Raw genomic sequence first — 277,374 nt, 5'->3', positions numbered from 1 at the left:
AACTCCAGTGATTACAAATCTATTATCTATCCAAACAGCTGATTCCTATTTTGGACAGGTGTTAGTCTTTCATTACTTGGATCTAAAATCTGCTTCTCTGCTAATCCCACTTCTTCCAGTTCTGACAAGATTCTTAATCCAGCAATGATCCCTTCTGGTTTATATGTCTTCAATCTCACTCTCTCTCTCTCTCTCTGTCTCTCTCTCTCTCTCTCTCTCTCTCTCTCTCTCTCCCTCTCTCTCTCTTCTCTCTCTCTCCCTCCCTCCCTCCCCTCCTCCTCCACGCACTGACATTTTCCTTCTCTCCTACAAATGTAAGTCTTCTCAATCTTTAAAAAAAAAAAAGCCACTCTTTTCGAAAGCCATCAGGGCAAAATCCTCATTGCAAAATTCATTGGTCTGCACAATCCCCAGAGAAGCCCATTCTAATTCTTGAAGGTCCTAGATCCAGTAAAGTTTACCCATATATATCCCCACCATCAAAAAGCAGTGTGCATCTTCCTGTCCTCTTTTCATATATGCATTCAGGCTATATTTCTTTCCTTATTTTCCTTTTTAAGTTTGCTCTTAGTTATTTTTAGAGAATAGAAAAAGGAAAGAGAAATCAAAAGCACCAGATTCAAAGTAGACTTCTTTCCAAAGCCTCACGATTAAAGCCCCTATTGAAAGCTTAAAATAAGTACAGTAAAAACCATTTTGGAGGAGAATAGTCCCTACCTTTAATGCAACTTTAAGGTCACAGAATTATTTTGAATCTGCTTAAAAAAAGAATATTCTAACAAGAAAAATGAAGGCTTTAGTTCAGACCTCTGATTATAATCTTTTAAAAGAGATAAAGGTTACATCCCCCCAAAAGTCATAACACATTTTTTTGACAGCAAAAACCTAGAAACAAAGTGGATTCTTACATATTGGGGAATAGCTGAACAAGTAAATGGTTGTTTATGAATGTAATAGAATACTGCTGTAAGTTATGATGAGGAATTCAGAGGAATGTGGGAAAACATGAATTGGTTAAACAGGGAAGTAAAGCAGAATTAACAATATACACAATGGCTACAATAAAGTTGTTTCTCCGTTTTCAAAGAGGACCGATGACATCATGGGACTATATCTTGACTTGATTTAAGTGAGGCAGTTAGACAAAGTTGTCAGCCTCACTGTCTCTTCTAGAGTCATTGAAGTCCAGTGGCAAGACAAAAATCAGGTCTGGGATGACCTTAGCATCTTTGGTGCCTGACCAAGCTCTAAGCACCCCACAGCATCTGCTTCATCTACCCTCGTGGCCATTGGTACAAATAAAGTTTTACAATAAAGCAAAACTGAACTAAAAGGTAGCTGAATTAAAATTCCAATGACTTATCTTGATCCTGAAGAACAGAAGAAAAAGCATCTCTTTTTCTCAATAGAGAGATAGGAAGTTAAGTTGTGGAATATTGTATATATTTTTCAGATGATGTCACTGTGCCAGTTGGTTTTAATCAACTGTTTTTATTACATGTATAACAAAATAACCATTTTTAAAGAACTAGAAATAAATTGATGCCCACTGATTGAAGAATAGGTGAAAGAATCATGGTGATTGAGTATAATAGAATATTATTGTGCCACAAGAAGTGACAAATATGAAGAATTTGAAGAAATGTGGAAATAAAGGAACTGGCCTAAGGGGAAGTAAACAGAACCAGGTAACAATGTATGCAATGACTAATAATAACAGCATTTGTATAGTACTTTGAGATTTGCAGAACACTTTACATATGTTGACTCACTTGGTCTTATAACAATCTTGTGAAGTGGGTGTTATTGTTATCCCTATTTTAAAGATGAGGAAACTGAGGCATAGAGAGATTAAGTGGCCTACCCCTCACACACAGCTGGTAAGAGTCTGAGCAGGACTGAATTCAAGTCTTCAAAATTCTGAGTCCTGCTCTCCACCAGTTTTGCCACCTAGCCACTTGCTGATAATGTCAATGGAAAAAAAAAACAGTTATATGAAATTGAATGATGTGTAATTGTGACAACCAGTCTTCACCCTGTGAAAGAGTTGAAAAAAAAATATATCCCCCTCTCCTTCATTGCCTATTAATTACAGGTGTGGGAGGATCATAGGTGTTAATATTGCATATATTGTCAAATATGGTTTATGTATTAGTTGATTTTGCTGAACAATTTTTTTTTAATTATTTTGCTCTTTGTTAGAAGAGTTTCCAGAAAGGAGAGAAATCAAATGTGAGATATAAACAAGGCATTACTTTTTTTAAAAGAAAAAAATGGAATTACAGTTCTCACTTTATGTAAATTTATATTATGCAAATTAGACTTTAGTAAAAAAAATCTACGAGGCATTCACATACCAGAAAAACACTTATGTTAGCTTTACTGTACAGTACTATGCTCACTACTATTCCTGCCCCTCAGCTCCACTCTACTGCCTACTACCCACCCTACAAAATGAGAATAATAACAAACCTGCAAGTGAAAACAGAAGAACAGAGCCATGACAAGACCAGCGCTGCACCACTACTGTTGTGTAGTAGGATTGAGGGACTTGGCCTGAGACTCCAGCACTGAGAGAGAAGAACTTTACCCTACTCTACCCACCTACCCAAGTGTCCAGCCCCGACATGTCTTCTGCCTGTAGACCATCCTATCCTGTTTGTGTGCATATCTAGTTCCCACATATCTATCTGCCATGTGTTTTTCCTCTTATTTCTAGCCAGGCCCTCACATGGATGGCCCTGGTCCCCACATGTTCCTCTTACTTCTCTCACTGCCCTGTTCCCAGCCATTGTGTGTCCTTGAACCATGTGCTGGCCTGCTCCTTCCATAGGTGTGTTCCTTGTTCTCCTTCCCTTCCTCACTTCCCCACCTCTGAGGGCAAATTCGCATTATGTAGAAACAATTTACATAGAGGTCTGTGGAATTACCTGCTTGTGTAAAGTGAGAACTGTCTGTATAATACAACTGACCGACAACCTTTTGCTGACATATGAGTAATTTCTAAATCATCAGTCCCTCTCCCTCAAACTCAGTTCTCAACTTCTTGCCACCTGGCTCCTAGCCTCACCATCCAAGTGAAAATGTTCTCTACAAGGTTACCAACCACGTATTAATCACTAAATTTGATGGCCTTTCCTTAATTCTCAACTGTCTTGACCTCTCTGTAGCGTTTGACATTATTGATTACTCCCCTCCTCCTAGATATTCTTTTCTCCAGAGGTTTTCTGATGCTGCTTTATCCTGGCTCTCCCCTTTCCTGACTGATGTTTAAGTCTCATTTGTTGGGTTATTGTCCATGATTAATCTATTAATAGTGGTTTCTCTCAAGGTTCTATCTGAAACCTCTGATTCTCTTTCTCTACATCCTCTTGGTGATCTCATCAGGATCTAAGGATTCAATTATGGTCTCTATGCAGATGATATCCAGGTCCATATATCTAGAGCTGGCTCCACCCTCTTACTTGCACCACACTGTGCTCCTGGTTTTCTTCACCATGCGCTAGAAATCTCTTTATCATGGAAGATCACTTCAACTCTGGAACACAAACTTTAAAGTTCCCTCTGCCTCTGGAGCCTTTCCTTCGGATTAGAGGGCTTCCCACAAGATTTCCATTTAAGGAGGACATCCAGGTCAGCCGTCTCATCACTTCCCACCAGGCTGTAATCCTCTAGTCTTCACCATAACTCAGAAGCCTCTTCTTCCTGGAAGGTAATGTCTGCCCACAAACTCACACCACAGAAGTACTGTATTGCCAGTGGGGTCACTCATTCTGCATGGAAGGCTCCCCCCAGAACCTCTGTTTGAGGAGTGTGCCCAGGGCAGTCATCTCTTCATTTTTCATCAGGCTGCACTCCTCTGGACTTTACCATGCCTCAGGAACTTTTTTATCCTGAAAGATAACTTCATCCCTGGAATGAACACCTCAGAAGTATCTTCTGCCACTGGAGCCCCTCTTCTCTGACTGGAAGTCTTCTCACAGAACATCCTTCTAAGGACACCCAGACTAGCCATTTCATCATTTTAGTCAGTCATGCAATAAACATTTATTTAGCACCTACTATGTGCCAGGCACTCTGCTAAAAACTAGAGTTGCAAAAAAAGAGGCAAAAATTGCGCTCAAGGAGCTCGTGGTCTAATAGAAAAGATTATGTGTAAACCACTATGTACAAACAAGCTATATACAGGATAAATAGGAAATAGTCAACAGAGAGAGGTTCTAGAATTAAGAAAGATTGGGAAAGACTTCCTGTAGAAGGTGGGACATTTTATTTGAGATTTTAAGGAGCCCAGGAAAGCTAAGAGGTGGAGATGAGAAAGAAAACATCTATATATGAGTGAGAGCCAGGGAAATTTCCTGGAATCTGGAGATGTAGTTCTTATTTGAGGAAGAGCGAGGAAGCCAGTGTCACTCAATCACAAGTACTTGGGGGTTGGGGGAGATGTATAAGGTATAAGAAAGCTGGCAATGTTAGGGAGCTCTATATTATGAAGGACTTTGAATGCGAAACAGAAGTATTTATAGTCGATCCTGGAAGTGGTAGGCAGCCATTGGAGTTTATTGAGTAAGGGGCAGGGTTGGGGGGGGTGATTTAGTCAGACCTGCACGTTAGGAAGATCACTTTGGTAGCTTAATGGAAGATGGACTAGAGTGGGGAGAGATTTTTGGCAGACAAACCAACAAATAGGCCATTGTAATAGTCCAGGCATGTTGAGGACCTGCATCAGGGTGGTAGGAATATCAGATAAGACAAGGGGATGTATTTAAGAAATGTTATGAAGGCAACAGATTGGATATTTGGGGTGGTGAGAGAGAGTGAGGAATTGAGTATGGCACTTGGGTTTAGAGCCTGGGGGACAGGGAAGATGGTGGTGCCTATTGTAACTGGCCTTTTCAATGAATTTAGAAATAAAAGGCAGAAGAAATATGAGTAGCAATGATAGATGGATCAAGTGGTTATTGAGGGTGAAGGAGACATGGACATTTTGTAATAGGGAAGTAGCTAGTATGAAGGAATTGAAGCTAAATGAGAGAGTATGGATAAATGAGGCAACAATCTGTGTGAGATAGTATAGGATCATTTGTGCATGTAGAAGCATTGATCTTTGCACAGAGAACAGTCACTTCATCATGTGAGACCAAGTGAAGGAGGAAATAGTAGCAAAAGGCATCTGAATGATGTTATATAAGGGAGAGGGGAAAACAGGGAGTCTTTTGTCAATGGCCTCCATTTTTTTTTCAATAAAATATGAAGCAAGGTTCTCAGCTAAGAAGATGGGAAAGAGAGTCATGGTTGGTTTGAAGAGGGCTTAAAAGGTTTAGAAGAGCCAGTGTATTGAATGCGATAGTGAATTAGGGAATTGTAGAAGAATTACCTACCAAAAATGAGGGTCCAATTGAGATTATTTTATAGTGGACCTAATTTGTAGTGGATCCAATCAGAACAGTTGTGTGTTTTTTCCTCCATTGTGGTTCAGTAGCACATGCATAAGAATAAAGGTAGCAGATGGTGAGAATGATCTAAAGCTGAGGCTTAACGGGGTACAATGAGCATTACAATAATAGAGCAAGTGACTCAAGAGAAGAGGACAGTGTGAAGTTGAACTGGTTTACCACAGGGTCAAAATTGGGAAAGGCGGGGGATATAGCTAGGGCAAGAGTGAGAGTCTGGGAGAGAACTGAGGAACTGGAGGTCATTGTGTGATTTCATATTGGAAAACAAAAGGGAAAAGTGGAATGCTAATAGATCATGATCATATAAGGGATTTTCGGAAATCATGAACATGGATGTGGTGCATTTGTGAGTGATGGTGAGATCAATGCTGAGTTGAGGTAAAAAAAAAAAGGAATAGGTCATGGGAAATGAATAAGTTTAGGAACTGAGAGGTTAGGGTGTATATTGAAGACCTCTAGTATGAAGGTAGGAGTTAGGGAGGAAAGATTGTGAGCTAGGTTGGTTGGTTGTCCTTCATTCTCAAAAAGGACCAAAATGACATCACTGTATTGGGGTCAAGGTACAGTGTGTCACAACTTTGGTGGATCAGAGCAATACAAACAGAAAGCTGTACCACAAGTCAGATACAAGTAGTCCATATAAACATTTGGAGTGGAGATGTCTCTAAATTTGTACATCTCATGTTTCTTTTGAGCTCCTGCAATTCTGGTTTGCTTATAGAACACAGCTCCTTCATTGATGTGGACATGCTATGCTGTGCTAGTGTCTCCCATATCTCACAGTTGATTCCAAAATTCTTCAGAGCAACCTTGACAGTGTCCTTGTATCACTCTTCTGGCCTCCATGTGAGCACTTGCCTTGTGTGAGTTCTCTGTAAGGTAGTCTTTTAGGCAAAGTTACGTTTGGCATTTGAACAATGTAGCCAGCCCATCAGAGTTGTGCTCTCTGCCATAGAGTTTGAATGTTTGGCAGTTCAGCTCAAGAAAGGACCTATGTTGGGTACTTAATCTTGCCAGGTGATCTTCAGAATCTTCATAAGACAATTCAAATGGAGGCAATTTGGTTTCCTGGTATGATGCTGTTATACTGTCCAGGTTTCTCAGGCATATGACAATGAGGTCATCACAACTATAGGAAACTGTAGGCATTATAGACCTTCAGTTTGGTAGGCAACCTAATACCTCTTCTCTCCCACACTTTGCTTCAGAGCCTTCCCGACACCAAGCTAGTTCTGGCAATGTGTACATCAACCTCATCATCTGTGTACTGAAACTAAGACCTGTTAAAAGCCTTAGCTTAAAAAGGCCACTGCATTCTGGGCCATCTCCAGTTGTACTTATCTATATCTGGCCACTGGACCCAGATGGCTTCAGAGAAGAAAGTGAAGCTGGTGACTTTGTACAGCCCTCCCTCACTTAAATCCAATTCCCATGTATGCCATGGCATCACCTCCCTGATATCATAGTCCTCTTTCAGAATGAAGGACAAAGAACAACATCTCTGGAAAGTATATTGCCAAGGTAAGTGAACTTTTCCACAGCATTCAAAATTTCCCCATTTGCCATAACCAGTCATATTATGTATGTTTTGTATGGTGCTGGCTGGTGGAGAACATGTGTTTTCTTGGTGTTAATTGTGAGGCCAAAAATAGTACAAGCAGTGGAGAATGGATTCATAATCTAGTGTATCTCAGCCTCAAAGGCTGCATTGAGTGCACCATCATGTGTGAACAAAAAGTCACATACCAATACTTCCTCCATTTTAGTATTGGCTTATAGCCTTTTCAAGTTAAATAATTTACCATCAGTGCAGTAGCTGACCTTGATGCCATTTTTTTGTCCTTGTTGAAGGTGTCTGACAACATTGCTGAAAATACCATGCTAAAAAGCATGGGAGCAAGCACACAGCCCTGCTTCCCTCCATTGGTCACTGGGAGAGCACAAGAGCATAATCTATCCAGAACCTGTGTGAGCATGCCATAATGAAACCAACATACAATACTGATAAATTTCTCTGGGCAGCCAAATTATGCCATGATTTTCCACAAGTCCTCACAACTGACAGTATCAAAGGCCTTGGACAGATTGACAAATGTGTACAGACCTGTTCTGCTCCCAGCATTTCTTCTAGAGTCATCAGGGCAGCAAACACCATGTTGACCCATTCCTTGACCCTCTCCAAAGTCACACTGGTTCTCCAGGTGTATGACCATCTTCCAGGTAAGGGATCAGCCTATTAAGGAGGACTCTTGTGAGAATCTTGCTGGCAATACCTAAAAGAGAGATCCTCCCCGTGATTGTCACAGAACAATCTATTTCCTTTTCCTTTAGAGAGTAGGACAGTGAAGGCATCCTTGAACTCCTGGGGGTAACCTCCTTTTGCTACATAACCTGGAAATTTTCAGTCAGATTTTTTATGAGCAGTGGTCCCCCACCTTGTAAATCTCAGCTGGAATAGAATCAGCACCAGGTACTTTGCTATATGAGAGGAACCTAATGGCTTTCAAAACCTCTTGTTTGGAAGTTTGGCTAGAGAGTCAATCCTTGTCTGTGAGCCAGGTACTGAACTCATTTAGGAAGGAACTGGAGTGTTCTAGAGTTTGGGACTATAGCTGCCAAGATTTTTATTGGGTGGTAGACGTGGATTTTCTGAACCTCAAAGTAGGAGAGATTACTGAATGATGTAGGAGGAGAATCTGAAAGTAGCAGTGAGAGAGTAAGGAGTTTTCTAACTTCTTCACCTAGAGCAATAATTTGAGGGGCATCAGTGAAAGTGCAGCAAGTGCTGGAAAGCATGGCTAGGGAGGGACCCAAGACTCAGTGAGAGCCAGAAGTTGGAAGGAGTAAGAAGGAAAAAGATTTAAGGTGAAGAAAAGTTTGTTGCCTATGGCACAGGCATTCCAGAAGAGGAAAGGGTGGGATACTGGGGAAAAGATAGGTTGAAAGGAAAGGGAATACGGAACTGTGCAGTGATGGATAGAGAAAATGGTTTGAATGATGATCTAGTGGGTATTCAGAATCAGTAGGATGGGGAAATACGATTGGAGAGGTGGGGGGTTTGTTCATTAAGGAGGGGAAATCTACTTGAGACAGGATGAAATGGGATCCTTTGTGCTCGTAGGAGTGTTGACATTGGCAAGGAGAATGGCCACTTTGTCATGTGAGACTGGAAGAAGGAAATGCTAACAAAATCATCTGAATAATGTTAGATAAGGAGGAGAGGAGATTAGGGAGCTTTTTGTGAATGGCCTCAGTTTTTTCCTAGTATGATGGAATGACATTCTTCTCTTACCGCATGAGTCTGAGAGCAGGCAGGAGATGTGAGTGGCTAAGATGGAAGGGTGTCTCTCTCCTCACCATAACAACAGTGGACTAGATTGTTGTGGTTTTTTCTCTTCCAAGGAAGGCTGAATAATAGGCCAGAGATGGTGATGTGGGATGATAAGGTGCCTTCTTGTCCTTTTTCCTCCTCTCTTCCCTCCAGAGGCTGGAAAAAAGAGAAAAGTTGGTGGGGAATGGGACTTTCTTCTGCTATGTATATTGGACTTCTATCCCCTGCTACTACCTTACCTACCTAACCCCCAGCCTTCAAATGGAAAAGAAGTATTGAAAGTGGCCCTTCCCCCAACCATGTGCCTTCCACCTCATACTGTCTTTGCCTCCAGCCTATCTCCAATCTCCTTTGGGAAGAGAAGTGGTACCTTTCATTCAGTAAGTATCATTCTCAAGCCTAGTTACACCCTACATATCCCAGTGATTCTGAACCCCTATTGGTCATCATTCAAACCCTATTCCCCATCTCTACCAACCAATTCCTTATTCCCATTCCCCTCAACCCAAAGTTTTAATCAAACCCCATCCACCCCTTCCACTGTGCCCTCTGGAATGCCTGATCCTTAAACAACAAACCTTCCTTCATTCTAAATCTTTTCCTGTCCTGCAATCTACTTGCTGTTACTGAAACCTAGCTTCCCCCTGATGGCACAGGCTACCTAAGCATACTTTCCAGTACTATCTTCAGCTTCATTCATGCTCTTCAAGTTCACTGGTCAACATGAGGGAATTGGAGGTTCTTCTTCCTCCAGCACTTGGTAACCTGTCCTCCTTTGAGATTTATGCTATTCATATCTACCACCCAAGCAATATTCTATTAGTTGTTGTCTGTAAACCCCAAGTCAAGCTACTCCCTTCCTCAGTGAATATAGTATATAGCTCATAATTTTTGTCATCTCCCCAAATCCTGCCCTCATATTAGGGAACTTCAGCATATATACTGACTTTCCTTCAAAATCTTAGCTAGTCAGTTCCTCAATCTAATCACTTCCCATAACTTACTCCTCCACTTTCAACCACACGCAAAGATGACCATACCCTTGATTTTGCCATCAACCACAAATGTACAAACTCCATGTTCAAGAATTCTGAAACCCCCTAATCCAAACAATTATTTCACCACACCCTCTGCCTTCCCTTACCAAACTCTACTCTTCTTCTGCACCATGATCTCCAGTCTGTTGGCCTCTAATTCTCTCTGAGGCAGCTAGGTGGTGAAGTGGATAGAACACTGGGCCTGAAGTCAGAAAGACCCTAGTTCAAATCTGTTTGATTTTTAGATGTTTGATTCTGGGCAATTCACTTAAACACTGTATGCCTCAGTTTGCTCATCTGGTAAAATGGGGCTAATAATAGCACCTACCTCGCAAGATTGGTGTGAGGATCAAATGAAAATAATTATAAAGTGCTTGGCACAGTGCAGGGCACATAGCAGACACTATGTAAAAGTTACTATTATTATTACTACTATTATTGTCTCCCCTGCACTAGCCACTCTCTCCTCTTTTCCCCATCTTAGTCCCTTGATGAACAAATTCAATTCTGTGCTGTCCTCTCTTGAGTCCCTAGCCCCCTTAACTTTTTGCTGATTGTGCCCTGCTAAACCTCAGCCTTGAATCAATCCCACCATTCACCACCTTTGCCTCCTTAACACATACTGCTAGACAAAGATGGAGAAAATCACACAATCATTATGACTGAGTCCACTACACATTAATGTTACCCAACCTCAACTGGATCCTCATTGCTGTTAGGCAATCCTACTTTATCTTCCTCATCAATTCACTATTCCACTTTCCACAGCAGTTCTTCCAAACCTTTTCATCCCTCTTCAGAATTCCCCATGGTTCCCCATCTCCCCATCCTCTTATCTGAGAACTTGGCCAAAAATGAGATCATTCACCATGATCTCGCTCTTCTCCCCTCTTCCTTAGCACATATCACTCCTATGCTTTCTCCACTCTTGTCTCACATAGTGACCTGGCTTTAATCTTTACCAAGAACAATCTATCTGCTCAAGTGATCCCATTCCATCCCATCTTCTTCAGCAGATTGCCCTCTCTGTCAATCTATCTAATCCTCTATCAGTTATTTTCAATCTCTTGTTTACTGGCTCATTTCTTACTGCCTACAAACATGTCTCCCCTAATCTGAATAAATCCTAATTTGATCCTTCTATCCCTGCAAGACTATCATATCATTTGCCCATTTTGGCTAAACTCTTTAAAAGACCATCTATACAGTAGGTGCCTTCACTTTTTCTCCTCTCACTCTTCTCAATCCCTTACAATCTGACTTCTGACATTATCATTCCACTGAAATTGCTCTCTTCAAACTTATCAATGATCTCTTAATTGCCTAATCTAATGGCCTTTTCTCAATCCTCGTTCTCCTCCACTTATCCTTCACATTGTTGACCACCCTTTCCTCCTAGATAATTTTTTCCTTCTAGGTTTTTGGGACACCAGCTCTTCTGGTTTTCCTCCCAACCTATCTGATCACTCCTTTTCAGTATCCTTTGCTGGATCCCCATTCAGGCCATGCTTTCTAACTATAGATCTCTAACTAGGTTGTCTTGGGCCTCTTCTTTCTCCCTCCTCCCACTTCACTTGGTGATCTCATCAGCTGTGATGGATTTAGTTACCATCCCTATGCTGGAAATTCTTGAATCTACCTATTCTGCCTCATCCTCTCTACTGACCTCCAATTTTTCATCTCCAACTGCCTTTCAGACATTTCAAACTGGATGTCAAGTAGACAGCTTGAACTCAGCATGTCTAAAATAGAACTCATTATCTTTCCTTCTAAACTTCTTCCTCAACTTACCTATTACTGTGTCAACACCATCCTCCCAATCCCTCAGGTTCACAAACTGGATGTTAACCTTGACTCCTCACCACCTTCCCCCATATCCAATCTATTGCCAAAGCCTGTTGAATTCACCTTTGCAACATCTCCTGAATATGTCCCCTTCTGTCCTCTAACATTGTCACTACTCTAGTGCAGATCCTCATCATCTCATGCCTCGACTTCTTAGAGTCCCTAGTTTCTTTTAAGATGCATTTCATGTACCACTTCCTTGGGGAATTATTTTCCTTAATTGTTAGAATTCTCAAATTATATTCATACTGATCTGTAATTCCTTGAATGCAAAGATCTTTTATATTGTTTCCTCTTTACATTCCCAACACCTAGCACATAGTCTTGATCGTAAGTGATTGATTGGATTGGATAAAAGTGAGAAGACATTGCGTGTAATCACAACAGCTCCAATGTGACCTATTTTAGCAAGCTTTTGACAGCAACAAATGGGCAATGAATAAAGGTTAAGACATTAACTTTACTACAGTTTCTTACTGAAGATTACCCAGTGTAAAACTATTGCCACATTAAGGAGGCAAAAGAACCCCTAAACAACCATACCTGATCTCTTTACAAGATATAAGCCATAACATTCCAGGACAACAATAAATTGGAGGACCAACTCACATAAAACATTTTGGAGGGAAATCACATAACCAAAACATGGTGGAGTAGTTGCTATTTCCATACAACAACAAATTTTAAAACCTTAGAACAAGCAATTATGCACCAAATATAGAATAATCACAGTTGAGTATACAATATAAGAATATATTGCCAACCCCCAAGGTTACATATTATTGATATAACATCAGAAAACTTCAATACCTTAATAGGTCCTGCTTAGCATCCTCATATCTAAGCCAGTCTGGTGCCTAGAAGAGTGAGCATAGAGAAACTTGCACTTACAATTCAGGTTTTATCTTAAGAGAACCCTGACTACCTCATTACGTTGACTTAGCCTGAATTCTCCCTGATCTCATATATGATGGCTGACATTGATTCTCCCCAGTCACACCAAAGGAAACATATTGAGAAGTAAGAAAGAGAGGAAGAGCTGAGCTTTGTTCAGAATCACAGGCTAGAGGGAAAAGAGCCTTAAACCTGAAGTATAGTCCTTGCATTCAAGGACTTACAGATCAGTATGAATATAATTTGAGAATTCTAACAATTAAGGAAAAGAATTCCCCAAGGAAGTGGTACATGAAATGCATCTTAAAAGCTTAAAGCTGGGGGCAGCTAGGTGGTGCAGTGGATAGAGCTCCAGCTGTGGAGTCAAGAGAACCTGAGTTCAAATCTGGCCTCAGACACTTGATACTTACTAACTGTGTGACCCTGGGCAAGTCACTTAACCCTGATTGCCTCACCAAAAAAAAAATAAATTTTAAAAGGGGGTAAGGGCAGCTAGGTGGTGCAGTGGATAGAGCACCAGCCCTGGAGTCAGGAGGACCTGAGTTCAAATTCGGCCTCAGACACATAACACTTACTAGCTGTGTGACTCTGGGAAAATCACTTAACCCCAGTTGCCTCACCAAAAAACAAACAAACTTAAACCTGAAGCCCAGTTGGAGCTTATCTTTCCCCAGAAAATCTATTCAAGATAGGGAACTGAGTAAACCAAACCCTATCTCCCCAACTTCAAGTAGTTAAGGACACCAGACCAGCCTTGGGGGTATGTACAGAAGAGTGTAAGGGGAAGGAGAAAACCCAGAATTGAGTTATGAGGAATACAATAAGGAGCCAATGAGACCAAAGGTTTAAGAGAGAAAGCCTAGGTGAAAACTTAATATACAAGCAAATAAATTAGATTGTAAAAGCAAGAAGTGTCTAAAACACCATGAACAAATATTATAGCATGAAGTAAAATGAATGAATCAAAATTATCCCATAAAAAGACTAGATCAGACTTACCAGAGATCATGAAATTACTGCAAGAAAACCCTGAATGGTTCAAAAGAGAAAGTAACTAGGAAAAAATCTTAGAAATGAAGCTAGAAGAAGGGAGAGAGAGAACAAAGATTTGTAACAAAAATACTGAAGTGGAAAAATATTTGTTAGAAGAGAAAGAAAAAGAAAATGTGGATTCTTAATAAAGCAAAGCAATTCATCTTGATATCTGCATTTCAGAGTTAAGAATCACAGGTCTCCCAGAAAAACATGACAAATGTAACCCATTTACTGCATTAAATAGTACAAGAAAATCATGCAGAACTGGATACAATAAAACATTGATCAATAGAATCTGCAGATCACCACCAGAAAGAGAGAAAATGTGCATCAGACTCTAAAATATATAGTGGTTAAATTTCACATTTTCAGTAATAAATTTTTACAAGCAGCCAGGAAAGATACTTTCAAATGTGGAGGAGAGGCATTCAAGTTACCAACGTTATTATACATCCATGAGAAATTAGAGATAAGAATGCAATAATATGTTTCAAAAAGCAAAGGAACTGAAACTAAACCCCAGATAACATCTCGCTAATATGGGCCAAATCATCAGCCATTTCCCAGTAACATTTTTTAAATGTTCTGTCCAACTTCATGACCCCATTTTGTGGGGTTTTCTTGACAAAGGTACTGGAGGTACTTGCCCTTTCCTTCTTCAAGGTCTCCATTTTACAGTTGAGGAAACTAAGGCAAACAGAGATTAAGTGACTTGCTCAGGGTTGCACAGTAGGTGTCTGAGGCTGGGTTTGAACTCAGATCTTCCTGACTTCAGGTCTAGCACTTTATCCACTGCACCACTTAGCTTCCCCTTTAAGATGTTACAGGGTGGCAGGGAGAATTGTATCAATGTAGAGGTGAGTAGCTTATTCATCTAACAAATGCTCCAAATAACAGAAATGAGACCAGTGAAATAGGAACAACTTTCAAGAAAAGGCTCAGTAATGAAATCTATTAGCATGTTTATATTGGATTTTTTAAAAGAACTTCTGGGAGAAAAGAAAAAATGAAGAGGGATCATCAAGGGACAGAACCTAAGGGGACTACTGATTTAAGGGTAACTAAAGCAGTGGTATCAAAAAATTTATATGGATCCCTGTGGGACACAGATTTACATAGAAAACCACAAATTGATATTATGTTGTCTATTTTGTTAAAATTTTCCCAATTGCATTTTAATCTGGTTTTGACCACACTTAGGAGCTGCAAGTTTAACATCTATGAGCTAAAGAATCAGGAGAAGGGAAGAAGGAAAAGTTGCATTAATACAGCATAAACTAAATCCACTGACCCACTGATGATGATTCAGTATTTTGTAGGAAGGAGGAACAGAATGGGAAATTATATGAGTGAGAAAAGAAGAGGAGGGTGTCAGAAGACATTGGATCATGTGCATCTTCCAAGTCCATAGAACAGTGAAGGAATAATTCCTGTAGCCACTCAAAGTAAGATAGGGAACTGTGGGAGTACAGAATAAGAATAGTGAAGAGGAGTGGCTGAGACTTGGACTATTTATGGAAATATCTACTCAAAGGGGGAAAGGAAATGGTGCCACTAATGATCATTCCTATCAGAGAGCAAGTGTGTTCTACATTAAGAGACAGGGACTTTATAATGCATTTCATCTGGGAGAAATCTCTACATTAGGAAAGCTTCTCTGAATAAAAAAGTTGTGCCTTTATAGACAATATCCCAACCCTGGAAAGCACTTAGAATGTTAGGGGAGAAGGGAATAGACCCTAGATAACATAAATAAAAATTTGGAAGAACAGAATGTCTAGAATCTCAAGGAAAGCAATCTTTAAAATAAAGAAATAACATTTCCAAATTATAAAGCAGTATTTATCAAAACAATCTGGTATTCATTAAAAATAGGAGAGTAAAATCCAGGGAACAAAAATTATAAGAATCAGAAACAAATTCAGCAAGTCAGATATTTATAACTCTCAGAACATAAATTATGTAGAGGAAGAATACCTTATTTGGCAATTCCTAGGAAAACTGAAAAGTCGTTTGTCAGAAATTAGGTTTAAACCAATACCTTACATTGTAATAGCTAATTCGAAATGGACACTCTATCTGAAATGGATGGTTGCAGCACAAATGAAAATAAAAGAATGTGAGCAGGTTCCTTTCACACCTACACCTGGTGGAGAGTTCTTAACTAAACAATAGAGGCAATGACTAAAAATAAAATTAATAACTTCAATAGCATGAAATGAGAGAATTTTGCATGAACAAAACGCAACTAGTATTGGAATGAAAGCTGTGGAGTGGAGGGTGGATCTTTTCATCAACTATTTGATAAGACATATAGGAAATTAACACAAATATATGAATCCAATGCGTAAATGGTTAAAAGATATTATTAAATAATTCTTAAGAGAAATTCAGACTATTAACCATATGAAAGATTACTCCAAATCACTAAAGAGAACTAATAAAGCAACTCTTAGAAAATTGGAAGAAATGACAAAAGATGGAAATAACTCAATATTAGAGGGGTTGTGGAAAGAGGTACATTAATATGCTGTGGTTAGAGCTCTGAAGGGGTCCAGTTATTATGAAAAGTAATTTTGATTAATGCTAAGAAAATGACTTAAATGTCCATACTCTTTTACCTAGAGATCCCACTATCAGGCATATACCCCAAAGAGGTTAAAGACAGAAAGTGTTCACATACACAAAAATATAAGCTTTGTGGTGGCAAAGAACTAGAAACAAAGTAGTTACCCAATGATATAGGACTAGCTCAACCAAATGTACATGAATATGATGGAATATTACTTTGCCATGGAAATAATAAATATGAAGAATTCAGCAAAACATGATATATGAACTGAAACAGATTAAAGTAACCAGAACCTTGAAAATAATGACTACATAATGACTCTGCAAAGGTAGGTGGAAAGATTTTATTTTTTAAAAAAGTGAATGCTATATAATTATAATGACCATCTAGGCTCTGAATAAGAATTGTGAAAATTCACCCTCCTACTTTGAAGTGGGTAACTATGGCTATAGAACATTGTGTACATGATCTGGTATGGCTAATATGTTGGTTGGTTTTGTTGAACTTCTTTCCCCCTTTTAAACATTGTTACAAGAGATAGCTTCCTATGTGGGGAGACATGAAGAGTTGGAACATATTTGAAAATTAAGAAAATATAATGCATTATAATGAGACAGAGGTCCTGAGTTCAAATACCTCCTCTTATGCTTACTCCATGTATGACTGTAATAATTTCACTCTCCTGGGCCTCAGTTTCCTAAAATGACTGGACTGGAGGAGGTAGCCTATGAGATCCCTTCCAGCTCTATATCTATGATGTTATGATAGAATAGTATCGTCTCACAAAATGGTAAAGAATGGTAGAAGATAAAATGAGTCAACATAAATCTTTCTTGGTACAAGACTCAAGTGAACTTCAAGAGCACTTCTATATGAAAGTGGAAATAACATAACAGACAAAAAACACAACAGCTTTGTTTTAATTTCTTGTATCCTCATCATTTATGACAATAGAAGTACCACTTTTAAGATTTGATATCTTAGTGACCAGTGTGCTCTAGTGGAAAATAGAAATGGCATTTAATAAGATAAATGTAAGAAGAGTGAATAGACCAGACCAAGTGTGGACTGAAGAAATCTAACCCAGAGATAACACACTTATGAAAGTTTTAAGAAATCCATTTTTAAGATGCATTAAAAGAGCTAAAATTCCCATTGACTAAAAAAAAATGGGTAGAATTATTATCCATAAAAAGTAATCACGAGGACATCTGGCATAGTCAATATAAAACTAGACATGAAGTGAGTTAGACCAAAGTTTGAATCCCATCTCAGATATTTTATGACCCCAGGAAAACAAATTATCTCAACCTCAGTTTCCTCATCTGTAAAAATGGGGATGATAATAATACTTCATAAGGTTGTGATGGATCAAATGAGATAATACATGCAAGTCACTATCAACAACTAATAATCCATTAGCCTACTTTTTGATAGCTTTAAAATTTTCCTGAGAATTTTCCACATATGTATTGAAAGTATCCTTGAAATGTTAGAATAAAATAGGCAAGCACAGTTAATTTTCTACAAAAGATTTTAACTTCATAGTTATACGATTGAAAGGAAAATGACAATGTTGGAGGGGCTGTGGAAAAACAAACACATTAATGCAGCGTTGGTAGAACTGTAAATTGGTCCAGTATTCTGGAAAGCAATTTGGAACCATGCCTCAAAGTTACTGAACTGTGCATAGCTCTTGACTCAGCAATACTAGTCTATAATATGAGGTCTATAACAGAGCCAACATGTACAAAAATATTTATAGCAGATTTCTCCTAGTGGGAAAGAACTGAAAAGTAAGAGAGTGTCCATCAATTGGAGAATGGCTGAAAATATTGTAGTGTATGAATGTAATGTAATATCATGCTGTAAGAAATTAATAAAGAGACAATTGCAGAGAAACCTGAGTAGATATGTATGAACTAAGGCAGAGTATTGTGAGTAGAACCAGGAGAACAACTTGTACAATAAAAACAACATTGTAAAAATGAAGACCTTTGAAAGAATTAAGAATTTTGATAAAATGATCAATCAATTCAAGACGGCTAATGATGATGAATTCTACCTACTCCATAAAAGAGAGGTGACTAACTAACATGCAAAATGAGACATCCATTTTGGTACACGGCCAGTATGTAGGGGTTTTATTCTTTGTCTTTGTTTTTGTTTGTTTGTTTGTTTTTTGCTTAATTATGCTTTTTTGTTACAAGGGCTTGATTTTTCTTTTTCTTTTTTTCAGGGATCGGGGTGGTGAGAAAGGCTGGCGGGAGAAATAATAAATGCTTGATAAGTAAAAAGCCATTTTTAAAAAATCATCTGGGGCAGCTATGTGGTACAGTAGATAGAGCTCTGGTCTTGGAGTCAGGAGGACCTGAGTTCAAATCTGGCCTGAGACACTTGAAACTTACTAGTTGTGCTACCCTGGGCAAGTCTCTTAACCCCAATTGCCTCACACGAAAAAAAGAAAAAGAAAAATCATCCAGCTCTGCACACACACACTCACTCACACACACACACACACAGAGACACACACAGAGGAAACAGGAGGATATTTGTTTTACTAGGGCAGAGCTCTTAACCTAGGGTTCAAGAATTTTTTTTTATATTTTGATAAGTGCATTTCAACATAATCGGTTTCCTTTGTAATCCTATGTGTTTTATATTGTCAATTCAAAAACATTATTCTGAGAAGTCCATAGGCTTCAGCAGGCTGCCAAAGGGGTCTCTGAAACAAGAAAAGTTTAGAATAGCTGGTCTAGAAGGTTTCATCACAGTTGAAAAAGAGTAGTCCCCACAGTTGGAAGTTCAGCTATGAAAAGCAGTTAGCCCAGGGATCCCAGTTGAGTCATCTGCTTAGCAGAAAGTCCACACCTAAAGGGGAACAGAATGAGGACCCATGAGAAAAGAAGGGACATTATGGCACTGAAGTGCCAGAGGTATTAGTTGCTTTGGCTATGTTCATTCTCTATATGTGTCACTCTCTGCTAAAGTTCTGTATGTGTATTCCCCCTTTTCCCACTGAGGTTTTATTTGTTGGTAGGGTGTACCCTAGTTTTCTTTTTTTGTACAGAATAATGTTTTGTAGTTACTATTCTTACTGGGACGTTTCAACAAATTTCCTCACTTTAAACTAATTTTGCCAACTGGGCAACTTAGGTGGTACAGTGGGTAGAGTTTGGCCTTGGAATCAGGAGAACTAGTTAAAATCTTGCCTGTGTGACTCTGAGCAAATTAACTTGTCATGGCCTCAGTTTCCTCATCCATAAAATGAGAATAATAGCACCTATCTCTTAGAGTTGCTGTAAGGACTAAATGGGATAACATGTAAAGTGCTTTTCAAAACCTTGAGGTACTATATAAACGTGAGCTAACTCCATCATCATTATCATCATGATTAAAGCTGAACCTACTAGTGGGAGCTCATGAACCATCATTTTAGGAATGTGGACAGTGCCTTGAACCAAGCTTGAGTAGTCACACTCCAGGGCACTCTTATCTGGAGTAGGAAAGAATGGAAAACCAAGATCTGATACTATACAAAGAATCTTAAAGTTGAGAGAGACCTATGAGCTTATTTAATCAATTTTTTTCCTTGAATATAAGTCCATTCTATGCATTCTTAATAAATCGCCTAGGCTCTGTTTGGAAAAATTTATTGACATGACAGCCCATTCCACTTTTCTATAATTTTTCCTCATCTCACAGACAAGATATCTCCAGTCTTATTACAGTTTATTCCCCTACACCTCCTCTATCATCCAGTAACATTGGTCTTCTTTCTCACATGGTACTCCATCTCCTTACTTTGAGTCTGCATTGACTTTCCTCATACTTGGAGCGCTTCTCTCTCCGCACCTCCATCTCCTGGGTTTTCTGGCTACCTGCAAGAATCAGCTCATATCTGACTGGCTGCAATAGGCCTGAACCAGAACCCACCGACCTACCCACCCACTACTAGTACCTTCCTTCTGATATTACCTTTCATCTACTCTGTATATGTCTTATATGTACAAAGTTGTTTTCATTTTGTCCCCCTCTTTAGAAAATTAGTTCCTTGAGAGCAGAGACTGTTTTTGGTTTTCTTTGTAAACCCCGTATTTAGCACAGTACCTCTAACATATTAAGCACGTAATAAATACATGAGAACTGACTGACTAACTGAAAAGACACAATGTCACATCTCTGTATATTTTCCATGTCTTTACGCCATACCTGGAAAATACCCCTTCTTCACCTTCCTCTCTTATAGTCTCTAGTTTCCTTCAATGTTCAGGTAGAATGCCACTAGCTACATGGACTGATTTCTTATCCTCCCATGCTAATGTCTAATGCTAATGTCTTTCCTAAAAAAAACCCTATATATTTGTGTGTTGTTTCTTCAGGATAGATCATAAACTTTTTGGTGGAAGACACTTTTGTCTTTGTATCCCATGTACATAGCACAGTGTTTGGGACATAGTACATACTTGATGGTTGCTTTATTAATAGATTTACTGATTTTTAGGAAGTTTTCCTTAACTTGATTATAACTCTTCCTTCTTGCAATTTTTACATATTGATCCTAGTTCTGCCTTCAGGAGTCAAGATGAACAATACTAAGCCATTTTCAATATGACAGTAGTTCAAAGAGTGGAAGTTAGCTCTTAGGGAAGTTATTAGGGAATTATCTATTCATGTCATTTCCAAATCCTTTGGTGAATTTTCAACACGGTATCTGGTCCCTACTACCCTGGACAGTGGTCAATTTTGTAAGTGACTTTGCATAATACATAAAAATATGGCCTAAGGAAGAGTCTCTTTAGAATTATAATGAGGGCAGAGCCAAGATGGAGGAGTAAGGTAAGGCAGCTCTCTGCTCATCTGAGGTCTCTGAAATTCCCCTCCAAACAACCTTAAAATAAGAACTCAAAATCAATTATGGAGTGGGAGAACAAACAAAAGGATGAGGTAAAACAATTTTGCAGCCAGACTTAGAAGGTCAATAGGAAAGGTCTATCTCACTGAGGTGAAAGTGGAATGCAGTCCAGAACAGGTGGTCTAGGCAAGCCAGCAGCAAGCCATGTCCCAGCAAGACAGCAGCAAGACCCCACACTCTGATGCAAACCAGCAGCAAGGCTCACACCCTGTGCAAGTGAGCAGCAGATAGCCCCAGCAAACCAGTGTAGTCATTCGAGGCAACCAAATCAACCTCAGTGACTTCTGGAGCTCACAGCCCACAAATGGTAAGGTGGACAACTGGTCAGGAGGAGATTACAGGAGACATTTTGCTGGTACTGGGTGCAGGACTCTTGCACTGCTCACAGACCGAGGTTGCAGTCTCAACATGAAGAAGAATACTAGCATACTAGAGCATTCAGTCATAAGGGAGCAGTGACCCTGGTCATAGGTCCAGGATGGAAAAAAGTGCTTATAGTTGCTCACAGACCAGAAAACAGGCCAGGAGAGCAGTGACCACATGACTCCTTAAATCATACAACCTTGGAAGAACTGGAAACTTACAGGTTCCCATAATCAGGTCTGAAAACAGGAATACAAAAAAACCCTAAAGTTTGGAACAGTGCCTCCTCCACTCTAGGAGCAGAGCTGAACTTTAACATAAAATTAAAAGTCAAGAGATAGCATGGGAAAAAAATAGTAAAAAACAAAAAAAAAAGTACTTGACCATAGCAAGTTACTGTGGTGACAAGGAAGATCAAAACATAAACTTAGAAGAAGACAATAATATCAAAATGGTTACATATGAAGACTCAAAGATAAGTGCAAATTGGTTTCATGTCCAAAAAGAATTCTGGAAAAGCTCTGAAAGGATTTTAAAAACTAGTTAAGAGAGGTGGAAGAAAAATTGTAAAAAGAAATGAAATTAGTGCAAAATCATGAAAAAAAAGTGAACGGGTTGGTAAAGGAAGCACAAAAAAATTTGGAAAAGATGTACAAAAACTCACTGAAGAAAATAACTCCTTCAAAAGTAGAATTGGCCAAATGGGAAAGGAGGTACAAAAGCTCACAGAAGAAAATAATTTCTTAAAAATTAAAATTAGGCAAGTGGAAGCTAATAACTCCATGAGATATAAACAAATAATGAAACAAAGAAGAATGAGAAAATAGAAGAAAATGTGAAATATCTCATTGGAAAAACCACTAATCTTGTAAATAGAGTGAGGAAAGATAACTTAAGAATTATTGGACTACCTGAAAACCATGATCAAAAGAGGAGCCTAGACATCATGCTTTAAGAAATGATCAAGGAAAACTGCTTTGAGGTCATAGAACCAAAGGGTAAAATAGAAATTGAGAGAATCCACCAATCAACTGCTCAATGAGATCCCAAAATGAAAACTCTCAGGAATATTATAGCCAAATTCCAGAGCTCCCAGGTCAAAGAAAAAATTCTGCAAGTAACCAGAAAGAAACAATTTAAATAACATGGAGCCACAGTCAGGATATCACAGGATTTAACAACTTCTACATTATAGGATCAGAGGGCTTGGAATATGATATTCTGGAAAGCAGAAGAGCTAGGGTTACAGCCAAGAATCACCTACCCAGTAAAACTGAGTATAATCCTTTAAGGAGGAAAATGCATATTTAGTGAAATAGAGGACTTTCAAATATTTCTGATGAAAAAACCAGAACTGAACAAAAAATTTGATTTTCAAATACAGGACTCAGGAGAAGCATAAAAAGGTAAACAGAAAAGAGAAAACAAGGGATTCAATGAAGTTGAACTGTTTATATTCATATATGAGAAGATGATAACTTGTAATTTGTAAGAACTTTGTCACTATTAGAGCAGTTAGAAGGAGTATACACAGACAGAGGGCAAGGGTGTGAATTGACTATGATGGGATAATAGCCAAAACAGAAAAACAAGGGGTGAGGAAGAGGGATGCACTGGGAGAAGGGGAAAGAGAGAGGTGGAATGGGATGAATTATCTCACTTAAAAGAGGCATGAAACAGTTATTACCGTGGAAAGGAAAATGAGGGGGGTGGCAAACACTGCTTAAACTTTTCACTGGAATTGGCTCAAAAAGGGAATAACATAACCCCTCAATTGGATAATAGAAATCTGTCTTCGGTAAGTGGGATAAGAGAAGGGAGAGGGACTGAGAGGAGAGAAGGTGGATTGGAAGAGGTGGTTGTCAGAAGCAAAATATTTGTGAGGAGGGACAGGTAAAAAAAAGTAGAGGTAGCAATCATAATCTCAGACAAAGCAAAAGGAAAAATAGATCTAATTAAAAGAGATAAGGAAGGAAATTACATCTTGCTAAAAGGTACCATAGACTATGAAGTAATATCAATACTAAACAGATATGCACCAAATGGTATGGCATCTAAAAATTTAAAGGACAAGTTATATGAATTACAAAAAGAAATAGTAAAACTATTCTTGTGGGGGACCTCATTTTTCCCTTCTCAGAGCTAGATTAATCAAAAAAAAAAATTAAGAAAGAAAGAAGTTAATAGAATTTTAGAAAAGTTAGATATGATAGACCTCTGGAGAAAATTGAATAAGAATAGAAAAGAATAGAAAGGCACCTGCACACACACACACACACACACACACACACACACACACACACACACACACAAAATGACCATTTATTAGGCATAAAAACCTCACAACCAAATGCAGAAATATTCATTGTATCCTTTTCAGATCATAATGCAGTAAAAATACATTCAACAAAGGGCCATAAAGAGAGATTAAAATTAATTGGAAACTAAATAATCTAATCCTTAAGAATGAAACAAATCATAGAAACAATAATTCCATTAACAAGAATGACAATAATGAAACAATGTACTCAAATTCATGGGATATAGACAAAGCAGTACTTAGGGGAAATTTATATTTTTAAACACATCAATAAAAATAGAGAAGGAGTAGATTAATGAATTGGACATGCAGCTAAAAAAAGAATAGGAAAAGAACAAATCAAAAATTCCACAATTAAACACTAAATTTGAAATCCTAAAAATTAAAGAAGAGATTAATAAAACTGAAATAAAATTAATAAAATTGAAAGTAAGAAAACCATTGAATTAATAATAAAACTAAGCTGGTTTTGTTTAAAAAAATAAAATACACAAATCATTGGTTAATTTCATTTTTTAAAAAAAGAATATCAAATTACCAGTATAAAAAAATGAAAAGGGTGAAGTCATCACAAATGAAGAGGAAATTCAAGCAATTATTAGGAACTATTTTGCCCAACTATGTGCCAGTAAATCAGATAACCTAAGCAAAATTGATAAATGTTGATAAAAACATAAATTGCCAAGAATAACAAAAGAGAAAATACAATACTTAAATCTTAGAAAAAGAAATTGAACAAGCCATCAATAAATTCCCTAACAAAAAAATCCCCCCTTGGCCAGATAGATTTACAAATGAATCACAGCAAGAATTTAAAAAACAATTCCAATGCTATATAGATTATTTGGAAAAATGGCCAAAGAAAGAGTCCTATCAAATTTCTTTTATGACACAAATATGCTGTTGAGACCAAGGAAGAACAAAAACAGAGAAAGAAAACTACAGACTAATTTCCCTAATGAATATTAATGCAAAAAAATTAAAATACTAGCAAGATTACAGCAATATATCACAAGGATCATGCACTATGAGCAGGTGGGATTTATACTAGAAATTTATACTAGAAATCAATATTAGGAAAACTATCATCATAATTAACCATATCAATAACAAAACCAACAAAAATCATTTTAGTATAGCAAGCAATGCAGAAAAAGCTTTTGACAAAATGCAGTACCTATTCCTATTTAAAAAAAAAAACAACTATAAGACATAGGAATAAATGGAACTTTCCTTAAAATGATGGGTAGTATCTATCTAAAACCATTAGCAAACATAATCTGTAATACGTATAAGCTAAAAGCCTTCCCAATAAGATCAGAAGTGAAGTAAGGATGCCCATTATCAGCAATATTGTACTAGAAATGCAATAAGAGAAGAAAAAGAGATTGAAGGAATCAGAATAGGCAATGAGGAAACAAAATCATTACTTTTGCAGATAACATGATGGTATACTTAGAGAATCAACTAAAAACCTAGTTGAAATAATTAACACGTTAGCAAAGTTGCCAGATATTTAAAAAAAAAAACACAAATCATTAGCATTTCTATATATTACCAACACAGTCCAGAAGCAAGAGATAGAAAGAAAAATTCTATTTAAAATAACTGTAGGCTGTCAACTTCTGGGAGCCAAGATGGTGGAGTGAGTGGTAACTTTCCATAACTCTCATAGTCACCTCCAAACAACCATAAAATAGCACCCCAGATAAATCCTGGAACAGTAGAACCAGAAAAAAAGATGGGGTGAAACAATTTTTGAGCCCAAGAAATTTAAAAGATTGACAAGAAAGGTCTGTCTTATTTTGGCAAAGGGGAACACAGTCCAGGACAGGAAGCATCCCAGCAAGCCAGCAGTAAGCCCCACTTCAGCAAACCAGTGGTAGATCCTGAGCCCCAGTGTGGTGGAACAGGCAAACACCAATACCAGGATCCCCCATGTGACTCAGCATAGCCAGGTGACCAAGCAAGCCCCAGCTCTGAGGAGCTCTATGTGCTTCAGCATAGCACCAGGCAAACAGGCAGCCTCTCGTGGCAGACCACCACATGCTTCAGTGTATCCCCAGGAAACACAGAAACCTCCTTCAGCACAGCACCAGGCAGAAGGGTCCCACCCTGCCCCCACCCTGTGGGCCTCAGGATAACATCAGTGCAGCACAAGGTAAAAAGCTAGGGCCTGAAGTCCCTGGCACAAGAAATTTGAGGCATTGACTCTTCCATCCTGAGAGCAGAGCTCAAATTTAAAAGGATAAAGGCCAAAAAAATTGAACAAATTGAACAAAAAACAACAAAAGAAAGTTATTATGGTGACAGGGAAGATCAAGACACAAATTCAGAAGAGGACAACAATGTCAAAACACCTATGGGCAAAACCCCAAGAAAAATGAGAAGTGATCTCAAGCCCAGAAAGAACTCATGGAACAGCTCAAAAATGAGCTTAAAAATAATTTGGGAGGGGTAGAAGAAAAATCATGAAAAGAAATGATAATAAAGCTTCAGAAAAGAAAACAACTGCTTGAAAAAGTAGAATTGAAGAGAGGATTCTGGAAGATGGTGGAGTAGGTCAGAAATTCCAAGCTCTCCAGGTTTCCCCCACAAATGAAATAAAATAGTGCCTCAAGGTGAACCAAGTGGTAAAAATAAAAAAGACAGGACAGAACAGTGGGCCTCCTGGGAAAACTAGAGAACTGAAATTTGGTCCCTATGAAGTATAAACACGTCCAGGCTAGTTCTGGTGAAACAGCAAGTGGTAAGTGCTGGAGCTAGTTGGGTTAGGAGGTAGCCTTGGCCCCAGCTACAGAAATTTTCACTTCCCATACAGTGTGGGGAGTCAGGCATCTGAGCAGGGTAAAATTGAGGGAACCTCTTCTGATAAGGAATGCCAGGCTCAGCTATGCTGCAGAGATGTAGCCCAGTGAGTTCAGAAGCAGTAGGGGGGATGCTGCTGGCCGTGGGCACTTACAGGAGGGTGAAATTTCTGTTTTTGTTGCCAGGCCAGAGGGGACAACTGAAGGAGGATCTGAGGCCAGAGGCACCATCCCCCATGCCCCAGGACTAAAGGTGATTGCAATAATATTTTTTTTAAATTAGCAGGAAAACAGAAAGAACTCAACCATAGAAAGTTATTATGGGAATAGAGAAGACTGGAGTTTGTCTTCAGAGGATGATACTGAAGGAAAAAAAAGCCTCTTCTACCCCAAAGAGTAATGTCAAATGGTCACCTGCCCAAAAAGAACTCATAGAAAAACTTCGAAAAGATTTTAAAAATCAAATGAGGAAGATTAAGGAAAATTTTTTAGAAATAGGAACAATCCAAGAAAAACAAGATTATGAAAAGAAAGTTAACCAAATGGAAAAGGAGATCCAGAATCTTAAGTAAGAAGATAATACTTTGACAATTAGAATTGGGCAAGGGGAAGTCAGTGAAGTTATAAGACCAAGAAATAATAAAACAAAATATAAAGAATGAAAAAATAGCAGAGAATGTGAAACATCTTATAAGAAAAACAACTGATCTGGAGAACAAACCATGAAGAGAAAACATAAAAATAATCAGTCTACCTGAAAGCTACAATCAAAAAGAAAAAAAAGAATCTTGATAGAATAATACAAGAAATAATTAAAGGAAATTGTCCTGAAGAGGGGAAAGTAGAAAAAGAAAAAAATACACCAATCACCCCCTGAAAGAGATCCTACAAGGAAAACTTACAGGAATATCATAGCTAAATTCCAAAAACTCCAGCTCAAAGAGAAAATATTATGAGAAACAAGAAAAAAAAACAATTCAAATATGATAGAGCCACAATTAGAATCTCACCAGACCTAGCAGCAACTACAGTAAAAGACCACAGGTTTGGGAGCACTATATATCAAAGAGCAAAAGAACTGGGGTTACAAACAAAAATATCATATGCACCAAAGTTAAGCATAATCCTGAATGATAAAAAAAGGACATTTAACAAATTTTCAGACTTTCAGGATTTTATTGCAAAAAGACCTGAACTTAATAGAAAATTTGACATACAAGATCCAAGAGAAATATAAGGCAAACATCAAAGACTAAGGGACTCAATAAGGATAGATTTTTTACTTTCTATATGAGGAATGCAAACCATATGTCTAAGACTGTAATTGTAACTGGGTAGTTCAAAAGAAAGACTAGGGTAGAGATGAGTATGATGTGATTCTAAAAAGTAATAACACCTAGGAAAAGGTAAAAAGAGTAATTATCTTATATAAATGAGGGGCAAGAGGAAAAACTGACCAAAAAGAATTAGCTAGGGGAGAAGGGATGGTAGTTCTGGAATCCTACTGTCATTGAGAATGGGTTAAAGAGGAAACAATACATAAATATCTAGAAGGGTATAAAAGTCTTCTAAATTCAGAAAATATAAAAGGCTAAAGGGATAGGGAAGGATGAGAAGATGAGGGAGGGAAAGAGGGTGAGGTAATATGAAAAGGTTGTCTAGATTAATGGGAATGGGATAAAGAGTGAATGTGTGTGTGTGTGTATACACACACACACACACACACACACACACACACACACACACACATATGTCCATAAGTTGGTAAAAGTCTTCTAAATTCAGATAGAAATAAGAGGGTAAGGGGAAAGGGTGGGGGGAGAGGACAAGGGAGGTTCTTTAGAGGCAGGGATTGGCTAAGTAATAGGAGGGCAAGGTAATGGATAGAAGTAAAGTAGAAGAGTCAGGAGGAATAGGAAATAAGATATATAACAAACATAAAATAAAGATCAGGATTAGAATTTATCAGGAAAAAGGCAGGGTTGGTAATCATGATCTCAGACAAAGTCAAAGCTAAAATAGATTTGCTCAAAAGAGAAAAATAGGGAAACTACATTATATATCAGCCATATTAATCAATATTGTTTTAGATTATTTAAAATAATTAGATAGTATAAGGTTGGAATACTGCTGTGGTATAGAAAATCAATTGGTGGACTTAGAAAAATATGGAAAGACTTGGATTTATCAAGGAAGATGTTATCCACCCTCAGAGAAACAGTGGACAAACAAGTATAGCACCATCTTACATAGATGCATATGAATGTATATGTCTATATATGAGTATGATTATAGATATCTAAGTATATATATGTTATGTTAGTGTATGTATGTAGGTATGTGTGTGTATAAATATGTAAATACATTCATGTGTGTATCTCTGCACTTAGTTATAGCCTTCTTGGGGGAGGAAGAAGGGAAAAAGAACAAAGTAAAAAGTGTACAGCAGAGAACAAAAGAAAAGTTACAAGGAAGAAAAGAAAAGATGGATAACTCTGAAAACAATGTGTAGTATTTATTACGTAGGCTTTATTGAAATGGAAATTTATTGCTATATATTTTGAATCCTCTCTTATGTTCTGCTGAGCATGTGGTAATGCTTTTTTCCTTATTTTCTATTTAAGTTTTAGTATTTAAGTTTATGTTTCTTTTTCTTTTCTTATTGCATAGTTAAATTTAAAATAAATTAATTTTTAAAAAGCACAAAAAAGTAGAATTAGCCAAATAGAAAAGAAAGTACAAAAGCTAATTGAGGAAAACAACTTCCTGAAACAGAATTGAGCAAGTGGAAGTTAATGACTCTATGAGACATCAAGAATCAAACAGATTCAAAAGAATGAAAAAAATAGAAGAAAATGTAAAATAACTCATGGGAAAAACAACTGACTGGGAAAATAGATCCAGGAGAGACAATGTCAGAATCATTAGATTATCTGAAAGCCATAATCAAAAGGAGGACCTGGATGGCATCTTTCAGGAAATTATCAAGGAAAACTGCCCTGATATCCTGGAACCAGAGAGCAAATAGGCATCAAAAGAATCCACCAGTCACCTCAGGAAAGAGATCCAGAAATAAAAACTACAAGAAACATTATAGCCAAATTTCAGAACTATCTGAGCAAGGAAAAAATACTATAAATGGCCAGAGAGAATTCAAATATCAAGGAGTCACAATCAGGATTACACAAGACTTAACAGCTGCAACTTTAAGAGATCAGAGTTCATGGAACATGATATTCTCAAAGGCAAAGGAGCTAGGACTACAGCCAAGAATCACCCAGCAAAATTAAGCATAATGCATCAAAGGAAAAAATGATCATTTGATTAAATAGAAGGATTTCAAGCTTTCATAAGAAGATCAGCATTAAACCAAAAATTTGACCTCCAATATCAAGACCCAAGAGAAGCTCTGACAGGTAAAAAGAGAAAAAAAGCATAGGGGATTCAGTACAACTAAACTGTTTATATCTTTACATGGGAAGATGATACTTATAATTCTTTAAAATTGTATCATTAATAGTACAGATAAGAGGAATATACATAAAGGGTATAGGTATAAGGTGAATTTGAGGGAATGACAAAAATAATTAAGAGATGAGAAAGAGGAGTACTATGGATACAGAAGGAAGGGAGAGGTAGAATGGGGTAAATTATTTCACATGAAGATGTGCAGAAGACCTATTACAGTGGAGGGATAGATGGGAAGGTGGGTAATGGGCATCATTTGAACCTTACCCTCATCAGTATTGGCTCAGAGAAGGAATAATATACACAATCAGTTGAATATAGACATCCATCTTACTCAACAAAGAAATAAAAGGGGTAAGATTAATTAAAGTGAAGGTGGGACAGACAGAAAGAAGGGCAGATCAGGGGAGGTGGTAGACAGAAGCAAAACGCTGGCAAGGAGGGAAAAGGTGAAAAGAAAGAAAGGACAAACAGGAAGAAAAATAGAATGGAGAGAAATACAAAGGTAGTAACCATAACTGCGAATGTGAAAGGGAGGGACTCTCCCATAAAATGGAAGCAGATAAACTGGATCAAAAAACAGAATTCTAAAATATGTTGTTTACAGGAAACACACTTTAAGCAGACACACACAGAGAGTAAAGGTAAGAGGCTGAAGCAGAATCTGTTATACTTCAGCTGAAGTAAAAAGAAAAAAAAAAGCTAGGCTAGTAATCCTGATCTTAGGCAAAGTAAAATCAAAATTAGACCTAATTAAAAGAAATAAGGAAACCATGTCTTTCTAAAACCATATTAGTATTTAATATCGATACTAAATATATACATATGTGTGTGTGTGCGCACACACGCTCCAAGTGGTATAGCATCCAAATTCTTAAGACTTGAGTGAGTTACAGGCATTATGAAATGTAAAATAGATAATGTTGATTATATTAAAATAAAAAGCTTTTGTAGAAACAAAACCAATAAGCTGGGAAATAGTCTTTATAGCAAATGTCTCTGATAAAGGCCTGATTTCTCCAATATAGAGAACTGAGTCAAATTTATAAGAATACAAGCCATTCTTGATGTGATAAATGATCAAAGGATGTGAACAGGCAGTTTTCAGATGAAGAAATCAAAGCTATCTGTAGGCATATAAAGTGCTCTAAATCACTTTTGATTAGAGAAATGCAAATTAAAAAAACTCTGAGGTACAACTTTACACCTATCAGATTAGCTAATATTACAAAACAGGAAAATGATAAATGTTGGAGAGTATTGGGAAAACTGAGACACTAATGCACTGTTGGTGGAGTGGTGAACTGATCCAACAATTCTGGAGAGCAATTTGGAACTATGCCCAAAGGCAACCAAACTATGCATACCCTTTGATCCAGCAATACTACTACTAGGTCTATATTCCAAATAAATCACAAAAAGGGGAAAGGACCCACATGTGTGAAAATATTTACAGCAGCCATTTTTGTGGTGATGAAATATTGGAACTTCAGGGAATGTCCATCAATTGGGGAATGGCTGACCAAGCTGTGGTATATAAATGTAATGGAATACTATTGTGCAATAAGAAATGAAACAGGAAGATTTCTGAAAAACCTGGAAGGTCTTATATGAACTGATGCAAAGTGAAATGAGCAGAACCAGGAAAACATTGGACACAGTATCAGCAAAATAGTAGGATGATCAACTATGAATGACTCAGCTCTTCTCAGCAACACAATGATCCAAGTCAAGTACAAAGGACTCACGAAAGAAAATGCTATCCATATTCAGATAAAGAACTGATGGACTCTGAATGCAGATTGAAGAATTTTTTTCACTTTATTTTTTTTATATTTTTTCTTTTGATCTGTTTCTTTTATTCACAACTGTGACTAATATGAAAATGTTTTATGTGATAACACATGTATAAACTATATTAAATGACCTACCATTTTTAGAAGAGGGGAGGGGAGGGAGGGAAGGAGAAAAATTTGGAACTCAAAATCTTGTAAAAAATAATGCTAAAAATTGTCTTGACAAGTAATTTGGGGAAAATTAAATACTATTTAAAAAAAACGATAAAAAAAATACAAGAAAATAACTGTAGACAATATAAAATAATTGGGAGTCTACCTGCCAAGATAAATCCAGAAACTATACGAACACAATTACAAAAAAACTTTTCACACAAATAAAGTCAGATCTAAACAATTGGAAAAATATTAACTGCTCATGGGTAGGCTGAACCACTATGATAAAAATGACAATTTCACCTAAAGTAACATATTTATTCACTGCCATACCAAGCAAACTACCAAAAATTATTTTAGAAAGCTAGAAAAAAAAAACCAATTCATCTGGAAGAAAAAAAGGTCAATATTATCAAAGGAATTCATAAAAAAAATACGGAGGGTGTCTTCTAGTACCAGATCTCAAGCCATATTATAAAGCAGTAATCACCAAAACAATCTGGTACCAGTTAAGAAATACAGTGGTAGATCAGTGGAATTGATTAGGTACACAAGACAAAATTGTAAATGAAAAAAGTAATCTATGGTTTGTTCTACCCAAAGATCCAAACTTTTGGGAAAAGGACTTACTATTTGACAAAAACTACTGGGAAAACTGGAAAAAAGTTTGGTAGAAACTAGGTATTATTTCACACCATATATCATGATAAGGTCAAAACGGGTATATGATTTAGACATAAAGGGTGATACCATAAGCAAATTAGAGGGGCATGGAATAGTTTACCTATTAGATCTATGAATAGGGAGAAGAATTTATGAGAAAATGAGATAAAGAACCTTATGAGATATAAAATGGATACTTTTGATTACTAAAAGCGTTTGTACAAATAAAACCTGTGCAGCCAAGATCAGAAGGAAAGCAAAAAAGCAGGGGTAGGGGGGATTTACAGCAAGTGTCTCTGATAATGGTCTCATTACTCAAATATATAGAGAACTAAGTCGAATTTATAAGAATACAAGTGATTCCTCAACTGACAAATGATCAAAGGGTATGAACAGACAGTTTTCAGACAAAGAAATCAAAGTTATCTATGATCATGTGAAAAAAATGCTCAAATCACTACTTATTAGATAAATGCAAGTTTAAACAACTTTGAGGCACTATCTCACACCTATCAAATTGGCTAACTTGACAAAACAGGAAAATGATAAATGATGGAGAAGATGTGGGAAAGTTGGAGCACTAATGCATTGTTGGTGGAGTTGATCTAACCATTCTGGAGAGCAATTTGAAACTATACCCAAAAGACTATAAATTGCATATCTTTTGGTCTAGCAATACTAAGTTTGTACCCTAAAGAGATCAAAAGAAAGTGAAAAGAACTATTTTTGCAAAAATATTTATAGCAACTGTTTTTGTGGTGGCAAAGAATTGGGCATTGTGGGTACATCCATCAATTGGATAATGGCTGAACAAGCTATATGTGATGGTTATGAAAATGACAAGCAGGATGGTTTCAGAAAAACCTGGACTTACATGAACTGATGCAAAGTGAAGTGAGTAGAACCAAGGGAACGTTGTACACAGTTACAGCAATATTGTACAATGACCAACTATAAATGACTTAGCTATTCTCAGCAATACAGTGATCCAAGAGAATTCTAAAGGATTCATGTTGAAAAATGTTATTTAACTTCACAGGGAAAAAAGCTGATTAAGTCTGAAAGCAGATTAAAGTCTACTATTTTTCACTTTATTTTTGTTGGGATTTTTTTGGTCTGTGTTTTCTTTCACATGACTCATGTTTTACATGAGTGCACATCTATAACCTGTATCAAATTGCTTACCATCTCAAAGAGTAAAGAAGGAAGGAATGGAGAGAATTTTTAACTTTAAAATTTTTTAAATTAATATTAAAAGTTGCTTTTACATGCAATTGGAAAAAAATAAACTATTTTTTTAAAAAAAAGATTTTTGTGTTAGGGCAAAATAAATGAAGATAGAATTCTGATTTTAAAAAAAACTTTAAAATGGTAATAAGGTTGTTTTTTTAAAAATTTAAAAAAGAATCATAATGAGGAAGCAACTCTTATCTTGTCAGTGGAGTCTGCTTTGCAACCATCCAGGCTGTATCAGCTACTCCTCTGGCCAGGGTGCATCTGGCAGGTCTCTATAATGACAACAATTATCTTGGGAGCACTATGACCCTTGAACATGAAAGATATAGCATTCTAACAGGCAAAGTGGAAGAGATACTGTTGATAGTGCTTCCACATTACCTGGGGCATAAAAAAACAAAAAAACAAGGATTCACTGTTCCTCAGACTTGATGGATAACCCTCATTTAAGGAGTCAAAAACACTTTTCTTACCCAATCCAGCTTTCTGACCAAACATATTTCTGAATGGACATAAGAAAGGCTGCATCTACCTGAATCAGTACAGTATCTTTGATCTTTAAGTATCCTTCCATTATATTGGAAATGCATATTTTCAAATGAATTTTTGATATCTTTGTTTTTTCCATCACAAGAATTTCTCCAAGTATCTTTCCTCTTTCCCCTTCCCAGAGATCTAACCCATATAACAATATTTTTAAAGAAAAAGGGCAAGAAGAAAAAATCAACAAAATGGATGAATATATTGAAAAAATCTGAAAATATATTGAAAGTATGACACCCATGGAGCTATCTCTATTTCTTCATATCTTCTTTTGGGGGCCATGGTTGTTATTTTCAATTTTGCAATATTGTTTTTTATTTTATTCTGAACTATACATACTTCTCCTTATCAGTTCTTTCTATTGATGCAGATAGCATCTTCCTTAATATGTCCTTTGTAGTTAATTTGGGTATTTATAATACTCAGAATGACTTAACCACTCAAAGTTATTCTTAAAATAATATTGTTGTTACTGTATACAATATTCTCTTGGTTCTGCTCATTTTGCTCTTCATTATTTCATGCAAATCTATCCATGTTTTTCTAAGGTCATCGAGCTCATCATTTCTTATAGCACAGAAGTATTCCATCACAATCATACACCACAATTTATTCAACTATTCCCCAATTGATGGGCATCCCTGAAATTCCAATTCTTTGGCACCACAACGAGAACTGTTCTAAATATCTTAGAACATATAGGTTCTTTTCCTTTTTCCCTAATCATCTTGGAAAACGGACCTAGTAGTGGTATTACTGGATAAAAGGGTAAAGGCAGTTCAATAATTCTTCAGGTATAATTCCAGGTTGTTCTCCAAAATGGTTGGATCAGTTGACAATTCCATCAGTGAATCAGTGTCCCAATTTTTCCACATCCCCTTCAACATTTGTCACTTTCCCTTTCAATCATTTTAGCCAATCTAATAGGGATAAAAGGATATCTCAGGGCGTTTTAATTGGCATTTCTCTAATCAATACTGATTTAGAGAATTTTTCATATGACTATAAATTGTTTTGATTTAAAATCCTTTGACCATTTATCAACTGGGGAATGACTTGTACTCTTATAAATATGATGAAATTCTTTATATATTTGAGATATGAGACTTTTATCTGAGAATCTGTCTATAAAATTTCCCACCACACACACAATTTTCTACTTTCATTCAGATCTTGGTTACATTTGTTTTATTTGTACAAAACCTTTTAAATTTAATATAATTGAAACTATCAATTTTATACCTCACATTGCTTTGTATCTCTTGTTTATTCCTAAATTGTTCACCTATCCATAAGTCTGATAGGTGATATATTCTTCAAATGTTCTTCAAATTTTTTAATAACTCTCTTTATATCTAGATCCTGTATCATTTACCAATGTAAAATCAAAATGCAACATTCATTTTTTATTGTTTTGTGGTTATTCTTCTCATTTATATTGTTTTAGTCATTGTGTATATTGTTTTCTTGGCTCTGATTACTTTATTATATTTCCTTTCCATGTTTCTCTATATTAATCATATCCATTGTTTCTTACAGCCCAGATACTATTGCATTCATGCACCACAATTTCTTTAGCCATCCTTCAACTGATGGGCATCTACTACTATGAGTGCAATATTTTACTAACAAAAAGTGCTAATATAAATATTTAGTGGTATATAGGGACTTTCTGCTTATCAATAACCTCCTTGGAATGTAAGCCTAGTAGTGGAATCTCTGGGTTAAAGGGTATGAACAGTTTAGCTAGTTTCGTTACGAAATTTGAAATTGCTTCACAAAATAGCTTTATTGATTCACATCTTGACTAACAATGCACTACAAGTGTAACTATCTTCCCATGACCCCTCAAATATTGATTACTTCAATAATCTTTAATAACTTTCTGATTATATGGTGAAACTTCATGTTTTTGATTTTCATTTCTCTTATTACTGACTCAAAGTATTCTTTAATAAGGTTAATAGTTTACAATTCTTCCTTTGAGAAGTGTTTGTTTACATTATTTGAGCACATACCTACTAGAAAAAGGTTTTCGGTTGTGTATGTGTGTGTGTGTGTGTGTGTGTGTGTGTGTATATATACATCTATCTATCTACATATGTCTATCTTTCTATATAGTTAGATTGATTGCTATGGGTCAGAAATTCAGCACTAATGACTGGGCCATAACAATGTAATAGAAATGACAATACTACCAAAGCTAATTTATAGTTGTTATGATATATCAAACTGTTAAAGGAATATTTTTAACAAACTATTAAAAGGATAGTTGTGTGTGTGTGTGTGTGTATGTCTGTGTGTGTGTGTGTGTGTGTGTGTGTGTAGAATATGTACATGTGCGTATCTTAGAATCAAAACTCTTGTTGAAAAAACTTAATTTCCCCTTCCTCCCATTCTACCACTTCTCTTCTTCTCCTAACTATATGAATTTTACTTGTGAAAAAGCTTTTCAGTTTAATGTAATCAAAATTATCTATTTTATCTTTAGTAATTGCCTCTATCATTTAATATGGTTAAGAACTTGTCTCCTACCCATAGCTGTGAAAGGTATATGATATATTTCTCTTCACTCATTTTCTCATAGTTCTTTTCCCTGAGTGATTACACAGTTTCCCTTCCCCTTTCAGAGTTTACCATTGACTTGATTAGTGTATATCACACATTCCCTTTTCTCCCCTGCCCATTTTTATGTACCTTTCTATTCCTCAGTTTAATTCTACAAAAAAAAAAAAAAACTGATTCTCATTTAGAAAGCATGTAGTGAGGTTTAGTCCATAGTATATAAATTTTATTCCTCCTCTGTTTCTTCTAAGTTCCACTTTCACCCTTGTCTGCTTATGTACTTTTATAAAATATCTTTTTAATGTTCCTTCTATTGTTTTGTGGTTGTTATTGCTGTTGTCTTTCACTTTCTAGTTTTTTCCCTTTTTTCTGGGGTAATTTACTTTGTTACTCGTACCTTCCTCCATTGCTTTATTTGTTTACCTTTCATATATATATATATATATATATATATATATATATATATATATATATATATATATATAATATACACACACACACATATACATATAGTCTAATATGTGTGCAAAGCAAATAATTTGTTTGCTTTTTTTTAGTAGTAATGCTTCAAATATCTCTTTTATTGAGCATCTGTCTTTTTTCATTAATGATAAGAATCAGGTTTACAAGATGTCATTTTGAGTTGTACCTACTCTTTGGAACACATTATTCCATTCCCTTCTGTGGTTTGTAGGGGGTACAGAAGTCTTATTTTAGATTTGACAGTCTTTCTCCTGGTTGCTTGCAGAAGTTGTTGTCATTGGAATTACTAAATGTATCCACATGTAAAGTTTTAGAGTTGGCAGGATAGTTTTTTTCTTCTTCTTCTAGAGGTAATTTGTACATTCTTTTGATTGGTGCTTGTTTTTTGTTGTTGTCTTTCTTGTGTGTGTGTGTATTCTGGGTAGTTTTCTTGTATTATTTCTTGGATGGCGGTATTCAAGTTTTTTGCCTGAATATTTTCTTTTGGGAGACCTATGATCCTTAAGTTGTTTCTACCCATCTTTGAGATTAATGTGTTTTGCTTCTATAGAGATATGTTCTCTTAACATTATTACTTTTTTCTTCTCTTCTTTTAGAGTATCCTCCATTCTTATATATCTATATTTCTAAACAGTTGTTTTCACTTTCATTTCTTTACAGGAACTCAATAATATAGCGCAAGAAGTCTTCCCAGTGAAATCTACCTCCTATAACTGTGTGCCCAGTGGAAAGGGGATAGGAGATAAAAGAAAGACTGACCAAAGACCAGCAGGGATGTCACTTTATGGACCAGGTGTTGTAAGTTTGCAGGCTTTAGACTATAAGGTCAACTATCAAGTGTCCACACTATTTCAACTTTTTGATGACTGAGATGTTTCTGAAGTCCTTAAAGATTAAAACACTCAATACCCAGATGAAGCAATGCATGACCCCAGTTAATGTAGATTAGAACTGAGCAAGACCACACCATTTCTTCCAGCAATGTACAGAGCCTGGCCCTAATAAAGTCCCCAGTTCAGGAACTAAAGTTAAAAAATGAGAAAATAAATAAAGCTGTAAAAATGAGCAAAAATAAAACACCAAAAGAAAAATTATGGAGCCAGAGATACTTGGGGGGGGGGAAGCCAGAAGAGAACAACCCCACAATATCTATGAGCAAAGTCTCAAAAAGATACAGATTTTCTACAAATTCTACTGGAATTACTAGAATTTCAAGTTTTAAAATAATATAAATAATGAGAATGCTAGTGGAAAGAATGGAAAGGAAAATGATAGCCATAGGAAAAATAATTGGAAGGAGAATAATTTAGAACAGGAATTACAAAACCTTATTAACATAACAGACTCTTGAAAATTAGATTAAACAAAGAGAAGTTAATGAATTGATGAGGCAACAAGAAATATTAGAACAGAATCAAAAGTTCAAAAAAAAACAAGAAAATGTAGACTTCTTGCTATTAAGAACTCAGCTGGAAAACACTTCAAAAGAGAATCTAAGAATCATTAGGCATAACTGACCATGTTATATTCCTACTCAAACTATGGTAGGAGCTTCCTATTTCCTGTAAGAATAAAATATAAACTCCTCTGTTTAGATTTTAAAATCCTATACATCTTGTCCCCAAAACATATTTCTGAACTTATTGGTCATTATTCTTCCTCCTGTACTCTAAAATCCAGCCAAATTGACTTTCTGTTTCTCACACATGACATTCCAATTCCCACTCCCATTCCTCTGCGTTGGTTGTCCTTTATGGCTAGAGCACATTCCCTCTTTACATCATAGGATCTCTTTCTACCTTTAAGATGCAGCTTAATTGCCATCTTCTGCATTGGGTCTTTCCCGATACCCTAACCCTAAATTAATTTCTAACCCTAATTTTATTTTAAACCCTAACCCTAAGTTATGGCACAGTAGATTTAATTTTTAAAATGTTATGATAAAACAGGATCTTTTTTATTACATGATTTTTTGTGATTTTGTTTTTGGTCATTTGCTAAAAGAAACTTCCAAATGAAAACTTTTGGAAACATCGTAACCAAATCCAGATCTTTTCCAAGAAAATGATTATGATGATGATGATGCAACAAGCAGTAAAATAAAGTAGCATGGAACCATTGTTAGGGTCATATGATACTTGAGAGCAGTTACCATAATGGGTAAAAAAATTGAATGCAATATTCAAACAGATAAAAAATTAAAGCCAATAATAATTTCACAAAACTGAGTATAATCTTATATGGTGAAAATGGATCTTTAATGAAATAGATAAGACTACCAAGCATTCATGATGCAAAGATCAAAACTGAATAGGTAATTTGAAATACAAATCCAATAGTAAAGAGAAATGGGGAAAGGTTTGAACAATTAGATAGGTCCACATGACAATGAAGTGTTTATATTCTAATAGGGGAGAAGAAATAAGGGTTCCCTCAGAACTGTAGTATCTTTGAGGAGGTTATTATTATTATAGCTAGCATTTATATAGTATTTACTATGTTTCAGGCACTGCATGAAGCACTTTACAAATATTATCTTATGTCATTCTCATAACAATCCTGGGAGGTAGGTATTATTATTAAACCCATGTTATAGCTGTGGAAACTGAGGAAAACAGAGTTTAAGAGTCATATAGCTAGTAGGTACCTGAAAGAAGTTTTGAACTCAGGTCTTCCTGACTTCAGGCCCAGCACTCCTTCCCCTATGCCACCTGAGAACAGTTTTGTTATATTTTGATGACCCTAAGACAAGAAAAGAAAGGAAAGGAAAAAGGAACACACTAGAGAAGAAAGGAGAATTTACTCTTTCATATAAACAGGATGAACAAATAGAAAACATGGAGAAAGGGGGTGGGGAAATAGGTTGATTACACTTGAGTTTCATTTCTACCTGAACCAGATAAGGAAAGTTAAATACACACACAAAGATTATACTTTAGAGGTATTTGAAGTTCAGTAGGAAAACAGATACGAACAGAGATTTGGGAAGGGGGGTTAAGAGGAAGTAGTCCTAAGAAAAATAAACTCCAAGTTCAGAAGGTGGATCTCCAAGATAGAAATAAAAGGAAAGAAAAAATTGATAAGAACCTTTCACTGGGAAGATTGAAGCCTAGTCTAGGAGAAGAGAAGCAATGGAGCAGAAGCAGTTCACATCAATTAAAGATCACTAGTGTTGAGCATATCTCTCTCTATCACCCCAATCTGCTTAGTAAAAAGTGGCACAAAGATTAAAGAGGAAAAGTATAAGAGGTTAGGAAAGAGGGAAATGTACAATTTACAATCATAACCATATCTATGAATGGAATAAAATCTCTCTTAAACAGAGGAGAGTATCAAAATGGATTGGAAAACCAAATCCAATGATTATCATATTTATATATTTATAAGGAGATATATATATACACATATATTTATAAGGAAGATGCTTAATACATAAGGGTTAAAATAAGAGGCTAAAGCCAAATTTATTATACATCGAGTAAACAAATAAGCAAAAAAGCAGTGGCAGCAATCACAATCTTAGACAAAGCGAAAGTAAGAATAGTTGATTAAAAGAGATAGGGAAATTATATTGCTTAAGCACACCATAGATAATGAATTAATATCAATTTTAAATATACATATATACCAAATGGCATAGCATCTAAATACCTAAAGAAAAAAATAATTTATTTATAGGAAGAATTACACAATGAAACTAAAACATGGACCTCAATGTACCCCTCTCACACTTAGACAAATTAACAAAAAGATAAACAAGAAAATATGGACCTGAGTACAATTTAAGAAAAGTTAGATATGATATAGGTCTGGGAATTATTGATTGAGAATAGAAAAGTGAAATATATATACATATATATACATATATTCATATATATGTCACCATTACAAAAATTAGGTCATTAAAAATTAAACAAATGCAGAAAAGCAGAATTATTAAACATATTGTTTACTGACTGCAACACAAAAAATACATGTAGTAAACAGCTTTTAAATAAAAATTAATTGGAGCCTGTATTAATCCGAAAGAACTGATGATTCAAGGAACAAGTCATAGAGACAATAGATTTCACCAAAGAAAATGGCAACAATGAAATAATATAACCAGAATTTGAGGGATGTAGCCAAAGCATTACTGAGGAGAAATTGTATATCTCTAAACAATTTCATCAACAAAAGAGAGAAAGAATAAATCAGTGAATTTAGCATGCAATCTTAAAAAAAAATCTTAAAAGTGCATGAAATTTAAAAAAAAAACTAAACAACAAAATAAAAATTCCAAAAATCAAAAAAGAGGTTAACAAAATCCAAAGCAAAAAAAAAAAAGATAAATAAAACTAGGTGCTGATTTTTTTTAAACAGAGATAAATCATTAGCTGATTTTTTTAAAAAGAGATGTAAAAAGAAAATTTCCAGTATTAAGAAAGGAAATTCAAAATATGTAAGAAATAAAAGATAAAAGAAATAAAATAAGATAAAATTAATTATTAGAAAGTAGGAGAGAGAGAGAGAGAGAGAGAGAGAGAGAGAGAGAGAGAGAGAGAGAGAGAGAGAGAGAGATTTGGATGCATTGTCTTGTCCTTGTCATCTGTGTTCTTTTTCTTCCTTTTTTAAAATAATATTTTAGGGGGGTGGAGCCAAGAGGGCAGAGTAAAAGCAGGGACTCACTTGAGCTCTCCCCGAAACCCCTCCAAATACTTGTGAAAAATGACTCTAAACAAATTCTAGAGCAGTAGAACCCACAAAATGACAGAGTGAAACAAATTTCCAACCCAAGACAACCTGGATGGGCCAGGGGAAAGGTCTGTTGCCCCAGGTTGAGAGAGGACAGCAGTTCAGTGTGGGTGGTGCAGGCAAAGATGGAGCCCAGCAAACCCAGAGCAGGCCTCAGGGGTTTGAATCAAGGGGAGCTGTGGCAGTTTCCATACTTCTCAACCCACAAATGCCAAAGATAACTTAGAAAATCAATGGGAAAGGGGAAAGATCTGTCAGACCTGGGTGAGAGAGAAGCCAGGTCCAGCCCTGACCCTAGTGCAGCCCTGGGGTGGCAACCACAGCTGTGGTTGCTTAGCCCACGGCCAATAAGGAAATCGAATGACTGATCAGAGGGGGATTGCAGGGCTCTCTTTGCTGGCTCTGAGGCAAGATTCTCTTATTTTGCTTGTGCTTGGATCTGGGTCTAGTCCTTGGTGGCAGTCCTGGAGCAAGGAGGAGCACTGGCCTACCAGAGCTTGTGGCAGCAGTGTAGAAAAAACCCTTCTCTCATTTCCAGGGCAGAAAAGAGTGCTTGTAGTCACTCATATAGCAGAGCACAGGCCAAGAGAGGAGTAAACACCTCTCTTCAGATCATACCACCTTGGAAGAACTGAAAATTTACAGGTCCCTATAAGTATCTCTGAAAACAGCTGCACAAAACCCCTGAAGCTCGGGACAGTACACCCTCCACACTGGAAGCAGAGTCTACCTTAACGAAGAGTTAAAAAGTCAAGGAACTGGGTGGGAAGATGAGAAAACACAGGAAAAAACTCAGACTATAGAATCTTACTTTGATGATAAGGAAGATCAAAACATACAAGAAGAAGAAGACAACAGAGTCAAAGCTCCTACATCCAGAGCCCCTAAAAATATGAATTGGTCTCAGACCATGGAAGAATTCAAAAAGGATTTTGAAAATCAAATAAGAGAATTAGAGGAAAAATGGGAAGAGTAATGAGAGTGATGCAAGAAAATCATGAAAAATGAGTCAACAGCTTGCTAAAGGAGACCCAAAAAATGCTGAAGAAAATAACACCTTAAAAAGTAGACTAGACTAAATGTCAAAAGAGGTCAAAAAAACCAATGAGGAAAAGAATGCCTTAAAAAGCAGAATGAGACAAATGGAAAAGGAGGTACAAAAGACCACTGAGGAAAATAATTCTTTAAAAATTAAAATGAAGCAAATGGAAGCTAATGACTTTATGAGAAATCAAGAAATTATAAAACAGAGCCAAAAGAATGAAAAAATAGAAGACAATGAAATATCTCATTGGAAAAACCACTGACCTGTAAAATAGATCCAGGAGAGATCATTTAAAAATTATTGGACTACCTGAAAGCCATGATAAAAAAATAAAATAAAAATTAAAAGCCTAGGCATTATCTTTCAAGAAATTATCAAGGAAAACTGCCCTGATATTCTAGAACCAGAGGGTAAAATAGAAATTGAAAGAATCCACCAATCACCTCCTGAAAGAGATCTCCAAAGGAAAACTCCCAGTAATATTATAGCCAAATTCCAGAGTTCCCAGGTCAAGGAGAAAATATTTCAAGCAGCCAGAAAGAAACAGTTCAAGTATTGTGGAAACACAATAAGGGTGACACAAGATTTAGCAGCTTCTACATTAAGGGATTGGAGGGCTTGGAATATGATATTTCATAGGTCAAAGGAGCTAGAATTAAAACCAAGAATCACCTACTCAGCAAAACTGAGTGTAATCCTTCAAGGAAAAAAATGGATATTCAGTGAAATATAGAAGTTTAATGCATTCTTGAGAAGCCAATGCTAACTAGAAGAATTGACTTTCAAATACAAGACTCGAGAAGCATAAAAAGGTAAACAGCAAAGAGAAATCGGAAGGGACTTATTAAAGTTGAACTGTTTGCTTTCCTACATGAAAAGATAATATTTGTAACTCATGAGACCTTTCTCATTATTAGGGTAGTTGGAGAGAATATATATAGACAGAGGGCACAGGGTGAGTTGAATATGAAGGGATGATATCTAAAAAAGAAAATTAAGGGGTGAAAGAGGAATGTACTGGGAAAAAGAGAAAGGGAGAGGTAGAATGGGGTAAATTATCTCACATAAAAGAGGCAAGAAAAAGCTTTTACAGTGGAGAGGAAGAGGGGAGAGGGGAGAAGGAATGAGTGAACTGTACTTTCATCAGATTTGGCTTAAGGAGGGAATAACATATACACTCATTTGAGTATGGAAATCTATCACCCTACTGGAAAGTAGAGAGAAAGGGGATAACAGAGGGAGGAGTGATAGAAGGAAGGGCAGATTGGGGGAGGGGGGTAATCAGAAACAAACACTTTTGAGGAGGGATAGGGACAAAAGAGAGAATAGAATAAATGGGGATACGGATAGGATGAGGGGAAATATAGTCTTTCACAACATGACTATTATGAAAGTGTTTTGCATGACTACACATGTATGGTCTGTGTCAAATTGTTTGCCTTCTCAATGAGGGTAAGTGGGGAGGAAGGAGGAGAGAGAATTTGGAACTCTAAGTTTTAGAAATGAATGTTAGAAATTGTTTCTGCATGCAACTGGGAAATAAGATACACAGGCAATGGGATATAGGAATCTCTCTTACTCTACAGGAAACTAGAAGGGGAAGGGGATAAACAGGGGGGCATAGAAGGGAGAGCAGATTGGGTGAAGGGGGGAATCAGAATGCAGGTCATCATGGGGGGAGGGGAGAGATGAGGAGAAAATTTGGAACTCAAAATCTTGTGGAAGTGAATGTTGAAAACTAAAAATAAATTAATAAAAATTTAAAAATAAAAAATAAATACAATAATATTTTATATTTCCCAATTACAGGTAAAAACCATTTTTAACATTAATTTTTAAAATGTCTTTGAGTTACTAATTCTCTCTCTCCCTCCCATTCCTCCTTCCTGAAACATTAAGCAATTGATGTAAGTTATATATGTGCAACCATGTTATCTGTGTTATTGCACTGATTTTTACCTCTTGAGGTTACTATGCCTCTTCTTTCTAATGAGATCAAGGATAATTCTAGGATGACCATAAACACCACTATTAGTTGAGAAAGCATAATAAATGCTACCTATAGCAATGAGCAAATAAAAATAAGTTGAAGGAATAAGCAGACAAAGAGGAAACAATTACTGCCTTTTCTAAGTGGTATAATGGCCTATTTAGAGCAGCATAGAAATTCAACTAAAAATTCATCAGAACAAAGTTTCAGGACATAAATTAAACCCATAGAACTCATATGTATTTCTATGCATTACTGACAAAATCTAGCAACAAGAGATTGAATGAGAAATTATATACAAAATGACTACAGAACGTATAAAATATTTATGCATCTACCTCCCAATGCACATGCAGGAAATATCTGAGTACAAGTATCAGTGCTCTTTATAGAAATACAGTTTTTAATAACAGGACAGATTTTAATTGCTTAGTATTTCCCCATGTCAATATAATAAAAATAACAATACTATCTAAATTAATTTGCTTATTTAGAACTATGGCCAATAAAACTAACAAATCATTACATCACAGATCTAGAAAAAATAAAAATTTATCTGGATAAACAAAAGCCAAATAACCTCAGGTAGGATAATGAAAAAAAGTGGAAAAGAAGGCTGACAAGTACCAGGTCTCAAACTATACTACAAAGCAGTAACCATCAGAACTGTTTGAACTAGTGGAGTTGTGAACTGGTTCAACCATTTCGGAGAATAATTTGGAACTAGGGCCAAAGGGCTATGAAACTGTGTCTACCCTTTTACCTAGCAATATCACTACTAGGGCTGTATCCCAAAGAAATAAAATAAAAAGGGAAAGGATATATATAATAACATTTTTTGTGGTGGTAAAGAACTGGAATTGAGGGAATGCCCTTCAACTGGGGAAGGGCTGAACAAGTTGTGGTACAGATGGAATACTATTGTGCTATAAGAAATAAGGAGGGGGATGGTTTCAGAAAAAAAAAAAACAAACCTGGAGAGACTTGTATGAGCTGATATAAAGTGAAATGAGCATAACTAGGAGACTATTTTATGCAGTAACAGCAATGTTGTAATAATTATCAACTGTGAGAGACTTAACTATTCTAATTTATATTATAATCCAAGATAATTTCAAAGGACTCATGGTGAAAAATACTATTCACCTTCAGAGAGAAAACTGACAAATTCTGACTGAAAATTGGAACATACTTTTCTCACTTTTTTGGTTTTCCTTTTTTTTTTATTTTCTGCAACAATAATTGACCATATCAATAACAACAAAAAAAAACCCAACAAAAATCAAATGATTACATCAATAGATACAGAAACAGCTTTTTGACAAAATACAACATTCATTCTTATCAAAAACACTAGAAGGAATAGGAACAAATGGAGCTTTTCTTAAAATGATAAAGGGTATCTATTTAAATAGGCAGCTAGGTGGCACAGTGGATAGAGTGCATAGCCTAGAGTCTGGAAGACCTGTGTTCAAATTTTACTTCAGACATTTAATAACTGTGTAACTCTAAGCAAGTCACTTAACTCTGTTTGCCTCAGTTTCCTTATCTGTAAAATAAGTTGAAGAAAAAAATGACAAACCACTCTAGTACCTTTGCGAAGAAAACACCAAATGGGGTGATGAAGAGTCAGACATGACTGAAACAAATGAACAAGAATATCTACCTAAAACTAAGAGCAAGCATTATCTGTAATGGGGATAAACTTTCCAGTAAGATCAGGGGTGAAGCAAGGGTGTCCATTATCACCATTAATATTCCATATCATACTAGAGATGCTATCTATAGCAATAAGGCAAGAGAAAGAAATTGAAAGGATAATCATAGGCAATGAGAAAACAAAACTATCACTTTTTGCAGATGATATGATGGTGTGCTTAGAGAACCTTAGAATGTCAACTAAAAAAAATTGTCAAAACAAAGAACAACTTTAGCAGTTACAGGATATAAAATAAACCCATATAAACCATCACAATTTCTATGTATTACCAACAAAATGCAGCAGGAAGAACTAAAAAGGGAAACTCCCAGAAATATTTTAGCCAAATTTCAGAACTCTTAGGTCAAGAAGAAAATACTTCAAGCAGTCAGAAAGAAACAATTCAAATATCATAGAGACAGTCAGTATCACACAAGATTTAGCAGCTTCCACATTAGAGTAGAGGGTTTGAAATATAATATTCCAAAGAAGCTAGGTTTACAACCAAGAATAACCTACCCATCAAAACTGAGTATAATCCTTCAGGGGGGGAGAATGGATATTTAATGAAATAGAAAACTTTCAAGCATTCTTGATGAAAAGACCAAAGCTGAATAAAATATCTGACATTCAAATAGAAAACTCAAGAGAAGCAAACAAAGATAAACATGAAAGAGTAATCATAAGAGACTCAATAAATTGAAACTGTTTACATTCCTATATGGGAAGATGATACCTATAACTCCTAAGAATTTTATCATCATTGGGGAAGTTAGAAGAAGTCTGAATAGACAGAGGCATGAATATGAGTCAACTATGTTGAGATGATCTTTAAAAAAAAATGTAGAGGTGAGAAAGAGAGATGCACCAGAAGAAGGGGGAAGAGAGAGGTACAATGGGGAAAATTTTCTCACATAAAAAAGGCACACAAGGAAGAGCTTTTAGAATAAAGAGGGAAATGGTAGGGGGGTGGCAGGCAATGCTTGAACCTTATTCTCATCAGAATTGGTTCAAAGAGGTAAGAATACATATACATACTCAGTTGGGCATTGAAATTTATCTTACCCATAAGTAAAAAAGAGGAAAAGGGGATAATAAATACAGGAGTGGGGTGTGCTAAAAGGAAGGGTGGTAATGGTCAGAAGCAAAACAGACTTTTGAAGAGAACTAGGAAAAAAGAGAGAAGGATAAATAGAAGAAAATAGGATGGAGGGAAATACACAGCCAGTAATCAAAACTGTGATTGTGAATGGGATGAGCTAATCCATAAAATGGAAGCAGATAGTAGAATGAATTAGAAAACAAAATCCAACCATATGTTGTATACAAGAGACAGACTTGAAACAGAAAGAAACACACACGTTAAAATGAAGGGCTGAAGGAGAATCTATTATATTTCACCTGAAGTAAAAAAAAAATAGGGGTAACAATCATGATCTTAGACAAAGTAAAAGCAAAAAATAGTCCTAATTAAAAGAAATAACCAGGGAAACTACATTTTGTTAAAAGGTACCATAGACAATAAAGTAATACATAAATTTTTACAGTTTCTCTAATACAGTCCTCATTTCTCAAATATGTATGGAACTGAGTCAAATTTGCAAAAATAAGAGCCATTCCCAAATTGATAAAAGGATATGAACAGGCAGTTTTCAGAAGAAGAAATCAAAGCTAGTTATAGCCATATAAAATGCTCTTAATCGCAATTGTTTAGAGAAATGCAAATTAATACAACTCTCAGGTATTGTCTCACACCTGTCAGATTGCCAAATATGACAGAAATGGAAAATGACAAATGTTGGAGGAAATGTGGGGGGAAATTGGGACACTAATGAACTGTTGGTGGAGTTTTATACTGGTCCAACCATTCTGAAGAACAATCTGGAACTATGCCCAAAGAGCTGTAAAACTGCATATCCTTTGATCCAGCAATACCACTACTAAGTATGTATTCCAAAGAGATAAAAAGAAAGGGGAAAGAGCTTATTTTTACAAAAATATTAATAGCAGCTCTTTTTGTGGTGACAAAGAATTGAACATTGAGGGGATCAGTTGGGGAATGACTGAACAAGTTGAGGTATATGATTGTGATGGAATACTATTTTGCTATAAGAAATGACCAGGGGGATGGTTCCGGGGGGGGAAAAAAACCAGAAGGCAAGACATATATGAACTGATGCAAAATGAAGTAAGAAGAACCATGAGATCATTGTGCATAGTAACAGCAATATTGTAATGATGATCAACTGTAAAAAGACTTGACTACTTTAAGACAATGATTCAAGACAATTCCAAAGGACTAGTGATGAGAAAATGATATCCAACTCCAGAGAGAGAACTGATAATCTCTGAGTGCAAACTGAAGTGTAATTTTCTCACTTTTAAAAAAAATATATAACTAATATGGAAATATGTTTGGCATAATTTCACATGTATAATTGATGTCATATTGTTTGCCTTCTTGATGGGTGGGGGAAAGTTTCCTTACTTTGCTTGTTGATGTTTTGCTTGATGATCTAGAAAGTTTTTGTATGTGATTTATTGAAGTATAAGGATCAAGCTTTTTAAAAATTAGTTTTTAAGATCTAATTATTCTTGAATTCTCTCTCCTTGAAAATATTTTCACATCAGTTGCATTTTTAAAATCAAATAATGTATATTTTCTTCTATTTTTTCAAACTTTTGACCTTGTTTTGTTATTTATCACAGTCTCATAAAACCACTATTTTGGCTTTCAGAGAATACATTTCTTGGGTAAATTAATTTTTCTGTCTCCTAAGCAATTTATTCTCCTTTTGATTCTTTCTTCCACAACTTCTACTTTATTTTTATTTTTTCTTAACTTTTTGAAGCACTCTTGAAATCCTTAGGTAAAATTTGTTTTTTCCTTTGAGTCTCTACTTGCAGTTGTTACGAGTAATTCACTTCTTTGGGGAGATCTCTATCTTTGTGATAATTCTTATACTAGTTGGAGCTTTCTTTGATTTGCTCACCATTTTAGATTCAGTTCCTGAACTGAGCTTTTGTACCAGGAACAGGCTTCACTCTTCCCATCCACACTGGGCTTTTGGGTGGGATTGTTGGCCTTCCTTTGCAAGCCATGGGTCCCCTGGGCTCCTAAGGGGACCTCAAATTCCTTAGCTTAGGTATCTGTTGGATGTTTGAGATTGAGATAGCTGGATCTTCTAGGATATCTCTGGCATCTCAGCATAAAGGGTTAGGGAACTCAGAGCCGCTGGACCTGGGATGTTCTTGCCTGAGTACTTTTGTGCCATACTACTTACTGCTGAATCTTTAAGGACCCAGTCCTAGGGCTTTCTTACTAGTTGGTGAAGCTCAGGAGAGCCCTCTATTTTGCTGCCTCCAGACACAGAGCCTTGTAAGCTAAGGTGTTGCTGTCCCATCTCTGGATGCATTGGATGACTACCCTGTGCTGATGCTGGTTGTTTTCTGAAAGTCCCTTTAGGGGTAGTTGTAGATGACTTTTTGTGCAGTTGTGGGGCGGAAAAAGTCACTTTACATTCTTATTGGATTTCTTAATTATTATTCAGTCTAGTATGAATTGCAGGGTTTTTTTCTAGAGTAGGTATATTCAAGCTAGGTGGTCTGCCTTCAGTTCAGGCTAGAAGTCTTCCTTCACCTGTTGTTTTCCAAGTCAGTTTCCTTTCATATGAGATACCGTACATTTTCTTCTATTTTTCAGTCTCTTGGCTTTGTTTTAATATTTCTTGTTGTGGGCATTCATTTGACTTCTGCTTGGCCCATTCTAATTTTCAGGGAATCTTGTTACTTGAGTAAGATATTATACTTCTTGTACAGAGCTATTAATTTTCCTTTCAAGCATTTTATCCAACACTTGAATTTTTTTCCTCTGGAACTTTCATTTCATTTTTATTATTTTTGACTTTTAAAAAAACATTTGGGATACAGCACCAGCCCTGGACTCAATAGGACCCAAGTTCAAATCCCGGGCTCAGACACATGAAACTTACTAGCTATGTGACCCTCAGCAAGTCACTTAACCCCAATTGCCTTGGGGGGAGGGGGCACTTGCTTTGTTTCTTCTAAGAATCATAGCTAAATTTGTAGCCAAGTTATGTTTTAATCAAATGAGGCAAATTAATTTAAAGGAACCAATTAAGCAGGCTGCAACATTAAGTAATCTGATTTCTAATTGAAGGAAAGATTAGGGACTTTCCAATTTGAGAGGGAGGGAGTGAATAGGTACAATTTCCTGACATTAGAAAAGGAGGTATCCCACTCCCCCAAGGGTCTGTACACTATCAAAGGAACATGGAAACAATAACTGATTGATCAGTAGGGTTCTAGTTTTCAGATAAGACATATGGGTAGGTTGAGATGTATAATTACAGAAAAACTCACTGCATCAGGCTTTGGATCTGACCAGCATAATTTAGGTCCTTAGTTAAGGATCACTAGGCAGAAGGCAGAAGTGGCCATGCAGGGCTGGGTTCAAACAATACAATCAGGTTTTCTTCTAATTTCCACAACTGAATAAACTTTTCTCACAAGACAGAATTTGAACTAGACCTATAATTGAATAGAAAGGGAACTGAATTAGTTCTAGAACTGAATAACAAGATGGAATCAGAGTGGTTCAGTCAGTTCTCACAATTAACCATTTGCTGTCTTAATCCCCTCAATTTCCTCAATTCCCCATTTATGGGAGAGCAGGCTGGATTACATAAGTCAAATTACAGATCAAACTACTTAGATGACTCACAACTGATTAATTTTGAGAAGAGAGATTCACCAAGAAAACTTAAATATAAACAAAAACACCAGGAAACAAAAGTCCAAAACAATACAATAATGGTAATTTATATTAACTAACATCAAGTCTTCTTGTTACCTAGTAACCCACTCCCAATGTCCATTTAATTAGCACATCTTGAGTCCCAGATGTCCTATATAGTCTTCTGATCCTTGATTATCTTCTCTTGGACATTCTGGAATTGGCTTCATTCTCAGGACAACACTGAAAGGGTTCTGCTTTTCTAATTCCAAATTAGTTGTAGAGGTTCCTAGATAATTCTGCTAAAATCTGCTGTAACATGACTTAATCCAATTTAGTACAATCTCTTAAATTTGGTTTTACAATAACTAAAACTTAGGAGAATTTCAATTTCTGTTTCTTTCTTTACTTCAACCTTGTACCTGTTTTAAGAATCTTTTAAAAATTCATGAGGATATGACTTTCAAAATGAATTCTTCTGTCTTTAAAATTGTCAGAAAAATACTTTTAAAATGAGGAAATAATTTTACTTTCTTTACAATTATTAATACAATTTTATATTTCATATATAAAATCCTTCATCCAATTTTGGAAACTTATTTCTAAAACATACTCAAAGCCAGAATTTCCATACTAGACACATTTGGAAGCCAGTCATATTCATATGTATATAGTTCTTAGAGAAAACGGTCTAATCCTGTTGCTTTCTCAAATTTTACTATTCTTTTTAATTAGAAAATGTTTACATTACACCTCTGTCTTTTTACTTTGTCTAATTTCCACTTGTGGAGGATATCATCCTTCTATTACAATTTGACCACAAATACAGATTAAAATTGTAAGATTTTTTTTATATTTGCATCCTATTATAGTAACTCAGAAATGTTCCAGTGTCAATCTATTAATTGATATGTTTAGTATTGTACTTACTATAGGCAACCAGGTGGCACAGTGGATAGAATGCTGGGCCTGAAGTCAGGAAGACTCATCTTCTTGAGTTCAAATTTGGCCTCAGATACTTACTAGCTGTGTGACTTCACCCTGTTTGCCTCAGTTTCTCATCTGTAAAATGAACTGGAGAAGGAAATTGCAAACCACTCCTGTATTTCTGCCAAGAAATCCCCAAATGAGGTCATGAAGAGTCAGATATGACTGAAATGACTGGACAACAAAATTGTACTTGCAAAACTTCTACTGCTCACTTGCCCTGATTATAGAAATTTACTATGAAAGGAAAAGGAGGGAAATAGTTATAATGATGGCAGCTATATAATATATATATAATATATATATATATATATATATATATATATATATATATAATATATATATATATAATAGTTATAATTCCTGGGGCAGCTAGGTGGCATAGTGGATAGAGCTCTGGCCTTGGAGTCAGAAGGACCTGAGTTCAAATCTAGCCTCAGACACATAACAATCACTAGCTGTGTGACCCTGGACAAGTCATTTAACCTGATTGCCTAAAAAAAAAAAAAAGACTCATTCCCTCAAAAGCAAACAATGACCCGACAGGAAAACTCCCTTAACTCTGTTTGATTCCAGGCATGGGTCATATCTGACATCCAATCATATAGTCACAGAATATCAAAACCAAGGCTCAGGATTAATGAGGTGGGAAAACTTCCTGTTCAGAAAGGAAATTATACAATGGGAAACTGAATCAAGACGATCCTACCTTAGGATGTGTCAAGATCATCCCCTCAATTTTTTTCCCCAGGGACAGATATTCACCTGTCAAAATCCTCAGACTGCAGGACATGCCATCTTTTACTATTGGCTTCATGATAATTCAAACAACCATCCATATAATCCAAATTCAAAACAATAGTGAATTCTAGTCCTAAGAGTTTTTTACCTCAAATAACAAAATTTCACTAACCATAACTTAGGGCTTGAATATTTTTAACTTCTTATGTTTCCCTAACAGATACACTGAATTTACCTTTTCTCTATAAATTAAAACTAACCATATTGTAAGGGTTTCAGATATACAGCAAATACCTGATAGTTCACTCATATTAATATATTGACTTTGCATCTTTAAACCACCCTATACATTTTCATAATTTTTGTAAATGATAGCCAAAAATTTTCAAATGAAAGCACTCTTCATTATAGTAAACTTATTGTCTGTTTTAAAACAAAATATAGCCTATTAAACAGTTTTCAAATATCTATTTTATCACATTCTTTTAACAGTTTAATTCATAATCAAACAGTATCCAAATTTAAAAAAAGAAGTTATTTGTCTAACAGCATTCCTTGAACAATGTTTTCCCAAAGCATTTCACAATATAAGAGAATTTAGAAATCCAATAATAACACACACTATCATGAATTTAAAACATGAAACAAAACTTATTACCAGTCAGATGACATCAATTCAGCTGAATGCATTTCCAAATTATCCTGTGTAGAAAATCATTAATCTTATTATTTTGGGCATTTTATACTAATCATATCTAAAACCTGGTATAGAGTTGTCAAGTATGGAATATTTACATCCAATTAAAGAAACAACAACAACAACAGCAACAACAATAATAATAGCCAACATTTATGTAGTACTTACAATTTCACAATCATATCATTTTGATCCTCACAACACTGAGCTGGGATGGAGTGGGTGGGTCAAAGGGTACATGTTCTGGGATAGAGGTCAGAAGGGGGATCTCAGAACTGAGTTTGGAGTTGAAAGGAACCCTTCCCTTTTAAGTGTAAATCACCCTTTCATTCCTTAATTAAATTTTACCCATTTTTAATTTGCTCCCTGATTTAAATAATCTTTTCTTTTTTCATAGTCAAGTAAGGGTTAAGTACCAGGTAAATTTAAACTGCAAACTGAATATCAATTTTTTCCCCTTCATTCTGGAATTGCTTTCAAACTAGCTGCCTTTCTTGATTACACTAAAACAATAGCTTTATCAATCGGGGGGGGGCGGTGGGAGTGGGTAGTGATCTGAATGCCATTTACCCTTAACACTTTACAAACTTTCTTTTTAATTTTTCCTTAAAACAAATTCTACACAGTGGTATGGTAACTCAAAAATCACCAAGATATTTCACCATATGTTGTTAAGTAAAAATGATTACTTGCCAAATTCTTTAATGATTAATCTCCAATCTCTTTGGTCTCCAAACCTCTAAAATCTACTCAGATGTTTTTAGCAGTTTTAAAAACCAGGGTGGAGGGGAATTCTTTGTTTGATTATCTGATTTTATCTCTATAATTCCAATGTGGCTGGGGCTGAAATGACAGAAAAAAGTATCTTACAGGGTTGGGCTTTTTTTTTTTAATTTCCTTGTAATCTAATTTCCTGCTGAAAACCTAAAGTGGGAGTTAGTTCTGCTTACTGGGACAACTGCTTCAAATATGAAAAAAACTTTAATCTTTTTTAAAAAATTAATTTATTTATTTTTAGTTTTCAACATTCACTTCCACAAGATTTTGAATTCCAAAATTTCTCCCCATCTCTTCTCTTCCCTCACCCCAAAACAGCAGGCATTCTGATTGCCCTTTCCGCTAATCTGCCCTCCCTTCTATCTCCACCCCCTTTCTCTTATCTCCTTCTCCTTCTGTTTTCCTATAGGGCAGAATAGATTTCCATACCCCATTGCCTGTATATCTTATTTCCCAATTGTATGTAAAAACAATTTTTAACATTTGTTTTTAAAACTTTGGGTTCCAAATTCTCTCCCTTCCTCCCTTCCTACCCACCCTCATTGAGAAGGCAAGCAACTCAATACATATATAGTCATGCAAAATGCTTTCATAATAGTCATGTTGTGAAAAACTAACTATATTTCCCTTCATCTTATCCTACCTCCTGTTTATTATATTCTCTCCTTTGTCCCTGTCCCTCCTCAAAAGTGTTTGCTCCTGATTATCCCCTCCCCCAATATGCCCTGTGTTCTGTCATCCCCCCCCCCATCCCTTTCCTCCCTATTTTCCATTAGGGCAAGATATATTTCCATACTCAATTGAGTATGTATGTTAGTCTCTCCTTAAGGAAAATCCAATGATAAGTAAGACTCACTTATTCCCTCTCATCTTCCCCCACTTCCCCTCCACTGTAAAAGCTTTTTCTTATCTGTTTTATGTGAGATAATTTACCCCATTCTACCTCTCCCTTTTTCCTTCTCCCAATATAATCCTCTCTCACCCTTTAATTTTATTTTTAAAATATCATCCCTTCATATTCAACTCACCCTGTGCCCTCTGTCTACACACACGCACACACACACACACACACACACACACACACACACACACACACCCATATATATATACATATATATACACACATACATAGATACATATATATGTATGTATGTATCTATGTGTATATATATATACATATGTAGATACATATATGTATATGTATGTATTATGTGTGTGTGTGTGTATGTGTGTGTGTGTATATACATATTTTTTCCCCTCCAACTACCCTAATACTGAGAAAGGTGTCATGAGTTGCAAATGTAGGAATGTAAACAGCTCAACTTTAATAAGACTTAATATTTCTCTTTCCTGTGTATACTTATCCTTTTCATGCTTCTCTTGAGTCTTGTATTTGAAAGTCAGTTTTCCTATTCAGTTCTGGTCTTTTCATCAAGAATGCTTGAAAGTCCTCTATTTCACTGAATATCCAATTTTTCTCCTGAAGGATTACTCTCAGTTTTGCTGGGTAGGTGATTCTTGGTTTTAATTCTCGCTCTTTTGACCTCTGGAATATCATATTCCAAGCACTCCAATCCCTTAATGTAGAAGCTGCTAAATCTTGTGTTATCCTAATTGTGTTTCCACAATACTTGAAATGTTTCTGGTTGCTTGCAATATTTTCTCCTTGATGTGGGAACTTTGGAATTTGGCTATAATATTCCTGGAAGTTTTCCTTTAGGGATCTCTTTCAGGAGGTGATTGGTGGATTCTTTCAATTTCTTTTTTACCCTCTGGTTCTAGAATATCAGGGCAGTTTTCCTTGATAATTTCTTGAAAGATGATATCTAGGCTCTTTGTTTGATCATGGCTTTCAGGTAGTCCAATAATTTTTAAATGATCTCTCCTGGATCTATTTTCCAGGTCAGTTGTTTTTCCAATGAGATATTTCACATTGTCTTCTATTTTTTTCATTCTTTTGGCTTTGTTTTATTATTTCTTGATTTCTCATTGAGTCATTAGCTTCCATTTGCTCCATTCTAATTTTTAAGAAAGTATTTTTTTTCAATGATCTTTTGGACTTCCTTTTCCATTTGGCCAATTCTTTTTAAGGCATTCTTCTACTCATTGGCTTTTTGTATCTCTTTTGACATTTGGATTAGTCTATTTTTTAAGGTGTTATTTTCTTCAGCATTTTTTTGGGTCTCCTTTTGCAAACTGTTGACTCGTTTTTCATGGTTTTCTTGCATCACTCTCATTTCTCTTCCCAGTTTTTCCTCTACTTCTCTTACTTGCTTCTCAAAAATCCTTTTCGAGTTCTTCCATGGCCTAGGACCAATTCATAGTTTTCTTGGAGGCTTCAGATGTAGGAGCTTTGACTTTGTTGTCTTCTTCTAGTTGTATGTTTTGATCTTCTTTGACACCAAAGTAAGATTCTATGGTCTGACTTGTTTTTTGTGCTATTTGCTCGTGTTCCCAGACAATTACTTGACTTTTAAACTCTTTGTTAAGGTAGGGGCCTGCTTCCAGTGTAGAGGATGTACTTTTCCAAGCTTCGGGGGTTTTGTGCAGCTGTTTTCAGAGATACTTCTAGGAATGTGTAAATTTTTAATTCTTCCAAGGTGGTATGATCAAAGGTGAGGTGTTTACTCCTTTCCTGGACTGTGCTCTGGCCTATGAGTGACCACAAGCACTCTTTTCTCCCTTGGAACTGCGAGGAGGATTTTCCCTGCACTACTGCCACAAGCTCCATTACACCAGTGCTCCTCCTCACCCCAGGAATGTGACTCAGATCCAAGCACAGACAAAGCAAGAAAATCCTGCTCTAGCACCAGGAAAGAGATCCCTCCAATCCCCCTCTGATCAGTCATTCAATCCCTCCTCCATCTGTGGGCCAAGAGCTCCAGAAGCAGCCACCACTCAGGGCTGTGCCAGGACTGGGACTGAACAGCTCCTCTCTCACCAAGATCCAACAGAACTTTCCTACTGACCTTCTAAGTTGTCTTTGGCATTTGTGGGTTGAGAAGTCTAAAAACTGCCACAGCTCCCCTTAATTTAGTCCCCTGAGACCTGCTCCAGGTTTGCTGGGGCCCAGTCTTTGCCTTCATGGCCCACACTGAACTGCACTCCTTTCCTAGACAAGTGCAACAGACTTTTCCTATCAACCATCCAGGTTGTTGTAAGGGAAACTGAGGAGGATAGATCCTCCCCAGCCCCTGGTGTAACCATCTCATGACCTAACGGTATAACTGTCTCATGACCTGATATAAAGATAGATGGGGGTTATCATGCATGGCCAGTGACTATGGAGGTGAAACATTAAATAACCAACAAACTATGTTACCTGGGAAACAAATTATCTCGAGGAACTTTTTTCTTGAGGAAGGTGTGTAACTGTCCAAGGAATTGATCACTCCTTGGAGACTTACACAACAAACAGATATTTGGGGCTCTGATCAAGCCCTAACTTTTGTTAAAGATGTGTGTGTGCCCGGACATGAGTGCTCACTGAGGAGACGTACACAAAACAAAACACCAAGATTGTCTTTCCCTGGTTTACCTAATTATAAAAAGGGTCATTGGAAAGGGAGATTTTGGAGACTTTGATTGCAGAGATAGGGACGCCGGCTCTCTGCCGGAAGCAGATTGTGTGCACAGCTTTCATTGTGTCCCGGAGTAGGATGCTCCCCGTTGTCTCCCTGACCTTTTGGCTGTTCTCCAGTCTCCCTGGTCAATTAGGTATTTGAGCTCGCCTGGTCAGTTGAGTGTGTATTCTTTCTTTTCTTATTCCTACTTTCCTTCATGATGATTATTACTTATTGCATCGAATGTTATTCTTACCTTTATTGCTTGTGTGGTTTTTAATCATTATTAATCATTGTAAAATATATGTGATTATTTGTTAAGTTTATCCTGAGTACGTGTCATTATATCTTGAGATCCAAATCTAAATTGAATCTGCACAGTACGTAATCCTTTCAATTACAGTTGTCTTGAGCTGGAAATGTGCTTTACTCTATTTTTTTTGTGGGTTCTGCTGCTCTAGAATTTGTTTAGAGTCATTTTTTACAGGTATTTGGAGGGGTATAGGGGAGAGGGCAAGCAAGTCATTGCTTTTGCTCCACCATCTTGGCTCTGCCCCCCCAAACTTCATTAATCTTACCCAGCATTCTAAACTCTTTGGTTGCAGCTTTTTAACAGTCTTTCTAGCTAGCTGCATTTACTCTTTAAAAGTCTTTTAAAAAAATCTTTCAAGGACTTGAAGCAGAGAGACAGACACACAGAATAAAAGTAATGGGTTGGAGCAGAGTCTATTATACTTCAGCTTTTAAAAAAAAGCAGAGGTAGTAATCCTGATCTCAGATAAAATGAAAGCAAAAATAGACCTAATTAAAAGAGATAAGGAAGGAAACTACATCTTGCTAAAAGGTACCATAGACAATGAAGCAATATCAATACTAAACATATATACATCAAGTAGTATAGCATCCAAATTCTTAAAGGAGAAAATAAGTGAGTTACAGAAAGAAATAGACAGCAAAACTATACTAGTAGGGGACCTGAACTGTCCCCTCTCAGAATGTGACAAATGCAACAAAACAAACATAAATAAACAAAACATAAATGAATAAAATGTAAATAAACAAAAAAGAAAGAAACTAAGGAGGTAAATGGAATATTAGAAAAGTTAGATTTGACAGACCTTTGGCATGATGTAGACATAAAGGATACCATAAGTAAATTAGAAGATCAAGGAATAGTCTACCTGTCAGGTCTATGGAGAGGGGAAGAATTCATGGCCAAACAAGAGATAGAGTACATTACAAAATACAAAATAGATAATCTTTATTCTATTAAATTAAAAGCTTTTTTTTTACAAACAAAACCAATGAAGCTAAGATTAAAAGGAAAGCAGAAAGCTGGGAAACAATCTTTACACCAAGTGTCTCTAATAAAGGCCTAGTTTCTCAAATACATAGAGAACTGAGTCAAATTTACAAGACTATAAGCCATTCCTCAATTGATAAATGGTCAAAGTATATGAACAGGAAGTTTTCAGATGAAGGAATCAAAGCTATCTATAGACATATGAAGAAGTGTTCTAAGTCACCTTTGATTAGAGAAATGCAAATAAAAACAACTCTGAGGTACCAGCTCATACCTATCAGACTGGCTAATATGACAAAACAGGAAAATGATAAATGTTGGAGAGGATTGGGAAAACTGAGACACTAATGAAACTGTCAGTGGAGTTGTAAACTGATCCAACCATTCTGGACATTGCTTTGGAGCTATGCCCAAAGGCAACCAAATTGTGCACACTTTTTGATTCAGCAATACCACTATGAGCTGTGTATCCCAAAGAGATTACAAAAAAGAGAAAAGGACCAACCTGTTCAAATATATTTATAGCAGCCCTTTTCATGGTGGCAAAATATTGGAAACTGAGGGGATGCCCATCAATTGGAGAATGGTTAAACAAACTGTGGTATATGAATATAATGGAATACTATTGTGCTATAAGAAATGATGAACAGGTAGATTTCAGAAAAACCTGGAAAGACTTGTACAAACTAATGCAAAGTGAAATGAGCAGAACCAGGAAAATATTGTTCACAGTATCAGCAACACTCAGCTCTTTGAAGCAATACAATGATCCAAGACAAATACAAAGTACTTACAAAGGAAAATGCTATCCATATCCAGATGAAGAACTGATGGACTCTGAATGCAGATTGAAGTATATTTTTTCACGTACTTTATTCTTTCTCATTTTTTTCCCTTTTGATATGTTTCTTCTTTCACAACTCTGACTAATATGGAAATATTTTTACATGATAGCACATGCATAAACTATATCAAACTGTCTACTACTTTCAGAAGAGGGGAGGAGAGGGAGGGAAGGAGAAAAATTTGGAACTCAAAATCTTGTAAAAAATAATACTAAAAAGTGTCTTGACATGTAACTGGGGAAAAAATTAAATACTCTTAAAAATAAACCCCCCAAAAGAGCAAAAATAAAGTAAAAAATAAATCTCTTTCAAGGTAACAGAATCTACAAACAACCCAAACACGACATAAGACAAAGATTTTCCTTCATTTTACAAAGAAACAGAAACATAGACAAAACTGTAAGACAAACATATAGAGAGGATATAAAAAAGAAATCTTTTTTAGAAGGAGGTGGGCAGAAACCATCACTTAAAGCTGCTCAGCAAAATCAAAAGTTCATTTGATCAGAACAAGATATTTCAATGACTAGTCTTAATTTCCTTAACTTGCAGTAATGATAAGAGCTGAATTGGAGGGGCCAAAACAAATTACCACTTGAATCCCTTGCAGATTTATGCCAGATGTCACACCACTCAATTGTGTGCTGTTAGTCATTTGAGCATCCTCTGGTCCCACAATACCAAAAGTCTTTTCAAGGGAGAACCCACCAGTATTTTACTACTACTGGAACTCACATTCATTTACTACCTCTGGGGGGAAACTTAAAAATAAAACTTAATTCTAATCCTTAACCACTCCACTCTTGGGTAAAACTTAAACTAACTTAAACCACTCTGCTCCCTGAGGCAAACTTAATCAATACCTAAATCATCCCAATCCCTGAGGCAAACTTAATCTAAAACTAAAACCTAAACCTTACCTTATCTCTGAAGAAGTAGGCATCAATTGAAGAAATAGGAATTGAGAACAGGAGTCTGACCCCTGGAGAAAGTCTTCAGTGAAAAAGTCCTTTGGTGAAAGATTAACCAGAGAATTCTAGGAAGTTTTTTTCTGGAAGTCTTTTGGACCAGGGGTCAGACTTCTGATTTGGCGTGACTGGCTTCACCAAAAACCATGGTGGATGAAAGATGGAATGATTGAGGAAACAAAAGTTTGAGCTTCTGAGCCTTTCAACTTATTAAGCAATGCAAACCAATTGCCCAACACATCCAATCCTGGCCTCTTCCTCAGCTTAGAGCTGGACCCCAAATATAGGGGAAGACAGATTTTTATACATTAAAAAACAATTAATCAAATGAAGCCAATTAATTAAAAGGAACCAATTAACCAGGATACAACATTAAGTTATCTGAATTCTAATTGAAGTAAAGATTAGGGACTTTCCAATTTGGAAAGGGCAGAGTGAACAGGTACAATTCCCTGATGTTAGAAAAAGAAGTATCCTCCTCCCCCAAGTGTCTGTATACTATAAAAAGAACATGGAAACATGTGTTTGGAAAACTGTGTATAGGTCCAGTTTTCAGATAAGACTTACAGGTTGGTTGAGATGTAAAATTGTAGAAAAGAAAAAAAAAACAACTTGCATCAACCTTTGAATCTTACCAGTTTCTGGTCAGCATAATCTAGGTCAATAGTTAAGGGTCTCTAAGCAGCAATCTCTAAGCACTTTTACAAGTGGTCCAGTTTCCCAGCCATGCAAGGCTGGGTTCAAACAATGCTATCAGATTTTCTCCTAATTCCTACAACTGAATAAACTTTTCTCCTAAGACAGAATTTGGACTAGACTCATAATTGAATAGAAAGGGAATTGAGCTAACTCCAGAATTGAGTCATAAGGTGGAGTCAGAGTGATTCAGTCAATTTCCACAATTAATCACTTGATATCCTAATCCCCTCAATTCCCTCAGAAATCACATAGCAAGATCTATTTGGAGCTACGTTAGTCTGTGAAGTTTAAATTTAACACCACCATCTTTAAAATAAATATGTATTTATTAAGCATTTAATTGAATATGGCTTAATGATGGCCTCTGTATAAGCAAATGCCTTCTAGAAGCTTCAAATATAACTGATGGAAAACACTGAAAGACAATTGTCCACAACATACAGGCAGCAAGCAGAGTATGGACTTTAAGACAATATATGAATAAAGAAATAAAGTAGAAATTTATAATACAGGCTAAGGGTAAGAATATATAGAGAGTAACAGTAATTGCATATTTCAGATGGGGATTGGAAAAAGTTTCTATAGTATAATAGTAGTACATTCAATGAACTTTAACAAGTAGTTATTAAATGCTTACTGTAGGCATTATAGGTACTATAGGAGAATTAATAAACACAATTTCTGTCCTCAAAGAGTTTATAATTGCATTGTAGGTATAACACATTAAATGCAAAATAACAGAATAACAATACAAGCAATACATATACATAAAATCCAACAATAGTTTAAGTAGTAATATGGGCTTCGAGATAGTCCTATCTTTGTGAAACAATTAGTAGATCATTTTGACAACCATAAAAAATGCATGGAGGAGGGTAGTGAGAGCTACATTTGGATCATATTATTTAGTTTCCATGCCTGTTTTCTTCCATTTCTAATCCATCCTTTACATGGCTGCCAAATTGATCTTCTTAAAGTCAGGGGAACCTTACTACCTAAGTTTAAAATACAAACTCTTTATGGACATTTAAGGCCCTCTTCAACCTAGTTCTGATGAAGTCTAGAGGTTTAGGGGTGCTGGAACCCCAAAATCATGACACTCGGGTCCTGTCCAAAAGAATTCAACCCAAACCTTCTTTCAGCCAGAGACAAGGTTTATGAAAGATTCACCATATTAGCCAGACTCTTAAGGAATCTGAGTACCTGTGAGCTATTGGCTAGATTCTAAGAATCTGAATACCTTAATGGAGACAAGATGGACCTCATATACAGAAATACTGTGGGAGGGATCTAGAAGTGGCCAAGTAGATTGCAGGGACTGTGAGGTAATAGAAAGCTAGGGACCATGTGGCCAAGGGAAAATGGATCCTAGCTAGGATTAAGGGTGGGAAATGGCTGGGGGCCATAGGAAAGGAAGGCAGTGCAGACCTAACTAGATTAAGGGTAATAGAATTGGGAGATTGGGCTGTAGCCACAATGAAAGGCCAGTTCATGGGATCATAGTCTCAGTGGAACGCCAGAGATTTAACCATGTGGGAAAGTCCAGGATTTTTCCTTTTGGAAGCCTAGGTACTATACTCATCAGCTGCAACCTATCCTTCCAGACTCTATCCACTGTGCCACCTAGCTGCCCTCCAGCCAAATTATTCTTAAACTCAGTGGGCCATATCCATGTCCATATAGAATCCTCTATTCCAGGAAATCAATAAATAAACATTTTAAAGTGCCTAGTATATGCTAGTCAGGGCAGCTAGGTGGCATAGGAAATAGAGCACTGAGCTTGGAATCAGAAAGACTCATCTTCCTGAGTTCGTATCCAGTCTCAGACACTTACTAGCTGTATGACCCTGGGCAAGTCACTTAACTCTGTTTACCTCAGTTCCTCATCTGTAAAAAGAGCTAGAGAAGGAAATGGCAAACCATCCCATTATCTTTGCCAAGAAAACCCCAAATCTGGCCATGAAGAGTCAGACATGAAGGAAAAAAATTACTGAAATGAATGTGTCAGATGCAGTGCTAAGTTCTAGGGATACAAAAAGAGGCAAAAGATAGTCCCTGCTCTCAAGGAGCTTATGATCCATTGGGGGAGACAACACATAAATATATACAAAGCTGTATACAAGATAGATAGGAAAAAGTTGACAGAAGGAAGGCACAGGAATTAAGAGGGGTTGAGGAAGGGAAGGAGAATTGGGGGGGGTCAATAGAGAATTGGGTGACAAAGTCATACAACATCAATGTGAAAGTGGATGATGCTGAGAGATGGTGATAGAGGGAGTCTGGATATGGCAAGGGGGAACAAGGAGTAGTCTGCCTTCCCTACCATGAGAAGAGTGAGTCATGAGGTATGAGTTAAAGGCAAGTCAACAAGCACTTATTAAGCATCTACCATGTACTGGGCAAATAACTATGCTAAGTACTGGAGATAGAAAGAAAGGGAGAAAAGAAGCTCACATTCTAATGTCCTCAAGAAGCTTACATTCCAATAGGGAGACTATGTTCAACAAGATATAGACAGGGTAAATTGGAGATAATTTCATAGGAAAAGAACTAATATTAAGAGGAACCAGGAAAGGTTGCTTGAAGTTTGTGAGATTTTAGCTGAGACTTGAAGGAAGCCAGAGAAGCCAGAAGGCAGAGATAAGAAAGGAGAGAATTCCAGACATGGGGTACAGCCTGTGAATTTGTATGAAGCGTTTTGTGTGAGGAACAGCAAGCAGGCCAGTGTCATGGGATCAAAGAGTATGTGGGGGCAGGGTGAGGAGTAAAATGTAAGAAGACTTGTTATTGTTGTTCTTCTTTTGTTCTTAAAGAGGACCATGACAACAGGAAGGGGATGCCATGGCTTGCAAGTGAATTGATTTTAGGTGAGGGTGGGTTGTGTAAAGGCACCAACTTCACTTTCTCCTCTAGAGCCATCCAAGTCCAGTTGCAAGATATAGATCAGGATGATTGGAGATGGCCCCCTGTGAGAAGACTAGAAAGGTAGGGAAAAAAACAGGGATATGAAGGACTTTAACAACAAAATGGAGGATTTTATATTTGATCCCTTATAAGGAGCCCCTAGAGTTTACTGAATGCATGAGTGGGGTGACATTGGTAGACTTGTGCTTTAGGAAGACCAATTTGACAGCTGAGTGGATTAATCAGGTGGCTACTTCAATAGTCCAGGCATGGTGATAAGAGCCTACTCCAAGGTGGAAACAGTGTCATTGATGAGAAGAGTACATACAGGAGACATGTTGCAAAGATAAAATTGACAGAATTTGGAAGGGGAGTAGAGAGAGTTGAAGATTAAACTTAGGTTGTAAGCCTCAGAGACTGAAAAGATGGTGGGACCCTGGACAGTAATAGGGAAGTGAGAAAGAGAAGGTTTTCTCAATTAATGCCAAAAGATGAAGAAAAGGTTTGGGATGAAAGAACATATGTTAATTATAGAGTAGGCATTTCAGAGGGAACAGTGGAAGTGGGGGGGGGTGGTAGGTACATTATTGTGGAACTTTGGGCAAAGGAAGTTAAGGCTGTAGTAGAAGAGAGTGAAGGAGTTTGTACCTAGGGTTGGGGACAGGGTTTGTACATATGCATCTAAGGGGTTCAGTACATGAAAATGGGGTGAACATAAGCAAATAGTAAATTCAAAGGCCATAGACAGTCTAGGAATAATATGACAAGTTCAGTTTTTGACAAGCTAAATTTGAAATGACAAGGTATCAAAGTGGAAATGTATAGCATGAACTTAAAAATCTGAAACTAAAAGAGGCAGTTCTTTGCAGTCAACTCTGTAAACATAATAGGCAAAGGCATGGTTCATTGATTCATTTATTTCGAGACCATGATCAACATTATGCTAGGAATGAAATTTGTAAAGAAAAGGATAGAGTGAGAAAAACATTTAAAAGGAATGAGATACCGTGGGAGAGAGCATTATCTTTTAGTAGGGGAAAGATGGAGTATCCTAAGCAGTTAGGGAGATCAGAAGCATGTAGTGCCACTGAAGCAAAAGGGAAAGTTTCTTGAAAGAGGGGCTGGTTAACAGCATTTAATGTTTCAAAAAGATTAAAAAGAATAAACAACTAAGAAAGGAATTGAGTGCTTAAGAGGTAATGGGGTGACTTTTAATGGCAGTTTTACTACAGTGTGGAAGACAGAAGCCAGATTCCATAGTGCTCTAGATTTAAATTGGAGATAGTATAAACTAAGTTTCAGACCATCCTCTCACCACCCCCTAAAGGTTTGGTGATTAAAAGAAGCTATCTTAATCAAGGGAAGATGTTGTCTTAAGATAGGAAAGACCTGGGTATGTTTGTAGGTAATGGTAGAATACCATTACAGTAATTAGCTCACTTTAGTATTAGGGACAATATAATGGCCCTAAAGGTCCATGAGGTTCTCTCCTCTTTGGCTTTAGGGAATTATTTTAGATGAACAACTGAGTTTAATCACAATTGCTCTCTACTAAGGAAGATTCCCAATATTTAGGCAAAGATTGGGCACTCTGCCTAAATTTACACTTAAAGCTATCTCTCATTAATCTCTGATCTCTTCATGGTTGTATCAAAATTCAGTTTACTGTAACCATTTGGGTAATGAGTATCTGTAGTATCTGTAGATAGACAGCAACTTGGAGGGGAGTTTCCCTGGGAGTCCTCTTGGCTGAGGTCTTCTACTCTTAAATGTCTGTAGAGCCAATTGTCTTCTCCAATATCTTTCTCCATGACACAGTTCATTCCTACCTTTGTTCTTCAGGAGTGTGCTTACCATCACTTAAACTTTCAATTCAAACCACTCAATGCTTTCTTTCAATACACAACTCAGAGGGTGTTGAAAAAAAAAATCCTCGTCCAGACTTCTGGTTTCATTTCACATCACTAAATGTCTTCCGAAGACTTCACACTGTGAGACTCATTAATTGGTCATTTTATCATTTACTTTAAGTAGTTCAAATCTAGCCTAAGTGTGAAGAAAGGATAATAGATGAAAACCCTGAGAGATGAAGAGATAGAATGAAGAACCTGGAGGGGGGATTATTCTTAGAAAGGAGAAAAAAATGTTTATTTCTCTAAGAAAGGAGTCTGTGGAGAGAGAAGTGAAGGTAAAAGAAAATTTTGAAGTTGTGAGGTTGATGTGGCTAGATTCTGTGATTCTTCAAAGACACTGGGAGTCTGATTTTCATAGAATTCTGAAATAGGAAGGGATTTTCTTTTTTAATTTAGACTCTTATTTGATAGATAAGGAAATTTTCCTTATCAAAGGATAGTTGGCTATGCAAAGGAACCAGAGAATCTTTTCCCTGTTTGAAGGGACTTTTGACACCATCTAGTCCAACCCACTCCTGTACTGAATCTCCTCTATAACAGCCCCTCAATCACTGGTCATTTATCCTTTGAAAAACTTGGGGAAGGGGAACAAAGTGCTTCCTAAAACAGCCTGTTCCATTTGGATAACTCTAATTGTCTGGAAGTTTTTCTTACCTCAGGACCAAATCTGTCTCAAGAAGTAATTTCTACCCAATGCTCTTCCCTCTGGGGCCAAACAGATCAAGTCAAATCTTCTTCAGTATGACAGCTCTTTAAACACATGAAAACAGCTACCATGGCCCTCAGGTCTTCTCCAGGCTAAACACATGCACATCCTTCAGCATATTTTCCAATGGCATAGTCTTTTTTCCCAAAGTCCTTCCCAGAACCAAGCACAACTACAGGTGAGAAGGGCAGAATCTGCAGTGACCATGGCACAGTGGTTAAGGTGTTCACCTTAAAGGTAAGGAAACCTGTTTTCAAATCCCTCTTCAGATAACTTACTAGCTGCATGATCCTGGATACGAGCTACATAATCTATTTCTTCGACCATAAGATGAAAGGGTTAGAGTCAATGGCCTCTATGCTTCCAGCTCTGAGTCAAAAATCCTGTGATTTCTTCCACATGGAGGCAGCATTGTTTAGTGATAGAGATGTGGCCTCAAAGCAGGACCCAGGTTCAAATCCTCCCTCTGTTACAGACCTGCTCTGTGACCCTGGGCAGCTCCCTAACACTGAGAGTGGCACAGGAGGGTCAGGCTTGCACAAGTAGTTTCCTTACCTAGGAGTTCCCTATACCAAGTAAATTGCAGGTCTAGACCCCATCCCTTACCTATTACCTCCTTCATTCAGGACACTATTATCTAGCTTGATGTGTCACAATTGTTTTTCTTGCTGCCACTTTTTTTTTTTTACTATTGATTCATATTCAGTTTACAATCCACTAAACCCACAGATATTTCTACACATTTACTATCACTTAGCCATGTCTCATTCTCTTGTACTTATGTTTTTAAATCTCTGCATAGGACTTTACATTACTATTAAATTTCATCTAATTTGACTTAGCCTACTGTTTAAGGATATAAAGATCTTTAGGAATCCTGACTCTCTTATCAATGTGTTAGCTATCACTCCCAAATTTGCATCTTCTATAAACTTGATACACTTAACATGTCTTTAAGTTACTGCTCAGGAGAGGGTCAAGTTAAAATCCTTGAGGCACTCAAATAGAGATCTTTTTTTAACCTGATATTACTTTATTAATGACTCTCATTCAACCAGATATGAACAAAGCTGTACTTCTACTTGACATCTTATCCACTAGGATAGTATGAAAGACTTTGTACGATGCTTTGCTGAACATGTCCCACCTTTCAGTAGAGTGGTGGGGAATGTTGCATTATTCAGATATGATCACTGTCTTGGTTGGTGGTGCTGAACTGTTCTACTTAGTTACAAGACAGAAGGCAGAGATAGAAACTACTGTGATAAAAAAAATTTTAAAAATCAATAAAACTCATTAAAATGTATTAATGTTACTGAAAAGTAAACTATATCCACAACATTACCAATATACTAGTTTAGCAACTCTGTCAGAAAAGGAAATGAGGTTAGATTATTTTCAATAAACCCATTCTTACTCAATGACCACATATTCCCTTTCTTCCTTAAAGACTGTGGAACCCAACATCTTCATTTTATAGCTGAGAAACCTTAGACTGAAAAAGGCTAAATGATTTACCCTGTGGTAAAATCCTACAGCTGTTAAGTTTCTAAGGAAGGATTTGAACTCAGGTCTTCTTGACTCAAAGCCTAGCACCCTATCCACTGCACCTAGCCACCTCTTAAACTCTGGGTGATGTACTCTACATCCTGGATTTGGAGTAGCAAGGGACCAAATTAGAACAAACAACAGGTATGCTGGGGATGACAGCTTCTTCTACAATCAAATGAGTTAATGTATGCAAAGTGTTTTACAAACCTTAAACTGCTACATAAATGCTACTATTATTATTGTTATATCTCTCCTCAAACTGCCTTCCCTATTAAAAAAATAGTAAAAAGGCAATGCCCTGGGAAGTCTGTTAGTTTAGTTGTTTTGGTTTGACATTTCCTTCCTAATCCCTGTTTTCTTTGATCTTGGCTTTTTACTCCTATATTTTGAACCTACTTAAAAAAAAAAAAAGACCAGTTTGAAAACTGCCCCAGCCCCAGATGCAACTACAAACCTCACTAAAATACCTCCTCTTTCTAGAGAGGGGTGGGGGAAGCCCACAAGATCATCTCTAGCAGCAGGCTCCAGTTGGGATTTTCACTAGCAATGCTGGCCCATCAAGCATTTTTTCTTGGCTTTTGACAATCCAAACTTTTCCTCACACTTTATATAACTCACCCCTTATCTTCCCCATCCTTAAAAAAAAAATCCTCAGTTGACCCTACCATGCCTGCTAGCTACCATCCTATATCTCTTTTCCCTTTTATGGCTAACTCCTTGATAAGGCTTTCTCTACTAAGTACTACCCTCTCTATAGACATACTAGTTGCCGAATCTAACAGTCTTTTCTCAGTCTTTGTCCTTCTTAGCCTCTTCTGCAGCATTAGAATGCTTTCATTTCCTTGTAAATACTCTTCACTAGGCTCTTGTGACCCCATTCTCTCGGCTCTCCTCTCACCTAACTACTCCTTAAGTTTCCTTTGCTGCTTCTTTATCTGCATCATACTCACTATGGGCTCTGGATAGAATACTCTGCACCATCACCTCTGCTTTAGTCTCCTTAAGACTCAGCTCAGTTTGCTTGTGCCAAAGGTCACCCTTACACTTATAGACTAACAAACTAGAAGTTTCCTGATAAAGAAACTTATCTATAAATAGCCTGTCATTAACTAAGTAAGATCAGGTGCTCATTCTTATGCAGCCTTCTCTTGCCTACATGGCACTGGAGTCTAATTTTTTCTGCTCTCCTATTACTGACATCTTTTAAGACCATATTTCTCTAGTAAAATCCAGGACCAAGTACATCAACAACAAATTGCTCAAACAACATTTTATTGATCAGGAATTATTTCCTGGGAACTTGTCAACTATTCTTGGATTGGAAATGTTATCCAAACATGATTGTGGAACACTGGGAAAGGGGCTGAGGCTTTGTTCATTAAGGAATCTCGAGTGGACAGTTTACACCAGTGAGGGCAGTGTCTCACTGAAGGTTAAGTCACCAAGAGATCCACCCAGGAAAAAGCAATCCCCTTCCAACACAGGTTATTTAGGAAGCAATATTTGAGAAACGGAACCAAGGGATTCAACATCAGGCTCAATCACATAGTACACAGGTTTGGAGTGGTCATAAATGGTCAGCAATGACAATGTCTGTTTCCATATTGCTCATACACAGCAGCTGTTCTTGTCCTTTTGTTCTTGTTAACTGCCCATTGCTGAGTCGATGAGACAGCTACATTACCCTCTTGCTTTCTTTCTTCCCTCAAACTTAATCCAGTAATTTTTTTCATCTCTTCCACCTGTATATTGGTTCTTGAAGCAAGTGTTAAGAAGCAAATAGGGTTGATGTCTGTAACAGGAAAAGGTTGAGAATTCATTAAAAATATGTGTGTGCTGCCATCTTCATTAACTTAAAAGACTTTGCTCTGAATGCAGTACATGAAAACACTGTGTGGGTATAAGTGTTGCCAGTGAAGCCTCAACAGGCTGGTCCATCGTCCATTCCAGATTACTTTGTTTCTCTCAAATGTGCATTAGTGAATATTTGCACCAGGGATGCTTTGAGAAAAGGCAGGATTATCTTTTTCAATGCTCATCTGAAAAGGTTAAGGATATATTCCCAAACTTTACTAACATGCTTCTATAACTCATTATAATCTACCATGTCATTTATCTAAAATTTCTTCTTGAACATATTCTTTTCTTTAGCCTTTATTATTCCTAGGAATAATAAGTTCCATAAATTTATTACACATTCTTAAAAGTATCCTTCCTTTTTATTCATCTTAGAGCTACCTCTTTCAGACATCAAGGAGAGCTTCAATATTTCATGAGAACACATTCAGATGTCTCCCGTCTATCCAGAGCATTCCAGATTTCATAAACTGATAACACTTGCCCCCTCAGCCTTCATTCTTTCCAGACTCAAGTCCTAAGGTTTTTTATAGATTTTCCTCATCCAGAAGCTTTTTCATTCATGGATCATCTGAGCTGCTCTTCTCTGGGCTACAGCTCACTTGGAATTTTCTTGAAGAGGTAGCAATCAGAACCACATTGTGTTTTCCAGATGTAGATTCAGGGTTTTATTTAATGTGGTGTTTACTGTTTTGTTTCCAGTGTGTCCTTATAACATAAGGGCTTTACTGACCTTTTCTTATACGACATAATACCGGGAATGTTTTCAGGAAACAGGTTCTAGTGACTCCTAGGTGCTCTCCCTAGGTCATAATCAACAACTCAGATCTTAGAAGCAGAGCATGAAATATCTTTCTCAAATGCTTTACTTTACCCACTTGTCCATGCTAAGGGCTTAAATGCCACTGTTCTGATCGCTCATGTTGGTCTGTGAGATATTCTTGTAGTTTCTTCTGCTCCATTTGGTATTTCAGTGCTAAGAAAACCTTACTGTTTCGGAGACTTCCCTGTGAACTAGAAAATTCCCTGAAATGTTAAGTAAGATGTACTGATCCCTGAAGAACTCTAACTCAAAAATTTTTTGACAAAAGATTTATCTTTTGGTTTCTGCTTTTTAAACTAGTTTCTTTTCAGTAACAAATCCTCTCTAACTCCCTAGTAAACATTTTAAGTAAATAAATAAATCTATATCTGTCTACATGATTTTTAAAAAAATGGAACCAGGCAAAGGCTTTTTGAGTCTGAGTTCCTACAAGAAAATGGTAGCTAAGTCTGGGTATCTGATGTGAAATTCAACATAACATTATTTACTTAAAGTCATACGGGGAACAGATTTTGGTTCAACATAATGAGGAACTTTATAACAATTACAACTTTTCCAAAAAAATGAAACAAAGTGATCATTACGTCACAAGGCAGCTTGTCAGTGGATCATTCAAGCACAAATTGAATGGCTATCTTGCATGAAACTTCAGATGGGATTCTGACACCAGGTAAACTTCTAAAGCCCCTACAAATTGAAAATTCTGTGATTTTACACAGAGGATGACCAGTGGTCTTACTTTGAGCAGAATCTATCACTTTAAAGAAATGATTACCTTTTGATAGTAGAAGTATAAATAAGCCTATTTGGATTCTTCCTGTTATGAATGTCAGTTTCATTTAAAGACCTACAATATGTATCAATGTAAAAAGTAAAAGGCAACTTTATCTCCATAATTTCTCTGGCTTTGCACAACAATCTCTATGTATTTATGGCTGAGGGTTCAATCATTTCTCTTGCAAAATGATTTACCCAAAGGCAACTTTCACAGCAGCTATTTCTTTTCTCTTGATTCTTTTAAGAACCTTCATCTCTTGTAAATGACTAAGGACCTTAATAGTATATAATTTGCTTGTCCTGCCAAGGCCTCAGGAAAAGGACTTGAAAACTCAAGACTATTCTCCATCTAACTTTCTTTTCTGTTGGGCTTGGCTCTTTAGAAGCCATACGCAGTTCTTTAAACAGATTCAAATCATGATAGTTTAAAGATCTTTTTACAAGGTTAATTACTGATTACTTAAACTTACACACAGAGCACATTCCAGTGAAAAAATGTAGCAAAGCTCTTTACTTGTAGCATACCTATTACTTATCTTTGTGTACCTCAGAGACAAGATTCTCTGAAGCTTCTGTAAATACGCAAAGAAGGCAGGATTGACCCTGGAAAAATGTCTTAATATTTCATGGCAAAACCAAGATAGTATCCATCTTCATGTAATGCTTTGACATTGGGAATTTAAGGCTTGTGACCTGTTGTCTTTTGTCTAGATCCAGGTTGATTACACTGTGAAACAAGTCTCTGTTGGAGCATCAGAGGCTTAATGAATGGGCTTCTTTAACTTTATACTAAAGACTATTCTGGGCCATGTACAATTAAAGTTTGTGATTAAAAAAAAAAAGCTTAATTAACATGGCATTGTATCTAACTTTGGTTCTAGAGAAGATATTGACCAAACTCTAGGAGAAGTTCCTTGAGTATTAGGAATTGAAGAACACAACACTCTCATACCTGTACCAGATATATGGTGCTCCAGACAAAACATGCACTGTAATGATTTGCAAGCTGTGAAAAACTTTTTTCCGCAGAGCGTCCTGTAAAAAACTGGTTTCTGCATAATGTTCTGTGTTCTTCCAGTTGCTTCCACTTAAGAAGGAAGGAAAATTACAATGAGATATATATATATATATATATATATATATATATATATATATATATATATATATATATATATATATGTATATATATATTATATATATATATATATATATATATATATACACACACACACACACACACACACACACACACACACATATCTAGTCCTTTGGTTTTATTTTCCAAAATTAAAAAAAAAGTGAATAAGCTTTAAATGCCTCTCTGTATAATATCCCTTAAAATCACTCGTCAAATGGCTTACTACATGTTATTTGAGTAACATTATTAAGCAATGTCTTTGTTGGCCTTGATTAAGTGGTTAGATATCTGAGAGCATAGTAAGTACTTTTCAGGAACAATCTGCCAATCCCTGAGAATCATAATCATCACAGATATGGCTTCTTCCTTTGTCATGTATCCTTTGAAAGTAGATGGGTTCTTTCACTGTTAATAAGGCCAGGGGCAGTGTCATAAAGAGTCAGTCCTTGTAAATTAGCTTCTACACGTAAGGAAATTTTCTGTAACACAAAAAAGAATTATAAACAGCTGTTAGGTCTTTGAGGATGCCTTATGTCTTTGATATAATCTTGAACATCACAGATTCATAAGGAATACAAATGGACAATGTGAATGAAATAGCTGTTCTACTTCTAAAAATATCATCTCTAAGCAACAAATAGGGACTATGAACTTCTCAGATATTGGAAGCTGCTTTTTTTTTCCAACTAATATCCAGCAAAAAGAAACATGCAATTTTTAAGTTTTGGTGGGGTTGATGAAGTTGTGGAACAAGGGAGGGGCAATGATTTTAGAAAACTATTTTTAATTGGTTGTCCTTATTACCAACTAAAATGATACTTCCATGAAAACAGAAACTAAAGTCATCTAAGATGCTACTTTTAGGAAATGCTATTTGCTGTACAAATTTTAAATGGATTAAGTTAATAATGTAAGTTACCTCTACTTCAAACTGAAAGACATACTTCTGCAAAAATCTAATTCTATTATGTTTTATGTCAGAGGAATTCTTACCTGAAAATCACGAATATAAGTCAGGAAAAAACCAAAGAAAGAAAAAGACATGGACCATTCTGCTGCAGTGGTGATGATATGAAGTACATATCCCTTGAATTAAAGGGAAAAAAAGTGGATTAAGATGCTTAGATTTCAAATAACCCATACTTTATCTTTCAGAGAATGACCTAAAATTCTTAATTACCATTTCTTCCACATGAACAGAAAATCTTCACATACAGGCCATAATTATACTATTAAATGGGGGGGGGAGGAAATGAAATTAGGAAAGACATCCAAAAGCTTCTCTGGATTCAATCTTAGGATAAGGAAGCAAGAGAACTTTCCAGTTTGGCAATTAGGATGCAATTTAGTTATCTGGAAAATTGCCACATGGTAGAAATGGCTAGGAGTTTGTTCTATAAACTCACAGAATTTTACAATAGCCATGGAAAAAATTAAAGCATCAGCCTCACTATTTCATTCATCTCTATAAGCAAGTCCAGTTCAAATGTAAAGATAGGTGTTCAGAGCTTATTCTCAGAAGACAGTTGAAAATAGAATCAATTCTATTCAGTCTTTTACAAAGACTCATTTGTAGCTTCTACATCTATCTTCTTTCAGCAGGATACAACAAAGTTAAGGATCCTTCTTCCCCCAAATACCCTGTGCTTTCCCCCCAAAAAAATCAAAAACTATTTCTTAGAGACCAAATTGCAAAATTATTAGTTCTTCCAGGTTGCAAACAAGAGAAATTAACCTTACTTCAAGGATAAAAATGCACCTTCTATGAATAAGAGGATTTGGTGTTTTTTTGGGTTTTTTTTAGCACATAGCGCTATCAAGGCCAAAGTCATGGGTTTGATTCATATTCAGGCTTGTAAATATCAGAAAAAAACCTCCTGTGATCACAGAATGAAACTTCCAATGTGGTCAGCTGTTTTGTAAATGTGCGGCACTGATCAGCACAGGGTACTGGAAAGGATGCTGGAGACCATAGAGACCCAGGTTCAAATTCTACCACTATAAAATGTATTCAGAGTGTAACATAACTTGTCCATAGTCACACTGTGAATACATTCAAATGCATACAAAATGGGGGTGATAAAAGGGGAGAACCTGCCTCAAAGGAAAGAAGAGAATATCTACAAAAAGGGCAAGACAAATGTGAGGGAGGGCAGACAACAGGAGGGGCAGCTCAGTAAAGGCCGTCACCACTGCAGAAAAAGACAACTGTGGCACAGATTGATGGCCTGGCAGCATCACCTTAGCCTATCACAGACAACCAATCATTCTTGCAGGGCTGGGATTTCTTTAATGTGCATCCAAAGTTGATGGTCCCATTCATTCCTAGCCTCCCTAGTCATTCCTATCACTTACTTTGTCCTCAGGGTTCCAATGGAGCTTCTGTACTATATCAGACCCAAAATGGCCACTGTATAAAAGGGAGGAGCAAGTCAGCACTTTAAGGAAACAAGTCAAGGAAGAAGCGCACACAAATGAATTAGTTTCACAACAAGATCACTGTATAGATTCCAAATATTGTGTTTGATCAGTTGTTGCAAAGTTTAAAATGAAAATTTTCATTAGATGAACCAGAGGCTTAGGTTATGGACTATGATGCATGGCACCAGTCAGTTAATAAAAACTTAGATCAAATTATACACACAGGGGACAGCTAGGTGGAGCAGTGGATGGAGCACCAGCCCTGGATTCAGGAGGACCTGAATTCAAATCTGGCCGCAGCCACATAACACTTAGTAGCTGTGTGACTCTGGGCAAGTCACTTAACCCTATTGCCTAGCCAAAAAAAAAAATTATACATGCACCTAGAAAAACAAAACAAGACGGTCTAATCTTCAGTCTACAGAAAAAAGAGGAGGTAAATAACCCCCCTCAGTATAAGTTTCTGCTAGACATCCTGCAGATGGAAACACTGCTCTTTCTTCTACTTTTTTTTTGGGGGGGGCAAGGTAATCTGGTTAAGTGACTTGCCCAGGGTCACACAGCTAGTGAGTATAACATGTCTAGGCCGGATTTGAACTCAGGTCCTCCTGACTTCAAGGCCAGTGCTCTCTATCCACTGCACCACCTAGCTGTCCCTCCTCTACTTTTTTTTTTTTAACAGAACATGACCAGGGCAGTTGTTTCCTCCTCCTTTAGCCACCCTTCCTTGCCTGCCCACTTCTGATTCTCGTTCACTCATCCAAGAGGCTGATGTCTTTGTTTCTGGTCCAGTTAGGAAACTCTCATTTCAAATTTTACATCCTATGTGCATAGGTATACCAACCCAAGGACGAGCCTTCTTTCACCTTTTATCCTTCTCCTTAGGGGAGTACAGCCTCTCCCATGAACTAATAGTGTTCACTTCATTTTACTGCTTGGTTTTATTTCTACTTAGAATCATCATTCGCTGCAAAGGATACTACTAAATGCACTTACTCCACACCAGATGACCACCATCAGCCGGATCCAGAAGATCTGTTTGCTATGAATTTTAGGCTGCATTTTGTAGGAGAGGATTGTCTGAACAAACATATAAAAGGATCCCAGGCCAAAAGTGAGCACAGCTCCACATATGTGTGCAGCAAAGACTGTTGTTTTCTGAGGGTGGAAAAAGGAATATAGATCGCTTAGAGTACAATCCAAAACATTTTTGATGGTATCATAGATTTTTAATTAAGCAATCATTGCTTCAGAAAGCTTTGGAAACTTTATACATAAACTTTCTCATAAGCCACTCATGAGTATACTTAATGATTACAGTCAAACCTCATTAAATATTTGGAATTTGTGATAGTTCAAATGCAGGAAAACTTTATTCTTAACTGAGTAAAAAGTATGAAATAACTTCTTCCCCTATGATTTTTCAAGGCTTAACTCACACGGAAAAGGAATCCAGCCTAAAAATCAATGCTTCTATAAGGCTCAAAAAATTAAAATCCCTATTTTGCAACTTCAATTTGAACTCACTTTCAGAATTTGGGGGCTAGAAAGGACCTTGGAAATTGTCTAACTACCCCTCACTTTCCAGGAAAACGGGGTCTATGCAGTGTAGGTGTAAAATCACATAGTTGCAGTCCCAGTCCTAGATCCTGGTCCTATAATTAATTATTGTGTATTAGGAGACTTTTGGTATTTATGGTATATTTTACATGATGAAGATTTCACTATGAATTGTCATTTTCAAAATGAATTAATCTCATTTTACTTATCAATATCCACATATACCTTAGCTTATAAGAGAAACATGTGCAGTGACATCTTTTATTCAATAATTTGGGCTTGTCACACAAATTATCTTTCCTCCACATTGTTCCAGATTAGTGAGGTTTCATTCTAACCCTCTGAAGGCTCATGCTCCTTATACAGTGAAGAGTCTACTCCATTTAAATTTCTCTTAGGCTCTTCTTGCTCTACTTTATAAATACAGGAGGAAACCTAGTCAACATAAAAAAAAAGTATTGATAAAAATCCATTTTTTAAAAACACTGCCATGCCACAACTCAATTTTATTGGTTCAAGGTAGTCCTAACACCTTTAACAAGAGACTAAGTTTTGGGCACTTTTGCAGTTTTTGCAAATGTAGCTGTGGCAGGTAAGGAGAATATCTGGAGTCAGGCAGTAAAACCATTTGATAAAACAATGTGTATTGTAATGGTAGGCATCTGTTATCACTACAAATCACTCAGCAAAAGAAGCCAGAAAAGATTCAATTATAAGGAAAAGAGGAAAATGAAAGTAAACATTCTTAGAATTCATTCTACAGAAATGACTGTGCCCCCTTGTGGTTACACTGCAAGAAGTGACAAAGCATTGGCCCCTTAATAACACAGTGAGGGTCATTGTAATTCTGCTTTTAACAGACACATATAAGCACAAAACAGCAGCTTTAACAAGCAATGTTTCCAAACATTACATCTCACTTTGCCATTTTAGATGACACAAAACAACAGAAATTTAGAAGCACAAATGTATTATAGAAAACCAAATTAAATGTACATATGCATTTAACAAATATTAATGGATGATGATGATGATAAAATATAGGAACTTATCTTCCACTTCATATAAAAATTTATTTTTTCCTTCAAGAGTCTATTTGATTATGAATTTTCTAGGAAGGCAGAAATCTCCCACTGAGAATTGTATTATTTTTCTAGAAATTTCATATTCACTTGTTTTCATGGAAATTTAATTTCAATTTTTCTAAGTCATGAGATTTTTAGATGATAATTATGTCCTCTCAATTTGTAAGGGCCTTACCAAAATCTCTTTACTTCTCCAGGCCTCAGATTCCTCATCTATAAAATGAGGGTTGAAACTAAATGTTCTCCAAAATAATTCCTAGTTCTGAATATGTCATTGCAGAGGAAACATATTCCAACCTGCTTGGTCCCTTTAGCTTCTTTTCCCCCACTCTCCAAAAACGTTCTGTTACTGATGAGCAAGTTTCAAGAATCATTTAAGCATACCTGATTCTAATCATATGAACAGTGATTAAATTAGGATTTGCACAATGTAAACCCTTCCATGAATACTGCAATATTCAAAAAGGTAGGAGATCACTACAGTAAACTAACCCTTTTGGTCCTAGAAGAAGACAGTATACTTAGTTTTTGTTAGTGAAGTGGACTGCACACTCTTCGCAGATGACCAAGGGGCAATGAAAAAGGCAGGCGTAAACAGGCTTCAGCACCTTGCCAAAGATGACTTACAAGCAGGAAATGGCACAAAACACGTCCTCAGGGACACAAATGCCTTAAGATGAAGGCAGGCCATTTATGTAACAAGAATGAGGGATGGCTAGCTCAAATGTTTGCATATTCTTTTTCTTCAACAGATCCTTGATATTTCTGGAGTGCTTATGTCCATCACTGATGAGGGATGCTACCCCTACTTCACAGCAAATAGTTGTTATAAGCTATGGCTGAAAATTTTATCACTTTGGGGTCAACTTGGTGATATTTTAGAAACTTAGCTAGGTTGGTCCTTAGACAAAAGACATATAGTCCATCACTAGGCTTATCCTCAGTCTTCTCACCTTGGTAGGATCTGCCTGGCCAAGCTGCTCATAGCCTAGAGTATAAGCATGTACTTCAAGAACCCAGAGTCATCTCCATGCCATGATGAGGGATGAAAAAAGGACTTTAGTAGAGTTACTGGTATCCACTGACTAACCAAGTAACCAGAGGAAGGCCTTTAACACACTGGATATACTCTCCATGTAGGATTTGTAGAAAGATAAGAATAAGGATTGCCCAGGATAGGACTAGATAGGCTCCAATCTGAGTGCCATACTAAATGGCCATAATGAGTAATAACAACAAAAAGTCCAATTCACTCAAGTACTCTGAAGTACAATTTATGAGACACAGATTCTTGGGGGGAAGGAGGTTAGACATGTTAATAGAACCTTATTTCTAGGTGGGCAACATATTTTAAAATGACAGTAATAATGATGATGGAATGTATGTAGCATAGCGCTTTCAAGGCGTGTGAAGCGCTTTCAATGCAGTCTCTCGCTTACTCCTCACAGTAACTCTCTTAGCTACTACAAGGCATTACTGACCTTTGCTCTGCAGACAAGGAAACTGAATCTCAAAGGCTAAGTGACTTGCCCATGGTCATGTAGCCAAAGCCAGTTTCAGATCCAGGATCTGAGGCTAGTTTTTCCTGTCCTTAAGACCGGCACTCTATGCCCTATGTCAAGTTAGATTCCTTTTGGACCAAAGAAAAAGAAAAGTCAGGCTGTGATAGGATTAATCTCAGGCTTTTTCTACCATACGGTCATTAGGGAAATATCCATGCTGGGCTTCCAGTATTGAATTCCATTTAGGATTCCTAGAAAATTGTGAACTACCACACAAACCTGGAAGTTTGCCACGACAGAAAGTCCTAAGCAACTAAGTAATCCAAGTGCAAGGCCAGCCTTGTTTAATTTGATGATCCGAGGCTCCTCGGGACTGAGAGCATGAACTTGCTTATAACGAACATATACGGTGGCAACACCTAGAAAGAAAATTCAGAAGTAATAAAGCTTTGAACGACAAAGGAAAAAAAATCACAAAGTTCATTACTCTCTGGCAACACAAATGGCCCTTCTGAAGATAATCTCTAAGAAGAGGAGACAAGAGTCAAAGCCTATTAGAGCTGGAAGGGGCCTTAGGATCCCTCTAGGCCAGCTGCCATCTTTTCTACAACACACTGACAACTCTGGCCACACCCATCTTGACCTCTTGGCAATCCATTACTTTTGAATTCCTTTCATCCATGTCCTATCACTGCTCACCAAACTCCAATCTGGATTACTCTTACCATCTACTTCTTCTGCACTTGCCTAAGTGATGCTGAACAAAGGTAGAGTAATCCACCACTGTGCCAACAGGGTCCACTATGAATTTATGTTACGTAATCTCAACTGGGACCTTCCTTAGGTCAAGGGAAGCCTTCCAGTCCTTCCTCACTGAGACGCTTCCCTCTGTTGTTCCATCCGCCATGCCATGCCACTACATGTGGTTCTAGCCTAGGGCTCTGTCCCAGGGCTGCCCTTTCTGTTCTCTCTATACACTCACTTGATGACTTCCATCACTCCCTTGCCTGTCTCTACTGCAAGTTTCCCATGTCTAAAAGCTTTCTCCCCACACCTTCACCTCTTCAAGGCCCAGCTTCTTTCAGGAACTAAATAACGCTTCAAAGGCCATCCCATCCAAGGTTACTTTGTGTCTGCTTTACATGGGTTTTGTATATGCTTACACAGGTGCGCATGCACGTAAGTATATACATACAGGTACATCTCTCTTCCTCTTTGAGGGCAGAAATTGTTTCATTGTTGAATCTGCATCCCCAGCACCTAGTTAAATACCTGATGAAGAGTAGGTGCTTAATGCTTGTTGACTGACTTGAAGACTTTCCTAACTTCCAAGATGGCCTGTAATACTTTGGGGTCAAGACAAAACAAATTAAACATGCTTTCCCCAGAATAATCATTCGAATATTTGCCCTCCCTCCACCTGCTACCCCTAAGTCTTCTTTTGGCTAAACATCCTCAGTTCCTTTAGACAGTCCTCAAATGGCCTGATCTCGAGGCCCCTCAACATTCTGGTTTCCTTCCTCTGGGTGTTCTCATCCCGAATTTTTCAAACTGTGGTACACAGAACTGAATACAACACAGCAGATGTGACATTAACAGGACATCATACTACAACTATATTATCACCTCTCCAATCTCGCTGGACATGATGCTTCTCTTAATGAAGCCCAAAATCACATGAGCTATTTTTTAGGAGAACATAAGCTCCTAAGATGATTCCCAGACATATATATACTGTCCTGGTCTCTTCTGTGCTGTGGTCACATGTTACCAAAACCCTTTTGGAAACCTTGAACGGTGTCTCTTCTCTAGGCATTGCGAATTCAACATGTGCAAAACAGAACTCCTAATGTTATCCCCCAAACAATCTTCTACTCCCCACCTTTCCATTACTGTTGAGAGCACCACCATCGTCCTGATCACCCGGGCTCACCACCTCAGCCTCATCCTTGGTCTTACTATTTCTCATTTCTACATTGACAACATGTCTTGGATAGGACCCCTTTCGTTCACTTAGACAGCCACAAAAGTCATCTGGGCCTTCCTTAACTCTCACCTGGACTACTGTAAGACCCTTCTTCATGATCCCTCTTCCCCAACTCTCTCACCTTCCAATCCATTCTCTACTCAGTGGCAAAGGTGACTTTTTTCTTTTTTTTGGAGAGGCACTTGGGGTGAAGTGACTTGCCAGAGTCACACAGCTAGTAACTGTGTGAGGCCAAATTTGAACTCAGGTCCTCCTGACTTTAGGGCTGGTGTTCTATCCACTGTGCCACCTAGCTGCTCCAAAGGTGACTTTTTTCTAAAGCATTGATTTAACCTCTAACCCACCTGATCTTCCCCTCTTCCCCTCAGCTCAATAAATTCCAGTGGCTTCTTATTAGCCCCAGGATCAAATATAAACTCCTGTTTGGATCAAAAAATCTTCATAACCTGACACCTTCCCACCTTTCCAGTCTACTTATACTTTACTCTCCTTCACACACGCTACATTCCAGCAACACTTGCTATTCCTCAAACATGATGCTCCATTTCATGTGCTTTGGCTGTCCCTCACACCTGCAATGCTCTCTCCTCACCTTTGCATCTTAGTGTCCCCGTAGCGCCAGCTGCTTAGTGCCTTCCACTCACAGATTCTCTTCTATCTGCTCTTTATGTATCTTGTACATGCCTAGTCATTTATGTTGCCCAGTCCATCTATGCTCCTTACAGGCAGGTACTGCTTTAGCATTGCTTCATATCCCTGTAATGTAGTGCAGTGCTTGACACACAGTAGGTAATTAATTATATTGAGCTAGCAGTTGTATCACAACATTGACTCCTTTTATTATGGACTGCTGCGTAGTCATGCCTCTTCTATTCTGTGCCAACAAAACTGCTATTTTTGAACCAAAGTGCTTACATTTGTTCCTATTAATTCATCTTACTGGATTCAGTTCTAATTTGTCAAGATCTTTTTGGCTCCTAATTGTCTCACCCAATTATCTATGCCTCCTAATTGTGAGTCCTCTAAATAACAGGTAAACAAGCCATCTATATTTTTATCTAAGTCACCTTTATTTAAATCACTAATAAATGTGTTTCTGAGCACAGGGCCAAGCACAGATTCCTCCCAACTGACAGAGTGTCAACATTTATCCAATTCTGAATCCACCGCAATAGATGATTGGCTAACCTATGTTTCTCCATTTTTTCCAATCAATCAACAGTATTTATTATGTGCTCACTCTATGATAGGCAGTCTGCTGGGTGCTGGGGCTTCAAGTGCAAAGAATGAAATAACTCCTACTCCCGAGGAACTTACTTTCTAATGAGGGAAACAACATTACATAGCATAAACAGGAAGTTAATGCAAATATTTGCAAAGTAGTTAAATACAAGATAGTGTGGGAGAGAGATCATTAGTAGTTGGGGGAAATGAGAAGAGGCTTTACGCAGAAGATGGTACTGAAGCTATACTTCAAAGGAAGACAGGAGAAGCATAGGCAAAGGTGCATTCAACACATGTGGGGTGGCTATGCACACTGATGGGAGATGGAGTACCATGTGTGAAGAGCAGTTCACACGGATCAGAGTGTGGGGCATGATATAATAATGTAATATAATGTAACAGCCAATGAGGCTTGCCATACAGGCTGCACACAGGCTTAGTAGGGCTTTAAAAGCTAAACTAAGGAATTTATATTTTATCCTAGAAGCAACAGGAAGCCACCAGAGTTGGTTAAGTAGGGGAACCACATGGTCAATCTGTGTTTGAGGAAAATTACTTTAAAGATTTCATACAGGGAGCGTAGTCAGGAGGCTGTGGCAAACATGGAGGAATGCTGCTGTCATCGCCATCCTCGTTCAGGCCCTCATCTCTTCTTGCCTGGCCCACTACAATAGCCTCCTACTTGGCTTCTTGGCCACCAGTCTTTCCCATCAGTGACAGTCCTACAGCACAGGTCTGACCAGGTCATTCCTCTGCTCAAGAAATTTCAGTGATTCCCTGCTGCCTCAAAGACCAACACAAATTATTCTGTTTGGCCTTTAAAAGTCTTTCACAATCTGGCTCTAAGCTATCTTTTCAGAAGGACATATTATTACTACTAACATACTCTATAGTCTAGCCAAACAGGACTGCTCATTCCTGGTGCCTTCGTCCAGGTTGCCTCCCCCTTGCCTGGAAGGCCCCCTTCCTCCACCCTGGGTAATCGCTAGTTTCCTTTAAATGCTAAAATAGTTTATTTTTTATCCTGGAGTTCATAGGTAGCCACTGGAGCTCCAAAATAAAGGGGATCACATGGTCCAACTTACATGTGAGAAAGATGACCCTGGCAGCTAAGCAGAGGATGGACTGGAGTCGGGGAGAGACCTGAAGCAAAGGGACCAGTTAGAAGTCTATTGCAATAGTTCAGGGGAGAGGTGAAGACGGCCGAAAGTGATGACTGTGTAAGCAGAGAAAAGGGACACATTCAACAAATGTTGTGGAGCTACAAACAAGATTTGGTAACAGACTAGATATATGTATTCCACACATATGTGGAATGAGTGAGGAATCAAAGGTGACTCTTAAGTTGCATTTCTGGGTGACTGGAGAATGGCAGTAACCTTGACAGTAATAAGAACTTGAGAAAAAATGGTTTTTGGTGGAAAATAATGAGTTACGTTTCAACACATAGAATCTGAGTGCCTAGAGAACAGCCATAAGGCAATTGGTGATGTGGGACTGTGCTCAGAAAGAGACTAGGGATAGATACAGATATCTGGGGATCATCTTGTAGAGCTGATAACTGATAACCCATGGGAGCTAATAAGATCACCAAGCAAGACAGCAGGAGAAGAACTGAGAAGACCACCAAGTGAGAGCCTGGGAGGATGCCAACAGGGAGCACGACATGGATAAAGAATCAGCACATGGGGACTGAGCAGTGGATGGACAGACAGAAGGTGGGTTAGCACAGAGACTTAGGCCTCAGTGAAGGGAGAGTATCCAGAAGGAGAAGGTCATCCAAAGTATCAAATGCTACAGAGAGGTGAAGGAAGATCAGGATTGAGAAAATGCCACTATATTGGGCAATAAAGAGATCATCAGTAACTCTGGAGAGGGTGCTTTCAACTGAACAGGAGTCAGAAGCTAGGCGGCAGGTTTTGAAGGGGGAGAAAGGAAGAAGTGGAGGCACCTAATGTACAAAAGGCTTTCTCCACGAGTTTAGCCACAAAGAAGGAAGGAGACAGGATGGAGTTAGAAAGGATGGGGGGGTCAACTAAGAGTTTTGGAGAGAGGCAGGGAGGTGTTTGTTTGTCCTTCATTCTAGAAGAGGACCATGAATCACAGAGGTGATGCCAGGACTGCAAATGAACCGGATCTGAGTGAGGCAGGGCTGTGCAAAGTCATCAGCCTCACTTTCTCCTCTGGAGGCAGTGGCCAGATACAGATCAGGATGATTGGAGATGGCCCCAGGCAGTGAGGAGAGTGCTAGTAGGTAGGGAGACAGTGAAGATAGCTGAATGGAGAATAGAGATTATGGGGTGCGGCAATCTGTTGAAGTCAGGAGAGGAATAGGATCAAAATTTCAGGTTGAAAGATTGGCTTCTGCAAAGAGAAGAGCTACCTCTTCAACACCCTGAAGGAGGAGGCTGTGGAGAAAGATATCTGAGTGACAGGAGTTAAGTAAGAAAGGGGAAGGAGTCTCAGTGAATGGCTTCACTATTTTCTGGTGAAGTATGAGATGAAGTATGAGACTGAAAAGAGATGAGATGGTATGGAATAGCCACCCTCGAAATAGATGAGTAGGACAGCAAATTGACTGGGAAGAAATAGAACCTCTGTCTTATCACAGTGAGAGCTCAGTGGAGATTACATCATCTAAATTTGTAGTCGACCCAGTCAGTGCAATTTCATAATTTTCTGTTCCGGAGCGCATGAACAGGAATGAAGGAGGTGGATGGTGGGAAGAACATTTGGTTTTGGTAAAGCATGATCAGTGATAAGTCAAGGAGGAGATTCAAAAAGGAAGAATAGTGTAAAGATGAGTTGGTTCACCAAGAAACGAGTTAGGGAAGAGAGAATATAGCCAATGCAGGGGTGATGGCCTGGGACAGAACTGAAGCATGAAGGCAATGGAGATAGTGAGGAGGAAATACATGATGGACTAGCAAGGAAGCAGACTGGTAAGATAAAAACACTAGCGTAATGGGTATAATACCAACTTCAAAAACCTGTTTCACAGAGATAAACGCAATTTTTTGTTGTTCAGTCATTTCAGTTGTGTCCGACTTTTTGTGTTCCCATCTGGGGTTTTCTTGGCAAAGACACTGGAGTGGTTTGCCATTTCCTTCTCCAGCTTATTTTACAGATGAGAAACTGAGGCAAACATGGTTAAGTGACTTGCCCAGGGTCACACAGCTAGTAAGCATCTTGAGGCCAGATTTGAATTCAGGAAGTCTTCCTGACTCCAGGCCAGGTGCTCCATCCACTGTACCACCTAGCTGCCCCAACTGTTGTATCTTTAAAAGGTACAAGAATCTGGGAGTAACAGTTTGTCGTTTTATGAGGAATCTATAAGAATTGGGAGTTAGACTACTATTTAAATTAAGCTTAACCCTATATCGTTTAAAAAAAAAAGGAAAGAGAATTTGGTTGGTACCCTGAGAAAACTGAATGTTGAGACTTTTCCAGAAATGAGGATGAATCAGTGGTCGTCAGTGGTCATAATGATAGTTAAAAAGTGACTTTGGCAGTGATCACATTCATAACTGATACATTGTAAATAACTATGTAAGGCCTTGTTCTTTTGTTTGTTACACTGTTACAAGGAATACAGCCAGTAACCTCAATGTTTATTGACATCTAAGACATCAGGTGGGTTAATATATATATACACACATTTTCACGGGTGTAAATATATATATATATATATGTGTACGTACACACACACACACACACACACACATCAATACAGACAGACAGAGATGGGGTAGGAGGTAGGCACAAACACTTACAGGAGGTTTCTCCAATTTGTGATTGACCCTAAATTATTTACATGGGCACAACTGGTTTTCCCCTCCATCCTGATCCGCTACAGCTAGAGCATATCCCATTATATTACTATTGGGTGGGACTGGTGGGTTTTAATTTCTCTTTCTCACTGGTTGTCCTTGATTGGTGGGGTGAGACAGGGAGAAATATCAAGGCCAGTACTGAGTATGTAAGATTAGTACTCAGCTGAAATGCTTCTGGTTGACATATTTTTCCTTGAATCTAGGAGGGCTGAACAGGAGGAAAAAATCTGCTTCACTACTATATATGAGGCTGTTATTCTGGAACCCTGGGAACCACATCTACTACTGAGCCAAGCCCTAGCAATACAGCTACTATAACATTTTGTAAATGCAGATGAAAAAAAAAATCAACATATATTTATTTACAAAAACTTCAATAATTCAATTGAAAAATAATCTGGATAAAACTCGAGGTAATTTTTCACCCACTATAACAAGCACGTGTCTGGTGACAGACAATCTAAATGTCTGCAGGCCAAAGCCTAGACCAGTTAAGTTGGGAGAACTTTTGAAGATGCTTTAGAAAGCTGCTGAGGAGGCTCAGATATATGGGTTGATGTGGTAGTTGATGAAATCACGTTTTCTTGAAGTTGTGAAAGATGAGCAACATTTTAAAAGATAAAGAATAGGTTCAGCTGCTACTATTTTTAATAGGTAACTACTTAATCTAGAAGATGGTAAGGCCATTGATAGTACTTACACAAGACTGCAGCGATATTTAACATTACCCCAAACAAGCATTTTTCTGGAGCCACTGTTCCAGTGTCACTGAAAGAAAAACATCAGTATGTGGATACTTGCACCAAAAATACTGCCCATTATTTACAGTGAGGAAGAGAAGTACGTCAGAACCTTCTACTCTCTCTAGAAATCTATTTTGGCCTAATTTTTCTCATGGCTTTCTTTAAAGAGAATATAATAGTATGACTGGTTTCATTTTCCTTTTACTTTAATCATGTGACTCCACTTATGAACATTTGTTATTCAAATGCCAGAAGGGAAACTTCCTTCATGGAGAGGAGAGGAATTATTAATATTATTATCATCGATAATAATATTATCATCATTATTATTATCATCACCATCATCTCCAGCTTACAAAGTACACTTAATTCAGCATCTATTAAGCACCTACTGTGGAAAGCAGAGGTGTCAAACATACAGCCCAGGCCTGGGAATTATATTAATATAATTGGGAACTATTTAACAAAATAAATAAAAATATAATACAACATAGGTAATGTTAATGTGTGGTTTTCTCTAAGTCAATATGCAGCAGTTGATAGAGTTCTAGGTCTTCAATAAGGAAGACCCCAGTTCATATCTAGCCTCAGGCACTAACTACCTTTATCACCCTAGACAAGTAACTTAATCTCTGTTGCAAATACAACTTCTGTAAAATGGGGATAACAGCAGCGACCACTCACGGTGGTTGTGAGGATCAAATGAGACAATTATTGTAAAGGACTCAGAGCACAGTCCCTGGCACATCACAAGTGCTCTATAAATGTTGGCTAGTATTATTAATATTCATGATTATCCTCACTTATGATTTAGTGGTCCCAGTCTAAGGTTGAGTTTGACAGCACTGGTATGTGCTTAATCCATACACACACAAACAATGAAAAAGTATTCTTTCCAGTAAGTAAAGATTACAGTATTATTTTTCTAGCTAGGCAATGGGGTTAAGTGACTTGTCCAGGGCTACACAAATAGTAAATGTCTGAGGCAGGATTTGAACTCAGGTCCTCCTGACTCCAGGGCCAGAGCTCTATCTGTGCCACCTAGCTGTCCCTAAAGGTTACGTTATTAACCCATCATCATTGCTGGGGCACAGACCCCAATAATGTTGACATGTTATACTAAGTCACCGTGCCCCCACATCAGCTAGTATGAATTTGTAAACTGACTACCCAGGATTAGAAGAGATTTTTACATCAGAAAATAGAGCTTTACTCTAAAAGATATCTAGTTGAAAGACTAAATTAAAAAACAGCCTCATTCAACACTAAATTCTACCCAGAGGTCTTTCCCTCTGACCACTGACACTCAATTAATATATACCATCATTCACTAGATCTCCACAACTTTCTGCCTTTTAAGGAAAAAAAATTCCACTTAAATTTCCAATTTTTTTTCAGGTTCAGTCACTGTGATAAACCTTATGTTTTATCATCCTAAGTAAGGCATGCAGCTGGGTAGTAGTGCGAGCTTATAATCCCTTCTACTGGGGAAGGCTGAAGCTGGTGGATTGCATGAGTTTCGGAGTTCTGAAGCTGCAGTAGGGCTAAAACTGATCAGGTGTCTACACTATGTCTAGTATAAATACGGTGAGCCCCTGGGAGTAGAAAGTCACTAGATTGCCTAAGGAGGGTCAAACCAGCCTAAGTCAGAAAAACTGATGGATGAAGCTTCCATGTCAATCAGTATTGGGACAGGGCTTGTGAGTGGCTGCTCTACTTTCCAGCCTGAGTGAAACAGAAACATCCCATCTCCAGAGAAAAAAAATTGCCTAAAATGACTGAACTTCACAAGGACAAGTTCAGAGTACTCTAATTAAGGCAGCCAAGATGCATGCAAGAAGCTAGCCAACATAATGGGAACCACTAAACATTTCCATAAAGATATCTCGGTAATGACCTGCAACAAGAAACTAACAAAAGTGCGGTGAACAAGTGATGTAGGTCTTTACAACCAAAAGTATTCATTCCACAAATACTTGATAAACACCTAAGTCGGGCAAGTTACAACAAGGTCTTTGGAGGCAAGGACAATTTCATTGTTACATCTGTATTCCCAGTGACTAGCAGGGTCTGGCAAAGTAGGTGTTTAATAATAAATGTTTGATGACTGAAATAGCCAAAATGTAAACCTTGGTCCTCAAAGAACGGAGGAATGAAAAGTACACAGATAACAGTGATATAAGGGACAATTAAGTAAGTCACAAAAGAGATGTTTCGGCATAACAATGTGAGCAATTTGAGAGGAAAAGATCACTTTCACTTGGGCGGAGGGGTCCTTCAAGGAAATTTTTATGCAGGAAGCATCATCTGAATCGGACACTGAAGAAAGGAGGATTTTGACAGATGAAGATAAGCATGCAAGTAAAAGCACAAGTGTGAGGTGAGGGCAAGAAGATGGAAAAGACCAAGAGCTATCCAGTTTGGATTTAATGTGGACTCTATGAAGAAGAACTGTATGAGGCAAAGCTTTTTTTTTTTTTTAAGGCAAATGGGGTTAAGTGCCTTGCCCAGGGTCACACAGTTAGTAAGTGTCAAGTGTCTGGTCTGACACCGGATTTGAACTCAGATCCTCCTGACTTCAGGGCTGGTGCTCTATCCACTGTGCCACCCAGCTGCCCCTTGTATGAGGCAAAGCTTGAGAGCCAAGTTGGAATCAGATTGTGGAAAACCTCAAATACCAAAGTCTGGAGCTTATACTTTATTCAATGGGAAATAAGGTGTCCATGGAGATTTCTGAGTAGAAGAGCAAAATGACCATAGTGATATTAGGAAGAGTTGGGAAGCAATGTGGAGAACAGAAACTGGACGCGGGAAAATGGTCAAGAAGGCTATTGCAGGGGCAGCAAGGTGGCGCAGTGGATAGAGCACCAGCCCTGGAGTCAGGAAGACTTGAGTTCAAATCCAGGCCCAGACATATAACACTCACTAACTGTGTGACTCTGGGCAAGTCACTTAACCCCAACTGCCTCACAAAATAATTTAAAAAAAAAAAAAAGGAGAAGCCTATTGCAATAGTGTGAGAAGAGATGAGGCTTTGAACTAGGGTGGTGGCAGTGGGGCTGCAGAGAAGGGCCAACACATGAGAGATACTGTTAAAAGAGAAATCATTAGATTTGGCAGGATGGGGAAGAAATGAAAATAACTGCAAAATTAAAGCCTTAGTGAATGGGGAGATCATGGCGCTTTTAACAAAAATAAAGAAATTGGGGGAGGGGCAGGGTTAGGCAGGGAAGATGAAGAGGTCAGTTTTAGAAATGCTGAGTCTGAAGTATCAGCAAGCAATTCGGAGGAAGTATGTATCAGCAGTTAAAAAATATGGAACCAGAACTAAAGACGTTATGGCACATGAGATACGGATTTAGAAAGCATCTGTGTAAAGGTCATTTTTGAAGTCAGGGAAGTAGATACAATCACTTAAGGGAGGCTGCAGATAGAGGAGGACTATCCCCAGAACTTTAGGGAGCACTTCCATTTAAGGGCTGGGAGGAACACCAGGAAGCATCAGAAGAAGCTGGAGGTGGGGAGGGCATCAGGGGAGAGGTGACGCCAGAGGGGGTCGAGAGACATAAAATGACATTAGTAATAAGGCGGTCATTAGGGGCCCTGGAGGCGAGAGACAGTCAAAGAAGCTGGCCCGAAGGTCTGAGGGGTTAGCGGGCAGTGAAGAAGAGGAGGAGGGAAGGAGTCCTGACTGAGAATCTGGCAGCTACGAGAAACAGAAAAACACAATAAGCTTGGAAGGTGGTCAGGGTAAAAGGGAGGATTTTATTCAGGACAGGGGAAATGGGAACGAGTTTGCAGACTGACATGAGAGACCCAGCAGAGGGAAAGAATGATGATGGATGGAGAGGAGGGTGTATAGAGCTCATCTTCCTGGGACACTGATCCCTCTCATGCTTCATCTCAGCCTTCTTCCTGCCATGCTAAACCTTCCTCTGAAAAGGACTTTCAGAGATCATGCCTTAGAAGAGCTAGACCACTGGGCATCCATACCTCAACTCTCGACCACTGTGTCTAGCCAATCCCAGAGCCCCAACAATGGTCCTGTGTGGGTGCCTTTGTTTGCTGCTTCCCCCTCTAACTCTGGGAACAGTAATCAAAGCAACACTGCCATGGACTCTGGAAAGGGCCTGTCAACCGACAGCTCACTGGGCCCACTAGAATTTCTCAGTGAGCAGCAGGGAGTTCCTCTGATCCTCTTTCATTTGAGGATGGCACCCAGAGACTTCTCATCATTTCTCACGTGGCTACTCTCCAGAAATTCATCAGTCTGCAGGATGAAATTAACTCAGATACTCGCACATCCTCAGATCATTTCCCGCCCTGGCTGCATGACCTCATCATGGCGGAGGTGAGTAACCTCCATCTCCTCGCCTACTCTTCAGCTTTGTATGTGCTGTCTCCCCCACAGACTGGGAGCTTTTTGACGGAAGGGATATCTTGTGCCTTTCTTTGTATCACCAACACTTAACGCAGTGCCTGGCACATAGCAGGTACTTAATAAATGTTTATTAACAGTGACAGGACCAAATATCTTTCCCCAGCCACCATTCCCATGCACAACGGATTGAGGAAGATCAATCCTCACACTGGAGTGAAGAAGATCTGAATTCAAATTCAAACTCAGACACTGTGTGACCCTGGGCAAGTCAATGAATTTCTATCTGCCTCAGTTTCTTTATCTGCAAAATAAAGAAAATAATAGTACTGCTTCTAGGGTTGCTGTGAGTATAAAATGAGACTTTTGTAAAGTACTTTGCAAACTCTAAATCACTGTATAAATGGTTACTATTATATAAATGATATGTAAACCATCTTGCACAGTAGTGTCTCCCCATTAGAATCTAAGATCCTTGAGGGGTAAGGACTATCTCTTTTGTATCTGAATCCCCAATGCATACACGCTTCATAAATGCTTTTTTTCTCATTCCTTCATCTTAGAAGAATAGAGGAAAGGATGGCCTGCAATGAGAATAAAGGAGCAGAATACAGGAGGTGAGGAAATTCATCAAGGATAGACTCAATATTGCCAGCAGGATAGTAGGCAAAATCAACAAGTGAGAATCGAGTGTGAAGATCTGGAGAAGAGAAGACTTAAAGCAGCTCCTGTGGAAGGGATGGAAGTGTCACCAAGAAGGGAATGAAGGAAGGGTTACTGTGCCGCAGTGAGGGCTCAGTTGAGGCTAGAAAGCATAAATCTGTAGGGAAGCCTACTCAGCTTGACTCCATGACTCCCTCTGGCAGCATTCAGCAGCTCTGCAGAGGAGTAGAAGAGGAGATGGCAGGAATTAATCAGGGCTGAAAGTTAGCAAGATGGAAAGAGCAGGTCAAAAGGGCTAAAGATTCATGTGTAAAGGAGAGGATATTACCAAAAGGCCAAGGTCATAAGTAAAGAGGTTAAGGCTGAGTAGAGAGAAAAATGAACAAAATTAGAAGGAGTGGGAAGACAGATGAGGGGCACTTCCAAATTCACCTAGTAGTAAATATATGTCATGGATTTGTGAAGTCAGCCACAGTTTTTTGCCCCATCCTCCTGGTTACCAACAGCAGAGATCTGAACAATGGTTGTCTGGGACTTGGGGTATTCTATGACAGTAATGGACTGAAATTAAGTGGAATGAAGGCGGATGAACCTAGGTTCACTAACATGGTGCTGTAACCAACTAAAATAATTGTCCACGAGGTGGGCTACCTGTTCAAAAAATGAAATGGCAAATGATAAAATCCGTTTGTCATGTCAGCATCTACACCCCCACAGACAGGGTTCCAGATGGACCTTCCTTGTTGTTCCAGGGAGCTTTGCTCATTTGCCAAAATACAAAAAAAAAAAAAGAGCAAAAGGATGAAAGGATGGTGGTTGCAGTGTGTCAGAGCTAGGTTATCAAGAAAACATGTCAGTCACAGGGTAAAGAAAATGAGAAAAATTGTAAAATCACATGGATCAATGGGTGGATAAACAGACTCTCAGATGTTACTGATGATTACAGGAAAGGGAGCTGGCTTTAAAACTAGATTTCCAGTTTACTAATTGACATTTCTTGAGGGTCTCCATCAGATCTTAGTCCCTTTTAAGCACTGCAAAACATTTCAGTAAAAACAAAGCTGGCAGAAAATGCTGCATATGTTACTCTTGCCAAATCCTCAGTGTGTATGGGTGTCTGATTTGCTACCTTAACCTAACCTCATTTCCATACCCTTTCAGAAGCCAAAGGATGCCTTTTTTAATCCTCAAGATTTTGACTTGTTCCCCCTTCAAACTTTTATTATTACTTTGAAATATATGTGAAATGTAATCAAGCATAATTTCCTGGAAATAGAGGTTGAGTGTTATGAAATTCTTGTTCCATTGAACTATGTGGTAAAAAGAAAGCTCCAGGAGGGGTGCCTTTTCATTATGCACACAGTGAAATCCTGCTTGCAGTAACATCAGACTTACCACTGAAATGAAATATAGAACTACCAAGTCACATTACCATACGCTCGTTGCATTTGGCATTGTCTTTAGCTACATTCCTTCAGAAGTAAAAGAGGACTGTTTTAAGCTGAGCCATGAATGATCACTGGGAAATGCTTAAATTGATCTGCAAGAAAACCTTGCACTTGGACTTTTGTTAACATCTTGTACATCAAAAATGTGCTCCTCTGTACAGTAAAGTACACTACTGGTTAACAACACGAAGCTGTGTAACAATAACTTTGCTCTTAAAAAAAATGTCAGAAACTGAAATGAATACAAGAAAAAGCAGTAACACCCTTTTAAATGGAGCCTGGGAGTTTAAGTGATAAAGAGTGATTTAAAACAAAACCAGCAGTGTCCTCAGACCAGGAAGTGAAACCACTGAAGGAATGTTATGGATTCTACTTATCAATCTTCCCACAGTAAGCACTGAGAAAAAGTGACCAAGTGATTTAATTACATCTTGCTTAGCCAGAGCTTACAAAAGTAGTGATTTTTAGTTAATTAAAATCTTGCAGTTGGGACAGCGAACTCCTAAACCCTTAGGAATTCAGTAAGTTTCAGTTCACCCTGTTTGCAATCTGCTGTACTCACTCTATTTCTGTATCTGGCGTCAGGCCACATCAGCATCACAAGTATTTTAAAAAATAAAACTCTTAAGTCTAGCTCAGCTCTTTCACTGACCTTTGAAAGAGTTACATAAGTTAAATCAGGTGGTTTATAATCTTTTAAAAGTTTTCACCTTTCCAATACATCAAGGTTTATTTTTTCCAAATGAAAAGGATATCATGAGAGAAGCAGAAATCATGGGCTCCTTGGAGGAACCTGTAATTTTAGTTACATTTATGCTAAAACACCAAGTTGAGCCTGTGTCTCTTCTTTCCTATCCAGCTGTCAATGAGAGATGGCTCTATTGGGTAAGAAAAGGCTTGATTAGATGGAGGAGATAACCATATCCAATAATGGAACTTTAACAAAAAAACTTTTTTAACATTCCTCCCCAGATTTTTAATTTTGAACACATCTTAATGACTTAATGATTACTGTAAAATGATTTTGTAGAGAAGAAGGAAGGAACATGAACAGAATTCTGCTGTATGAATCTTGTGACATACTGATGCCACTGTTCTGTAAAGAATGGGATTCTGAAAGATTCTGGTTTCTTTTCTTGTCAAGCTCCACCCACTTTTGGGTGTGTGTATTACAGGCCAAGTTAAGCTGCCTTCTTCTCTTTCCAATCATATTACAGCATTTGCATCAGCATTTACTAGTCCAGTGGTCTAGCTCTCAAATACCACTTGCAAATTAATTACTCTACTGACTATCATTGCTTCCTCTTTATTACAGAAGGGAAAATTCTTCTCACATCATGCCATCTGATTGGAAAAGGAATGCCCTTTCCTCTCAGACTTCACCTAGCACTCATGCACCTCTCTAATACACTTATCACGTAATGATGTTATCTGGATATATGTTACATCCCTCTTCTAGTCTGTAAAGTTCAGCAGGGAAGGACCAGTGGCTAAACTGGGCACTTCCTGCAGCATCTAGCACAATGCTCTGCATACAATGCCGGACTAGATTACAAGTTGACGGCACCGAGGAACCTGGAAACAATATTATTATGATTGTGGCTAATTCTTTCTTCTCTCCAATAGCTGGAGACACAGAAAAGACAGTTCCTGGTGGCCTTGATTGCTTCCACCTGAGAAACCAGATTCTCTGCCACACAAACAAAGCCCATTTAACTATTCCAGGCCAGCAAATTCCTAGGGCCATGGATATAGAGCTAAAGGGGACTTCAATGGTCATCTAGTCTATCCTCATTTTATAGACGAGGAAACTTGAAGCCAGGGATGTTAGGTGACTTGTCCAACATCACATGGAGATCAGGGTAAGAATGAGGGTGTGCATGAGAGGTGAGAATGGAACCCAGGTTCTCTGATGCTGGAAATAGTGCCCACTCTGCCCCCTTCAGGGAAAACTCAGAGGCTTGGCTATGATTCCTACAAACCTGGAAATTACAGAGAGGAAGGACAAACATGATTATCCAAGAAGAAGTACAGGCTTAACTTTTATCCTGCATATACTTTGTAAGTATGTGGTTAAGACTGCTCTTCAATGTCTTGTGCAGTTTTGATTGCAGAGACCAAGGTACAATGGATATACACTGAATACCTGATTCCTATACGGCACTGTACTAAGTCATGGTCAAAGACGGCCATCCATTAAAGGGCCCAAAGGCATTTCCCTCAATCCCACAAAACCTCAGATACCCATAGCAGGAACTAAGACTGGGGGACTTATATCTAGAAGAAATCTAGATAGGTCATCTAATTTAACCCCAATACTTTACAGCTGAAGAAACTAGGGGACAAAGGTTAAACAATTTGTCTGTCATAGGTACCATGAGCCGGGATCTGAATCTTGGTCCACAGACATCAAATGCAGGGCTCTTTCCGCTCTACCTTACTGCCTCCCATAAAACACGTGGACAGGGAAAACCCATTGAGGTGGTTGGAAGGCAGCATAATGGCGCCTGTGAGTTAGGACAATAGCATGGGAATCCATAAAACCAGTAGAGGTAGCCAAGGGCATAGTAGTGGTGACAGGAGCAATGAGTAGACATCACAGGACAATAGCAATTCCCACTCTTCATACTGACTTCAAGATCAGCATGATCATAGCATTTAATGGGTTATGGGCCTCGTGACTAAGTTACAGTTGCTGTCAGAAAGTTCAAGGCCTTTTAAGAATTGAAAAGAAAAGAAATAATTTTAATTCTGCATTTTAGGGATACCCCAGCTCCACTCCACTCTAGTTCACCCACTATCACGTACAAAGAACTGATTCTTCTTGGTGAAAATTGGCTGACCCTTAACCTATGTTTTCTATCATTTTTCATGGAGTCAAATCTGATTAGAAAAAGAGAATTCTGGGTCAGCTAGGTGGCCCAGTGAATAGAGCTCCGGCCTTGAAGTCAGGAGAACCCAAGTTCAAATTTAACCGCAGACACTTGACTCTTCCCAGCTGTGTGACCCTGAGCAAATCACTTAACCCCAACTGCCTCACCAAAAAGCAAAAAAAAGAAAAAAAAGAACAAGAGAGAATTCTTCTCCCTCACTCTTCCTCTTATTGATTGAACTTCTCTTTTAACATGTTCTTAAGCAAGGATGTAAGCACTTAATCTAGGTAAAGATCCACGGTTTTCTTGGTTTTTATGTAAAAACAGGATTAACTATATTCAAAACCACGGATGTTCATTTGCTTGTCACGCACATTTCCTGTCTTTGTTGACTAATTTCTAAGACTGGTTTAATTCTTTTATTTTTTAGTCCTTAAAGATATAATTTCATTATTAAAGGATAGATTCCATTTTGTTTTCCAAATGTATAACTTTTTTCAATTTCACACAGAAATTAGGCTATACAACCTCTATGTGGATAAACTATTAGGTTTTACCAACTTTAATTTGAGATACTGTTAGAAGTGTGGTCCAAAAATTTTAGACCACTGATCTTCAATCTTTTACCCTCTAGTTACTGGCCAGACACCAAATAAAATCTCTCTGTATGCTCCAGACCCACGATAGTTCATCTTCTGAAATAAGTTTTAGATGTTTCTTGATCTGCGCTAATTAAAATTAGCATCAATCTGGGGGAATAGTTTATTTTAGTATTGTGTGTCAGAATTCCTTTCATGGACTTGGTGGGAGAAAGAGAAGAAATTATCATTTAGGATTATTATGACCACACAATTAGGAAAGAGTATGAAAAAAGTAACTTAAAATACTAGGAAGCTCTGGAACTTCTGGGAAATATGATGCAGGTATAAATTATGTTTTTTCAAGCAAAATTTTATAAAGAGATTCCTCTAAAGCTCATTACCTCCAATAGACTCCCTTACCCATTGCTGGCCCTCAACTATCCCAGGAGAGGCTTTAGACAGAAGTGACAGCTATGTTTAATAGTTTTGATTTTTATCAAAGTGAGTTAAACCACACCTCTGAAAGCCTTTCCTGTTCCCCTGTTTACTGTTCTCTTCCTCCTCAAATTATCTTGTCTGACCTTGCCTGTGTACATGTTGTAGCTCTCAGTAGAATCTCAGTTTCATGACGGCAAGAACTCTCTGGTGTTTGTCTCTCCATCCCCAACCCTGGCAAAGGGCCTCCCACAAAAGAGGAACTTCATAAATGTTGGGGAACTAAACTAAATCTTTTTTTTTTAGTGTTGCTAGCATGAAATTTCCACCTATAAATCTGTTTTTAACTTAAAGTTTTCAATTTAAAAGCTCTGGATAAAGAACAGTCACGTCCAATGTCTGTTACCACAATAACTGCATACACTTTACTGACCTGATATAGGGCAATGCAGGATCCACATGGTGAAGAGTTATCGCAGTAATGTACGAAAAGATGAAAGCAGCAGCTGTCCAAATAACAAGGGCTGAAGGGAGAAAGCTGAGTCCTTGCTGAAACCACCACATCTCTATAGGACTTCTGAAGCAAAAAGGGAAAAGGTGGGAGAAAAATATCCAACATACATATAAGAATAAGTGGGTTTAATAAGTATGAGAGAGATAACCTCTCTTTCTCTTAGGTTGTCCCACCTGTTTGAAACACATTGTCTCATGAGAAAAAAAGAAATACAGAAATTCATGTACAAAATTACCATTATCTAATTATCTTAAAATGATCTCTTAAAGAGATGAAGATACCAGCTAGTGAGGTTTTAAATGATAAATTAAGATTGGTGGTAGGCAATAAGGAACCAACAGGGTATTATAATTTCAATACATACTAATGTTCACACGTGTCTATATTACAATATTTAATATTTAATAATTTAATAATAATATTTAACTCAAGTATGTATTTTTTTAATGTAGAAAACATTGGGTGGTGCCCAAGGATGAGGATTTATTGATCGGGAGCAATGGTAAATCAGGAGGTGAGGGACTCTAGACTTGGAACAAGAAAGACCTTACCAAACCATTACAAACTACTACAGGCCTCCTCTCATACTTCCCTTAGGACTACCTCTAGCAGTCTCTCTAGACCAATCTATTCACCATACCCTTGGTCCACTACTTATCATCCACTCCTTCTTTCTCTCAAGCTTTGGCCCTTATCTAGACTATCCTCACTGTCATAGCTCACCAAACTCTCTTCTTCTCAAATGAATTTTGAAATTTTACTTTTTCAAGTAACTTTCTCTAAGGTTAATTGGATAGGTATCAGTTATAATTTATATCACTCCCTCTTTACTAACCACTTAAATAAATGTACTTATTCTTTGTATTATGTTTTAATTTGTCTCTTTTCTAAAAGCATATCCTGAATATGAATGTGTACATTATTACTGTCTACCTTGGACTTTTTAGCAACTAAGGCCCTGACTTTAAAACTCATTTTTCCAACTTAGCACACTAGGCACAGAACAGTACTTACTCCTACAGATGACACAAAAAATATTTCAGGGAATTGAAGGGAACAAGCATTTGTATACTGCCTATTATGTGCCAGACACTGTGCTAAGCGCTTTACAAATATTATCTCGTTTGATCCTCGCAATAAGCCTATGAGATAGGTGTTGTTATTATCCTCATTTTACAGCTGAGGAAACTGAGGCAAATAGAAGTTAAGTGACTTGCCCAGGGTGACACAGTGAGTGTCCGAGGCCAGAATTTAACTCAGGTTTTCCTGACTCCAGGCCCAGTGCTTTATCCCCTGTGCCACTTAAGCTTCCCATGTGGCAACACAAAAATGTAAAAATACTATAGTATTCACTAGCAATTTTATATATATACCTATATGTATGTATATACATATGTATGTGTGTGTGTGTATGTATAAATGTTTCTCTGTATTGCCTAGTAGCTGAACAACGAAACCAAAATACAAGAACTATGAATTTGTACTACGATGCGGCTACTAATTTACAATTTTTGAAAGCCACAACCTTCCAAGCCTTAGTTTCTTCTGTAAAATAAAGGCAATAAAATAAGATACTTTCTCCTATAAAATAAAGGCAATAAAATAAGATACTTGCCAAAGTGCCCAAGCAGCAGTGACAGATGATCTGTTAAAAAAAAAAAAGCACACATACAATTCAATTACCTGTCAATTTTCCAGGGTAAGAGAGAGAAGCAGAGATGTGATTAATTAAAATATATTTAGCTTATCTGGCTTACAAAATATATTTGCTTATTTTATTCAGTTCTGAGTACAATACTTTTAAGAAATGTCATATGAAGAATAATTGAGGGCACCTGGGATATTTAGCCTGAAAAAGGATAAGTTTTCAATAGCAATCTTCAAATATCTGGAGGACTATCATATATAAGAAGAAGTAGGCTTATTCCATGTTACTCCAAGAAGAAAAATTAGAATCATCATGTGAAAGTTAGAGAAATGTAGATTTTGGCCCTGAGATATATGGAGTTAACTAGTCAATTCCATTAAATTGGCACAGCTATATTCAGCCTAAGGTAGGCACTTAGTCTTTACATGAACCTAGGAGTCAGATAACTACCTTCATAAATCCCACTAGAATTTACACAATAAGGCCCCCACATACTCTCAAATACTAACATGGACCTGTGATCTCATTGATGGAAGTGTCTTCCAACGTACTTAACTCATTCATACATGACCATCAGACGCAGCTCTTATCCATGTTCTTCCATATATTTACCACAAGAGGTCCACCCAACATACTGAAGGCCTCTTCCCTTTCTCCTGACATTATAAAGATACCAATGGAACCCTCTATCCATCCTTACTTCATCCCTCATCCTCTCCAGTTGGCCAGCTAATATTCTCTTATCATACAATTCCTCAAAGACATCTTTGACTCTTGTTCTTCTTTGAAGTTCTCAATGACTAAATGTTATAGCCAAACATCCACTATGTACTTTTACTTTGCCCTCTGTGTAATAATCATTTTTAGTTCTTTGGACACTTGTATTCCATGCTTCGTTGTTCTACAGCAATCCCAGTGGAATATTGTTATAAAGAAGGTGGGCCTTTGATTTCATGGAAAGCTCATGGACATTTTCAACCTGCTCTGTACCTCTTGTTCAGTTCTGGGGGAGCCCATTCATTGTTAATCTATACTGCCTGTCCCAGATAAAATATCCTGATAGACAAATTCTATAGGTTATCTATCCAAATGCATGTTGTAATCTGGGCAACAGACATGCTTCCCCTATTTGGCATGGGCAGGACAAACTCCAAGTGAAAGTTCTCTTCCAGAATGGACTCTGCACAGCTATGCAGGCTTTGATACAAGGCACACAAATATCCTCTGTCAACAGGAGCATAAGGAGCACTTCACCATTCACGGTAGGTGCTCCTCCACTTGAGCTCAGCTCTCTTTCTCCTCCATCACAGCAGTGATTACAAGGTCATTAAAAAGGACTGTTTTTACTGTTATATTATTCAGAGACTCCTGGGTTGATTTTAATAGATCAATGAGTCACCTTGTTGAAAACCAGCCGATTGTGTTTTCATAATCAACAAACAATAAATACACTTGAGATCTTCTATTCTTTGCCTCTTTCATTCAATTGTGAAATGGTAAAGAGGTGATCCCTTGGTGAATATTGCTTGTATACACTCATCAAAGATGGCCTCTACTTGTTAATAAATAATTCTCATATTCTGTATAAGTGGGAGAGTAAGGTAGGTCGTTGATGATTTATGTTATCTTAATTGAGACTTCATTCCAAATTTCCAAAGATGGCCTCTACTTGTTAATAAATAATTCTCATATTCTGCATAAGTGGGAGAGTAAGTAAGGTAGGTTGTTGATTATTTATGTTATCTTAATTGGGACTTCATTCCAAACTTTTGGTATTCATACATCGTGCATTTCAATCCCCCAAGGCCCTCACAATTATGGCATCCCCAGCACCGATCTTCTCTTGGTCCAATCTGACTGCTCTCTCCATCTTTGTTCTCTAGGGTGCTATTGTTTCCCCTAATTCATGTCTATAGTGTTAAGATAACAACTGTGGGAGTTTCACTCCACTCCCTAAATGGAAAAAACAATTTTTCATAGTAATTTTAAAAAACATTTTCTCTTTTTTTTGTCCTTCTACTTTTACCCTTGGGATGATTTTGCTTGGTTGGCTATCTTGACAAGATTTCTTTAAAATAACTTTGATTTCCACGGCTCTCTCTGCTTTAGAAGATGGTATCACTCACAATTTTCCATCATCCTTCTGCAAAATAACTTATAAAGAAGTCCATTTTCTTACTCAGTGTTGCCTTGGGCAGCTGTCTTTCTCTGTTTGGCTGATTCCAAAGGAATCTTTAGGGACTTTCTGGGATCTCTGCTGTGGCAATGAATTAAGATTGGTTAAACTTCTTTATAAAATTATTATAAGTGGTCCATGTCCATTTCCCATTTTGTCAATTACTTGATGAAATAGTTCAGAATTGAATTGTTTCAATTATACACTATACTTCTTTTCTCATTCTTTTTTATGTTTTACTAATTCTGATCATAACTCTGACAAGCTGGTGGTCTGTACACAGACAGCAGATTCAGGAATAAATCTCATCAATAACAAATCTTTTCTTCCTGAATGTTAAAATATAACCTCTTCTATTTTTTGCTACATGATTTGGCAATCGTGACATCTAACATCTACCAACTCTTTTCTCAAAGCAAGTGTTCAAAATAAAAAGGCACAAAGCTTCAGTTTAATTGGCCAGTCTTTTGCCTCTCTCATTCCTGCTTCTTGAACCATCTTTTTCCACCTTTGCACTTAACTCATCAAGTATCAGAGTATATATTGATTTCATTTGGAGAGTCTTAAATCAAGCTCTTGGTAGAATTTCTCTCTCTTCATACTCAATAGTCGATCCTGGTGTACGATTTGTAATTTCTTTCATACTTGTCTTTTTGCAAATACTTATCACTGGTACTGCAATATACAATGATTAAAGAATCCCATGAAGTAATGTTTTTTGTTCCTTTTGGGTATTTGATAAACACAATCTGCCACCTCCTTTTTTCGTCATCTTTATGAGTATCTCTTTCCATGCAATAGAAATTATTCTTCCCTCTGGTTTTATTTATAGCAAGAATGGATACATTTTGGCTCCTCCAGCCACATTTGCACTCTTTGGTCACCAAACCAGGATCTCACATTTATAGTACCAATAGTCAATGCTATGTTTAAAGAAAGTCCAAAAACTGTGCTGTGTTTGACACTCTCCTCCCCCTTTCTCACTTGACCACCATCATTGAAGGAGGAGCAAGATGTAGAGGACTGAAGGTCATGATGTACTTTTCTTTGCTTCTTTGTTACAACAGCCAAAAACTTATCACCAAGTGATCAGCTTGCTGGTGATGTACCTCTCCACAGTCAGACAGGCTGGTCCTCAGAAAACAGTTGGCCTTTTGCCCAAAACATGCTTATGTGCTCTACTACTAGCACAGCCTCAGACAATGCAGGGTCACTTCAACACCACAATGAGGCCCTGGAAAACGGACTTTGTGAGGTACTTCCTTATATAAAAAATGAAGCGGAATAAATTCAGGTTACCATGTTGCTACTAGTAAGGACTGCAAATCTGGATAAGGAAAGTAGATAAGGGAAGCTCTTTCCCAGTTATTTTCACATAAGTAAATTGGAAATTTGGCTGAGATATTCCAGTCAGGCAGATAAAGTAAAATTTTTAAAGTCCATTATGATTCAAGAGAATGAGCTGGTTGGTACAAGGCAAATGTGGCACGGAAATAATGTTTTACAGATCGATGCTCCATGTCCTTGCTTTACTACACAACTCTATGAGCCTAAACTCCAATTATGTTTTCTAAAACTCATAAAAGCAACTGAAAATAATGAATTTTCTATCTCGTCAGTTCTCTGAATTATTAAGAAGCATTAAGAAGATCATCATCAACAAAGATTAAGGGCCTACCAACGTGCCAGGCACTAAGCTAAAGGTACAAGGGATTCAATGAAAAGGCAAAAACAGGGCTCCTGCCAGCAAGGAGTTTACATTGTAACGAGGCAGAGAACAGGCAAGCTACCACATATATAAAAATCTATATACAGTGTAAATGGAATGTCATCCCAGAGGGAAGATTTTCACATTAAGGGTGGAGTAGAGGTGGGGATGGGGTAAGAGAGGGAAAGAAGTAAAGGCCTCTAGAAGAAGGTGGAATCTGAATTGAGTCTTAAAGCCAGGGAAGGAATGGAGGTGAGGAGAGAGAATATTCCAGACACAGGGGAAAGTAAGTAAGAAAATAAATAAATGAAATAGCATCTATCAATAAATAAAAGCCACGGATTTGGTAGACAGGGAACAGCAAAGAGGTCACTTTCAGTGTTATTGACACACGGAGTAAGTAGAGGGGAATAAGGTGTAAGCCAAAAAGAAGATTTCATAACTGCTCCTGGGTGTAACAGGAACAGGGGCAGTTCATTTGGGGAGAGCGGATGCAGTCAGCCCAGCACTTTAGGAAGATCATTTTGGCCAACCGAAGCAAGGACACCAATTAGAAGGCTACTGCACTCATCTGGCCATGAAGTGACAAGGGCCTGTATCAGGGTGGTAGCTCTGTGAGTGGAGAGAAGCGGACAAATACCAGAGATAGTCTAAAGGTAAAAATGACAATAATTTGAATATGTGAGGTGAATGTGAGTGAGGAGTTAAGAAAGGAAAAGATCATGAGTCTTGGGGAATGGGGAGAGGGTGGGGGTGGCCCTCAACAGAAATGAAGTTCAGAAGAGAAAGGGATTTGGGGGGATGGGGAGGAGATGAGTTCTTTTTTGGACACGTTGCACTTACGATGTCTAGAGTACTCCCAATTCAAGATTCCAACAGGTACATGGTGATGTGAGACTGCTGGTAAGAAGAGTGATTCCAGCTGGATAAAAAGATCTGAGAATCATCTGCATAAAAATGATCATTGGAACCATGGGGAGTTGATAAGATTCCCCCAAGCGAGACAGTACAGAGGAAGAGAAAAGGTCCAAGGGTTGACCTTGGGAGACACCCACGGTTAATGGCCATGAACTAAAGGCAGATCCAGCAAAGGAGACTGAGAAGGAGCAGATTCTCTGTCTCTTTTGAGACAGATAGGAGGAGAACCAGGAGAGAAGTATCATGAAAAGCTGGAGAACAAGTATTCAGAAGAGGGAGGCTGCCAGTGTTAAAGGCTACCGAGAGGTCAAAATGGATGAGGATTAAGAAAAGGCCATTAGTTTCAGCAGGTAAGAGATCATTTACTTTGAAGAGAACAATTTCAGTAGGACGATGAGGACCAAAGCCAGACTTCAGAGGGTTTGGAAGGCAGTGAGAAGAAAGGGAAGTAGAGACATTGATTGTAGATGGCTTTCTCAAGGTGTTTAGGCACGAAAGACAAGAGAAATATAGAAGACAGCTAGCGGGGATGGTCAAATCAAGTTTTTTTGAGGGTTTTTCAAGGATGGAAGAGGAATGGCATTTTTGTAGGCAGCAGGGAAGCAATCACACTAGACAGAGAGAGACTGAATATTAGGGAGAGAGATGATGGATGAGCAATCTCCGCAGGAAAACACAGGATGCAACAGGATCAATGGTGTATGTGGAGGGGGTTTGCTTTGGTAAGAAAGGCCACCTTCTCATGTGAGAGAAGGTTATGTGACACATACATGCTCAAGGAAAGCTTCCTGGCTTTTGGAAGGCATATTAACTACCAGCTCGCTAAAGTACTTAGCACACCAGGATGGTTTGTCAGAACAGTCTAAATGTTCTCACACTAGAAGTAACGTTTTCTATCTCATTCTCACTAAAGTCAACGTGCTTAGAAGGTTAAATAACATTAACAAGAAAAAAAGCCGGATCAAATGCTGCTTTTTAAGAGAGATTGGGGGGGGGGAATCACGATGTCAGTTCGATACCCGAGCCTGGGTATTTCTTTTTCACATCAGGCGTCTCACCTTATTATTCTGGGATGGGGAGCCAGTTTCCAACACCTCCTAACTCAAAGCCTCTCGGGCCTGGACCGTGGTTACGGGGGCCACCATTTACCTTTCCTTCTCTCTGCCTCCCCGCAGACGGAGAGCGCGGGGCCCGGGGAGCTCGGCTCAGCACCTTCCGCAGCCCCCGAGCATCCGGCAGATGCCGCGCGCCCGCCGGGCCGGGCAAGGTCAGCGCGCCAGGGCGATGCACATGGGCACAGGCTTAGCCGCCTTCCCAGGAAGGAGCAATCCGCGAAGCGGCCAAGGCCAAGGGCTGGGGCTCGAGCTCGAGCAGCCCCGGGATCCCCGGGCCGCGGGAGGGCGGTGGGGCAGCGGCGCCCCGTAACGACCCCGGAGACCCGCTCTCCTCCTCCTCCTCACCCGTCCCCGTCCCTGTCCCCAGCCCCGGCCTACCGTGCTCGCAGCACCCTCCGCCGCGGGCCGCGCTCCGTCCTGCTCACCCCGTCGAGCCCGAAAGATGGGGCTAGGAGTGGAGCTCGGGACACGCGCCCGGGAGCGCGCCCTGGGGCCGCCCCGCCCCCTCGGAAGCGAGTGCGTCCGCGCCCCCGCCTCCGCCACCGCCCACTTCGACCGCGTCTGCCTTTACGGCAACTGCGAAAGTGTCGCGAACGCGCCGCTGCCGCCGAGCAGAGTCACCCGGACGGCCCGAGTGGAAGGTGCAGACCTGTGAGGGGCGCCGGGTCTCGTGCGGGGTAGGGTGGGGCGGGGCTGGGGGAGCTCGCCGCGAAGTTGGGGGGGGTGGCGGGGAGGAGGGGTCGTCACTACTCGTGAGGGGAGACCGGAGCGGCCGGGGATGGGTGCCACGGGGCGGGGGTGATTCCTCCCGAGTGGCGAGCCCCGGGGGAGGGGAGGGACTGCGAGGGGAACCCCGTCGCGAGGGGCGGCGAAGGGGGAGGGGCCGCCGCGCGCGTGGGAGAGCGGGGGCCTGCCGGGCCACGCTTCCGTGTCAGCCGCCCGCCGGTAGGGAGGCGACCTTGTCTTTGCACGTCTGCGGAAAGGGCCCCGCCAGCCTGGGTGCATCCTGTACCTGGGCGGTCTTCCTGGGCCGGGTGGTGCTGCTTCTTTCCCTGTCTCTCCGGCTCCTCCCTCACTGTCTCGTCTCTGGACCTTCTGTGTCTGTCTCTTTTCTGTCTCTGGCTCTTTTCTCTGCGTCCTGTCTCTGTGTCTTCTCTCTGGCTTTCTCCTCTGCCCCTTCTCTCTCCTTTCTCTCTTGCTCCTTTCTCTCTCCCCCTTTCCTCCTCCCCTCCTCCCCTCTCTCCCTCCCCCTCTCCCCTCTCTCCCCCTGTCTTTCTCCTCCTCCCTCCCTCTGTCCCTCCTCTCTTCCTGTCCTCTCTCTTTTTCCTTCCTTCCTTCCCTCTCCCTTCTTCTCCCTCACTTTTAAGAAATTCAGTCAGTTTTAAGGGAACTGCGATTGATTGCATGCCAATTGGGTTCGACTTCAGTGATATTCTTGGAAAGAAGGGACCAGCGATCTGCCAAAGTCAGCCAGTGTTCCCGGGATCCCTGGACAAGTGGGGCTTTGAGTTTGCCTCATGTCTACCGGGCTTGGCTTTTGCATCTTGGTGTAGTTATACAGATTCTCTCCAACAGAATCTCTGTGGATTCTGCCACTCACTAATAACTATAAGATCTCCTGGGTTTCTATTTGAAAACTCTTGCTCAAGAATAAAAATCCACATTGCAGTCACCTTTGTGGTGGCAGTCTCATAACATTTCATTTAACAGACATTTGCTGTAATAATAATGACTTACATTTATAGAGGCTTTAAAGTTTCCGAAGTGCTTAGGTAGACCGCATTATTGGAGGTAGCTAGGTGTTGTAGTGAATAGAAAACAGGATTTGGCATTAGGAAGTACTGAAGACCCCCTACAGACTTAATTAGCTTTGTGATCCTGGGCAATGTCACTTTAACCTCTCAACAGCAGTTTCCTCCTGAAAAATGAGGTGATAATAATAGCACCTACTTCTCAGGGTTGTTGTACAAATCAAATGAAGTGATACATAGAAGCACTGTACAAGTGTTAGCTTTTGTTATTACTGTATCATTTTAGAGCCTGTGCTCAAAAGGTCCTGTGCTAAGTGCTGTAGGGGTATTACAAGACATACCGAAGCACAATCCCAAACCTGTAGGGGTTAAAAACCAAACAGGCAGTTACAAAACACAAATTACCATACTAGGGGGTATGTAACAAGTACTATAAGAGTAATAGTTGGGCGCAATCTCCAAAAGTTGCTGAAGTTCAAAAATGATTTTGCTACATTTTCTTTCTATGTTGTCAATTTGTTGCAGCTTACATTCCAAAAGTGGAAGAGCTTTAAAAAAAAAACAACAAACCAACCAACCCCCCACCAAAAAAATAAATAATGCTTGTTTAGCACCTAAAATAAAATGTTCAGACATGTCTGATGTTTGGTTCTAGGCCAAATGTCCTTACATTCTTCCAAATATGACTATGGCCCCATATACTCATTTCTCTTTTCCTCACTGCAGTCCCCATTTAAAGAGGGAAGGAGGATAGCTTGATTGAAAGAAAACTGGTCTAGGAGTGAGGAGATCTAGTTGTAAGTTTTCTACCAGCTCCAATATTTTATGGAATTTAAAATTCATATGAAATGATCTGTAATTAATATATTCACTCTGCCACTCACTAGCAGTGTGTATCATCTTAGGCAAATCATGTAATTCTCTGGGCTTCAGTTTGTTCGTGTATAAAAATGAAAGCTTTAAATTCTCTAATCATTAAAATACCTTAAAGCTTTGAAGATTCTCTGACTATTCTTTAAGCTAGATCAAGCATTTTGACATTTTTTTAGGGTTTATCAAACTAGGGGTCTTTATCTGTTTCCATATGCTTCCTTGCATGTGTTAAGTACTTTTAGTCAGTAAACATTTATTAAGCACCAGCTATGTGCCAAGCACTAGATAGACACTTAAAAATTCAAGGGAAATTTCATGTTATATTGGAACTAAATTGTTGTACTTTCAATACAAGCCAGCTGGAAATCCTTTTATTTTGTGTGTGGAGCTTTCTAAATAATACTGAAATGAAATTTCTCTGTTTTTTAACCATTTGTCTTTGTCATTTTTGTCATGTCTCTGATAGCCTGTGGTGATTAATGGCTTCTTTCAGCAATCTCCCAAAAGTCGAAGACATCTACTAATTAGCCAACCCTCTTTGTAAATTCTGTACAACATACTGCTAAGTCAGTGCAGCTCATAAAAACAGTTGCTGGAGGTCTGCCCATTTTCAGGAGGAGGAGTCCAGATCCCTGGCATCCAGGCATAGGGGGATGGGGATGCTGGAATGACATGCCACAGGTTGGGTACTGTGCTATCCTGCTTTATGGTGTAATAAATATAAAGTTTTTTCTGGTTTCAGTAATTTGATGTATTTCAAGTGTTAATCTTGAAGTTTACTTGTAGGTATCACATATCCCATTATTCCCAACTACTATTTATTACCTTCACTAAATTTGTGATGACATGAAATTTGGGACTGAGTTTTAAAGTATTCAGTTCTTTAATATGATGATTTGTGAATCCTAGATTTAGGTGGATAGTTTTGTTTTTATTAATTGCTCAAGAAAATGATTTTGTCAAATACATTGGTAATGAAAGCCTTGAGAAATAATTGGACCTAATTTATTATAAATTATGTGATCACAGGTTGCATTTATTTTCCTAGAAAAGTTTGTCCAAACACAGTTTCTAATAGATAAAAATCTAGGTCAGAGAAAAAAAAACAGAAGGAAAGTATCAGTTTATCAGATTGTCCTGCCAAATGTACAAACTTAAAGCCATTCGGATCAGTTGCTCTTGTGGCTGTCTCAGGGCCAAAAAGCAGGCCAGCTGCTTCCGTTTTATCTCTTTCAGCAGTAAGAGAAATTGAATAATAATAAAATATGAAATCAGTTTGTCGAGCCGAGTTTTCACTCTAATTTTAAATTAATTTCTTTAAAAGTTGCTTCCATGCCCCCACCTAATATGTAAATTAATTAGTCAGACTGGAGACATTTATTATGAATCTTCACTCCTTGATCCTTCCAATTTTAAGTGCTCTCTGCTTCCTCAGTCAGATTCTCCCCAATCCCAATAGAATGTAAACTTCTTGTGGGTGAGGACTATGATGTTTTGTGTTTTGTAGGGTAGAAGGGAGGGGAATGTTGTTTATACTGTGCCTTGAACAATATTTGCTTAAGAATTTCTTTGTTGAATTGAAAAATGTGTCAACTCAGAATTATTGGATCAGCAATTTGGTCTGAAGCAACCAACAGCAACCAGTTTAGGCAGTAACCTAAAGTGAGTTGTAATTTAATCCACTGTATGCTAGTTGTGTATGAAGGAATATCTGAGTAGCTGGAAGTAAGGAGGTGGCTCCGATTTTGTACCCCCAGTTGAGAAACTAGGGTGTTATTTTAATATTTTTTTCTTTTCAGGGTATTCCCATTTCTTTCAGTACTACCTGCCATCTGTCTTTCAGGTAGAGAATTTTGAAGTTTTGTTTTGTTTTTTTTTCTTTTCTAGCTCCACCTTGCAGATATAATAATTTGCTATTTCTTTACTGTTTCTTCCTGCTCTTAAGGCTTTCATTCACAGATCCCACCTATTTAGTTTTCTCTCTCACATTTCCTTTTGTTCAAGTCAGTCCATACGTACTATGTACCTTCCAGATAAACTTTCTGTCCTTTCTCATCCCCATCTGGAATGTTTACTTCCCTCCTCTCCACTATTATAAATCTTATCTTTCCTTAAAGTCTGGTTTTAAGACCTATCTCATCCATGAAGTCTTTCCCTAAATAACTCCAGCTCAGTATTCTTTTCTTCTCTGTTCCTGTAGAATTTACAGTCTGCTACAAAACATCAAGTTTGATTGATGCCTTGTATTCTCTAGTTGTTTTCTGTATTATTTCTCCAACAAGTGTTGAAGCTCCTCAAGGGCAAGACCATGCCATCTGCTGTTATTAAATAATTTTACATCCTTCTGAGCACCCAGTGTGCAGTTTTTGGACATGGTGTAGTTGTTATCAATGTTTATTAAATGCTTACTGAGTGAGAAAGGGAAGGAAGCCCACAGGAAGAATTTTAAACAACAAAAATTAAAGGGCAGAGGAAATGTAACCAAGAAGCTTTCCTCCAAACTAATGATGTTGTCCTTTGATCTTTCTGCCTGAAAAATAGGGTTAAATTGGTTCTCTCAGCACCTCAAATTTTTGATGGAAACAGGGATGGGACTTAGGTTTTTTTGTTCCCTTTCTGATTAATTTATCATAAATTTTTAATTTATGTGTTTTTTGGGTTATTTTGCATCATTTACTCTTATACCTCTACATCACCATCCCTACCATTGACCCCTTGATGTTACAAAGAATAGTTAAATGAAAACAATAACATGGCATTGGCTGATCTCACCCAGAAATTCTTAACTCTTTTGAGAGAAGGAAGGGGTACTGTTTGTGGGCTTGTGGACCAAATGCTCCAGAACCAAGATTGGTACAGTTAATCTGGGGCCATTTGTCATCAGGTTCTTATTTTTGTTGTTATAGGTATTGTTGTGGCCCTGCTTGCTTAATGCTGCATTTCTTCCTACAAGTCCTCCTGTGTTATTCTGAAGCATCCTCATCATTTCTTATAGTAATCGTATTCTATTGCATTCATGCACCACAATTGATGTGCATCCATTTTGTTTATATTTTCTTTTAAGTATAGAGTTTTGCTATGAATGTTTTCTTATATGGGACTTTCATGGCATTCTTAATTTTCTTTTTACATAAACTCCTCAGAGTTTCATTTTAGATACAGAACAGTAATATGCAGGTATTTGTTTTTCTTCAGATAAAAAACAAGCAGATAACAGAAGACAGGAGCTAAAGATCCATGAGTGGACATCGATCAACAAGAAAACGATGTGGGGATCCTCACCCGGAGGCCCCTGTGGGCTTCGGGCATGTGAATGCCACAGGATGTGTATTAAGTAAGTTGCTTCAGTTGCCTACCCCACCATTATCAAAACACCAGCTAAAGCGCCTAGAAGAACACAGATATCAAAGTGCTGGACGATCCTTGCTTGAACCCTTAATGCAAGGTTACTGGGAATGGCTAGTTGGAAGAGTTCCATCCTGGATTGCCCCAAATCTCATCACCATCATTGGACTATCAATAAACATCTGTACGACTGTTTTGTTAATATACTATTGTCCCACAGCTACAGAACAGGTAAGAGGGGTGGCTTAATAGCATCAGATGTAACATTTGTTACAGATGAAAAAGAAACACTATAGTTACAGTTAAACATTACTTGTTTTGGTTAGGGAACTAATGTGCAAAAATACATTCATTTTTGTGTCAGAGGATCTCTAAAGAAATTTTTAATGAACACTTTATCTGTAGTATTGAGATTGCTGAATAAAGTACTAAGATAATTAAACTTTACTAGAATTGTACAAGAAATCTGTATTGGTTGCAAGAGACTTGAGGTGGATGATTTAGCTATATTTGCAATGGTGTCACTGGGAAGCATTTATTAAGTGCCTACTCTGTGACAAGCACTGTTAAGCATGGGAATAATGAAATTAAACCTAATCACAATTTACATTCTAACAGTGCAGAGAACAAGTGTGTGTATGTCTGTGTATGTACATATAATAAATATAAAGGGAATAAGTACAAAGCAGTTTGGTACAGAGAGCCTTAGCAGGTAGGGGAGTCAGGAAAGGCTACATGTGGAAGTTGTTACTTACTCTGGGTCTTGAGAAAGGGAGGGATTCTGTGATGTGGAGTTTAGGAAGGGTATGATTTCCAGGCATGGGTGTAACAGTCCATGTGCAAATGAAAGAACATGGGGGATGGAATGTCATGTACAAGGAACAGAGAAAACACCAGTTTGGCTAGATCACAGGGCATGGAAAGAGGGTCCATCAATGCTAGAAAGATAAGTTGGGCCCGGGGAATAACTGGCCTTAAAAGCTAACCAGAAAAGTTTGTACTTAGAGGCAGTCGGCAGCTACTGGAGTTATTTGGGAAAAGAAAAGGAGTGGTATGGATATTAACTAGTCTTTTGTTTTTAATCAAAGGGTGAAAGTGTCTTTGGATATCTTCCTGTTGCTCTTACTACACTTAAGGTGACTCTCCCTTGATCTGTTGCTGTGATTCTGGAAGTGGGGAAAAATAAGCCAGTGCAGTAGAATTCCTGTTAAGGGGGACATGGCAGCCTCTGACAAGTAATCTCCCTAGCCCCACTTGGTACTAATGACCCTGTGCCGACTGCTCCCTCTATCACCAATCTTTCCTTTAGGGGAGAGAAGCAAGGATTAGGCTCTAACCTGAGCAAGTAAATCAATAGGTTTATTGCTGTATTAGTAGTAGTAAGTTTATATTAAGTTTCCTAGTTCATGTGAACCAGTGTTGCTTTACATGAAGAAAGAATTGAAAATACTGTGCTTGGCATGAGCAGAAAGATGGCTCTGAGCACAGCCCTTGCTTGATATGGTGTAGCTTTTGCCTACAACTCGCACATGTAGTTGTTGAATCACGATGTCTGCTTTATTTCTGGCAATTTACTAGTTCTAGATCCATCAAATCATGCTATGGGCTATCCAGCATCTCTCCATCTTTTCCAAAAGGACAGCATGAGATATTTTTCTACAACATAGGTAAATTCTATGTACAGAATTTTCCTGATTACTATTTTAGTAAACATCCATGTTTGTTTGGGTTTTTAAAAAAAAAAAAAGGAAATAAGGTTTGGTTGATCTGACTGTGTGTTCACCATTTCCTTGTCTGAATTTTCTCTAACTGCCTGTTTAAAATATTCTACAACTTTGTGAAAAATCAAAGTGAAGTACATTGACCTATTATATCGTACAGGCTGTCTTCACCTCTCTTTTGTGATAATTAGGGCAGCATTTAGTTTTCCTCAGTCTTGTTATACCTTCCCTGTTACCTTTTGTTGGTTGTTTAGTTGTTAGTCTTGTCCTATTATTTGTGACCCCATTTGGGATTTTCTTGGCAAAGATAGTGGAATAATTTGCCATTTCTTTCTCCAGCTCATTTTACAGATGAAGAAACCAAGGCAAACAGGGCTAAATGACTTGCCTGGGGTCACACAGTTTTATAGTGTCTGAGGCTGGATTTGAACACAGGTCTTCCTGACGCCAGGCCTGGCACTGAACCATCCACTACACCATCTAGCTGGCCTTCCTGTTATCTACGCTTATTTAAAGATCACTGATGGGCTCAGCAGTCATTTCAACCAGTTCCTGAGGCTAGTCATCTGGGCCATGGATGACTTATATTGATCAAGCTCAGCTCTCAAGATCTCTTTCTGTCTCATTACTTATCTTGAGTGTCAGCTGTATAATTGTCCTCTGATAATTATATAGTCATACTCCAAAAGTCATACTCCTTCTCAGAAACAAAGTGGAAATTGAGCATCTCTGCTTATTCTTTGTGGTCAGTTTTTGTCCCATACCCCCTAGAGCAACAGGGAAGCTTTTAAAAAACAAACCAGCCAACCCCCAAACCCTCTTCATTGTCCTGGATTTGCTTGCCAGCCTTCACTTACCTAACCAGTACTTCAGTCAGTGTTAATTAAGCACCTGTGGTAGAAACTGTGCTTAGGTGCTGAAGATACAGAGACCATAATGGGACATCTCTGCCTTCAAGGGACGTGTGTTCTAGTGGGATGGGTACTATGCATAGATAGATACAAATGAATACAAGGTGGCCTTCAGGGGAAGATATTAGTGGCTGCTGGGACCAGAAGGGTCTTTGTGGTATTTGAGCTAAGTCCTGAAGGAAGCTAGAGATTCAAGAAGTAGAAGTTTGGAAAAAGAGAGTCATTTCAACATGGAAAAAAGGTGGAAAGCCCAGAGACATGAGATGAAGGGACACGTATGAGCAACAGCAGGAAAGCCATTTTGGCTGGACCATAAAGGAGTGATGTAATAAAATAGGAAAATAAAGGTAGACGGATCATGTGTTGAAGAGCTATATGCCAGGTGAACTTTTATTTGATCCTAGGGGGCAGCATAGTGTACAGAGCACTGGATGTTGAATCACAAAATCAGAGTTCAAATCCAATCTCAAAAACTTATTAGCTGTGTGACCCTGGGCAAGTCACTTAACCTCTATTTGCCTCATTTTCCTCAACTGTTAAATAGGGGTAATAATGGCACTTACCTTATAGAGCTCTTGTGAGGATCAAATAAGTTAATATTTGTTGAAAAGCAAAAACTTAACACAGTGCCCAGTACAAATGGTTACTCCTTTTCTTCCCCCTTCCCACCCTGTAGACAAATTGGCAACCACTAGAATTTATTGAGTAGTAAGGTACATTGTAGGAAATCCATTTTTGGTAGCCTCTTGGAGGATGGATCAATGTGGAAAAAGACTTGAGGCAAGGAGGACAATAAGGAAGCTATTGCAGTTGTCTGGATGAGAGGTGATAGAGGCCTGAACTAAGAGGTTGGCTGTGTGAGTAGAGACGAGTGAGATGTTTTGTAGGTAGAAATAGCAAGACCGGCTGGCATGAGGGAAATTGAGGACTCAAGGACCACACAACTGACGCTTCTCACAAGACTGTGGGTCATCGAAGATTATAGAGCTAGAGCAGCTGAACTTAAGGGATGTTTAGTGACTTGCCTAAAGTCACACAGATCTTCATCCTCAGTTACTGACCTTGCTTTCATCTTTGTATGTTCTTTTTAAAATCTTAAGTGGGTGGCCAAGTTCCCTGTGCATCTGTCTCCTTATACAGCTTTCCTTTTTCCTTTGTCAGAATTGTTTCTCTTTGTGTCTTTAGAATTTTATTCTTGAGAACTTCCTTCACCTCCTAGCCTGACTTTCCCTGCAGAATTTTAAGCTATGGGATCCTTGCTCTGCACCCTTGAAATTTTTTCTCCCAAAATCTAGGGCACAGGTTAGCATGTTTCTGATTTTCCTCCATCTTTCTATCAGAAACTCTGATAGAGTTGGCTACTTCAAACCAGGGTTCTCGTGATTCCTACCCCAGTAACCAATAATATCCTGTTCATGAGAATCAGATCCTCGATAGAATTTTATCTTAATAATTCCTCTCCCATTTGAGGAAGAAAGTTATCATTACTATAAATCAAAATATTGTCCACTGCTTCTCTCCTGGCAGATGTCCGTATCGTGGAAGTCTTCCACCTCCATTATATCATTTTTCATGGTAGGCTTGTGATCTGGTACCTGGACTTAATTATCTTATTTATTTCTTCTTTCTGTGGTGGTCTCAACAGGATGACAGTATCACTTCTTTTTCTGCCTTTTTTGTTGTCATTCAGTTGTTTCAGACCCTTCATGACCCCATTTGGGGTTTTCTTGGTAAAGGTATTGGAGTGGTTTGCCATTTCATTCTTCAGCCCATTTTACAAATGAGGAAACTGAGGCAAAGAGGGTAAAGTGACTTTTCCAGGGTCACATAGCTAGTAAGTGTCTGAGGTCAGATTTGAACTCAGGAAGAAGAGTTGCCCTGACTTCAGGCCTGGCGCTCTATGCACCGTGGTGCCACCTAGCTAGCCGCCCCTGCCTTCCTTGATCTTTACCTAAATGCTATCTACTGTTTCCTCTCCTTTACTTCCTGAATTTCTTTTCACATCAATATAGCTTTTTGATACACAGTGCTACTCCTTGACTTTTTACCTATTTTGTTATTTTGAAATAAGATTCCCCTGCCCAGAGCCAAATTCCAGTTCAATTCAGCAAACATTAAATACATATCATGTGCCAGATGTTGTGCTGGGTGCTGGGCATACAAAGACAAAAATGAAAGAATCTTTGGCTTCGAAGTGCTTATATTCTACTGAAGAAAGAAACCAACCTGTAGCCAGAGGAGTAATTCTGACATTTTTACAGAGTGCATACAGGGTAATTTTTGGGAAGACAGGAAGAGCCCTCACAGCTTGAAGCACCGCAAAGGGCCTTCTCTGGAAAGTAGCACTTGAGCCAAATCTTGAAGAGAACTTGGAATTCCAAGAGGGAAGTGAAGAAAGAACATTTCACGGATAGCAGTGGAGATGGAATTTCATGTAGACAGGGCAAGAGTAAGCCACTTTGGCTATTAAACAGTTTGTGAAGGATAATAATTTGATTAGATTAGAGCCAGATTGCAAAGGGTTTTAAATGACCAACAGAAGTATTAGTAGTTGAGTCTAGCGGCAGTAAGGTGCCACTCAAGCTGTGCATTTTAGCCTTATCAATTTTGTAACTATTTGGAGGATGAGCCTAATTAGGGGATTTTTGCAGTAGTCCAGGCAAGAAGTAGGTTATGAGGGCCTGAACTAGAATGACAGCTGTCAGAGCGGAGAGAATGGAATGGATTTGGGAGAGTAATGGTAGAATTGGTTAGATGTGGAAGGTAAGGAAGAATGATGCATCTAAGAGAAATGTGAGAGTGAACCTAAAAGGACAGTGGTGCCCTTGGCAGGAACTGGGAAGTTAGGAAGGTTGACAGATTTCATGAGAAAGGTCCACTGAGCCTTAGACTATAAGGCCCAGCTTACCTCCTCAGATGAGAAGGGTCTCATTCTGTAGGTTAGACTTTTATCAGCTATTTTGCTAAAATCTAGATAAAGTCAATCCTCAGATCTACCAATTGATTAATGCTGTCAAAAACAGCGAGAATGAGAGTCCTCAGGCATAATTTGTTCTTGCTGAGGCCCTCCTGGCTCTGAGATTACTGCTTGCTTTTCTAAGGTACTCTGTCAAGTTCCAGAATTTTGCAAGAAACTGTGCTATGATTTACAGATGCCACTCTCTTTCTTTTTTTGAAAATCAGGACTATATTTGTCCTTCTTTGGTGGTCCCTCATTCTTAAAGGTCTTACAAAGGTAACTGACAGCTTGCATATCTGCCGGTTCTGTCCTTACCGAGGAGGTAGTAACTTGAAGTCCTCAGTGGCAGCTAGATGCTTTTTTACAAGCTCTAGCTTTACTGTACATAAAGCTGGGGTGGGTGTTGGGATTCTTAGCATATCAAAATAGCTTATTAATTTGTTGTTAATATAGCAGCTTGTCACTGTAAGAGGATAGTGTTGAATATTTTATTAAAAACTAAATTTTACAAGATCAAGGATAACCAAATATTTTGTCTTCAGAGTTTAGGGGTAGTAATTTAGGGTAGTAATCCCTCTTATAATTCTATTCATTTAAAAGTGCCACTATCAATATTATTCTCTTCTAATTGTTTGATTCTGCTAAGTATAGCCAACAAACATTGTTTATTAGTAAGTATGTATGAGTAATATTGAAATAACCCCCAGATTATGGCTATGTATTTATACTTGTTAATTAACATTAAATACTTAAATATTATAAATTTAATGTCTACCAACAAAAAGAATTAGTCAAATAAACATACAAAACTAGGGGCAAAATCCTGCTCCGAATTCCTAATGCAGTGCTCAGTGAAGCAACATTTTGAGAAATGTATAAAAAATTTTACCAAAGGCTATTGAAACAACATATTCTTAGGTGCGTGAAGGAGTGTTAATTAACATCAAAGTTATTTTGGCTAATTCTACCATTATTTTGTAATATGAACCTAACTTAAAGCTAATACCAAACATCCTTTGTCATAAAGGAAAGTTAGAGATTATTAAATAATTCATAAAACAATAAAAATTGTTCTTGATGTCAGTTCTTTTTGGGGTTTTGTTTTTGTTTTGTTTTGTTTTTTAATAACAGATCTAGAAAATGCAACTTGATGGTAAATGGTTTGAGAGAAAAATATTAACTAGGTGACCTGAGGGAGAGTGATGTCAGGCAGTAATAGAAAAGAAGATATAAACAAGTGTATTAGCACTATGAAGATTGATTTTTTAAAAAAGGAGAAGAAACTTTGAGGGAAATCCATTTCATTAACTTATTTTTTTCCTACATTCATAACTGTAGTTTCATATCTTGAAAATGCCTAGATTGATAGTTACAGTTTTATGCTTGACAAAATACTAAAATTTATAAGCAATACCACATCTGTAATGTAAAGGATTGCTTATTGGAATTTTCACTGAAATTATAGCTTATTTTTAAATGTTATTTTCCCCCAGAACTTTTTTTAGAAACTTAAGTGATACCAAGTGTTACTTAAATTTTTCATTGTGATTGACCTGTGTAGGAACCTGTCTGTGCAAGGTTTTTCAGGTTAGTTAAGATAATGGATTTAGCAATTTTGTGAACACATCAACATTTCCTATATTCAATGTGAGTTCATTCATGTATATGGCCTTCTCAAGATCTTATCTATCCTACAGTGACATTCATCTTCACATCTGATAAGATTTTTAATGAGGCACCTGGGAGGGTGGGGTGGGGAAGGAAGGGAGAAACACGAAAAAACTTAGGTTATTTTGAATGTTGAGATTCTAAGCTTCCTGCCCTCTTGGGGAATTGATAGAGAAATAAGGAATGCAGTAAATAGAAGGAAGCTCCCACATTCCTATCCTGATTCATACATTTTTCATAAGAGTGATTTGACCAGGACCACAATTATACAATTTGTTCAGTTGACAGCACTGATGTCTTCATGTATGATCACAGTTACCCCTTACAAAGGTCTGTCACTGTTTATAATCTAGGGAAATAAAGTTCTGTGTATGTTCAAGTAGCTTGAGTTTTATTTGTCACTACGAATAGCAAAAAACATCCTCATAGTTACATTTGGAAGTATCTGAGAAAATATCAAGTATTGGTGTGTTGCCTCTTGACAAATGTTTGTTGAACTGATTTGGTGATTTTTAAAAAATAAGTCTCAAGAACGTGAAAAACATGTGCCCCCAAAAGCCATAAAACATCTGCCAGCATCCTTTTAAACACACACATACACATACACACACATGTGCTGTATAAAAAAAATATACAATACTGCTTTCTAAAAATGTTATGACCAACTACTATAATTTCTGCTGTGAGAAAAAGGAAGCTGTGTCTTGAAAGTGTGACTGTAAATATGTAGAAATTAATGTTCCATTCTTTCTAGATTATTTGTTAATAATTAGGATAGCGAGAATAAGGTGTCTTTACCTGGCATCTAACTATTGATTCTTATGTTTAATAAACTCAGTACCTTTCTTATTTTCTCTCTTAGGCACCTCTGTGGGCATATATTGCCTGTGCATGTGGCCTTTTCATTTATCAGTCTTTGGATGCTATAGATGGGAAACAAGCCAGAAGAACCAACAGTAGCTCTCCTTTGGGAGAACTTTTTGACCATGGCTGTGATTCACTTTCTACAGGTATTGCATGATATTCATTCTTACTTGCAGGCACGTTGTATGGATGATAGGTTAAAGGCATGTGAGGAGCAGAGTTCAGAAAAATAATGCTCTGCAACCTAAGTGTTGTAATACATGCCAGACCAAGTAGTTTTATATTCAACTTGAGTGGTTTAGAGGATGAATTGAATTGTTTGTCATTGGGACTAATAATGAGTTTAGAAATGCACCATAAAACATTTTAAAATTCAATTGTTTTTAAAACAATTTAAATTCACACTGTTTTTTTGATTATTGGTTTTAAACTTTTTTTTTTTAGCGAGGCAATTGAGGTTAAGTGACTTGCCCATAGTCACACAGCTAGGAAGTATTATGTGTCTGAGGCCACATTTGAACTCAGGTCCTCCTGACTCCAGGGCCGGGGCTTTATCCGCTGTACCACCTAGCTGCGCCAAGGTTTTTAAAACTCTTAAGATTAATAATTAGGTGGCCTAAAGTTATAGTTGCTATCAAATCAGGCCCCCTAACAAGGGCTTAGTTCCCCTTTTCTCTTGTAACTCTACTACGTTTTAAATAAGTTTCCCATTGTCTAAGTTAGGGTAGTAAAATTGGGAGGGCCAGACTTGTGGTGTCATTGGTGTGGGGTACACCCAGTGTTAAAATTCCCTCTGCCAATGCAGATCAGCAACTCCTCTGTAACTTAGGGTGTTAGAGAGTAGTGTGGGGCACCAAGCAATTAAAGGACATCACCTTGGTCACACAGCCAGTACATGGCAGAAATAGGACTTGAACCTCCCATTCATTTGGCTCTGTGTCCAGCTCTGTTACCCTGTGCTGTCTCTTACTGTAAAATAATGAGTCAGTCGGATCTCATCTATTTATAGTCAAAATGTGCACACTTATATGTACTGGGTAGCTATGTGCTCATAATTAAATGACTTTGTCTACAAAAGAGTTTAAAATTCTTAGAGATGACCAAGCCCTTAAAAATAAGGGTAGGGGGCAGCTAGGTGGCACAATGGATAGAGCACTGGCCCTGAAGTCAGGAGGACCTGAGTTCAAATCTGGCCTCAGACCAAACACTTGACACTTACTAGCTGTGTGACCCTGGGCAAGTCACTTAACCCCAATTGCCTTTAAAAAAAAAAAAGTGGGAAGTGGGGGCAGCTAGGTGTCACAGTGGAGAGAGCACCAGCCTTGGAGTCAGGAGTACCTGAGTTCAAATCTTGCCTCAGACACACAACACTCACTAGCTGTGTGACTCTGGGCAAGTTACTTAACCCCAGTTGCCTCACCAAAGAAATAAATAAGCGTAAAGCAAACCAAGAAAAGCTAGAACCCTGAATGGAGAAATACTGACTGGATGTCTCTGAAAGCTTCGGACGTAACCGCAGTGTAACTTGCCGAGCGGTAGTATGGGATTCTGTTTTGGTCCCCAGGGAGATGAAAGGTTTGAACCGTAGTTACATAGTTTGAGACTTTTCTGGCGATCTCCTAGCATGTCTGTATTACTGGAGTAGCACCCGTTAAAGAATGACAACCAGCTCTTTGTTATTTAGGAGTGAACTACTCAGTTGAAGATTATCCAAATAATTTGATTTTCTTTCTCACTTTGTGCCAGTGAGTTGGCACAGTGGATAGAGCGTGGACTTGGAGTTAGGAAGACTGGAATTCAAATTTGGCCTCAGACACTAACTAGCTGCATGATCCTGGACAAGTCATGTAACTTCTGTTTGCCTCAGTTTGCTCATCTGTGAAGTGGAAATAATAAAGCATCTACCTCTCAGGGTTGTGGTGAAGATCAAATGAAATAATATAAGTAAAGCACTTAGCACAGTTCCTGGCACATAATGGGCAATTAATAAACACTTGTTTCTTTTTTTTTCTTCCATTAGTTATTGATACCTCCATTGATCAATAGATAGGAGAAATATTATACTAGGAAAGGGAACTTCAACCAATTCTTTGTTTGTAAGATTGGTTCTGATCCGAGTTTTGTTGTATTAGGAAATTAAAGCTACGAGCTAAATTTAATTGAGATTATCTGTGGATTTTCTCTTGTGTCATCTACTTTTCCATTGCCATGGGTAACTGAAAGCTACCAACAAAGTCACAACAGAGCTTTCTCTGATCTTTCTTATTTTCTTTTCTTCTTGAGACTAATAAGCGTTCTTCTAAAATATTCAATTAATTGTGACCTGTTTCTCCATCAGTCTTTGTAGTTCTTGGAACCTGCATTGCAGTACAGCTGGGAACCAACCCTGACTGGATGTTCTTCTGTTGTTTTGCTGGGACTTTCATGTTTTACTGTGCACACTGGCAAACTTATGTTTCTGGAACGTTGCGATTTGGAATGTAAGTACCAAAATGGCATTTTAAAAACTCTCTGGAGTGTTGTATGTAGTTTGGATTTGTGTGTTTTAAGCAAGCTGTAACATTACTAAATTCATCAGATAAAATCATCTCCAGACCGTCATTCTTTTCACTTTTTACCTGATGATTTCTGTCGTCTCTTCTTAACATCCTTTTAAAAAAAATTAACCTAAAAAACATTTCTGCTACAAGAGAAAATGTACTCTTTTCATGTAAACAAAGCAAAGTTCCTTTATCCATTCCACTTGGAGGCCTGGTGATCGTTGAGTATTCAGTAAATGGTAACTAAGGATGGTTCTCCAGAAGGAAGAAAGTGTTTTCGGACGACAAAGGGCAGGTTTTATCTCTCTGAACACCAGGGCTTATAGTTATCTATTTCTTACATACATTTACCAATATACAGTAACCAAGTCCATGAGTTTTCTGTTGATAATGAGCACACCATATTGATTATTACTGCTAAGGAAGCATCCAAGAATTTTATAGACATGAGAAGAAAATCATGTGGTTTTACTAGTATCTAACAGGAGCTTTAATAAGTATTAAAAGCAATTAGATCATTACCCTGGTATTTGTTACAATATAATAGACCTGAGTGTTTATGCTTGTTATACTCTACCTTTGTGAGATTCTGAAAGAAAACTTTGTATGCTTTTGCAAACTTTCAGAAATTAAAGATGTCAAAATTATGCTAATGACATTTGACAGGGAACTATGTCAAATAATGTTCATTAAAGAAGAGTCATTAAGTCTTTTTAATTTAGAATCCCAAATAAGCACACTTTTTTCTAAGCATTAGATAAACCTCATGCCAAAAAGAAAATCATTATTTTACAGTAACTTTATTTAAAAAATTTTATTGCTAAACTTACTAGCAGTGACAAAGTAATAACAAACATTTTGAATAAAGTGAGATATTTCCCAGATAAGGGAAGTTGCAGGCATACAAGGTGGTATTAGTTTGTGTTATACATTCATTAAGCAATTTATAATTATCCAGGTAGTATTAAACTCTAAGCCTGTTAAACCAGAAAATATTCAAGATTTCTAGCAATTAGGAAAAAAAAGCCTAACTTATAGAATAGTATACTATACTATATATTGTGATAACCATTCTCAGCATTATGGAAAACGACAGTGTTAAAGACTAAATATTTCTTCTAATAAACTAGGAGAATCAAAACTCTCATAATAATAGACCCCTCTGAGACCACATGCTTTTCTTGATCTATTTTTCATTATTTGCATATCTGATTTGGAGATTTTGACTCAATTGTTATTAATATCACAACTTAGATGTCATATTATCTAAAATCCATAGCAACTCACATTCATTTTTGTGGATGATGTTGTTCCACGGATTTTTTTTTACCCCCATTTCCAAAAGAAATCAATATGGTGACAAAAATACTGTTCAGCATCTACTTGTTGTTTATTTTCTCTCTCCTTGGTAAAGAGGCACCACTCATAGAAAAGTAGGGAGAAGGGGAAGAAAGAGAGAATATTGAACCAATTAGATGCTCAGTGTAAGAATTTAATGCCATAGTTTTCTGTTTATCAGTTTTGAATTTCTCAAGTTATTTTTAGTCTTGTGTCCTATTTCCCTTGTGGGTATTTGCTTTTTTTGGGTGAGACATAGATTAATGAAAATAGGTGATAGGAACTTCTAATCGTTGGTGTGGGCCTTCAGTATTTGCCGGGTAACGAGGACTGGCTGGACTCTTGGAAAGCTGTTGGGAATCAGAAGACAAAGTCGGTTGGGATTGGAGAATATGTCTCTTACGAGAGTCTCAAATAGGCAAAGAATGGAAATAAAGATAAAAAAGGCTGGCATGATTAGGAATGACCTTTGCCACAGAGCCCTGCTATGGAATGGTGTGAAGAAGATAATGAAGTAGGAAAAAGAAGGAATTCTGAAAAGGATTCCACAGCTAAAGATTGTCCAAAAAAAAAGATAAGTCAACATCAGAAGTGAAAAGGAAGGCAACCCATGTGGTAGAAGAAAACAATCTTTAATTTACTTTAAGTAGAATAAATAAACCATAATAACCTCCAAAGATTAGTATGGATTTAAAACTTAGAAATCAAATACTGAATTTGGCATTACAAAGAACGTAATATTCAAGTTTCAGAACATTTTTGCCATAAAATACTCTGAAATTTCTTTTAAAATAACCTTTTAATATTGAAATGTCAGAAATACAAAGCTATAATATTCATGATAAAGATGATGTTTTTTTTAGGTTCAGTGCGGTAATGACTGAAGCATTAAAAAATTTTTATTTACCATTTTGGAAGTTTAATCAGAAATTTACAAGGTCAGAGTGGCATTGAAAATTTAGGAATTAGTGTTTTAACTTTGCTGAAAGCTTTTCTCCTTTTATTTTGTTTATTGCAAAGGGAACATTTAGAATAATACCTCATTCAAAATACTCTAAAATGATACTTAGAGATGCCATTTAAGGGACCTCTACCTATAGAAGAATTTCCAAGGACCTGCTCTTTCTTATCTCACACACTGCTAAATGATACAGCAGTCTGAGCACATTGGATAAATAGACATGTGGTTAATTGTTGATGTAGACATATATTTATGGTGAGAAGGAGAAAATTCAATTTGTTTTCCATAGGTAGGGGAAAGAGGTAAGCACTGAACTGTAATTTCAGTAACAAGGAGAGGTCTATACCTTAGAAAATAAAGAATAGGATTTAGAAATTCTCTTTTTTTCTTAGAGTGGCAGCCTCTTGGAGAGGTATAAGCTTGATTTTTAGAATTGTATTTGTTTTGTTTTATGAAGTAGTCTTCCATACATGTGGTCAACAATTAAATTTCCTTTTATACATACTATGAATTGTTATATTTTAAAATTTGAAAAGTATAGTGTTTGTGAAATTTAGAACATTTACCAACTGCCATTTAAAAGTTAGCTTTTAAAATTTTGTTAGTCTTGCCACAAGCTCAGAGGAATATAGCCATGGTAACTTTGTCAATGACTACAAATCTTACATTATAATTTAAGTCTAGAATTCTGGGAAAGTCAGTAATGGTTTTGAATGATAATCATTTACATATTTTAAGAGGAGGAAACGAAGATTCAGGTTAGGTGATTTGCTGAAAATCACAAAGCTTGTAAATAGTAGAGCTAGTCCTTGAACCCCTGTTCTTACCCAAAGCCAGGGTGCTTGCCATTCTGCCATGTTGCCTCAAATGTGTGTAACTTCTCTAAAGTTTTGGGATAGAACTTCAGCTTTCTACTCCAAAACTAAAAGCTGCCTTAAGCAGAGAGCATTGGTACCCAGTTTTTCATTAACAGGCCCAGCGTAGCCCCAAGAGGAAGAACTTTTAAAAAGACCATTTGATGCAGATACAAACCCTCAATGGGACCACGTCAATAGCTCCAGCCCCATTTCAACTACAGCACCTTTTGGGGAGTAAAAGAAGCCTGGATATGACAAAACCAAAGACCAAAAGGGCTAAAGACTAGAACAGAAATAACGGAGAGAGAAAAAGACACCAACCTAGAGTGGAAGATTAGGATATATTCTAGAATTGTTATGTTAGTATGGTAATAATTTGGAAGAGCATCAATGGAAGACGCTAACTGGAAAAACTTGGTTCCACTCTACTGAACCTTTCTGTATGTAATTTACATATTATTATCTTTTTAATCAAAACACTTAAATGATAACATGCATTAATACTTAAGTATTTGCTCAACAACACTGTTTTATGCAAAATCCAGGCTTTTAAAAAACAATCCACAAATTTCTTTTGTGGCTAAGAGAGAGCTCTTGGCTAATTAAGGTAATTTGTTAGGCAAAAAGGAAAATCAAAAACAGTTTTGAATTGAAATCAGACCAGCAACATCCTGTCACAAGTGTTGCATTGATTTTTGTCTCAATTTTATTGCCCATAATTATGACCCACTGTATATTTGCTGTGTGACCTGAAGCAGATTGTTTTCTCTAAACCAGTTTACCCCACCTTAAAATGAAGGGATTGAACTAGTTGACCTTAAAGGTCCCTTTTAACTCTAAAAGTCAAGTAATTCTGTTTGTAAAACTAGATTGCAAAGTTAATAGCTATTCAGGGTTGTTATAGTGTAGTGTATTTCCTATGTATACCTCTTACAAAAGCAAATTACAGAAGGTAATTTTCACATTTATTATGTTTTGTACAGTTTGTGTTTCTAAAGACTGACATTAATTGGGGCAGCTAGGTGGCACAGTGGATAGAGCACCAGCCCTGAAGTCAGGAGGACCTGAGTTTAAATCTGGCCTCAGACCAAACACTCAGCACTTACTAACTGTGTGACCCTAGGCAAGTCACTTAACCCCAGTTGTCTAAAACAAACAAACAAAAAAAGACTGACATTAATTAAAAGTTACATTTTTTAAAATTAGTCATGTCTTTATAAGTAAATTGCAGAACAGTTGCTGATCTATATTCATGGAAAGCATTTTCCTCACCAAGAGTTCCTGGTAAAATCATAGGTCTAGACCAAAAACAAACAGAAAAGTGTTGCTGTTGAATGCACATAAATTCTTATATGTATTAAAAATTTAGCAGTCCTTATTTGAACTCATTATACTTTAAAGGTGTTATTTTTCAGTTTATTCATACATTTCCCTTTTCAGCAATTCCAACAAACCTTGACACTGCCCAGTTATCCTAAGTATAATTTACACCTCTTAAATTCATTTTGATTTGCTATAGATAATATCCCCAAAGAGCCCACTCCGTGTTATTTGGGATAATATCAAAAAGTATAATAACCCAAGTGAAAACATACTCTTAAAACATTAAGTAAAATCTCGTCAGCTTGTTAGAATTGTGCTTTGTAGTTGCTAGCCTCTGCTAATCTCTTCATTTTTTACTAACCAGCTATTACCCCATACCCTCCAAAACTGTACTGAGCCAGAGACATTAGAGAGACAGTCACTAGAATGAGAGTTAGAAGACCTGGGTTGTAGGCCCATCTGTGCTACCAGGTTGCTCTGTGAACTTTGGCAAAGCCCTTAGGCCCTTTCATTCCTATGTTCCTCATCTGTTGTAACAACGATAACAACAACAATAATAATAATCTAGTTAACATTTTACCTTCTTTACCAACCGTGAGTTAAGCATTATTATTATCCCAATTTTACAGATAAGGGGAGAAGTTGAGAAGAGGTTAAATGATTTGCTCAAGGTCACACAAACAGGATCCCAACTCAGTTCTTTTTGACTTCAAGTCCAGTGCCTTATTTTCTCTCCCACCCATCTTCCTTGATGAGTATCCATTCACACTTATGTAGCATTTTAAGGCTTGCCAAGTCTTCTCCTCACAACAAACCTCAGGAGGCAGAGAGTGGAAGTATCACTGTACCATTCTGTAGTTGAGGAAATGGAACCAAAAAGACTTGTCAGGGTCACTCTGAATAAGTGGTAGGGCCAGAACTCGTGTTCCCCAACCCACACCGTGTCCTCTTTTCCATCGACACTGATGTAGTTTTATACTCTGAAACAAAGGCAGCAAGAGGGCTTAAATGCTCGTTAGGTTAGAAAGAAAAGAATTCGAGCCAGAATTTAGAAGTGAACAGGTCTTGGGACCACGGCATAGCCAATTTAGCTTTTGGTGTGATCATACCCAGAGAAGAGTGTATACTTCTGACAATTTAAGGTTTCTTCCCCTCACTGTTTCTGGGGTTGCCACACTGAATTGCTCTGACCTCTACCGGTTCCCTTTTAGATGCCTGTTATAATTTCTCTCAAAGAGAAAATGGTGGGACTGTGTTGGGAACACTGGAAACTTGGGAAAGATGAGAAGGGACTCTTTAGGCATCATATAGATATTTTTCTCTTGGTGCCAGCCTAGAAATAATACACCAAAAAGATACCTGGTCAGATGTCAGTGCAGACTCTAAAGGGCTCTATAGATCAGACAGATCGTAGTTATTTGCTAACTGGATGTTCACCCACAGGTAAGTGAGAGCTGACAAAATGTGTCTGATCTTGATGTTTTCACGATCCTTTTTCCACATCAGTTTTTTAAATTGCATTCCTATTTGTTTCATTGTCCTACTTTCAATTTAGTTAAGAAATACACTTTTATACACGAGGACAACAATAAAAGCATTACTGCATAGAGCATATTGCCTAGTCTCTACCTGTCATCTTATAGGATGTTCCTTTTAAATGAAATCTATGTGTTACTTGTTTTAGTGGGGCTGTTTGGTGGAAGTAGTGAGGAATATTCTTTCAACATGTTTTTTTCTTTTTTTCCCCTCATATAGATTCAGTGTTACGGAGTCCCAGACCCTAGTTATAACATCCCAGCTTCTCACAAGAACCCTAGGGCCCTGGTTATGGAACTTCACAGGCTGTTTGTTTGATGCTCTATATAAAGTTATTCAGAATGTTTTTTTCCCTCACACATAGATTCGATGTTACAGAGTCCCAGACCCTAGTTATAACATCCCAGCTTCTCACAGGAACCGTGGGACCCTGGTTCTGGAATTTCACGGTAACTGCTAGTATTAATGCGCCCGATGGAGAATGGCATGGAGTCTGCAAAAGACAGCCCCTTTGTCATGCACAGAGCAATCCTGCAAATCAAAGTCTCAAACAGATTGGCTCTTCCAAAAAAAAACCAAAACAGTCTTAAGGCTTAATGTGTAATAATAGGGCAATAAAAATCCATCCTATTGGAAACAGATTTTTAAAATAATCCTTTTGGTGATTACTTGAATATAAAATTATTCTTTTTCCACTAGTAAAATGAGTAGACAAAAGCATCTCTGGTAGACAAAAATCTGTTTAAATGTTTGTTATTTTTGGTGTATCTTAACACTTTTTTAAACAAAACCTTTCCACCATTAAATAGAATCACTTGGGTGTTTATGTTTTGGGAGACTGGAAAATTGCCAGTAGGATGTGCCTCAGATAAGTCATTCAGGGAAGATTCTGCTTTTTTCCCCATGTCGCCTATAACCTTTCGCATCTGAAGCCTATCCAAAGAAGTTTGTGTTTGGTACTTTATGAAAATGAACAAGTATCTTTATTTTCCAGCTTTCTTTCACTCGCTGGTCACTGTATTCCAGTGCAGTTTTCTTCTCTGTCCTTTTCTCTGAAGAAATTGTGGTGACATTTTCCCTCTTTAATAAGTGCTTCAAACTGAACTGAGTATTATCAGCTTTTTGGATCATGTTAGTTGTCCTTCAAGCACTCTCTGTTTTGGGAATGTTTTTGAAGAGAACACATCTCCCAGATAATGCAGCGTAAGGAATCAATATGTCCCATTGCCCCGCACCTCGGAATTGACCGTAGCCTGAGACTTTAAAAATATGTGTCTATTAGGAATATTCATTTTCCAGAGTGAATGTACCTTAATCTTCAGCCTTTTTTTTCTTGCCACAGGAATAGCAGTGCTTCATTTCCATAGTTTAACAGTGGGAAAAGTGTTCTGAATGAAATCTGGTAGCTGAGTCTGCCATAGCTAGATGAGTCAGTCGGCTGTCTAGGGCTTCCATTGGTTTTCCCACAGTAAGTACAATGGAATTGGAAATGTAAAGCTTTCAATATTGTTTCCATAGTAGGAACAGTGATGTCTCATGTCATTTGAAAGTTGTTAAGTCCAGTTATTAAATAGCGATAGCATGGTCTTGGGGCTGGAAAATGACTTAAGTCATCAATATCCTTTCTTAATCTAAATTTTTTGGTTAGCTGGAAAGCAGCTAACTACAGGCAGTTTAAAAACACGGAGGTCATTTTGTACGTGTATTCATGTAGTCACCTGGTACAAATCCAGCTACATTGCCAATTATCATTCCAATCTAAAGTGTTCCTTTATAACCTTCAGCGTAGACCTTCTACATCTTTCTGAGAGTAAAGGGGAAGAGAAGTAGAATTATGTTTTTAGTCCCTGAGTTTTTTTATTTTCTATATCACTACTCTTGATGAGTAGATGATGAAGGAATGATTGATGAAGCACTCTACTGGAGTACTTTTTCCTTTTTAAAGATGACAGTATATATTTTACATTTATGGAGTGCTGTTTGTTGAAATGTTTCTAGTAGAAAATGCATTTTAATATTACAAAATACCATTTTAAAATAGTTTCTATTTTTTGTAATTATTGCTTCCTGTTTTTGAATGGTTGCTCATTTACAGAAACTTATTTTTTAAACTTATGCTGTATCATCATCATGTGAAGAGAAATTTTTAAATTTACCTCACTCCCATATTTAGCAGCATTAAGGAATAATTTCTGGGGAAGTGCTTTGGTATTTAAAGTCTTATTCTTCAAATACTCAAAAGAGGTGCTTATTTCCACTCATATGTAACTGATATTATTGGAAATCATTCAGTGTATCTTAAAGATTTTTCTATGGGTAGAACATTTGAGTTGAAATTCTGTACTCGGGTATGTATCATCCAATCAATCATATGATTACCTAGTCATATTCTGAAGTTCTTTTTGTTAGTCATTTTTCAGTTGTGTCTGACTCTATTTTGGGGTTTTCTTGGCAAAGATATTGGAATGATTTGCTATTTCTCCAGCTCATTTTCACAAGTGAGGAAACTGAGGCAGAGTTAAGTGACTTACCCAGGGTAACTTAGCTAGTAAGTATCTGAGGCAAGATTTGAACTTGGGAAGATGGGTCTTTTTTTTTTAAGGCAATAGGGGTTAAGTGACTTGCCCAGGGTCACACAGCTAGTAGTGTCAAGTGTTTGGTCTGAGGCCAGATTAGAACTCAGGTGCTCCTGACTTCAGGGCGGGTGCTCTATCCACTCTGCCCCCGATGAGTCTTCTTGATTCAAGATCTGGCAGTCTTATCTGCTCCACCATTTAGCCACCCTTCTTCTGAAGTTTACTGTGCCCAATTTCAACTCCATAGCTTTCATAAAAACAAAGTATATTAATGATGAGGAGATAACATGAAGAGGTAATTTATAGGTTTCATCCTCTACTTGTTAATGAAGATAACATTGCTATTTCCAAGTCTTCTGTTATTTTCCTAGTCCTTCAGAACTTTTTACTAGCGATTATTGATAAACCAGTCATTTCATTATCTAATGCATTAATAGTCAAGAGAACATTTTCGAATAGACAAACTTGCTGACCTTTAGAAATCAGGCTGCAGATTTGCATCATTCTTTTTGTCAGTATGCATTTATTCAGCACTCACTGTGTGCCAGACACTTTTGCTGAGAGTCAGGGACATAAAGAAAGGCAAAAAGCAGTTCCTGCTGTCAGGGAGCTCAGAGCCTAATTAGTGTCCTTTGTGATGTGAGCTAATCCTTAACAAGGCTGATCGCTTGCCCGAATTATAGTACATCTGCATTTGTCACTTTAGATGATTGTAAAAAAGCATACAGTGTGTGTATACCTGTCTATACATGCATATTTCTCATATACATATAGGTAGTATAGTGACTAATGCTCAGGACTTGGAGTCTGGAAGACCTGAGTTCCAATCCTGAGACACTTATTATTGTTCAACTCTGGGCATATCACTTAACCTCTCTGCCTCAGTTTCCACATCTGTAAAATGGGGGTAATAATAACACCTATTGTGAAAATAAAATGAGTATAATATTGCAAAGCTTAAAGCAGTATATAAATGCTATTATAAAATATCTTTGAAACCCTTATATCTTGTGCAGTAGAAAAATTAAATTAGTACAAGGTCTAGATTGTTTTGAGAAACACGTTTCCTAAAACATGAGGCAGGAAACACAGTATGCCTGAAGACTCCTGCAAAGTTTTTACTAGGTGTTACAGTAGATAGAGTACCAGGCCTGGAGTTAGGAAGACTCCTCTTTTTGAGGTCAAAATCTGGCCTCAGAAATTTATTATGTGACCGTGCACAAGTCATTTAGCCATGTTCGCCTCAGTTTCCTCATTTATAAAATGAGCTGAAGAAGGAGATGGCAAACCCCTCCAGTATCTTCGCCGAGAAAACCCCAGAAGGGGTCACCCAGAGTTAGACACAGCTGAAATGACTGAACAGGAACAGCAGCATTGATAAACCACTTCGATTAACTCGTGCTTTAATAGTCAAGAAAACATATTCAAATGGATCAACTTGGTTACCATAGAGCTTGTTAACTCTCAAACTTGCCAATTTATTCCAGCTTGTTGGAAATTCAAACCCAGTATGCTGATTAGTTGCTATTTCTTAACTCTGAGAAACAAAAGTTACCCTTTCACTAAAAATTAATGTTTCTCATTATTTTTATCCCCACTTAGAGTGGTCTGAAATCTTCTTTCAGTTGTTTTTGATGCCTGTGGATTGCTAAGAGAGGCAGAGGGCCACACTGGTTAGAGGGCTGTCCTTGGAGCCTGAAAACTTGGGTTCAAATTCTACGTGACATTTACTAGCTGCTTATTTTACCTTCTGGTGCCTCAGCACTGTAAATTGCAAATGAATTACCAGTTTATCTGTAGATGGAATCCTCATGAAATCATTCCTCTGAACCACAGTCTTGTTGAATTTTTATCTTCCTTTATCCCTGTTCAGAGTCCTTATTCACTGTCCTAATTTGATAGTTTTATCCATACTTTCTTCCCTTGATTGATAGAAGGGCATAGCTCAGCCCCCCCCCCCCCAGTCTAAGGGACCCATTTCACTCTTTAGGAGGGAAAGTATCTGGTCATTTAGGAGGCTTCCTTTTTTTCCCCTATCAAGGAGGGTTTGGTTTAGGTAGTTTATTTGACATTGACAGTAAAATGTTATTTCAACCTTTGGTTGGGAAAACCCCACACAGCTGTCAAACTGATATGCCTAAAGCACAAGTCTGACTGTGTCACTGCTCTGAGCAAGCTATAGTGATGGGCTCTTGTCTGGAAGGTAAAATGCTTGCTTGAAGTCCTTCACAGCCTTACCCACTGACTCCAGGCTTGTCTTTCTAGGCTGATTGCAGCCAAAGCAGCCTCCCTGCTGTGCCCTGTATATGGCATTCCCTCATCTGGCTCTGGACTTTTCACAGGTTCACCAAGTCCTACAGTGCTCTTTCTTTTCATCTCCACCTGTTGGAATCCCTAGTTCCCTTCAGAGGTCAGTGCAAGGGCCACTTCCAAGAGACTTTGCTGATCCACCAGCTGGTACTCCACCATTACCTATCAAGCACTTTCTTTTTTTTTTTTAATCTGTAACTATGTTGTATCCTCTTCCCCCCAGTAAGAATGTAAACTTTTCATCCCAGCTTCCACACAGTGCCCTGGCACATAGCAGGCCCAGTCAAAGATTTATTGATTTGAGACAAAAAAAGTGCCATGTGGATATCCTCACACAGAAGTTGAGATTCCTTGAGTCATTTTTTCTTTCCTTCTTTTTTCACTGGCAGCCAATGGAAGGTTTGGTTGGTATTACCTTTTTAATATGAGCATGATTGTACCTACCTCCAGAATTTTTAGATGAAGCTCTCTTTTATTCCTTTGCAACCTGTACAGAATTCAGACTATATTCAGAGTGAAATCTCAGCTTCTCTCTAGTTTCAGAACTCTTCTGAACTCATTAGTAGCCACAGTCAACCTAATTTTCACCCAGAAAGTTTTCCGTCCAGGAATTGAAATTGTGAAAGTCTGACACTGAAGGAATGTTTTCTTCTTTTAGGAGATAACTAAGTTTTTAGGTGCTTTGCAACCTCCTATCTTACAAGGTGTAGTTTGTGAGAACTAGTTTCAGTACCTTAAAATGTTGGCACATTTCATCCTACAATTCCCATTTTAACAATAAAAAAGTAATGTCAAAATTTGTTTAAAACTACCTATTGAATAATTGCCAAAGCTGAAATCGAATCCAGCATACTAAACTCCTGGCTGTTTTCTTCCTTCTAGAGCACAATTCCTTTCTTTTGTGACTAAAAGGGAGATTAAGGTGACCTACTTTCTAATAGTAGCTCTAATGAATCAGCTCAGAGATTTTTATTCATGAATAAAGGGTAGATATTGACTGTTTTATAACTATGTCTGCTACTCTAAGTAGTTGTGTTCTCTTAACACTTTCAGTAAGAGTCCCTTTTAACCCGCTTTAGTTCATAGCCTTAGGAATTAGCTCAGGAAGTCTTTTCACTGGTGGTCAAGATTAGTGCCACATCTTTAGGAGTCAAATGGCTAGTCCCAAAGATTCAGCTCTCTGAAAGCAAAGAGCAGTCAGCCTCAAGTGAGGTGTTTTAAATTAAAAGCAGAAAAAGCAGTCTATTTCTCCCTGATATACAGGTTGACATAGCTTCCCTTCATGAAGGAAATATGTAAGCATTTATAAACGGGACAGTCCAGAAAATTTTTTTAGAAATTTCTCTTCAGGGCTTTGCAGTGATATTGTTTTGTATGTTGCATTCACTATTTTAGATTCAGCCAGGGCATAAAGGTTATTATGTGGCATTCTGTCCTTTTAAATTTTATAATTCTATGCATTTGGGCCCTTCCCCTTCCAAAAGACTACTTCATATGTCTATCCAGCAAAAAGCCATAAAATGTGTACCCTCACCACCCTAGATGAGCAGCTCATCTTTCACCCCTACTTAGTTTTCAGTCTACTACTCAGGTTATTGGCAACCCCATGTGCCAGGTCAGCTCTTCAGATTCTGGTTAGCTTAATTTAGCCCATTTTTCACTAAATGTGTGTACCTGAGTTAGTCCATGTCTAGTTCCTGTCTAAAGCCATTCTTCAAGCAGCTATAATTTTGAACTGAGAATTGTGGAGGAGGATTGTTTGAACCCAAAGAGTCAGTTAAAGGGAAGAGGTGGGTTTTTTTTTCAATATTAATACTGTTTATTTAGTTTGGAAAACATTTTAGCATTCTGAACATACAAAAATAATCAACAAAATGTTCCAAGTATTGGGTACAAAATATGTTTTAACTTCCATTGCTGTATTGTCCCTTTAGTTTTTTTTTTTAAGTTTCCATTTTAAAAATTACAGCATTCAACAGCCACAATCAAAAAACCATTTTTCATGCCAGCTGAAATCCTACCCCTTGCCATATCTAAGAATAGCAGCAGACTGCTGTTTCATTATATACAAAATGAGAACTTTAAGCTAGATGGACAATCACCATATAAAGCTACTCTTTAACACTGCAGTCTTTGGGCTGTTGCACCTAATGAAAGATCCAAATTAATTTTCCTTTTCTAAGGTGTCATAATTCCAAATATTTATGAGAAGAATTTGTCCAGTACATATAAACACACACATATGCATATACATGTATATGTAGTGTATGTGTGTGTATTTACATGTGGGTATGATGTTTATATGGGTGTGTGGAGATATGTACATACCCCCTCCTCTCCAGATATACAGAGGCAGTGTAAGTTTACAACCTGGGATTTCTAAACAATAACCATGATTATCAGACACATAAAAGCCTGTAACTTTTCTAAATGTAAGAGGAGAACACTAAATTTCCTTTTCATTTTAAAAATGTTTGGAAATATGTACAACTCTGATACAGTTTCAAGGTGTTCATAATACCTATATCCATGATGGATAAACCAGGTAAAATGTCTAGAGCATTTGTTTCCGATTTTAAAAGTTAAATGCTACAAATGCAGTAGACACTGTATCAGTAAAGGCATTTTAGTGTTTTCTCAACTTTATGGTATTTAAGGCAAATAATGTAGTTTTATTCATTGTCGTCTCCTCATCTTCCTCCTCTTCCTTCTCCTGTACCTTTTTCCAGGAAGTTTTAGCTGATCCCTTTGCACTATCAAACTTTCCTTTGGACTTATAATCAGCAACATCCTTTTAATACTTTTCCTTCAGTTTCTTCACCTTATTGTTGTATGGCTGCTTTTCACTATCACTGAGATTATTCCACGTCTCACCAAGTTTTGTTTGCTACATTCCCAATGAACATACCAGCGTTTGTAGATTTTATCTTGGGGTGAAATTCTGGAGAGAATAGGAAGAAGCCAGACAGGGGCTGTTTGGGAGCATTAGGATCCTTTTTTCCCCCTCTCCTTTAGCTGGTCCATAATCCTTCATCTCCCTGTTGTACCACAATTTATCAGCCTTTGGCATTTCATCAAACTTAGATTTTTCCTACCTAGACGTATTCTTCCATCTTGCTGAACACTTCTTTGAAGATTCTGCAAAATTGACAGGAACTTCAGGGGTTTTTTTCTTATGTTCCTCACAGCATGTTTATACAGAGAAGGCATAAGCAGACATTTTGCTTTTTGGTTTCTTTGGGTCACCTTTAGCCATCTCTAGTGTGTAACTGTATTGTTTACTAGCCTGTATGAGAAGAGTTTTAATCTCCTTTGCTGCTCTTGATGTCTGCTTGTCTCAGACCTGTTACTTCTTTCTCACAGTTCCTCCTGAGAACTGTGGGTAAGATCGTGAACTTACTCTAACAACACCTTCAGGAGGAAATGAATGATGGGCCTTTGCCTTCTTTCTGAATCTTTTTTTACCCTTATTCTTTTCCTGTAGAATGTTAGAACTTTTCTGGCTTTCAGTTGTACTACGCCCTAGTTTTTCTGATAAGATAATTTCTTCTTGGCTGTGAGACCATTTGCAGTATCCTCAAAGCTAAATTGTAGCTGCTTTCAAAGAAAACTTTCGAAAAGTCATGCTTAGGTAGATGATTAGAGAGAGCAAGAAATACAATAATGATGTGAGATGGATTTTTTTTCCCCCACTTTTACTGTGGCGGACAATTTTATTCTCTAAAAGGCAGCAGGTTTGTGCAAGGTCATAGAGTTTTATCATATTTATTGTATTTTAATTGAAGCTTATAATTTTTCTAACTACTTTGCTTTCTGGTTTTGTAAAGTTTTTCATAATCTTATTTATGGCATGTAAGTACCTTTTTTTTTTCAATTAACACTCAAAAATGTTTCTTTTTTTGGTGAGAAAGGTTAAACTTTGATAAGACTTTTTTGTTTGGTTGGGTTTGTTTTGTTTTGCTCCTGTTTCACACCAACTAAAATGAGTCCAAAAATCCCTTTCACAAAAGGTAAGGTTTTTATTGCTCTGTCAAATTAGATTAAAGAGTTTTTATGGGTTTTTACTTGAATTTTCCTCAACAAATTATTGATACCTTTTCCGTTTCTTCCACTCCTTCCCCAATATTTTGGAGGTTTTTCAACTGTGCATGATAGAGGAGGGCTGCTAAGCTTGCAGTTGATTAACTTGAAATTGTTTTGAGTAATTCTGCTTTTTTGGCTTTTTGTACCTAATTAGAATTGATGTGACTGAAGTGCAAATCTTCATAATAATCATGCATTTGCTGGCAGTGATTGGAGGACCACCTTTTTGGCAATCTATGGTAATTTTGTTCACATTGTATATCCCCTGTAATGCATGTTATGTATCCTGCTTGTTTTCTCAAATGCAGTATAATCCAGTTGAACAGTAACATGTAAAGTTATTTCATCCTCTTTGTTACACAAAAGAAAACTCAGGAACAGTAGGACACAGGTATTTTTCTTTAGGACATGATGAATACACCTTTTTGGCATTCAGTAGAGCATTTGATTCAGTGCAGAGATGACGACCCTGAAGGCCTTTGAGAATCTCTGACCTTCCTCAGAGCTTGTGGCAGTCTCATTTTTACAAATGAGAAATTAGACTGCAGGAGGTACATCGAGATGCCTCAAAAGTGAGGATTGATTCAGACTTTTATTTCCTTTTCTGAACAAATGGAATCCATTAAACTCTCCCTTTAATCATTTAAAACCACAGCTAATATAGTGGACAGAGTATGTTTTTTTCCGAGAATAGAATTAACATTTGCCTTGAAAGTGATGCCAAAGAACTTTTTTTGAAACAGTTGTTAGGACTTTGGTTTTTCCACCTTACCTGAAATCTAGGTAGCCGCCATAGCATAGAATACCTCTTCTCAACAAATTGCTGGCACTGTATTCCGTAGAGGTTTGGGCAAAGTAATTTCTGCTTCCTGATCACTGTATCTGTAACTGTAGTGTTACTTTTTTCCCCCCCTCTGAACAAAGTTATTTGGTGGTTATCTTAAAAGCAAGTTCTTGAGCTAGAAATAATCATTTTCTTTAAAATTCTGATTAAGTTAAAAGCAAAATATTGGGAAAAAAAATCCATTCACTTAAGGAGGAGGTATGCTCCTAATACCCTGCCCTAAGCATTGACTGCCAGGAATGAGTTAAAGGCCAGGGAAGGTAGGGGAAAGGAAATAAGACTACAACCAGTATAGGATCTTGGTAGATTTTATTTAAAGCCGTTCCACCACATTTTGTGCAGAGTGCTTCAAATAACGTCTGTGAGAACTTGATTTTTATTACTTTAAGTCCTCAGATAGATTCCACCACTTTGTTTTTAAATTAAAAGTGAAAACTGAATTCCAGGAAATAATTTCCCTCAGCGTCCTCATGCTATTAGCATATCGGCCTGGATTTCTGTGCTGAGATTTTAAAGTGAGATGCATAAAGGATATGGATTAGTGATGTCAAACTCCAGTAGAAATGGGCCACTAAACGGTATTGACTTAGAAATCCACATATTAACATTATGTGTTTTATTGTATTTTTTTAAACTGTGTTAAGTATTTCCCAGCTACGTTTTCAATCTGGTTCTGGGGACTTGGGAGTGTTTCAGGCCTATTGTGGAGATGTTTGACACCTCTGTAGATCAGTGCCCAGTACAGGTTCCTGTAATTAACATGAAGCTGCCGCATTTGGGGGGTTTTTTGGCTATGTGTTTTCATTATCAAATAATAGTAAAAATGTTACTTCAGAGCCTGACACTATGCTAATTTAGGATAAAGACGTGATAGCAGTGTAGACATTTATATATGATGGAAGTGAAGCATGATGTGGTAGAATTCAGGGATATAATAACTTTCTTATAGGTTTTGGTAGTTGGCTACAACTGATAAATGGCTTAGCTACCCCACAATCAAAGAAATATTTGGGGAGTACCAAAATATGTGCTATTTTCTAAATCCATGTGAAATTAAAGTTATTTGAAATGGTTCCTTTTACTGTAGTTTTAAAGAAAGTAGATTTATAGTAAAAAGAGAAGAGCCTAATACTTTAAACACAGGAAATCTAGACTTAAGATATTTGCCCAGGCAAGCAGTCCATTGCATAATGAGCTGCTTTGAGAAGATTAGCTGTTTTTTGTTTTGTTCTGTTTAAAAAAAAAAAAGAATTATATCTGCCCTTCTGAATTTGAGAAGACTCAATTTCTGGCCCCTTTTTTTTTTCTTGGTAGAAATGGATTTTCATCAAGATTAATAGAGTGGCCACAGTGCCTTATTGTAGGGTTTTGTTTTTCAAATGTAAGATTTTTTTTTTTTGGTGAGGCAGTTGGGGTTAAGTAACTTGCCCAGAGTCACACAGCTAGTAAATGTTATGTGTCTAAGGCTGGATTTGAATTCAGGTCCTCCTGCCTCCAGGGTCGGAGCTGTATCCATTGCACCACCTAGCTGTCCCAGAAATTATTTTTCTTGCACAGCTGTGTTTGTATCAGTTGCAAAGTCATAGACCAAAAGAGGACCATAAAAAAGGTTGGATTTTGTTATCTTTCCCTAGAATTCTACTCCAGTGCCACCTCAGGGTATAGTGGTGATCCTGAGAATTCTTGAAGGCTGTACCAGTAGAGTGCTAACTCTAATAGACCCAGTCAAGCTGGAAAGAATTTTAATACAGGTCTGGGGAATGATTATTCCTCTCTTACCTGAGGATCAGCTTAACCATTGGTGGAGATGTTCTACTGCAGATTGACCAGAGATGATGAATTTTTCAATCACCACAACTCTTGAAAACCATCAACAAAGTTGTAAAGGAATTGCCATATATTCCTTGGTGGAGGGAATCTCCCACAACTGAGAAAATTGTGATCCTTACAGTATGAAAGAAAGACTTTTGTTTAAAAGTCTAAAGTGCTAAAAAAGCACATTTTATTATTACTTCTCAGAACCATCTTTACACACTGTCCAAACTGCCTTAAAATTTATACATGAAAGAGACTCAGGTCCAATAGGGCAAGGCTTCTTCAACTTTTTCCACTTTTGACCCCTTCAGTGCTTCTTAAACTGTAGGTTGTGACCACTAAGAAGCACTGCTCTAGGCTAGAGGTAGTATGTGGTCAGTGCAGCTCTCACCATCAGCAAATTTTCAGAGATGGCAGACCAGTGGCTGTCATGGCTTCTGAGGTGCAGAAGGACATTGCTAGAGGAATTAAGGCAAAGGAAAGTTGTAGGTGGCTACTACTGTCATTGTGCCCCGAGTTGTAAGGGTTAAAAAGAATGTAGGTTAAGTAGTGGTGCCTAAGTATTGTATCCCAGTGTAGACCCTAGGGGTGAGACTCTGAGACTGAAAGTTCACCTGACCCTAGTCCTTCCTCCCCTGCGCCTCTGAAGCTGACTTCTTGCCTCCCTCATGCAAGGGCAGAGTGCCTGGGCTCCTGTGTAGTTGTACCTGCAGAGAAGGTAAGAGAAAGAAGGAGAACAGCTTATATTTTCCCTCTAGGCCTGCTGCCTTTTTCTCTGCTTTGTGGCCCAGGCCGTGTACTAATTTGCCTGGCTGTACTAATGCTCTATATTCTTTTTTCTTCTTCCATAGGGCACCAATATGAGCTTCCATGACCCTAAAGTGATTTCATCAAATTTTAAAACAGTAGAACTCTGTTATGGCACAGATCTTTATTACACAGATTTGGATGTATACCATGGGTCAAATCGTGTCCCCTAAAACATAAAAACTACGTACAGTAAAAGCCTGTTATATCAAGGTTAGCCTATACCATGGGTATTAGCACCAGTGTGGTGTAGGGGATTCCCTATATTTAGTGCTCATTTTAAAATGGGGGAAGATGGCATTTTTATCTTTGCCAAAGGTTTTCTTTGTCCTTGTGTAAGAAAACACAGTGATCAAAGAAATGGTGAGAAGTGACTTAGATTTCAGGCAGGTTTAGCTGACTTGAGATGATCTTACGGTTTTCTGAGCTAGAACAGAGTTACTTTTTGGAGCAACAGTACTGCTCCTCCTGAATTGAAAATGAGTTTTGAATTGGGAGAGGGTTGAAGGTAAGGGGAGCAGTTCAGAGTTCAGTGTGTTCTAGCATGTGCCAGATAAAATTTGAGAAAATGTCATTTTTTTAAACTGAACCAGCATGTTGAATTCATGAAATTAAAATCTTCCATAACGCAACATGAAATATCAACAGATGCTTTGAAAAAACAACTTAACAGAACAATTTTGCAAGAGGTCATAGAGTTCTGTAAATAAACTGGGTTCTTCAGTGTTTTGAAGGAATGGAGTAAGATGAGACATTTGTGAAATAATTACAGTTCCCTAGGCTTAATTTAGCTTTTATCTACATTCTATTCCCTTTTGAATTGGGATTTATAATGAAATCAGATCTTAAAGGCTACATTTCTTATCCTCACTCACACTCTTACATGCTTTACACTGTAAGAAAAGTGGGTAAAACATTGTACCTTAAGTCATTGGTGATCTTTTAATCTTGCATCTGTATTCTTCTGTGAAAGCAATTAACTTGTTTCTATTTCCATTTTACTATCACTGTTTTAAAGTTGGACATAATACAAAAAAACTTTTATAATACATGGAAAAAGCTAAATTTAGGGGAAAAGGGATAGAAATTTGTGGAGAAGACTTTTTAGTGAAATATGGACTTTAAAAACTCACTGCAAGTATACCTCACTTTATATGGTAGTTACACGTCTGACATTGTCAATTAGGAGCACAAAGTCTCAGAGTTGAAAGAGACCTCAAAGGTCCTCCCCATCTCCTTAGCAGGAGATGCTGCTATAACATCCATGACAAGTGGTCATCCATCTAGTCTCTGCTCAGAGACCTTCAGTGATGCCTTCCAAGGCAGCTCATTCTTCCTTGGTCTAGCCCTAGTTATTAGGAAGTTCTTCATAGCCAACCAAAATGTGCCTCCATAACTTCTGCCTATTTCCTCTAGTTTTACCTTCTGAGGCCCAGGAGAACAATCCTGGTCTCTCTTCTGCATAACAACCTTTCCCATTTTAAGACTGCTGTCAGGTCCTCCCTAAGTCTTCTTCAAGCTAAATGGCCCCACTTTCCTCAACTGCTACTTACTTATGTGGTCGTAATCCCCAATTCTGTGAACCATCCTAGGTGCTTTTCACAGGAGGTTTGTCAGCATCTTTCCTCTAGTCACTAATGAATTTAAAAATAATAAGCAACTGTATTTTAATTGGAGATAACCTCACTGATTAGAGGAACTATGTAGTGAATCCTTGAGTAAAGTGAATAATCCCCCATTTTATAAAGCATGTTCTGTTAACATTTTTGTTTTTAGGCTCATATTAAAGTGAGGTACACTTGGATGAATTTGTTGGGGGCCTTCTTGCCAGCTTTTCTTTTAGTTTCCTCCTCAGTTGCCTTTGGCTTGCACTAACAACTTCGATTCATGTGGGGTTAGGAACCTTATCCAGGAGCCATTGTTTTAAATCCAGCCCAAGACTTTGTCTTGTTTGAAATGTTTTCTTCCACTGCTCTTAAATAACAATAAGTGATTGGAGAATTGAGGTCAGAAGGAACAGGGTATGTATCATAAAGGCCTAAAGAGAGTTCATTGTGTGATTCACTCCAGGCTAGTTTTGCCTTACACCGGAACCTACTTGTGTTACTCATGAAAAAGCTTGTATTATTGTCTTGTTTTGCCAAAAAAGGATGTCAAGACAAATGAGACTTAATGCTGTTCAGTTTCATTCCCTGAAGTGTGGCAGCATTGTCTCTGATAGGAAAGAACAGGAAAACATACTTGGTTATTGTTGCTTTAAATGAGAGCTGTTCTTCCCGAAATGGGGCCACAGGGGTTTGGGAGAGGATAATGCTTATAAATTTAGGAACATGGTTTTAAAGTATTTAAATTTTTTGAATAAATATATGTGCTTATTTTATGTTGTACATGTTTTAACTTTGTTCTCTTTCTCCCATTAAAGATTCCAGTGCTGAATATTCAAATGAAAATTTTTCCAGCGCTTTGTACTGTAGCAGGGACCATATTCTCCTGTACAAATTACTTCCGTGTAATCTTCACAGGTGGTGTGGGCAAAAACGGATCAACCATAGCAGTAAGTGTACCATCACTTGCTATTTCTGGTTCAAGTTTGAGCTAGGATTCAGAAGAGCTGTGCTTTCATTTTTTCATTTGAAACTTTTTCTTTAAAAAAAAAATAGCCATAGTTATATTAATTTATAGCTTTCTCCTTTAGCCTTAATAACAAACAAACAATAACTTTAGGGGTGCATGGCTTAGTAAATTTGAACTCACAGGAGAATTCCTCTGTTTTTGTTTTTTTCTTGCTTAATCCCTGCTGCCATTGCTTTGGTCAGCTGTTCCTTTGTTCAGCTGAAGAAACAGCTGTCAGGCACAGCTTCCACAAATTCCACAAATTTGGAATTTGAAAGGCACGGAGCCTGCTCAGACTTCTCAGCAAATCCATTTGATGTCATTGGGGTACACTGTGTTAACACTTTTCTTCTCTTGATTCTGTATAGGGAACAAGTGTCCTTTCTCCTTTTCTCCATATTGGATCAGTGATTACATTAGCTGCAATGATCTACAAGAAGTCAGCTGTTCAACTCTTTGAAAAACATCCCTGTCTTTATATACTGACATTTGGTTTTGTAGCTGCTAAAATCACTAACAAGCTTGTGGTAAGCACTAAAATAAGACACCTCATTTTTGTTTGTTTCAGTTTTACATGTGGACTAAGTCTGTAATTCTTGGGTTTTTTTACCCCGCAATTCCCTGGGAACTCCTTCAAGCTCATTTCTCCTTCCTCCAAATTCTCAAAGTGTATCTTAAAGATAGGCACATCTTAAAGGTATGTCCCCATCTGTTGGACCATGAGCTCCTTGAGGGCAAGAACTGTCTTTTGCTATTCTTTGTATCTCCAGCACCTAAAGCAATGCCTGAAACATAGTAGATGCTTAATAAATACTTACTGATGAGGAAGGACCTGGGTTCACTTTTGATGTTAAGTTTGATATTTTCCCACTATCCTGCAGCTACAGCTCTATGTTCAGTTCTTGGAATGTCACTGCGTCCCCCACTTTAAGAACATGGATTTGGATGATGCCTCAGTTTGCTAATAGGGAGCACCACCCTTAGAGCAGGCTCAAAGCTGTAGCAGGCCTGGACTAGGATTCTGAGTTAGGGTTGTCATCCCTGTCTGTCATGGTGCCATCTGTAGGCAGCCAAGTTCTTAGGAAAGAGCCTGTTTCCCTTTCTGCATTTTCCATATGTAAGAGTGAGAGACCTGCCTTTGCCCCTTTACCTTTTCACATACATCTTAGTTTTCCCAGCCAGATAAGTGTCCTCTGACCTTAGTGACCTGTATGTGCCGTTGTTTCTGTTCTGCACACATACCACCACCCCCCACCCTCCATTTTAGGATGCTGACTTGAATTCTGATCTTTGGTCTCAAGCCTCAGATGCTCTTTGTCCAGAGCAGCACAAGGTTAAGGAAGCACGGGCCAAGCCAAAAGGAAGGGTGCACAGAATCACAGCTTCATTTGGTGGCAGTGGCCGGCTTTGCCCACTGGGCAGCCACACCTGCTTGTCACCATGACCAAACATTGACTTGTACAAAGATCAGTTTTTCTCTCCAGGTGTAAGAATAAGGGACCTTCCCTCTGTTTTCCCAAATTCGTTTTGCACCCTGACTTGGATTTGAGTTTCAGTTCAGCCATTTGATTTGTGATTTCAGGCAAGTCATTTTACTTGGGTGAATTATCAGTTAACTTATCTGTAAGATGGGAACAATAATGCTTGCATTTCCTACCTTAGGGTTGTTGAGGGGAAAAAAATTAGTTTGTAAACTGTAAAACACTGAAATAGCATCAGCCAGTATTATTATTATTGCCTTCCTTGGGAATCGGTCACAAAACAAAAATTTTATTATCATGTCAGTCAGCAAGCATTTTATTAAGTGCTTACTCTGTGCTGAGCGCTGGGCTGAGAACTGGGGCCAAGAACAGCCCTGCCCCCAGGGAGCACAAGACAGGTACATAAAAGAGGTGTAGGACATGACTAGGAAAGGCCTTCTGCAGAAAGTGGGATGTCACCTGGGTCTTGGAAGGAGCCAGGGAAGCTTGAGAGGCCAAGAGTATTCTAGGCTTCAGGGTGTGACAAGTAGATCATGGGTGTTAGATTGTGGAATTAGTGGAGGAGAGTGAGGTAAGGAAAAAGGAGGCAAGATTTTGAGGAGCTTGAAATGCCAACCAGACAACTTTATATTTGATATTCTAAGTAATAGGGAGCCATTGGCGTTCATTAACAGGGGAATGATATGATTAGACCTTTACATATAATTAAAGAACTTCAGAGTTGGAAAGCACCCTGGAGGCCTAATCCAACCAGTGCCTAAGAGAGGAATCCCTTCTACAAAATACCTCACAATACCTTATCTAGTCTTTGTTTGAAGACTTTCAGGAGGGGGAATTAATTGTTTCTTGCTTTTGCATAGGGCCCACTACCACTAAAGCCCTGCTGATGCCTCATCACAGCTTGGCTGTGACTCTAGACTTTAAGAAACAATAGTCAAGTGACTAAGCTGAGGTGGATTCTACCAAGCTAGAAGGGTTTTGAAGGTGGACCTAGTGAGGGTCTGTTGTCTGAGAAACAGCCTAGCCTTCAAGAGGCTCATTCCGTTGTTTGGTAGTTTTTGAGTGCACAGCAAATCTCAAAGACTTACTAAGTCATAGAGGAGTTGTACAAAATAACAGATAATTGAAATAGTGAAACTTATTTCCTATGTAATAAGTTTTTGTTTCTGTTTGTGTAGCTGAACAATCCCTGAAACCAAATTCTGGCACCACACTGTTAGCCAGTGTGAAGGTACACTGCTAAATTCTCTTTTACTCACAGGTTGCACACATGACCAAGAGTGAAATGAGTCTACACGACACAGCCTTCATAGGTCCTGCCCTTTTGTTTCTGGACCAGTACTTTAACAGCTTTATTGATGAATATATTGTGCTTTGGATTGCTCTGGTAAGCGGTATACTTTGTTTACCTCATTAAGTAAAGGTAACATCATTTTGAGGGGCCAGTTTATAATTTCTAACTGAAACCTAAGTTTTCTTAGTTTATCTAATAATGGCACACATAAGCTTGTGGTTGCTTGAATTTGTAATGAATGTGAATTAATTTGGGACCTTCAGAACATGATCATGCCTATAGGACTTCGTGAAGTGTTTCTGGGCTTAGTGATCATGTATATCTGTTTAATAGTCATATTTGATGCCTATGTCCAGTAGCTGCAAACTGTGACCAGCAAAACCATGGCTTGCAAATACTAACTGCCTAGTTAAAGGAATGGAACATGTAGGAATTTTATTCATTTGGTTTTTCAGGGATTAAGTGTGATTCTGGTGAAGAGACAGATGCCTTGGTATTTTTTTCATATGGCCCAGGGAGGGTCCAAACACTTTGCAAGACTCTAAAAAGCTCTTTTCCTTGCAGGTCTTCTCCTTATTTGATTTAATTCGCTACTGTGTCAGTGTCTGCAATCAGATTGCTTCTCACCTGCGCATAAATGTCTTCAGAATCAAGGCCTCCACAGCACATTCTAATCATCATTAGTGACTTAATTGTTATTGTAATGAGAAATAGGAAGCAGATTTTTCTGCAGGAAAGAATCAGAAAATATTGAGGAGAATGGGGGTGGATAAGAACAAATCTAATTTATAATAATCAATGTTGTATAACTTCTAGTCTTCGTTCTTGGTAACACTCCTTAACTAGCCTCTGTGAGAAGAGGGAATTCCAAGTCCTATCTTGTAAAACATACATGTAGTCCTACTGGTTTTGGCCCAAGAAAGCATGCAGGAAATAATGCCTTGTCTTTGTCATTCATTACCTTTGAATACTGAATAAATTTGTCCTGGGGAGCAGAGCTGCAACAATGGAAAATTTCTGGTGTAAACTATTTACAGACCATAAGACTGCTACTTTATAATTTTAATAAATCATCATCTTTTAGTGAAATACTTGTTCAGTGTTCACTCAAATTTTCTTTACTAAGGAGCTCAGCTCATGGCACAGAGATATCCCCCGGCTCCTGTGGCTGAGCTAGTGCTGGTGACTGAGACTAGGTTGAAGGGGTTCCTGTGTTTACATTACTGGGGAAGGCCAAGTGTTACTGAAGAATGAATGACGGCCTTCTGGGTCTGGGGAGAGCCCCTCAGCATGAAGTATAATGTGGTATCTTTTGTCAATTACTTTTATTTTTTTAAATAAATATATTATCTAAAAGCCAACTTATTTCTCAATTTTATTCCAGTGGAAAGACTTAAAAACTAAGTTTTAATGTTTGTTTTTTTGTATGAAATTTAAGCAAAATTTATTTCTGCTCTTTAATAAATAAGGAAATTCTGTGAGTTGTGTTGTCTTCATCTGTACTGTGGCCCTTCGGTAGTGTGTAAACATTCTGCTGACTTGTGGGAAGAGAAATTGAAGATTTTAGTGAAGGCTTTTTTTTTAAAAGTTCCTTGTTATCCTTTCAAGAACTGGTCATATAGAGATACCAAAGCCCTCCACAAAAAAAGTAATCAGTGAGGTTACTTTCTTGGCTCTTTACTTAAAATAGCTAAGTTACAGTTAGAAATGTGATGCCCTTTTGTATCTCTATTCCAGTGATCTTACGGGAAGAGTTTTCACTGCTTTATGAGGGGGATAATACAAGGCCTTTTAACAGAAAAGGTTTAAACCATTAACTAAACTGCATTTTTTGCCTTATCTGAATTTAGTTGTTCATGGGATCTTCGTTATTCATTACCCGGGATTGTCAATAGCTGCATTTGTTTTTCAAAGCCCATGTGTGTTAAGCAGGATGGTTAATTCATCTGTGAAATGGGGGTGATAATACTCATAGGGTGGTTGTGAGTAAGGTGCTTTAGTAATTATATATAACGGTATATAAACGTGATGTAGTCCTAGTGTAAGATCTTTCCAAGACATCACTATTCATACCAATTGCTCAGAGAAAGGCAGTATTCTGCGACTGGCTAACAGTTTTTCCTCCCCAGCTCCTGCCCTCGTACTAAGGGACTTCAGCACACATATTGATACCTCCTGAAACACTTTTACTCCACACCGGTCTTTAACTTGCTCATTTCCCATGACCAGTCATTCTTGCACCCCATCTCAGACACAGAGATGGTCATACCCTTGATCTTGTCATCACTCCACTTCCATGTTCATGAACCCCAAAATTCTCTTATCCAGTCACAACCTACTGTCATTCCACCTCCTCCAGTCCCTCCCCCATCAGTTCTTTCTCAGGCCCCTATCCCTGCGCTGAGTAAGCTCTCCCATTAGTGAACCAGTTCAACTCTATACTCTTATTCTTTTGAATCCCTTGCCCCTGATCCTATTACTAATCTTGCCCTGCTATCCTCAGCCTTGGATTACTCCCACCATCTGCTGCCTTTGCTTCTCACATGCTTCCAAATAAAGCCAGTGAAAAATCAAAACCATGTTAATTGGATTCACAGCAAATTTGTTACATAATCTCAACTGGAACCTCACTGCATCACGACAGTCTTTTTTACACTTCCATAGTTGACTCACTATCCCACTCAGCACAGCAGCTCTTCTGGATCTTTTCATCCCTCCTCAAACCTCCCATAGTTCACCCGCCCTCCCAGGTGAGAACCTTGCTTCTTAAACAGACAAAATTGAGGTCATTCATTGAAAGCTTCCTCTTCTCAACCCACCTCTCCCAGATGCCTTCTATCACAATAGGTGTCCCCATTTCCTCTCCTTAATTGTACAGCCTGGCTCCTGACGTCATTCAAACCAAGCTGCTCTCTCCACTGCCCAGTGCAGTGGTCATCCTATGCTTGATATCTCTTTAGCCTGTGACATTGTCAATCACCCACTTCTGTGTGACCCTGGGCAAGTCACTGAACCCCAGTTGCCTCACCAAAAGAAAAAGGAAAAAAAAATCACCCAGTTCTAGATGCCAGCCACACACCCACACCCTGCTTTTGCAACATTACTCTCTCCCAGTTCTGTCCAACTGCTCCTTCTCTGTCTCTTTTGCTGAATCTTCATCCGTGTCATGCCCAATAACTAGCTGTCCCAAAGGGTTCTGTCCTTGGGCCCTCTTCTCCCTCTATACTCCACTTGGTGATCTCATTAGCTCCCATAGATTTAACTATACTGATAATTCTCAAACCTTATCCAGGCCTAAATTCTCTGGTGACTTCCATTTTTGCAACTTCAGCTGCCTATTAGATATTTTAAATTCAACATGTCCAAAATTTATTCTGGTATCTTTTCCCCAAAATATTCCACTCTTCCTAAGTTTCCTATTACTGTCAAGTCCTTCCAAGTCTCCCAGGCTCCTAGCCTACATGCTGTTGTAGACTTCTCACCCACCTTGTAGGCCTATCAGTTTTACCTTCATAAGCTCACAGTCAGTTCTCTGACATTTGCCATCACCCCAGGGCGGGCCCTCGTAAGCTCATCCCTGAACTGTCACAATAGTCTGCTGGCTGGTTTCTCTACCACAAGTTTCTCCTCACTTCGGTCCATCCTCTACTCAGGCACCAAAGTGCAACCATGTCACTCTCCTGCTCAATAAATTCTAGTGGCTCCCTATCAACCTCTAGGATCAAATACAAAATCCTCTCCCCACCCCTACCTTTCTGGTCTTTTTACACCTTACTCCCCACCCCTTACTCTTCAATCTAGTGACACTGACCTCCTTGCTGTTCCTCAAATAAGAAACTCCATTTCTCATTTTTTTTTAGGCAGTGGAAGTTAAATGACTTGCCCAGAGTCACACAGCTAGTGAGTGTCAAGTGTTTGGTCTGAGGCCAGATTCCATTTCTCGTTTCTGAGCATTTTTACCGGATGTCCCCCATGCCTAGAATGCTCTCCCTCTTCATCTGTGCTTCTTGGCTTCCCTGGCTTCCTTCAATTCCTAGCTGAAATCCCCTCTTCTATAGTAAGCATTTCCTGGTTCTCCTTAATTCTAGTGCCTTCCCTTTATCTCTGATCTCAAATTTCTCCTGTATCTAACTTATTTACATTGTTATTTGGTGTCTCCTTGAGAATAGGAATTATGTTTTGCTTTCCTTTGTATCCCTAGTGCTTAGCACAGTGTCTGGTACATAGGTACTTACCAAATGTTTATTTAGTGACATAACATAGATTTAGGACCAGCTCTGCTGTGCATGCTGTAGACTCCATTCCTGGATAGAGCTGGCAAGTGTTAAGTTATCTGATAGATGATGTCTCTCCATCCCTGGCTCATTTAGACAGGATCTCATTTGAAATATACCCTAATTGGGTCCTTATGTTAAAGTGACTCAGTAACTTTGTGTTTCCCGGTTCTGTCACTTATTTAAAAGGACAAACTAATCTTGAAAGTTCATTTGGCATATAATATGGCTAGTAATAGAACACCAGGTGTTTCCTGGACTTTAGAAGCCTAACATGTTTGATGCTAACGTGTTTTTAGGGCTAAGATTCCCACCGTATTCTTCTCCTTCATTAAGCATTCATGAGCACTATAGACTGCTGATTATCTAAGGGCTTGCATTTTTATGGTGGTTTTAAGGTTTGCAAAGTGTTATCTTGTTTGATCCTCACAACTACGTTGGGAGGGAGGTGTTATTGTTATCCCCACTTTACAGATGAAGAAAACTGAGTCAGACGTTAAGGGACTTGCCCAAGGTCACACAGCTAGTGTCTGAATCAGAATTCTAATTTAGATCTCCCTGCCTCCCATGTCCGATGCTCCGTTAACTGTGCCACCTACCTGCCTGCATATCAGTGACACAGTTTGAAAGTCTAGGGTGGTGATTTCCAAAGTCAGTTCTCCATACACAGGAAGCATGTGGGCAGAGGATGAACATCCTGTCCGTTGTCGTAGAGGCGAGAGATTGCACGCGACCATCCTCTAAAGTCATTTACAGCTATTAATTTTCTATGATCCTATTTTCTTAGTGAGAAGGCCATCACAGGAAACATTTAATAGTTGAACTGAGCTTATTTCAGGTCAGTCACAAGATAGTATCCCAAAATGGAGACTGGCTGGATTGATGGGGAAATGAGATATTAGCGTTCCCCACCCCTACCTCGATGAAAACTAGTGTTCTTGGCCTTATCTCTTTTCCCTTACTGAGATTTTCTTGTTTTTCCTGAAAGTTAATTGTTTCTCTAATACCTTAAGGAACCTGCCCTCAGCTTTCTCTAGCTTCATTCACCTGTCTCACTAAACTGGTAAGTGAGCACAGGGGCAAAGCAGAGTGTTTCACATTTGGCATTCTTATGGACTTTAGGCTAGCCTTAATGGCAGGGCGAGTCCCCTAAACAGTCCTCTCCCTGTCCCACTCCCCCATGGCCTATATTAGATAGAGCCAATCCCACCAGCCTAAAGTCTGGGGTCTACAGACTCGAACTAGTCCTGATCATGAGATCATAGATTTAAAGGTGGAAAGTACCAGAGTTCATCCAGTCCAACATCCCCTCTCACTCCCCCATTTCACAGGTGAGGAAAATGAGGCCCAGAAAGTGACTTGTTCAAGGTCATACAGAGTAACTGAGGAAAGGTTGGAACCCATGTCCTCAGACTCCAAAGCCTCCTTTCCCTTTATCACCAGGAGTTGAGACCTTTGCCCCAGAACAATCTCCCTTGGAGTTCCCTTAACACTCTTTGGCCAAAATCACAGCCAAGGTAGTGCCATCCGCCAAGGAAGGAGTTGGCCATAAGTGTAGGCATTCAGTGGGTCTCAGTCTCTAACCCCATAATAATGCACCTGGGTGAAAAAGAAGGCAAACAATGCTGGGGCCATAATGGAGGAGTCATTGGAATCGATATTGTCTATCAACATAGACAGCCAGTAATCTGTAGCTATTAGCATAAAGGGGAGTGCTAAATATCAAATAATTCTAGAAGAAATGATTCTGGAAGGCCATGCTCTCCAACTCTGCTCTTCTATGCTGGGATACTCAAGAGAGATGCCTAATAACATGAACATTTTTCACCTTTATTCACATTCTCACAGGCTTGGTTTGTTAAGAATTTGAACCTCTGGGCAAGAGCTGTTCTCTGCTTCTTCTACTGGATACTGAGAACAGTAGTCCCAAAGGAAGGAGCAAAGCACCAGGTTCAGAATTTCTAGGACAAAGAATGCCCAGGGGAGTCACAGCAGCTATTACCTAATCACTGCCTGGTTTGGCACCCCCTTCCAGAAAATAAGGGGTTAGAGCCCTGGGATGTTTTCTTGGGAAGGAAAAAGCTGGCCCCTGTGAAAATCTGGAGGTACTAGCTCCAAGTACCGGCTTGAAACAGGACTCGGCTGCCAAAGGCAGCCCATCTTCGAACCTGACGATGCCAGGGTCCTGAGACCAAAACAGCTCTGGTTCAGGACAAAGTCCAAGTCCACTCCAGACAAAGCTGGGCTGCAGGCTGAGTCACTCCTGCCTCCCACATCCCTTATTTCACAGTCTTTTCCTTTGGTTTCTTCTGTTTCTTATGTTCCTCATATTCAGTGATTTTCTGTCGGAAGTAACCTGTAAATCCAGATGTCTCTGTCAGATAACACACTTAAGCCACGCAAGCAGAAAATACCCACCCACACTCTGACTCCCCACCCTGGGCACGAGCCTTTTAAATCCTTCCCAGGGAGCTCTTCATTCCCTCACTTGTCCTTTCTCCCAAGGCATAGAAGATGGATCTAAGCAACACTCAGATCCCGAGGGTCTGATATAGACAGTAGGTCTGAGCCTTCATCCAGTATATCCTGGGAGTTCTGAAGATTCTGCCCAAGCATTTATTGAGGGCTTACTATGTGTCTGGTACTATGGCGAGCATTCAGGATACGAAGAAAGGCAAACACATGGTCTCTGCAACTCACACTCTAAAAGTGAGGAGAGGAAGGGGTTTGCAACACCATAAGAGCTACGGCAGGCAGTGAGTCTGATGGTGAGTCTCTGCTGGGGCAGACAGGCAACAAGCATTTATTAAGCATTTACTATGTGTTGGGCACTTTGCAAAGCACTAGTCCCCAGCCTCAAGGAGCTTACATTCTGATGGAGAAACAGCAAAAGGGCTGAAAAGTAAGAGAGGGAAGAGAAGGTAGCCAAGTTGGGCCATGGTGTTGAAGTCCTGAAAGTTAGAAACATTGGGCCACTCTCCAAAAATGGGAAGGATCAACCAGTGGGAGAAGCGGACCATCAAGGCTAAGAAATAAGGATTGCTCCCCTAGCCGTAGTTTATGGTGAGAAATGAGACCCTCTGCCTACTGACAAGATGGTAGAACCTTTTCAAAAGGTCAGACCACAGAGCAGTTTCCAGATGTTAACTCTCTGTTCGCCCTCCTAGAAAAGTAAATGTCCCCTTCTCAGATAATTCCACTTTCCTTTCCATGTGCCCTCCCCATCACACGCACACGCACACGCACACGCACATGCACACCCCTGAGCTGGGCCTTAGTCCAGACAACTGGATCATCTAAATCTAGAAGTGCTCACCTGCATGGGGTGTCCTGCTCTTCTCTGCTTCCTGGATGAAAAGGGAGAACAGCTGCGTCTTTACAAATTTCTTCACAAACCGGCGGCTTGTTTTGGAGGGCAGGGCCTTACAGAAGGATCTCTCCTGGAAGCTGCCTTGCCCATCTGGCCCCCACTTGATGTAGGAGGCATAATGGCCCACAGTCCTGATGAAGAACTGCACAAAGGGACCTGAGACATGTTCGTTGACCTGCTCCAAAGCTGCAAGGACATAGAGAGCCTTTCAAGACAGGGTCGTTCACTGTCCCTTTTACCCAGAAGGAAGAAGTGGGGCTGGACAGAAGGTGTGGCGGTTGTGGCCTTAAGTAAAGATTGAGTTCCTTGTGTGTCTCAGGATTGCAAATTTAAGCGGGAGGTGTGGAAGGTGGGCATAGGTTCCTTTATTGGCCATCTGACAATGGGGAAGCAAGGATATCTGGCCCACAGATTTTTGTGCCTGATGAGGGTTTTTTAAAGTGGAATGATGTTCTCCCCGCCCCCCACCTCCACCCCCCACACCACCCCCGCCCAGAAAAGCCTGTCTCATGGTTGAGTCCTCTTAGATACCCTCAGTCCTGCACTGCTGAGTGGAGAAGGCAAAAAAGTAAATTGGAGGAAGGAAGTGGGATTCTTGGACTTACTCTGCAGGTCATTATTCCTTTGGGCAAGAGAAGACAAAATGGCATTCTGCAGCTTGGGGGGTAAGACATCCCGTTCATCTCCAACCTAGGACAGAATTAAGAATTAGCTCAGAGGTCACCTGGGGGGGGGGGAAGAGGAGGGAAGTGAGGGGAAAGGAGGCCAGTAGAAGATTAGCAAGAATGGGAAATCAAATCATGTCTCAAAAAACATTAGCTCTGTGACCATAAGCAAATCACAACTTTTATTTGCCCCAAACAGTTTTGTAACTACAGGTGAAAGATAAATTGCCAATAGGCATCAGTGAAAAAAGTCTCTGTACCATACAGAAAAGTTCCCTATACTGATGAAATCACAGATCCAGACCCATCACCACTCTTAAAAAATAAATCTCTCTAAAAGAGTGGGAAAGAAAGAAGGAAGGAGAAAAAAGAAAGAAAGAAAAGAAGGAAGGAGAGAAAGAAAGAGAAGGAAAGAAAGAAAGAGAGAGAGAGAAAGAAAGAAAGGAAGGAAGAAAGGAAGGAAGGAAGGAAGGAAGGAAGGAAGGAAGGAAGGAAGGAAGGAAGGAAGGAAGGAAGGAAGGAAGGAAGGAAGGGAGGAAGGAAGGAAGGAAGGAAGGAAGGAAGGAAGGAAGGAAGGAAGGAAGGAAGGAAGGAAGGAAGGAAGGAAGGAAGAGAAAGAAAGAAAGAGAAAGAAAGAAGAGAAGGAAAGCGAGAAAGAAAAGCTGTAAAGAAAGAAAGGGAGGGAGGGAGGAAGGAAAGAATGAAGGAAAGGAATGAAGAAGGGAATACAGATCTCTCTCTATTACCCCCACCTCCACAACATGCCTCCAGGCCTGGGAGAGATCCCATCAGCTTTCCATTAGGGTCTGGTTTGCATCCGAGTCCAAAGAAGACTCACAAAGTTCTCTCCCTCCTATAATTCTTTTGTTTATACTACTCACATGGCACTTATTTCCTATCACCTTTGTTGTACAAATCTCGTAAAGTTCCTGGAGAGCAAGAACTTTGTGTCTCGGAGACTTCTTCCCATCCCCAGCATCTAGCAGAGCACCTTACGTATGGTTAGTGCCCAATCTAGGTGTGTTGAGTGGTCATATGAAGGGCAGAGGAGTGATAAAGAGGTAGGGATAGTGGGACAGGTATATCTGACTTACCGATTTTAAGAAGATGCCTTCACACAGGTCCACCAGCAGAACCTGAAACAAACAGGAAATCATCCTCAAAGGGACTTAACCTCTTCCAGATTTTCAGGTGAGATCGTACTTCTTAAATGCTTATTTAGCACAGAGGCTGGCACACTTCCCCTTCCCCTCCAACCCCTGTAGCTATGCCCACACCTCCAGCCCCAGGGAAACCTCAGCACTCTTTCTGGCTGAAGCCAAGCAGATTTGGGCTGACTTGAGAACAGAAAGGACTTGGGCTAGAGAAGCTTTGCTTTTGCCTCTATTTCCAGGGTTTTATATATAGTAGGTGCTTAACAAATGCTTGTTTAATTGAATAATAAGAGATAATTCCTCCAACTATTTTTAACTTCTATTCATTATTAATTAATTCTAAATTATTAACTAATAATTCCTCAAAGCCATTGTAAAAACAGAACCAGTTCATCCCCACCTTAATCCATCTATTCTGAATCAGTCACAATGAGAAATACAGTTGTGGGAGACCACAGATATAAGAGGGAGAGGGAGGAATGGGTGGGCAGAAGGAGCTCACCTGGGGTATACCCACTGGGGATAAAGGGTGGGCAGTGGGAAGTGAAACAGAAAGCTGCCTGCCATCTGGAAGCTGCCTAGTTTAACTACTCCTGCTAACTAGGCATTAATCTCAGTTGTTTCTGTGCCAATGAATGACTGAAAGTGCTGTAAATTTCCGCCCTGGGACAAAGTGCTTGTTGCCCTCCCCTAGGAACAGCCCTACTTCACAGTATTCTCCCAATCTCCTGCCAGCCCTGGGATGGACACGGAAGAGGCAGACTTCACTTCAGGTTTGAAGACAAAAGCCTAAACAGATAAAATCTGCTCTATTCAGCTCCCTCATTAACCTCTGTGAAGCTTGACCCACCCCATGACACAGAAGCTGGGGAGGAGGTCAGAGAGAGAGAGGAGGAGACATGTTCTAGGAAAAGAAAAAAAGGAATCAAGTGTTGACGGGCTTGGGATAATGATGATGACAATACCTGATGAAAGGCAAAGTGACATGGTGAATAGAGGAGGGCAAGTCTTAGAGGAAGGCCTGAGTTCAAATCCTACCTTTCCTGTGTGACTCTGGGTCACTCACTTAACTTCAGTCCCTCAGGCAACCACTCAAACTCTTAAAGTTAACAATCTGCACTGGTGGGAAGAGTTTCCACCCTGGGAGTTCCGCACACCAATAAAATCATACGTCCAGACCAAAAATAAACCAATTAGTGTTTATATAGTGCTTTGCAGAGAGGCAGAATGACAAGGAGGATAAAGAGCCGGGAAAGCCTGGGTTCAAGTCTGGACTGTTATATTCTTGCTGTATGACCCTGGGCAGGTCAGTGCTCCAGGCAGCTCTAAGCTGCAGGAAGGAAGGAGCATTGGGGCCTGCAGTGATCAGGAGTTCCCTGCTTCAGTGAAATCACACTTCTACTCCCTAGGCCAACTATTATTACAGTCTTTTTTAAAAAATAACCACTAGAGGGGCAGCTAGGTGGCGTAGTGGATAGAGCACCGGCCCTGAAGTCTGGAGGACCTGAGTTCAAATTCAGCTTCAGACCAAACACTTGATACTTACTAGCTGTGTGACCCTGGGCAAGTCACTTAACCCCAATTGCCTAAAATAAATAAATAAAGTAAAATAAAATAAAATAAAATAACCACTAGATCAGATCTGGGGTTCATAAACATTTGAATGGTCTCAAATGCCCTTCTGCAGGGGAGCTTGACCTAGTTTTGGGGAACAGTCCTTTGTGACTCCCTCCCCCAAGGCTATGTATACTGTATAGATGTTATTTGCACATCATTTTATCAGCATGTTGTATCTCCCATTAGACTCTCAGCTCCTTGTGGGGAGGAGGAGGGGGGAGAGGAACAGTCTTTTGCCTTTCTTTGTATCCCCAGTGCTTGGCACAGTGCCTAACGTATAGTAGACATTTGCTAAATGCTAAATACTTGACTAACATACTAATATGTTCTCTTTTGTATGCAGCCCCTGAAAAATTAAACTCCATGAGGATAGAGCAATTCTTCCCACAACTTGGCTTGTTTCACTGACAGGTCCTGCAGCACTGCCAAGAGACTTGGCAGAGTGAGTGAGAATCTGTATGTATGTATATGGGGTGGGGGGAGGGAGGAAAGAGGGGGAGAAGAAATTAGGGGAGGGAGGAGTGTTGCTTCCTCTCTGGCATCCAGAAAAGCCACACCTTAGAGCTGAAGTCAAGAAATTTCAAAACCTCAGAAAAGAGGATGTTTTAACTCATTGCCTAACACATAAGGAGTTCTCCCCTACTCTCAACCCCAGGTCATGAGATCAAGGCTGTTCTCTAAATGAGAATATTGATATCCAAGTAAGCAGAACAGAAATTTGCATGGAGAGAGAGAAGGAAGAGAAATAAGTGAGTATAAGACCAGCTTTCCAGTTATATGCTCTCTAGTAAATAACCTAAGGACAAGCTAAGTCTCAGAGAGGCTTGGGGTCTTCCTTTGGCTCTACCACTGGCTGAGTAAGTTCCTTCAACCATAAAATGTACCTCAGTTTCCTCATTCCTAAAATAAGGAAGCTTCTCTGCAGGGCTGGAGCCATACCTACCCCAATAACTTACTTGTGGGAAACTGGGGTTCCTTTATTGGAACATCTGTCTGCACAGGGTGTGTCCATTGTTAGTATACACACAAGCAAAGAACAACATTGGTTTAAGTTATAATAATGTCCTCTTTAGAGGAGCATTCTGACCCACCCTCAGTAGGAAAAATCTTTTTCTAGTGGTGTGAATAGTTAAAGAGAGATAGTTGTAAGACAGCTGGTTAGTGTAGAGTTTCCCTCTGTGGCTATGGAAAAGAGCATCTCTAACGCACAAGAGACTCAAGCTCATGTCCTCATTAGCTTGTACTCTAAACTAATTCAGTTAGCCCACCCAACGGCTCAGATGATAAACATTCAAGTTCTTAGGTTAGAAACCAACCCCAGATTTTAATGTGGGCAATTGACATACTTCCTAGGTACTCGAAAATATTCTGGTAGTGTTTCTACTGGGTAGACTTGGCCATTAGGGACCAGGAGTTATTTTCCAGGGAGATACCATAAACTGTGACTACAGTCCCTTTTCCCTGGATCAGGACAGAGAATTCCCTTTCCCCAGGGCAAGTGTGTGATGCCCCTAGATGTGCTTGGTGGTGTCCCTTCACTCCATCAGAAAGTAAAGTAGGGGCACTTTGTAAGGAGGAAACCATACCTCTTCCATAGGGCTGTCCAGAACTTCCTGAATAAACCGCTTTTGAACTCCAACCATGAAGGGAGTAGGAGAGCAGACGGTGGCCAGAAGCTTCTCTGGGACCACAGGGATGTAGGTGTGGGCCCAGCTGAAGGGGTAGAGCAGCGCAGCGGCAGCATGGATACACTGGGACAGAGTGCTGAGGATGATAACATAGGAGAATACTGCAGCCCAGGGTGAGACCCATCACCCCAGCCAGAGTCCAGCCTGGCAGGCAAAGGCCGAACCAGTTTGCCAGGGCATACAGGCCAGCCTCCCCCGACCCCCAACCACAGTCAGAAGAAGCTTTAATCTGCATCTTTGCATTTGCTAATGTAAGGAAACACATATAGTAGAATGGAAAGGACACTGGCTTTAGAGTCAGACCACCTGCTTTTTCAGATCCTGACTCAGCTGCTATATCTTTGCGTCACCTTGTGCAAGTTTCACCTATCTTGTTTGGACCCAGTTTCCTTATCTGTAAAATGAGAGAGTTAGACTAAATCAAAGTTCTTAATTTTTTCTTACATCATGGACCCCTCTGGAGAGGGTCTGGTGAAGCCTATGGGCCCCTAATCAGAGTAATGTTTTTAAATGCGTAAAATCAAATACATAAGATTATAAAGAAAACCCATTATATTGAAATATAGTTATCAAAATAGTTACAAAAATGTTCGTGGACCCTGGACTAGGCAATCTCTTAAGGTCCCTTCCAGTTCTAAATAAATCCCATGTTCCCAAGCCCCAGTGTCATTTTTTTTAACAGGCCTAGTAACTGATGGGGTCAAAGTTGAAGGGGGTTGGGAGAAGAGCAAGATGGTAGACATATGGAATGCCTCCATAAGGTTATAAGTAGGAGCAGCTGCTACCACTCACCAGAGTCGGGCAGAGGACATGCTAGAAGGGCCTCTGCCTAACCTTCCCTTCCCACATACCAGTTCGTCATCAACCACAGTCAGAAGTAGGGTGTGTAGAGGAGATTGTGGGGTCATGAAGTATACCCACTCCATCTCCTTAACAGGGCATAATCTATTTTCACTCTCTGCCTGAGTGCTCTCTGCCCCCTCTCCCCCTCCCCTTATATCTCCCTTCTTTTTCTCTTCCCCCAAACTCTGTAACCTATGAAAATTACCAGCTGGAGTTCCCGCTCCTTAAGCCCAGGCCCAGGGTCAAGAAACTCAGGCTGGCACCCAGAAGACCTTGGGAAAATCCTAAGCTCCAGGAATACTCCACCCAACTCTTCCTAGATGGAAAGTCCCACAGAGGTGCTTCCTCCTCTCTTCCCACTGAAGCCTTCTCCTTGAGCACCCACTCCTTAAGCCACAGCTTCCTTCTTCCCCCTATCCTTGCTTCCCACTAGCCTTCACTGATCTCTAGGGCACAACTGCCAGTTGCCCCCAAGGTGAAGGCCAATAAGGCAAGCAGGTAGAAAGTGCCATTTCTTGGCACTGCCCCGAGGCTTCCTGAGAAGTAATGAAATATACTCAGCATTTGGCCAAATCCCAGCCTGGCTGGGAAGTCCCCTCCCTGATTCAGCTGGGAAGATCCCGAAACCTGGGATGGGAAGGAAGATGGGAAATAGTAGATTCTTTCCATAGAAGATTTTAGGGCCAGGAGGAGGCTGCCAGGAAGCTCCCCCTTGTCCTATGTCTAGTGGAGAGTTGAGGGGGAGGGAGGAAGGAAACACAGGAAATGGGGAAATATTGCTTAGCCCCCCCTTCTATGCTCTGTTCAAATCTCAGCGCAGAGGTAAGGGCCACACAGAGTAGCTGCCAGACACGCGTCCGGAGTTACTTTCACTTCCTGAGCACAGGAAAAGGTGGAAGGTCCTGGCTCCAGCCACTGCCAGGAATTCTTCCCACTTGTGCCTGTACATAGGGGATTGGGGGCTGGAGAGGCCATTTCCAAAGAAGATGATTCTGCCATGTCTCTTAAGGATCAGCAAGGCATTTCCCCACCTCATTTTCCAGAATCACCCTTTGGTTTTCAGAACACTAGCCCCAGGCCCACTCCATTATCTTTTCTTCGGTACCTCCAGTTGGCGGCACTCTTTCTCCTCAATTAACTTGCTTTTATACTGATTTGTGTATATGTTGTATCCTAACACCACCATCCCTCACTCCGAGCAGAAAGGAAGGTCTTTGAGGGCAAAGCCTTTTATTTTTCATCTTTGCATCCCAGCCCCTAGCACAGTGTTTTGTCTGTGATAAGTACTTCAGAAAATGTTGGGCTGAATTAATTTTGTCCCCCAATTTCTTTTTTCCTCTTCCCCCAATACTAGAACCAAGGCTCTTGGCTTAACCTGCCTGTCAGTGGCCTGGCTTTCTCTGTCTTTTCTCTGGCATGAATTCAAGGTCTATTAGCTTGTCACCTTCCAAAAAGCAGAGAGCTTATCTATGTTGGGTTTTTTGGTCTATATCCCTGTGGGGCCGTCTGAGAGTTCAGAGCTGCCAACAATGATTGCAGGCTCAAACTCCACAGGGCTGCATGTCCTTCTTTCCTAGCCAAGTGCTCTCTTAATTGCTTAGTTCCAAGTGCCCCCAGAATACAATTATATCTGCCCCCACCATGATTCATGACACCTCCTTAATGATTGGATGCCTTTTTCAACACCAGGGTGTGAGGGAAGTAGGTAACCTCTATATCATCCCTAAATCCCAGGGAAGCTGGTCAATACATATGGGATCTACCTGAGGTCCTCAGCCAGGAAGATGATTCTTCTCTCTAGGACTGTGGAGGCAAAGATTTGTAGGATCTGCTCATGAGTCAGGCATCCCAAAAGGGAGCGGAGATCCACATGCTCCAAGCGGGAGTCCAGCGGCCGTGTCAGGGAGATGAACTACAAGGGGACATCAGAACATGGCAGGCTCACCATGAAGCTGGCCTTTGGGGATACAGGCTGGTTACCTCCCTCCAAGTCATGGTATCTTTGTGGGAGATAGACTAGGAAAGAGAGTCAGGAGGCCTGGTTGAGGAGGATGTGTGCTAGGAAGACAGGAGGCCAGAGAGGCGGACATGGGACAGAAAGACAAGAGCAATGATAAGGGAAAGAAACATCCCACTTTGTGGCCTGCACAATGCTAAGAAAATTGGCTTTGATTAGGGAGTATGTTACATGTCATACTTTTGAAAGCCTGATAGGGCAGGAATGGGGAACCTGTGGCCTCAAAGCCACATGTGGCCTTCTAGGTCCTCAAGTGCAGCTCTTTGACTGAATCCAAACTTCACAGAACAAATCCCCATAATAAAAGAATTTGTCCTAAAACTTGAACTCAATCAAAAGACTGCACCCAAGGACCTAGAAGGCCACATGTGTCCTGGAGGCCAAAGGTTCCCCACCTCTGGGATTGAGTGCTAGGCCTGAAGTCAGGAAGACTAATCTTCCTAATCCTGAGCTCAAATCTGTCCTAGCTGTGTGACTCTGGGCAAGTCACTTAACCCTGTTTGCCTCAGTTTCCTCATCTGTAAAATGAGCTGGAGAAGGAAATGGCAAACCACTCCAGTATCTTTGCCAAGAAAACCCAAAATGATGTCATGAAGAGTCAGACATGACTGAAAAATGACTGCTACCAACTCTAGTAAATTCCTGGCTCCTCCTCCATTTTTTCATCTGCTGAATGGGAATATCTGAATGATTGGAGAAGGGATAAACAGAGATAGGTTAAAAGGGGACACATCGGTCAAATGATGCTGGCATGGGATGTGGGAACACACTCCAGTCAGGGTAGAGTCTCCACAGAATACACACAGCCTACCTCGGTCCCAGAGTCAGGGATGAAGCTCTTGAGAGTAACTGTCTTCCCAGGGGCAGGGAAGGCAGACTCCCGAAGACCCTGCATGAATGGATAGATCACAGCCATGGAGATCTGATGCCGCTTTTCTACTTCATCCAGGATCTATAGAGAAAATTCAAGTCTAGTATGACTGGAAAACCCAAAGAAAGAAAGCGAAACCTCCACCCACCCCCACCCCCAGGCATTATCTAATTTAACCAATGCTCTGATGTCTTCAGGGCCCCTCACTGGTCGTCACTCCCCTCTCTAGGCTCTCCCCTCCAATTAAAACCAAAGGTTCTTAAAATGGGGTCCATGGATCCCTCCAAAGGGTCCATTGTATAGATTTCATGGGGTCTGTGTACTTAGATTGGAAAAAAAAATACACCTTTCTTTTCACTAGCCTCTGACTAAAATTGAGCATTTCCTTTAATTATTTTAAACATTATCCTCTCAAAAATTCTGTAGGCTTCTCTAGGCCGTCAAAGGGGTCCATAAAACAAAAATGTTAAGAACCTTTGAGCTAAACTAACTAGGCTTCTGTGTGCTATAATAGAGATCTGGAGTCTGAAGCACTAGGTTCAAATCCTTTTAAGCATTGCTTTTTATAAATGATTTTTTTTCATGCCAGAAAATTCTTCTCTTTCTGCCTTGTAAGTATTTATTCTGCAGGGAGTCAAGACAGCCTTCTTCATGACAAGGGCTCAGTGCCACCAGTAACACTGAGAGGGTGGAATTTCTAGATCTTGCCTCAAGGGAATGAATGCCTTGCCTAAAATAATAATCATTTAAACAGTCATCGGCTATATTGGAAAGCCATTTCACATCCATTGTGGTATAGTGGAAAGAGCTTGGAATTTGAGGACCTGGATTCAAATCCAGGTAATGTCCAGGTGACTGGGGCAAAGTCGCTGGGCTTTCCTGGGCCTCACTTTCCTCCTCTGTAAAAGGAAGGGGTTGGACTAGAGGGTTTCCAAGGTCCCTCTGAGCCCTAAATCTGTTTTCCTTTGATCTTGTTGGACCATCTCGACATCCCTGACACACAGAGGGCAGAATGATTTTTTTCTTTTTCTCAGAAATGCAGCCTAGCGTAATGGACAGTTCAACAGATACTAGCTGTGCAACTCTGGGTAATTCACTTAACCCCTCTGTGCCTCAGATTCCTCATCTGTAAAATGGGGATTATAATAGCATTTACCTCACAGGGTTATGAGGATCAAATAAGAATATATATGTAGATATGTGTGTGTGTATAAATATATATATAATGTGTGTATAAATATAAATGTGTATATGTATAAATATATGTGTATAAATATATATAAATGTATGTATATAAATATATATGTGTGTATAAATATATGTGTGTGTATAAATATATATAATGTGTGTATAAATATAAATGTATATATGTATAAATATGTGTGTATAAATATGTGTGTATAAATATATGTGTGTATATAAATATATGTAAATGTGTGTATAAATATATATAAATGTATGTGTATAAATATATATGTGTGTATAAATATATATGTATATGTATATAAATATATGTGTTTGTATACACAAATGTGTGTAGAGATAGAGATATCTAGCACATGTGCGTGTATGTGTGTGTATATGTGTGTATATGTATATGAGTATGTGTCTATGTGTGTATACACAAATGTGTGTAGAGATATCTAGCACGTGTGTCGATGTGTGCATATATGTGTATGTGTATATGTGTGTATGTGTATATATATGTGTATGTGTATATGTGTATGAGTGTGTGTCTGTATGCATGTGTATATATGTGTATGAGTGTATGTGTGTGTATACACCAATGTGTGTAGAGATAGAGATATCTAGCACATGTGCATGTTTGTGTGTATATATGTGTATGTGTATATGTGTGTATATGTGTATGAGTGTATGTGTCTGTGTGTGTATACACAAATGTGTGTAGAGATAAAGATATCTAGCACATGTGTCTATGTGTGCATATATGTGTATGTGTATATGTGTGTATGTGTATATGTATGTGTATGTGTATATGTGTATGAGTGTGTGTCTGTATGCATGTGTATATATGTGTATGAGTGTATGTGTGTGTATACACCAATGTGTGTGGAGACAGAGATATCTAGCATGTGTGTGTGTGTCTGTGTGTATGTGTGTATATATGTGTATGAGTGTGTGTCTGTGTGTATGTGTATATATGTGTATGAGTGTATGTGTGTGTATACACAAATGTGTGTAGAGACAAGAGATATCTAGCGTGTGTGTGCGTGTGTGTGTAAACAAGAACGAGATAGTGTGGCACGGAGGATTTGATGTCCAAGGACCCGGGTCTGAATCTTGGGTCTGGCGTTTATCGCCTAAGGATGCGGTGGTTGCTACCTGAGGAGTCCACAGGTCACATGACCTCTGATGATCTTTCTAGCTCTAATAATAATAATAGTAGGTGGCACTGGCACAGCACATTGAAGTTTGCAAAACACTTGACAAGTCTGATCCTCACAACAACCCTAGGAGGTAAGTGCTATTTATTATCTCCATTTTACAGATGAGGAAACTGAGGCAGAGAGAGGTTAAATGACTTTCCTCGGGGTCACACAGCTAGTAAGTGTCTGAGGCTCAATTTGAATTCACATTTTCTTGATTCTAACCCCAGCACGCTATCCACTGAGTCCCCTGGCTTGCCTCTTAATTGATTAACATTCTGAAGGAGAGATTAAGTGACTTGCCCTATTCCAGACAATTAGTGGGGGAACCAGGACAGGAATCCATGTTCCCTATTTCCAGGTCTGGTGCCATCGAGACCACATGGACCCCATCACTCCTCTCTTCTTCTCTAACTTCCTCCCCACCCCTCTCTGTAGTAGTTTTTGTTTTACAAGTGAGCAGGATGGAAGACGGCTCTTCCTGCCATCTTAATTGCATTTCTGAGCTCAAACTCCAGAGAGGCAGTTCTGAGGCGGTTGAGGCTAGACAGGGAGGGCAGAAGGGCAGAGAAGGGCAGTCAAACAGGATTAACAGGCCCAGAGCCCCAGCCAGCAGCTGGGAAATCCCTGCCCCACCCCTACCTTGGAGAACAAGCCGAAGCAGCCGATGCAGCTGATGATACAGTATACTCTTGGGAGCCGGGGGCCGGGGCCGGCGGGCTGCAGACAAAGACAGGGAGGTTATTTCTCAGCTTGGGAACTTCTCCTAGGAATCTCCCTAACTGGGGGCAAAGGAGGCAAAAGTCTTGGCTCACAAAATAGAAAAAAGAGAAGGGGCTGGCCAGGGAAGGCTCAGGGATAGTAGTCACTATATGGTTATTGACCTTTTCATGAAAGTAAGAGGGGAAGTGTTAAAGGTTATTTACTGCTGGGGGAATAGCAAAGGAGGAAAGGACTGACCTGGTAAGTGCAAAAGGACTAAAGGGAATTCCTGAATCAGGAGCAGAACCTAGGAACCAAATTCTAGTGTGGAGAATGATACAGACGATGTTGCCACAATAAGGACGAAACCAAAACAGTGAGGGGTTCCCCATAGTAAGAATAAGTAGACCGCCCCAAGGGAATCTGCAACCCCAGTGCTAGCAAGGGTGATATAGGGTGGTGGGGGAAGGACATCTAGCCCTAACTTCCTCTGAAGACCTCAGGCGGGGTGCCATCAGGCTGTGGGGTAGACCCTGTCTTCCAAAGTCTAGATTTAAGGGAATTTGTGAGGGGTACCCAAGCAAAGGAAATAGGAAAATTGGGGAGCAGAATGGTTGAGCAGTACCAAGAGTCGCCTGCAGTAGCCAATCTTCCTGGTCCCATCCATGTTGGTCAGAACGAAAGAAAATGTTTCCCTGAAGTTGAGAAAAGGAGAGAGAGACATTTTTAGACTAGATTCTAAAACAGGAGAGCAGCTATCAGCCGGATTGCTAGGGTTCCTGCCCACCTAGACTAGTCTCCCAAAGCTCACCCACAGAGTCAGTTACTGAAGCAGATTCAGGGGTCACTGCTAACAGGCAGCAAACTCTAGAAACAGGTAAGGGGATGATTACAGCTTGTGGGGTAGCTTATGGAAGGGAATGGGACACACCCTCTGTACAACCTAGGGGCAGCTAGCTAGTTCAGCTGCTTAGAGTTCCATGCCCAAAGAAGAAACATTCATAGGCTCCCCCAAAGGGAAGAGACTTGAATCTGCCTACTATAGTCCAACAAGCTTGACTTCGTTTCCTGGCAAAATTCTAAAATGTGTTATTAGAGGGATGATCAGTGAACATCTAGAAAAGGAAACAGTAATCATAAAGAGCCAACACAACTTCATTAAGAATGGTTCATGAAATTCATTTCCTTTGTTAAAAATGTTACCAGACTAGTGCATCAGGAGGAATGTTATGGTATAATTTACCAAGGTTTTAAGAAAGCATTTGACAAAGTCTCTCATGCTATGGAGATGTGGGATAGATGGCAGTACATTTAGGTGGAGGCAGAACTAGTTGAACAGCCAGGCCCCAAAAGTAATCATTAATGGATCCATGTCAGTTCAGAAAGAGGTTTCCAACAGAATGCTCCAAAGATTTGGGCTGGCCTCTGTGCTAGCTAACATTTTTATCAGTGACTCAGCCAAAAGCTTATCAACTTCTTAGATAACAAAACTATAAGAGGCAGTTAACTCACTGGATTAAAAGAGTTGGGGTTGCAAAAGAAAAACTAGACAGACTTGAACGTTGGGCCAAATTTAAAAAGATGAAATTTAATGTGGATAAACATTTGGATCTAAGAATCTTTACAAGAAAAAAAAATCAGGAGGCTTGGTTCATCTGAACAAGAGCTATGAGTTTTCACGAGTTACAAAATTTAAAATATGTCAACAATGAGACACAGCAGATAAAATGGCTGTGGTCTTGGACACCATTAAGAGAAGCTTATCCCAATCGTATAGCTGGAAGTTACCTTAGAGGGCATTCCACGTCTGGCATTTTAGTTTCAGTTCTGGACGCTACATTTTAGAGTGGACATTGATAAACTGGAGAGCGTCCAAAAGAGGCCAACCAGGATCAGTGAAGGCCTTGAGATCATGCCATGTGAGGGTTCACTGGGGACTCTGGACATGTTTAACCCAAGGAAGGAAAGACTAGGGGAGAACATAATAGCTGTCTTCATGTATAAATATTTGTCATGGAGAATAGTTCTGCATTATCCCCAGAGGGCAGAACTAAGGACAAAAAAGCTAGAGAGGCCGATTTCAGCATGACATGACATAAGAAGAAAATGTCCTGACAATCAGAGGTCTCCGAAAGTGGACTGGGATATCTCAAGAGGTACTTAGTGGCTTCTCTTTCATGGCAAGTTCCTAGCAGAGGCTGCTCACTTATTGGCTGTGTGGTAGGGGGGTTTCTTACTCAGATGTCTACCCCACATCTCTGTAGCATGAGAGACTTTGTCCAATACTTTCTTAAAATCTAGGTAAACTATACTATAACATTCCCCCTGATGCATGGTGTTCATTTTTATTGCAAGTATTACTAGACTGAAGCATCAGGGGAAGTCATTATTGCAAGGGAAGTCATGTTGGCCCTTTATGATTACTGTTTCTTTTTCTAGATGTTCACTGATCATCCCTCTAATAATATGTTCTAGAATTTTGCCAGGAAACAAAGTCAAGATTATTGGACTACAGTTGGCAGACTCTTCCCTTTGGGGGGGCCTATGAACTTGGCTTCATTAGACATGGGACTCTAAATGGCATGTGAAATTTCTTCTAACTCTAAGGTTCTATGATTCAGTAATGTGTGCCATGGTCAGTGGGGATCCTGTATAAGAGAATATGTGAATAGCTCAGGGCAAACTCATAAGTACTAGGGAAATAATTCCAAAGAGAAGATAATAATGGTGTATATCACACATGCACACATATGTAAGTATATGTCAAAGGTATATAAATATATATATGTATATGCGTATACACACGTGTATATGAGAGAGATAGAAATAGAGAGAATGGAGTAGAGATGAGAGAGAGAGAAAAACAGAAACAAAGAGACAGACAAGAGGAGAGAAGAGAAAGAGAGAGAGAGAGAGAGAGAGAGAGAGAGAGAGAGAGAGAGAGAGAGAGAGAGAGAGAGAGAGAGAAAGAGGGAGGAAGAGGCTATATATGGTATTGTGGTGAGAGAGCTGACTTCAAAGTCAGGAAACCTGCTTCCAAATACTGCCTCTGATGCATAGCAGCTGCGGGACCCTGGGCAATCCCAACCTCTCAGTGCCCCAGGCAGCTCGCTAAGATTATGAGTTCAGAGAAGGTGCCCACTTGTATTGGAAGAGGACATTCCTCACCAGTATCTCCCTATATCAATGAAATCATAGATCTGGTTTTTTTAAAAAAAACTGCATATGCACAAACACATATATGACCTATATGTATATGTAGATATACATATTACTTACATGTAATGTGAGTACATTTGTGTATTTATTTATATGTGTGTGTATTGATATATAAATATATATTTGTATATAGAAATATATTTATATATTAAATATATGTTTATATATTTGTGTATTTATATAAATGTATATTTATATATTTGTGCATATGTGTGTATATATCCATATATGGATATATGGATATATACATATTTATTATCTATCTAGCCATATACTGCGTGTCCCAAAAGTTTTAGTGCCACTTCAACCTTTAACAGCTATAACTCTGTATATACCTACCAATAAATATAAAATAGACCCACAAATAGCCTACCAAAAGGAAGGGGGAAGGCTACTTCTTACAAATTACCTAAGTTCTTCAGGATGCTGGGACCCTTTCTCAACCTCCACCGTTTCCCTTGCCTCAGGGCAAGGCCCATACCTGGGGTATTCAGTGAGGGGCGCCCACTCATTGCCATCAGGGAAACAGAACAAGGGAATGGCACCATGTAATCGTTCCTCTTCTTCCTGCTGGCCCCGGAGCAGGTTCTCTCGCTGTAAGGGAAAGACCATGGTCAGAAGTAGATGATGAGGAAGGCTGATGAGTTGGCTCGCTTCTGGGGTCTCTGGGATCCTAGGTCAGCTGTCTTGCTGACCCAAGGTTCCAAAGCCTTCTGTGCTCATAGCATAAACACCTGGACTTAGCTATGGATTTTCCAAGACTGAGACGTCCCAGTCTGGCCTAGTCTTTCCGGGGGGGGGGGGAGAGGGAGGAGAAAGTTTCATCTCCATTTCGCTGATGTCCCTGTTGTCCATACAGTAAACCCAGAAGACAGGACCACTGAGTGTCAGAAGTATTTTGCAGTGGGACTCTGAGGATGATAGATATAAACCCAGAAGGGGCCTCAGAGGCCATATATCAAACCCTCTTTTACAGGTGAGGAACCAGAGGTCCAGTGAGATGAAGTGACTTAATCCAAAGCCACACAGGAGTGAGTTTGAACCTTGTTCCTCTGACTCTAAAGTCAAGAATCTTTCTGCTGAATCTTGTGCACCCCAGAGAGAGAGGGAGAAAACATCCCTAAGGCGGCCAATTTTCTCAGGAGTGTCCTGGAGCACAGTTTCCCCAATGTTCCTGTTCTCAACCCCAACACACACATATGTACATAATCTCTGCCTCGGTTTCTCTCTGTCTTTTGCCCTCCCCCCTCCACACTGTTGACAACTACAGCAAAAAGAGGGACAAGAAACCTGGGGAGCAACTCTAAAGAAGAAGGGTTAACAGGAAGGGCATGTCTAGCGAGCAGATCACACACACACACACATACACACTAACACAGGAAAGCATCAGCCCCCGTGGCAATGGGCAAGAAGGGTGGCTAGGTTAAACGTTATCTGAAGGGTACCCTCTGGGGTCTGTGGGGCACCAGGGGAAGAGGGAAGGGGACATAGGACCTAGCTATGCCTGCTGGGGAGGATCCGAGGCATCTTCTGGGGGACTCAGTTCAGACACTGAAGGGAAGTTTACGCACATGGGCCGCCGATAGTGGCAGAAATTAGGCGTGGGTTTAGGAAAAATAATCAAGTGAACAAGGTCAATAAAGAAAGAAAGAGAAATACCTCCACTCCTCCCATTCCCCAAGGAATCCTAAAATAAACCAAGATGTTCCTTACCTTTGGGAACTGGTAGGTTATCGTGGGCTCATAATCATCCCCCGAATGATTTTTTTTGAGAGAAACCACAAAGAGATATTCAAAAAAGTGTGGTCCCCCTGTGTAGTTGGACAGGGAGGGCTCTCGGACGGTCTCCTCTGTTTCCTTCCTGCCTTCTCCTCGGGCTTCCTCACAGGGAACTGAAACAGAGACACCAGAGCTCACTCACACAGGGTCCCCGAGGCACACAGAGTAGGGGCCTAAGCAGTCGGGAGACCCCTTCTGTGCCCTCATACTTCTCACCAAAGCTAAGAAAGATGGCCAACGTGGGAGGCTCCCTATTAGCCACATTATCAGGACTCTGGGATGGGAGGGAGCTGGCATCAGGAATTGGAAAGAGAAAATAAAGCACTTGAAAAGTGTACAGGAACAAAGAAAACCCAGGGGGTCCTCTGACCACCCCATCCCCTGCCCATTCCAGATCTGAAGCAGCCGCAAGAGTCCCGAGAAAACCAAGAGTTTTACCTGCCGCTCAACCCCCACTTAAACAACTGTCTAGACTATAATTCTGTTTGAGCTATTCCAGAAGGGATCTCAGGGCTCCTAAGTGTAGAACTGGAAGGGACCTCACAGAGGCTACTCAGTCCATCAGCCTCATAAAGAAATGAGGCCCAGAGAGGAAGAATGACCTGCCCAAGGTCACTTAGGTAATAAGCATTAGAAATGAGATTTGAACCCAGGTCCTTTGGCTCCACAGTCAGTATTTTTTTTTCTAATCCTTTCGTTTGACTGAGGCTCAGAGAGGAGGGAGTAACTTCCTTAAGGTCACATAATTAGCTAAAAGCACTAGTGGCACAGGTGGGGGTGGGGGAGGGAAGCTCACTCATGCAGGAGACTGGAAGGTCAAGATACAGGGGAAGAAGTAAGAGAAACCCAGAAGCCAGACAAAAATAGAGAAGTTGGCCAAGTGAAGAGAGAGAGAGAGAAATGCATGGCATCATCCTGTAAACAGAGAGCAGACCTGTCCATCTCGATCTCCGGGGCAGCCAAGGATTGAAGAGTTTGAAGACTCTGCCAACCCTGGGTCTGTCCATCTTCCCAGGGCCTGAGACATCAGCAGCAAGGTCCTACATTCCCCAAATGTGGGATACACACATCCAGGCCTCTGTGAGAGAGGCCACAGCTCAAATCTCCCACTGCAGTCCTACGCACCATGTCCCCAAGAAGGAGATCTGATTCTCTCCCTTCGTACCCACAAGCTGTGTGAGAAGGATGTGGCAGGACCCAGGAAGGCGGTGGAGCCTCAGTCCTGACAGAGAGAGCATCCTGGCAGCGCAGTTCAAACATCAGCTCCTCCCAAGATCCTCCGGGTGTGGTGAGAGAAAAGGTTATGAGCAAACACCTCTAAGGCCTAGCTGCTCCCAGACCCAGTGCCTCCACGAAGTTTACCGATTGTGCAATGATGTTATTTACAACCCTAACATGGTTGATGAAGGACGGAGAAATACTGATACCTATCTAATTTCATGTAGGAGAACCTGATCAACTCAAAGATAGCAATCTCAAGTCTGGGCATCTTCATTCTTGGCCTTTCGATTATTCAGTTAAACAAACAAACAAAAAACCCTTAAAAGTACATTGAACTCTGGGTCTTCCGGGATTTCCAAGTTTGAACCAAGAGCACAGGAGCTAGGTATTTACTTCAGCAGTTGCCCCACTTGTGGCTAATAGAACAATTATACTTCAATAATTGTCTAAATCAATTAATGATTCTGACCGGGAAGAGAAGCTTTGGCAATTACCAACAGCCAACAAGAGCCTTAAGTGCACCTCTTTTGATGATGAAATACAGATCAGAGTCCAAGGCTGGGCCCTGCTCCTGCCAGCCCTCAGCTGTTCCAACAAGGAAATGACATCAGGAGCCCCTGCCACGCTGGCCACAGAAGTAGCCAACTGTTTGCAAACCTCTCACTCCCACCTAGTGCTTCCTATATTGACACAGGGGGGATTACCAGCCAAAATAGTGGGACTTGCTCCAAGGCTTCATTGAACTATCTGGCAGCTCAATTTAGAAAGCAAAGCATTCATTCACTCACTCACTCATTCATTCATTCATTCACTCAACAAATATTTATTAAGTGTGCCGGGTACTGTGATAGGCACTGGGGTTATCCCTCACTGAGAGTTCCTGATGCTCTTCTGGGGGCTCTGGTGAAGGGACAAACCAAATTTTCCTACTCATGTCAGGGCTGGCAGCAGCCCGGGTTGTGAGTCCCTGTGCTGATCCCTGCCTGGCGTCACAACGGCCGAGCAGTTGCTGTGCCCTGAGACACAGCTGACAAGAATTACCCCAAAACTGGTTTTTTCCTCCTTCTAAACAAAATGATTTTTGTCAAACAGGCAATCACAACATCATGAGACTCATGTGAAAACCAGGTTTATCACAAGAGAAATGAACTTGTAAGTGGAACGCCTTTGTTCAAACATAAGATGGCTCAGATATAAGGGAATCACAAAATTAGAATCACAGAAAGTCTGAGTTGGAAGGACCTTCAGAGGGCATCTAATTCAACCTATACCTGGATAGGAAATCTCTCTATAATATGCTGAAAAATGAGCTCTCTAGCACTAGAGAGGAGATCGTAGGGTATGGGAAGACCAGGGGTGTACAGATAAATGTTTAACAGCTGACTCAAAAAAAAAATTTTCTAGTTGAATTTGCATTATTCTCATTTTCTCTATCACTTTCAAGTCTAAACAATCAACAAAACAACAAATTAAGTCCTGATTGGTAACATTTGCCAATTTCAGAGGAGTAAATGCTCACATTGAAAATTAAGCTATAGGCTCTAAGGAATCAGTTAGATGTGGGACCTATGCAGTCCAAAGGCAGCCAGCCCATTTCACTTTTGGACAGCTCTAATTTTCAGGAAGTGTTTCCTCACATGAAGCCCACGTCTGTTTCTCTGCAACTTCTCCTAATGGCTCCTAGCCTTCTCCTCCGAGGCCAACCAGGACAAGGCAGAATTATATATCCAGTTGTGACAACAGGCAGCAACAGAAGGAGAAGACGTAATTTGGGATTGGGCCCTGCAACTATCTAACAGAATGAACTGAGATGCTCTGAAATCCAGAGGGTGAGGAGCTAGGGCTCAGTGAGAGGCAGTTAAAAGGCAGTGGAAAGTAAAAGTCTGAGACTAGTGGCAAAGGCAAGTTCTAAGAACTGGAATTTTCCAGGAAATGAAATCACGAAGATAAGATAATGTTCAAGCTGGGAAAGACTTTGGACATGATCTAGTTCAGAGTTGCTTAGCCATTTTTGTGTCTTAGTCCCCTCAGGCAGTCTGGTGAAGCTTACAGACCCCTTCTCAGAAGAATGTTTCTAAATGTATAAAATAAAATAAGATTATAAAGAAAACCAACTATATAAAAATATAATTATCAAAAAAAGTTTTAAAGTTGATGGACCCTAGACCATCCCCCTCATTTTATAAAGGAGGAAGTAAAAACCCTGAGAAATTAATCGACTTGCCTAAGGTCACATAGCTAGTAGGTGGCAAGGGCAGGATTTGAACCCAGCTCTTCTTCCAAGTCTAGTACCTTTATAGTGTGTACACACACACACACACACACGCGCACACACACACACACACACACACACACACACACACACCTGCTAAACATGATGAACAAGGCCTAAGGCTTGTAGGGGCCTGGTTGACAGAACTGCCAGAATCCAAGAATGGTGAGACAACTCAGAAGGAAGGTCATGTCCATGCTTTGGCCTTCAGGGCCCATTCTCATGGCTGGCACACACCTATCTGCCCTCCAGGAAGACAGCAGAAGAAATGGACAGGGCAAATGGGGACTGAGCCTCTCTGCAAGGGATCAAGTCCTCTGGGAGGTTCCCCAATCTGGAGGATGACCCAAATTCTAGGCAAAAACAACCCGTGCTAATGCTGGTAATTAGAGGTATGGTTAATGACCATGACAGCTAGGATACCCACCACACCTTTCTCCCAAGGGCTTCATGAATAATGTCTCATTTCAAAACCACTTCCCTGACTGAGAAAATGTCATCTCCCAATTACAAATGGGGTAGCTAAGTGGTGCAGTGGATAGAATGCTGAGCTTGGAGTCAGAAGAGTCATCTTGAGTTCAAATCTGGCCTCAGACACTAGCAACTGTGTGACCCTGGGCAAGTCACTTAACTCTGTTTGCCTCAGTTTCCTTATCTGTCAAATGAGCTAGAGAAGGAAATGGCAAACCATTCCAGTGTCTTTGCCAAGAAAACCCCAAATGGGATCACAGAGAGTTGGACATAACTGAAATGATTCAACAACTACTACAAATAGGGGAAACTGAGGCAAGAACAAGTGAGAAAATAAGAATGAGAAATCCTGAGAGGACTATGACAGGTCATCTAGGCCCTTGGGTTGAAATACAATTTAGCTGTCCTGAACACATGAGAATAACTCCTGTTTGTAAAGATTTTCAAATCACTTCAGATAACGTTCCTCAGTGTTCAACAACACTCAGGAAATCCTTCTCATTCATAAATACCTTATGATGCACTTCTAACCCATTTCCTCTTGTTTTATCCTCATTGGAGTCATAAGGGAAGTAAGTCTTATGGCAAACGTGTCAGGGGGTTGGAGTGGCGGGGTCGGCCATAGTTACTGTGCATCAAGCCCAGAAGGAAGTGTGCTTTCTTTCCTTTTTGTTTCAGGGGAGACCAAAGGAAGAATATAGAATAGCTACTGAGCTGAGCATCTAAAGGAGAATGAGAGCTGGGGTTCTGTGGTATAGGTGGGCTTACAGGGAACCATAAACTCTTAGAAGCACCCGAGTTATATATTGGATAGAGCACTGGGTCTGGAATCAGGAAGACCTGAATTTATATCCAGCCTCTGGTGCTTCCCAGCTAGGTGATCCTGGGCTAGTCATTTAACCTCTGTTTGCCTCAGTTTCCTTATCTGTAAAATAGGGATAATAACAACATCTACCTAACCAAGGTGGGCAGTTAGGTGGCACAGTGCATAGAATGCTGAGCCTGGAGTCAAGAAGACTCATCTCCCTGAGTTCAAATCTGGCTTCAGACACTTAGTAGCTGTGTGATCCTGGGCAAGTCACTTAACCCTGTTTGTCTCAGTTTCCTCATCTGGAAAATGAGCTGGAGAAGAAAATGGCAAACCACTCCAGTATCCTTGCCAAGTAAACCCCAAATGGAGTCACGAAGAATCAGACAGAGCTAAACAACTGAACAACAACAATATACCAGGGTTGCTGTGAGGATCAAATGAAGCAGATAATTATAAAACACTCAGTACAGTGCCTGGCACTGCAATCGATATATACATGTTAGTCATTGTCATCATCATCATCATCATCATCATCATCATCATCATCATCATCATCACAAAGTTCCTGGCACGCAATAGGTACTTAATAAATGTTTCTTTCCTTCCATCCTCGAAGATCATGCTCGTTTTTTGTCTTTGAATTCTCAGCAGCCTGGCACACATCCTTTAATCCCACTCTAGGCTGAAATGGACTGGATGAAGATTCCCATAGAACCCTTTGCTGAGAAGCCAGGCAACAAGATGAACCCATTCAACCAACAAAGAGCTAAGTCTACAATGGTTTCGTACTTTTCTGCCCCTCAAAGAGCTCTGCCCGGTGGCCTTATGATCTTGAGATCATAGGGAGGGAGTAGGGTTAGGGATGAAAAAAGGATTGATCTGAAATATGAAGACCTACCTCGTCTCAGTTTGATTCACTTAACTTGAACAAGTTAGTTTCCTCATCTGTAAAAGCAGGGGGTTGGGCTGGATGGCCACTAAAATTCTTTATAGCATTAAAGCTGATGATCCAGCAACTATTAGAAACGTAATAGGTCAGAGAACCAGTTTCTCTCTCCTCCCTTCTGTTCAGCTGCTCTCAATCTGAGGACTATCTGGGGTGCCCCTCCCCCCCGAAATAAGAAACCACTCTCCCTTCTCCCCCCCCCACCTGATTGAACTAAACCCAAGACGTACAAAGAAGGAAGCATAAGTCCAGGAGTTCCCTAAGGAGGTGGTAAGGGGAGTAAAGGCTGGGAAGGAGCAGTCACACCCTCTTGCCTGGGCAGGATGCCAAACCCCCAGTACAGGTAAGACTGGCTGCTCTACCACTTCCAACATTTCAGTGCTTCCTCTCTCCCTGTTGCCAGGAATAGCTGCTGAGGACCAGAAACACCTTAGTTCTCCAGAACAAACCCCCAAACTTTCTCACAACTACCACCAAACATGGCATGGCATGGGGGAGGGAGGGCATTGTTAACAGAGGCAACTCTTCTAAACCTGGCAATCAGGTCTGGGAAATTGGGGACTATTTACACAGATTCCCATAAAATTAGGAAAGATCTGTAAGGGTCCTGACTCAGACTTGTCTAGAGCACCCCCAGCCAACCCACTTGCTTTCCTTTCCTTAAAAGGGGTTTTATGATCCAGTAAAAGAACACTCAACCACGGAATAGCCTACTCTTTCCCTTCACCCAGACATCTGTCTAGAAGACTCTACATAGTATGCGGAATAGACAAACCATTGGGGCAGGAAGACAAAAAGAGTTAATATTGGGGGGCAGAAGTGGGAAAAGGAGAATCAAGGACAAAATGACCACAATTTTGAAACAGAGATCAGTAGGAATGGACACCAACCTTCCTCATTTTGGCCGGGGGGGGGGGGAGGGTGTTGTGGGAAGGAGGGGGAAAATAGTTTGGGAAGATGCTGATTCATTCAGACTCTTGACTTGCCCTAACTAGAGGAGGAAAGTGAGGCTGTTTTTCTGCCCCCAAGAAACAACCAAGTATACCCTGCTGAGCTATCTCCCTACTACAACTACCAAACTCTGCAGGATGCTGAAACCACTTCCTATCCCAGAATGCCAGGCTGCTATGCCTTATACCCAGAGCCTCACTCAGGTCATGACTATGCTTTCCCCCATCTCTAAAATTATAGCCCAATTCAACTGGGCAAACACCTCATGGCCCCTGGAGAGAGGCGGGGGAGAGGGGTGCTACCTGTAAATTAATTAAATCCATCGAATGATAAACCTGGAAATGAGCCCTTCACAGCTACCTAATCCATCTTTCTTCTTTTACTGATGAGGAAACAGAAGCCCAGAGAATGAAAAGCAACTTGCTCTGGGTCACAGAGTCAGGTGCCATGCGGGCTGAGAATGGCTCACATATTGTTTACCGAAGTATTCAGAGTCATATCTGAGGTGTAAAAGGTAAGGGGGATCTGGAACTGAAAGAGGAACAGGAGATTCAAGGGTTGGTCCAAGATCGGGACCAAAGACATGTCCCGAGGGTAGGCAATGCTGCCATGTGTTGTGAGTGGTTGCACCACCAGCTTCCTGCCCAAAGGCACACGTGGCCCTGGGCCCCACAACAGCTTCCTCAGGCCGGTGGGTTTCACCACTCACCTCCTCCCAGATCTAAGCCTCGGTTATGACCCCACCCCCATCCCTGCTAACCACCATGATTCCCGAGGTTCGCTGGCTCCGCCTTACTTTTGGTTTTACCAGACTTCCCCCCTCCTCTTTTCTCTACCCCCCTCCCCGCTACTCCCTCCTTGACCCCAAACTTCTAAGACCCTATTCCTGTCACTCCACAAAACCTCTACCCCACTCAGCTCCTGGTCTTGGATGCCCTGACCCTGCTCAACCTCTGGTTCTGGTGCTCCGATGACCTTCACACTGACCTCCCCCCCTCCACCTTCCCCTCACCCCGTCCCTGTCCCCAGTTCGGTCTCTGCCCCAGTGCCCCGCACTGACCCCAGCTGTTGCGCTTCAGTCTCAGGCTGGCTCGGAGGCGGCGGCCGAACGCGTCCATGGCCCCGCGGGGTGCGGGACTCCTCTGGCTGCGGATTCCCCACGATCCCCGCCCCCCTACTCCACCCCACCCCCCATTGCTGCCATGGCACTTTCACTTTCACGCGGGGGAAGGAGAGAGAAGGGCGGTCCGGGGGTGGGGCAGCTCACCTTCCGGGCCCTGGAGCCGCCCTCTCCTCACCTGCCGGAGGAGCTGACTCTAGTTCCAACTTCAGGGCTCCAGTCCCGGCGGCTGACAGCGCGTCCGCGCCCAGCTCTCCGGGAATGGGGCGGCGCTGAATCCCAGGGGCTGGGCTCTCCCGACCCTCAGAAGGAGATTGTGACTTTTGGATCTCCTCCTCTTCCCGCCCTCTCAAAAGAAGAGGTGGGAGGGGAGGTCGAGATAGTGTTCTAATTACCCTGCCTTGGTCTGTCTGACCACTGCTGGAGAATTGTGCTCAACTCTGGGCGTCTCACTTTGGGAAAACATTGACGAGCTGGAGAGCGTTGGATGGACTGGATGCCACTCCATACAAGGATTGGTTAGAGGAACTGAGGATGTTTAGCCCGTATAGAGAGAAGGCTGAGGGTGGGGAGTGGAGGTGGGGAGAGGGACAAGAACACACTGATGGGGTCATCAAATATAAAAGAATCTACCAGTAAGAGGAATTCTACTTTGCACCAACGGGCCAAACTAAGCTAGATGGGAAAACTTCCTAGAAATGAGAGCTGTCCAGAAGAGAGACGCCTGTCTCTGGAGGTAGCAATCTTCTCTTCACTGGAGATGTTTGTAGAGTCACAGATTCAGAGGCGGGGGGAGGGGGGGGACACCTTAGAACCATCTAGTCGAATTCTCTGATTTTATAGAGGAATAAAAGGAGCCCCCAAAAAGTTCAGTGACGACTTGCACAAGATCACACAGATATGACAAAGACAGGATTTAAACTGAGCCCAGGTGTCGTGGTGGATAGACCACTGGCCCTGAAGTCAGGAGGACCTGAATTCAATTTCGATCTCAGACACTTACTACTTATTGGACAAGTCACTGAACCCTGATTGCCTCCAAAAAAAATTAAAAGTAAATAAACTGAGGTCCTTTGACTCTCAGACCATTGCATCACCTCCAGGGAAGGCTGGATGGAAGACTTGGAGGGATCTTGAGAAAATAACTTTTTAGGTACTGGTTGGAATACTTCTAAGGTCCCTTCCAACTTTGTGATTCTTTCTGGAGGAAAAGTACCCTCTTCTGCTGAGATGCAGAGATATGCCAAGGTATTCCATGGTTATTAATAAACCTGCCAGGTGTCTAGATCGGAACCAAAGGATCATGCCCCTCTTTCCCTGACACTGTTTTAGCTCTTGCTCATTTCCCAATTCCTACTCCCATTTTTATTTTGCTTATTTTTTTCTTCTTCTTTCCACCTCACTCGCACTTGGACTCCTGGAATGAGGTCATGTGGTAGAGTGGAAAGAGCTCTCAATTAGAGGACTTGAGTTCCCCTCTCTGATATTTAATATCTCTGGACCTTGGGCAAGTAACCTCCCCGGTTGTAGGGACTTCATCTACAAATGAAGAAATTGGATTAGGTGACTTCTGAGGCCCCTTTTCAGTCCTGAATCTATTATCCTATCTCATCTCCACCAATATCCCTAGCCTATGCCATCCTTTCAGCAATCCAAGTCAAATCTTCTCAGACTCTATACCTTGGTTGTTGGAGGTGAATCTCAACATTTGCAGGATTCCACCCTTTTGCAAATCCAAACTTCCACCCCCTAGAATGGCTCACCTCAACCTCCAGGGCCTTCTGTTGATAGATCTTCTGCCCTGGCTCTGCCCCTAGAACTGCTGATACCCCTCCTCCATTTTGGTTAATCAGGAAGAAGGACCCTGAAGGGAGTTTGATTAAGACTCTGCAGAAATAGCCTTTATAAAATTCCTCTACCGTTGCCTGAAACCTCTTCCAAGCAACACTTTGAGTACAGATTATACAACTTTGGGTGGAGAGACGGGAGACTGGGGGTAGAGAGTCCAACCCTAGCATTAAATAGTCTAGTCTCAGCTTAAAAGAGTCTGACAGCACTTTTAGTCTGTACTATGCAATTTAGGCTTAATTATACACTGTCTTGTATTGTTTTCTGGTTCATGCATGCATGTCTTCCTCCATAATCCACCCACCCCCAACTAACTCATAAGTTTCTTAAGGGAAGGGACTTTATCATATAATTTTTCTGTCATCCCCCCCCCATATAATTCAGGGCACCTACTAGATATTCAGTACATGACGGATTACTTGATTATTACTTGTCTATTGCAATAGACCAGATGAGATGTGGTGAAAATGGCTGTGGGAGCAGATAAAAGGGAACAGATGAATGAAATTTTGCAAAGCTAGAATTGGCAAAGCTTGCTACCAATTGGGTGTGGGAGAAGGATGAGGAAGAGTGAGCAGGTTAGGAGGGAGACTCGACTTTTGCCCAAATTTTCTGCCCCTCATGCCACAACCCACTCTTCCTTTTGAATCACAACTCAAATTCCTTTTCACAATCTCTCTTCTTCAATTACCCTTCAGTAATTAGTCCACCTCTATTTATATTTTAATACCTCAAGGATATGTAATTTCACTTTCTACCTATGCAGGAAGCAACCCTTCCATTACTTCCTCACTCAACTCAAATTGTTCACTCAAAAGTTACCAATGATCGTTTAACCAGCAAACCTGCTGGCCTTTTCTGAATCCTCATCTTTCTTGATCTCTTTGCAGCATTTGACACCAATGACCACCCTCTCTTCCTGGCTACTCTTTCCTCTCTTGGTTTTCATGACCCTCTTCTTTTTTGGATCTTTTTCTTCCTGATTGACCACTCCTTCTCAATCTGCTACTGGAACATAATCAGTATTCTACCTTCTAACTATAAGTGTATTCTAAAGTTCTATTCTGAGCCTTGTCTCTCTACACTCTCTGAGTGACCTCATCAATGACTACAGTTTCAAATACCATCTCTACAAAGATTATTCCTAGACCTGTATACATTCAGGCCTACTCTCTCTCTTGAACACCAGTCCCATAGGAACAACTAAATTGGATGTCCCACAGGCATCTCAAATTCAACATATCCAAACCAGAATTCATTATCTTTCTCCTCCAAACCAACCCTTCTAACAATTTTCTATTGAGGACACGCTATCTTTTCAGCCACCAGGAATCACAACTTCAGAGTTATCCTCACCTGCTTGCTCTCCATCAGTCACATCCCACACCCAATTGGTGGCAAGCTTTGTCAAGTATAACATTTCATTCATCTGTCCCCTTTTATCTATTCACAGAGCCCTTTTCATCACATCTCATCTGGTCTAGAGCAATAGCTTCCTAATTGGTCTCCCTGCTTCTAGTCTACCAATCTCCCTCCAAGACTGCTGAAACAATTTTCTGTGGGTGCCGTTCTAGCCATATCACTCCCATACTTAATAAACTCTATTGACTCTCTGTTACCTGTAGGATTAATTGCAATTTCCTCTGTTTGGAATTTTAAAACGTTTCTCAACCTCATTCTAACCTACTTATACAGGCTTATTACATACATTATTCCCCTTCCCATACTATAGAGTCCATCCAAACTGGTCTTCCTGCTTTCTCACTCGTGACATTCCACTTTCCATTGCTCCGGAGCTGCACAAGTTGTACTGTGTACCTAAAAATGGACTCGTTCCTCATCTCTGACTCTTAGAGTTCCCAGACTCTTTCACAGCTCGGATCAATGTCACCTCCTATATGAGGCCTTTCCCGATCCCCTTCCCTTTCCCCTTCTGCTAGTACTTCACCCTCAAATTTACTGTGCCTTTATTTAGAATATATTTTGTGGCTTCTTCTATGAGCACATCTTGTCTCCCCATCAGAATGTAAGCTCACTGAGGACTCGAATGATTTCATTTTCCTTTTTGTATTCTGGCACCAAGCACAGTGCCTGGCATACTGTGAGTCCTTCGTAAATAAATGCTTGTGGGTTGGTTGACTTAGTAGATACTCTTTGAAAATTGGTCATCAACCTGTGACCAAATTGGTGAGAAGCCTCTGGAGACTTAATTAAATGGTCCATAGAAGAACAGCCAGGTGTGTACTCAAAACCTTTCCAGCTTATGAGCTACCAGGCCTCATACTCTGCCGGCATAGCTTTCAAGTACCCAGGGTCCTCTCCACACAGTGATGAGTTGTTGTTCATCCTTCATTTTCAAAGAGGACATCATGGGGCTGTGTCTTGTGTGTGAATTGGATTTAAGTGAGGCAGAGTTGCACAGAGTCCTCAGCCCCACTCTCTCTTACAGAGTCATTCAAATCCAGTGGCAGGACAAAAGTCAGGATGGTTGGTGATGGCCCAGCATGCGGTGGATGACCTTGGTGTCTTTGACACCTGACCAAGCTCTAAGTATTCCACAGCACCTACTTCAGCTGCCTTCATGGCCATTGGAACAAATTGTTCTCATCTGCTCATTCTGCCAGGGGAAGTCTTCACATGCTTGGGGTAGACATCCCCCTAACTCACTGACAGGTTTGATTCTGCTGATTACCTTCAACCTGGTTTAGTCTATCTCCACAGACTGTTGACTGGGATGTGGACACTGTGCATTCAGCATGGTGTCTTGAAGCCACGAGGGAGTGGTGGGTAACAAGTAGACACCAAAAGTGGATGAGCAGTGAGAGAAATGATTATTTTTCTCTCAAATTAATAATCAATTATTGAATTAGCACAAAGATTTTTTCAGAAGCCTGTAGGTTGTTCAGTCTCTGAAGGACATTGCTGATAAAGAGATTGAATTAACTTGCTCCTCAACCTGGTTCAGACCCTACTGCAGCCTCACAAGGAATTTAATCTAAGGTGGGGAAGTCCATTGTGTTCTACTTAGGTTTGGGTAGGAATAGATTCTTTGATTAGATTGCTGGAGGCAATTCAGAAGTAAATGACATAATCAAAGTCACATCCCCCAGCTCCTTAATACAGTAGGTCCACCTCTGACTGTAATATTCATTCTCTCTCAATAATTGTTAACCAATCAGAGTTGATTGCCACCCTCAGGGACACCCACTTTTCCAAGGATTATGTAAACTGTGAGCCCACCGCCATGATTAGTCTTTGGCTTTCAAGAGTGTCCCTGACACATTTTATTGGTAATATACTAGCATTATAAATAAAATGATTAATTACCTAGGAATTATGTCTCTTGAACTTTTTAAATGTCACAATAGCCTTGAAAAGGGCTCAGGAAGCCCTCACACTAGAGGACGCTAGTCCTCTCCAAATACCCCTACACCCCGAGACTTTAGAGTAGCACTTCAGTGGAGGACCTTTATGATTTTTTTTAATTGGCTACATGTGTATCTATCCTATCTCTATAAAGGACAGCAAATTCTTGAGAATTAGAACATTGACTATTGTTGAATTTTTTCCCCACGGACCTAGCTTATTTTCTGTGGATATTGGATAATAAAGGTGTCTTCCTTACGCCATCTTAGCACACCATATTCCTTTATAATGCACTTGTGTACCATCCAACTAGAGGCACATCACCAGGGCGACCTAAAGGTGGGTACATTTTTCAGCTACAACAGCTCCCCAAGACTGTCTACTAAGACTTGATGGGTTATAATCTGCATTGGTGCAGGATTCATCCTTTCTCTATCATGCATCTTCAATATCTCTGACTCCATTGACTTTTTCCCTTCTGCCTGAAAAAAAAAATGCTCAAGTCTCTGCAAACTTAAAAGACTTGTCCCCAGGTCTTCTACACCAAGGATTTTTATGCTTTTTTTGTGTGTGTCATGGACCCCTTTGTCAGTCTGGTGAAACCTCCAGACTCCTTTTCAAAATAATATTTTTAAATGCATAAAACAAAATACATAGGATTACAAAGAAACCAATGATGTTGAAAAAAAATGTAAGTTCACAAACTCCCTGAAATCTGTCTAAGGACCTGTCGGTATCTGCAAACCCCAAGTTGAGAGCTTCTGCTCTATACCATCCATCTATTGACCCATCTCTTTGCTTCCCTTCCATTGTAAACTTCTTTTAAAAAAAGTCTTCTATATTCATTTCCTCTACTACTTCCTCTCCACCCACTCTTTCCTCAACCTATTGCAATCCTACTTCCTTCCCTACCACTGTACTAAAAAAGAAGAAAAAAAGAAAAAAAGCTCTTTCAAAGACTGCTAATAACCTCCTAATCTCCCAATCTAAAGGCCTTTTTTTCATACTTCATCATCCTTAACAGCACTTGACTCAGCTAACTACCTCTTCCTTTTTAATATTCTTTCTTCCTCAACCATTCCCCCCAGCCATCTTCTTGTCATCTGTTTTATCAATGAATGCATCTTCTGGATCATTAGATATCTAGAGTCACTTCATGGCAGATTTAATCTATTAAGCTTTGGAACTCCGAGTCCATGCTGTCCTGATTGGTGACGGTGTGAGCTCAAATCCACATGTTTAGATGGCCTGCTAGCTCTATCTAGCTAACTCTACCCATGTCATAGCAGCTAGGTGGTGCAGAGGATAAAGTGCTGGGCCTGGAGTCACAAAGACTCCTCTTCCTGAGTTCAAATTTGACCTCAAACACTCACTAGCTGTGTGACCCTGGCAAGTCCTTTAACCTGTTTGTCTCAGTTTCCTCATCTGGAAAATGAGCAGGAGAAGAAAATGGCAAACCACTCCAGTAGCTTTGCCAAGAAAACTCTAAAAGGGGGTAATGAAGAGTCAGACACAACTGAAACAACTGAATAACAAATAGCTATGTCATCACATTCCACCCCAGCTAATTTCTTTTTTTAAAAACCTTCAACAAAAGAAAGTTTACTTGGTAACAGAATGAAAGGGATACTCAGTAAAGCTACAATATTGGTTCAATTGGTAGCAGCAACTCTCCCCTGCATATACACCACTGTAGGGTACCCAATCAGATGGGTGATACCCAATGCTGTGTTCATGGGAAATCTGTCAGGCCTAAGGAGATCAAAATACTCTTGGGTTGGCCTTTTTTTTTTTTTTTTAACTTTAGGTGACCAGGAAGCTGTGTTCCCTGAAGTAGTTAAATCTCAAGAATGATTTCATTCCCTTTTTTGGGTTTATGTTATATTTTTTGTTCTGAACTAAACAAGTGCCAAATAAAATTAACATTTCCATTTACATTGTAGAATAGGAGAGGACTATACATGAAATTGTGAGCCTCTATTATACAGAGCTTGCTTTTCTTTTGAAACATATAATAAATGTGACATATAACTTTTAAAACTGTCTTGCTTGACTGTGATTCATTTTTGGCTTTCTTTTTGTCCTCTTCATTTTTTAAAGAAAAAGGATAAATAAATAAACAAACAAATAAATAGATGAATGAATGAACGAATAAATAAATAAATTGAATAGTCAAGCAAAAAAAAAATCCTACATTGGTATATCCAAAATCTTTCCCTCATTCTGTATGTTGAATCTATTACTGCTCTGTAGTAGATCGGGGTCAGGCAGGAAGTAGATAACATACTTTATCCTCAGTTCTCTGGAACCATGACTGGTCATTACATTGATCAAAATTCTTAAGTCTTTCAAAGATTTTTGTCTTTATGGTATTGATGTGACTGTACAAATTGTGCTGGTCTTTCTCACTATAATCTGTATCAGTTCATGCAAATCTTCCCAAATTTCTCTGAAACTCTTCATCATTTCTTATAGTAGAGTAATATCACTTTACATTCACATACCATCATTTGTTCAGCCATTCCCCAGTTGATGTGCACCCCTCCCCCTTAGTTTATGGCTCTATGCTATAACCAAAAGAACTACTGTACATATTTTTGTATACCTGGGTACCTTTCCTCTTTCACCTCCTTGGGACATAACCCAAGTAGTGATATCCCTGGTAATCTTCCCATTGACATCCTCTCCCACATACATACTTTTGACAGCTTCTGAGAACTGTTATCAAATCAATACCACCTGGAAAGGACATGAAAATCAAATACCCCATGGCTCCAATCCCTAGGACATCCCAAGCCAAAACACAGCTTCCTGGCCTTATGTGTTTTCCCTCATAGGGGGAAATTGTAATTATATATTATAACATATTGTATTATATAATAAATATATTACATTATAAATTATAATATAGAAGCTCCTTAAGGACAGGGCATCCTCACTTTCTTATTTGTATCTTTATGGCTTAAAGGCATAGTGCCTAGAACACAATAAGGGCTTAATAAATGCTCTTCATTCATTCATTTATTTATTCCTTCCTTGATTTCAGTTCCAGGTCTTCTCAATCCTAAAAAAGCCTTTCCTTGATCCTTCTACTTTCCCCCAAACTACTGTCCCATTCTCTTCTCTTCTTTACTGCCAAGCGTCTTTTTAAAAAGTCTCTATACCAAATGTCTCCACTTCCTCACCTTACATTCTGGCTTCCTTTCTTCTCACTTTAGTGATATTGTTCCCTCCAAATCACTCCCTGATTGTCAGATCCAGTGGTTTTGTCTGTCTCGCTCAGTCTTTGTTTCTGTTTCCTTCCTTGTCTTCAAAGACACCATTCTCCTGGTTCTTCCACCTTTCAAACCACCTCTCTCTGCCTCCCTTCCTAGTAACTTAACATCTTAAGATCATTGCTCTCCAAGGATCTAGCCTTAGCACTCTTCTCTTGACATACTTTCTTCCTTGATAATATCATTTGTTCCCTGGCTTCAACTATTCCATTCCACAAACATTTATTTCTTTTTCTTTTTTAAAGTAAATTTATTTATTTTTTGTTTCCAACATTCACTTCCACAAGATTTTGAATTCCACTTTTTCTCCCCATCTCTTCCCTTCCCCCACCCCAAAATGGAGAGCATTCTGCATAGCCCTTCCCCCAATCTACCCTTCCTTCCACCACCACCCCCTTCTCTTATCCCTTTCCCCTTCTATTTTCCTGTAGGGCAGGATAGATTTCTATGCCCCATTGTCTGTATATCTTATTTTCCAGTTGCATTTAAAAACACTTTTTAACATTTGTTTTAAAACTCTGAGTTTCAAATCTCTCTCTTCCTCCCTCCCCACCCACCCTCATTGAGAGGGCAAGCAATTAGATATGTTATACATGTGTAGTCATGCAAAACACTTCTGTAACAGTCATGTTCCACAAACATTTATTAAATACCTAGTATGTATAACATATTGTTCTGGGTTTTGGAATACGAAAATGATGCAGTCTCTACCCTCAAGGAACTGCCATGATGCAGAGTGGGATTGATTCATCAAGTGCAAAGACAAGTACAACACCAGGTAAAGAGCAACAGAAGAGATCAAAGTCTTCAACAAAAGACAGAGAACATAACAATGAACTGAGCATGCAAGTGAAAAAAAACTTGAACAAAAAAGATTTCCAGGTTCAGAACCTGAATCTACCATTGTCTGGGCCACCCATATGACCTTGGACAAGTCATTTCACCTCTTAGGTAATGGGATTGGATGAGAAGATGATCTTTATAGACTTCTTCAGCTCTAAATCATGTGATGCATATCTCTAACTTCCAATAGGACATGTGATTTCAAATCTAAAGGAAACTTATAATTCTCTTAGTCTCTGTGTAATGCCTTCATCTTAGAAATGAAGACACTGAATTGCACAAAAGTCAGGTAACTCGCTAGAGGCAATAAGGTGACAAAATGGCTGGAGTGCTGGACTTGGAGTTCAAATCTGGGCAAAGACACTGTTTTTTTCCCCCTTTCTTTGTATTCTCGGTACTGAGCATGAAGTCTAGCATATAGGCTTAATGCTTAATAAATGTTTGTTGACTTGACCTGATGAGCAGTTGGTACAATTCCAATCTGGGAGAGTTAGGGAGACCCAACCTCAAACAAAACAAAACCAAAAAACTAATGCATGGTCTTGCTATTTTTATGAGCCTGGACAAATCACTTAACCTCTGTTTGCTTCAGTTTCCTCAACTGTAAAATGGAAATAATAACAGCACCCATATTGCAGGGTTGTTGTGAAGATCAAATGAAATAATATTTGTAAAGTGTTTAGCACAGTGCCTGACACATAGTAGGAGCTTGTTTCCCCTTCCTTTCCCATTCCCCTTTTGTTCAATATCACACAAGTAGTAAGCAGAAGAGTCAGGATTTAAAACTGGTCCTTTCTCCCTCTAAACCTAGTGTTATTTCCAACACACCAAACTTTTTCTCCACTGGCACCTTGAACATGCCCCAACTCAACTTTACTACCTTTCTCCTTAAACATACTTTTCTTTCTGCCTTCATTGTTTCACAATTATGTAGGAAAAAAAACCACATACACACCACACACACACACACACACACACACACACACACACACACACACCCCTACAGAACCCAAATTTTATGGGGGGTTTTTTCTCTTTCTCTCCAATGTCACTTTTGGAAACTCTCCCTCCAGGCCTTCTGAGTTCACAGAAATGAAACTTAGATTTGTCCAAATACTTACTTGAGACTATATAAGGCCAGATAAAAGTTACAGGGAATGGGATTTCTGCACCCTTATAATTCCATTTTATTTTCTCTAGAGAGAGAATCACAGAGTCATGGAATTTCAGTTGGAAAGGCCATCTGGTCAACCCATACCTGCAAAAAGAATCCCCATGTTCAATAAGAGGTCAACCAGCCTTTACTTGAAGACTTCTGGTCGGGGGAGCACACCATTTCAGGAAGTAGCCCAGCCCATTTTTGAATAACTCTAATCATTACAAAATCTTTTCTTATATCAAACCCAAATTTCTCTCTTTGTAACACCCACTCATTTTATTATTCCTGGTTCTGCCTGGTTTGGGGGACAAGTAGAATACAATAAATTCCTCTTCTGCATTACAATCTTTCTAGTAGCTGAACACAGCTATCATGTCCCTTATTGGCCTTCTTCAGAGTAAACATCCCCAATTCCTTCGACTGAATAGCATATGATATAAACTGACAGCCCTTCACCATTCTGATTATTCTCCTCTGAATGCTCTCCAGTCTGTCAACATCCTTTCTAAGACATGGCACCTAGAATTGAGCACAGCACTCCAGATATGGTCTAACCAGGGCAGAGTAGGGTAGAACCCAGAATATATATATGTGTGTGTGTGTGTGTGTGTGTGTATGTGTGTGTATATATATATATATACATATATATATCTCCTTATTCCTAGAAACTATGCCTCTCAATTACAGCACAAGATTGCATTTCTGAATGCAACATCACACCATCGATCTTGAGGTCTACTAAAATGCTCATCTTTTTTCAGCCAGCTGTTGTTCATTTTCTACTTGGGAAGTCAATAGTATATTCATTAAGTCATACCAGAATGGAATAGATCCCTCCTTTTTCCCACTACCAGGAGGCTTAGAAGTGATGTTCCTCTGTCTCCACTCCTCAAACTCACTCAGGCATCTGTCCCAGATGTCCTAGCTCTATGGTTGTTCATTCTCATTACAATATTGGTGGCAGTGTCCTTCAGAGGCACAGCCCAGTCTCGAAAGGAGGCCAATCAACTCCCCAACAGCCAAATTCCCCAGAAAGGAGCCTCTGTTTTCCAGCTAACTTTCCTACTAAGTTTTTTAATTGATGACTAGACTCATCCATTAGGTACCTCAACCTAGTTCATGCTGGTTTGGCATTGCTTTGTTGATGTCCACTGAATCCTAATAAGTTTCCAGTATATAGTCCCATCCTGTGTCCTCTTATGTTTCCTAACATAAAATGGTCATAAAAATAGCAAGATCATGCATCAGCTTTTTGGTTTGGTTTTGTTTGAGAGTGGGTCTCCCTAACTCTCCCAGATTGGAATTGTACCAACTGCTCATCAGGTCAAGTCAACAAACATTTATTAAACATTAAGCCTATATGCTAGACTTCATGCTACATACTGAGAATACAAAGAAAGGGGGGGAAAACAGTCTCTTTTCTCAAGGAGCCCAGAGTTGAATAAGGGAGACAATATGCAAATAATGATGTACAGGTATACCTTGGAGATATTGCAGGTTTGATTCCAGACCACTGTAATAAAGTGAGTCGCATGAATCTTTTTGGTTTCCCAGTATATATAAAAGTTATGTTTACACCATACTTAGTCTATCAAGTGTGCAATAGTATTATGTCTTAAAAAAAACAATGTACATATCTCAATTAAAAATACTTTATTACTAAAAAATGCTGACCATCATCTGAGTCTTCAGCAAGTTGTAATCTTTTTGCTGGTAGAAGGTCTTGCCCCAATGTCTATGGCTGTTGACTGATTAGAGTGGTGGTTTCTGAAGGTTGGAGTATCTGTGGCAATTTCTTAAAATAAGACAACAATGAAGGCTGTCACATTGATTGACCCTTCATTTCACAAAAAGATTTCTCTGTAGCACGTGATGCTGTTTGATAGCTTTTTACCCACAGTAGAACTTCTTTCAAAATTGGAGTCAATCCTCTCAAACCCTGCCACTGCTTTATCAACTAAGTTTATGAAATATTCTTCAATATTGTTGTGTTTCAGGGAATAGGGAGCCCCAAGGACAGGGAGAGATGGGGAAACAGCCAGTCAGTGGAGCAGTCAGAAGACACATAACATTTATTGATTAAGTTCACCATCTTACTAGTTGCAGTTCATGGTGCCTCAAAACAACAACAATAGTAACATCAAAGACCATTGATCACAGATCACCATAACAGATTTAATAATAATAATGATGAAAAAGTTTGAAATATTGCAAAAATGACCCAAATGTGACACAGAGATGCAATTTGAGTACATGCTGTTGGAAAAATGGTACCAGTTCAACACAGGGCTGCCACATATCTTCAACCTGTAAAAACCATGGTATCTATGAAGCATAATAGAATATGGTAGGCCTCTACAAACAAGACACATATGGGGGTAAGTTGGAGATAATCTCAGAGGGACAGTATGTAAATTATAGAAGACTAGGAAAGTTTTCTTATAGAAGGTGGGACTTCAGCTATTATTGGAGGGAATTCAGGGAAGTCAGTAGGTGGAGATAAGGAAGAGGAAAGTTCTAAGCATGGGGAACAGACATTTAAAATGCTCAGAGTCAGGAGATCAAGTGTCTTTTGCAAGGAACAGCATTAATGGACCCGATCCCACCACTTGGACATGGCCTGATTCCAACCTGGACTGATTTACCCTCCTTAGGAATCCTAGTGCCCACCCTGCTCATCAGGGCTTACCATATGTCCTAAAACTGGGCTAGCTTTAGGCCTACTGTAGCTCCATTCTGAACTCCCTGTCTCAAGCAATCCACCAATTTCATTAACTCTTTCTCACTCAATACAGATGTATTAAATACCTACCATGTACTAGGCACTATGCTAAATACTGGGGATACAAAGAAAGGCAAAAACAAAACAAAACAAAAAACAAACCAAAACCAGTCCCTGTCCTCCAGGAGGGACAGCATTAAAGAGACAACATGCAAACAGCTTTGTACAAACAAGCTACGTATGAGAGAAACTGAAGATAACCAACAGAAGGAAGACACTAGCATTAGGAGAAATTGGGAAAGCTATGGATATGTAAGAGGAAGTTCTGACTGCCCAAGGTAAATGGTAAATGGTACTGAGTCCTAGCAGTTGGTTTTTCATCATCATTATCATCACCTTCTTCTTCTCCCTCTCCTCCTCCTCCTTCTTGTTCTTCTTCTTCTCCTTCTTCTCCTCCTCCTCCTTCTTCTCCTCCTCCTCCTTCTTCTTCTCCTCCTTCTCCTCCTCCTCCTCCTTCTTCTTCTCCTTCTCCTCCTCCTCCTCCTTCTTCTCCTCCTCCTCCTCCTTCTTCTCCTCCTCCTCCTCCTTCTTCTCCTTCTCCTCCTCCTCCTCCTCCTCCTTCTTCTTCTCCTTCTTCTCCTCCTCCTCCTTCTCCTCCTCCTCCTTCTCCTTCTCCTCCTCCTCCTCCTTCTTCTTCTCCTTCTCCTTCTTCTCCTCCTCCTCCTCCTTCTTCTTCTTCTCCTTCTCCTCCTCCTCCTTCTTCTCCTCCTCCTCCTTCTTCTTCTGCTTCTCCTTCTTCTCCTTCTCCTCCTCCTTCTCCTCCTCCTTCTTTTCCTCCTTCTCCTCCTCCTCCTCCTCCTCTTCCTCCTCCTCCTCCATTTCCTCCTCCTCCTTTTTATAAATGAAACTGATTGCAAATCTGCTACCATCTATAAATGTGAGATACCACTGAGTATTGAGATCAGGAAGTGAAAGGTTGATTTTGCCTCAGCAACATTGTCTTTGAGAAAACAGGAGCTGGGGCGAGGGGTGTTTACCGCCTTATACTAGTATAAAAAGGAATGAAACATACCTAGAGCACTAACCAGAGGAAGTGCTCTTCTCACTAGGCCTTGACAATAGCAGTTGCGTTTCCTGCCCAAAGCACCCAGCAGCTCAGCTCTCTGTTATCTCCACATCTTTCCCCTTTAGTCAAACCACTGACTGCTTTTACCTCATTCTGATTACTCTCCTGTCTTCTCGTATCCTGGACCAATCTCTGCTCCTGCCCTACAAGCCCTGCTGCAGATTTACACACACTCATCCAATTACCCGACCCTCAGGGCCTTCAATAGGCCATTCTCCCTCACCTTTAACAATAACAAAAACCACAATGCCAACATATCTACCACATTGTAAAGTTTTCAGAATCTTAGATATTGCAAATATTATTATCCCCATTTTCTGGATTGGGAAAATGAACCTCAGAAAGGTCAAGTATTTGAAGAGCTATCATGTGGAAGGATTACACTTGTTGCATTTGGCTCCAGCAGACAACAGCAGGAGCAGTGGATGGAAGTGGCAGAGTCTAATTTAGGCTTGATCTCAGGGTAGGCTTCCTAACAACTGTAGCTGTCCAAAAGTGGAATAAGCTGGGCTCACTGGAGGTCTCCAAGCAACAGCTGAAAAAGCTACTTGTCAGGAATATTATGGGGGGATTCCCTTTTTTATGACCTGGACTACATGGCACTGAAGACCCTTTGAACTCTAAATTCTGTGATTCTGCCACTTATCTAAGGTCACACAGCTACTTAAGTATGGGGGAAAAAACCCCCCAGCATTTCTGACTCCAAGACCAGTGTTTTCCCAGATATATTGCCCTCTTCATAGCTCTACATCAAACAAACCTCTATTTGCCCCCTCCTTCAAAACCCTACTCAAAGCTCAACTTCTCCATGAAGATTTCCCCTGCCTGCTCTCCTACTCTGAGTTCCAATTGCTCTAGCATCTTCTTAATTCTTACTAAGAAATCAATTAAAAAAGTATCCAGGGTATTGATGCTTAACATGGAACTAAGACTTTTGGGACACTATGTGTATTGAGCATGTATTATACAACCAGTACTGTGTTAGGCACTATTTACTACATGATCTCTGCCCTCAAGGAGCTTACAGTCTCTTATATGTAATATAACAGTGTGCTGTTTATGTAAATACTTATTGAACTGAATCCATATAGCTGCATTAGTTTATTGTTATGAATAACAATAATAATAAATAATAACAGCTCATATTTCTGTAGTCCTTCACAGTTTTCAAAATCTTTTTCTCGCAATAGTCCTGTAAGCTGTGCATTGTGAGAAGTGGTATATTTCTAACTCTGAACAAGACTTTCCAAAAAGAATGTCCTTTGTCAAACTATGCATCCCCAGTTTTTGGTTCTGAAAATATCTAGAAGTCACTGAGGCCATCACTTTGTGAAATGTCTGATGCCCATTACCTATGTGCTCATCCTAAGCTTGGAGATGGGCAGCAGCTTACAGGAAGGTTGCTCTGAGAGTAGAGGAACAGAGACAGAAAAAGGAGAAGTTGCTTAAGTACTAAAGAATGCACAGAAGCAGCTGCAGAATTAGAGTGGGAACCCAGGTGTTCTGGGCTTCCAGACTATTACTTCAAATTTTTTCAAAATCATTTTAGTAGTTTGGACTCAGTTGGGTACAGCAATGCTTAGGAGGATAGTGCTGTGACTGGCATCAGAGAGCTACAGAAGCATTAAATAGATACTGTGAACTAGCTATACTTACACTAGCAGGTGTTTCCCTTGTTAATGACTATGATTCGCCAGCACCTAAATCAATGAGCAAGTTTCCCCACTTCCATGCAGTGGAAATTTACATCTACATCACTCACTGCATGAATGATGGTTACAACTTTGGGGAATGTGTGGAAGATGAATTTTTTGAGAAAACAAGTTGTACCAATTAATAAAAAGACCTCAAAATGGTACTTCATGGGGAGGGGGACACAAAAGTGCAATTACAGGGTTTTGCAATAAACAAGTATTATGAAAATGACTGCTTATATAATTTTGGAACATTAAAAAATCTGTAGCTATGATAAAAGTTTCATGTAACTTCATAGCAGCTGGTCATGTATATGGAGGGAAGGTATGCTTTTCCACTGCAAATCATAGCACTTTTGGTAACATATATAATAACATGGTAAAAGTGTCTTTCCCAAAGCAAATGGCAACTGAGGAAAGAAATTTGTTTCTCCATTAATGCAAAGACTGTAAAACATTGCTTCAGGTTTTAAGCTGCACTTCCCCTCTCCTTCTAAGCCTCATTTTCCAGCTTCTTGTTGACCCTTCAGCACAACAAATCTCCCAGCCCACTACACTAAATCTTCTTCTATGAACAAGAGTCATCTGGTTGGGCTGCTTGTCATGAGAGGCTCCCCACGCCAGTCCAGACTATACCCAGATGTCAAAATCATCTTCCTAAAGAGTAAGTCTAACAGGTTACCCCCACCCCCATTTAATAAATGTCAGTGGCTTCCTATCATCTCCGGGATCAAATATGAAAACCTCTATTTGGTGTTCAAAACTCTTAAGAGTCCCCCCCACACACACACACATGCTTTCCAGACTTTTTATACCTTGTGCATTTCCCCATACACACACACACACACACACACACACACACACACGTACTCTGTGATCCAGTGACGCAGGCCTCTCTGTTGTAACTTACATAAGAAACTCCATCTCTTTTTCTTTGGTTGGTTTTTTTATTTGGTTTTGGAGGCAACAGAGGTTAAGTGACTTGCCCTGAGTCAGACAGCTAGTAAGTGTCTGAGGCTAGATTTGAACTCAGTTCTTCCTGACTCCAGTGCTCTATCCACTGCACCACTTACCTGCCCCTATCTATTGACTTGCGGTATTTTCTTGGCTACCTCCCGTTCCTGGAATGTTCTCCCTCCTCACTTCTCCCTCTTGCCTTCCCTGGCTTCCTTCAAGTCCCAACTAAAATCCCACCTTCCACAGGAAGCCTTTCCCAATCCTTCATTCTAGCACTTGCCCTCTGTTTCCTATTTGTCCCGTGTATAGCTTGTTTGCTTGCTTACTGTCTCCCTCATTGCAATATAAGCTCCTTGAAGGCAGGGACTGTCTTCTGCTTTTTTTTTCCGCCCAGTGCTCAGTACAGTGCTTGGCACGTAGTAGGCACTTAATGTTTATCAACTGCTTGTTTAGTGATTCAGATGAGTATGAGAAGATCCTGGGGGGCCAAAACATTTAACCCCATTTTGTCGAGGGCACTTTCTAAGGGGCTCAGAACTGCATCATTTCCTCTAAAGAGGCATCATGGCATAACTTAAACTCACTGAATCCATAGTCAAAGGATCTGGATTTGAAATCTAATTACATTACTCACTAACTTGGGGTGATTCTGAGCTGCAGTTTACTCATCTATAAAATCAAGAGGTTAAACTAGTTGGGCTCTGATATCCCCTAAAGTGACAAATTCTATGGTCTTTAGAATAGGGAAATTTTTTCTGAGTTGTATTTAACACCTCCCCAGGTGACTCTAGAAGGCTCTTAGATCATAGGTTCAAAGATCTGAAACTGAAAAGGTCCTTAAAGATCATCTCAGTCAGTCTGTCAATAAGCATTTATTAAGCACCTACCATGTACCAGTCACTGTGCTAAGCAGTGGGGATACAAAGGAAGGCAAAAGACAGTCCTTGCCCCCAAGGAGCTGCCAGTCTTACAGGGAAGACAACACTCAAACAACTATGTGCAAGCTATATACAAGAGAACCTAGAGATAGTAAACAGAGGGAAGGCACTAAAATATTATCATTATTGTTATACAAAAAAAAGGATTGTATGGAAAATTGTAAATCTTAATCACATATAGCTTCTTTTTTAAGTATAAAATGTTTCTTGTTGTCACATAAAGTTATTAGGTTCTGTTTGCTCCACTTCAACTTTCAGGGAGTCAGCTATTTAGTTATTTCTACCTTCTAGTCTAAGCGATTCATTCTTCTTCCAATTCTTTTCCCTAGAGTTCTTATTTTACTTTTAATTTCACTTTTAATCTAGTGCATCTTTTTTCCAGATATTCTTATAGCGCATGTGACAAAACCATGTTTTTTTCTCTGATGATTTGCTTGTTACTGTTATGGAATTACTCTCTTCTGGTTGTATCTCTTGGGCATCTCTGAATCCATAATATCTCTTTAGGATGTTTGGTGTCTTCTGTTTACTCATTTCTCCAGCTTTAGCTCCTGATTTGAGACTTACTTCCAAAAGAAGGCTCCACCCCCTCCCTTATTGTTGGATAACAACAACAGCAATAATAGCTAACATTTATAGGGTGCTTTAAGGTTTGCAAAGTTTTTTTTTAAATATATGTTATATCATTTGATTTTCACACCCACCCAGTGAGATAAATATTATTATTACCCCTATTTTACAGATGAGGAAACTGATGCTAGGAAAGATTAAGTAACTTGCCAAATGACATAGAGCTAGTAAATATTTGAGGTGGGATTTGAACTTGGATCTTCCTGACTCTAAGTGCTGAACTCTGTTCACTGTGACACCTACCTGCTGTAGATGGAATGGTCAGGCCCTACTTCGACCTGCCCTTGATTACCTGGGCTCCTGTTCCTGACTTCTATCTGCCCTGCTTTGTCTGTACTCAAAGTGCTGGCAGATTTCAATCTCCCTTTGATCACTTGGGTTCAGAGTACGGTGGTCTTCAGGGCCATCCGGAGCATCTCAGCTCAAACTGCTGAGGGCTTTCTGCCTTTCTGAGGTTTTTTTGTCAGAGCAATGGTTGCAAGTTTCTGAGGCCCCACGAACTTCCCTAGTGAAATACTCTGGGACTCCTTCCCCCTTGTACAGATTGCTGTAAGCTCTGGGGCTCTCTGTACTATCTCAGGTCCCAACCACTGCGTTTAACAGAGGAAGGAGCTGAGGTCTAGAGAAAGCAATTAACTTGCTCATACATAAACACCATGTTAGTACTTCACATAGCCATGGCATCAGCACAGCCCATGATTCAGAGAAGGATAATGAAGGAGAAGGACTAGGGTGAATGATAAATGATGGTGTACTGCCAGCCAGAGGACCTGAGTAGTTGACATGTTGCTATTACCTCCCTGTGTGACCTTGGGTAAGTTTTTTGCTTCCATGAGCCTCAGTTCCTGTATCTCCCATAGGACTAGGTCAAGGATTCTTTTTCTTATGTTTTATTGTATTTTAATTATTTTGTTAAATATTTCCCAATTACATTTTTAAACAATCGTTTAAAAAAACTTTTGAGTTCTAAATTCTCTCTCTTCCTCCACCCCCTCTCCCACTTATTGAAAGAGCAAGCAATATGACACCCATTATACATGTGAAGTTATACAAAACCTATTTCTATATTAGCCATGTCACCAAAAAAGCAAAAAAAAAAAAAGAAAAAGAAAGTGAAGAACAATATACTTCTGTCTGTGTTTAGAGTTTATCAATTCTCTTTCTGGAGGTGGGTAGCATTTTTCATTGTGAGTCTTTGGAATTATCTTGGACCATTGTATTGATTAGAGTAGCTAGATCTTTCACAGTTAATCATCATTATAATATTGCTGTTACCATGTGTAATGTTCTCTTGGTTCTGCTGACTTCACTTTTCATCAATTCATATAAAGTCTTCCCAGGTAATTTTCTTTTTAACCTTACTTCAGATATTCTTTCCCTCTTCCAGGACCCCCTCATCATTTCTTATGGCATAATACTATCCCATCACTATTATATGCTGCAACTTGTTCAGCCATGCCCCAACTGATTCCTCAATTTCCAATTCTTTGCCATCACAAAAAGAGCTACTATAAATATTTTCGTACATGTAGGTCCTTTTCATTTTTATCTCTTTGGGATACAGACCTAGTGGTGTTATTGCTGGATCAAAGGGTATATGAATTTTATTGTCCTCTGGGCATAGTTCCAAATTGTTCTCCAGAATGTTGGACCAGTTCACAACTTTACCAACAGTGCATTAGTGTCCCAATTTTTCCACATCCCTTCCAACGTTTGTCATTTTCCTTTTCTGTTATGTTAGCCAATCTGATAGGTGTGAGGTAGTACCTCAGAATTATTTTAATTTGCATTTCTCTAATAAGTAGTGGTTTAGAGCATTTTTTCATGTGACTATTGATAGCTTTGATGTCTTCTTCTGAAAATTGCCTATTCATATCTTTTGACCATTTATCAATTGGGGAATGGCTTTTATTTTTATAAATTTGACTCAGTTCCCTCTATTTTTGAGAAATAAGGGATTTATCAGAGAAACTTGCTTTAAGTCTGCTCTCCCTCCCTCACTATTTCCTGCTTTATTCATCATTTTGGTTGCATTGGTTTTGTTTGTGAAAAAAACATTTAAATTTCGTGTAATCCACAGTAACAGCCACGTTGTGCAATGACTAGCTTTGATAGACTTAGCTCTTCTCAGCAATGCAAGGATCTAAGATATCTCCAAAAGGCTCATGGTGGAAAATGCTATCCACATCCAGAGAAAGAACTATGGAGTTTGAATGCAGATTGAAGCATACTATTTGCTCTTGGAGAGGAAAAAGAGTCACTATATGGTATCCTGAGGAGATGTGGCTAAGGGTAAAATGTATCCAGGGGAGTCCTAGCCTTGTGAAATTTTAAGGTAGAGAGAGGGTTAAGGGCCCATTATACGTGTGTCTTGGGCTACTTCCTCCTTTTCTAGGATCTGACTCACTGCCTGGTCCCCAGCAGCGGTGACCTGGAAATGGCTGTAGTCCTAACTCAGGTGTCCTTCTTGGGCTCTGTGGTCATGGTAGCTACTAGAGATAGGGCAAAAGCCCAGATATAGCACTGTTGAAACAAAGGCACTTGCAGGTCTCTAGGTAGGCTAGGAAGGTAAGAGGTCCCCAGACAGCAGGCTACATCCTGTATGAGTGTGTTAGGTTCCCACGTTGGGTTTTCACCTCATAACCACCTTATACAACATCATTCTTATTTACAGCCTGCTCAGAACCACCAAATCACTAACCCCCAACAGGTCATCTGGTCAAGCTCCCCACCATTAAGCAAGTCAATGCTGCTACCAGATAGTCCAGTGGCTTTGAGTGAGTCACTCACTTGGCACTTCTTGGCCTCAACTTTGTCACCAGTGAAATGAGGGGGATTGGCCTAAATAAACTATAATACTTCTACCACTAGTGTTTTATGTTAAACCATCCAAAACAGATTTTGGTCTAATTTGCTTTGAACTTATGATTTTTCTGAAGTAGAAGTTGAATCCCAGCCTTATTTCTTGCTGCTGCTCAGCTCATTTCTGGTGCATTTTCAGGATGTGTGAGTTTATTTTAATATGATCCTTAGCAAAGCATATATAGGAAGGCAAGTCTCCTTGGGGGGAAAATCATTATTACCAAAGCCAAAAAGAAATATTTTGGATTATCTGCTATTGAGGATGGTCGTTGGTACTTTCCCCTTTTTCAAAATAGTTTTCTTATTATTTCTTTTAATTTTCTTTTTAACCTTACTTCAGATATTCTTTCCCCCTTCCAGGACCTTAGATTCTGTGCCTTTTTCTGTAGAAGTCAGTTTTGGAGCTGGAAGGACACTCATGAATCATCTGGTACAAACACAACTAAGCCCAAAGGGTTGGATCACCAATGACATAATCCTCCAGTGTGAGGCAGCTGAGTCCTTTGCCTGGACTCCCCACAAAGAGCCTGTGTCTTCTGTATCTCCCAACAACCCTCACTACAGCACTCTCCTGAGGAGTCTAGCTTTGGGGCATAAACAGTCTTCTCTTCCCAGAATTCTCTTCCACCTTACTACATGGGCAGCTCTCCTAGGCCTTGTCTTCTGGATGATCCAAGCTGGTTGGTAGTAGCCCAGAGGCAGGAGTCCTGAGTGGGATGGGGGAGGAGACTGATGTTAGAGCAAGATTTTCCCTGGGCTGCCTCTGGGCTTAGATGATACCAATCTTGCAGCCTGGGTAGGAAATGGGAAATCCTCTGAAGGAAACTGGCAGGTTAGACAAGCAAGGAGACCAAACAACGGTAACTACCATGGTATAACCATGCATTGAAGTAGGGTCTCTTCTGTTCCTGTGTTAAGAAAAATGAACACACTTGAATAAGCAGACCTTACACTTACCTGCTCTCTTTGAATTTTACCCTGCCCTTGAGGCTGTTCATTCATCTCTGACTCTCCGCGACCCCATTGGGGGATTTCTTGGCAGACGCACTGGAGCAGTTTGCCATTTCCTTCTCCAACTCATTTTACAGATGAGGAAACTGAGGCAAACAGGGTAAAATGACTTGCCCAGGGTCACACAGCTAATACATGTCTGAGGCCAGATTTTAATTCAGGAAGAGGAGTCTTCCTGACTTCAGGCCCTGCACTCTATCCACTGTGCCACCTGGCTGTCCTGTTCTTGAGGTAAAGTGCAAAACAAATATTGCCATTCCTCAAACAACTGATTACAAAGCTCAGCTCAAGCCCCAGCTGCCTCACACTGGAGGATTGGGTCTCCTTCCCCCCTCAGCGTTCTAGGAATAATTTTGAGGAGATGGGGGTAGTTTTCTAAAAGTATTGCTTCTACTCACAAAGCTACTAAGTGCATGAGCTAGAATTCAGACCACATCTTTTGGCTCCGTGTTGCTTCTCCTAATGACCACCAATAAAGACTAACATAATCTATGGGGGCTTCAGTTCAAGGAAATAAAAATTACTGAGAGTCAGGAGATTAGTTCTAGTTTCGGTTCTGTCTCTAACCTCCTGGCTGGCCTTGAGCAACAAACTTTATCTCTAGAGGCCTCGGTATTCTTACCTGTATAATGAGGCAGGTTGCACTACAGGACCTCTTCCACCTGTAACATTGTGGTTCTGTGATCACAGCTCACAATCCAGAACAGTAATTAATTTATTATTGGGACAGCTAGGAGAGCACTGGGCTTGAAATCAGAAAGACCTGAGTTCAAAAGTGGCCTTAGACACTTACTAGCTGTATGACCATGGGCAAGTCACTTACCACTGTCTGCCTCATTTCCTCATGTGTAAAATGAGCTGGAGAAGAAAATGGCAAACCACTACAGGTATGTTTGCCAAAAAAAAAAACCCCAAATGGGTCAAAGAGTCGGATCTGACTGAACAACAATTGTTATTCCCTACTTATTGACATCAGAACAAACATGCCACTACATGTGTTTGTATGTGCATGCCAATGTAATAATGTATACACACAGTAGCAAAAGACCAGCTACAGTAGAGTTTCTTCCTCGGCTCTTTATAGGGTCACTGAGTCATACACAGCTATCCAAGAGCTTCCATTGAATAATCTGGAACATAATAGGAAGGAAAAGCATTGGAGTACATGATAGCATTGTGATGGTGGGTGAATAGTGTATGCATGTTAATGAATACACAGACATTCATATACAGGTATGTATACATACCTCAGGCAGCTCTCTAAGATTGTCAGTTATAGACAGATTGCCATCTGCATCAGCGGAGAAAGAGCTCACATCAATCACAGGTCCTCATGGCGTTGATGAATTTATAGATGCAAGTGCATGGATATCTAAGTGCTCGACTATAATTTAGAAACATGTAAATTCAAACAAAATAAGTTCCTGCATTGGTCATAAAAAAATCTCATCCTGCCCTCCGAGCCTGTCACCTATCAAGAGATGGGGACAATGTTTCATCCGGTCTATGCACAGAGCATTGACCAAGTCACTCCTCTTCTCTGGCCTCAGTTTCCTTATATCCAAAGTGAGAGGTTTAGACTAAGTGTTCTCTTAACTCCATTCTAACTCTAAATTCTATGAATCTATTATTATTAAAGGCATATTAGGAGTAGAAATAAAACTAACTGTAGGTGCAGTAGAAATAAAAAATAAAGGAAGAATAATAGAAATAGTTAACTATGGGTCCAATATAGGGAAAGCATTTTAAAAAAAAATCTGAGTCCATCAGAGAGCTCTTAATGCAGCTATATCAGTTTCTCTTGATATCTCTCCTCTTTCTTCTGAATTAATATTATTTATAATTATATGGTCAAAATTTCACTTTTTGTTAAATCAAATCCTTTTAGATTTTCTGACCATCATCCTATCTTTTCTGTTACTGTTTTGAACTTGGGTTCCTAAAGAGAGTCCCAGAAGTTCCCTACCTTTTTCAGTATGACAAGCCTTAAAAATGTTTTTAATTGTTTTCAAGTATGATTGTCACTTCTTAGTGTCTACCCCCCTCCATAAATAGAACCCTCCCTTTTAACAATTAAGTACAGTTAAGAAGAATAAACACATTAGTCATCTTAGACAACATGTGCTTTATTCAATACTCATAGTCTACTACCTGTCTGTCAAGAGGTGGAAAGCATATTTAATCATCATTCTCTTAAAATAAAGATGGACGATTGCACTAATTACTGTTTGGGCAGCTGGTATAATGGATAGAGAGTTGGAATTGGAATCAGGAAGATCTGAGTTGAAATTCTGCTTCATATACTTAATGGTTGTATGATTTTGGGCAAGTAATTTAACCTCCCAGTCTCAGTTTTCTCATCTGTCAAATGGGGACAACAATAGCATGTACCTCACAGGTCGTTATAAGACACAGATGAGACATACTGTAAAATACTTTGACAATCTTAAACCACTTTATATGTGTTATATTATCATTATTCATGTTCTTATATCTTTCACTGTCATTTTCCTAGTCACAAATTTGATCATTGTGTAAATATTCCTGCAATGGTTCATACAAATATTTTCAAGTTTCTAACATGGTTTCAAATCATTTTCTAGAATTTTTCTAGAGCTGTTCATAGTTCCATCAACAGTAAATTAAGTACTCGTGGATCTACATGACTCTCCAATATTACCATTTTTTGTGTTTTCTCATTTTTGCCAATATGATAGGCATAAGGGGAAATTAATTGGCATTTCTCATTATTAGTGATGTAGAGCGTCTCTTCATATGATTGTTGATAATTTGTATTTTTCAATTGTCTGTCAGCCAGGGATGGTGGGGCATATCTGTGATCCTTGCTACTGGGGAGGTTGAGGATGGGGGTTTGCTTACGTTCAAGAGCTCTAAGTTGCAATGGCCTAAGCCAATTCGGTGTCTGACCTAAATTTAGCACCAATATGATGAATCCCCAAGAACAGGGGACTGATCACCAGGTTGCCCAAGGAAGGTTGGAAGTGGAGCAGAACAAAGCTCTTATGCCAATCAGCATAGATGAAACCTGTAAGTGGCCAACTGCACATCCCACCTGAGTCTAGAAAAAGAAGGAAGGAAGGAAGTGTGTGCTACAGTTACCCAAAAATAACACTCAGAGATTTTCTAGGTATAAAGTGAAAGATTTATTACGTTCTCGTGAGAAGCAGGTGTCTGCTTCCTCCGGCAGTCCAAGCGAAGCGAGGCAAGACACAAAGGTCAGAACAAAGGTTATATAGTCTTAACGCAGAGACACCCACCCACCACTGGCCGTAAATTCCCTTTGGACAGGAATTTCAGCCTTGCAATCTAAAACGCGAAAATCTACCCCAGAAACAAGGAATCTCATTATAATACTACCAATCCTAGCTATTTTATCCTTATTTAGCATTAGCCATTACCTAATACTAATGTAACAGCACAGATCATGTGTTTTCTTGGAACTTGAAACTTGGGCCTATTCAGGCTAGCGCAACTGACCTTGAGTTTGTAACAGTCTACAAAACTGTTACACTCAGTCCATATGAGAGATCTCACACTGTTTACATTGTCTCACTCAGAAGGAAGGAAGGAAGGAAGGAAGGAAGGAAGGAAGGAAGGAAGGAAGGAAGGAAGGAAGGAAGGAAGGAAGGAAAATAGAAAATTGCCTGTTAGTATCCTTTGTCTACTTGTCTACTGGGCAATGGCTCTTATTATTTCATATTTGTATCAATTATCTGTATATCTTGAGTATCAGACATTTAGCAGACATGCTTTCTGTTAAAATTTATTTTTCTAGTTAGCTCTTTCTTTTCTTACTTTAGACACATGAAGCTATTTAGTTCATACAAAAACATTTTAATTTGATCTAGTCAAAATGGCCTCAATGTACAATATGAATAAATTATGGGAAGAGAAATTTATTCCCATAGGAAAAAAAGAGAAATACTAATATAAAAGACTCAGAACATACATTGATAGAAAGTTTTAAAACAAGAGTTAGTAACTTAATAACTATTGTTGCAATCTGCTGGGAGGCTGATATGTAAAACTCATCAGAACATAAAAGCAGCTTACAGTATTGCTGAGTAGGTGTTTTACATTGCACTTTGGCTCTGCATTAGCTCCCTCAAAGTCCCTGTCTTCTGGCAATTAAGCCCAGAAACTTGGTCTTCTTCTGTTGATGGAGATGGTCTCCAACAAAGAAACTCCCTGTTGCTAACAGTCAGCTTCAGTCAATGGACCCCACTCACAAGGTTGCCTCCAGCCCTGGGCTTGTCCAGCTCTGATGCTCACTCACTTATTCAGGAAAGGAAACACAGAGCAGAACAGGCATCTAAGGACCCAGCTCAGATTCCCTGAGGGGATCTCCCTACTCTAGCACAAAAGCAGTTACATGCAGGATTAAACAGTAGCATTAAATAGCAGTTTCATGATGCTGTGATGGGAAAGGGCTAGTTCATCCCTTACCCTTCCATAGAAGTCTTAGAGTTACATGATGCCACCTGGAGGGTAGAAGGAAAAGACTATGATCAGGAAGGTGTCTCTCTTTTTAATTAACGTGGACTCTTCACCAATTCCATTTTAAGGGACCCCTTAGGGTTTGGTTTTTTTTTTTTACCACTTAGGTTTTTTGAAAGTAACAAATCCTTTCAACCATGAGCCACCACACATCCAGAAGTTGTCATTAAGTTCATCATCCCCAATGGGCTTGATCACTGAGTCACTATGCTCCTGGAGTCCCCAGAAGTTTCCAGGGGAGCCTTATGTGCACACTCCCCTGTGAACACTAATTCAACCTCTGCTGTGCTGGGTTTATTGAACATTAGGCTGCTATATTCTATTCTTCTGGTTTTGCTTACATCATCTACTCTATTGATAGAATATTCTATTTTTTAACCATACCAAAGAATTTTAATGATTACTGCTATATAGTTTGGATTTTGATAATGCCAGGGTCCCTTCATTTTGACTTTTTTCATTGTTTCCTTTGAGATTTTTTGTTTTGTTTTTAGTTCCTTCAGATGAATTTGGTTATTATTTTTAGGTCTATAAAGAAACCCTTTGGTAATTTGATTGGTAAGGTACTAAATCTGTACATTTACTTTATAATATGCATATTATATATATGATATATAATTATGTTAATTTATGCATTCATGTAAGTTAATTTAGGTAGTGTCTTCTTTTTTTTTAATATTGGTAAAGCCTAACTATGAACAGTGTTAATCTCTCCAACTATAACGCTTTCTTTACTTCTGTAAATAATGTTTTGTAGTTGGATTCATGTAAGTCCTGAGTATGTCCTCATAGGTTAATTTCCAGATATTTTGCACATTTTGTAGTTACCTTGAATTGGATTTTTCTATTTCCTCCTCCTCCTGGATTGTATTAGTAAAATACAGAAAGGTGATGGTTACATGGGTTTATTTTATATCCTGCTCTGAGTTTTGTTGACTCTCTGAGATGTGGTAAGTAAAAGTTCATCAATTTCTTTTTCCTGTCATATTGCTGTAGTTAGCATTTTAGGACTATATTGAACAATAACCTTGACAATGAACATCCTTGTTTTGCTCCTAAACTTCTTATATTTCTCCATAACAAATAATGCTAACTCTTGACTTTGGAGAGCTTGTCATATAAAGAAAGGTTCATTTATTCCCATGCTTTTTTAATGCTTTAATATAAAAGAAAGCTGAATTTATTGAAGACTTTTCCTGTATCTCTTGATGTAATTTCTCTTGATATAAGCCTCTTATTTTTATTTCTTTTATTATTAATACTGAAAGAGGCAACTAAGAAAACAACCGCCAACCTATGTGGTGTATAAAGATAGAGACTAGACCTGTGATTTCATTGGTATAAGGAACTCCCAGGTGAGGGAAATTCTATCAGTGCAGGTAAATAGCTTCTCTGCAATTTAAAATCTTAGAGAGAGCTAACCAGAGCATTGAGGGGTTAAAGGACTTTCCCAGAGTCACATGGCTAGTATGTGTCAAAGGTAGAACTTGAACCCAGGTCTTTCGATTTCAAAGGCGCCTCTCTATCCATTATGCCATGTTGTTGTTCAGTATTCTCGTACATATATAAATGCATGCATGTGTACATAGAAAGAGTATGTTAATATACAAATTATATTTTATACAGAGTGATATATACTAAATTAGTGATATGTGTATACTGATATATATCTAGTATGAGCATGTATATGAATAATATGTATGTATATATAGGAGTGCATAGTACAAATACATGATGGTTTAGGCCCAGAATTAAATAAGAAGAGGTGAATGGGATGGATTGCCTTCAGGAAATTGATTAACTCCTTTAGTGACTCTGAGCATCTCCTGAGGGAGGAAAAAGACTTCTTTTTAATACCAATGTTCCACCAGTTTTGTTATACGACTGCAAAATATGGAACATTACAACCTCTGAGGAATTGAACATGAAGATTACTTAGAGAGTCAGGGAGAGGTACATAGTGGGTAGTGTTATAAAAACCCCAGACTCAATTCGGAATTCAGCCCAAGACTGTGCTCAGTGAATTCCCTGAACAAGGGTTGTCTGGGTCATAAAGAAATCACAGTTGGGGAGTGAGAGAAGAGATACCTTCATTAACAATTCTCACGAGAATTGGGTGTGTTCCCTCATTGGAATCACACACCCATACAGGAGCAGGACAAGTGGTTATAGAGGATCACTTGGCTTTAACCCCCAACTTGTCCTCACGTTCCTGCACGTCCCATTTAACATCTGTGTTTGCAATGCATTATCTATTGTTTCTGTCGAGTCTGTGAAAACCAGTCTCCCCCTCATCTTGTTTACATATTTGTATAAACCAATAAACCAATTAATCAATAACCTAATCTCCCCATATCCTGTTTTCTTATCAATTCTGTGGGAACCAAACTGTTAGCATTTATCACAGTAGGATAAGGCAGAAGCATATAACTAAGAAAGGATTTGGAAGAATAGGATAGGATGCCATCAGAGAAATATTGAAAAAGAAGATGGGCTCAGAATGAGGCAAAAATAAGGGATGAGTGGACAGCCTGAGTGTTCCAATGGTATCTTCTTGATGTTGAAAGAAATTGAGGCAGGCTGTAGCACATTCAAAGTAACCGCTTTGATAACATTTCAGCAGGCTATGGACAAGAGTCCAAGCATAGGATGAGCAGGCATGGATGGGTTGAGATGTGCATCATTAGAAGGAACTCCTGAATGGATGAGTTGACAAAGCCGTTGGAGTATCTGAGAGTATATTTGCAAGATTTCTTTGCAGGTTTGAGCTTTTTTTTTTTTTGCATGTAATGGAGTTTAATGGTTTCTTACAATTTCCCTTATTTCCCCTTCGTTTGCTGCTAATTCTCCATTTCCTGTTTTTTTCTTTTGACAATTAAAAAAAAAATCAGAATAGCTAGTGGTTTCTTTATTGGTCTTTTTAAAAGTGTCTCTTGGTATTATTGATCACATCAATGGTTTTTGTTTAGTCTAGTTTTGAACTAGACCAAACAGATCATAGGTTTAGAGGTGGAAGATCAGCTAGTCCAACTCTGTCATTTAACAGATAAGAAAACTGTGGCATAGGCAGGGTAAGTGACTTATAAGTTCTATGTAAGTTCTCCAAAGGGCAGAACTTATAGCTGCTTATAGCTATAAGGATATATAACTACTAAAGGGCAGAAGTGGAATATGAACTCAGGTCTTCTGGCTTCAAATCCAGGACTCATTTTATTGCACCACGTTGATCTATCTCTTCTTTGATTTTTCGTAGTTAACACTGTTGTGTTTATTTGGGGATTATACATTTGATGTTTTTCTAAGTATTTTTTAGTTAGAAATCTGAGGGAATCTTAGAGGTCTTCTGGTTCAATCCCCTCATTTTGTAGATGAGGAAGGTGATGTTTAAAGAGATAAATTAATTTCCCAAAGCAACATATATTGAACATATGAAGTAAGAGAGGCTGGGCTTAAAACCAAATCTTCTAATTCCAAATCCAATCCTCTTCCATTCCTTCCCTAGGGAATAATTATAATGATAGTAATAATAATAATAATAATAATAATAATCTCATTCTCCTCCTCCTTTTCTTCCTCCTCCTCCTTCTTCCTCCTCCTGCTGCTTCTTCCAAATTCTATCTCAAGAACTCCAATTTCACTCATTATTTTACCATTTCTTCCTTCATTTTTCTAGTATACCTCCCATCCATTCTTGGAGTTTCTATTGCCAATCTATGTGCATTTCTGGGCACCTTTTCTGAGTTACAAAGATATTCTCTTCTTCAGGGCTTGTTAACCCCTAATATAATTTTTTTAATTTTAGAGGTTTCTTAGGCTTATTTGTTTCTTTAGTCTCTTCACTGGCTATAGCTGGCAAAGTTGTCTCACCGGTTTCTTTCTGTAATCAGTAGAGTCATTGTTATACTAATCTCCCAGCACAGAACTCAGGGTAATAGCAAAGGCCTTCTTATGGCCAAGGAGAGGCCTCTCTCCTCTTTCTGGAATCAGGAAGCTGGCTATCCCTGTTAGTAGTAGCACTGGGGACCTTCCCTTTCATTGTGGTCCCATGAGTAAAAGGGCCTCTGGGCTCTAGCCTTTCTATCTGAAGTCCAGATGGGATGGAGATAGTAGTGTCCTAGCAAATATTTAAAAACCACCCTTCAAAAATGTTGAAAATGCACTTTTAAGGTTTAATTTGCATTATGTTACATTTTCCTTCATTGCTTTCTTAAGTCTGGACAACCAGCTAAACAATAAATCAATCCCTCATTTTGTAGAATTTGTTAATTTTTGAGATGAAAAAACGCTCACAATGAAAATTTAACAAACAGCTCTCCAAGCCAGTTCCAGCTGGGTAGAGACTGATGTAGGAAACTGGTCTGAATTGACCTTTCCATTTCCCTCCAGGACCCAAAGTAGGGCAGGACCAGAGCTGGAGCAGAGGTAGCCTTGGAGCTGGAGACCAAAAATGTGGTACTTCGTTATTTTGTCTTCTATTCAGGTAGTGGTTGCCTTGTGGTATTTTCTTTTTTATTTCTTTTTAAATTAAAAAAAATTTTAGGCAACTGGGGTTAAGTGACTTGCCCAAGGTCACACAGCTAGTGTCAAGTATTTGGTCTGAGGTCAAATTTGAACTCAGGTCCTCCTGACTTCAGGGCCGGTGCTCTATCCACTGCACCACCTAGCTACCCCCTTTTTAAATTATTTTTAAAAATGTGTTGACCTTTTGCTTCTTCTGGCTCACTTCTGATCCTTGAGGAAATTTTAGAATGATTTAACTGGATTTAAATGGAAGCTTTCATGATGCCATCTTTTGCCAGATGTAAAAGATATCATTTGATATTAAAAAATATAAAGAACCTCCAAGTGATAGTTACAGTCCTATTTTCATCCACTGACTGAGAAAATACATAACAGAAAGCTATTATGAGTCCAGCAATGCTAAAGTTAATTTCTATTTTATTAATCATAATAAGCTCATTATACATTTTTAAAAATTAATAGCACACGTGTGTTCATGACATATTGCTTACTCAGTCTACAGAATACAGATCAAAATGACTGTCTGGGGGCAGCTAGGTGGTGCAGTGGATAGAGCACCTGCCCAGAAGTCAGGAGTACCTGAGTTCAAATCTGGCCTCAGATCAAACACTTGACACTTAACTATCTGTGTGACTCTGGGCAAGTCACTTAACCCTAATTGCCTAAAAGAAAATTAAAAAAAACCAATGCAAACAAAAAAAAAGCTTCCAAAATACAGAGACTTAGAGAAAAGAAATTAAAGCCATTATTAAAAGCAAAATGACTGTCCTGTTGGCCATAGGGATTTACGGAGCTGTTCCAATAAATTCTCATCCTGGGGGCAGCTAGGTGGCGCAGTGAATAGAGCTCTGGCCTCCTTGGAGTCAGGAAGACCTGAGTTCAAATTCAGCCTCAGAAACTTAACACTTACTAGCTGTGTGACCCTGGGCAAGTCACTTAACCCCGACTGCCTCACAAAAAAAAAAAAGGCAAATAAACAAATAAATTCTCATCCTTACCCCACTAGGGTCTGCAGTCCTGCTGGCAAACCTTAACATAGCTCTTTAAGGTTTACAAAACATTTCCCATTTGTTCTCTCATTTGATCCTCACGACAGCCCTGTAAAGTAAGTGTTATTATTATCCCCATTTTACAGATGAGGACATTGAAGCTTGCCCAGAGTCATGCAGCTACTAAGTTTAAAGCTTAATTTCATCTCAGGTGTTTCTGAGTCCACTGCGCCACCTGGTGGTCAAGATACATGTTCAACACTTTCGTTTCTTTCACTATAAACTCGAAGAGCTCGTGGTGGTTTTGTTTTTCATGACTGTTGTCATTGTGTAAATTGTCCTCCAGGTTCTGCCTTAGTTCACACAAGTCTCCTCGGGTTTTTCCGACTTTATCACATTTATAATTTCTATAATTTCTTATGGCACAATAATAGTTTGGTATATTCATATACTTTAAAAAAAAACAAACCCCAAACCCAAAATGCTAGCTGTATGTCATAATTTGTTTAGCTATTCACCAACACGGTCATTTTCTTGCAAGGTTCCCATCACTTCACCTAACCAACTAATTCTTCCTTGTTAATAAGAATTAGGCCTAGGACAGTAGCTCCCCTCCTTGGTTCTTCTTCATTTTTTCCCCTCCTCACCTTTACTTTCATACTACCCTTAAAGTGATGAGGAAGAGTCTCAGAACAATCACGGAAACCGATATGTAAATTGGGTCACAGCTAAATAGCCTTAACACCCACTCTTACTGGAAAGTTGGCCTCCTGCTACTGGAGGAGGTGTCAAATTTGACTATAGCAATACTATACCTGGGCACAGAAGATAAATGTATAATTAATTTGCTTACTCAACTGCCTTGTGTAATTGTTGAACTAGGGAAACAAGCAGCAAGATGTCCATGGAGAGGACACTAACTGGGAGATTCTGACAATGACTTGATACCCTTCCTAAGACCCAGAGTTACCTCGGATCCCATCCTCCCCAAATAACTATAACTAATTATGCCCAAGAGTAGGGTTGTAGCAAGCCTAACCCTCTACTGGTTTCATGCATCTCCCTTCTTCTTCCATAAATAGCCCAGCCAGATGCGACATTTAAGGACATTTAGGCCCTCCCCCTAAATGTGACAGCCACATGCTTGTGATGTCTGTACACTTACTAGCTCTGTAGTTCATTGGTTCTTAGAGCCATTGATTTCCCTAGTTGTTACACTAACAGTGTCTCCGCCAGAAAAAGTGGTAGGGGATTCTCAGGGTACCAGCCTATCAGGAAGATTTCTCTTTATCAGGTGAAATGTCCTCAGCATGAAGAGCTTCTACTAACTCCCGTGCGCAGTCTCCTGGGCATCCTCCTTCTTATTAGATCAAACTGGTTTTGTAAACGGCTCAAAGAGCTATATTAACATCAGTTGTTATTTTTATTGAGAGTCGGCAAGAGGTAATGGATAGAAAGTTAGAATCAGAGGTCTGGGTTTCAATCCTGCCTTTGACATAGTCTGACTCTGTGAGCATGGGCAGGTGACTTAATCTCTCAGTGTTTCAGCCAACCCCCTAAGGCAGTATGTGTAAGGGGGGTTGACAACCTGCAGTAGTAGAGGTAATTTCCATACTAGGAGTTCCCCAATCCGATGTAATCATGTTTAGATTAAGATACTACCACCAGGCCAACTTCTGCCACAAAACCAAAGTATCCTGAACCTTAAATTCTTCTCTAGTTATCAAATTCTCTAGATCCTCCTTGTATTCTTCTCTGGCCACCATGTTCTGTAGAACCTCATATTCATTTCTTCTTCACATCTCAGCCACAAGCTGTTCCCATTGCTGTTGTGGACATGTAAGCAAACAGATCAATTTGAGGTGTAAGACATGGAAGACCAGATGAGTTTTCAAGAATCTCGGTAGCTTCTTTGTTTGTTTCGAGACTGAGTCTCCCCATCTCAATGAGGCTGCAAGTACATTGCAGCTAAGTGATAGGGCAGATCATACACGGAGTTCGGAATCAGGAAGACATCCTCATGAGTCCAATCTGGCCTCAGACACTTATTAGTTGTGTGGCCCTGGGCAAGTCACTTACCCCTGTTTGCTTCAGTTTCCTCATCTGTTACAGTGAGCTGGAGAAGAAAATGGCAAACCTCTCCAGTATCTTTGCCAAGAAAACCCCAAAAGGGGTCACAAAGAGTCAGACAGGACTGAAAATGACTGAAGGACAGCAATAACAAGACAAAATAATGGGGCAGGGGAGGATAAAAGGACAAAAGGACTTCTTTTTTGTCTTTGCATCCCAAGCTGTCTGCAAAAGAGATTGGTAACAAAAATAAGTTAGTGCTGTTAATGAGGAAAATTAATATTATGCTGTATCATTTAATAATAATGCTCTGTAATCCATCCTTTACCTCATTTTGTCAGACCCCATTTCTCAGTAGAGCTCACAAGGTATGGTGGAGCAATATGATCACTCCCAGTCCTCAGAGAACTCACTAGCTAACCAGTTTAAGTAGGACCCTCACCTCTCTTTACAGATAAACAGAGAACCGGCTTGAGCTGGGCCATCCCCAGGGGACAACACTCCTGTCTTTTTGTCTCTTTGTCAAAATGAGGGGAGATTTGGTTTCCAAGGAGGAGGCCAAAAGGAGGCGGGGGGGGGGGGGGGCTGATTGGGATGGTTCTGATTTTCTGGCTGAGATTATTAGAGGCAGCTGAGGCTTGTAAAGCAATTAACATTCCTTAATCATCAGATTAAGCCACACCTGAAGGCCAACCCACTTTCCCTAGCTGTAGATTAAAGTAAATTGGGTTAGAAACAACAGGATGAAGGGGGATCACAGTCATTAATAAGGGGAAATTTTTGAACAAATCTTCTCATCAGCAGACAATTTCCCCACCTTGGGTATGGCAAGTTACAAGGGCTGTTACAAGGAGATGGCATGGGGACCACTAACAATGAAACCATAAATGATGGGGACGATGCCTTCCTCTGCCTCTTGGGGCAGTGGGTGTTGTTTTCAGGGTGGAAAGGACAAGTGCGGGTGAAGGGAATAAAGATGGAGTCACTGTGAATCGGCCAACATTACCCTCACCAGAGGCCCAAAGGGTGGGGGGAACTGAGGCCAACCAGGAATTACAGGACTCCTTCTAAAGTGAGGACTCAGACAACAGAGACAGGAAGATGCAATCGGAGGGTGTCATTGGAGTAGAGGTTGGGGTACTCCCAGAGACCTAAAAGGCTCCAGCCCAGAAGGCTAACAGGGAACCAGGGCCCAGGAGGAATGAGTGTTCACACTGGAGACCCAAGAGAGAAACTGAAAGGGATTCAGAGACAGGATAAGAGCTAGGTTGACCCCCCCAACCAAGACAGTCCTATTGGAGTGTCCTTGGCCAAAACCTAAAAAGAAGCCCCTGTGTCCACAAGACAATGGACCTTCTTCCTTGCAGTTTCTAGGGAGACAAAGGGGTTGCCTCAAGGTAAGTAAAAGGGGGTCTCTAGGTAGCTGCTAATTGGGGTCCCTTCTGCATCAGGATCCCCAGTCACATGGTTGGGGCACTCGTTTTCCCCAGTGGCACTTCATTTGATAAGAGGTACCAACATCCTGAGGATGGTCTTGTGTCAGTGGGGTGAATTATCTATTTTTGATATGAAGTCAGGGGACCTCAGAACTGGGGGCCAAGGTGCCAAGGGGCCTTTGGGAGGGCACCTCAATTCTCCTCTAATGACTAGATTTGTAACATAATTTCTCATCCCTCCTTTTTCTTTTTGTTTTTTCCTGGTTGAAAAGGCATCCAGAGGACTTTCCTCCAGTCTCTATGAGACTCAAAAAGCATTTCTGGCAGAATGACCTCAGGAGTTCCCTGAGATCTTTAACAAATTGAGATTGCAAGACCTCCTCTTCTTCTGAGGGATCCCCTCAGTCTCCCATGGTTGTGGGAACAGTGTTGGAGACACGTGAAATAGTCCCTAGGGTATTTGTCCTCTTTCTGGACACACCAATTTATTTCCTCCCAATCTACTTCTGGAGAGAGAGCTCCCCAATGCCTTCCAAGACAGCCCTCTGACAGGGATTCTCCACCCCTGCTTCTGGGCCACCTCCCAGCTTATTAGGGTCACATGGAAGGCACCTAGGCCAGTCAGACTTCCCCTGGATTTGGACCCAGAGAGCCTTCCATACAACTACTCTCGTTAGTTGGTTTGTGTCTGCTCAGGTTAAGTCAATAAGTTTCAAACATTTGCAACTTTCAATGAATTCCCCTGGATTCTCTCTGATTTGGAGGGAAATCAGCTCTTCAGGCATGTAGGTCATAGAGTTATCAAGGGACATGAACCAACTGAGGAAGGCCATTTGGTTGAGGACATTATTTTTAATTAATTAATTAATTTTTGGGTTGAGGAACAGCAGATGCTGTGGGGGTGGGTTTGTCAGGTTGGTCCCCGAAAGTGCTCCACTTGGGAAAGAATCTGTCTTCCCCAGGTGGCATGGGGGAGACTTATTTTGGTAGAAGCCTCTTCCTTGGCCCTTGACACTGATAGGGTAACTGATGGTGTGAGAACAGAAGGGGCCACTGGGGGTGGTGGGGATGTAGGGCAAGGGGTTCAGAGATCTATAAATCCTCTTGAATTGAGGAAGTTTGGTGGTAGGTAGGTTTTGATGAGAGGGATGGATAAATTGAAAGGGGATTTTCTGTGTTCTTTCTGGCCAAACCCAAGGATCGAGCAGGGGGAAAGGAATATTTGCTTCAAGCACTTGAATACATTCCTGAAGCCTTTTCATCATTATCATTTCTAGAGGAGATGATGGAAATAATCTTTTTCTTGGTGGCCCCCTCCTACCACAAGGAATAACTATGGGGTGTTTGTCCTCAATTGCCCAAGTGAGGTACACCAATTTGATTAGGTCAAATGACCCCTCCTCAGGAAATTGCAAGGCCAGATCATCCTGAGTATAAAAATGCCATTTAGACAGATACCTGGTGGCTCATATAACATATAATTTAAACATCTTAGCCACAGACATCCTCTTGGCTGGTTTAGACTGGCCTCAGGCCATTTTATAATACTAGACAGACATATACAGAAACAAGACAGACAAGACACAGATGTGGTCTTTGGGATTGCCTACAGTCAGGAGTGGAACCCACTGTCCTGACCTAGTAGAGATTTCATAGAATGCCAAGAACCTTATCCCTAATCCTTCCCTGGGGGTCCCTGTCCAAGGGGTTACATGGTTTGGCTGAGTCCCTTTTCCACTGAGCCTCAAACTGGCCAAGTGGGTGCTACCCTTAGAAGCTTCGTCACAGACCCAGTCTTCAGCTGATGAGTCTAAATAAACTCCAGGAAGCACTAACAGGGAGTCCCTCCTACTGGTCTATGGCATTCTAATTGGTAGCCCTTGCCATTGAGACTGCTATCGTAGCACCATACTCAAGACAGCTTCGGGGTGGCTGTCTTTAATTGTAGCATCAGGATGAGTGGCTAATTTATGTCTGAGAAATGTTAATGGTATGATAAGGGATTCACAGTTCAAGGGCAGGGAATTCTTCCATCAGAGACCAATTCACAACACCCTTGGAGAATTTGAAGAAACCGAAATTATACACAAAGCAGATAGACAAATGGATGCTTGCTGAAGAAGTCAATGATCAAAACAAAAGTACTTTCTAAACCTAGCCCAAACCCCTTCCTCAGCTGATCAGGTCAAGGGGATTGTCATTCATGGATCAACAAAACTTGGCCAACTCTGATCTGCCTAAGCAGGAATCCCATCTGCTCAAAGAAAAGGGAGTAGAAACAAATTCTACTTATCCAGTTCTTGTTTGCTGATATTGATGTAGGCCACACCAAGTGGGCAGATTCTGCCAGGATCCTGGTTCATGACTCTGAGACAATCTGGTTGCTTTGTTCACCTTGAACCCCACTGCTGTCACCAATTTTGGGTGACTTGGAAATAATGAGAACCCAAAGTAACAAACTTGTCTTAAGTTTGGCAGCAAGGGAGCCCCACTCACGTGGGCAGAGACTCCCCAAAGTGAGTTTACATGGGGCTTATGTGTGCTTAAACCACAAAGGAGAGAAAAGGCTTCAGGCAAAAGGAGATTGGGAAAGGAGGTTGTAAGAGCTGGCTGATTAGATATATTGACCTGAAGGATCAAGCTGATTCCTGAAATCAGGGAACCTTTGAAGTCTCCATGAATAGAAAGTATCACACAGGCTGTTCTTGTGGAAAGGTCATTGGGTTGAGAAGTGCAGTAAGGAAGCCCTTCAATTAGTGAGCTAATGCTTAACACAAGACAAGGGAGTTGGCTCAGTTCACCAAGATGGAAGGAGTTGTGCTTGGTTTGGGATCCACAGTTGCCAACATCAGGCACTTCTGACCACAAGAACAGAAAAGGGCTTTTCTGCTTAGACTGTCCCCTTCATGGGAGGGAGGTAAAGATAGACCTTAGGGAAGTTCCTTAGTTAGAGGAAGTAGGAGAGAAGGGTGATGTCTCTGAGAAGTGCCTGGGTTAGAGGAACCAAGATAGAGGAATAAAGGCAGGAATTTGCCTGAGCTCTCCCAAATTCCCTCCAAATGACTTTAAATAATGCCTCAAACTGAATTCTGGAGCAGCAGAACTCCCAAATGGATGGGGTGAAAAATTTTTAGCTCAAGACAACTTAGAAGTTCTATAAGAAAGTTCTGTCTCACTGAGGTGAGAGTAGAGCATAGTCTAGCCCAGATGGTACCTGAGTAAGCCAGCAGAAGGCAGCTCCCTAGCAAGCCAGTGCAGGCCTTGGGGGTGACTGAATCAGCAGCAGTGACTTCTAGAGCTCTCAGCCCATAGATGGTAAGGGGGCCAGTCAACTGGTCAGAAGGAGATTACAGTGGACACTTTGCTGGCACTGGGTGCAGGAATCTGTTGCATTGCCCGCGTGCAATTCCAGGGCACACTTCCTGGGTAAGGAGGAGCACTAGAACACCAGAACTTATGCCTGCCTGGGAAGTGAGACCCCAGTTACAGTTCCAGGGCAGAAAAGAACATTTGTGGTCACTCACAGACCAGAGCACAGGCCAGCAGAGCAGTGAACATGCCTTTCCTTAGATCATACCACCTTGGAAGAACTGAAAACTTACAGACTCCCAGAGTTAGCTCTGAAAACAGCATCATAAAAAACATGAAGTATGGGACAGTGCCTTCTCCATGCCAAGAGCAGAACCCAACTTTAATGTAAAGTTAAAAATCATGAAATAGGCTGGGAAAATGACAAAAAACAAACAAACAAAAAGAACCTGACCATAGATAGCTGTTGTGATGACATAGAAGAGGACAACAATGTCTACATGATTATAGGTAAAGCCTCAAAGAAAAATTAGGGAGAACTGATGAATGAACCTACTGTTCCTTCTATCCTGGTGTGTTGGGAGAAATGTGAGGACTATCAAATACTATGGAGGAGAAATAGCAGCCTGAACCAGATTAAAATGTAATTAAGAAAATTTAACAAAATAAATAAAAAACACAGCAAAACATAGATAATTTTACATTCTAAAACTAAGTCAGTATGCAGTTGCCAGGGATCCTTATATATGGATTAGTGGTCCTCCTTTCTGAGTTCAATATCACTGTTGTAGAGAGTAGCTAAGTATGTAGTGTCTCCTGAGAGAAGCCAAATTTCCACTCTCTTTTTTTTTTGAGGCAATTGGGGTGAAGTGACTTGCCCAAGGTCACACAGCTAATAAGTGTCAAGTGTCTGAGGCCAGATTTGGACTCAGGTCCTCCAGACTCCAGAGATGGTGCCCTATCCACTGCACCACCTAGCTGCCCCTCAAATTTCCACTCTTACAAGGTGGTTTAAGGAGTGTGACAGGAAGAGATCTCATATAAAGGGAAATTTGTTAACAATAGAAGGGAATTACGGAAGGCACAATGGAAGGAGAAGGTAAAGTGGGATAGTAACTGAATGGGGTGGGCTGAAGTGGGTGGAGAAAAGGGAGCAGAAAATAGTAGCAAGAGTTTCCATTTAGGCATCTTTTATCTCTGAATCATAGGGATTCAAAGAGGAGGAGAAAGAAGAGAGGATTTGTTAGCCTTTCTTGGTATCCCCAGTGCTTAGCCCAGTGCCTGGCACATAGCAAGTGTTTAATAAATGCTCGTTGGTTTGACTTGACTTGAAATACACCTCTTTTCTCTTGCCACTGCCAATACTTTAACTCAGATTTTTATTACCTCTCACCTGAATTACTGTAATAGTCTCCTCACGTCTATTCCTGGTTATTCCTCTCTTTCTGCTCCAATCTTTCCTACACATTGCCAGTGTAATCTTTCTAATCTTCAGCAATGATCATGTTCAAAAGTATTACCTACTGAATAAAATATAAGCATCTTAGCCATCATTTGTCTGTTTCTACCCTATCATTCAGTGTTTTACCAAACTACGCTACTCACTAACTCTACTAAACTCATTCTGCACTACTTTGCCCACACATCAGTCTATACTTTTTGAAATAATGGCTAATTCTATGAAGCCTTCCCTGAGGGATTTTCTCATCCTCTGGGCTCTTATTACACTTCGTCAGCTCTTCTTTTATGCCTTTATCAAAATCTAATTAATTTGAATTATCTTTATTTATCTATATACCCTGCTAGCTATTTGATTACAAACTTCTTAAAGGTAGAGAATATGTTTTATTTATCCCCCTCAGCTCATAGAAAAATGCTTTGCTTGGAGTAGACAATTAAGATTTTTTCCCCCAGAAATTACATGAACTGATGCTGAGTGAAATGAGCAGAACCAGAAGAACACTGTACGCAATAACAGCCACATTGTGTGATGACCAACTCTGGTAGGCTTAGCTCTTCCCAGAAACACAATGATCTAAGACAATTCCAAAAGACTCGAGATGGAATATGCTATCCACATCCAGAGAAAGAACTATGGAGTCTGAATGCTATTGGAGTACACTATTTTCTTTCTTTTTTTCTTTCTCATGGTTTTTCCCTTCTCATGGTTTTTCCCTTTTGTTCTGATTCTTCTTTCACAACATGACTAATGTGGAAATAGATTTAATATGATCCAGATTGCATGCCATCTTGGGGAAGGGGGAGGGAGAAAAAAATTTGGAACTCAAAATCTTAAAAAAGTTAATGTTGAAAACAATCTTTACATGTAATTGGAAAAAATAAAATACTATTAAGGGAAAAAATTTTCTTTTCTGAATTGAACCAAAGATGAATTGGAATTAGAAGTAGGGATACTACTGGTCCTCTGTAGATATAACCCATCTATCTACCCCAGAGTTCCTGCTGGTCAAAGTCAAGGATCCCTGGCTAAGAGAGAGTGGTTACTAGCCCTAATAAGAAGACTAGAAAAGATGCTGAGGGCAGAGGATTGGATTATAAAGTCATGCAGATGTTCTGAGTGTGCTAGGTAGAGCCCTGAATAGGTTTAAGAAAGGACTAAAGGGGGTTGGCCCCAACAACAAGATACCAATTCAGTGTATTTACAGAATCCAACAGAATATGGTCCAGAGTATCCTTCCCTGCACAGTAAGTTCTGGTTCCTACATACATTCATGGTTTCTCTCTAATCATCCTTTGTACAAACAGTTCATCTGTTTATGTAGAAAAGAAACAGAGTGGAGAGACAGAAATATACCCGGCAGTCAAATGAATCTGTAGCCAAGAAAACTGGGGGAAAGAAGGTCTTGTGAGTGCCAAAGATATAGGAAGAGGTTTTGAAAAGCCAGGCAGTAAGAAAAAGAGAAATCAATATGTCCAAGGTGAGAGGAAAGGGAAGAGAAGAAAAACAAGAAGACAGATGATTGCCATGAGAAAAGCACAGAACCAGCTTGGTGTGGGATGACAATGAGCTTTGTGATTTAGGGAAGGCTCTTATTTGTGACTGTTTGATCTTTGCTCATTAGGGAGTGCACCTACCCAATGTGATAGAAGAAAAGCTCTACTGAAGTGTGAAGGAAACAAAGATCTAGAGAAAGAAGCAGTATGTGTTGTCGTGGGAAGAGATGGAGACTTGAAATCCAAAGGTCTGGATTCAAGTTTATGTTTAACCTCCCTAGGATTTAGCTTCCTTAACATGTAAAAAGGCCGTAAGGTTCAAATATCTAGAGAAGGGGCTCTTAACTTGGTATCTGAACTTTTAAAAAAAATGTATTTTGATAACTGTATTTTCATGTAATTGGTTTCCATTGGAATCTTATGAATGTGATTTTATGAATTTAAAAGCATTCTCCTGGTAAGAGAGTTCATAAGCTTCATCAGACTGCCAAATGGGTCCATGCCACAAAAATGGTTTAAGAACTCCTGCTGAAGGGAGCTTATAAGATTATCTGGTCCAACATTAAGTGACTTGCCCAGGGTCACACAGATAGTGAGTAAGAGAGCTGGTAATAGGAATATGTCATTGTCTCCTTTGTTTATCCCACACCTACTCCTACAACATAAATTTGGACATTCTACAAGCTTCAGTCATTCTCAATTTGCTCTTCTGAACTTATATTCCCTCTTTGTCATTGTCACTAACTCCCATGTCTTCAATCGTCACCTCTAACCAGATGCTCCTCAAAGTTTGACTCAGCCCTAACCTTTCTCAGTTACGACTCTGAGGTCTTTCAGTGTTGTCTCTCCTTATGTCATAGCAGTCAGTAGCAAATTTTCTCCTGGTTCTGTACAATTCACTCTGTATCAGTTCATACAAGTCTTTCTATATTTCTCTGAATCCATCATAGGCATGACTGCTTATGGTTTAATAAAATTCAGTTGCGTTCATGTACCATCACCTGTGCAACCATTTCCCAATCAGTGGGCAACTACTTTGTTTCTAGTTTTTGCCATGACAATAACTATGCTATAAATATTATTATACATATAAATCCTTTCCCTCTGGCACTAACTTACTTGGGATAAATATGTGATAGCAGTATCACTGGATCAAATGGTATGTGCAGTTTAGTGAATTTTGAGGTTGTAGTTCCAAATTGTTTCCCAGAATAGTTGGAGCAATTCAGAGCTCCACCAACCTCCCACTCATGAGCCTACCTGCCTACAACCCCTCCATCAATTCTTGTTTTCCTATTTTTTTATCTTTGCCAATCTGCTGGGTGTGAGGTAGAACCTCAGGGTCATTTACATTTGTATTGCTCTTATTATTCGTGACCTGAATCATTTTTTAACATTATCGCTTGTTGATAGCTTGCATTGCTTCATTTAAGAACTGCCTATTCATGCTTTTTAACAACTTATAAGTTATTTTTATATCACATTTATATATCTGTATATAATAATATATATTACACAGTGAAGACTGGCTCTTATTCTTATATATTTCTATCAATTCTTCATCTATCTTTTTTCTATCTTGGATGTTGGACCTTTATCAGAGAGATTTGTTGGGGAAATTATTCCAAAATAATTGTTTCCCTTTTGACTCTTATTTATTTATTTATTTGTTTGTTTGTTTATTTATTTTTTACAGAAGCTTTTCAGTTCATATACTTTAAAGGGTTTTATTCCATTCCTTATTAACATCTCTAACCCTTATTTGATAAGAATTTTCCCCCTTGCCATAAATGTGAAAAATATATCCTTCTTTTTTCCTCTATTTTTTTTTAAAGATAGGATCTATTTTAAGGCAATTTATTGCTTTGTAGTTCATTATAACATATGGTACAAGGATGCTGGCCTAACCCTAATTTCTGTCAGTTTACTTTCCAGTTTTCCCAGTAATTTTTATCAAAATGGAGGTCTTTTTACATAGTGGTTAGTGTCCCTGAACTCATCAAACATTATACTACTGTATGCAACTGTTTCATTTATTTACCTAATCTAGTCTTCATTTCTTATTGAGTAGTCATATTCTGTTATATTCATGTACCAGAGTTTGTTCAGCTCTTCTCCAGTTGATGGGTACTCATTTTGCTTCCAGTCCTTTAATATGACAAAAAGTGGTACAATTACCATTTGGGGATATGTAGAATCTTTCTTTGCATAGTTTCTTATCTTGTTTCAGTTTGATTTCCACTCCTTTCTCCATCCCCTAGTATCCTATAATCACTCTTATGCATCTTGCCAAAGTAATTGTCCTAAAATATAATTTCATTTTTATTTTTGGCTCAAAAACATCCAGTGCTTTTCCATTTGTTATTCAGTCATTTTAGTTGTGTCCAATTCTTCATGACCCCATTTGGGGTTTTCTTGACAAAGATACTGGAGTGGTTTGCCACTTCCTTCTCCACTTCATTTTACAGATGAGGAAACTGAAGTAAAAGGGTTAAGTGACTTGTCCAGGATCACACAGCTAGTAAGCGTCTGAGGCCAGATTTGAACTCAGGGAGAGGAGTCTTCCTGATTCTAGGCCATGTGTTCTATGCACTATGGCACCACCTAGCTGCCCCATGCTTTTCCATAACCCACATTAAAAAAAAAATCTAAATACCCTAACACTAGAATTCTTGAGGTCCTCTGCAGCAAAGGTAGCAAACTCAGTACCTTTGTGGCTAGCACAATTCCTAAATGTCCCAGAACCAGATTAAATATAATTAGGAAATGTTTAACAGAATAAATTAAAATGTAATACAACACAGATTTTGTTAGTGGTTTTCTAAGTCAACTTACAGCCTTCAGGGGCTAGTTTCTATTTGAGTTTGACCCACTGCTCTACAAAGCAGTCTCCACACATCTGTCCAACCTCATCTCACACAGCTCCCTCACAGGAATCCACTCATCCTTCCAACTATCCAGAGAAATCAGAATTCCTTGAAAAGCCTCTCCAGAATTTCTTGCTATGCAAACCTGCCTGGACGCCCCCTTTTCCTTGACCCATTTGAATCTTATTCTTCCCTCAAGGTGCAGCTCCAGTCCTCATGTCCTTCACGAAGCCCTCTTGGACCAGCTCAGCAAGAAGGTGAGGGGGGAAAGGATTTTGTGTGGGAGGTGATGGAGGAGAGGGATTTTTGCTCTAGGGAGATTAGAAGATCACCACATCACTGAGCTGGAAGAAACCTCAGAAGACATCTGGTTTAACTGACCACTAATCCCTCCTGCAACATCTCTGACAGGTGGTCACTAGCATTCCCTAGAAGACATTTAATGAAAGGGAACCTGCAGGCAGCCAGTACTATTTTGGGATAGCTCTAAATGGAGAAGACATTTTAATTTAGATAGAAACTAAATCTCCTTCCGTGAAACTCTCACCTACTGTTCCTCTTTGTTTTATTCCCTCTGTGACCAAACAGGACAAGTCTAATCCCCATAATGGCCAAATTCAGGCATGCCCCAGGAGGAGCTGGGTAAACACCATCACTGCTCTGTTTCTCTCTAATAAGATGTGAAATACTTTGTTCTGACACTGGCTCAGTTTTATGTACAGCTTATAAACCTGAACTAGAGTGTTGGGTTTAGCCTTTGAAAGACATTAAAAGATGAAGAAAAGAAAAATGAGGAGAGAGGCTAAACACAGAGGCAGACTTAGTTCTCTGGATAGAGACCTGTGTATTCTCTCTGGCTCCTTTAAGAACTAGGCTCCCCTAAAGGGGAAACCCAAAGCAAAATCACAGAGGCTCCTGAAATTGAACCAGTCCATGCGTGACAAAAAGTTTGGTAATGTCCCATATCCAGGGATACACTGGAATCAACTTGCACCTGCTCAGGACTGATGGTCACATTTTCAATGTGAGCATTTTACACCTTGGAGTTAGACAAAAAGCTACAGATCAGAGCTTGATTTACTGTTTTGTTCAATATCTAGTAATGGATAAAATAATGGAGAAAATTTTAATAATGCAGATTAAACTTAAATGTATCATGCATTTAAAAATATTATATTCCTCTTGTACACGTAGTTCAGCTATTTTCAGATGTGTCCAATTATTTTGTTACCCCATTTGGGGTTTTCTTGGCAAAGATATTGAAGAGGTTTACCATTTCCTTCTCCAGCTCATTTAACAGATGAAGAAACTGAAGCAAACAAAGTTAAGTGACTTGCCCAGGGTCACACAGTAAGTGTCTGAGGACAGATTTGAACTCAGGAAGATGAGCCTTCCTGACTGCAGCCTGGTGCTCTATGCACTATGGCGCCACCTAGCTGCCCACGTATGTGACAGTCCATCAAACATAAAGATAGTTGACATGTTCTTTCTATGTCTTTTCTGTCCCAAGATAAGCCATCCCTATTCTTGCAAAAAATCCTTGTATGACATCATCTGGAAGCCCTTTACCCATCATGGTCATCCTCCTGCGTTCACTTTCCATTTTATCAGTGTCCTTCCTAATGTGGCCCCTAGAACCAAATACAACACTCCAGATATCACCAACCAAGACAGAGTACAACAGGACATCCCCCTCCATCATTCTAGATACAGTACATCTCTTTATGTGGCCTAACATTGTCTGAGCTCTATGGGTAGCCATGTCATATTAATGATAATAATATCATATCATATATGTAATCATACCATAATGATTATAATGGTAATCATATTAATTAAATTAGTTCTAGGAGCTTCCAAATGCTGAGGCCACATGCCTATGGGTGTGACCAAAAATTTTGGCTCCCCTGGCAAGTAATACAAAAGGTTTCCTTAAGTCAGCTTTGTAACTCATGATGTAAAAATAATAGGGGAAGGGAATGAGTACCTCCTATGTGTCAAGCACCATGCAAAGTGCTTTATGCAAATATTATCTCATTTGATCCTCATAATAATCCTGTGAGCTGTTATTATCCCATTTTACAGTTGAGGAAACTGAGGCAGACAAAGGTTAAGTGACTTGCCAAGGTTCACACAGCTAGTAAGTGTCTTAGTCTGAATTTGAACTCAAATATTCCTGACATCCAGCTCATCACTCTTATCTACTGTGCCACTGGCTTCTATGCTTTTAAAGAATGCATACGTGGAATGTTTCTGCTTTTTAATACTTCAGCGCTCTGGAGAAAGGCTCTTATAACTCTTCCCCTCCTGTCGCTACTATTGCTCCTATTGGACAGAGGGAAGCCTAGGAATGGAAGAAAAGGAGACACCAGTGCAAAGCAGTCAGGGAAGGTGATTATAATTTGATTAACGGCTGAACAGCTGGGAGAGAGAAGTGGAAGAAATGGGAAATGCAGGATGGAGTACTGTTTTCAAGAGAGGGTTCTCTGGGAAGAATAGAATCCACAGAGCTTGATGGACCAGGTGAGGGGTAGGGCAAGTAAATCATGTGAGTAAATGATGAAGAGACAGGGCTGAGAGTGCTATCTTCCTTAGTGCTGGTCTAGAGAACAAAGGCTCTTTGGAGGCCTACCTATTTCTTTACAAAAATATCTATTTGCAAAGGGTGTTCTCCCCACCCCCCCCACCCCCACCCCCACCCCCTCTTGAATACATGTCAGGAAGACCCAGAGCCTTGACTTCACAATAAGGCATGCGGGGCTATGGAAGAGGCCAGAGTTGCAAGAGTATCTCAGCCCTATGGGGCTGTTCCTCTAACCTCTCATGACATGTTGGGAGAAAACATTGCGTAAGTGTATTCCTGACCTCCAGGAAATTGTGTAAGGTAAATGAAGTCAGGGAGGGGCAATGGGATTATTGGGTGGATTGTACAGCTTCCTTCCTGCAAGTCAGGCTTTTAAATTGGGACATAGAAGGACCCAAGAGCATGAAGAAGACAGAGCAAGCTCGTGAACTTGGAGTTGCCATCATGGGCCAAAAGTTCCTCTGGTGGGGTAAGTGTGAACCCAACAGACTTATCAGGCAGAGAACTTGGGTTGGGGTAGGAATTAGATGGAGGGGAGTAAGGATACTCTGTGGAAAGATTAAAAAATGAATATCATGTTCTCCTGTCTCTAGAGAGACTAATGGAATAATTGAACCAGAAGTTTCATTTTATATCATCTAGTTCAACCCTTTCCTTTTTATAGATAAGGAAAATTAAGCCCAAGAAATTGAAATCTCTCCTGCTCTTCTTGGGGGTAAAATAGAGAGATGTGGACTAGACCACAGTCATTAAGTAGATTCTGAATTGGCCCATGTTCTTCCTAGTACGACACCCCATGTATGTGCCTTTGGCCATGTGCTTTTGAATAGTTTAAAAATCAGGAACTTGAATGAAGGTATAGATGAAGTACTTATCAAATTTGCAAATGATACAAAACCGGAAAGGAGAGCTAATGCATTAGTTTAGGGGGAAGAGGGTCAGGATCCCAAAAGATTTTGACAGGCTAGAGCACTGAGCCAAATCTAATAATAGGAAATTTAATCGGGATAAATGTAAAGTCACAGGATCATAAAGCTAGATGGGCTTTTTTAGATAGTAATGGAGCAATGTCTGGAAAGTTTGTTCAGAGAACTGAGTTTCTTGTCTCTGTCTAGCAAAAGAGACAGCAGTAGTGGTCTGAGTCCTAGTGGAGGATGACCATTGGCTTGGCCTCCAGGAGAGGGGCTGAGAAAGATTGTGGCCCACTTTGGTTAGGGGCCACAGGATACAGGCTGCACACAGAGACTGAGAATGAGAAATGGGACAGAGAAAAAGCACAGAGAGTCTATGGGTCTCGGTTTCCTCATCTTTAAGATGAGAGAATTGGACCAGGTGAACACAATGGTCCCATCCAGCTCTAACGTTCTATGGCTCTGTCCTGAGACAGAAGGAACAAAGATGCCCTGCTTTGAATATCTTCTATCTTCATTGATAGTAAGGACTGGGAAGACTGTTGAATGTACTCAATTTACTAACCCTGGGTGAAACATACTTAATCCTAGCAGAGGGTGGGATCCTGAATATGAATTTACTTTGTACATGATGAAGAGACATAGCTTCTACTGTGCTAATGGGCCAGGTTTGGATGCTTTAGAGGCCACAGAGGTATGAGGCCCCTTGGTGGGCATGAGGATAGCTTCATAATTAGAAATTGCAAACCACCAAGTTCATTCATTCAGTAGGTGATTCTTGGGCATCTTCTGTGTGCTGAGTACAAGGCAAAGGACGTTAAGATCATTTGTAATTTTTAACAATGTACTTGGGAGAGGATGTCATCAAAATACCTATGGGATGGGGAAAGGAAAGGTAATTATGCTCACCCCAATTATGAGAAATAACAAGTTCTTCCTCCTCTTTCTTTTCTGTTGGGCTAGTGTATGCTTTTTACCCTACCTTCTCTTTTTCTTCTTAAAACCAGCAGAGCAAAACCAGTCCACTCCAGGTCCTTTTGTTTTCTCGTTTGACTCACTCAGTACCTTTTGAAAACATGAAGGTTATGAAGGAATGTTTCCTCCCTATTAGGAAGGAAATAAGCAATTATTAATCATCTACGTACCAGCAGGCGTTGTGCTAAGCACTTTACAAATATTGTCTCATTCCACCCTCACAATAACCCTGTGAATCAATGAAGCAAATGGTGCTTAAGTGACTTTTCCAGAGTCACACAGCTAGTGAGCGTCTGAGGCTAGATTATGTTAGGCAGTAGAACGTTAGCACTGAAACATCGTCCATGAAACATCCAGTTGTTCAAATAGATTTGTCTCTCTAGGTTTTTCTTGACTCACATTTGCATTTCAAAGTTTCTGCTTAGCTCTGGTCTTTTCATTAAGAATATCAAAAATCAGGGGCAGCTAGGTGGCACAGTGGATAGAGCACTGGCCCTGGATTCAGAAGGAGCTGAGCTCAAATTCAGCCTCAGAGACACTTCCTAGCTGAGTGACTCTGGGCAAGTCATTCAACCCTCATTGCCTCACTTGAAAAAAAAAAGTTAGACATTTTTCTATTCCAATGCAGGTCTATCTTTCCCCTGTAGGAGTATAATCAGCCATGATGGTAACTTATTTTTGGTTGTAAGCCTGTATATTTTGCCTTTGGAAATATTGCATTCCAAGATCTCTGTTAGGTCTTGTAGGATCCTGAGTATGATCCCCTGGTACCTAAATTTCTCCTTTCTGGATACTTGCAGTATTTTTTTCTTTTTCATGGAAATTCTGGATTTTGGCAGTGGTGTTTCTGGGACTTTAAATTTGGAGATTTCTTTCAGGAGACATTCAGTGGATTCTTTCAATCTGTACTTTGCCCTCTGGTTCTAATAGATTTTTTTACTAATTTTTTGAAATATAGTATCTATTTTTTAAAAATCATGACTCTCACTAAATCTGATGACTCTTAAATTAAGTCTACTGTTATTAAGTCAGTTGGTTTTAATACCAAATATCTTAAATTTTCTTTTGTTTTTTCCAGTCTTTTATTTTGTTCTAATATTTCTTCATATCTCAGAGAGTCACTGATTTCTTTTTGGTCCCTTCTAATTTTCAGAGAGTCCATTATGTAAGTAAAGTTTATTACTTTTTCTTCTAAACTACTTATTTTCTTTCAAATTCTTTCCTCCAAAACTCTTTTTTTTTTCAATCTTCCTTCATTTCTTCTGACTGGAAATGGACCCACTCTTTTAGCAGCTGGGCCATATGGTGTTGTTTCTGATTTTTCTTTTTTGGGGGGCCATATGTTAAGACCACTTTATGGCCTCTATGTTTTCAGTTTAAAATATAGCACCTAACTTTCTTCTTTTTAAACCTTCTTTTTAGTATACAGATCTACAAAGGCTCCCTCAGAACCTCCATTTGAAGCAAAGTACCCACACTAATCATGTCTTCATAGCTTTCCAGGTTCCACTCTTGACTCTCTAAACTTTCTCCTGCCCCCTCATCCCCCATCCCCCACTCCCCCATACACTTCCACCCTCTCACCTGTGCATGTACTTCTCCCTCTCCTCCCCCTTTTCAGGTGTCATCTTCCCCAGTTAGAATGTAAGCTTCTTGAAGGAAGGGATTAGCTTTCTTTTTTGCTTGTATTTTCATTCCCAGTGCCTGGCGTGTAGTAAGTACTTAATGCTTGTTGACTTGATTGTAGGAATATTCTCTTTTTGTAACACTCTGTTTTCAACTACATGATGATTTCTATTGATTCAGTCCCATTTTCCTTTCTTTCCTAGTGCCTGGACACTCTACCTTCTGCTTATGTCAGTATCTACTATTGACTTGTGGGATTTGGAGTTATTCTCTTCTTAGGGAAAGTGTAACTCTCCCCAGTGTTTTTTTTTTGTTTGTTTTCATTCATCATCTTTCTTCACAGCAGCTATTCAAATTACCCTGGCCAGGGCTGATTTATGAAAGATCTCCAAGAGGAGGACACAGGGTGGATTGAGGAAGGGATTGAAGTCCCCTCTGCAAAGAAATACAAAACAGGTGTTCCAATCCCTTATGTAACTATAATGTGGTAGGGTAGAAAAAGCCTTAAAGGGGAAGTCCAGAGATGGGGGCTACTAACTGAACTGGGATCTAAACCCAGGCCCTTCGCCTCTAAATAAAGCATTCTTTCCACTCTGCCACCAAGGAATGGGTTGCCATTTCCTTCTCCAGATCATAATACAGATGAAGAAGCTGAGGCAAACAGGACTAAGTGATTTATCCCAAGTCACGCAGCTAGTAAGTCTGCAGCCAAATTTGAACTTGTGTCTTTCTGACTCTAGGCCCACTTTTACCCAGCTGCGCTTGGACTAAGAGTGATGAGTAGAAGTAGAATATTGGACAATTTAGGCTTATTAGGAGAAAAAACCCAGAAAAAGAAAAACATCCTAAAAATCAGAGCTCTCCAAAGGTGTCTTAGTGGGTACCCCCGCCCCTCCTACCTTGTACTGGGAATCTCGCAGCAGCAATATTAGTAGTAGTAGTAGCAGTAGCAGCAGCAGCAGCAGTAATAGTAGTAGTAGTAGTAGTAGTAGTAGTAGTAGTAGTAGCAGTAGCAGCAGCAGTAATAGTAGTAGTAGTAGTAGTAGTAGTAGTAGTAGTAGTAGTAGTAGCAGCAGCAGCAGCAGCAGCAGCAGCAGTGCTGGTTTTTCATGATAAAGTAATTGGTATGTTGCTAATGTATAATTGGCATGTTGTGGCATGGTGTTAGTGTCCTTTTTCACGACAAAGTGCTAGCATGTAATTGATGCATCTTTAGCATGTAATTTGTATGTTGTTAGCGTGTTGGGTTTTTTTTTCCCATGATAAAGTGTTAGCATTAGCACCTGAAGTGTAGGGGCCCAACATGACAGGGAGCTTACATTTTTCTATATGAATTCAACTCATTCCCAGGTAAGGGGTATGAATGAAGGAAATGAGAAGAAAAGTCAGCTTGGCAGAGGTGGTGCTGCCAATCCTTAACTTCTCTTTCCCCTTGCAATTTCTAATTATGAAGCTATCCTCATGCCCACCAAGGGGCCTCGTACCTCTGTGGCCTCTAAAGCATCCAAACCTGGCCCATTAGCACAGTAGAAGCTATGGAGGCAGCCATTTGGGGAAGGACCACTCCCTTTCCCCTTATAACTCCTTGAGCTGCTACTATGCCATCTTTCTTTTCCCTTTTACTTCTAAATTTCTTAGGGGAAAGTCTACACCTGATAACTTCTACTTCATTCATTCATGCAGCCAATAATCTTCTACTCTTTCCTCAACCCTTTGTAATCTAATTTACATTGCCACTACTCTACTGAAACCACTCTTTCAAAGATCACCAGAGATTTTCTAATCATCAAGCCTAATTTTTTTTTCTTGCTTCAGCCATTTTTTGTGGCCATTGACCATCCTCTTCTTCTAGATATTTTCTTCTCCCTGGCTTCAGAAATGCCACTCTCCTAATTTACCTGCTACCTCTCTAGCCTCTCCTCTATGTCCTTTGCCAAGTATTTAGCCTCTTTTTTCAACCCTTTAAGATGTGTGTTCTCCTAGGATTTGTCTCTGGGCTTCTTCAACCATTTCTCTCTACTCTCCACTTTGATAATCTCACCCTTTTCCACAGGTTCAGATGCCATCTCTATGCTGATATGTAGCAGGCATTTAATGAATATTTTTTGCCTTTTGCATAAAATACTCAGGCTAATCCAGGAGTGGAAGCCAGACCTTTCCCTATGAATGGGAGGGTTCCCATGGCCAGCTCCCTGTGCATGGGAGTTGTCCTTTCCCAACATGGTTGGGTGTTAGTCAGGCTAGAAGAGATGAATAGCATCCATTGTCCAAAAATAAATGGTGCTGGTTCCCTCTTCCCACTATTCTCCCAGGAACAGAGTTCAAGGAAGGAGCTTGCTTCCCTAGTAATTAGAAAGAAAAAAACTGTGGCTTCCCTCTCCCTGGCTTGCTTCCATTTCCTCATATGCCGACAGGTTTCTCAGGCTAAATGATTCCTTCCCCATCCCCACGAGCAATCTGAACTCATTTGTGGAAAATCAGATTCTGCAATAGATATTAGAAGGTACTCAGACCTCTGCTGTTCTATCAACTTTCAGGAAATATGAAGCAAATAGAGATGATGTCAGCCCCAGGGAGGAGACGCACCATTTGCACCTAGTTAGAAAAGCATCCTTGGTTAGGACTTAATTGAATGCTTCCAAGGTTGCAGTGGCCCAGGGCATCTGAGGATCTAAGGTCTGGGGTACTTTTGCTGAGATCAGAAAGTCCTTAGAGGAGCTGAGAATGACTGCAGCTGAGTGTGTTGGGAAGTCTTGTCATAGTGGTGGGTCATACCATGGAGGAAGGTTCATCTCTGGACTTATAAACATGCCCTTTCTGGTCTTCTCTTCTGCAGGTTTTGTGGCCTTGATGCTACTTCAGGGTGGTAAGTGGTGATTCTGTTACGTATCTTGCACTGGCTTTCTGGGTCTGGCATAAGGGGTAGAGGGATAAACTTGGAGTGAGGAAGACCAAAATTCAAATTCTCCTAGTTGTGCTTCTCATTTAAGTTCTCCTAGCCTCAGTTTCTTCATCTAGACTATGAGGATTATGATGGCACCTACCTCACTGAGTCGCTGAAAGGATAAAAAGAGATAATATATGTAAACCACTTTGCAAACCTCAAAGCACTATATAAATACTAGTGATGATGATGATGATGGTGATGATGATGATGATGATGGTGATGATGATGATGGTGGTGGTGATGATGATGGTGATGATGATGATGGTGGTGGTGATGATGATGATGATGTTGGCGGTGGTGATGTCCCTTTTTCTGCCTCTGCCCCTTGGCCTCTTTCTACTTCTCTCTTTCTATATGTCTCTACTCCTGTGCTTCACTCTTTCTTTGTCTGTATTTCTTCATCAATGTCTGTCTCTCTACTGGCTGTCACCCCTATTCATCCAGCAAGCATTCCTGGAGCATTTACAATGTGCCATACACTGAGATCTAGCTGTGTCTGTGTTTCTTTGTGTTGTGTTCTCTGTCTCTGGCTATGCCACTATCTTCAGAAAGGAAGTCAGATGTGTCAGAGCCAAGACTCAAAGCCAATTCTTCCTGGCTTTGAAGCTTGCCCTGTAGCCACTATGGAACACTAATTCTCAACACTATGATATAAGTTGGCAGAAATCTAACGGTACTTTAGGCTGAATGAACAGGGGAATGGTGTCTAGGACCAAGGTTGTTATAATCCTGCCATAGTCTTCTCTACCCAGGCCAAATCTGCAGTATTGCGCTCCTTCCTGGTGCCACATTACTGGCAAAGGAAAAGTTTAGGCAAGGTGGAACCTCTTTAGAGGAGGGTGACTAGGATGGAGTGTGTGGGAGGGACTAGAAACCATGCCAATAAGAGGAATGGTTGAAATAACTGGGGATGTTTAGCCTGGAAAAGTGAAGGCAATGGGGATATAATAGTTGTCTTGAAGTTCTGGCCATTAGAGAAGGTATTGTACCTATTCCACTTGGTCCCAAAGGGCAGAACTAAGAACAGCGGAGCAGGAGGGACGAGGGACTAGAAAGCAGATTCTGGCTGGACGTAAGCAAACACTCCTAATAATTGGAGCTATTGGAGAATGAACCGAAGTAGTAAGTTCCTCATTGTATTGAAGCTCTCCAAGTAGTGGCTGGTTTATCATTTGTATGGAACATTGTAGACGAGGTTCCTATTAAGATACGGGTTAGACTGCAGGATTTCTGAGATTCCTTCCAACTTGGAGACTTTGTCATTGGTCTAAGGAAGAATCTAGCAGCTGACCAGATCCTACCATTGGTTTCATGAACTCTCCTTTCTCCTTTACAGGCTGTGCCTACAAGCTGGTTTGCTACTTCACCAACTGGGCCCAGTACCGAGCTGGGCTGGGATATTTCGTTCCTGATACCATTGACCCACACCTATGTACCCACCTCATCTACTCCTTTGCCAATATTAGCAACAACAAAATCACCTCTGAGGAGTGGAATGATGTCACCCTATATCACACCTTCAATGATCTCAAGAAAAGGCTAGTGGGATGAGGAGGAGCATAAATGGGGTGTGGGGTGGGTGTCTAAAGCCATCGGATTAGGTATACCCATTTGGGGTTGATCTAGAGCCTTGCCTGCCCATCTGAGGCAGGGTGGGAGGAAGATGGGAGAGCCTTGATACTGGGATTCCTGTGTCATACAGGGGGTGGGGGTGGGGAGTAGGGCAGAAAAGGTGAGAGAGGAATGCTTCTCTCTCTCATTTCTCCTGGGAGGCCTGGTTTAGACAAAATTGTGGCGTGCGTAAGGGGTTATCTCCGTCATCTACTATTTTCCTTCACCTCTCTTTTCAAGTCCCATGCTTAGTGTCCTTACGCTGACCCCAGCTGCTCAGGACACACACCCCCAACTCTAATTCTAGCCAAGACTGCTCTCTCCTTCAGCACCTCATGTGCCTTTCCCCACTTCTCCATTAAAATCTGCTTGTCCTTCACCCCAGTCCCTCAAAACCACAGTCGAGTGTCTAATCCCTGCTAATAGGACAGTGGATGGGGATGACTTAGTGCTTCTTCTCCTAAGTCATTATGAGAAGAAGCTATTAAAGACATTACTGAAAAGACACAGGTAGCCCTAAAGAAATCTGTGTCTCGGTCAGCTGCTGTGGCCATGACAGTGTGGCCTGTGGATAAACTAGGCCCAGCTCGGTACATCTGGCTTACGCCATCTCAGCAAGGAGTCGCTTTCAATTCTGGAGCTAAGCAAAGAGTTATTTGGTTGTTCCAAATGCAGAAAGATCCAGTGGATCATCCAAGAGTCAACATTAATCAGAAAGTCGCATGTTAATGAGGATCTTCTAGAAACACAATGTCTGAATTCAAAGAAGTGTTTCTAAGGGTAAAGATTTGGGGCGCCACAACAACATGGTAATGTAGCCCTCAGTGAATCAAACTCATTTTCCCTCCATTGCAGAAATCCCAATCTGAAAACTCTTCTGTCCATTGGCGGTGCCAAGTTTGGGTCCAAAGGGTAAGCACGTAGCTCCTATCATTTATTTCAAGCAGTCAACAAATGTTTATGAAGCTGGTACTATATGCCAAGTCTTGTGCTAATCTCTGGGGATACAAAGAAAAAGTAAAAATAGTGCCTGCCCTCAAGGAGATTATATTCTAATGGATTAGATATATTAATTCCCCTAGTGAGGGGTAGGCATTGTCTCAGCCAACCCAGTTCTGTATCTTTGGGGTTTTCCGAAGGGTAGGTGACATTTATATTACAAATCTTAAGGTTTACAAAGCTTTCTACATACATTGTTTCATAGCAACCGTGTGAGGAAAATATTACAATAATTGTCTGCATTTTACAGATGAAGAAACTGAGGCTAGAAGAGATTAAGTGAGAACTATGGTTACCCACTTAGGATGTCTCAGAGGGAGGATTTGAATACAGGTCTTCTAGACTTTCATCATATGTAGAAAACCAGCTTTAGCACCAGGAAGTTAAGAATTCAAGTCCTGCATTTAACATATACTGGCTGTCTCTGGACAAGTCACTAGCGAGGTTACTCTCAATGCTCTAAATAGCTCTCTATGATGACAAATTGCAGAGAAGTGGCTGACCAGCATTGACAAAAGGATTTTGTTATCCCGATAATTTCTATACTAATGAAATCACAGGTCTAGTCCCTATGCCTTCCTGACACTATGTATAGTAGAAAGAGTATTGGACCTCCAGCTAGGCTACCTGGAGTTCAGATCTTATCTCCAACACTTACTAGCTGGGTGCCCAAGGCCAAATCCCTTAACTTTTCAGTTTCTTCACTGGTAAAACAGGAATAGTACCTATGTCATAGGGTTGTTGTGAAGATCAGATGAAATAATGTAGGCAAAATCCTTTGTAAACTTGGAAGTAATATATATGTATATAACACATACACGCACATACATATGTGTATATACCAGCTATTATCAAAGAGTGGAGGAGGTTGCAAGTCAAAGGATAAACGAGTGAATTATTACACATTTATTATGTACCAAGAACTCTGCCTAGGATGTAAACAAAAAGTTTTAAATTGTCCCTGCCCTCAAGGAGCTTACATTCTAATCTGTGGAGATCACACATAGAGGGGAGTGGTGTCCAGAGAAACCTGTTTTGATTTAGACTCTAGGAAATCATAGGGATGCAATAGTCAGTCATGACTTTGACAGCCTTTTACAGAGAAAATGGTAGTGTTGATTTGATTATAGTTCTTGGAGCAAGAGGTGGAAAAGGAGTGAGGCACAGAAAATGGTTGAAGCGGGGATGCTGATACATGAGCCCATGGAGTTCAGACTTGAGTGGTTTTTGCTCTGCTCAGGCATAGTTTCTGAAGGTCCGGTTTAGATGATATTTGAGACTGCCATTGTGAGCTTCCATAGACTCTGGGGTAACATGTTGTACTGGTCTTCTTACCAGTTCTTTCCAAAAGACATCAGACTTGTTTCTACCAGGTTTCATCCCATGGTGGATTCTTCTGAATCACGATCAACATTTATCAACTCTGTGATCCCGTTCCTGAGGCACAATGGCTTCAATGGGCTGGATGTAGACTGGATCTACCCTGAGCTGAATGAAAAGCCTTTTTTTGCTTCTCTGATTCACGTATGAATGCCACAAGTCCCATGGAGTAGCTGGTCCATTCTCCCATATTGGGTGTAGAGTCCCACACTGGTTATTACAGAAAGGAGGAACCCTGATCCTCAGTGGCTGGCATCTTTCAGTCTATTGGAGAAAACCCAGGCCCCTGACTCTTGGTATGATGGAGCAGAATAGGTCCTCTCTTTGGCCAGCTCTCAGAACAATAGAGGGATATAGTCTGAGTCCTTAAGGGCTAAGGAGAGGGATGTTATGAATCATGTGGGGCTGAATGAAAAGTAGCCCTCTTAATCCTTTCCTAGGCACAAGAAGCTTGGGGCAGAATCTGTACTAATTCTTGAAGGGCCTCAGGAGGCTGGGGATGGGTGACCCACATGGGTGGCATTAGGGGACTGTCCTTTCCTAACCAATAAGATTCCTGGTTTCCTAAGGCTTTCTCAGGAAAGGAGAATATTTGCTTTGTGGCATTTCCCAAGGCCCAGGCTAGAGTTTTGTTCTCAAATTCTGACACTTAGGCATCTCTCTTCTTATGTCCTTTAGGAGTTAGCTGTTGCCTTTCAGGAAGAGGCCAAAAATTCTAGGAAGGAGAAGCTTCTCTTGTCTGCGGGAGTGGCTGCAGGAAGGCAGAAAATTGATAACAGCTATGAGATTAAAGACCTGGCAAAGTGAGGATAACTGGAGTCATCTGAGCTACTCCTCTGCCTTTAATACAGTTTGGCCAAATGATCTATGATCCATGGGATGTGACAAAGAGGAGGATACTTCCTCTTTTTAAAGATTTCTCTAGAAGACCTTCTTTAATCACCTGTCCAGACCCCAAACTCTTCATTCTCAGAAAGTTTTTCCTTGTATCAAACCCCAATCCCTCACGCTGTATCTTAAATTTAATATTCATGATCCTTATAGCTTCTTATGGATTCTCAGAAAATTTTTTTTAATTTCCTTTGCTCTCTGGATTCTATAGTGATGTGGATTTCATCAACCTCCTGTCCTTCGACTTCCATGGATTCTGGGACAATCCCCTCGTTACTGGCCACAACAGCCCTCTGAGCAAAGGGAGCCAGGACCAGAGGAACAGTGCTTACTATAATGTGGTAGGACTAAAGAGCTGAAAAGGATGGTCAAAGGAGAGGGACTTTTTTTTAAGCACAGTCTTTATTAATCGTTATACAATATACATTATGAGCGCTAGTATAGAAATATGATTCACAAATATATCATTTACATATGATATTTGAAAATTCACAGTTTCCTCTTAATTTCCCCTTCAAGTGACAAATATGATTTATAAATATATCATTTATATATGGAACAGCTAGGTGGCACAATGGATAGGATGCTGGGCCTGGAGTCAGGAAGACTCATCTTTTTATTAGCTGTGTGACCTTAGACAAGTCACTTAACCCTGTTTGCCTTGGTTTCTTGATCTGTCAAATGAGCTGGAGAAGGAAATGGCAAATCCCTCTAGTATCTTTGCCAAGAAAGCCCTAAATGGGGTCACAAAAAGTCAGATACGACTGAACATTCATATATGATATATAAAAGTTCACAGTCCTCCTTATGTTTTCCTCTTCAAATGAGAAATATTATATATAAATATATCATTTGTATATCAGATATAGATATGCATTATCTATATCTGATATACAAATGATATATTTATATATCTATCTGATATAAAAAATTATATGTTATATATATATACATATATACATATACATACATATATATATACATATATATATATATATACATATATATATATATGTATATATATATATATATGTATATATATATATATATATACATACACATAAAGCTTTGAATGGAGAATCAATAAAACTGCAGCTAGAGAGGGACAGAGGATACTGGCCAGTCAAGTGTCATGAGCTCCTTATCTCAGGAAAGAAGGAAAAATTTATTAAATGTTTATCATGTTCTAGGCACTTTAAAAATATTATCTTGTTTAGTCCTTACAACAACCCTGGAATGTAGGTGCTATTATTATCCTCATTTTACAAAGGAGGAAACTGAGGCAGATGGTCACATAGCTAGGCTAGATAGAATTTGAACTCAGGTCTTCCTGACTCCAGGCCTGGTGCTCCATCCACTGCGTCACCTAATTGCCTCTTCACAATTGGGCCTATGACAAAACTAGCCATCATCTTCACCAAACGGCAGAGTATGTGCCGGCTCGTTCTTCATTTCCCAATTTGAACATCCCATCCTGACCCACCTGTACTAAGTAACAATCATTCCTAACCTCATTCCATCTTTAATTCCAACCCTTACTAAGTACGCATCTTTTACATCACATTGACAAAAGAAGTGGGCATCTTTTATCTGAGGTGATTAAAATGATAACCCTTTAACATAAGCAAAAGAGGGATATCTATACTTGACAGTGAGTAAATTGATTTATCCAAGGTAGACATATAGACATATAAAGGCCTGGGAGAGGTGGTAAAGGCTGGGGAAAACCCCATGCCTTTTAACCTTAACCTCATCCCACCTTAACCCTGTTGTTTTCAGAATATGAAAATTTTATTTTCCTGAGAATTTTTTTGGGGGCAGAAGGCAAATATTTTTTTTTTCTGAAAAATTTTCCAGGCCTTCACATCTTTCTTCATTTGGATTGTCAGCTTGAGAAATGATGCCAGAATTGATTTATGTCTTCCCTGCTCCTACTATGTTCCTGTCTGATCTCAGTTTAGTGCAGTATAAGGAGTATTGGATCTATAATTGTGAGATCTGGGTTCAGATTCTGACTCTGGTTTTTACTCCCTGTGTGACTCTGGGCAGGCCACTTTGGCTCCCTGTGGGTTCATTTCTATATCTAAAATCTGCATTTGAAAAACATCACTGAATGAAGTAACCTCCAAGGGCCTTTCCCAGCCCCGAGTCTTATGATTCAGAGTGTTTTCCACTGTAGGGGACTCCCCCACGTCAGGTACCTACCCTCCCACTTCCCATCAGTTCACATAATTCATTCAACAAAAATTTCATGAGCACTCACTGTGTGTGAGGAACTGGGAGAATGGAGAATGGGTCCCATCTCACAATTCCTTTCTGGCCTCCACTGTAGCCCAAAGAGGAAAAAAAAGTTCCAAGTTAGCCTCTCTTCTATGCTAACCTGTTAAAGTGGGTGACTCTTTTTGGAGACCAGAGAATAATTTGTTCCATTCCATCCCTATCCCCAAGACAAATGTCACAATCAGTCAATACAAAGAAGATGAGATGAAATTGGCAGCCTTGGTGACAAAGACCTATAGGGCTGGTTTTCTAATTTCTTCTTAAATTCCCTGCCTAATTTTTTTTAATTTTTAAAAATTCATCCATTCATCCATTCATTCATTTTAAAAATAACACCCTAGTTTCTTTAGGGCCAGAGAATCACATATGAAGGCCAATGAGTGACTTATTGCCAGGGATCAGAGCACACCCTTTGCCCTCCCCAAATAAAACTGTCTTTGTGCCCCAGTGATAAAGAAGCTGCATCTAGACCAGAAAAGGACAGATGTGTTGGATCTCAATGAGTCGGGGTGGAGGCAGAGACACACTAGGTCCCTCCATTTCTCTCCACACTTAGGGTTTGGCTCAGTCTCAGTTTGCCTTCCCTCTGCAGGAATATGCTGCAAACTACTGGAAGAAACAGGGCATGCCAGGGGAGAAGATCATCATGGGCATCCCTCTGTATGGCCGCTCCTTCACCCTCTCCACACCCGCATCTAACTCAGGTGTGGGGGCCCCCGCCAATGGTGCTGGAACTCCTGGACAATTCACGGCAGAAGGAGGCTTCTTGGCCTATTATGAGGTACCCAAGAATTTTCACCTGCTCTAGGCTTCGTGCCACTTTACAGTCAAGCTCAGAGTAGAGAGAGGAAATAAATCCCCAGGAAGCCAATCTGCTTAGTGAGCTCCAAGACTCAGGCCATTGGTAATCTACGCTGGTCTGTGGATGGGAGTGGGAGGAGGGAGTCCCTTACTACCTTTCAATCTTTCCTAGAATATGTACAAGTGGAGATGGCTCTGGAGGTCAACGAATCAATCACTGAATAAACATTGAGAACCTACTATGTATAAGTCATGGTACTTGCCACAAGGATGAATAAGACAATCCTTGCCTTCTCTGACCTTGTGGTACAGCTGGGAAGACAGAACATGACTGATTCTGTTCAGACTCAAAGGGTTGCACTAGGAGCTATGGGTAGAAGGTGTTGATTCAGATTTCAGTGGCTACAAGGGAAAACTTAACAGTGAGAGCCCATCCAAAAAAATAGAATGAATGGTCTTGGATGGATCTCCTTCACTAGCCGACTTCAGGTGGCCCCTTGTTGGGAATTCTATAGCCAGGTGGCCTTGCTTAGGTATAGGACAATGTTTCAGAGCACAGTCTTTTAGCCTTTTTTGTGTCATGGGTCCTTTGGGAGTCTGGTGAAGCCTCGAGGTTACTTCTCAAAAGAATATAAATGCACAAAATGAAATTCATCAGATTACAAAGGAAACCAATTATCAAAATATTTAAACAAAACAAATCCACAGATCCCCCTGAAATCTATCCAGTGATTATCTGTGGACACCAGGCTAAGCATCTCTGGCTTAGAAGATTCCAGGGCTAACTGCTTTCTCCACCCCTCTTCCTACCTCCTCCCCATTCTCTTAGGTATGCCAGTTCCTCGAAGGTGCCACAGTCAAAAAAATCCCAGAACAGCAGGTCCCCTATGCCGTCAAGGGCAACCAGTGGGTTGGCTTTGATGATGTGGAGAGTGTGAAAACCAAGGTAAGCGTGACCAAGGTGTTGGGGACAATGAGAGAACCCTGGCTACACTCAGGACACAAAGAAAGGAGGCATAGAAGCCTCCAGGTGGCTCTAGGATGAAGTTCCAGTGGTTTCTTTAGGCTAAGGTCAATAATGAGGCTAAAAAAGTCCTCTGAGGACCTGAGGCATAGAAGATTGAAAGGGAGGGAAGGGAAATAAGAAAGAGAAGAGCAGAGTAAGGGAGGAAGAAAGTAGAAATGAAAGAGGGAAAGAAAGAAAGGAAAAAAAGAAGGAAGGGAAGCAGAAAGGAAGTCAACAAAGATGGAAAGGAGCAAAGACACAAGGAAGAAAAAAAAGGAAAGAAGGAAGTCAGGAAAGAGGAAAAGAAAAAAGAAGGAAGGAAACAAAGAAGAAGAGAAAGAAGCAAAAAAGAAAGGAAACAAAGAAAGAAAAAAGAAGAAAAAAGGAAGGAAGGAGGGGGAGATGGAAGGAAGGAATGAAGGAAGAAAGCAAGGAAGAAGGAAACAAGCAAGCAAAGATGTAAGGAATGGAGGAAGAAAGCAAAGAAAGAAGGAAGGAGAAGAAAGCATGGTTGGCATCACCCATCTGTCCATCTCTAAGGCCACTGTAATTGAAGCAGTCCCCTTTCTATGGTCCATGGTCCCAGAGTCCTAAGTACTTTGAGATCCCCTGGGAATCCTGGTGTCTGTGTCTCTTCAATTATTCCATGAGCATTGTTGTGTAGGGGAGAAAGTGAGGGAAAGAAATGAAGGTATTTACCCTGTCTTCTAAGAATGTAGGGTCTGTGGGCTCCCTCAGTTTCTCCTTCCTACCAGGAAGTCCTTTTCTCTGTCTAATCTAAATGTTTGCTACTAAATCATCTGGACCAGAGTCCATTTTGAGCCATTTCCAGAGACCTAGGAGGACCACTAGGTGCTCTGTTCAGCCTCCCTGCCACATCCCTGTGTATTTCCTTCAGGTCCAGTATTTGAAGAATGCAAGATTGGGAGGGGCCATGATTTGGTCCATTGACTTGGATGACTTTACTGGTAAATTCTGCAAAAAGGGTTCATTTCCACTCCTCCAGGCAATCAAGAAGACGCTGGACTCTGCCAATAAAGGTATTGGAAAAGGGAAGGAATAGTCGCCCATTAGAGGTAGTTATGTGAAGTGGGAAAGGCTCTGGACTTTGAGTCAGAAGACCTGAATTCAAATCCCAACTTTGTTGAATACTAGCTGTGTAAATTTGTTCCTCTCAAACTAAGTTTGTTTGTCTAAAATGAGGAAGTTATACTTGATGCCTTCAAAGGTCCTTTTGTGTTCTGACATTCTATTATAGTACAAGATTGGAGGGATGATATACAGATACATTTGGGTGTTTGCATTGTTGGGCTTCTAGGTGGCGTAATAGTACATACAGCGCCAAGCCTGGAGTTGGGAAGACTCCTCTTCATGAGTTCAAATCTAGTCTCAGACACTTCCTAGCTGTATGGCCCTGGGCAAGTCACTTGACCTTGTTTGCCTCAGTTTCTTCATCTGTAAAATGAGCTGGAGAATGAAATGGCAAACACCTCCGGTACCTTTGCCAAGAAGATTGCAAATGGGGTCATGAAGAATGGGACATGACTGAAAACAACTGAACAACAACAACATTTGCATTGTTATAAAGATACTCATTCTATTACTTCTCCTTTCTGTCCCAGGGAAGTTCTTCTAGACCCTGTTCTGATCTCTGATTCTCTCAGGGTTAACAAACAAACAAAAACTAAGCTAAACCAAAACCCGAGCCCTCTGATAGCAGGGCTTGATGAGCCATTCCCCAGATTCCAATAGGCTTGTGTCCTTGTTTCAAGAGCAGAGGGTCTTGGTTTTGACTGTTCTCTTTTCTTTTTATTCACAGTTTAAACTAGAAACTGAACACCCGGCATTCCTCCATCTTGGCAGTGCTCACAGATGGATGCCCTAAAGCCGTGGGTATCCTTGCCTTCCTACCCACTCCACTAGACAGCCTCACTTCATTCTCAAGCTGCTGAACAAATAAAATAGAAATGCTTCTACCTAAGCAAACTGAGTGCTGCCATTCTACCCTTACAATAGCATTCTGTCTTCACATTCAGACAGTCCCAAACCTATTGGGGCTCGTCACCCCACCTCCTAATTTGAGACCAAACTGTACTTTTCTCATTATCTCACCCAACCTCCTACTTCCACCTCTGCTTTTCTGAAACATCATCCTGCAAGACTAGGAGACATTTTCCTGGCATATCCATCACTGATTACAGAAAGTCTTTTGCTTTCTTCTGCCCAAGGCTTGGGGGTGGACTCGAGAAAGAAAAAACCAACATAATTTGCTTCCTAATGGCCACATAGAGACCAGTGATCAGCTCAATGAAGCTCAAGAAATCACTGGAGTCTATTCCTTGGGCCCTGGACTCAGAAATCTGCGGTAAATAGAGATAAATATAGATGGCCAGATGGGTGATGCCAACTGTGAGGTGCAGTAAAACAGACAGTTGTAGAAACAAGAGAGCTGCCCCTACCAGCCCCTGCTTAGAACAGGGGCAAGTAACTAGTGGTATTAGTAGTGCTCCAGAGAAGTCCCTGAGATTAAGAAGGAGAGGACTTCAATGCTCACTGCCATGATCACCACTTTTCTCTCTCATTCTCTTCTTTCTTTCTCTCTTTTACTTTTTCCTCACACACAAGGCATTTACCTTGCAAACATCCTGGAGCAGATAATGAAACTAGAAGGAAAGAATCAGTATTTGACTTAGAATTCTGACCTGACCTTTTCTTCCAGTCTCACCACCCTGAAGAGGCCCCAAAATCATTGTTCATGGGAATAGGGGGTCTTCCCAAAGGGTGACAAACCTGATTCTTAGAGGCAGTGGTGGTGGTGATAACCAGTGATAGGGCAAAGAATGGAAGAGCTACTTGACATGAAACATTCACAAGACTGATCAGTCAGTCAACAAGCTTTTATTATTTATTATGTCAGGTTGGGTATACAAAGAAAAGCTAAAACAACCCCTGCCCTCAAAATGCTCACATTCTAATGGAGATGATGACATGTAAGTAACAAAATACATAGAAAGTAGATGGACAGTAATCTCAGAATGTAGTTACTACCAGCTTAGGGGACTGGGATCCTATTCTGGCTGATCCCCAATAAGTTTAAGTTAGACTCCATCTGAGTCAGGGGCCCTGGATAAGGGAAATTAAGGACAAGCAGGTATTTAGGGGCCAGGAATAAAAATAGCCTTGGTGTTACCCATTGGTTCTGAGTCATCAAAGATCTTTAAGATTCTGGAAATATGAGGTACATTGCAATGGCCTTCAAGGACTTTGATTTCTAGTTAACGGGTCTGGGCCAGAGATCTCAAACCAAGAGATCTTGAAACTTGGTAGATTTCTGAGCTGGTTGCTATTGGCTTCTCTCCCTCCTGGGAATTCTTTCAAACTCCAAAAAAAAAAAGGGGAGATATAGAAGCAGCAACTGGTTTGGGAGGTGTTTGGATGAGGCTTTGAAACTGATTAGTAGAATCTGATTTCCCAACTGGGGACGGGCTTTGGCAGATGGGAGCCAGACAGGGATAATGAGGCAAGATGTGGTTATAACCAGCAGCTGAAACCAAGAATAGAAGTGACAAATGGAAGAAACACCATGTTTCAGTCAAACTAGGGCAACAGAGGCCAATGGGTCATGTTGTACATATAAAATCAGGCAGCAGAAAAGATTCAGGGTGAAAGAATACAGAGGTCATCTAATTTCAACCTTCCAACCTGTGATGACATTGAGAAGTAGAAGTGGGGAAGTCACTGAGTACATGTCCTGCACTCCCCACAGCACCGCCATCTCAGATACTTCAATAGCCCCTCGCCTCTCTCCCTCATTCTTCCCCATTCCTACCCCTCCATTACCGCTGCACACTTGAGACTTCTAGGCCTTTCTATCCACCTGAAGCAGGACTTGCTTTTATATATTGTCTCTCCCAATTAGAATGAGAGCTCCTGATAACAGGGACTGCCTTGTTTTTTTTTTTCTTTCTTTTCTCTGTATTTTTAAGTAAGTTTTTATTGGCCCTTTTTTTTTTTAAAGATTGTTATAAGTTTCCCTAGTATCCCTTGCTTGTCCTCTCCTAGAGTCATGCCATATAACAAAGAGTAATTTTTTCTGGCTAGGCAATGGGGTTAAGTGACTTGCCCAGGGTCACACAGCTAATAGGTATTATGTGTCAGAGGCCAGATTTGAGCTTAGGTCCTCCCGACTCCAGGACTGGTGCTCTATCTGCTACGCCACCTAGCTGCCCCAAAGAGTATTTTTTAATAACAAAAAAAAGGAAGAAAAAGAAGAGAAAGACATCTGATCAATACATTGGGAAAAGTCTGGAAAATACGTGCAGACCTTCCAGCTCTGCAAAGGGTTTGGGGGGTTGGTGAGTATCATCCCATATCTCATTGGTTTAGCTGTTCTTTTTTGTTTTAAATAACTTTCCAATACTCCCTTTGGTTTGTGTGTGATTATTTCCATTTCCATTGCTGTAATCATGTCTAGCTTTTTTCCCTTTTTCTACCCCCAGCTCTTGGAACATAGGAGGTGCATAATAAATGCTTTTTCATTCATCAATTAGTTCAGTCAGTCATTCACAGACAGGAACAAGGCTGATGGTATCATGAAGAGCAAAAGTTGGCCACTGTTGTAAATGCCAGAGTAGACACTTGAGTGTGGATCTCAGGGTTCGATTAAAATTAACAAAGAGTTAGTAGTTGCCTATTGTTCAAGGCAAGGTGCTAAGCTGTAGGAATACAAACATAGAAAGAAAAAATTGTCCCTGTCCTCAAGGAGCTTGGTTCTACTAGGGAATGCTGCAGGAAAACAGATAAGTTAATTCAAGATAAATTGAAGAGAGAGTGCTAACAATTATGGGGATGAGGAAAGGCTTCCTACAGGAGGCAGCGGTCAGAGCAGTTAATTGTGTAATACAGCATCTAGACATCCTTTGTAGAGAAAAGCCCTTCAGAAGCTTAGATCTGCCTGAAATCTCTGCCCTATTAAGCATCGACCTAAATCCCTAAAGGTCCATTACTCTTCAGTCTACTCACATTATCATGAAATTACCTTGAGACTAAAGTTTGTTCCATTCTTTATATTTGTATACTCAGAACATTCAGATTTGTGTTCTGGCCCATAGTAGGCACTTAATAAATGTTGATTGATTGATGAGTGAAATGAAAAGGCTCTCTCCTAACAAAACAATTGGGAACTCCAAATCTAAGGATACCCAGAGTCACTTGGCATCAGGGAACCATGGAAATTGCAGGTGTGGGACAAGGAAGTATTGGGGCTATGGGTGCTTTGGGCCTAATGTGATTCCCCTGGGCAGTACGGAAGGGAATGGCCATAGCCACTGATTCAGCAAACACCAAAACTATTCATTCCCTGACACATGCCAGGGCATTGTTCTAGGTACTGGGGTTACAAAGACAAAAACCAAAATGGTTCATCCCCTCAAGGAATTTATACTGGAAGGGGGAGGGCTCCTCCCAGAACCTCCACTTAAGGAGGGCACCCAGGCACTAGCCTCTTTTCATTTCCTGCCAGGTTGACCTCGTCATGCCCAGGCGCAGGGTTCTTTCTCTCCCCACACTCTTTTCAGCTTCCTTTTATATATTTCCCTTCGCATTAGAATGTAAGCTTCTTGAGGGCAGAGGCTGCCTTTCTTTTTGCTTGTATTTGTATTCTCAGCACTTACCATGGTGCTTGGCACATGCTAAGTACTTAAAAAATGCTTGTTGACTGACTATATTTGATGTTGGAGGAGGGATGATTTATACACAGATAAGGAAATAAGAAATACATGAGAAGTAAATATGATGTCATCTCCCGGGGGAAATGGGAAGGCACTAGCAACTGGGGAATCAAGACAGGAACCTTCTAGAAAGTGGTCTTTAGGAAATGTTGGGAGTGTATCCAATTGCATGGTCATTGCACTTACCAACTTTTGCTAGGAAGGATATTTCCTGGGGCTGGAGCAACTTTAGGTATCAGCAGGAGCCCTTGGCTTTCCAGATGGAAAGAACCTCCAGAAGTCATTGGGTCCATTGACCTGTCTCCATGACAGGGGAGATCCTAGAGCATTATTTCTAAGCCAGGGACCCAGGTCATCAACAATATTTGCAAACTCTCTCCTCTCACTTTCTGAGCTCCCCAGCCCCTGAAGCTCTTCTCATCAGGTCCAGTTGCCTTGAGCGATGTGGGCAAGTGCCCAAGCCAAAGTATACCCAGGAATTTCTCTGTCTCTGTTTTCAGTGAAAGTCACAGTAGCAAGTGATATAGCCCAGATCCCTTATTTGGCAAAGCCTCGAGGCTTAGGGAGGTAATGTTTGTGATTTCTTTTTCCCCTCCTTTGTTTCTAGTCTCCAGTTTTACAGAACCAAACCAATGGGAAATGATGCCTTCCCACTGAAGCATTTTCTTCTCCTTTCTTTGTAACTTCAGTAAGCTTAGCAAAGTCTGGCATGTAGTAGGTGTCCAATAAATGCCAGTTGACTTACTGAAAGGCCAATAAGTCGTGTCTGTGCTTCTAGAGTTCCTAGTTTTGTCCCACGGTCTTTAAAGTCACAATAAATCCTTTACCAACCAGATGGAGAAAGTCTAAGGAAGGCTATGCCTTTGGTAGGAATAGACTGGTGAGGAGTCATAATGCATGCAGGGTTTTTTAAAGGCAGTGTAGGTGGTTGTCCACATAGTGAGACTGGAAGGGTATCACGAGGCCATCTCTAACCCAATATATCCTCCTGTTGTAGTCATATTAGCTGGCCTGAAATCTTGACTGCTAAAGTACCCATCTACCTCCTCCCAGGCATTTCCATTCCCACTGTTCCCACTGGAGTTGAGACCTCATCACCTCTTCCTTAGAGTATTGTAATAATCCCTTAACTGGTCTCTGTGTCTCCAGCCTCACCTTTCCCATCTATCCTTCACACTGCTGCCCGAGTAATCTTATTTATGCAAAGATCTGATCACAGCACTCTTCTGCTCAAAACTCTTCATTGGCTCCAAATAAAATCCAAACTGCTTAGTATGGCATTTAAATACCTTCTATGATCTGGCACCAATCTACCTCTTCAGCTTCATCTATGGGGGCACACCAGAGGAGAAGGAGCAGTCCTAATTTCTCTTACTTTTCAGTTATGCCAAAGGGTAGACCCAGAGGGCAGTCCTCCAAGAGCTAGGGAGAGCAGACCCAATGAGGAGCTTATCTCCCCTCTTCACAACCCTTCACCAGCTCCCAGCTACCTGTCTTCTCATGCAATGACTTTGGCCCCTTGAGCTGGCCTCTTGCATATGACTGCATTCCTGCCACAACAGTTGGTAACTTCAGTCAACAGCCAAAGTAGCTTCAGAAGTTTCCATTTTAGTGTTCCTATACTTTGAGCTAATTATACAAGATGGAACACACAGATAAGATTCAGAGGAGATGAAGGGCAGCCACGTGGAAGCTTATACCTCCATTACCACCCCATGCATACCACTGAACTTCACCTCAAGGAGGTGAGTGGGAGCAGGAGGTGGGCCACTATGACTTTCTACAAAAGTGAGTCAAGAGCCCAATTGGGCCAGGACCTTGTAGTGACAACCCAGCATTAAAATGGGCAAACTGCTGATACTCACTGGTGAGTTCATATCTGGTGAATGGGCCAGTGCCTCCAAGGATAGGTACTCTTTCTCCTTCCCAGGAAACTGCCTTCTCAAAATTTTCTTTCCCATCTACCCATCCATCTATCCATTCACCCAACCGTCAATCCCCCAAGTTGTCACTACCACTTCCTTGCCTATGGTTCACTTATTTCGGCTCCTTGGGAAAGGAAAATCTTTGAGTTGGCACCATCCTGAGGGCAGTGTTGTTTTCACTCTGGATTCCTTGAAGTGCAAGACTTGGTACTAGGTACTCAAAACACACTTGTTGATGAATCTATTGATTGACTGAATCAATTAATGAATGATGGGAACAATGTAGTCCCACTGGTTGATGAAACTAAGATAGTCTACTAAATGGAACGAATAGCAGAGAAAAATGGAGGTATATTTTCATCCGTAAAGTTCTCCCTACATGAGTGAAAGAGGGATAAGCAGAGCTAAAAGGGAAGCATCCTGAGTACTTAACTTGGTACTTGGAAGAGATCCATTTGGGCCCTTAGAAGAAGGGAACTCACAGAGATTCACTTGCTGAGCCCAAAGGAGCAGACTGTGTGGATTAGGTTTGGGAAAAAGGAGTAGAAAGTGAAAGGAAAGGGGGAAGGGGAAAAAACCATTGACAGATCAAGGAGTAGAAATCACTGCTTGCTGAGAAAGCCAAGGCACTAACATCTCAGAGAGGCAGGAATGGAGCTAGCAAAGACTGGAGAAAAGAAGATTTAGTGAGAAGATATCATCACAGCTCTTGACTTTCCAAAGGGTTACCCCCTGGAAAAGGGATTAGACTTGTGCTCTTTGGCCTCAGAAGGCAGAACTAAGAATAGTGGTAGATTTGGGCTTTAGGCAAAGAACATTTTTTTCACAATTAGAACTATCCCAAAACGGAATATGGGCTATCTCAGAAGATAGGGGGTTCCTGTTGTTGGAGGTCAGTCATTCAGTTGACAAGCATTTATTAAGCTCTTACTATGATCAAGGCACTGAGCCAAGTTCTGGAGATATAAAGAAGGGCGAAAACATGACCTCTTGTCAGGAATACTGTGAAATCATGGGATGCTTGCTCAGGTGAGGGCAGGACTAGAGGGTCATTAAGATCTCAGTCCTGCCCCCTTCCCTAAGGAGGAAAGATTCCTAATTGTTTCAGAGAACTGTAGATTTGGTCATTGTGCTTCCTTTCTATTTACATTGCATCTCTCTTCTCCAAGGAGATTAGACCAGACACACAGTGGCAGCGGTGACCAGCACAGCAGGTAGTGAGGCCCCTGCTCCTCTTTGCCCTCTTCTCTTTACCGCTTATTTGGAGTTTAGGGGAGACCTATGAGGAGGCTTGCCAGACTGGCCTTGTCTTTGGTACCAGCTGCTCATGTTGCAACTAGTCATGAGCTTTCATGAAGGAATGATCATTAAAGATACTCTTTGCAACTAAATCCCACTTCGTCTGTCTTGCTGAATTAGGTACCTGGGCATTAGTGATCTGCAATGCTCAGTGGATACTGGGTGGATCACAGGGGTGTAACCAGCACGGACCAGATACAGCTCTGTCCTCAGACATTGACATTTGGAAGGGGAGCAGAGGGATGAACTTTCTATAAGTGGGAGCCTTCCTTTCCACAGTAACCACTATCCCCACCCCTCACCTTTCAGTCTTTCTTTCTGGGTTTCCACGTCTTTCCTTCTAATCCTTGCAGAGGTAAGGGCCAGATTTCCCTCTGCCTCAGCTCAAATACACCAGTGTCATCTTTGCAAATTCTTTTGTGTAGCTGCCCCACCACCTGGTGGCCCCATCCCTCATGACAAACTATTTTTGTCCTATTTGACAGAATTCTGAGCTATGCCTCCGGTGGGCTAAGACTTCTCCCCTTTCCCCCACCATGGAAATTTGTTACTTGTGCAGCACCCTTGGCAACAGGGGGTAGATGAGAACTGATCCGTTGCTCCTTTTCTAAGACAATTGCAATGGCCCCACACTCTGAAGGCTTTACCCAGTGGCCTATGGATTTTCTTCACCTGGTTGAAGGAGATATTCTCCCCTTCTTCCAGTGAAGTGATGCATGGAATGGGAGAAGGAGGAATTGCATGTTCCACACCTATGAGTGGTCCCCCCCAAAACTGGTACAGTGGTTGGAGAAAAGAGACTGTAGTATTGTGATGAAATATCTATTACCTTAGCACCCTTTATTAGGTGAATGTGGGGAGGAGAAGTATCAGTGGGCCACAGAAATGGGTCTCAAGTTCCGTTCTTTAATAGTATAGTTAAAGGAATGAAGGATGCGTGTGTGTGTGTGTGTGTGTGTGTGTGTGTGTGTGTGTGTGCGTGTGTGTGTGTGTGTGTATGTGGTCTAGCATTACAAGTATACCTGTGTTTTACACAAATAAAAATATCTGAGATGTACAAAAATGATCGATGAAAGGGTGATTTTTCACTTTACAAAAGTTTTTATCATGAGAGGTACTTGAACAGACACTCTTCTAGTGCTTTGAGAATGATTCCATTTTTTTAGAGTTGAATTCTAGGTCTGGTGCCTACCACCTGTGCATTTATTAATCGCTTGCTAGGAATCAATCACTCAGCTCTTTTTGGTCTCATTTTCCTCATTTGTAAAATGAGAGACTTGATATTTCGATTTCCTCCTAGTGTTAATGATATGATTCTGATTTTTCAGAAACACATCTACTGAGTGAGACAAAGAACACATCTGAATCGAACTTTAACACATACAATCCACTTTCACTGATATGCTGTGGGAGGAGGGGGGAATCAGCATCATAGATGTAGAGCAAGAAGGAACCTCAGAATTTAGTCCAACCCCTTCATTTTACAAATGGAAAAAGTGAGGCGGGGCAGTTAGGTGGCGCAGTGCATAGAGCACTGGTTCTGGAGTCAGGAGGACCCTTGGGAGGTAGGTTCTTCAATATCCTCACTTTACTGATGAAGAAACCGAGGCAGACAGAGGTGAAATGATTTGCCCAGGTTCACACAGCTAGTAAGTATCTGAGACTGGATTTGATCCATATCTTCCTAACTCCAGGTCCATCTCTCTACCCACTAAGCCACCTCACTGCCTCTTTAGAGAGAATTTGATCCCTAGTTATGCTTGTGGTGGGCTAGGGCTTCTCCTTATACAATTAGCCACCCATGCAGTGCTCTGGGCAACAGGGGGTAGATTGGAGCCTATGCTTTGCCCCCTTTCCAAAGTAATTGCAAGGGACCGAGCCTCTGATGGCTCTGTCTAGTGGCCTAAGGATTTGCCCCACTTGGTTGAAGGAACTTGGGTTGGTTATCCACAAGGCAACCTTCAAAGTAAGATTTACTCAAGAAGTCTCCTTGCTCCAGGCAGAATGCTAGATTCTAAGATCATCCGCTCCAGAAATAAAAATCTTCCCTATTCTATGGCTTCCATTTGAATTGTCTTAAGAAGATTCTGATGATCACTGGCAAGACAAGGTACTGGACGCTGAGGTCCTTTCTTGAGCTGAACTTCCAGGCATTCAAACTTTACTGCAGAAAGCACAACTCCAATGGGCCAGCCACAATGTTTGAATGCCAAATGTATGCTTGTCTAAAAGACTATTTTAAGGAGAACTCATACAAGGCAGGCACTCACAAGGTGACCAGACGAAGTGATACAAAGATAATCTCAAGATCTCTCTGAAGAACTTTAATATTGATTGTGAGACATGGGAGACACCAGCACAAAATCATCCAGGATGGCATGCCCACTTCAAAGAAGGTGCTATGTGCTGTACGAGTGAAGCAGAATTGTTACAGCTCAAAAGAAACATGATGTGCAAATTTAGAGACATGTCTCTCCCAATGGTCATACAGACTATTTGTGCCCATCCCGTTGTAGAGCCTTCTGAGCACAAAGGACAAACAACACACAAGAGGTTAGTGTTGAGGAATGTTCTCCACAAACTCTTCTGTCATCTCGGCTTCTACCATATGTTTCTACAGAAATGCTATAACTTCCTTGTTCCCTCATAGATTAGGAAAGTCCATTCTTAGGAACTCTCCCCTTATTTGAATTAATTGTAAGTGAGCCTTGATATGGACAATTCAAATAACAGGTTACACAAAACCATTTCTATTTGGCTTTTACCTGTATCATTAGACAGCATGTGTCTTGCCGAAGAAATCAGAACATCTGTGCTTAAGTCTCAGCATTACAATGTGTGACCTCGGTTGAATTGTTTAACCTCTGCGTTTTAATTTCTTCAACTGTAAGATGAGAGGGTTAGCTAGAAGAAATTATAAAAGTCCGGGAGAGAAATGAACAGCGGCCATGCGAGTGGACAGAAGGGGACAGGTTCCAGAATGATTGCAGAGGTAGCCTTGATAAGACTTGGCAATTGATTAGATATTGGGAATGAGGAAAAGAAGAAAGTCAAGAGTGAGTCCTTGGTTGCAAATATGGGATGACTGAAAGAATGATAGCCCCCTCAACAGAGACAGGAAAGTCTGGAAAAAGGATGAGTTTTAGAGGGAAGGTAATGAGTTCCATTTAGGACATAGTGATTTTGAAATGCCAATGGACATCCAAGTGGAGCTTGTTGGTGACGCATGACTGGATGTCAGAAGAAAGATTAAAATTCTATGCAGAAATCTTGGGGTCATCTGCCTAGAGGCAATGTTTAACCCATAGGAAACTGATGAAATCATAACAGAAAGAGAAAAAAGAGAAAAGAAGAGAAGGGATGGAACAAGGGAAAGAGAAAAAGAGCCCAGGACAGAGCCTTATTGCCCACTTGGACCAATACAAATGACAGAAGCAGATACCATGGCATACTACTGGGAATTTCCCCAAACAGTGGTCTCTAGGAACTTTTATAGCCTTGTGGTCTTTACCACTATGATGCACCATGCTTCCTTTGGCTCTTTTTAAACCTCAAGCCACTATCCCACAATAGCTGTTTTAGCTGCTGTTTCTTTTCTGACTGTTTAGTCATCCGGTAATTTCTTTGAGAAAAGATTGCCTGGGAATCAATCAGAATAAGACTGGGTACCATGTTGACCATAGAGACCTATATATGGGCACAGTCACTGGTTTGTTGTTGAGGGATTCCCCAGTTAGACACTGTGGTTATCCTGTGGTTGGTATAGTCCACTTCTCACCATCCTGAGACCAGATAATTTCACAAGAGCAGAAGTACCTTGGCAGTTTAGCTCCTAAAAGCAATTCTTTCCAGATAATGTTCTGTCAAGACATATAATGCAGCCCCTTTTATTAATACTTACCCACCATCACCATCACTTTCTAGCTCTGTCATTTTAAAGCATGCGTCTTTTAGGATTTTAAAATGGGGAGTGAGGAAGAAGATGTACTCCATATCCTTATAGAGAGGCCCATTCCTTGCTGAAAGGTAGCATCAGTAGTGGCAGAACATTAAACTTCAGAGTTAAATGGCTGGAACTCAAATCAACTCTGCCTTTTTCTGGCTACATGGCCTCAGACAAGTCATTAAACTCTCTGAATCTCAGTTTTCAAATGTCCAAAATGTGGATAATAGTACCTGCCTTACTTGTAAAGGTGTTAATACTTGCCTTACAACAATACCTATCTTACATTTCACATCATCACATGATGATCAAATGAGAAAATATTTGTGAAATCCCTCCATAAGCCATCAAGGACTACCAAAATGTCAGATTTAACTCAATTCCACAAACATTAAGTGGCTCATATGCATAAGGAACAATGCTAGGCATGGGATAAAAAAAAAACAAACAAAAATAAAACAGTACCTGTCACACCATATATATAATACGTATATTATACACATAAATGTACATGCATGCATACACACCTGTATGCATATATGTTGTGTGTTGTATACCATACACACTTAAAGATTTATTGATATACACACTATATACATGTGTGTATACATATATGTATACACACACACATACACAAAGCCAACCTCAGACAGTCACAAGCTAGGTAACCCTGGGCAAGTCACTTATCTCTGTCTATTAATTTATAGTAGAGCCTGGCATTTGGGTCACATAATATTAATTCATCTCTTCCTCTTTCCCATCTCATGATTCTTTATGATTGAGAGAAATTATTATTAATAATCAATGCTTTAGGGAGGTCCAGAGCTGCCCCTTCTTCTATAGTCTTCATTTCAAAATTTAATCTCTTGAAGTACATTACTGATAATGAGATTGGATTAACTCTCCTCAATCTAGGTCAATACAAAAGAGGTCAGTGGTCTGAGGCTGGTTACATGCCCTTGGAAGAATAGATGTACCTGAGGGTGGCAATCAATTCTGATTGGTTAACAATTAATGAGAGAATGAGAATGAGACAATGGGAAGTGGACTCACTCCAACGAGGGGCAGAGAAAGTGACATTATGTCATTCTTCGACAAAGAAGGCTACCTCTACCCCCAGACCCACAGGGCCCGCCCCCCCCCCCACCTTGGGCAATCTAATCAAAGAATTTATCCCCACCCAAACCTGAGTAGAGGGCAATGGGATTAAATTGGTTATCTCCTTTAATTTTCATTCATTTCCCTTTTTGTCTTTATGAGTTTCTCTGTTAGTTTATCTGATTATACCCAACTCAGTCTTTCTCCCTTAGATTTAAGGCCCTTCACATTCCTTCACAAAGGTTAAATTACTTAGCCAAGGTCAAAAAGCTGTTAAGTGTCTAAGGCAAGATTTTAATTCAGGTCTTCCTGACTCCAAACCCAACACTCCACCCACTGCACCACCTAGCTAAGTCATATGAATTGTAATGGAAGGGGCAGGGCATGGTCATGTGAGCTGAGAGTGATGGAAAGAAATGAGGAAACTTGGAAAATCTCTAAATACCTAGTGGAGAGGCATAAAGAAAGCTAAGATTAAAACTGGTAGGGAGTAAGTGAGGTTTCATCAATGCTATTGAGAATTCTTGCCCCAAATAAATGTCAACAGGGGCAGCTAGGTGGCGCAGCGCACCTGAGTTCAAATCCAGCCTCAGACCAAATACTTGACACTTACTAGCTGTGTGACCCTGGGCAAGTCACTTAACCCCAACTGCCTAAAAAAAAAATTAAAAAACAAATAGATGTCAACACTATGGGCTTTTAGCACTGAATTTAAATGTCTTTATTTCTGGGTGCTCTGACAGAGTTTAGGACTGTTTACACACAACTTTGGTATGTGTACCGATCACGGAGTATATGCTCACTGGAGGCGAAACTCTCATTTAGCTCAGCTTCTTACATAATGGCTCTCTAAGTCTATGAAGCAAAGTTTACCTTTACAGCTTTGTCTCATACTCCTCTCCTCTATGTATTTTGTATTTTAACTGAACTGGACTACTCAATTCAATTTGACATATATTGATCAAGAGCCTACTATAGGCAAGGGAAGATACTAGAGACATTTAACTGCCAGCTACCACAGCTTATCCTGCTTAATTGGCTTCTCCAGCAGCACTCAGACTTCTTTGGTATCTCTACATGGCCCTAGTAAACTCATCATTGGGAAATCTCATCATCCTGCAAGACTCCATCAGCCCAGTTACTCTCCCTTCATCAGTATCTTCTGCCCCTTTGATTGAAGGGGGGATGGCTCCATAAACTCCCCCATTTAAACAACATCTTCTCATTTCCCACCCAGCAACACTCATTTTGAACTTCTTTGGCCTCTCCTCCATGCCCTCCCTCCCCTCCCCCATATCTTCCCCTTCCTACTTTTTAGCTTTCTTTTATATATTATTTTTCTCCATTAGATTGTGAGCTCCTTGACAGCAGAGACTTTCTTTTTTTCACATTAGTACCCCCAGCATTTAACACAATCACTGGCCATTAAGTTGATACTTAATGAATGTTTGGGCAGCTAGGTGCCGCAGTGGATAGAAACTGGGCCTAGAGTCAGGAAAACCTGAGCTCAAATCTATCCTCAGACACTTATAAGCCATGTGACCCTGGGCAAGTCTCTTAACCCTGTTTGCTCCAATTTCCTCATCTGTCAAATGAGCTGGAGAGCAAAATGGCAAACCACTCCAATAGCTTTGCCAAGAAAACCCGAAAATGGAGTCATGGAGAATCCTACATCACTGAAATGACCAAACAGCAGCAAAATGAATGTGTATTGATTAGTGAAGAGGCAAGACAGGCTGTCTGATGATCACACTGGTGGGTATGTCTCTCCACCTCTGAGGAGTGGAAAGGGAAAAGCGTCAGGTCTCTGTGTCTCTCACTGTGGCCACAATGCGGACGATGTGAAAGGGGAAGGGAAGGGGAGGGAAGAGAACAAGCATTTACGAAGCACTACTAAGGGGTCAGACGTGTGCTTAGTGCTTTACAAATATTACCACATTTGATCCGCACTCAGGGAGTACCATTATTATCCCCATTTTACAGCTGAGGAGACTAAGGCAGAGATTAAGTGACTTGCCCAGGGTCACACAGCTAATTTGTGTCTGAGGTCAAATTTGAACTCAGATCTTCCTGACTGCATACATGGTACTCTGTACACCGTATGATCCAATTACTTTTAAGTTAAATAGTGGAAAATTAGGCTCGAAAAGGTAACAAACTGTGCAAACTGTGAGTCAGTCACCCAGTATTTATTAATTGCTTGTTATGTCTTAGGCGCTATGATAAGCACTGGGGATAAATAGAAATGCTCACATTCTAACGAGTGAAATATTTCAATAGCTAAATACATTACATCATACAGAGAAAGTAGGTGGAGAGCAATCTCAGATGGGAAGACACTGGTAACTGAGAGGACTAGAAAAAGGCTTCCTGAAGAAGATAAGGTTTGAGCTGAGCATTGAAGGAAGCTTGGGAAACTAAAAGGTGAAAGTGAGGAGGAAGAGCCATCCAGATGCTGCAGATAGCCTGCACAAAGTCATGGAGGTGGGAAATGAAATGTCCTCCTTGAGCAACAGCAACTGAATCCTAGAGATCATATGGAGAGCAATAAAGTGCAAGAAGACTGGAAAGGTAAGGAGGGATCAGGTTGTAAAGACCTTTAAATGCCAGAGGACTTAATTTTTGATCTGGGAGGAAATAGGAGCCAGTGGAATTTATTAACTAGGAGACGAGATGGGTGTACGTTGGGTACAAGGATAAGGAGTGTGTGTTTTATCTTATATACAGCAAGAAGCCTCTGATTTCTGCACAAAGAGTTGATATGGTCACTTGAAAATTACTTTTCATTAAGATTTGATAATAATTACCATTCCTATAATATACTTTGTAACTTTTTGCTCTGTTTTTGCTCACACCGTCTCCAATGTGGAGAACACCCTCTCAGAACAGCATGTCCAGTCTGTTTTGAAGTCTTACTAATTCTTTCAAGTCCAACTTAAATCTTAATTTCTTCCTTTATTCACTCACTTGGATAGAAATGACGTTTCTTCTTTGGATTTCACATGTGTGTCTGGTGTGCACTTGGTATGTGTTATGCAGCTGTTGTCACTGCTGTTTGTCATTTGTTTTCAAAGAGGACTAATGACATCAAAGTGTGATGTCTTGATTCACGTGTGAATTGTATTTAAACAAGACAGAGTTGCACAAAGCCCTGGCATGGGGAGGGGCTGATTACTGCCTGGTATGTAGAAGGCAAGACAGCTAGGTGCCGTAGCGGATAGAATGCTGATCCTGGAGTCGGGAAGACTTAACTTCTTGGGTTCAAATCTGGCCTCGGACATTTACTAGCTGCGTGACCCTGGACAAATCACTTAACCCCTTTTGCCTCAGTTTCTCATTTGTAAAATGAGTTAGAGAAGGAAATGGCAAATCACTTCAGCATCTTTGCCAAGGCCAAATGAAATAACGAAGAGTCGGACATGACAACAACTTTCTCCTCAATTTATAGCCTTAGCGTGAGAAGGGCCACACAGCCAGTATTTCAGAGGCAGGACCTGAACACAGATCTTCCAGGCTCCAAGACTGGCTCTCTATCCATCACACCACGCACCCTCTCTTTATTTCTTAGGCACTTAGTAAATGCTTGCTGATTGATGGGTTGATTGATTAAGCAGTAGGTAGCTGGCGAGAGTTGGGGCACAGAAAGCTACCCAGCTTAGCCAGCCAAGGAAGGGGGCTCCTTTGTACCTTCCCAGCAGGTGCAGGTGTTATATCAGCAAGAAGAGAAACTGCCCTCAATGCTCCCATTGGGAACTTTACCCAACCTTTTTTGACACTAAAAAGGCCTAACCAGGCAACGGAAGTATGGAAAGGGTCATAGAAGATCACTCAGGGCATTTAGAACTCTAAGGGGTCCAGGGAGCATCTAGTCCATCTGTGTCATTGACCCCCTTCAGCAAGCTGAACCTATGGATTCCCTTCTCAGAAGAATGTTTCTAAATGCATAAAATAAAACAGATAAGAAGACATTGGAAAACAATTGTGTTGAGAGAAATATGTCATTTTTCCCATTCAAGTTTATGGATCCTCTGAAATCGATCTATGGGAGTTTTCTGACCCCAGGTTAAGAACCCTGATTTAGTCCTATCTGCTAATTTTCCAGTTCAGAGGATCATAAGACCTAGAGCTAATAAAGAATTCTAGAGGTTGTCCAGCCCAACCTCCCACATTTTACAGGTGACCAGACTGAGGCTCAGGGTAGTTAAATGACTTACAATAGAAATGGCATCTGAGGGACAGCTAGGTGGTGCAGTGGATAGAGCATCAGCTCTGGATTCAGGAGGACATGAGTTAAAATCCAGCCTCAGACACATAACACTTACTAGCTGTGTGACCCTGGGCAAGTCACTTAACCCCATTGCCTAGCTAAAAAAAAAAAAAAAGGAAAGAAAGAAAGAAAGAAATGGCATTTGACCTCACAGTCTCTGACACCAAACCCCTGCTCTTCCACTTGGCTAAGAAGAGCCATGATCCACATCAACAGGATCCTAATCAGCAGCTGTAGGATAATGTGTTACATCACTCAAAGGAATAAACTGATTATGAACTGTGGCCCAGGAGGCCCGAACAAAGGCTGTTGTCGCAGAACCATAAAGGTTCCCAGATTTCAAGTTGGATGGAGTCCAGCAGCCACTTGTACCCCCAAAGAACCTTCCACTGCAACCTGTCTGACAAGTGGTTACCTATTACGCTCCCAGACTTCCGAGGACGAAGAAGTCACCATTTCTGGAGGCAGCCAGGACAGTTCTCATCAGGGATGTTTCCTGACAGTGTTCAGTTTCCTGAAGTGTCCTCTTTTCAACTTCCACATGTTCCTCCTAGCTCTGTCTCCTGGAATCAAACAGAACAAGTAAAACTCAGTTTCTACAAGACTGCCCTTTAAATACATAAAAATCACCATCGTGCCCTTCCACTCCCCAAGGCCTTTTTCCTTAAACATCTCCTGTATTGAATGACTCAACTGGTCCTTATTTGCATGAACTTAAGGCTATTTACCTTCCTCTGTACACTTTCTGGCTGGTCAATGTCCTTTCTAAACTGAGGCACCCATAATTGACCACAGTATTAGTCTGACCAGGGCAGGGCATGGATGGACCATCTCCTCCTTTACTCCTGGAAGCCATGTATGGCGCTCTTAATGCAGACCAAGACTGAATTAGATTTTTTTTTTTGCCAATTACATGATATTTATGACTCATTTTGAGGTTCACTAAATCTCTCGAATCTTTTTCAGCTAAACTGCTGCCTTATTGTGCCTTTCCTATCTTGCTATTGTGAAATCAAAAAGAGACATCCTCTCAGTGTTATATTGTAATCTTAATGGCTTCATAAGACTATGTCATTATAAGCCTATTACCTCACAGAGATGGAGGAAATGGGGTGGAAGATAAGAATAGGGGTCCTTTATCCTTGGGAATCGCACAACAGGGTTCATTAGAAAGCAAAAGGAGGAACACAGGTGACAGAAAACCACAGGAAGGAAGATTCAGCAGAGACTAAGCCAGGCCAGCTAGAAGATAAATCAACAAAAGCAGGCCAAAAAAGGAAATCCCAAGCAAGAGCTCAGACCGAGTATGTTCAGAAATATCCTAAATGCCGGCGGTCTTATGAGGAGTTTAAACAACAGCATAGGGGACTTATGCTTCAGTGACAATTAAGAAGGAGCAGGGGAGGATCAATGCTTTTGTGTGTCAGGGGGAAGGGATATGACTTAGCACACAGGAAGAGGTGTATTCAGAGTGAAAGTCAGATTTAATCTGTGTGCAGAGCAAATATGTTCTTTATAGGTGCTAGCTGGAGTTATGTAGTCTCATTGAAGTTACTTAGAGAAATCCATGTTTCTTCTAGGTTACACCTATCTGGGAAGGCCACAACTGAGGGAGGTTTCATTAGCAATATAGTACAGTGGAAAGAATAATGGACATGTTTAGAAGACCCGAATTTGAGGTTTCTTGCCATACAATCATGCTAGGGACTCCCACTATAAGTTTATGCTGTCCAGTCTCACCTGGGCCCTTACTACTGGCCCCCAAACCTTACACTCTTTCCTGATATGCTCTCACTCTCATTCCACTTTCAAACTTCTTCTCTACTCAAGCCACCAATATCAACCCATTCCTCCTCCTTCTCAACAGATACCCTTTCCTTATACTTCACTAAAAAAATGAGTCCATTTGTCACATTTCCCCTCTTCAGTAACCCCCATTTCTAATCACCTCAACACCATCCCCTTTCCTTCCTTCTGTATGTTAGTCTTGAAAGATAAAGTAGCACTTTCATCTTGCTGCTATCAATCACTCTACTTGTGCCCTTCCTCCCACCCCTCTCATCTGCTAATCTAGTGTGGTGTTCCAGGTGGTACACAGAAGATTTCCCTCTTGATCATTCCTTCTCCCTATTTTTCAACCTTTCCTTATCCATTGGCCTTTTCTTGCCACCCACATTCTCAGATCCCCCCCCCCTCCCACCAGTCAAGAACATTTTCATGTGATTTTGCCATCCCTTCAGGTTCTCATCCCATAACTCTTTCCCCTTCCACAGTCACGCTGTTAGAAAAAGTCATATTATTCCCTGGGCTTCCTTATTTCCCACTCTCTTCTCAATACCTTGCAGCCTGACTTCTGTTCACACACCTCTTAAGTGAAACTGTCCAAGGTCACTAATGATCTCTTCACTGATAAATCCATCAACCTTTTCGATGACCATTCTTCTTGACTTCTTTGCAGTATTCAGCAATGTTGACCTTGAGTCTCCTCTCTTCCCTGAGTTTTCTTGACACTCATCTCTCTTCCCCTACCTGTCTGACCGACTTTTATCAGACTTCTTTGAAAGATCATCATTCATGTCGTGTCTCATGTGTTTGGGTGTACCCAAAGGCTCTGTCCTGGAGCTGGTTCTTTCCCTCTCTATACTTTGTCTTGGTGATCTCATCAAGTCCTGTGCATTTAACTGTCATCTCCGGGTAGATGAATTCCAAGCATAGCAGCCCATATCTCTCTCCTATGCTGTAGTCTCACACCTCCAACTGCCTGTTGGGCATCTCCACCTGGACATCCCAAAGTAACATCAGACTCAACATATCCAACTCTGAACTCATTTGTTTCCCCCCTAAACTGACCCTTCCTCCTAACTGCTCTATTTCTTGTTGAGGGCCTTACCATGTTTCCAGCTGCCCAGGTTAGCAGTTCTTTAATCTCACTTATTCCCCATATCTAAGACGTTGCCAAGATTTGCTGATTACACCCCCAACAGCTCTCATCCGTCTCCTTTTCTCTATTTCTATCACAATCATTCTTGTAATCTTAATGGAAACAGCCTCCTCATTGGTCTCCCTGCCTCCAGTTTCTTCCTCCTCTCCAATCCTAAGTGATGAGGTAAATAGGCATCAAGTCAGAAAGACCTGAGTTCAAATCTGTTTTGAGACACTATCAGCCGCATGACACTGAGCAAATCACAAACCTCTATTTGCCCCAGTTTCCTCAACTGTAAAATGGGAATAATAACAGTACCTAGCTCACAACGTTGTTCTGATGATCAAATAAGATTTTTTAAAGTACTTAGTTCAAGGCCTGGCACACAGTAGGTGTTATACAAATGTTTATTCCCTCCTTCCCATTACTCTTGAAAAAGAATGTCAGTCATTTGTACTACAAGTCGACTTACCATCCCTATGACTTCCCAAACTGAAGCACTCCCTCCTGGCTACCACTCCGGTTGCCCCTAAAGCTCATTAGGGACAGGGATTCTCTCTCTTTTTATTTGCCTCTCCAGCACTTAGAACAATGCCTGACACACAGTAAAGAACTTAATAAGTGACTTTTCATTCATTCATTCCCCTCTGAACACAAACAGGAAGCAACATGTGTACATCACCTCCTCATCTCTTCACCCTGCCCACCATCATATTTATAAGAGTAATACAACTGTCCCCATTTTTCTGGGGTCCCATATGAAATACAGTAAACAGTTCTGAATGCCATGTTTTAGGAGAGTCATTGAGATGCTGGAGCACATTTATACCAGCCAGAATGGTAGTTTGTGTATATATGACTTACAGGTTTTTACTTACCTGTGTATGTGTTGTTTCTACCAATAAAATGTAAGCTCCTTGAGGGCAAGGGCCATTTCATTTTGATCATTGCATTGCCAGTGTTTGGAACGTAGTAGGGACTTAATAAATGCTTGTTGAATGAATGAATGAATGAATGAATGTGTGAATGAATGAATAAATGAGTAGGCTGTGCTGCTGTCCCCAGCCATGACATTTGCTCCTTGCTGCCAACAGGCTCTGCCTACCATCTGACATGCTACTTCACCAGCTGGGCACAGTACAGGCCAGGCCTGGGGTGCTTCAAGCCAGATAACATAGACCCCTGCCTCTGTACTCACTTGATCTATGCTTTTGCTGGGATGAGTAACAATGAGATCACCATAATCAAATGGAATGACATGACCCTCTACAAATTCTTCAATGGTGTGAAAAATAAGTAAGGAGGAGGAAAAGGCTAGTGTGTTGACCCTGGGCTAGGATCCCCTAGACTAAGCAAATGAAGGTCAATCAGTCAGTCAATAAACAACCAATAAATATTTATAAATCATCTACAATGTGCCAGGCACTGTGCTAAGCACTGGGATTACAGAAAGAGGCAAAGACAGTCCCTGCCCTCAAGGAGCTTACTTTCACATGAGGGCCATCAAACCCAACCTATTTGGTATTTAAGACTAGAGGTATCTGAGGTACATGCATGCCACAATAATTTTTGATATAGTCTTAGTTTTGAGGCTGACATAGAGAGTAATTTCCTCTCTAGGAGTTTGCTTTCTGTTCAGAATATCAAAGAACTGCCTACACCAACTGGTCAGTAAAAGTATCCCATATAGTCCATTAAATATTTCTTAAGCACCATTGTCTTCTTTGGAGGTTATAAAAACGTGTATTTTTAAATTACTTTTCTGTTCAAAATAAATATTTTTTAAAAGTATGGGGGGGGGAAGAAGAGAGTAGCATCAGAGTAGGTCTTCACTGGAGAGTATCAATCCATTAACAAGCATTAATTAAGCACATACTATATGCCAGGCGCTATCCTAAGTGCTGGAGGTACAAAGACAAAGAATAAAACAATCCCAGCTCTCAAGGAACTTCCATTCCAACAATAATGAGGAGTTAATGATTAAAGGAAAATATGCCAGTAAACACTGAAACAAAAAGCAGTCTCTAAGGATGGTAGAAGTTGATGAATGACCCAGTTTATAAATGACATTTAATAGAAACTGAAAGACTAGTAAACAACAATAATTGAGCATGGAGGATGAATCCAAAATCCAACCTTAGGAATGATCTATGCTAACAGCTGGATTGTCCAGATGCCTATGATGAGAAGTTGGGGATCACAGCATTAAAGGGGAAATTCAGGAATGATGGTGTAGCAAAGGTTGAGATACGGAAAGAACCAGTAAGAAAGACAAGCTGAAGAGTGAAAGAAGGCAAAGGCAAAGATTGAGATCCCCTTGCATGTTATTAGCCAGGACAGAGACATCAAACAAGAAGCCCACGACGTTCCCAAGGGCCACCCAAACCAGATTAAAGTGTAACTGGGAAATATTTAACAAAATAAGTAAAAATACAATAAAGCATAGATAACATTACATTTTAAAATTAAGTCAATATGCAGCCCACAGGGATCATTATGATAATGAATAATGTGATAACATACTCTTATGTAGAGCATTAAGCCCCCTTTTCTGTTTGAGTTTGTCACCACTGAGCTAGGTGAGCAAGCCTACCCAAAGCAATTCACTCAGTGTCAGATTTCACTCAAGACCTTGTATCTATGCAAGAAATAGAGATGGTAGAGGATGAAAAGATCATCTGTGGTAAGATCTACAGAGGTTCTAAGTATACTTGTTAAAAGGAAAGTTAAGATGAAATCAAAGAACAACAGATAGATCTTATTTGTAATGAGCTAGAAGGCATTTTCTGTCCCTAAACATTCTATTTTGAAAAAATATATAAGAAATAATAATAAAATATAAAATAAAAATAAGATAATAATAAAAATAATATTTTGAAACAATCTTTATCTTAATAGCATTTTTTCAAACTTATCTCTTATAGAGACGAGTTATTTAATTTGTGCTATTATTTAAATAAAGAGTTCTACTTTTGGAAAAAAGCACAACAGCTTCCGTCATATGTCTTGACAGCTGATCTCTCTTAGCCTGGAAAGAATCTGCTGTTCCACCATCTACTTGCTAACAGTTACTGGAATTTCAGGCATGGTACAGTGTGCCTGATATAGTGGAAAGAGGACCAAGCCTGACTCTAGTATTTAATAGCTATGTGTGACCATGGGCAAGCCATTGAACCACTCTGCATCTCAGTTCCTTCATTTGTAAAATGGAGATAATAATACTTATACTACATACCTCATTGGGTTGTGACTTGCCCAAGGTCACACAGCTAGGAAATATCTGAAGATGAGTCTTCCTGACTCCAGACCCAGCATTCTATGCACTATGGCACCACCTAGCAGCCTGAGGTGATTGGATTAATTGATTTCAAGGGTGCTTTCACCCTACAAATGCCAGGTGGAAATAATTTCTGTTGGGTGTGTCTCACGATCCCAATTTATTCAGATGAAGCTGGAAATCTCACAACTTGAGAGACCTTCTGTTCCAACTACAACTAGGAGATGGTTCAACTAAAGAGCCATTCAAGTCCCTTTCCATGCTAAGATTTGCAGTTTCCTCTGATGGAACAGAAGCCATACCCTCTTTTAATGAGACAGCTAAGTATGTAAATTAGGTGCAGGGTAGGTATCCAAAAGATGCCTTTTGTTTTCAAGAATGAACATTGTAGGGGCAGCTAGGTGGCGCAGTGGATAGAGCACCCGCCCTGGAGTCAGGAGAACCTGAATTCAAATCCACCCTCAGAAACATAACACTCACTAGCTGTATGACTCTGGGCAAGTCACTTAACCCCAATTGCCTCACCAAAAAAAAAAAAATAGACATTGTAGTCTTAGTCCCAAAATGCCCAAGGACATTGGGGCATTGACCATGTTAACTTCACAAGGAACATCTAAGACAACCTAATGAAAGTCCTTTGGAACCTCATTAGATCTGTTCTAAAGACCTTTCTATTGGGCTATACAGTCAATCTCTCTCCCCATGAGAAGTTATTGCAAACCAGTAAGTGTATGTAGATTTTAACATTCTCTCTTTATTCCATCTCTACAGGACGAGTGAGCTGAAGACTCTCCTGGCAATTGGAGGCTGGAACTTTGGAACTGCCTGGTAAGTCTTTCCTTAAGATTATGTATCATAATTGACTTAGAAGGATTTAAGACCCTCTTTGTAAGCAGCAACACAAAGCAAAAAGACATTAAGTCCAATTTTCTCCTCCCTTAAGGAATCTGACAACATAAGACTGACACTATGACTGAGATTCAAAGGCCAAGATAAAACAAACACTTGTATAAAATAACTATGACTGGGAGTCATGGCGGTCACACCCATTAGGAGGCTGAGGCTGGCAGCTCTCTTCTGCTGGAGAATCCTGAACTGCAGCCCACTAAGCTAATGAGGAGTCCATATGGCCCCCCTTGGAATAGAAGCCCATGAGGTTGGCTAATTAGAGGCAAACCTATCTAGGTGGGAAATGAAACAGATCAAAGTTCCTGTACAAATCAGAGGGGATGGGGCCCATGAGTAGCCTCCACACTTCCAGCCGGGGTGAGATAGGGAGAACCAGTCTTTTTTTTTCTTTAAAGTAACATTGTTAGAATTTTTGCTCTAGAGCAGAATTCAACAAATGGGGGTTCTTCCTTGGGCTTCACTCAAAGATGCTTTTGTTGGCCTGGGAGATGGGAGACCACGTACTAATCCTAGCAATGTGACCTTCTAAAAAAAAATCTCTCAACCTTTTTGTGCCTTGGATTCTTCTGCTGGACCAGATAAAGGATTCCTCACCCTTTTTGTGCCAATTACCCCTGGGAAAGCCTATGGACCCCTTTTCAAAAGAATTCTTTTAGATGCATAAAATAAAGTACATAGGATTGTCAAGGATGCCGATTCTATCGAAATACAATTATCAAAATATTTTTTAAAACTAAGTTCATGTATCCCTTTCCGCAAAGTTAAGAATCTCTCAGAGATAATCTCTAAGGGCCTTTCTAGATTCAACAGTCTATAATTATTGAGGTGGAAAAGGGACTCTATATGGTTGGAGTACTTTGGAGTACTCTATTCAGTTTTAGGTACCACATTTGGGGCTGGATATGACATGATGAGGAGAGTACAGTGAAATAAGAGGAAGATTAGTATCTAGAAAAGAAGAGTGACTCATCCAAAGGAGGGCAGCTAGGATGGGGAAGGGCTCCTGGACTGTGCTATACAAAGATCTGTTGAAAAAAATTGGAGACAACTAGCCTTTAAAAGAGGCTGCTTAGAAGAGACGTGATAATTATCTTCAAATAGGAGGAGAAGATTTTGACTGCACCTAAGGAAAAATGAGGGTTGTACAAGAGTAGAATGAGTTATCTCAAGGGCTAATGATTTCCCCATCATTGGAACCATTCAAGTGAGTGGATGAGTGATTCCTTGCTGGGAATGTAATTGAAAGGATTATTGCTCAGACAGGGGTGACAGATAACCTCTGAGGTACCTCCCAATTTTCAGATTCTATTATTTTAAGGATCTGGTTATAAGATGATAGCCTTGGCACGAACACTAAGGATGTGGTATAGATGTGTTTACCTAATGGAGTTAGTATATTGGAGAAGCTCATAGAGGCTCCATATTTAAGGGGGTCACCATTTTACCTCCAATTACTTGGCAAGGCTATAGGAACTCAGGAACTGTTTAAATGATAGTAGAGAGTGATGAGTTAGGGCCAGGGGGAAGTTATTAGCACCAAATACATCTTAGACGAAAGGTCAGAAGTAGGAGGGGTAGGAATATGCAAACGGGCCACTGTGTTGGTATGATCAGATACAGCAGAGATTATAGACGTGCGGTTAGGAGAAACCAAGAGAAGTCAACTGACCAGGGCTGGAGTGCCCTTAAGAGTTTTAAAGCAAATTGTGAAGAATTTTGGCTTGCTGAACCATAGCCAAAAATAAAGCCACAAGAGCTTACCCAAGAGAATCAACTAAAGGGTCCTATTGTGGCAGAAGAGTCCAGAGACAGGGGAAGTATAAGAACCAGGAGGGAAATTAGGGTGCGGAAAAAAAGAGTGACTAAAGAGAAGTAAAAAAGGAGTTAGCTTCTAGAAATGTTGAGAAGATAAAGCAATAAGACTTTGGAAAAAGAGAAGGAAGACATGAAGGACAAAGATAAGATGACAATGGAAACCAGCCACAGACTGAAAACCAGATCTACCTGCTGCCTGTTTTCATAAGGCCCAGATGTTTACATATTTATGTTGTAAAAACCATTCATAGATGGAGGCATATGAAAACAGATGGTGGGCCAAATCTGACCCCAAGGCAGTAGTTTGCTAGCCGCTGGTCTAGACAGGATAATAGTTAACACTTCTATAAGAACTTTAAGGTTCTTTAAAGTGCTTTACAGGTATTTTCTCATCTCATGCTCACAACACCCCTGTGAAGTAAATGCTGTTATTGTCTTCATTTTACAGATATGTAAACCAATGATCAAAACCAATGACCAGAAAGGTTAAGAGGCCTGCCTAGGGCGTCACAACCATTAAATGTCTGAAGGGAGACTGGAACTCAAAACTTCCTTCCTCCAAACCTAGCACAGCACCTAGCTGCCATATCATTTGCAGAATCACAAAACAGGGTTTCAAAATAAGTACTATGCAATGAAGACTGTAAGAAGAGCCAAATAGATGTTTAAGAGAAAGTTCTGTAAAAAAAAAAAAAAGAGGTAGATGTGATCCCCACAGATGGAGGTACTGGAGGTACCAGGTTAAGTTTAATGAAGGAGGTAGCATCTGAGTGAGCATTTGAAAAAAGAGAAAGGTTTCAATAAGTATAGGTGAAAAATAAGGCAGTGTCTGACCTCAAGGAGGTAACATTCTAATACATTTGGGGAGGACAGGGAGTCTCCGTCATGTGCATAAATAAGCATGATACAAGACAAAATGTGACATGGGAGTACCTGGAACTTACTCAGTGCTTAATACATTCTTACTGACCGACCAACACTAGTAAAGAACTAGAAAATATCTTCTAGCCACAGCAGAGGCATCTGCATAGAAACACAGAAATGGAAGAGAGAGAATAGCTAAATACTGTAATTTGTCTGGAATGATGAGTATGTGAAGGGGATGACATAATCCTAGGAGAGTTGGAACCAGATTTTGGCCAATCTTATACACCATGGAGAAAAATGTGGATTTTATTTAGTAAGACAGTGGAGAGCTGTGGAATTTTTTTTGAACAGGAAAGTGCCATGTTTAGAATTGTACATTATGAAGAACATTTTGACAGATTCATGAAGGATGCATTAGAGAGGGCTGAGGCAGGAAGCAAGGAGACTAGTTAAAAGGGTATGTGTTAATAAGAACCAGGAGGTCAGTGTAGATGGCCTGACCCATGGTGGTTTAAGCAAAGTGAGTAGAGAACAGAGGATAAGCAAAAGACAATGCTGAGATAAAACAACAGGATTTGGTCGTAGATTGGATGGGAGGTGGGTGGGCTGGGGGCAGAAGAAGTGAGGAAGAGAGAAACATCACTAACAACACTAAGATTTCAATCAAGAGTATTTGGGATGATGATGGTGCCCTCGACAGAAACAGTGAAGTTGTTAAGTTGATGACTTTTCTCATATTTATTATGAAGACTAAGTCTCTATGATAAGAAGGAAAGAAATAAGTATTTATTAAGCACGTACTATGTGCCAGACACTGAGCTAAGTGCCTGACATTCACAACAACTCTGGGAAGTACACGCTATAATTTTATCCCCATTTTATAATTGAGGAAACAGAGGCAGAAATTAAATGGTTTACCCAGAAACACACAGCAAGGAGGTATCTGATGTCAAATTTGAACTCAGCTATTCCTGACTCCAGGTCCAGTGCTCAATTCACTGCCTCTAACTAATTCACAAATCGTTAAGAATGTTCTGACGGCATTATTAGTTAGGACAAGAGAAGGGGACCCACAGAACAGTTTAATCTCTAGGTGGAGCTGATGACCAGTATATGGCCACACATTCCAGTTCTGTTTTAGCAATTGGGGATCAAACAGTTAGAAGCGATACAGTGCTGAGTACTAGAGAAGATACAGATGGGTAAGTCATGTTTGGTGGGCACCATTGCTAAGCTAACAATCTAATAGGAAAGACGTAACATTTGTTGTTGTCGTTCAGTCATTTCAATTGTGTCCAACTCTTTTTGACCCCATTTGGGGTTTTCTTGGAAAAGATACTTGGAGAAGTTTGTCATTTCCTTCTCCAGCTGATTTTATAGATGAGGAAACTGAGGCAAACAGAGTTAAGTGACTTGCCCAGAGTCACACAATTAGAAGTGTCTGGGGTTGGACCTGAACTCAGGTCTTCCTCTCTCCAGGCCCAGTGCCACCTGGCTGCCCATAGACACAAATAACTAGAATGCTAAGTAGAAGGTAATAAATACATAACAGAAATGCGTGGTGTCATAAAACCAGGTGAGGGCAAGATTTCTTGCATACTTAGGGAGTCAGAGAGAGATGGAGAAAGAAAGAGGAAAGGCACTTAGTAGAGGATGGACCCAGATCTATCTAATGTGCCTCTCTTCTAGGATTATGCCTTGAACTTCTGGAAGGACCATGGAGCTCCTCTGAGAAGCTCGTTGTTGGATTCCCATCCTACAGACATACTTTCATGCTGAGCAACCCCTCTAACAATGGCATTGGGGCACCCACCACCGGCCCCGACCCTGCTGGCCCCTCCACCAGGCAGGCTGGATTCTGGGCCTAGTATGAGGTATGTAGCTAGAAAGCTGTACAAAGATCATAAAAGGTTATTCGTGACTCTCTACTTGTAGGTAAAAATACAAAGGTCACATTTTTTCCCCAGCAATGCTTGGCTTTCTTCTTTGTACAATTTGCTTAGTATTTGGAGCTGGAGATTTTGATTATGTTACAGAAGGATTATTCACAGAAGGACTTCCTAGTCTAATCTGGTGCTGTGCCATGAAGGTAATACTGGCTTCTCCAAACTAGGGCAACAGAGAAAAAACTCTAGCAGGTTCTGTCAATCTAGAAAGATTTTCAGTCTGGGTCCAGTAACATTCTGTTGGCTGAGGATCAGCGTAATGAAATTCTGCGTAGAGAGTTGGCCAGTGAGCAATGGTGACTTTTGGCCACTGCAGCTGACTACGCTATCTATTTAAGGCATGGAAGGGTTGTCATCTGCATCAGAAGAAGTAGTATTTATTTAAGTAAAATCATGGGTTCTTGAAATAAATAAATAGCATTTCAGGTTGGAAGTAAGAAGCACCTGAGCATTTGCCTAAGTTGGGACCTCATTTGGGTTTTGTGCAGGCCATACTTGAAGACCTGGGGCTAGCAGTTACTGTATTCAGCACGGGGCTGTCCTACATCTAGAGAAGGGTGCCCTTCCTTCCAAAGCAGCTGAGTCTTGCAGTAATCAGATATTACAGTTGAAAGAGACCTGGCAGCCACCCAGCACAAGACCCTCACTTTGAACCTTCCATCATCCTTTTAATTATTAAAAGCCTAAAAAGGGTCAGGATTTAGAATCCCAATGTTAATTAAGTTCACAGAAGGTTTATGTGCTTTCCCTTCGAAATGGTTTACATTAATTCACAGTTTAATATACAAAATTATTTTTACTAATCCCTCTGTACTATTTCACTTGAGGGTCACAGAGGCTTCCATGAATTTTATGCAAAAGATTTTCAGATCAGTTTGAGCCAGGCCTAACGTCTCTCCTGACCTCTAATCTCTAACCACCTTTTGTATTTGTTCTTCTGTCATTTCAGTTGTGTCTGATTCTTTGTGACCCTATTTAGGATTTTCTTGGTGGAGATAATGGAGTGGTTTGCCATTTCTTTCTCCAGCTCATTTTACAGATGAAGAAACTGAAGCAAATAGGGTTAAGTGACTTGCCCAGGGTCACACAGCTAATAAGATTTGAACTCAGGAAGATGAGTCTTCCTGACTACAGGCCCAGCACTCTACCCACTGTACCACAGCTCCGTTTTGTACCTTGAACTAAATATTCCGTAGCCCTCTTAGCCCTCCCTCACTTAAATCTAATTCACTTGCCTGTCGTGTCATCACCTTCCCGATGTCATAGTCCTCTTTGAGAACAAAGGACAAACATCAAGCACACTTAACATGTTCAAAACAGAAATCATTATCCTTCCCCCCAAACCCTTCTTCTTCTGAAATTCTCTGTTGCTGTTGAGGGTACCACCATCTTCCCAAACACTCAGGCCTGCGACCTAGATGTCGTCCTCAACCCCTCACTTTCTCTCATCAGATCGTGCCCAGTTTGGTCATTTCTACCTTTCTAACACCTCTCTTATATGGCCCCTTCTCGCCTCTGACACGGGCCCTCATCACCTCACCCCTGGACTATTGCACTATCCTGCTGGTTGATCTCCCGGCCCCAAGTCTCTCCCATTGCAGTCCACCCTCCAATCAGATACCAAATTAATCATCCTAATGTGCAAGTCTAACCATGTCACCCCCGCCCCCAAATCAATCACCTGCAGAGCTCCCTGTGACCTCCAAGATCACATATAAAATCCTGTTTGGTTTTGAAAGCCCTTCACTACTTTCCCCCTTCCTAACTTTCTAATCTTCTTTCACATTACTCCTCTCCAAATTCTCCATGGGGCAGTGACACAGGTCTCCTTGAGGCTCCTCACATGGTGTCTCTTTATTGACACTCCATGTCCCTATTAAAGGCATGTTCACTGGCCGTCCCCCGTGACTGAATCTCTACCTCCTCATCTCCACCTGCTAGCTTTCCTGGCTCCTTTCAAGTCTTGGCTGATGTCCTACCTTCTGCAAGAAGCCTTTTTTCTAGTCCTTAATCTTTGTGCCTTTCCCCTGGGATTATCTCCAATTTACCCTGTATGTATTCTGTTTGTATGTAGCTTTTGGCACAACGTCTCCCGATTAGTGGGTGAGCTCCTTGGATGGGTGAGCTCATACCCATTAAGGGGTGAGTTCATACCCTTCTTTTATCCTCAGCCCTTAGCATAGTCCTGGCACATAACGAATACACAATAGCACATAATGAATACACATAATGGCACATAATGAGTACACAATGATTGGTCACTGACTAAATGACTCCTTTCTGTTCTATTATATAAATGGAAATGCTCGTGTTTGTGTTTGTGACATTCACAATAACTGTTTTTAAACTTTAAAAAAAAATTAAGTTTATACTCAATGCCTTCCCTGAAAACTTTTGCCAGCCTTTTGGCTCAGGTCTTCCCAACTCTAGGGTCAGTACTCTACTCTATCTCTAAGGAGCTTTCTAGTTCTGACAGTCTATGGAATAGGGACTAGCCTGGAGATTTCATTGACACAGGGAATTCTGGGTGAGAAATATCTGCCAAAGAAATCCCCATGCCTACCCCCAAAGACTTAAAACTACAAGTCATAGTCTCAGGGAATTTCTGAAGGCATAAAGAGTTTAAGTGACTTGTCTAGGGTCACATACCCAGCATGTTAGAGACTTCCTGGCTTCAAGACCAGCTATCTATCCAGTAGAGCATATCACCACTCAGTGATTCTAAGATTCTATGATTCCAAGAATACCAGGCTTTATGAACAGTAAGCTAAAGACAAAACTGAAGAACATACACAAAGGGGGTTTGATGCCAAAATCAAAATGGAGCCTACAGCAAAGTTATTCTGATACACATCTAATTATAGCAATTAATTGGCTTGTTCTACGTGGTAGTTAGTATGAGTGACGCAAAAATTTCTGCAATTACTATGATGAACGCTCCATCGTCCACTCCCTGAGCTGACTTATAGGAAGGGTCAAGGAGAAGGTTGGAACTCCCTTCTTTGCAAATTGGAAGGCTTGGAAGGAGATGGCCAGAGCTCATCTCCCTTCCTCATCAGCTTCCAAGATCCCAGATCTCATACGACATCAGAGATTCTCAAGACTTAATTATCATCCAGCCAACATAATAAGGAAACAAAAGCTCTGGAGCCACTGGCCCAATGACATAGCTAGCAAGTGGCCTAGTAGAGCCAGGATGATGACCTACTAAGTGCTTATCCACTGTGCTTTCCATAGTAGCACACTTGCTTGTGCTTGAGGGCTAGGCTGGTCTTCTCTTAGAAGAGGTAATGAGGTGATGCAGTAGATAGAACTCTAGGTCTGGAGGCAGGAAGACCTGAATTCAAATCTGACCCTAGACACTTATCAGCTGTGAAACCCCAGGCAAGTCACTTAACTATTGTTTGCCTCAGTTTCCTCAGCTGTAAAATGTGAATAATAATGGCACCTACTTCTGAGGATTGTTATTATGATCAAATGAAATAATATTTGTAAGGCACTTGGCACGGTGCCTAACACATAGTAGGTGCTTAATAAATGCTTGTTTCCTTCCTTTTGTAGTTTGGAGGTTTGACAAACCTTTAAACCAAAGCATCTACAGGACCCAGTGGCCACTGTTCTTGCTCCCACTACTTTGGGTCAGGTAAACATATCTGGTAGGGGTCTCAGAATATTGGGAATATTGGGGAATATTCTCCAGAGAATTTGGAATCCCAATCAATCAACAAGCATTTATTAAGCACCTACCATGTCAGGCACTGTGTTCGGTGTTGGAGGTAGGAAATAGAAACATTTATCTATCTGTTTATCTCTCTGTATCTATCTATTTGGCAGCTAGGTGACACAGTGAATAAAGCAGAGGGTGTGGAATCAGGATGACATCTTATTAAGTTCAAATTTGGTCTCAGAAACTTACTAGCAGTGTGACAATGGCCAAGTCATTTAACCCTGTTTGCCTCAGTTTCCTCATCTGTAAAATGAGCTGAAGAAGGAAGTGGCAAACCACTCTAGTATTTTGCCAAGAAAATCCCAAATGGGGTCACGAAGAGTCAGACACAACTATAAAACAACTGAATGACAACAAGAATCTACCTATGAAATAGATGTAGATATAGATAAATATAGAGAGAGATTACTAGACAGATCTCTCTATCTAGATATAGATATATCTCCGATCCAATTACATAACATAACCTGGCTAATATGCCTTCTTCATCCACCTGGTTTTTCCTAGGTACAGAGATAGGCTAAGTTGATGTCTCTTGAATGGTCCTTGATTTTACTGAGTTGGTCCCTTGTGATTCATAGACGATGCAACCAGTGCCATTTGTCTGAAACCAGGAACATATGGCTGACCTTACAACCTGCAGGGAATTCCTATCCTGTTTGGAGTCTGTGCAGCACATAGGACTTAGAGATAGAAGGAAGCATAGAAGCAGTTCTTGGTGACAGAAGGGATCCCTGAGGCCACCAGCCTGTACCCGAACCCATACCTCAACGATATCATCAGTAAGTGGTCTTCCAAGCCTCTGCCTGAGGATCTCTAGTGATGGGGAGCCTATTACCTTCCAAGGCAGCCCTTCCCAAATTTTGACAGCTGTCATGGTTAGGACATTTCCCAAAGCACCTCCCTCACTGGGAAGCAGAGGTC

The 277,374-nt window shown here is 39.9% G+C and overlaps 4 protein-coding genes and 1 pseudogene across 19 annotated transcripts; 2 read left to right on the top strand and 3 right to left on the bottom strand.

The window, feature by feature from the left end:
- Window positions 1-70,618: 70,618 nt before the first annotated feature.
- Window positions 70,619-107,209, bottom strand: DRAM2 (DNA damage regulated autophagy modulator 2). Of its 5 annotated transcripts, XR_002327376.2 has the most exons (11): window positions 107,149-107,209; window positions 100,821-100,850; window positions 99,125-99,268; window positions 88,271-88,338; window positions 80,806-80,945; window positions 77,360-77,537; window positions 76,314-76,396; window positions 74,952-75,044; window positions 74,266-74,437; window positions 73,773-73,907; window positions 70,619-71,155 (listed from the first exon to the last, which is right to left on the bottom strand). XR_002327376.2 is itself a non-coding variant. In XM_021001419.2 (9 exons), the coding sequence occupies exons 3-9, from the start codon at window positions 99,253-99,255 to the stop codon at window positions 74,330-74,332; spliced, it is 801 nt and encodes a 266-aa protein (XP_020857078.1). In that variant the 5' UTR covers window positions 99,256-99,268; window positions 100,821-100,850; window positions 107,149-107,209; the 3' UTR covers window positions 74,080-74,329. The 5 variants fall into 5 exon arrangements, 4 of the variants coding, with proteins under 4 accessions (XP_020857078.1, XP_078011090.1, XP_020857086.1 ...); XM_021001419.2 differs by lacking the exons at window positions 70,619-71,155; window positions 73,773-73,907 and having other exon boundaries at window positions 74,080-74,437; XM_078154964.1 differs by lacking the exons at window positions 70,619-71,155; window positions 73,773-73,907; window positions 107,149-107,209 and adding an exon at window positions 105,581-105,600 and having other exon boundaries at window positions 74,080-74,437.
- Window positions 107,210-107,304: 95 nt separating this feature from the next.
- On the top strand, window positions 107,305-148,721 carry CEPT1 (choline/ethanolamine phosphotransferase 1). Of its 4 annotated transcripts, none has more exons than XM_021001382.2 (9): window positions 107,305-107,411; window positions 112,590-112,970; window positions 120,861-121,008; window positions 123,201-123,342; window positions 138,541-138,625; window positions 144,275-144,406; window positions 144,834-144,992; window positions 147,208-147,333; window positions 147,805-148,721. In XM_021001382.2, exons 2-9 carry the CDS (start codon window positions 112,632-112,634, stop codon window positions 147,922-147,924), a joined length of 1,251 nt encoding a protein of 416 aa, XP_020857041.1. In that variant the 5' UTR covers window positions 107,305-107,411; window positions 112,590-112,631; the 3' UTR covers window positions 147,925-148,721. The 4 variants fall into 4 exon arrangements, with proteins under 4 accessions (XP_020857041.1, XP_020857065.1, XP_020857058.1 ...); XM_021001406.2 differs by lacking the exon at window positions 138,541-138,625 and adding an exon at window positions 129,782-129,866; XM_021001399.2 differs by having other exon boundaries at window positions 107,335-107,421.
- LOC144457518 (high mobility group protein B3 pseudogene) lies at window positions 136,930-137,935 on the bottom strand (annotated as a pseudogene).
- Window positions 148,722-153,323: 4,602 nt separating the features above from the next.
- Window positions 153,324-179,667, bottom strand: DENND2D (DENN domain containing 2D). 2 transcript variants are annotated; one of them, XM_021001467.2, is made up of 12 exons: window positions 179,559-179,667; window positions 171,761-171,939; window positions 170,529-170,641; window positions 167,454-167,523; window positions 166,769-166,846; window positions 163,680-163,820; window positions 162,615-162,763; window positions 159,907-160,084; window positions 156,644-156,685; window positions 155,490-155,574; window positions 154,831-155,070; window positions 153,324-153,870 (listed from the first exon to the last, which is right to left on the bottom strand). In XM_021001467.2, exons 1-12 carry the CDS (start codon window positions 179,614-179,616, stop codon window positions 153,794-153,796), a joined length of 1,410 nt encoding a protein of 469 aa, XP_020857126.1. In that variant the 5' UTR covers window positions 179,617-179,667; the 3' UTR covers window positions 153,324-153,793. The 2 variants fall into 2 exon arrangements, with proteins under 2 accessions (XP_020857126.1, XP_020857118.1); XM_021001459.2 differs by lacking the exon at window positions 179,559-179,667 and adding an exon at window positions 172,761-173,038.
- Window positions 177,769-247,271, top strand: CHI3L2 (chitinase 3 like 2). Of its 8 annotated transcripts, none has more exons than XM_078154960.1 (13): window positions 177,769-177,890; window positions 224,914-224,971; window positions 226,003-226,064; window positions 233,647-233,676; window positions 235,094-235,295; window positions 236,224-236,280; window positions 237,741-237,891; window positions 238,426-238,550; window positions 238,850-238,979; window positions 241,511-241,699; window positions 242,549-242,665; window positions 243,624-243,765; window positions 244,545-247,271. In XM_078154960.1, the coding sequence occupies exons 4-13, from the start codon at window positions 233,661-233,663 to the stop codon at window positions 244,547-244,549; spliced, it is 1,134 nt and encodes a 377-aa protein (XP_078011086.1). In that variant the 5' UTR covers window positions 177,769-177,890; window positions 224,914-224,971; window positions 226,003-226,064; window positions 233,647-233,660; the 3' UTR covers window positions 244,550-247,271. The 8 variants fall into 8 exon arrangements, with proteins under 8 accessions (XP_078011086.1, XP_020857139.1, XP_078011085.1 ...); XM_078154959.1 differs by lacking the exon at window positions 177,769-177,890 and adding an exon at window positions 198,822-198,990; XM_078154962.1 differs by lacking the exon at window positions 177,769-177,890 and adding an exon at window positions 221,874-222,095.
- The last annotated feature ends 30,103 nt before the right edge of the window (window positions 247,272-277,374 follow it).

The sequence above is a fragment of the Phascolarctos cinereus genome, unplaced genomic scaffold (assembly GCF_003287225.1).
Source record: "Phascolarctos cinereus isolate Bilbo 61053 unplaced genomic scaffold, phaCin_HiC Scaffold_5;HRSCAF=322, whole genome shotgun sequence".
NCBI classification, from domain to species: domain Eukaryota; kingdom Metazoa; phylum Chordata; class Mammalia; order Diprotodontia; family Phascolarctidae; genus Phascolarctos; species Phascolarctos cinereus.
Note: the sequence above shows the minus strand (reverse complement) of the source record. Positions and strands in the feature narration are given on the sequence as shown.

Excerpts from the sequence above, each read along its gene's own strand:
- DRAM2 (XM_021001419.2), bottom strand. The coding sequence starts at position 99,255 with ATGTGGTGGTTTCAGCAAGGACTCAGCTTTCTCCCTTCAGCCCTTGTT. Across the intron at positions 88,339-99,124 it reads CCTGCATTGCCCTATATCAG|TGACACTGGAACAGTGGCTC; the intron begins GTCAGTAAAGTG and ends TTTTTCTTTCAG. Across the intron at positions 80,946-88,270 it reads AAATATCGCTGCAGTCTTGT|GTGTTGCCACCGTATATGTT; the intron begins GTAAGTACTATC and ends TTTTCTTTCTAG.
- CEPT1 (XM_021001382.2), top strand. The coding sequence starts at position 112,632 with ATGAGTGGACATCGATCAACAAGAAAACGATGTGGGGATCCTCACCCG. Across the intron at positions 144,407-144,833 it reads AAAACGGATCAACCATAGCA|GGAACAAGTGTCCTTTCTCC; the intron begins GTAAGTGTACCA and ends GATTCTGTATAG. Across the intron at positions 144,993-147,207 it reads AAATCACTAACAAGCTTGTG|GTTGCACACATGACCAAGAG; the intron begins GTAAGCACTAAA and ends TTTTACTCACAG.
- DENND2D (XM_021001459.2), bottom strand. The coding sequence starts at position 172,833 with ATGGACAGACCCAGGGTTGGCAGAGTCTTCAAACTCTTCAATCCTTGG. Across the intron at positions 163,821-166,768 it reads GCTTCGGCTTGTTCTCCAAG|ATCCTGGATGAAGTAGAAAA; the intron begins GTAGGGGTGGGG and ends TTTTCTCTATAG. Across the intron at positions 162,764-163,679 it reads TCCCTGACTCTGGGACCGAG|TTCATCTCCCTGACACGGCC; the intron begins GTAGGCTGTGTG and ends GTCCCCTTGTAG.
- CHI3L2 (XM_078154958.1), top strand. The coding sequence starts at position 227,701 with ATGAAGAAGACAGAGCAAGCTCGTGAACTTGGAGTTGCCATCATGGGC. Across the intron at positions 227,768-233,646 it reads CCAAAAGTTCCTCTGGTGGG|GTTTTGTGGCCTTGATGCTA; the intron begins GTAAGTGTGAAC and ends TCTCTTCTGCAG. Across the intron at positions 241,700-242,548 it reads GCTTCTTGGCCTATTATGAG|GTATGCCAGTTCCTCGAAGG; the intron begins GTACCCAAGAAT and ends CCATTCTCTTAG.